General features: G+C 41.1%; 6 protein-coding genes and 1 long non-coding RNA gene across 12 annotated transcripts in view; 3 read left to right on the forward strand and 4 right to left on the reverse strand.

The window, feature by feature from the left end:
- Window positions 1-1,366: 1,366 nt before the first annotated feature.
- Window positions 1,367-50,187, forward strand: PM20D2 (peptidase M20 domain containing 2). Of its 4 annotated transcripts, none has more exons than XR_010388283.1 (8): window positions 1,367-1,974; window positions 2,053-2,201; window positions 6,118-6,260; window positions 9,395-9,549; window positions 12,277-12,412; window positions 14,217-14,352; window positions 16,840-16,947; window positions 17,796-17,821. XR_010388283.1 is itself a non-coding variant. In XM_064508772.1 (7 exons), exons 1-7 carry the CDS (start codon window positions 1,504-1,506, stop codon window positions 49,111-49,113), a joined length of 1,437 nt encoding a protein of 478 aa, XP_064364842.1. In that variant the 5' UTR covers window positions 1,367-1,503; the 3' UTR covers window positions 49,114-50,187. The 4 variants fall into 4 exon arrangements, 2 of the variants coding, with proteins under 2 accessions (XP_064364842.1, XP_025949174.1); XR_010388282.1 differs by lacking the exon at window positions 14,217-14,352 and adding an exon at window positions 17,579-17,648; XM_064508772.1 differs by lacking the exons at window positions 14,217-14,352; window positions 16,840-16,947; window positions 17,796-17,821 and adding exons at window positions 26,946-27,022; window positions 48,808-50,187.
- Window positions 27,016-68,162, reverse strand: GABRR1 (gamma-aminobutyric acid type A receptor subunit rho1). The gene is made up of 10 exons (XM_026093426.2): window positions 67,939-68,162; window positions 48,529-48,582; window positions 44,361-44,467; window positions 42,805-42,872; window positions 37,427-37,650; window positions 35,180-35,262; window positions 33,818-33,958; window positions 32,915-33,067; window positions 30,946-31,142; window positions 27,016-30,082 (listed from the first exon to the last, which is right to left on the reverse strand). Exons 1-10 carry the CDS (start codon window positions 68,058-68,060, stop codon window positions 29,795-29,797), a joined length of 1,437 nt encoding a protein of 478 aa, XP_025949211.1. The 5' UTR covers window positions 68,061-68,162; the 3' UTR covers window positions 27,016-29,794.
- Window positions 68,163-91,953: 23,791 nt separating this feature from the next.
- Window positions 91,954-132,010, reverse strand: LOC112979347 (gamma-aminobutyric acid type A receptor subunit rho2). The gene is given in 11 exon segments (XM_026093441.2): window positions 91,954-95,130; window positions 98,132-98,328; window positions 100,097-100,249; window positions 100,507-100,647; window positions 102,251-102,333; window positions 104,639-104,862; window positions 108,167-108,234; window positions 122,732-122,838; window positions 130,088-130,263; window positions 130,265-130,368; window positions 130,371-132,010. Coding segments are annotated over 11 exon segments (1,638 nt in total). The 5' UTR covers window positions 130,447-132,010; the 3' UTR covers window positions 91,954-94,821.
- A 144-nt stretch (window positions 132,011-132,154) lies between these two features.
- Window positions 132,155-161,749, reverse strand: UBE2J1 (ubiquitin conjugating enzyme E2 J1). The gene is made up of 8 exons (XM_064508774.1): window positions 161,506-161,749; window positions 150,654-150,727; window positions 148,793-148,924; window positions 148,138-148,222; window positions 146,075-146,180; window positions 144,354-144,483; window positions 140,224-140,355; window positions 132,155-133,396 (listed from the first exon to the last, which is right to left on the reverse strand). The coding sequence occupies exons 1-8, from the start codon at window positions 161,534-161,536 to the stop codon at window positions 133,127-133,129; spliced, it is 960 nt and encodes a 319-aa protein (XP_064364844.1). The 5' UTR covers window positions 161,537-161,749; the 3' UTR covers window positions 132,155-133,126.
- On the forward strand, window positions 160,669-165,307 carry LOC135327841 (uncharacterized). Its single transcript, XR_010388284.1, has 2 exons — window positions 160,669-161,295; window positions 164,833-165,307. It is a non-coding gene; the product is annotated as an uncharacterized LOC135327841 (long non-coding RNA).
- Window positions 165,308-172,083: 6,776 nt separating this feature from the next.
- Window positions 172,084-196,805, reverse strand: RRAGD (Ras related GTP binding D). 2 transcript variants are annotated; one of them, XM_064508775.1, is made up of 7 exons: window positions 196,703-196,805; window positions 186,881-187,176; window positions 186,240-186,439; window positions 185,099-185,213; window positions 179,021-179,163; window positions 177,060-177,208; window positions 172,084-175,105 (listed from the first exon to the last, which is right to left on the reverse strand). In XM_064508775.1, exons 2-7 carry the CDS (start codon window positions 187,121-187,123, stop codon window positions 174,954-174,956), a joined length of 1,002 nt encoding a protein of 333 aa, XP_064364845.1. In that variant the 5' UTR covers window positions 187,124-187,176; window positions 196,703-196,805; the 3' UTR covers window positions 172,084-174,953. The 2 variants fall into 2 exon arrangements, with proteins under 2 accessions (XP_064364845.1, XP_025949186.2); XM_026093401.2 differs by having other exon boundaries at window positions 196,564-196,790.
- A 4,847-nt stretch (window positions 196,806-201,652) lies between these two features.
- The window catches only part of ANKRD6 (ankyrin repeat domain 6), a 121,306-nt gene continuing 34,600 nt past the window's right edge, over window positions 201,653-288,358 (forward strand). The window contains exons 1-3 of one of the 2 annotated variants that reach the window (XM_026093391.2): window positions 201,653-201,754; window positions 202,184-202,316; window positions 284,884-285,156. In XM_026093391.2, the coding sequence (XP_025949176.1) occupies window positions 285,037-285,156 (120 nt within the window). In that variant the 5' untranslated portion in view covers window positions 201,653-201,754; window positions 202,184-202,316; window positions 284,884-285,036. Of the gene's footprint in view, window positions 201,755-201,788; window positions 201,808-202,183; window positions 202,317-284,883; window positions 285,157-288,358 lie in introns of those variants that run through there. The other variant, XM_026093393.2, reaches the window with a different exon arrangement.

Below are 288,358 nucleotides of genomic sequence, written 5' to 3' on the forward strand. Positions count from 1 at the left end.
TATATAAGGTTTGGGTGTCACTAGGCAAAGGAACTCCCCTTTCTTCTGGAGAGAAGGGAAACCTCCAATTCAGTACATCAAAGCACTCCTGAGACAACAGAGAAGTTGTGGAGAAAGAGCGCAGTGGATAACCATGATTAGAACAAATAAAAGGAAATTTCTGGTAATTCAGTGAATACAGGAAAAACATCAGATATTGTCTTTTAGTTTGTGTTGACTTCACCCTTTTTCAGGTACAGATTAGACAGGCAAGGTCCCTGCTGTCTGACTTGTATCTAATATTAGCTCATGACGAGCTAATATTCAAGCCCATTCTAACTACTGAGAGAGCATAGTTAGTCATATGCGCATGATCATCAGGATTTCATTAGGAAAGTCAGCAGAGCTGCCTGGCATTTTACAAGAGCTATGCATGTACACATGCCATGCAGCATGGACCTTACGGACAATTAGCCAACGTGCTTTGCGCTCAGTGCTGTGGACTGCGCAGAGTTTATCATGCATAAGCAAAGCACCCATGCTGCATGTCGCTGTTGATTCAGGTGTGCACCTGTGCATTGCATGGGTTCCCAGTGTGCAGCTTCCTTTGAGGAAGAGTTAGGTCCAGCACATACACTGTGGGGTTAGCGCAGCAATGTGGAGCAGCGCGCCCGGAGCTACCACTGCCCAGGCAGCAGCACCGCACAGAAGCCCTGACTGATTCGGGGTCTGGAAATCCCAAAGAAAGCTGAAGGAAAAAAACAAATCCAGACAGGCAAGACTTCTAATCGAAAAAATAAAGGAAATAATCTGGGAAAACAAGGTATTCATTTTCAAGCACTGCAGAGTTGTGACTAATCTTAAGCTTGAATGCAATCTCTTTGGGAAATGGTGCACAGAGAGTAGCTGAAAATAGTAGGAACAAGCCTGTTTTGATAGAAAATGTATAACCTGCTGAAAATGAAAGCCTGATGCCCGACAAAGGTGTGTGAGGAAGGCACATGCTGAATCAGCAGCACGATATAATGGTAAAAAGTCTGAAGTGGGACATGCAAGTAAGTCCATACATTTAACACAGGCTAAATCAAGTCTCATGCTGCAGAGAGGGCAAGAACTCAAGCAAAACTCCTCTTGGCACTACCCGTAAAGCCCAAACAAGGCAACCCCCAGCTCTGCGTTGGGCACATCGGCCACCACATCCCAATCGCCAGAAATAAACCCCGACATAACGAGCACAGCCCCCGCATCGGGGGGGGAGGGGGAAGAGGGGGAAGCCCCGCCCCTCGCCTCCCCGCCCTTCCCTGCGCTGGGCGCACTGGGATGGGTAGTTCTGTCCGGTCGCCACCTATGGGACGTGCCGGCGAGAAGAACTACATCTCCCAGTGTAACCCGCGGCGCCGAGGAGGTGATAAAAGGGGGTGGTGGCGGCGGCTCGCGGCTCACGGGGCGGCGGGCAGGTGCGCGCGGGTTGGCGGTTGGGGACGGTTGGCGCGCGTTGGCAGGTGCTTCTGGGGCTGCTCCCTCATGAGGCCGCAGGAGCCGGCGCAGGGCGGCCCCGCCGCCATGGCCGCCGCTGCGCTGCCGCCGCTGGCGCTGGAGAAGCTGAAGCAGCGGGCGTGCGAGAGCGTGGAGCTGAACGCGGCGCGGCTGGGCGCGCTGAGCCACGACATCTGGAGCCGGCCCGAGCTGGCCTACGAGGAGCACCAGGCGCACGACGCCATGACCCGCTTCTTCTCCAGCGGGGAGCTGCCGGGCGCCGCCTGGGCCGTGCAGCCCCGCTACAAGCTGGGCACGGCCTTCCGCGCCGAGTGGGGTACGGCCGCCCCCCAGGGCCTGCGCCCCCGCCGTGTCGCCTTCCTCTGTGAGTACGACGCCCTGCCCGGTATCGGCCACGCTTGTGGCCACAACCTCATCGCCGAGGTGGGTGCCGCCGCCGCGCTGGGGCTGAAGGCCGCCCTGGAGAGCTTGCCCCAGTCGCATCCCGCTGCTGTCCAGGTGAGACTCCCTTGTCCTCGGCCTGTGGCCCTGGCTTCTGCGGCCCGGTCGGCCCCTGACTCTGTGTTTGTACTGCAGGTTACAGTGCTGGGGACACCTGCGGAAGAAGAAGGAGGAGGCAAAATAGACCTCATAAAAGCTGGAGCGTTTGATGATCTGGATGTGGTTTTTATGGCACACCCGTCGCAAGAAAATGCAGCCTATCTGCCCGATGTAGCAGAGCACGAGTGAGTGCGCAGGTCGGGTGGAAAGGGTTGGTTTGTTGTTATCCTTTTCACTAGGAGAGCTGCTTTGAAAGAGGCTGAACTAAGGGCCTGAGACCTTGCCTGTGCCCTTCAAACAAGGTATTTACAGTCAGCTGAGGTCACTGTTCTGGACACTCAGAGCAGTTGTTCCAAAGCACAGTGTTCAGCTTGCAACAGCATTTGTGCAGTATGTTTTGTTTGTGGGAGTTCATTAGACTTGTATCTTTTTGTTCCATTTGTAAAATGTTAGTAGAGAGGATGGATGTCAAGGAAGACATTCAGCAGAACACCAGATTGCTTGTTATAATATAGCATAGTGTGTATGCTAGAAAGTTCTTAAATGTTGATGTTGATGTTCTTCACGCTTAAAATTTAGTGTTAAAGATCATTTATGGCTCACAGTTAATCCTACATGGGTCCCCAAAATTTATTTTTTCTTCTGATATATTTCTAAGCATTCCTTTTTATACATGCATGCCATTATCTTCTCTCTAAAAAAGTTTCCTTTGAAAAGCATTCCTTTTTACACATGCATGCTATTATCTTCTGTCTAAAGAACAGTTTCCTTTGAAAAGCATCTGTTCTTTAAATTTTAGAACATAGAACTGGGAACAGTCTCACTGTTTTCTTGAAAGTGGTTCTGTTTCTCTCCCACTTCAGACACAGCTAGTCAGCTGAACCTGGTTATTGTTAGGATCCTTATTAATTTCCAGCTTAAATTTAATGTTGGCATTTTACATATGTTAGCTCTCTCATCAGCTTGGGTTTTCTGGTTCAAATTAATTCTTGGCTGTCCTTTGTGTTTACCCCCAATATATGTACAGATGGCAGTCACATCCCCTCTAAGCCTTCATTTTGCCAGCTAGGGATATAACTCTTTGGAAACTAGGTCTTGAATTCTTTTGATTAGCCCTACTGTTTCTTCTCTGCACTTGTTCATTGTTTGCGCTTGTAGCCACTTGTTTTGAAGTATTCCTTTCTGGATATGCATAATCAGGATTGTACACAAAACTTCAGGTGGAGTCTCATTAGGCTGTACTCCGCTAATGATGGGACCACTGTGTGTCGTTATTTCCTGGAAATTTCAACATATATGCATCTGAGGATTGTTTGCCTTTCGGCAAACTGGTACCTCATAATTATTCTGTAGATAGCTAGCATATGTGAGGGTTACTCTGTAGTCATTTTCATGCAGTGAACTCTTACAGGAGAAATGCATGGTTTGTAAGTGCATGGCTTTTTTTATATTTTTGAGTTTCATCTTATTTCTGTGATGCCAGTCTGCAAGGTCGTGCCATTCCTTCTTCGATATTATAAACCTCTTCTACTTTCATAATGTTCCAGCTGTAGGCTATCAGCACTTTTCATTAGTGGGTTTTTTGCCACACAGTCAATAATGTTTGATCCCAAGGACTTATCCTGCAGAGATGCCATTAGTAACCTCCCTCCAGTGCAACATTTTTTCATCTAAGTATTACATTTGATTATCTTTGACTGAATTTTGTAATATTTAATTAAATGGGTATCCAGCCATCTCTAGCTTGAATGCACTGACTGCTGTTTCCGTTTTGGTTGTGCTACCTTCCAGCCCTTTTTCCTTGCTTTTACTGGCTGTTTTGCCTTTGCCTTATCATTCAGTGCTGTTCTTGGTGAATCATTTGCTTTCATGACTGCTTAGTTTTAGAGTAGAAATGAACAAGGTCAGTAAGGCCCCATCCTCCTTGCATAGCTAGCCCTGTGTTTTATTCCTTCTTCGTGTTTCTAAAGAATCTTAACTGTTTGTAGTTTCTTTGTGAGGCTTAGCTCAGCTTGGCTTTTAGTTGCTGTCTGTTAAAGACTGTATTTTTAATGTTCAAGATGTAGCTTTCATTGATAGTTTTGTCTTTCTGTTCACTCTCTACTCTTGTAATAGCCTTTTGAGATTGATACAGAAGGATTTGGAAATCTCCCTTCAGAGGTGGTCTGTGGTAGGATACAAGTCCTAGATAGCCTTTAAACCTTGAATATGGAGGAGTACGGTGTGAAACAACTTGCTGCCTCCAAAGGCCTGAAATACTTAACCTTTGTCATAGCTAACATAAGGATGAGGTATAAACATTTGATTTTTTGGTTGTTTTGCAGGAATTTAAGGTCTATAGATCACTAAATTATTAGTATTATCATGTCTGCAAACTCTGAAGCTGTCTTGTGCCTGAAGTGTAAAAATAACATGTTGGGATAAGTTGTGAATCCATGTAGTAATTTGCTGATACTTATTCACTTATCCTTCATCTAATCAGCTTGGGTGTTTTGTTAATCAAATAGGATATGTGTTCTTGTGCTGATATTCTTAAGATTGCTTAGGATTGCATTGTTCACCAAAAGTCTAACTTTTTTTTCCTCTGAAAATGTGATGCTTGCATAGCAATAGGAACTACAAGAAAAGGAATGCTGAGAGAATATATGTATGTATATGGGTGTATATATATAAATAAGAAGCATGTGTCTCTTTTGGAAAAGATGATTGCAGTATCACTATTTGCTTTACTTTCCCTTCCCTCCTATCCTGAGAATAACTACCCAGTGATCTGTCCTGCCTTCTCTGTTGTTTTTTAAGGGGTTGTAGTGTAATGCTTGGGATGTTAATGGATTAGCTTTCTTATCTTTATTCATATGTGATAATCTATTTTAAATAAAACTCACTTTTCACAGTGGGCTGTATGGTTGTCTTGAAGGTGAGGGAGGAAGAGAAAGGCATCACGATGGAATACTTCAGAATGCAGGCAGTAGCACAAGACATTTGCTCTGCTACAACAGTAGGCTCCATTGTGCCCCTTTTTCCCATCCAGTATTTAGGTTCTGGTACTAGCTTAACAGCCCTGGCATGGTCTGGGGCATGAGGGGTTAGTACAGGGTAAGTGGTTAAGTTGGCATCTGTGCAAGATAGAGAGTCAAGCAAGTTAGGCTGACAGTAATGGGGTAAGAGGCTGTGTGTATTTAGGGGAACTCTGAGCCTGAGGATGGAGTATTATACATAAAGGACAGAAATTTTAGTTAAAATCTCTAAGTTTGATAAAATTAGTATTTGCGTAGTTAATAAATAGTAATACCATATATAGTTGTTGATATTTATTGCCTCTTGAAAGGAATTTTCCTATAATTTGAAGTATCAAATACATTATTTTGGTAGGCTGAGATAAATGGCTCCCATAAGATGAAGCCAAGTAATTGATATAAAAGATAAAATTTAAGTAGAGTAGTATGTGGTTTTTACAAAGATGGAGGATAACTTTTGCAGTAGGTTTCTTCATTTTCGCAAGCCCTTCTACCAGCTTTTTTGAGGTGCGCAGGGAAAGGATATTCTTGCTGCGGCATAGTGATGTTTATTTTATACTGGGCTATGCCTTTACTACTGTTTTAAAACTTGACATTTGATATTTAGACATGGGTTGTATGTGATCCTATTAAATGTGCTTTTGCTGTCTTTTATACAGCACAAATTTTATTTAAAAGTTTGACAAGAATTAGGACAATTACTTTCTGAGTTTGAATTAGAGAAAAGGGTGTATTATCCTCTATTCAAGAAGAATTTGTCTTGGAGTGGTCAGGCAGGCATAAACAAGTATTGGAGAAATTTACTTAGCATGTGAAAATTGTACTTTGCAGTCTGTGTAGTGGTAGGTTAGCAGTATCCCTTTTGCCTGATTTTTCTTGATATCACTTTATTTCATTGATCTAAAAGTGTTTTCTGTGTTAGGAGATAATTTAGCTTTATAACAGTGTAGTGCCTGGTAAATTGTTGCTTTGTGTTCTGCGTGGCAGAACATAAATAACAATTACAACTGTGTGAACCAAAGAAATTTTTAGAGGTTTTTTTCAGTGAATGAAAAACAAATAAGCAATGCCTTTTATTTCCTAGCGTGACTGTGAAATACTATGGAAAAGCTTCTCATGCTGCTGCTTATCCTTGGGAAGGAGTTAATGCATTAGATGCTGCTGTTCTTGCATACAACAATCTGTCTGTTTTAAGACAGCAAATGAAACCAACCTGGAGAGTTCATGGTGAGAGCTTCATTAAATCTAATGTCCAGCAAGTAAGACTTTAGGCTGTTCAAATACTAACTTACGACATACCACAATTTAAAATACTGCATTATAAGACTAAATTAGTATAATCACTTCAAATATGAAATAGTAACATTTCATTTAAATATTTTTCTCTGTAACTTTTAAAATCATATCAGTGTCCAGAATTAACTGGTGAAAATACTTACATGTCAGATTCAAAAGAGGACAGTGGTACATAAACAGAGGTTAGACAAATTTTAAGTCTGTGCGTCTGAAGTTGCAATTCAGAAGAATAAAAAAACATAAGCCCAAGTTTATTTTGGTACAAAGCCTTGAAATCCTTATTTGTTAATGTATGTGTTTTTGCAAAGGTGTAAGACTAAATGCTTCTAAAAAGTTAAGTGTTATTTTCTGCACATTTTTGTAGTAGATATTCCATTAATTAGATTGTATTTATATTGACATTTATTGGAAGGTATGTCAACTAGAGTTACTCAGACTCAGACTTATTTCCTGAGGTATGGAAAACAAGTGATGGCAGGAACCTACAGTTTTGTTTAGTAGACAAGTCGGCTAGATATGCACTGGAGTCTAGTATTTAAAATCTAGTAGATCTAGATATATTCCTTTTGCAGTAGAACATGTTATCCATTAAGCCTGACTCATGCTCCTGGAACACCTTGCATTTCTTTTTACATGGTGAGAAAGTTTCAGAAGTTCAAGTGGAAGTTGCCCCGATAGCTATAATCTCAGATTTCCCTTATCTCACCCTCCACAATTTTTTCTAAATTGAAAGAAAGAAATTTGGCCATTTTTGCATGACTTCTGAATGAGCCATTTATTTGGAACAAACGATCGTTACATGCATCTTGGCTGCTTGTGCTTAGGCGATCTATGTACTGCACGTGCACATTTCTCTCCAGGAAGTCTGGATGGACATCTGCAAGTCTTAGGCGTTTGGGCTGTAGATAAAGATACAATTGCAGTTCTGCCATGTAGCCTATGTGAATGTATTTCAGACAGTGGACGTAGCCTTTTTTTCCAGCTAGCTTTAGCTGTCTATCCTGTTGCTCTGTGGGAAACTACACTTAATTTTGAGTTTTAGTGTATGAAACTTGCATTGCAGGTTTAAATTTGGAGGTGCTCACATCTTTTATTGAACCTGAGCGTAAACTAAACACAATGTGGGTAATGAATTAACAGTACTAAACAAACCTAAGGGGAAATAAGACTTTAACCACAGTGATGCTTAAGTTATTGTATTGATGTAATGGCAGTCGTAAAACTTTTTCAAAACAGAGATCTTTAAAATATGTTTGGGAAAGTATAAGTGGTCAGGATGATATTTGATTTTAGAAATGTTTTCCTTACAACAGTGTCTTGCAGGTTTTGTGTTGCAGGTTTGCAGTAACAGCAGTAGCTGTATTAGGCAACTGATCCTAATGTCTTAATAAACAAGCATTGAAATAGTTTCCATCACTTAAAGTCTAGAATTTCTAAGCAATGCTCTAAATGAACAATTTTGTTTTGAGTTTGTCTAGTATTTGATAGGTCTATTGTTCCTCCCCATTTATCAGTGCAGTAAACACAATAGGAATGTAGATTGTTTTTTTTCTTGGATTATATCTGTTATGTTCAAGAAGTTGTACTAAGCAGGTTGTAAAAAATTAGAAGTTCCATCTGCAAGCAGGGTAAACTAGGTGCTTACAACTACTGTGCAAACCACCTACTTTCAAGCTAGGTCTGCTCTTTACTCCATATTGCAGTTGCTTTGAAATTTAAGTGTAGACATACTCTTAGATTCTATCCAGTTCTGTTTACAGATGCATTAAAAACAAGCAAAAGTGGTTTGCTCCATAAGCTGCTTGTTTTGAACAAACTTATTATGGTATGTACCATGTAAATTTGTACGGTTGCTTACTTGCTGGTTCTTTTTCTGTGATATCTGCCCCTCTCATCTGAGCTGTTCCATCTGTTATAGAGTGGTACTGATCATTTGATTGAGCACTTTGTTTACTTTATTGACTGTGAGCAAGATTGGAAAGATTTTATTTGAGGAGGGATTCATAGTCCTAATCATTTTTCTGCACTAAAATTGAAGATTTTTTGCCTATTTGCATCCTGATAGTGTGGTCTTCTCAGGCTTAAGCAACACAGTCAATAACTTTTTGTAATATTTCCATTTAAGATAGATAAGATGGTTTCTTGGATTCTACTTGAAACAAATCTGATCTTACATAAATTCATGGTAGGAGGCCTGGGAACAAGGCAGCCTCTTAAAAACAACTAGCTGTTGTTAATGCATTGAAAAATCTAGTGTGGTGTTGATGTATACAATGTTTTGTTTTTGAAATAACTAAATTCTTTTTATGATACCATTTCTGATGCCATAATTGAAAACTATGTAGTTGTCGTATATTTCCTTGAGGGAACACTTTCAATTCAAGCCTGACCCATGAATAAAATTGTGTCTGTGTGTATATATATGTGTGTGTGTGTAAAATATATATGTGTGTATATATATACATATATATATACATATATATATAAAATATATTTATACACACACACAGAGGATTTTCAAAGAATTAGTATGAAAAATCAGCTGAACTTTCTATATGCTGCAGCACATGCATGTTGCTGTGAGTGAAGAATTTTAGCATTGCAGAAAAACATAAAAGTCAAAAAAATTCTCTCCAACCTGGCAAAATAAGTTGGAAACACATCCTAGTGGAGGAAACCTTAAAGGCTGGAATGCAAAGCAGCCTTTATAACAGATTTTTTCCTATTTCTCTGTGACAGCTGGATTGTTTGACAGCCCTGCATTGAATTCCAGGGGATTAATTACAAATACTAGTTTGGTTTTTCTTTAGGTTAATAGCAGATGTCTGATCAGATGAATGTGAGAAAATCACGCTGAAAAGCCTTTGTACATTCTATTTACTAATCTGACATGATATAGAAAAATGTTGTCCACATACTATAGTTTTGTCATTCTTTGTATTTCATGCTCAGTTTATGCTTTATTTTTGTTGATGATTTGGCTCTTAAGTGACGAGATTCATGGCAGGGCTGAAGATCCAGCAAATGTATGCAACATTGGTAACATGACCTTTCTCTTTCTGTAGGTATAATAAAAAATGGTGGTGTGAAACCTAACATCATTCCTTCTTACACTGAACTAGAGTTTTACTTGCGTGCCCCTTCAGTGAAAGATCTTTCTGTTCTGACAGAGAAAGTTGAAAACTGCTTCAAAGCTGCAGCACTGGCCACAGGATGCAAAGTAAGAATGTCTTCATGGTCATGTATTTCTATTATGCTGGAGATAAGGTAGGCCAGAATACGAAACTGAGGCTTACAGCATTTGTTTGCATGGTGCTTAACTGAAGTTAATCGAAATTTCTATGACACTATTTGTTATTCTATTGCTTTGTGTCCTTAAAGCAAGCTTTGGTTTATAAACAGAATGTCACAGAATTACAGAATAATCTAGATTGCATTGGAGGAGGTTTCCAGAGGTCATCTGGTCCAATACTGCCTGCTCAGAGCAGGGCCTGGTAGACCAGGTTGCCTGGGGCCTTGTGAAGTTTTGAATATCTCCAGGGTCAGAGATTCCACAACCTTTCTGGGCAGCCTGTTTACAGTGTTCAATACCTTCCCTGCCCCCCCAATTTTCCTAATATTTATATCTAACAGGAATGTTCTGTGTTGCAGCTTGTGTATTGCCTCTTGTTCTACTGTTGGACATCTCTGAGAAGTCCGGTTCTGTCTTTTCTGTACCCTCCCATCTTGTAGCTGTAGACAGCAGTAAGGTCTCCCCTTAACCTCCTCTTCTGAAAGCTGAACAAACCCAATTCTCAGCTTCTTAGTCCCCTAATCATCTTGGTGGCCCTTCACTGGCCTCTCCAGTCTTGAGTTGAAGAGCCCAAAACTGGGCACAGTATTGCAGATGTTGTCTCACAGGCATTGGGGAGAATCTCTTTCCTCAACCTGCTGGTTACAGTGCTACTAATACAATTCAGTTTGTGTTTGGTCTCATTGCTGCAAGGGCAGACTGCTGACTCATTTTCAACTTGTCCGCTAGGACTGCTGGATCCTTCTCTGCAGAGCTGTTTCCCAGCCAGTCAGCCCCCAGCCAGTGCTGCTGCACAATATTATTCCTTTGCAGATGCAAAGCTTTGCACTTGTGTTCGTTGAACTTCGTAAGGTTCCTGACAGCCTATTTTTTCTGGCCTGTTGAGATCCTTCTGAATAGTAGCTGTACCCTCCGGCTCATTAACTGCTTTTTCCCCACCCCCAATTTGGTATTGTCAACAAACTTGCATAGTGTGCTCTTATGGGTTGTCTGGATTGAAGATATCTAAACAATAATGGTAGCAGTATTAATGCTGAGGGATACCACAAGTAACAGGCTGCCATTTGGATTTTTGTGCCACTGATCATAACGCTTTGAGCCTGGTTGCCTAGTCAGTTTTCCACCCACATTGTAGCTTACTTATTCAGTCCATATCTCCTTAATTTGGCTATAAGAATACTGTGAGGGACCAGGTCAAAGACATTGCTTAAATGAAAGTAAACAACACCCTCTACTCTTCCTTGTACAGAGTTGAACATTTCATCATGAAAAGCTAAGGTTGGTCAGGCACTATCTGCCCTTTAGTAAATCTGTGTTGGATGTTCACGGTCATCTTATGATTCATGTGCCTGGGTGTGGTTCCTAGGAGGATTTGGTCCATAGTCTCCTCAGCAGCTGAGGATAGTCTGACCAGCCTGTAGTATTCCAGATCCTCCTCCTGGACCTTCTTCAAGATGGGTATGATGTTTACCTCTTCTTCAATCAGCGGAACATCCCTCAATGTCAATGACCTTTCGAAGATGATAGAATGGCATTGCAATCAGGGAGCTCACTCAGCACCTCTGAACGCATCGCATCTGCTCCCATGGACTTGTATGTCCAATTTGCTTAAGTGCCACCTAGCTCTCTTCTGTGGATGATGCTTCACTCCTACAGACTGTGCCAGTAGGCTCAGAGACCTGGGAGGCTTGAGGGTGAACCTTATCAGTAAAAACAGGCAAAACTCATTAAGCATTAAATCTTTTTTGTGTTCTTTGTTACTAGGTGCATTGCCTCATTGAGTAGCAGGCTTGTGTAGCAACCCAACATAAAAAATGGCTGATTTCACTTAGCATTCTTCCCACTTTTTTGCTTTTAGTATATAGTGTTTCCTATAGCTAGTTCAAACTATATGATTACCTTGCAATGTATTGCTAAGATCAGTGGTTCTGCTTGCTTTATAGTTACAGGCTGGTGCATTGGCTATCTATGAAAAACACTTGTGAAAAGAATGTCACCAGAATAAATGGGTATATTGTATGTGAGCTAGTGAGTTGTAAGGTCTATTTGAGTCATGCTGGTTTCCTAGTATGGTCTCTATTCCAACTAGAAAAGAGTTTCAAAAAGTTTATTTTGTTTTATTTTTGCTTTATTCTAAGTGGAAGTTAAGGTCTCTTGAAACTTGACACCAATACTTTTTTGCCTTTATTTTCAGTCATTTTTCCTGTGTGAAGTCATTCCATAAACATTGACGGAGCTGTAATTATTGGGACTGTTCTTTACCTAAAAATAGTAAAATAGAATTTGATAAAAGACTAAATGACTTTCTACCTAGTTTAATAGTACCTGCACTGAAATCCATTAGAGGCCATTTTAGAAATGCCTGCTTACTATTTTTAATTAACAATGCCATACACAAAATCCGTGCTTTTGGAATTTGACAGTCTTGTGGAAGCTTGATGGAATCCCCAGCTGGGTTTTGATCAAGGATAGTATTTGGCTAAATGAAGGAAGTAAAAAGCTCGTTAAAATTTTTGGAAAGGAACTTGGCACTTAGGTCTGTTTTGATATGGGCCAAAAATGTGGGTATGTACTTAAATTTTCAGGTCATTAAACACAGTTTAGGTTGGACTGGTTGAAGTTGGGGAATAATGTCTAACTGTTTTACTTGCTTAGGTGGAAATAAAAGGTGGTGAACAAGATTACTACAATGTGCTTCCAAATAAGAGCCTGGAGAATGTTTACAAGGAGAATGGAAAGAAGCTTGGAATAGAATTTATATCAGATGACTGTGTTTTGAATGGTTTGTCAGGTAACTCAAATCTGGCTTTTTTTTGTTATGACAAGTTTGGATTGATCAAACCTTAAGTGTATAAAATAATGGGCTAGAGGTAGGTTAAGCATATTCTGGTCATAAGAAAAAATCAAATTAGAAAATCGAAATTTCCTAAAAGGATCGTACTCTGGCCTGTCTGTTTGCGTTTGCTCTGGAAGCTGAGAAATTTCCCTGACAAATAGGAAAAGCAGTAATCATTTTCACTGAGTATTTCATATAAGAACTATTTTGGTCATGGGGAGATGGAAGGAAAAGAGCTGTCTTACTGAGAACATGAGTATGTGGAATGAACTGAGGCTCATCATATTGCTTTGAAATATAGAATCCTGATGGTATTCATAGGAATGGAGATGAGATTTAGTTTTTAGGAACCTTATTAAATAATTTCATCTAAACCTACTGATAAACAAATTGACTAGCATCTAACTAATATTTTAGAGGGACTTTGATGTTTAAGTGGAAGCTTCTTTAAGTATCTTAGTAACCCTAATTTTAAAAAACCCTTTCTCTTTTCAGGTAATTCTGTGCTTCTTACTTTAGTTCACAAATTGAACAGATTAGTTTTCCAAAGGATTCCATTCAACTAGGTGCTTGTTTCTGGGTCCGGACTGATCCAAAATGTCTCAAGCTATTAAACTTTCTTGGTGTCTCAGGGCTGTGGTAATAGGAGTGTGAATTCTTGAATGCTTAGGTGCATTGCTGGTTACCCTTAACAGTTGATTTTAGAATCTTCCTACAGGAGCTCTCTTAACGTTTTCTCTAACTACTGCTGCTACTTCAGCATTCTTACCCAAAAGCATGAATCTTTGAAGGGAATTCATGGCCTTCACTACTGTTCTCATAAAAATATTTTTGTTCCACTCCTGTTAAAGGTATTTCTCTTTGGTTAGAAAGAAAAGATTTGCTCATTCAAAATTTTTATTCTAAATGGTTTGATTGCAACACTAGTCTTCTCTATATTAAACACAGATCATCTTTAAACAATTGAGATCTAGGGGGCTTGAGGGTGCAATTCTCCAAACTTTCAGTTGTGTTTTGGGCAGGGGAGACAGCATATCTAACTGTATTCTGGTTGTTTTTCTCTATTGCTTACCTTCATTTCAAATTAAGGCAGCGCTAGCATATTTTATCTAATTGGCTGGTTTTCTTGGATTTAGAAACAAATAATTATAACTGAAGAGGGATTTCTTTATTGATCTTTCAATGTGGTGTAAGCAAGATTTACTGCTTTGTTTGGCCTTAAAAAGGGGCTGAAGTAACTTGTTTTCCTGTCTTTGGAATGCTAACTGTAGTGAAATTTTCTGGAACTCTGCTAGTTGCTTCCCTCACAAACCATTGTTATTAAGTATTTAGAAGACCATGAATACTGGTGATCTTGCTGTTTCAGAGGCCCTTCGGATGAACTTGGTATAAACCTAATTGTAATATAATAGTGCTGTCATATATAAGTTGCATAATGCATTAAGTGTTAAGTGTTAACTTGTTTGAACTGGAACTCTCCATATACCTGTTCTTAATTGTTTGTCAAATGTCAAAATATTCTCAAGCAATTGAGCTTTTATCTCACACTATGGTTAGACCTTACTGAATTTTCTTCCCCCCACAGCTTGTCCTGTGAATTGTTGTGGTGGGGATTCAGGAGTGATAACTTAAGCGCATCTTCTAGAGACATTGAGTTTTGTATGCTGCCCTTTTTTGGGGGTTTGAGTGTTTTGTCTCATCTTTTTCAAAACCTCTATTTCTGTTCAGTTTTCATATGGTTTTCAATGTTTTCTTTTAGGATATCCCTTTCTTCTGTTGAAAGGGAAGGAAGATAGCTCAGTTGCTTCTCCATGTCTGTGCAGCAGAAAAGTCGTTAACAGATGAGCATACTCGCTGCCACCTCTACATGGGTATTAGTATCGGTCTGCTTACAGGTATCACTCTAGGCAGCTAAGTGTTTTTGGAGAATTCCTTTAGTTCATCAAATTACATTGCCTTGCGGAAGACTCCACTTATCTGGCACACAGCCAGAGTGGTGTGAAAGAATGTGAATCTGAGCTGGCTTGGACCAGCTGCCATGACCTGTTTCTCCTTCTGCTGTTAGGGTAGTTCTACTACAGGATATTGGTATCCTTCCAAAGCAAATGGCTTAGTTGAGCACATTCCAGGACCCCACACTTGTGATAACTTATTTTGATATTTTTAACATTCATTGGCTTCCTGTGCACGAGATTGATATAGATGATGATAAGAAGGAGCCAGTATGTTTTGAAAATACCACTTTTGAAGCTTAGGATTCTATATAAAGGCTTCCTGAAATCTTTGCATTTTTCCCTCCTTTCATGTCTGTGGCAATTCTGGCTTCCATTATGTGCTTAATGAGTTGACTAGGTTGCAGTATCTGCTACAGGGTATTCCTCTGAGTGATTGGAGCTCCTGATACCTTTCTGTTGAAGGTAGTGCACAAGTCTGTATGTTGCACTGATAACTATTATTTATTCTTCCAGAAGCAAATGTGATCTGTACACCTCTAGCAAGCGTATGGTTCCAGATGTTTGTATGGGAACTATTGGAACAGCTGATGTTTTAAACATGTTGCTAGGTTGTGACTAAGGGCTTAACATTTTTCTGATAGAAGGGAAAATGTGACTATCACAATTTTGTCAAAAGCTGTCTGTATTTTGACTTAGTAAGCTCTAAATTTTACTAGAAAATGCCCAGTTAGATATCTTACATTCAGCAAAAATAACTTGTAAGTTGTAGAGATTTGGATATGAGCACCATTTCAAGTGGAACTGTATGGTTGTGAGCTGGGGTGCACTGGAAGTTTCTAATGCTTCATTTGCGGGGTGAAAGCAGGAAAAAAACCTACACAGTCTTTCCAGCAGTCTGTGTATTGGAGATTAGTAAGGCAAGTCTAGAACTGTTGGTGTAGTTTGGAGTAGGGAGAACTCCTAGACTTCCATTTTGTCTTTCTAGATTGATCAAAGAATGGATCAACAATATAGACTATTGAAAATTAAAGTAACAAGTTGCTGTGCTAAGAGTTAGATTTTATTGAAATCTGTACTGAATTTATGGGAAAAGGTGATTGTCTAAACAATTTTTTCTGCTTCTATTTGTATATGAGCAGAACAAATAGCAAGTTAGTCTTGTCCTCTTTGATCACAAAATGCAGGTTCTGCGGACTCGCATTTAATAGTCATAATCTTTCCATGTAAAAGCTGTACTCTTTAGTGAATTCATTGCTAAGTCTGAAGGCCTAAGTAATACTCTCTCTCCAGTAAGGTTACTTTGATAAGTCTGCTTAATGAGCTAGAAACAATTTTAAATCTTTGGAAGAGCCCTTTCATCTGCTAGCTCTAAAGAATAATTTCTCGCAGCTCTGGCTGGCCTAAAAAAAGTTAATTGAGATCTCTTAACTGATCATCCCTTCCCCCCCCCCCCCCAATTGAACAAGGTGATTTTATGCGTCCTTTGGTGCCTGAATTTCACAGTAACCACATGCTGATTTCTCAAGTTTCTAAATATAATTTTCATAGGGGAGAACTTGACACTGTATTTAGATAATGAGTGAATTGCTTGTTTGAGTAGAAAAAGGAACTCGGGAAGTAGTTGCAAACTCTTGGATGACTTGGATGAGGGATCTACTGCTTCTGGATGGCATCTTTAAATGGATAATGTAATACCTTCAAGATGCATACTGTCACTAGCTGACATATTGACAATGCTAGTCATGTATGAAAGCAGAATTGTCTTGTCATTTAAATTTGCAGTATTGCTATCAAGAATTCTCTTCAAACCATTAGCATCATGTCTGGAGTTTATTTCTGATATCTTGTTTCTCACAAGTGCTTGAACTGTTGAGGTTTCTATAACAAAGTACAGAAAAAATAGTTGTCCTCAATCTATTTTTGTTTGAAGATAATATTTTAGAGTATTCACACTTCAGAGTCCCCCTCCTTCAGCCCCCTTACTGAACACTTGCATGCTGGTGAAAAGTGGTAACTGTTGGGCCTGCAAAAGTACCATCTTGGAGACAGTGACTCTAGTTGCTGAGCTGTAGCTGGATTTGAAATAGATGTGCAGCTCCAATCCCCAAGGTCTGGAGCTTCCATCTTTCTGAATTAGCAGCTTACTGCCAGGAGACACTTGCTTCATGAAAATTTAACAGTAAATGGGTATTGATCGAAAGTGCAATGGAGAGCAGCATCCGAGAATAGCTAGTTAAGGGAAACTCAGCTCAGTGGCAGGAGTATTTGTATGGATAGAAACTTCTTAGAAATGCTTATATTGTAGTATTTGAGACAAAGGATAGTCTGTTTTAGATACAGGCTGGAGATAAAGTGTATATCATACATTTTCTTAAAGCATTCAAAACTTTAACGTGTTCATTGAGAAGCTTTTCCCACTCCTTCTAGGTTCCACTGACTTTGGAAATGTTACATTTGTAGTTCCTGGGCTTCATCCTTACTTTTATATTGGCTCAGATGCCTTGAATCATACTGAGCAGTACACAGAAGCTGCAGGTGAGTTGAAGTGAAAAGGGTTAGAAGCTCAAATTTAGAATCCTTATGCATTGTACGGACTGGTTGCTGATGGAACTGCAGCAAATCTAGATATTAAAAATATTTGGAATTACAGAAGATTAAAGCTTTCTCATGCTTCTATGGTATTCAAAGCTACTATATAGTAAAACTATAAAAGCATGAGTACTAGACGTGAACATGGCTGTATTTCCTATGTAGCAGTGGAGTTAGCTTCTTTAAGCATGATGGGATCTGAGCTGTATGCTGATTCTGAAACAACTTAGTTAATTGCGGAGTTGCAGAAAAAAGTTGATATCTAGAATATCTATTTTTGTATTTGTGTATGAGATATTTTACCACTTGTTACAGTGGAACATTCTCTAAAAGCCTGACTTCTTTTCAATATACCATCTAGTAAGAAGAAATTACAAGGATTAGCCCTACTAGCGTATTCTCAGAAGAATTTCTAAATGTGAGCCTATTAAAGCCGAGATAAAAGTAAAAATTTCTGCTGTTAAAGCACAATGGTTTGGAAATGTAATACAAATATGGTTTTAAACTCTCCATTTTCTAAAAATAGAAATGTGAACACTTTCATTTTCCTGTTTTCTGTCTTGTTTGTTTAAAGCAGTAGCAGAAAGTTAAGTACTCGCATGTGAAAATTGTTTGCGGCCTGTGGAAAATAGGCATACTTCATTCAGGCAAGCAGAATTTTTTTGAAATTATTCTTGCAATTTAAACTCCCAAGATCTTATTTCATAAGCAAAATATGCTTTATGCAATAATTTAGTGATTCTGTATTAAGTATTTAATATATTTAACCTGAAATTTCTCTTATTTTTCTATAGGGTCACAGAATGCTCAATTCTATGCTTTGCGCACAGCAAAAGCTTTGGCAATGACAGCACTGGATGTAATTTTCAAGCCAGATCTGCTAGAAGAAGTCAGACAAGACTTTAGACAGATGAAACTAAGAGAGGAGGGGCAACTAAATCCAGTAGAACCAAGCAAAGAATCTGGCCTTAGCATAGGAGCTGCATGTGCATCACATTAAACTTTAAATGTCTGTTCCCCACCTTAGTGGGGATGACTTGATGGTGAACCTGTATTTGAATTCCAGAAGAGTCTGGATAAACATGATTGAAGAAATGATTTTTTTTGTACTTTAGGGGTAGAAAACCAAATAGTATCATTCAAAAAAATGCTTAATTTCATGTAGCTGTAATCTTTGCTGTATTAAATGTGATGATGAATTTCAGAGATAGATCTCAAATACATTGTTTTTCAGTTGCAGTGCTGAATAATTGATAGAGTTTAGATCTCTTGTCAGTGATTTTTTACTGTACTACTATAGAAATATACCTTATATGGAAAATACAGCTTTTACGTGGACATTTTTATTCTAAAATAAGCATTATTCACTTGGTGATCATAGGCCGATTCTGACCTACTAAGCATTTCCACCTGACTAGTCGCCTTTTCTTGGAACAAGACAGAGGCAAGCACTAGCAAGAAAGCTCTCTCTGGCATGCGTCCATATGCTTAAAACTTGAGCTGCTTCCATTGAAGAGAAGGGTATGTTTGAAGGCATGCCTGTTTTTGACAACAGTAGCTCCTAGCAATGGAATAGAGGGAACTGTATGTTCTTCTGTAGAAGCAGAATTTATCAAGGTTGGACTGTCCTGAAATGCATTGACTTTACTCCTAACAAATTTTTGCAGGTTGCATTGCTTTATGCAGTAGCTGCCTTCTCAAGCCTGTTTGTGCCCATATCCTAAAAATCAGATCTGTTCTCTAAGTCTCGCCAGTCCTCCTTTCTGTAAGATTGCCCTGTGGTTAGTCTGCCCAGTCCTTACTATTTGGCTTCCTAGTGGTTGAGATGTATCTAGATGTAGTTCTGCTTGTCCAAATCTGTTAGGAAATGTTTTTAATTGGCTTGTTAAAGGATCATGTGAACACATAGAGAAAGAACTAATCTTTTGGTTAGATGCAAATTGCTGAGATGAGGACAGACTGAGTGAAAAGCAACTTACTGCTTAGCATTTTCCTAAGCATAGGTATTGTATTAAGCTTCTGAAAAGACATCAAGCTAAATGTATCCCTAAGAGGAAGTCAGAGTACCTCAAATAATTTCTGAAAGATTATTTTTAGCAGCATCAGTCTCTAAATGATAAACTCTAATAAAAGAAAATAAATTCTAATTAGAACTTTAATAAAATTTTGATATGATAGGACATTTTCCTGCTTTAATGTTAATCACTCTTCAAAAAGCCAAGATTCTACTGTATAGTTAAATTTTAGCTTTAACATTTGCAAGAACACTGGTCACTGCACTGATTGAAATATTCTGTAGCAGAAACAAAACCTCTTTGGTCAAAAGGCAGGTTGGTTATCCATGGTATGGTGTCTAATGAAAATGCAATTTAAAAAACAAAGATTTCTAATCTTGGTTTAATTATGGTCTCCCTCTGTGTGTGTGTGTGTGTGTGTGTGTGTGTGTGTGTGCATGCACTGTTTAACACACACCTCCAGCTGCAAGTTAAGAACTGTCAAGAGTCTCTTGGAAGCAAAAAGTACGACTGGCTTCTGTTTGTATGATGTCATGCAGACACTGTAGTACCAGTTCGAAAGGTCTGTTATATAGGCCTTTAACTCTGTAGTATCAAATATTTACTGTAAATGCTTTAGTATTTTTTGTGAGTTTTTTTGGCAAATTAACAGAAAACCTTCTCTTCACAGCTTTTCTGTGTTCTTATAGCTTCATTTGACAATTTTTGTACTTTCTGATACTTCAACCTCTGTACATCTACTAATAGGACACATCTGTTAATGCATTAAACGCTCACAGTGCCTTTGGAAAAAGGAAGTAATCACATCTATAAATAAGAAACAGAGGCACAGATGAAGGGATTTGTTTTGTATTACAAGCCAGTTTGAAGAGCTGGAATGTGATTGCAGGTCTTCCAGGCTGCAAGGTGGTCCTTAGGTGCATGAGCATTTTTGCTTTCAACAGCAGATGGTTTTGATAGATGAATGCATGAATCCACAGTCAGATGAGGGTTGAATTCTGAGCTATGGATAGGTCCAGGATAAGTTGGATACTAAATCCAACTGAAATGTTAGATTAGATCATTTCTACTGATCCTTGTTAAACTTTGTCTAAAGCACTTTCTCAATGTTTAATTTAAGCCCTGCATTGCCAGATCTTGGCCACAGTTATTATTCAGAAATTTCTACTGGGTTAACAAGTTTGTGAACTTCCTTAGCATATTTGGCTTTTTGTTTCCTCCTGTATGAACTGCTTAACGTCTTCTTTAGAAGGCTTTAGAACTTCTTTCTGAGAAGGTATTACAGCCTTCTCAGCTCTCTTCATCCAGATATGTGGCTGTTGGCTGCATCGTTTAATTAAATGATGAGATCATTTATTTAAACATCTCTGCTGTAAAAGCACATCTTAATTTTGCTGTAATCATTGCTGGAATTGAAATGAAAATGTTTGAAGTGTTGATTAAAGATGAGTTGATATCAATAAAGCAATGTAGTTGTGACTCAAATTTCTTGTCTTTTGATTAATATTGGGAGGAATGTTCCATCTTAAAAGCAGGTATATCCAAGTGTACCTCCTGGATAGACTTTGGAGTAAATAGCAATTCAGACAGTTACAAGAAAAAAATTACACTATATTTCAGATGAATGTTTTACTATTTGAATTAAAATTTTTAAAATTGATTACTCTTTAGGACTTGTATCAGGGGAGATGACCCAAAGCAGAGGCAATTTCAAACATACTGAGTCATGTGTGGTTGATTCCTTCTTCATGCCAGAGGGTCTGTTCTAGCATTCTGTCCTTTGGATGAATCGTCCAAGTTGCTTTGCTTCTTGTAGCACTGTTTCCCCCTATATACAATGGAGAATATTTTGTTTACTGCCCCTTAAAAACATTATACCAGACAATCAGGTTATCCTCCCTTTATATTTACATAGGAGCTACCTGTCTTTGAACTTAAAATATTTGTATCCAGAATTAAAAAAGAATGGTACTTTTGCTGAAGACTTGTGGTTCTCTTTCTCTAGCTGCCAGATATGTTGTAATGCATTCAACTTCTGAAATGACTGGTTATATTCTGTTAAAACATTGGTTTTAATTGATTGCAAATACAATGGTAAACTTTGGGATGAATTATATCCCTTACAGTGCTTTTCTGCAGCTTATTCCTTGGTATGTCTCCCTTTTGGCACTGGTAACTGCTTAAGCTTCATGTTTCTTTGCCTCAATCATGTTCATAAGTAGGGAACCTGTTTCAGTTGGTGGCACTCTTCATTGCCCTACAAATTCATAATAGTGACTTTTTCTGCTGTTACATTGCTTCATGACTTCATTTGAACACCATGTTTGATTTTTTTAGTTTGATATTATGTAAGTAGCAAGTTTTCTTTAAGCTTTTCATTTGTACAGGTTATATGCACTTTTTATATGCTTCCTGCTCTACAATAATAATGAATTAACTTTGAAATAATATTTTTCAGGGTGGGTTCAACATGCAGATGCTTTTGGGCCTTTCCCATTTTTATAGTCTGATCATAGAGCAAAGAATACTTAAAGATGTCCAAAGTGATTACTCTGAAAACTTGATGTTTGAGCCACTTTATTGCATTGCTGACTGGACGTCCTTGTATTTTGCATTATGACGTGGTCTCAGTAGTAATGGGTGTAACTTCTTGATGAAGTGTAGGTGTTAAAAGGTAACTTCAAGCTCTTATGCTGTGGCTTTTCTGTGGTCTAAGCTGAGTGTGTTGAAGGTAGGTGGAAAAAGTGTAAAGATGCCTGTACCCTATAGATGAGAGACAGAAAAAAGAAAGATAGAACCAGACCCATGCTCTCCTCGTACTGATGCAGAGCCTAGCGAAGGAGGAATTCATACACTTTAGCGTACTGATACATAAATACGTCTGAATGCATAAATATGTAGGACTGCCTTTGTGGATTGCAAAGAAGCCTTGCATCAGAAGACAAGTATACAGCCAAAGGAAAGACTACTTGCGTAGTCATCTGGCTGAGTGCTTTTTTTAAATTTAGGGTAATATTTCTCTTGGCAGCTTAATGGGAGGGAGGAACTATGTACATTCCCCCCCATAATTTTGTATTGTTCTGTGCATTAATAATGCCTAGAACATTGCCTCCTTCATGGAAACAAGAAGCATCCCAGCTCCTTCACATAAATCTAGTTATTGCATAGTAATTCGTCAGTGTGTTTAGTCTGTCCTGACCTAGACCATGACACCAGGCTGTTGTCTGAGAACAACGTCCAGAACATCAGCATTGCCCACAAGTATGATCTGGCAGTGGAGGAACGTGTCTCTGAGGGACTGGAGGTCCCACTGAACAAGATGCAGGAAAAGAGGTACCAACGAACACAAGGTTGGGAGGAGCTGGTATCAAAAATCAAAAAACAGTGCTAGTTCTTGGTGAGTTAATACAAAATTGCTAATTGTTTTTTGAAATCTCTTTACAGTTGATGCCTTCAAAATTTACATGTTTGTAGGTCTCTGTTGCCTGTCTAAAGAGAGTTCTAAGCAGTATATAGACTAGAAGAGGTTGAAAGGTGTTATAAAATACTGTGCTTTTGCGCACAGAAAGTAAGGTATGTTTTATAGGGTTTTTATGTGTGTATTTTTGGCATTCTGCCATTGTTTGGCACAGAAAAAGTGTCACAAATCTGATAATGCCGGTTTCGGCAGAGGGAGTGTTCCAGTAATTAAAAATACAGTAAGTCTTTCAGCTGAAGGCATGTAGCTATATGGCTCGCAGACAGAGCTGTCTAGTATTCATACAAAGTGAAACAAATATTTCTGATAATTAGTTTATATGTGAATCCATATACAGCGGCAAGCCAGTTCGGGTGTGCACTTGTTTTCCAAATAAAAGGGTGGTTTTAAGTACATTTTAACAGCAAGGGAGATTTATGTGAGCCAGGGCTTTAGGTCTAAGAGACAAGGTGGGAGGTGAAATTCCCTTTAAAACTATTTTGCTGAGGGATGCATGCCTCAGAAATAAGAGATAAATATAAATAAAGAATTATAAACAGTTTCTTAAGCCGTTTAAGACAATGTCATATTCACCTGGTCTTTACTAATAACAAAGGTAAAGCAACAGTTGTAGAGAGCTTCAGATCTTACTTTTTTTTTCAACAGATTTTTTGCAGCCCACAAGTTCTTTCTCTACATTGGAAGACTGACAGCATTTCCTTAAACTGTAGTTTCCACAGAGCTATATACACTAGTCCTGAGGCATGAATGTATACCTCAGATTCCCCAGCTGAGTTTTAATATCAAGAAACCTTTTTTTACTGAAGTGTGGCAGTATATATAGATAAAAGATCTCTTGTGAAACATAAATACTTGTCAAGGAAATAGTTACAGTGATGAAATTATTAGCTTTATAGCTGTTACAGATTAAGAAATAAACTATGAAAGGGTTTTTATGAATTGCTTTTTATCCAGAAGAGTTATAAGACTTCTACACCAAATAAATGGGAATGGGCAGAAAGAGTTGTAGCCATTGACTGAGAACAACAAAGTAGTTATTGCTGAAATGCTTTGAATAACTTGCTAAATATAGACTTTAGGTTGAAGCCTGTGGTTTGTGACATGCAGACATCCTGCTCTCAGGAGAAAAATATGAGCGATAGGGCTTTTTGCAGCACTTTATCCAGGAATGCCAATGTTGAGGTTTTTCCATGAAATACTAAGTTGAAAGCCTTGGATCACCCAGCTTTCTGGGAAGTTGGTTAAGTAGAAATGAACAACTTCTGCAGCTGGACCTGTGGCCCAGAAGATACACATTCCTTTTAGCATCTTTCCAGAGGGTAAGGGTAACCAGCGAGGTTATTATTGAGTCCCTCAAGAATTTCTGCTTCACATGGACACAATTATTGTGAGGAAGGCCACTTGATCGACAGTATGATAAATAGAAAAGTTAATCTCAAGATCAGAGATACCGTTTGTTCATTTTCTGTTCCTGGGATCTGTACAATCCATAGTACAAAGTGCATAAATTCTCCTGTAATCCAGACGTTACCGGAGAATATAATTCTTTGTTCATACCTCCCAATGCCTGAGGGTTCTGTACCCTTTTACATTGTAGTCATCAAGAGAAAGATTGTATGCTCCTCTTAATAAGTATCATTACATATTAGCTGTTGAAATAATCCTTTGTCTAGCATTCATTAAGGATGATCTTCTCAAGACTAACAGCATCCTCCAGGCCAACTTTTTGTTTAAGCAAAGTATTTAGGATTAATTCATCTTAAACAGAAAAATCAGTCTGCATGTTTGCCTGTCTTTCCCTAAGGCTTAACGTTTCCTGGTCCTGAAAATAGCAGTCCTCTACAGAGTGTTTGTCTGCCAGCCTGTCTACCTCATTGCTGCTGGTACCCATGCCACTTTTTAATAGTACTTTTTCCTCACCTCTACTCCCGAGCCTGGCAAGCCTGCCGTGTGGCAGTGTGCTGTTGTCTCAGAACTGCTGTGCAAGATTTAGGCGGTTTTATGTAGGGAGTAGAAGTGTGTCCCTCATAAGAGCTCCTACCAAAATTCTCTGCCAGGCGAAGGTTGGGTAAGACTGCTGCTGTGTTGGATTTCTTCAGGCACTTATAGAAGCTAAGAGAATCTGACAAACTGGTCAAGGTTTTTCCTAGCCACAACTGTATGTGAACTTGCTTATTTAAAAGCAGTGAGAAGCAAGGAGTGAGAATAGCCTGTTTAACAGCCAGAAGCTATATGTCGTTATGCATTGCTGTCATTTATGACTGTTCTAGAGTACCTATACAAACTTATCCTTTCAGCTGTTTAGTCTCAAAGGTAATCAGCAAATGTAATAATGGATCAATCCATTTGATTGATAGATCTGAGATCTCAAGACCTTATCAAAGATTAAAAAATATTTGCAGATGCAGTACATCTGTTCATCAGAATTAAGTTGCTGGAGTCTTATTTCATCATAACCATCTGATAGGTACTTAAAATCCATCAGTAGTGGTAATTTCCATAGTTTCCCTTGTTTATATATACTTTCAGTTCTTGGAGGCTGAAGTATTCCTCGCAGTCTACAATTTGTTCAGCTTCCACATTCAGTATCTGAACGGCCCTCGTGCATTGTGTGGCCACTGAACTGCTAATGTCCAGTTGTGGAACATGCGATAGAAGTGGTCTCACAGGTGCTTTTCATTCCTCATTGCTTGTTCTTCAGTCCTCCATCAAACACCATACTGACATACCAACAAGTGTAAGAGAAGGAAGTCTCAGGGATGTCTACCTATTCCTCAGGGCTTGCAAGGAATGTGGATCTGTTTTGTTTGGGAAGAATCACTTGCTCAGGCATGAAGCAGGTAGAGAAAGGGATAGGTAATGATTTGATGATTACGAGAATATCCTTTCAATGGGAAAAAGAGACCATCAATCTTTCTTCCTGGCTTCTTATTCTATCTGCTTCTGACTGAATTTTCCTCTTGACTCTCCTTGCTGCTTCATCTTATCAGTGATTATCAAGCATCGTTAAAGACTATTAAAGGCTTCAGTGTCCGGAGCTTTTAATCTAGACGTGTGATAGGTGAATCCCAGACGCCCCTCTATTAGCGCATCACAACATGCTAACAGACAAAACTGTGAGCCTCTAACCATAATCTATACAGACCTGCCGATGTGCTTCAGCCTCTAAAACCAAATTTTGTCATCCCAAATGGGGGGTTCAATAAACCTCCAAGAATTTGGTCTTAATTATTATCATGAAGTATCATCCTAAACAAAAAAAATGAGGACTGGAACATATAAACAGTCTACGGGAAAAGAAGCTTAGTGTAATCTTCACTGTGATTTAAAGGCTTCTTATCCGAGCCCTGCCTGTGAAACCTGAGAGCTCCCCATATTATCTGGTGTAAGGATTTGTGCAATGCAAAAGCATCTTCATGAATGAGGTTATCAGTTCAAGGACTGTTCAGTGCAAAGGGGACAATAAGGAAAGGAAGCAGCAATAAAGAAGACGCACAGAGACACAAAACCTCGTAGGCAAGCAGTAATGAAGATGATGGCAAAGAGAAAATCCTTGAGTCATTCATCAACGGGCCAATACAAAACTGCAGATACAGCCAACCTGGACTCTAACTGATAAGAACAGGGAAACAAGATGAACATGAGGATTTTTAGATAAGAGAGGGGCCTGTGGGACTATGTAAAACTTTCTAAGGAATATTTGGGGGAAGGGGAGAGCGGAGGAACAAGGAGGGAGCATATATAGGAGGGGATATGAAAGGAGACATCGAGTATAAGGGGCGGCTGGTCAGCACACTTGTCTGAGCAAGCCCCGCGTCTGATCACTCCAGTCTGTCCTATCTTTCCATTAAATCTTTTCTTAACCAACTTTCTATGTCAGTTCATTCTCTGCCCCGACTGCAAGTGCTGTAAGCACCAGGCACCAGCAACTTGGAGAGACAGGAGTGAGGGAGTTCAGATGAGCACCTGGAGCCAGACCGTGGGCGATGGTGGCTGTGTCTGCAGTGCCAGCAGCCGGCCGTGTGGGAGTCCTGGTGTTGGCAGCCGCGCTGGTGAAAGTCTCGGTGCCAGCTGCGGGGGCCCGAGCACGCGAACCTGTGTGGCCTGCGGACTGCCCTGGGGCGCCTCTGCATTGGCCACACGGATCATCGTGCCCGTGGGCCCGGGCAGCAGCTGCAGGGGCCAGCAGCTGGGCAGCAGGGGTGCCCACATCCCAGATGCAGCCGTCCTTGTAGCATCCCTCAACACCAGTGTCACTGAATTTAAGGACATCTAGTATTTGGCAGGATCAGGTCCTGAGCAAAAAGCTCATATGTGCATTGAGAAACCCATGGAGATAATTCTTTTGAAGGTAGAGAACACCCAGTGCTGTACAAATGTGGAATTTTATTGTGGTTTTGAGTGTTTCTAGAAAGAAGCCAAAACAAACAAATCCCTCGTGTTTTTTTCAGAAATGAAAAGGAGTGGAATGTTAATGACTGGTTACAAAACCATATGCTGGAAGGTTAAAATTCCCCAAACTGTTTATGTAAGTATGTTTAATGGTTGCAATCCTTGATAGCAAACACGGGCTGTATATGACATATCCTGTTGTTATAGAATACATATATATACACATATACATAAGATTGAAAAGGCACTAGAGTTTCCAAAGTAAAACACAAAAATTAACACTGTAAATCCAAACATGGAGGCTGGGGAGTCCAGTTAGGAAGACATATCAGAAGATAAACTTTCAGAATCCCACAAGCAGTTAGAAACCAGTCTCCCACTGAAAGTCAGGGAACTTGAAAGTCCAGCTGCCATTTGTATCTTCAAAATCTCCCTTAATATGCTGGTCAGAGGTTGAAGAATGTTTGTAGTATAAAGTTAATGAGCCTACAAGGAAATATAAAGTACTAGTGCAGCAAACTACATAGCATTAGGCTTCTTACGAAGTAGTGTAGTTCACATATTTAATATCTGGGCAGCTTATTACAAAGTCTGGCACTCCTGTTTGTGCTATTCTTATAATCATGAAAATGAATGCGTTCTTGTAATGCTGAGAACCTGAATACGTTCCTATGCAAGCCATCCCCCCAAAATCTTGGAGCTATTTGTGGAGTAAAATGTCATTCAGACTGAGGGAGTGTGACCAAACCTCATGGCTAGCCTTTCATTTGCTTTTGCCAGTCATCTTCATCTGATTGAAATGTTTATGGTTTAAGAAAATATATATTTTTTCATCTCTTGGAAAAACTCACTAGAGAATGACACAATATGAAGGAAACTTGGTGAGACAAAGCTCAGATCGTATGTATATGTGAAAAAAGCTATGTAGAAATTAGTAGTAACATTATCTTATGGCTGTGTGTGTCTTTTAATGATCTTAACTTATGTGATTTCTTTGCCTTACCTGTGGATTGTAGGCTGTAAGTGCAGTATGCAGTGCAGTTACGCTTTTGCAGGTCATGATTTCAGCAGTTTTAAGAAATGCTGAGTGTTTTTACATTAAATTTATTTACATATGAAATTAAAAGCAAGAATCAGCAGCATTCAAACAATTTCAATGTGCATTATGTCTAGCACAGTGCACAGAGTAGCAGATAAGTTGGTCCAGAGCAGATGCCACGTGAGAAGGTTCATTTGCCTTTTGGAGATGCCACTTCTTTGGTCTGATCCTTAGAGCAGCTACAAGTGTAAAAGACAATAGCATCTGCTCTGCAGGAAACAGTGTTGTTCCTGTGCACATGAAGAGTTTTACAACTGTGTGCAAAAGTGTGCATGTGTTTAAAATTCTGCCACCTGCCACTATCGTTTAGCCATATAGATATATACAGAGAAGATATGATGGCAGACTGACTGAGCAACTCAGCTTTCTTTGAGAAATCTTCAGTAATGCTGTTACTGTAAGGGCCCCTGACTCTATTCAGCACATTCTTATTTTCCTGAAATTTATATGTTTGCTACTTCTGTATTACAGATGTTGCCTTTTCCATATAGAATAGTTACGCTGGCTAGCTGTTGTGCAGAAAATGTGATGGAGAGCGGGGACTTAAGTAAATGCCGAGTACCCTCAGCTCCGCTGTGTCTCCTTGCTCCTACCCTGGAAGCATGGGCATGGGGGGCAGTGGGGTGCTGGCGCGGTGGAAGCAGCATCAAAGCAGAGGTGGTTAGAGGTACCTGGGTCCGCAAATGGAAACTCCTGTTACTTCATTCCAAAGCTTTCGGCATGGTATCTTTAGTAACTCAGATATAAAGGCCTTACAAGTGTTTTGTAACCTGTTGAGCATCATTCTATTATGTTTTTACTAAAAATGGACTAGGTTCTTCCTGGAAGAGAGTGGAATTATTGATGGCTTTAGCAGGAACAAGAATTTACAGCAAGCTGCAACTCTGTTACTAACCAGTAACACCTAGACAATCTCAGAGAGAAGTGGTTTGTTCTGTAATAGGTGGGGGGTTGTAGATCTGTTTGTCCTCAGTGCAACATTTTGTAGAAAACCCTGTTCCCTCTCCCAGGAAACTCAAGAGCAAAATTCCCACTGACCCAAGTTAGCAAATCCAAGGAGAGCTCCTGTGATTTAGTTATCATTGAAGAAAATCTGACTTTCGTCCAGACTGGGTGGATTCCTTAGCAAGTGTACAGTATAAGTAATTTTAAAAGGATAGTCAAAACAGGCTGGAAAGATTACTTTGCTTTTAAGTGTGATCAAGACAGAGCTGAATCCTAAAATGTATTACTACTTGGATCTGTCAGTTCAGTACTGCTAGCGCAGCATGTTTTAAACAGTGGAAGCACACTTCAGCCATCAATAACCTTGCCAAAGTGTTTCCTGGTGCTGGACAATTTGTGCTTCTGATAACCATCATCTTGCAAACACACATATATTTGCATATTCTTTGTATTTGTTGGTATTGAATGTGATAGGTCTGCTGAGTCCAGAAATGTATGCCTGCACTCAAGTACTTAGAGCGTTAGAATTTCAGGGTCACAAAATGGAGGATGCACTGTATATAAGCAACTGGCAATTACTGTCACTTATTAAAATAGTTTACAGTGGCCTGTGAGGCACAAGAAGGAACATAGCACAGCGTTAAGTATAAAATGTTAGATTGTATATCCTATATTTAGCTCAAATGTGAAACTTGCACAGAGATATTTATGCCACAGATGAGACATATATAGTAAAAAAAAATAGAAATCCTGAAAACAATTTTTCTTCAAATTAAAACATTTCCCATTTTCTTCCTGTTAGCCTGTGAGACTGCACTTTCATAAAATGACGCAATGCTCTGTGAATACAGAAGTTATGTATGTTTATGAAAAAATGGACCAGTATATCAAATTAAACAGAATGTATGCACCAGGGAATATTATCCTGGAGTATTTGTCAATGGCGTGAGTGTCGATCCGCATGCTGACATATCTCTGATTTTTCCTCCTGCTTGAGCCCCTTTCAGACCCCAGCGCCAGCTGCACCATCATTCTGTCTTGTTTGTCTCCATTCTCAGACACATAGTGCCCCAGTTCATTCACGTCACCATCGTTATAACTGCCATCCATCATCATGGGCCGCGGCTGAGGGAGGCTGCACGCACAAGGAAGCTGTGGACACAGTTATGAGTTATGTCCAGATATATATACAGAGCCATGTTCCCCTTACAAAGGCAGAGGGAAGAAAAGCCTGTGGATTCAGGCTTCTGGGACACCAAAGGGAGAACGAGAACCGTGGCAAGGACGGAGCTGGGCAGCAGCTTTTTTTCCTTCTCCAGTTTCACATCTGCAAGACAACTCAGAGCTGCACAAAGAGCAGCTATGCTCTAGCATAAAACTTCATTTGGCTAAAGCACAGGTATCAGGTTGTGAATAAAGGTTGGGCCAGTACCTTGAAGCTGAGAAAACCAGAAAAAGGGCGGAGGGAACCTGTGAGAAGGGATGCTTGAGGCTTGCCCGGCTTGAAGAGAAGAGCTGAGGCTGACATTTTGGGTGGTTATAATTTTATGTATATAATTTACCTAAAAGGCAAAAAGGGGAACTCTGGACAATTATGTATAAGTCTAGGCACTGTCTGGGGAAAAACGAGGGAAATCTGCCTTGTTGTCTGACACCCAAAACGCAGTATCCATCTGGTGCAATTCACAGGTTTGTACTTGTACCTCCAAAATAACAAAATATTTGAAGGTAAAATACTAGAATCTATTCCATTTATACTGGCAGTGGAGGGCTGTATGTGGGGAGATGCAGCTGCCCTCACACCTGAAGAAACACCAGTGAGCTTGGGTGTCAGGTATCTATAACTAATCTTTATAACCAGCAATACTTTACTGATGATGTCTTTTTGCAAGCATTGCATTCTCCCAAGCCAGCAGAAAGCAAAACACTGTAGTTGCAAACTTTAGATAGTTCCCAGACATTTGATGCACCTTTTTCCAGTGGCAAAGAACAGCACTGGAGATTCAAAACCTCACCTTGTCCCGGAGTTTCCTCTCCTTCCGCTCTTGCACTGTAGTCAGGTAATTCACTGCTGCGTATTCCAGCACCGAGAGGAAGACAAACACAAAACTGACCCATAGGTAAATGTCCACCGCTTTGATGTAGGAAACACGGGGCATGGAGGCATTCACTCCTGTGATGATCGTAGACATGGTCAGCACGGTGGTTATCCCTGGGAATATACCAGGAGAGAGAGCCCATAAGGCATGTTCCAGCCAGCCTCTTTATCACAAACACCAGATGCAGATATAATTTCCTGATCTGAGTTTACCTGACCGTATTATTTTTCACATTTAAGTGATGGGTTTCATTGCCTGGGAAGGGTCAAGAGAGCCCTGATTTCTGACCAGGGTTTTCCTATCTTTTCTGTGAGGGTAATACTAATTCTGATTTGAGTGTATTCCTAACCTGGTTCCCGTCCACCACGAGAAACCTCACTGCAAGGCAGCAGCGCTGTGCCTCTGTGCTAGCTGGCACCATCACATGGTACAGGACAATTCCCTGAGGGCTACAAGTATCTGAGCTTCTACTTCAACACTTCAGCAGCACAGATGTGAGCAGAGCAAGTCCACTGCTCCTACATCCACCAGGTTCCTCAGCCCTGTATTTTCCAACTGCACCTTGCCCGGGGTGCCCTGTCCCTGCAGCTGCGCTTCCCCAGTACTCAGCAGCAGGTCACCTCCCTGGCAGCAGGATGCCAAGCAGGCTCAGCGCAAGGAGCAGGCAGCTTCACCCTCTCCAACCAGGTTGGGAAACCTCCAGGAGCCAGCAGAGAAGGAGACTTGCAGGGTAGGCTTTTGCCTCGAAGAAGACTAAATGCATACTAAATGCAAATGCAAGACCCAGCCAACAGCCAGCTCCCTTGCAGAGGAGCTGCCTCTTCCCTGGGCACCTCCCTTTGGTTCCTGCAGGCCATCTCTTGGCACAGGGTCCTATGCAGCATGCACACTATGTGCAAGTGATTCTCCTAGCTATATCACAGCTCTCCTTAAGGACATAATCTTTGAGTTCCTTTCTGGTTAGAGGAGGAACTAATGGGGCCCAGTGGGGGGAAATCCTGTCCCGCATTATCCTGTAGGCGAGTGTAACACACCAACAAGGACGGGAGTCTCCATAGTTCAGTGTTTGTCTCTGAGGGAGGCTGTCTGTGGCCTTCTTATTACAAGGACTAATTATTTCACATTAATAATCCATTCAAAAGTTGAAATGATGTATGTATGTGTAAAGGACTGAATTCACAGCAATATCTAAGTGCCTAACTGCTTCTAAAGGCAGTGCCTATGTCTCTTGGAGAGCCTAGGCCCAGACATTTATGATCCTGTTTACTGGTTTCTCAAGGCACTGGATACTGCTTCTGAACATGGACATGGACATGCCCCATTGCCATCTCCCTTAAAGCTGTATATATGCTCTCCCCTGAAGAATATAATTTTAACAATAAATGAAGTCCAGAAATGTGTTCCCTGGAGTAAATGGAAGGAAGCTTGGACTAAAAGTCTGTAAAAACACAAGTGGTAGTTCATTAAGGACAAAGCATCCACTGTAAAAGGAGATTCACGTCCATAGCATAGTTCTGCTCCTATGGCAAATCCTGTGACATGTGGCTTCCTCTGTCTGAAGGACGATGTAGAAGTGGAAGCTAAATCCCTCACACTGCAGTACCATCTTATTTAACAAGTTGAACAATGCAGCTCAGCTTGCTGTGTTACCTCCACCCTTCCTCCTCTAGAAAAATTCAAGGTTTGCTAGTGTTGCTAATACTGATTTTCACGTTCTTGCTCACTAAAGTTTCTGAAGGATATTGAGCCTTTGGTTCTGTATGTGTTATGTATCTGTTAAAAGCAATAAAAGCAGAGCTTGGCATTTGCTCCCTGATTTGTCTTCATAGTCAGGGCCTTGCATGCAACTGTCTCTTAGGTCTGCTGACTATAAGATCATTTTTACCTAAAGGGACTCTGGCAGGTACTGCTCGACGATCAATCCAGAAAGACACCCAGGACAGCATAACCATGAGAGTGGCAGGGAAGTAGGTTTGGAGCAAGAAGAAGAAGATGTGTCGGCGCAAGGTGAAGTTTATGTACAGGCGATTGTACCATCCTGTATAACACAGAAAAGAAAACAGAGAAGTCGCATCAAAGTCAAACTGCTTTCAGGCAAGGTGATGGTGTATCAGTGAAGGAGTGCCACATTCGTTTTTTGGGAAACACAAACAGTGACCACAGATGTTGCAGCTTACAGAAAAGAATCCTTATTGAACTGACTACTGTAGTCTAAGTATCTCTCAGGACCACATCTTCCAGAGAAGATAACCTAACCTGTGCACCCATGACATTTAATTCATATTAAGGCCTAGTGTGATCTTGAGGAAGAATAGCCTTTCCAGATTTTCTAACCATAGAAATGAAGTGCATTCAGAATAAGGCACTCCTCATTCCAGAAGAGGAACATCAAATTAATTTGAAATAGTCAGTCTGAAGCAACTTTCCCTTTTGGCAAGTGCTAGTCAACTTTTGGAAATCCTCTGTGCAAGTCAGTTCTTAAAGGACTTCAGGGTGCAAAGGCCTTAGAAAATCAGGGTCCTGGCTTTGTATGCCTTTCTAAACAAAAATGCACCTGATAATTTTGTAAGTGTTAACATGGAAGGGACAGCATAGTGCAGGCAGCAGCGCAGTGAGCAAATCATGAAGTCTGCACTGGGGATAGTTGGCACCTTTTGCAGTGCCAAGATCGGTCTGATGGGCACCCCTGGGACCTCCCAATGGGACAATCCTCTACGAAAAAGGGCAAGAGGGCTGGGCCCGACCCCTTTCCTGCAGCCCACTCTCCACCAGGCGCTCCATTACCCACCTGTGCTGCTGTAAAATGCGAGCTTTGTGGTGGTGTGAAACTCCTGGATCAGGAACTGGGACAGAGATATCCTCTCATCCGTTTTTAGGGAGTCATTCCCATTCTTCCAGTACAGCATGAGGTCATCCTCAGTGTAGGCATCTAGGGAAGCACAGCAAACCTTGGTGCAGTTCACTGAAACAGCCATTACTGCACCTACAGCTCAGCACATGCCAATGCATATTCCAAGCTAAATGTAAGGTCCTGGGTAAAAGAGCTGAATGCCACCAGCTGTCTGACAGCCACAGAGGTTGTGGGTATGGCTATGGAAAGGAAAGGGCCAGCTGATGGTCACAGCCCTCGGTCTTGATGGCTGATATGTTTTGTAACCCACTTTTTTTCCTCTAAACATATTTTCACATGCATAATCTGTGCATCAGGTAGCCCACTGCATCAGAACTTGAAAAAAATGTCCCTCATAATCCACCTAAAATCAGAAGCAAAGGAAGGGACACTTAGAAGAAACAGGCTGCTTGGGGTAACAGGAGGAACAGACTATCCATGGTTTGAGGCATGTGAGAGAACAAACTCTCAGGTAAAGTTTCTGCCTGTGATGCACACATGAGTGTTGCAGGTCTCGTACTTTTAATACATGTGAAAATATGATCATGTTAATGCTTTTAGATGAATTTAATAACAGCTATTCCCTGACAGAGAGAAAAAAATTGCACATAACTATTAAAATGGAATTAGGATTATAATTACTTATTGTAAACTTAAGAAAGATTAAAAAAATAACCTAAAAAACTGAAAGTTTTAAATGTATCTGTATGAAATCCAGGAAATTCATATGTAAATCATACTTTGGACAACAGAGCTACATGGGGGTATAAACTGGCTTATCTCACACAGGTGTAAGAAACTTAAGAGGCACGGTGATTATGTTGCTGCTGCATTGTGGCTTATATACTGTGGATAAGCAAAGGGTGCACTTGAAGGGATTGAGAACTTTTCTTTTATGTGTTTAATAGCTATTGGTGGGGGGAGATACCTGGGGCAAATGGATGCTGCTGGGCACTGCTGACATGCAGGCAAACTGCCCTAGATGGGGCAGAAGCCTGGGGCAACCCAGTTGACTTTTGGAGGGGACACTGACAAGACAGCATTTGCAGATGGTTTTTAAAGTATATTTTCTTGTTGCAAACACTGTCTAAAAGAATTATAGCAAAAAACCAGTTAAGGGCAGGGGGACTTCTTCTCAGTTTTGAAGTTTGCTCACTTGGGTTAGACCTCCAGTTTATTTACCAGCTGCTTATTTTATAATTGGGCATAGGAGGCCACAATGTGAACCCCTTGGCTTACACACACCTCCCTTGTACTTACAGCTCTCAATCTCCAGGGAACATGTTTGTGTGTCCAGGGGAAAGCGACTGAAATCCATGTTACACATTGCTGTTACTGTAACTCTAGGAATAATAAAAACCAGTCCATTAAAATCTAGACTTCTTATGTGACTGAAAAATACTAAAGCTGCAAGTTTGTTTTGTTATTAAATAACTACCTGGCCAGTAACAGTCCATTGAAAAAAAAGCACTTTCCATTGAGCTAAAGCCATTCCACTTACGCTAAAGCCATTTCTTCTTCTCAGCAAACTAGTGTTAGAATAGATGACTAGAAAGGCCACCATAAACTCCTACTAGATGAAAAAAAAAGATTGGGGAAGAAAATGGGAAAGGGCAGAGAGCAAACTTTTTACCCTTTGTAGTTTTCTCTGCATCCCTTGAATACCCAGCTACTTATTCAAAACCTGGCTATCATACCTTGACATCAGCCACTAGAGGGCACAGACAGTACCTAGAGTCAGAACTGAAGCTGGTCCAAACCCACGACCACTGAAATGCTCTGCACTATAAAACAAAAACTCTAGTCCTTCTCTAATCTACCTCATTTTTAATAGTATAACTTTGTATTTGCACTGGGAGCATCCATAAATCTTGATTCAACTGGCTTGAGGAGTTGAGGAGAGGAGCGGAGTTCAGTTCATCCAGGACTCTATGGGAATTCAGATGTCTAAGATGCAAGCAGCAATCCTGAATGACTCCCCCCCACCCATTGCCTCACACTTTGCAGCTCCCCTGACACTGACAGCTCAGCAGTGCCTCCGTTTGCAGCACAGGCATCCCCAGGTGCCTGGTGTCTGGTCCTGCATGTTCCCGTTAGGGTCTCCATGTGGGCAGGACTGAGTGGTTCAGTTCACACCTAACCCCCACCAAGTTTCACAGGCTGAGCCTGTCCTGCCTGTTTCACATGGGGAGTTTGTGATGGTGAGGGTCTCCGAGGATGAGCAAGAGCAGTCTGTGGGATCCTGTACTTTCTTTTAATCACCTCCTTGCTTCTGACAGACCCCCCCACCCTGCCAGCTTAACTGCTCAATGACCAGAGAATTGCCATTCATTGGGGAACATGTGAATTTACACTCACTTCCCTTCATAGCAGACTCAACACCCTATCTCTCCAGAGAGTGTTCCCACAGCTGGGTTATTCTGCATGGAGAAATATGTGCCCTTCAAAGATGTTCCACCAGGCAGAAAATAAGGGAGAAAGCCAGGCAGGGTTAGCATCAACCCTTAAACTAGATGTCACAATTCTTACTTGTTCCCACACTCTCTTCAAGGAGCATTCATGCATTTCACATGGAATAGATATTGCATAAAAAGCAGAAGGGTCTAAAGTTAGCACAGTGTTTGAGCTGCTCTAGCTGTACATGTGAGTCACTAGGAGCTATACACCCTCGTGGTGAAGTTTGTTGCTTGTGTGGTTAAGGATGTTCAGTCTGTTTTCTTGCTTAACATAAAGGTAAAGTTGTATTCAGTGTAATTTGTATCTCTCTGTAATTACCTGTAAAAACAGTAACTGTACTTTTCACTAGGTCCTGAGACTCTGCTGTAAGTGGATAGATATAACTGCTTTGGACTTCCGTTTATTATAAGACATTGCCCTTTTCCTTAGATTGTGCCTTATCTCTTCTGCAATGCCTTGCAGTGATCACACCTTGCTTTTCCAAGGTAAGCTCACTCAGGGAACTGCAGTCTGCGGCTGGTCAATCATGCATACAAGGCAAAGAGGCATTGATGGCAGGAACCAGGAAAATCGCTTCCTGCAAAGGGCACTTAATGAACTAGCATTGGTTACTGCCAGCAGGACCCAGGCTAGTGAGGTTCAGCAAGCAATGAAAATGTGGTGTGTTAGGGGTTGCAAAGGAGCTAGAAAAATCACACAGGGGTAAGTGGTAAGGAAATCCTGCTCTCAAGGCAGACGGTCTGGAGGGACAAAAACTGGCTTGAGGAAGGTGACACAAACTGCTTCCTAGGAATGAAGTTTCAGCCCTGATTCTCCCTCTATTTATATAATACTGGCCCAGATGGCCTCCCTGTGACCATGTGCATTTTTATTCTGATAAGAGAAGGGGATTTTTCCTCCTGATCGCAGTGGCTAGTCAATACATTCAATTTATTTATTTATTTATTTGTTTATTTTTGGCATGAAGCCATGCAAAAATGAAATACAGGAAGACCCCATGCTTTCTCTCTCATTTCACTAATAACTATCATTGACTGAATGCAATTTTACCTGAGACTATAAAGTACCTTCCCATCTGGCTGGACTCGCAGCATGACATTATCAGTGGTCGTGTCGTGGATGAAGGAACGCTTGGAGTGGACGAAGAACATGTCGGGGACCCAGATCTTCTTCACGAGCCTGCCATCGAACGTCATGCTTTGGTTGTTGGTGCTTGGGAAGGACAGCCTTTCATCTTTCCAGTAGTGCCTCAGATAAAGGGTCATGGTGAAGTCCTGAAAGAAACAGGTTTGTATTACAATTGACATCTCATTGCCATAGGCAAGTTTGGAGATCCTCTCCCCACCTGCCTGCAATGACTTCTTTCCTCTGGTACAAACAGCAAGTTATAAAGCACCATTCCTGAAGACACATCCATTCCCCAAGCTGCAGCAGTCAAGATCAGCTGTAGCTTGCTTGCTCCTCAGGTCAGAATGATTTACTTGGTTCAGAATTGGAGGCCCTCCAGGTGACAGATGAAACATTGTGTTTTCCTGTCTGCGAGCCAGCCCAAGGACCAGAGGGCAGGTATGCCAAGGCAGTGGTAGGTGCTGAGAGCTACCAACCACTTAATCCCCCAACCCTATGAAGATGCATTTATGGAGCCGATGGTAAAGGAGCAAGCATTTGCTACCCGAGCTGCCTCCACCTCTCCTCCAGCAACTGCCTTCACCCAGGCAGCCAGAGGAAGCCACTGAAATGTGGGAGCACTTCCTCCATCACAGCAATGGCAAGGGCACTAGTCTATCAACATAGGTACGTTTATGCAAAGAAATCATGCAGTCTCAGCCAAGGTCCTAAAGGGCATGAGGCTTATGTAAGGATTTTCTAGGTGAGATTTGCACAGAGAGGAGCTGGTGTTTGAAGCCTACAGAAACCCAGAGCTATCAGGCTTTCCTGTGACATGATTTTCCTCTCCTCCCATTTGAGGTTATCACAGCTGGAGGTAGATCTCCACATGACATAGACTGGCACAGCTCTTTTGATCTGACTGATTTATAACAGGAGAGACCAGGCCCAAACTCTGTCATTTCTTAAATCTTTTTATTATTGCTTTATTTTTTTCCTTTTCTCTTGACCTAGAGAGGATTTCTGTACTTGGCTGAAATTTGGGGAGTTTTTTTTGCTCTTTCTCCCCACATATTTCTGATATATGTTCCTTCTCTTTTAGCTCCGTTGTATTTTCTGGGTCTGACCCCAGAAGCACATATGCTTGCGTTTGCCTCCTTCCTCATTTCAAAGGATCCCTGCACGTAGCTGATGCATTAAGCTCATGCATAAGTGTCTATAAGCATGGGGACTTACAGTGTAACATAATATATTGCCCATAAGCTGAGGGAAGTGTCTGAGACCGACCAGTCTGCCATGGTACCTGAGTCAGGGTAGTCAGATGGATTTGGGCTATTTTTCAAAATTACTTGTCATTTTCATTTTTTCCACAACACTTTCCAATCTCTTTGAAATATGTTTTTTTGCAATTTGTTTTCAGAAGTGATTTATTAATCCCAGCTATGCTAGCATTACACTGGAGGCCAATATAATTCCTGGAAATGTTTTACACTGCATCCAACTGAAGCTCCCCGAACGCAATGACCATGTCATTTCTTTATTTTCTTTTGGTCCATTCTATAGCATTCTTTAAGACTTTTTTCCTCTATACAGGTTTAAAGAAAATCATCCAGGAAAACTTTTTTTCATTGACTCCGGTTAATATCTCCTTTAAACAGTAATAAATTAAGAGAAGCCTCACTTTCTTGCATAAACATTTGCATTTATGGTTGCTGTGGAAAAATCAAGTATTTTCAGCTCTCACTAGAAATGATATATTAATCCTAGTTTTCTGCTATTAAACTGGGAACCACAATATTTTATAATGTGTCATCTGAAATTCCCCCAATCAACAACCATGTAATTTCTCCCTCTTCTTTTGGTCCATTTCTCAGAGACACTATTTATTCTCCCATTATTTTTTGCAAAGAAATTTCCAATTTTGGGATAGCAATTTGACTTTTTTTCTTCTTCCAGTCTTTCCTCCAGATAAAGCAGCTGCCCCACACAGCCCACAAAAGCCATGTTAATTTCAGAGTCAATTGTCCATAATAGATTGTTATAAATTTTAAAATGAATTGGACAAAAAAAAAAAATCTGATTTTTGACATCCTAAGGAAGTTTTAAAATGTCATCTATTACTTTATCACTTTCTTGTAAATAGTCAGAAAATAGGAGAAAAGGAAAAGATATATTTAACTTGGAAAACTGAAATTTAGTACACAGTGAAGAACTCTGTAATCGATGAATGTTCATTCAAAAAGCAAACAAGCAATGATCTTGCAAATCACTATGGCCTTTTTATATAAACCTGCATGAGTTAAAAAGAATTGATTCTGACATTTAAAATCTTTCTCATCGTTATTTTGCTAACAGCCAGAATTGACTCTGAATGTTTTTTTCCCTGAAGCTATAAAGTACTTTTCCCATGTGACGGGGTGTTGTAGCGTGATGTTGTCTACAGCAGCATCAGGGAGAAAGGTGTTTGAGGAATGTAGGCCATCTGGGTGGCACTGGCTGGCCAGGCAGCAGCAGCCTGGTTGGCATGGATGCGAAAGGCTCTCATGTTTCCTCCTTGGAGCCCCAGGAAGGGAGTGCGGTAAACTATGAGGAGCATTCAAAAACCAGGGGAAATCCCTCAAAATCATAATGCTTGCTTAAAAATTGAGCTTTTTTTTTTTTTTTTTTTTTTTTTTTTACTTTGAAATCATGAATCTTGAGTTCTTCCCCTTTGCCTTTGAGTGTTCAAGCCTTCTGAGGGCTCTCTGGCCACCTTCACAAACTTTCTGCACAACCACCAGGCCTGGGAACATGCTAGGAGAAGCAAAAGCTGAGAGCCCCCATGGCTCTAGGTCAGGGCACAAAGAGTACTAGAAACATGAGAGATGGCTGGAGGCCTTCAAATGGGTTGGGAAAATATGTGCACATGGACAGACGCTGTGTAGCCTCCAGATGCACCTTGATGTGCCTCGGCTTTGTAATCCTACCCCACCTTGTGAGTGGTTGAAGTCCACGCTGACTGCAAATATCCCAGCCCACGCAAAAGCTAAAATTACATGATGGAGGGGCAGGACCAGGGTTATAATCCCACAGCAGAGTCTATGTTGGATGCTGAATAGACATGATGCAATATGATACCCTGTCTGTACAAGGATTTCTCGTCCGTGGCAGGGCAAAGTCAGGTGGGTGAGCCTGCACTGTTGGTCCATGCTGTAAGCTGTCCTGTTTGGCTCAGCCCTGAATGTGAGTAGGATATGTGTGTGTGTATGTGTGTGTGTGCACGCGCACGTGTGTGCTCACACACACATGCACACACACAGACACAGAGCTGTTACTCTCCGTTACTGCCTCTCATCTGAGAAGAAGTTACTGATAATGGCTACTGGGCTACTTCTATGCCGTATGGAGCAAGAATAAACATTCGCTGACCTTTAGCAGAGCCTTACTCTCAAATTTTGAATAATACAGGTCAGCAGTGCTGAAACATCTTTAGGCTGGATAGAGCAGGAGTGTTTAGTTCAACCACATGGTAAGAGAAGTGAATTGGAAATAACCCAACATACTCAGAAACCTCCCAAGAAGGATCAGAAACCTTGGTGGGTGAAACATTCCCATCAAATGGCTGAATGATTCTCTTTTTTTCTGTCAGACCAAGGGAGAGACAAAGGCTCTCTTTCACCTCACTGATCCCCCACTCATCCCACACACTGTACTTTTACATCAGTTTTCTCAGAAATTGCTGGCGTGGGACCAGCGCTGAAACCATGGACGTCAGTGGGACTCTGCTGTTCAGGTAAGAGGAGCTTGGCTGGCCACAAACCACAGAGTAGGGACACTACACGCAGTGGGCAACAACCTGGATGCAGTTAAATGAGAAACACTGACTGTGTGGCCACAAAACTGTGTTCCTGGTTTAGACATGGGAAGAGGTCAGATGAGAGCTTTCTAGCCCTGTTGCAGTCATTAATTAGGAATGCACAGAAGTCTGGGCTTTCTGTGAAATCATCAGAACTGTTAATACATTTGTTGGAATAGCGAAAAATTTTGAAAACTATTTTGTGTTGGGCTGTGAATTTTTTTTTCTTACAAAGCAAAAACTGAGCCATTTTGAGACTCCAGAAATGATCTAACAGGGTCAGTCTGAAAAGCTCTGGGTTTTGAAAGGATTCATAAAACTGGTGTAGATCTTGCAGTGTATATGTGGGGGCCATCTCCCATTCTCCCTCTGTGTTCCCACTCTCCTGCATGGCTGGTTATGTCATGCATGTATGTAAAATATTTCCAAGAAAAATCTCTTCCAGAAATCATACTCTAGTTTCAGTGGTGTTTTCTGATGACAAAAGCTTCTCAAGCGAAAATCATGAAGTCCAAAATCCACAGCACTTTCAGAGTATTTGAAAATTGGCAGTTTTCACATTACTAAGTTATGGTGCATAGGAAATGAAGGAGAAAGACTGAGTAATGAATTCAGCCTGTGCAGAATGCCACCATCAGTCCTGTGTGCCCCTGAAATCCTTCTTTACCATCAGTGCAAAGATTAAGAAAGGTCCTACAGAGCCTTATATTGGTCCTTTGTACACAACAAGGGCGATACAACAGCTAATGAACTGAAGGCAGATTCTAGAGAAAGTTTTGCCCTTAGAAAACTTTCGGCCTCTTGCGATTGTGCACTTCCCAGTGGAATGAGTAATTTGACTGAAGATAGAGCCTGTCTTTTGAGGTGACATTTAAATGGCAAGCATTTCTGTTCTCACAGCAGTGCTACCACATGACAGGTGTGTTGGCACTATCGTATATAGCCTGTTGCTCATTCTGGCTGCCTTGTAGAGAGCAGGACTTACCAGTCTGAACCAGCATTGCTCTAATGGTAGCTACATGGCTTCTGGTTTGGAGCTAGCTTGCCCCTGACCAGCTCAGTACATGCATGGAACTAGATTGTGCCTGCAATGTATCACACAAAGTGTAATAAAACTAACACATTAATTGTTCTCCTCTCCTCAGAGCTTTCAGGTCTTACCACTTCTTAACAAAACATAAAACCCAAATCCTTTGGGGCAGTTTTGGCAGTACTATTTCATTTTGTCCTAGAGAAAATAAAAGGTCCGATTAACTTTTCTTCCTTTTGCTTTGAGACATTTAGAGAGATAAAATGGTAGTTTTGCTGGCAGATTCTGGTCAAATAGGTTGCCCAGAGGTTGTGGAGTCTCCATCCTTGGAGATATTCAAAACCTGACTGGACATGGTTCTGGGCAACCTGCTCTAGCTGACCCTGTTTGAGGAGGGGCTTGGACTAGAGGATCTCTAACGGTGCCTTCCCACCTCAACAATGCTGTGATTCTTACCATATCCACTTCAGAAATACTATCCAGACTTTCAACTTGGACATCTACACCAACAGGAATTGCAGGGCCTGGAGAAAAAGTTGAAAAAGTATAAACTCAGTCAGACAAAGTAACCAGCTGGTTTTCATATCTTAAAGATGAAAATTGGTGTTCAGTCTAGGAAAGAAACAATAGTAAACTAACTGATGGTAGCAGTGACTGGAATTCATAACAAAAACTTCTTAATAGCAATAAAAATCAGCAATTAGACTGACCTATTACTGACTTCCTCTCCACTATATTACTTTTTACTGTTACATTTTCTAGCAATCAACATGCACATTTCTTAGGCTATAATATGCTTTGCAATGCATTCAAAATGCAGAAAATCTTGGCGGAGCTGCCAGATTCTCAGTATAGAATGAGACCTTCTTTCTACACCTGTCCCTTCAAAATTTAAAAATAATGTCTCTAGTGCTTAAGTCAAGGGCTGACAGTCCTCCAGTGCATCCCACTCATACAGAGAGCCACGGAGGTGCAGTTAAGAGGATGTGGGAGAATTATTCATAATTTTCCCTCACTTCCTCTGCTCTCCACTCAGACTAATAAGATCCATGAGAGCTACTCCAAGTATTTTGTTTTTACATCATTCAGTGTTTGGTGTGGATGAGAAGGCGAGAGGGCTGCCTGTGAAGGAGAGGCTGTGTTACACAACACAGGCATGTGCCACTGGGTCTGAGGTCCCTGAGGGGAAGGATCAGACTATGATGGGACATAACAGGGATTTTGGTTTTAACTCTTCCTCCAGACTTTGACTAGCCCCTGCATACCTCTAGCAGTTACAGTACAGGAGATCTGTCAAGACAAATAATGTTCACATTAGTGGACTGCTATGAAACTGAAACCATTTTAAATTAATTGAACATGCTGGTATTTTGTATATTGAGCATTTAACAATAAAATCTTCTTCTATCAGAGAATATAATGGTATACTGGATTTGAATGACCATCTGTCAGCCAGAAAGGGTAGATAAATTACAACATTCTTTAATTCGATAGGTTGAAGAAAGCACGTTCTCCTTAATCCATTTGTCTAAAAGCTTAGGTTGCTGTAGCACACAGCCACAAAACTGTGAGCAAAGTATTAACACACAGCAGTCAAAATATTTTTTTTATTATAAACAAAATGGCCAGGTCTGTAAATATGAAACCTCATTTGATTATGCACACACGTTATCATAGTAAGACAAAGTCCTAGAATTCCAGTCATCTAGGAATAAATGTAAGCTGTTCTGGCTGATTTTATCAGAAGAAAGTGTCATTGAATACCAAAAATATTAAATTGCCTCTATTCACATTTCCATGCCTTTGATTAAGCTATTTGTTCAGCCAAGGAGGAAGGCTATTTCATTGCAACCCTACCCCCCCAAGTGTGTCATGAATCCACAACACAAAATAACAGAAATTAGAGACAGAAAAGGCTCTGCTTTGTCGATCTGCTTGTTGATATAACTTTGTGTTACGGTATTAAAAAGTTGTGGAGAAGAATACCACTGACAAATGGGCATGTTTCATACCTCCAAAACCTGGTCTCATGCTGAAGTCATGGTCATCTATTCGCAGCAGCTGCTCTGACTTTGTCAGTGGAGATTTGGTGATGTCGGGGCTTCGTTTTAGAATTGGGCTATGGGAAAAGAGAAGCACAGCTATGAGTCCTGATCAGCGCCTGTAAAAAGTATGCTGTTTCACTGCAGTCCTAAAACTAGAGCCCATTCTTGCTCATTTGCCTCTTACACCATGACTGTGTGATTGCTTGGAATAGTTGGTAGCAAGTCATCAAAAAATAATTCCTGTATTCAATATTCAGTGCTTACACAGCTATGATAAAGCATAAAACACTTGTTTTGTGACTTTTGTCTCTGTAAAATAATCTGTGCATCTAATACTGTTTGGATACAATCATTCAAACATGTGGGCTAGAAAAACAGTGTGCATGGGTAAGTGGGGAAATGGAAACGGAGGAAGCATCTCTGACAGTGATTTATGACAAGGCATGAGGAGAGGAATTAGGGAAACAATATATCAAATAAGCTGCTGGCTGTAACCCAGGAACAAAATGGAGATAGGCTGGGAACCGCGCCAGGAGGCAGGCCCCCCCATAGCTTGGGATAAAATGATTAGCTCCTGCCCTAGATTTCTAATAAGAATAAAAAGGAGCATTAAAGACTGGAGGGTTTGGAAAGGGTCATTCCAGATGCTGGCAGAGTCACATCAAATGCTGGGCAGAGGATGGTCTGCTCATCCTCTGAATCCACCTCTGAAAGTGAAAATAATGTTCAGCTCCATAGCACTGAGGTCTGGATTGTAGTTGCAGCAGCTCTTTTATAGCTCTGTAATGTAATTAAACCTTTGTTGCACTCTGAGCTAGCCGCATGACAGCTGGTAAGACAGCATGAGCGTTCAAAAAAGGGAGGAAAGATTTTGCTGTTTCTTAGTTTGAAAAAAGATGATATGCTTAGAGGGACACTTGCCCGAATATATAAAAACAAGTCAGAAATAGATCAAACAAAACCAGAGTAATAAAGAAACTTAAAGGGGAATATTTTCGCGAGATAAACTTTTCATAAATGAGATGATTGCTTAATCATGCTGTATTTCTCATAGGCTCATAGACAGTCATACCACAAGAATCCAATACAATAATCTGCTTTCATGTCCTGTCCTACAGAAGCTGGAAGTGACTCCTCTCTCAAACCCATAGCTTTACCCGAACTACAGAGCATCTTAGAAAGGCAGTCAGTCTGAGTTTAATGACTTCTAAGGGTGAAGAGTTCACTATATCCATCAGTGAGTTCTTCAAGTAATTAATTACCCACATGGAATTTTAAAAGGTGCACCCTGCTTCTACTTTAGATTTATTTAATTCAGCCTCTGTCCACAGCATCTTGCCCCTATTTTGTTACATAGAAGTGACCTCACAAACCAGATGTCTATAAGCCAAAACAAAACAATTTCTAAACTCTCTCTTTGCTACAAGAAACTCACTGCATTTCTTTCCTGTCTCATTGAAAAGCTTGTGTCCCAGAAGTTGAACCACTCTCGCAGCTCTTATCAGAGTCTTTTCCTCTTTGTCAACATCCAGAAAGAAGTAGGTGAACTTGAGGAGTAAAGTAGCAGGCATAGGGTGCAGGTAAGTAATTCAAAAATGCACTTCCATGCCCTTGGTGTTTAATAACAAAATATTTGGCTATGAACCACAGTTGTCTAGAAATGGCAGAGAAGAAAGGTGGCCAGTGGTGTATCAGAAAGAGACCTTCTGAGCTGTGAAAAGACACATGCGGTGGTAGCGTGCATGAGGTAAAGGTTTATATTCAGCTGAGGCCTGGGAGTGTTGTTAGCAGGTCATTGACTTGATCTGAGAGATTTGTGTGTAGATTTGATCACTGGTGAAAGCTCTCTCTGAAACAGGTAGAAGGAAGGATGAGCAGTGCAATGCAGAGCCTGGGATGGTAGAGGGGTTAGTTTAGCAAAAGAAAAGCTGAGAGGGAATGTGTCTGCCCATATGATGTTGGGGTGAATGAATGTGAGGTGAAAGGACTAGTCAAATGAAACAACAATGTTAGCACAAGAACAAACTAAACTGTACAAAAAAATAGTGAATAAATTTAGGGTTAAAATTAAAATGTTTCTATCTCAACAGAGCAGTGAGGTTCTGCTCTCCTAAACTGAGGTTTGGAGGGGATATTCCTTGTGTTTGTGTCAGAGAGAGAGTCCATGCAGTCATCAGGGATGAAATCTGGGGACTCAGGGGGTTCCTTCCCTTCCTACAATTTTAGAGATTGGACACAGTTCCTCAAATATCATATGCAGTGATATTTATACTTCCTTACCCACTGCTTTTGCTTGTGCTCATACATAATGAATTTCATGGGTTAACTCCCTTCCGAAGTGTGGTCTCATCCTTTGGGACCTACATGCCTTGCTCCTAATGACCTTGCTTTTAGCCATCAAAAGACACATTGTTCAAGCAATTTGGGATCTAGATTTCTTGGTACGATTGACAAAATCTGACAATTATTTGCCTCTCCACTCAGTTTTATGTTGCTTATAAACTTCACTAGCAATTGTTTCACATGTTTTATCAGCTCATTACTAAACATAGTGTATAGCCCTAGGCAGATAATAGATTTCTTCACATTCCTGTTGTAAACAACGTGCTCAGTAACAATTCTCCATCTACAATGAGCTTCTGAGATGCCAGTTCACTCACTGGTTTCTAATTTATTTACTATGGATACATCATCTATTCATATGATATTGTCTAGTACTAACTTTTACAGGTCTTCTAAGTCTAAACCAAATACTTTATGGACACCTAACTACCATATCGACACTCTGACCTTTGTTAGAGTTAAAACTAGTGTTTTTATTTTTTTAAATGGTTGGTTAATTTTCTTTTTTTTCACTGACACTCTTTAAAATTTTCCCATTTTGAAGTTGATGAAGAGGATAGGAGTACAATCAGAATATAAAGAGTGAAAACAGTTCTGGCCTGCCAAAAAAAAGAATGTTTAAAGTGTTTTTCTTTCGGAAGCTTAATGGCATACAATTCTTTTTTCAATTTCAAATAAATAGGATTTTTTCATTTTGCTGTTAAAGTCTTCATTGAACATTGAAAAGTAAAAATATCTTTCCAGTGAAACAACTGGATTTTTCATGAAACTGGTAAGTCAGTTTAAAAATAAGGGTGGGGGGGTTTGGAGGGGGCAGGACATTTTTTTTGTCCAAACTGACGTAATTTATAGCTTCTTACTTCTGCCTTTCCGACCACAAAAAGGGAAGTGTCCCACCAGGAGCTGCAGCTGAAATCCCAGCGGGTGAGCCGGGGGGTTTGGGATGCGCCGCGTCGGGGGAGGAGGAGGCTTTGCCCATGCACCGCCGCGGACTGCCATGCAGGCAGCTCACTTGCACGCCGACCAGCCTCCGCTGAGCAGCCCTGCGCTTGCCGCTGTCTAAATTTGGCTCCGCTTAATGCCAGTGCTAAGGAGATTGCAGTGGCAACGGGAAGGGCAGGGAGCCGCAGGGGCTTTCCTGGCGCAGCGACGTCGGCCGCTGCGCTGGCGGCACCACGCCGTTTGGCCCCAAAGAGCTGCCGGCCTCGCTTACGTGGCGGCAGCGGGGGACGGCGGGGGATATACGTGACCTAGATACTGTCCCAGCCGGTTGGTGCCTCGCTCGACGCAAATCCCATGCATCCTGTGCGGCCGCGGGCAGCAAGCCACCTCAGAGGCCACGGAAAATGGCCGTGACATCAAACCGGGGCCCCCGAAGGGGGTCTGGCAGTTCGGTCTGGCTCCCTCCAGGCCTCGCCTGATCCTGTTAAATGGCACAAGTCCTATGTACGGTACGATTTCCATGGTTAGATGCTTTTCCTTTCCGCTGCTTCGCTGGGAGGGCGCCAGCCCCTGCGCAAAAGCCGAAAGGTGTCCGTCCTTGCACAGTGACAGCCGCCGCCGGGGCCCGGCCGCGGGGGTGAGCTTGCTCGCCCACGCTGCCACCACCCGCTGGCCGGTGGCTCTTCCCCAGCGAGAGCAGCCAGCCTGAACGCCCCTCTCATCTTTGCAAAGAGCCGCCCTGACACCCATCCCCTCCAGCGCTGAGTTTTCGGGGACGGGCGCGTCCCGGGGGCAGTGGCGCCGCGAGGGCAAGGGCCCGGCTGGGCCATGCACATGGGGCTTCGCCTACCTGCCTTGCTTGTGCGCCTCGCCGTGGGCTTCCCGCCTCTGCCTCTGCGGCCGGCTGCACAGAAAGGACCGGAAAGGAAAGGGAAAGAAAAAAAGAGATGAAACAACCTGTCACAGAGAGCAGTCACGTTTCCACATTAAGCTGTTTAGCAATATCAAGGGAAAAAAATGGCCGTGGCTGGGTGGGAAGCACAGAACGCCTTCTCTTTTGTCACACGTACAAACGTCCTTTTAACCTTTTTTTTTTTTAACCTTTTTTTGGTGGTTGTGTCTTTCCCAGGTACTGTGTTCCCCAAAGCCACCGGCGGTGGGGGGCTGCAAGTGCCCCGGGCAGGCAGCAGCGACGCTGGGGTCACAGCTGGGAGGCCGAGAGGCGCCCGGCAGCCTGCTGCGGGGGCCGAGAGGAGGGGAGCTGGGACGGCGGATGAAAAAAAGGCTGGAAACCACTGTTTTGGACTCCTGGCCGAAGGACCTAGACAAACGGATCACGAAAGCATGGAAGCTTTTCCTTAGGTTTTCTTGCTTTCTGCACATGGGGATATCCCAGGCCGCAGGGCTTTTTTTCACTTTGTGTGAAGAAATATGAGAGAAATAAAACTCTGTGTGTGTGCATGAAATCCCCCAAGCAGATAGTGAGAGTATCTTGTAAGACAGTAACACGAGTATTTTGTTGCTTGGGACTTATTTTGGACACTCAGCTTTTCTCATTCAAAAAGTGAGCTTTGGAGGACCACCGCCAGCTTGAGCAGAAGAATGCAAACGCTATAGCCCACCTGGGCAAGCACACTCAGCTGTTCCTCTGCCAAATTTGGGTTCACTTCATCAGCACCGAGTTTTCCAGATATACACAAAGCTTGTGAGCAGGCCATTCCAGTTATATAACCCCTCTGTTTTCAACTGTGTACCTTACATAAAAAAATCTAAAATAATCCACATTATTGTGTTATTCCCACATTTCCTGCATTTGGGTGCTCTGTCTGGTACACAGATATTCAATATGAGGTAGCAAGTAGCAGATATATGCAATAACACGCCTGTGGTGAGAAGAAACTCCCAGCTCCAACAAATCCCACCATCATAAAAGCAGTTACAATATCCCTGAAACACAAGTTTTAGGGAATCTGTCAGCCATATGTAGCTGACAACTAGCATGTTTCATTTCGATCGGTGGCCAGTAGTGAGCTACATGTCTTTATACCATGTGTGTATTAAAATTAAATGTTTGTCAATATACAGAATATAAGATTCTGTAGATGGAGACAACTCACACTGAAATACATGTTCTGAATCGTGCGACAATATTTATGGGGAGTTTCATCTTTTCATGGCAGATTCATGGGCATGGAGAAGTAGCCAAGCTATCTCCTGAATAAGCTAAAGGAGAATGAGCTTTGGAGAAGCTGCATGTGATCCAAATTCCTAGGAAACTGCAAGAAAACGGTTCTAACAGCTGACGTGTTTCACAAAGAAGGGGTGAATCCCCACCGACAGATGTAATCTGAGACATTGAGCAGACAAGGCAAGCCTAAGGGGGCCAGAAGAGTAGCTGTAGTAGGGTAGCTAAATACAGAGAGAGGGAGATCTTTAAGGTTTCACCTTAGTGCTGGTAGATAATATATGGGGCATTTTTACTTCTATTTCTTCACCAGTGTCTATAAACTTTTGCCAAAAATAAATCTTTCTTTTTGTATTCATTTTAACCTGGGAAAGGTGGTTGAGTTAAGGGTGAATTCACAGTCTAATAGTGTCATCAAAACCCTGTCTCAGCCTGATGAGCTACAGCTTTGCACCTCCTTTTTCCTCTCTTGAGGGGGATCTAACAGTTTGGCTGGAGGAAAGCACCCAGGACTGACATGCAGAGATGAATGAAATGTCCACAAGGACAGAGAGGAGCTAATTCCTAATAGTTTTTCTGAGGTATCAGGTACAACTGCATCTAGTTAGTCATCCTAAAACAAACTGTGCCTGACTGACCTAGAATCAGGTGATACTGGCTAGTTTTCTATTTAAGGCCTATTCAGTCTTCAAGAAGAACATATCTAGTAACAGACCTGATTTGCTTTGATTTCCTCAAAAACTTTTCTTTTCTGTTGTCTACTTTGCAGATCCCAGGGAATTTCTCATTTTGCGACAGCTACAAATGCAGCTATTAAGAAGTCCACCCACCTTAGCCTAATACCTCTGTAAAACATTGTGCACCTGTGCACAGCCCATGCCATTCCTATGGATCACACTTTATAACATGCAATCTTAGCTGACAGACACGTGGGAAACTGAGCATTGCAGCCAAGCCTCTGTAGTCTCCTGTGTGGTAACCGTTGTTTAAAAGGGGATGCTATGGCAGGCTGATTATCATAATCAATATTTCAGCCACAAATTAGCCTTACTGCATTTGCTGTATGGTTACTGTTGGAAGACTAACACACTGGACTTGAAAAAACCCTTCTCTGCAATCTAGCAAAGATCTCACCTGACCGAAGAGGCTCCATGACCTCTGTTTGTATCCCATCGATGCTGCTGTGGGATCTCGGCAGATGTGGCTATCTCTGCTTAGCCAACAGCCATCTTCTGCATCTTGTACAGTCTTGGGATTGCCTGGTGTCAGAGATGCACCATGCAACTCCTCTGACCCAGAGGAGCACTCAATCCCATGTGATAATTTCAGACTTTGTTGCGAGCTGCATAATGGCATGCTTTAGTTGGCATTCTTGTGGGGACAAAACAAGCGACAAGCCCTTTAAACATATAAAACCTGACTTGATGACTGACAAAAGAGCGTAGCACTTCAGCAGCCTCAATTGGTAATCTTTTGTTTCTGCTCATGTAGGGAAAGCCCTATATAAATTTACACACACTAGCAAAGACAATACATTATCAAAATAGAAATACAATGTACTCAAAGTGACAAAAGAATAGGAAAAAGTATGTGTGAGCAGTTCTCTTTATAGCATTGAATCTACTCGTTAGAGGTAATTTATTATTTTCATAAGAGGTAAATATTTTTAAAATACTCCTGGGAAAAAATAATAGAAATTGTAGAAATATTTGTTTCTATTTTCATATTGTCTCTCAGCTGGCTGTCAAGAAAGTTCCTGCCCTTCTCAGGTGTTTGCTTATTTAATCACTAAAGGAAAAAGTATTACTTCTACCAATGTAAGTATTAGCTTAAGAGTAAAAATAACATTTTAAACATTTAACACTTCTAAGCCAACTTTAATTAAAAGTTTAAGAAATTAGTTTATCTCTGTAATAAACACTAACTCTAATCAATTCTACTAATGAAACTATTTGCCTATTAGCATATATTTCAAATCCTGCTCTTGAGGTTTATGGAGGGAAAACTTCTTTTGTTACCACCCAAGCACCATCGCACCTTTGGTGAGTGCAGGCCAAACTTCAGGCCTTGCAGGATGGATGGATTTTCCCTGGGCTGAGAACTCCTGAAACCAATAGGGAAAATTAATCTTTCTGGTGCTAAGGAGAAGTAGACAAACTCTGTATATGGCCAGACTAGCACTGGGCTGTACTGTTGGCCCCTCCTGAAGTGAAGCATTTGCCGAATGGAATTGGTTTCTTTCCAGAATCCATTCTGTGTTTCCCAGAGGAAGGCTAGGAATAAAATTGTATGCAAATGACTATTTTCCAGAGCTTTGGCCATGCAGCACCATTGCTATTCCAAGGAATAGATCCTTTGCGCTGCTTCTCCTCAAGGCCCCAGATACCATGCAGCAAAATGCTCTTGCCTTAATAATTTCTTGCAAACATTTCATCCTGCCCTCTGACCCTGAGTTTTGAAAGGTGTGAAAATTTGCACATTCCTTACTTTTATCCAAACTACATCATTTATCCTTCTGGTATAAATGATTTTGCTTGACAGCTCTGATTTTTAGGCTGTTTTTCCAAAAAGAAAGGTGCTGCCATTGAACGCTTACCAGGCCAATTCATCTAGAGTTTCTGCTTCCTAACGGCTGGTCCGTACTGCAGCTCTCAGTACTGCAGGGACCTCCTCTCCCTTACTAATGGCCTCCCTCCAACTCGGGGTCACAAACCAGCAAACCACGCTCTCTCCTGCTGGCTATCATTGTACGGTCATTGCCTCCTCCTCCTCGCCGCCCCACTCAGCTACCCGTGGAGGTGTGGGGTTGCCACCTCGGTTCCTCCCATGAGGAGACTAACACGGGGCAATTAGGCTACACAAAAGCCCCAAGACCTAGGGTTGAGATTGGAAACTGCAGTCTTCTGCCTTGCAGGTACACACTTGGGCTGCCTGCTGACATGTCTCGCTGCTGCACTCTTCTAATTACCCAGCCATCAGGAAGTTATTTCACATGTTTTGAGCATAAGCAGATTCTGGCAGAGATCTGACCTACTTACACAACTTCAAAGTGCCCTAGTAAACTTCTGGCTGTTTAGAAATAATGTTGGTATTCAAACAGGGAGAAAGGAGGCCACGTTCTTGCTATTTTCTGGTTTCCATTTCTCTTTACAGAGCTTATCTAACACTTCACATTGGCCCTAAACCTACCCTGCCAAAGGAGTCATCAAGACATGATCTTATAATTCATGGCTGAATACTCTCCCTTACTCTACACCTGGCAAACCCACATGGTATCTCTTGTTCCTTCTGTGTGATTCTCCACTTTTTCTAAACTAAGCTCTATTTCTACATCACAGATCAGCATAATATGACTATGGTCCAGCCACCACAGGAGACTGCTCATCTGTGCTTTGGTTCAGCACCTTCACTCCATAATGCCAATCTCATTCACCTTCTTGTAGCTCTGAAGTCACTGCGCTTCCCCCACTTTTCTGCTTCCTTCTACAGCAGCAAAACATTTTTATCTGTTGCCACTCATTTCTCTAGTTACTGCATTTTGAAGCCCTGTCTCTGTCTGCTCAATAGCTTTTCTATTCCAGTTTCCGAAGAGTGCTCTGCTGGCTAAGTGATCAATGGCAGCTACATTACAGGACCCAGTTAGCCTGCCCGTTCTGGCTGTGAATCAATCGCAGGTTGCTATGCCTTCCTCTTCATGCATTTGCTGTCCGTAAGCACTTGCACCAAACAGCCTGCAGTCAGGAGCTTTGGTCCACAGATTGGTCACAGATTGCTCAGCGCGACTGCTTGTCAACACAATCACACACCATGGCAGGATTGCTTCTGCCTCCATTTGGATAACAGACTGTTTTTAAAACAAACCAATAACTCCTGAGGTAAAATGCAGTGAATAATTAACAACCCTTTTTTTCCATGTCAATATTTAACTCCTAACAGTTACAGTGCCGAAAGGCATCTCACGGCTCATGAAGCTCACTGAAACACCTTATGAAAAAGCAACAAACATCACTGGAGCAGACCTGCATTTATTCACAGTTCTCTCTATGCATTGCTAGAGCAGCTCTCAGGCCCCTGATGGCAGCTGGGGAGATGCACTCTCCAAAGCCATCTTTATTCCCCCAGATTCTCCCACTGCTTCAAGGGACCTTGTGTTATCACTGTCCCAAAGGCTGAGACTTACTGGTTGTGGGGGGCTAACCATAAATTATGATCGCTAGGAAAAAAAACGCTCACCCCAGACCAGATTTTCATAGAGCTATACACACAAAGCAAAAGGCATTGAATCCTTTTTTAAAGAAGTCTGAGATTTACTATGTCATTCATAGTCCCTCCAGGTCATCAGAGAGGCACTCTAAAGTCTGAAGGCCTCAGCAAGCATTTGTGAATGCCTAGCTACACAGGATGTGCACCAGAGAAATGTCAGGTGCACATTTGAAATGTGTGCCAGAGAACTCAAAGCATTTTGAATGCAACCATGCAAGTATGAGACAGGTCACTACCCATTTTGGAATTTCGATTTACAATTACTAACACAGTTTATGTTTCATATCTATAAATCATACTCTGTATTTTCTCTATGGAAGGAAACATACTGGTTATAGACTGCGGCTGTACACTATGGACTGTGGTTGTAGACTATCTCACAATCTTATCAGGATAATCTTATTAGGATTTGAGAACATTTCTTCCCTGAAGAATGAAATCAACATATGAAAAAGTAATATTTGAGGTATTTTCCTAAAGAAAGGGGTGGATGTAAGTTGCTGAGATGTCTTATAAGGGAGTAGAGAGGAGTGGTCAGTGACTTGGCCACTAGCCTAGAGTGTGGGAGGGATTTCCTCCTCTGGTACAGACTTTCTACAGAATCAAGAATAAGCTTTGTAATATCCATGTGCCTTGGATAATGATGGCAACTGTGAAGTGGTTGTGGCACATGGATGGCAGGGTTATGAGGACAAAGCAAGTTCCCCAGGTACCTCTATGAAGGATGTCCCCAGTGCAGTGAAGATGTCTGAACTGGCTCTGCACAGACCACCTTGGATTTGGAAGCAGTGGAGCCAGATTCACGTGGCCTTTCCTGAGTCTGAAGGGGGACATCCTCAGGGACCTGTATAGACAGGTTTAGCAGGTCAGGCTAGCACTAGCCTGGGAATCCTGGGCCTGGCCAGCACGTGGGGGCGTGCCCTCAGTGTGGTGACATGCCTTTGACATGGGGACTCACAGCACCAGGACAACTCTTTGCCCATGTCAGGCAGTGTGGGTTATGGACAACAAAAATGGCTCACTTCCATATTCAACAATTAGAAACAATTTAGCGTGTTACTACTATCAACCTCACAAAATGCTTTGTGGTCTTTATATGTCAGACTCAAAGAGTATCACTTGGTAAATCGTTGACAAAGTCTTCACAGATGGTGTTTCCAGAAGGAATTGGTTCCACTGGTCTCCACAGGGGATACATGCAGCACTGCCTAAATCAAGATTGATTAACACTTTTTATTAAAAAAGGAAAATTACAGTAAATCTGGGGACACTCTGGCCTCCTCACCCTTCATGATATTCTTAGGTCTGCAAAGAGGATGGCGGATCAGAGAAGAGATGTCAGATCCGATCCTGTGTCCAGAAATTTTGTTTATATGTGACAGTGACATAGTTGCTGCCCCTCAGTCACTTGCATCACTGCAACATTTTGGCCATGGGCAGCAACTGAACTTGAACCTGCTGCCTGGAGTGGAGGCACCCGCTGCCATGGAAAGCCTGGCAGCCAGCAGCTGGAGAAGAGAGACGCGGGATGCCCATTCCCTCTCTAGCTTATCTCATGCCCCCAGCCCTTCTCCAGTGCAGCAGGACTGTAGACTCTCCCCCACCATCTTCTGACACCACCACATACTTCATTTTGTCAGATACAAGCCTTCTACTGATATAAGCTCATGTAGTAATTTCTGCAGCTCATACTGTGCTGCGGTGCAGATGATCTGCAGCCTATCCTACCACTGAAGCAAGGTCGGAGAGGATGGTGAGCTTGCTGAGCCCGCTTTTGCTGAAGCTAGTGGCCATTTTTTATTTGAAAGGCGTTTCTGAAGAAACTGATTAAGAAATGAATGAAATCAATGAAAATTCCTCATCCCTGCCAGCCATGTTATCACTCTCGGCTCCAGGCTGCCTCTCCCTTAGGGAATGGTTGGTCCACGCTGCACCCAGACCACTGGTGGGCAGCTTGTGCAGTGCCTCTGATCCTGCACCCCTCTCGGTGCACAGACTTTGTGCCACACCAGGCAAGGAAACTGAAGGAGCTGCCTACTCCTTAGTTTCCCTGTAAAACCACAGCTGGACAAGGCACTGAAGAAATGTCCATGAGGCAGGAGCTCCAGGAGAGAGCAGAGGACACAGCTCAGCTTCCTGCAGAGGGCAGAGCCTTGTGGGGAAGGACACACAAATGGCAAAGGCAGAGATGCAGAAGCAGATCCTTACATAAAGGCCAAAACGTAATGTATTCCATGTTTTTTTAAAAAAAGTTATTTGCTGTGGAAGGCATTCTTATCCAGGGATAGGGAAAAAGATGGACCTTTCAGGACTGCCCCAGGCCAAACACACTGTTAAAACAATGATGAATACAGTACTGAGCCTTAAAAGTCATTATTGTTCATGATTATTAACAGATGAAGTAAACTATTAATAAAGAGTTATGCTTAAATATTTGACTAGCTTCCATTTGCCCCTCTGTTTTATCGCCGGTTAATGACTTGGGTTCATGTATCAACATCACGCTAAAGGCAGAAAGCAGACTGGCTGGTGTCAAGCAAGGAAACAGAAAAGAGGTGGGAAGGAGGCTGATGAGATGTGGTTTGTAGTTATATTACACCAATATACAGCAGGTTTCTGCAGAGAAAGAGTGCAGAGGCAAAGAGAGCTTGAATCTGCAGAAGAGCCTATGAGCCAGGCGAGACTAAAGAGAAAGAAAGATGCTGGATGAGGGAAATGGGGACAGAGAGAAACACTGGATAAGGCCAGAGAGGAAGTTGTCAGAAGTAGCAGAAAGGAGACGTCAGGCTCAAATGGGGCCTCCTCATAGCACAGTGAAAGTCCTGTGATACAGAGATACCCAGGCTGGTCTGGGTTAGGAGGGGTGCCTGCTCGTCAGAGAGTGGCGCTGGGCAGAGGTGCCACCTGGCCCATGGACAAACATCATGTCACCCTGGGTCCTTGCTGGGCTATCGAGCCCTCCCGCACACAGGTGTGTGGGCTGCTGGCTGGAAGGAGCCTGGCCTCTCTGCACTGCCCTGCACTGCGCACGGTGGATGTAGCCAGGGGATCCCTTCCCCTTCTCTACCCCAAATGAAGGAAAAGGGGTTGGGGGCAGGGGGGCCACAGAAAGTTTCCATGACATGTCCTGTTGATTTGCAAATGAATTAGGAAGACCTTAACAGCATGCAGGAGATGCCAGTGTGTAGGCGGTGCAATGGGTTTGAGTGAAGTTTCGGAGGTAATCCAGAGTCTAAACAAGTGCTTTGAGGAGGGAGGAAAAGTGGGGTAGGGGAACAGGGCGAAAGAACATCCCATACCTGAGGGAGGATAGAGCAAACTCACCACGGCAGGAAGCTTTCCTTATCCAGCAGCATACACAACAAGAGGTGGGATGCACTGTATAAAATATTAATTTCCAAGGATGGAAACTCACTAATTTGTACTTAACCTGGGAGACTTACAAGCTTGTGAGTTGAAGATAAGCCATTCAAAACTGAGGAAAATTAATCACAGAATACACTTTATCTTGGCATTTGGCAAGCTCTTATTTGCTTCTAATTATGTCCAGTCGTGTATCCTTATGCTTAGTAGGTTTAAAGCCGGTGAAGAAAGATCACCCCTTGCTACTGCAGGTGGTTAAATCTATGAAAAGAAATGGGGAGAGAGAGCTAGTTTCTGTATCCAGATTACAAAATCTGAGAAATAGTGGGATGAGAGCTGATCTACCATCTTGTTTTTGAAGGATTCAGAAAATTCAATGAGATGCCTATTTTAATCCCATGTTACTTAAACATAAAGCAATCTTAGAATGCAAAATAAGCTAAGGCAGGAGATTTATATATGTAGTTTAAATTTGCCCTTCCTTTGTTTTTTATCTGTACGTGAGCACTAGCAAAAGAAAAACATTTAAACAAAGCTATACGTATTGATTATTCACAGAAATGTAATGCCAGCTGAGATCTTGGTACTGTGCCTGAGGTTGTACAAATAAAAGCTCGGCCTTCCCATATGTGCCAGAAATTGCATCCAGAGGGTTTACGTTTGTTCAGTTTTGTGTTATATAAATTGAAAGGAAGAGAATGAGAGAGCAGAAGGAGCATTACCGAGGTCTGTTCTGCCAGCTGGAGGAATAAGCAGGTATGGTGCCAGGAGCGAAGTACATAAACAGGAGAAATAGATAGATGAAGGGAAGGGCAGCAACTAACCAGGTAATGCAGAAAGCGCTGAAATGTGTAATGTCTCCCTCAGTCTTCCAAGAAAGTTTTCTTCTTCAAAGAAAAGTTAAATTGTGACCAGTTAAATGTGTCAGCATAGTGCAGATCAGGGAAAAACATCTTAAGGAGCAGTTAGAAAAATCTGATGTATTTAAATCAACAGAGCCCGATGACTCTTCTCCAAGAGCACCTAGCGTACCAGCTGCTACAATCTCTGAGCCATTAGCAATTACGTCTGATAACTCACCATAGATGGGTGATATCCTTGAGAAATGGTGAAGGCCTGGCCTAATATAGAACCTGGATTAAAAAGGGGACAAAAGAAGGCTCTTGAAGTTTTGATATTTGGAAAGAAACTGGACCAAAATTCATGATCCATTTGTAAGCATCCCCAGTAAAAACAAGATTACGAAGATCACTCAGTGTGAATCTTTGTAAAAATTTATGTCAAACCAGTCTAACATTCTTTTTGACAGTGTAAATGTCTGCCTTAGTGTAAGTAGGGGGAAAAGTAGATTTCATTGCTAAACTAGTGAAATACAGTTTAGATGAAACTGTGAGTATGGCTGAAAGGCTGTGGTTAGAGTAACTGCCATTACTTTGCTGTCAGGCTGGGAAGACATATTAAACCAGGTTTCACAGACTTCATCCTGGACTCGCTACTGATCAATATGTTCAACAGTGATGCAGATGACAGTACTGTAAAACTTGTGAATGACAGCATGCTTGAAGGGGATACAGACACTTTGGGGAGTAGGATCAGAATTCAAAGCAACCTCAGCACATTAGAGAAATGGTCTGGTATCAAGATGGACTTCAGCAAAATACGATACAAACAACTACATGGAGTACAGAAAAATAGTTGTACAAATACAGAATAGGGAATAAATAGCTAATTAGCAGTACTACACTTGTTTTAGTTCCTTTCTTATGGCAGTGAAAACATTCTGTCTTTAGAAGGGCAATCGAAAACATCAACAGTTAAGGAATTTACTTTTACTATCAAAAAATGCAGTATTGTAGCAATTCCATTCTTAGAGAGAAGAAATACTCCTATTTGCACAAGACCAGAGACAGAATAAAATAAATGATCTGGATAGTAACAAGTCACCAGGATTTCACCCAGAAGAAAGCCAAATAAGAAACTGCCGAACTATCATTTAAATTGGCCTTGGTGTCAAAGGAATGAAGGGTGACAACATTATTCTGATTTGGAAAAAGAGTTCCAAATGCAATCCAAGGAACTACAGACTTCTGCACTGGACAAATTAGCTACAACTATAGCAAAAATTACCAAAAGTAGACAGCAGATAAATATCATATACATTGAAGAAGAGTGAGAGCTGTTTTGACTTTTCTTGAGGGATGTTATGCCCTATAAATGTAACAGGGTTTTCTAACAGAGTTAATGACCATGCAGATAAGGTCAACATGATCCTATCTAATCCAGATGACATAGTATACTTGGATTTCCAAAAAGGTGTTGACAGGTCTTTTCCAAAGGCTTGTAAAAAGACCAAGCTGTCAGAAAAAGGAATCCTCATGTAGAAGATTGTAAAATAGGAAATAAAAGGAATAGTGGACAGTTTTCATTATGAAGTAAGATTGTCAGTATAGTCCCATGGGAACTGTGTTGTTCAGTAAGTTTATAAATGATTTTGGAAAAAAGGATAAGTACTGGGTAACAATATATACTGAGGATACATAACTGTTCAAGGTAGTCAAAATTAAAACTGGGGATGAAGATTTCCTGCAGGGTTTCATGGTACCAACCAAAGTAAAATAAAATGGTAGCAGAAATTTAGCATTAATAAATGCAGACCAATGCACATTGTTTTGCACTTTGTATTTTCACACTGAAAATTCACATTTTTTCAATGTACTTTCAGAAACAGCATAAAGATAGATACACACCAGTGACCTCTAAATTACCTGTTACTGTTTAGGAAGGAGGTCTCAGTATCAGTATCATTGCAGCTACTTCTTTGTAAACATCAGCTTAATATTCCACAGTGCTCAAAAATATAAACAGGATGCTAGGTGGTATTAAGAAAGGAGCAGCAAACCAAACAGAAAACATTTAAATGCTGCTAGTAATGCCAAGGCATGCCCACATCTCACATATCCAATACCCTTACTATAAAAAAGCAGAGCAGAGCAAGGGGAGAAAGCCCAGGCTGGTCAGAGATGGAGACAGACAGAACAGAGCGGGGCTCTTAGATGAGGAAAGAGACAACTGCAGAGTGATATGATGCAGTTACATAAAACCAGAAGTGACATGGTGAAGATGAATAGGAATTCATTGCTTATGATTTTTCACAACACATAACAAGGAAAAAAATGAAAGGAAGTACAATAAACTACATATCATAACGCTGTGAAATTCACTGTCATAGAAAGCTGAATGCTAACAATGAGAGTGAATTTGAAAGGTGGCTAGGCAGCTCATATTAAAAAAGACCATCAGGACAATTTTGCATAAGAACCAACCTGTGACTCAGGAGATCCAAAAGCCAGGGAGAGCCAGAGGCAGAAAAGTTGTATGTAAAAAAAGTATGTAGCTGAGAAAGGTCTGCCTAGAGGTGCCCTTTTTGTTCTATTCTCTTTACTGTCAGATGCTTTTGGAGACAGGATACAGAACTGGTGCCCCTGTGGCCAGTAAGCATGTGCTTATACTGTGTAACATAACATTATAGGTGATTAGCAGTCTGCAGCCTTCCTTCAGCTCTGTGGCTGAGGTTTCAGCAAAACTGGCGCCTGACCACACAAAAGTAAGAGGCTGATCGTAACAGAGAAAGAAAAGATAGAGCAACAACTTGGCTACACCCTTCAGATTTTTCTTTCTGATTTACCTCTTTGCCAAATGTTGACTCAAAGTGGACGATTCCTAAGTTAAAAGAAAAAAAATACACAAGATGAGAAGGAAATAAAAGGCCTAGAGAGTGGGATAGGAAGGGTAGGATGGATTTGCGCATACACATGGGTCTATAGAATTGATGGCTCATGGCTTGTGGAGCATAAGCAAGAAAAAGCCTGTGGCAGAGCTGTCTGTGCAGATGTGTTCCCAGCTGTGCACAGGGGCAGCTCCTCTCTCCCTGGAACTGGACCACACATAGGCCCTGTGAGAGCCCGTTCCAAGCTGTTGGCTTGGCTCTCCGCTTACAACAGCGTGGTATCCTCAGCATGGCAATCACCAATGGCAATATCTTAATAAAAACAACTTATATGTACTCAGTAGGGAGCAATCTGCCTTGCAGTATTGTTGGGTTTGCCTGTTTTTTGTCTTTTTTTTTGCTTGGCCACAGGTAGCTTTTTAGAGCCTGTTATGTCTCCTCACGCCAGCTCATAAACTTCACTGGAGTAATAGACAGAAGACAAGATGACTAGAAGACAATATGAAGTTTCTGATCCTAGGCAAGTTACATGATAGCAACACTAACTGGTGATTTTTATCATCAGTGGTAGAGTAATTTAATGGTACTTGGGTCTATGAACTTAGCTACAGAAGTAGAGGCAACCTTTTGACTTGAATCACTTGAATAAAGATCGAAAACTACATGAAGAATGTAGGCCCAAAATAAGTTCTAGAAAGGATGAAAGGAGGCTGGTGATAATGAGGAAAGTACAATATATAATTCTTACAAAAGTATCACTTGCAATGGCAATAAAAGCAAAGAGGGGAGATTTGTGATTGGGTTGTGAGAAAAGACACAGGATTTCTGAAGAATGTTATGCAGGATTAAAGTTACTTGAAAGAACAACAGGGATGGAAAGAAAAAAATGAGAGGAATAACAAAGGAATAACAAAAAGTAAGATAACGTATAATAGGATAAAGGATAGGAGCACTTGCAGAGAGGGAAAGGATTTCTGGCAAGTGGAAGAAGAGGTAAGACAGCCAGCAGAAATGGCTGCCAGAGGACAGGAGGAAGTTACAGAATAATATTGAGTAAGAAGCAGCAGGAGAAATCCTGACAGGGAAGCCTTGCTGTGTGACAGGAGAAATGGATGTGGCTGGGGGCAAATGAATGAGGCAGGTGAAGAGGAAGGCAGAGGAGGCCCTCAGGGACAAAAAGGAGAGTGAGCAAGACGTAGAAGAGGAGGAAACGTAAATGAGGGAAAGAAAAGGAGGAAAGGAGATGGAGCTGAAAGGAGGCACGAAGGTGAAAGGAGGAAAGGGAAAGCAAGTTACCAACAGAGGAGGTGGAGACAACACAGTTGCACTGGCCTCAAGCCCACACTGGGCCTCTTACTGCTCTTGTGATACCCAGTGCTGCCAAAGTGTATGCTGATCTTAAAAAACAGTGCCTTGGGACCTGTGGGTGCTCAGCGCCCCGCTGGATCTGGCTCACTACTGACAATGTTGCTCATATGGGCAATGCTTTTATGGGGCATTTCACAGGCTTATCTTGCACTCTGAAGATCTGCTGTAAAGACAGCTTGCATTACTAAGTCTTCCTCATGCGAATAAATACTTTCAGGATCAATCCTTAGCATAAGATACAGGAGCAAAACTCTAGGACTAGAGAGCAAATAAAGGATTACTGGAAGGTAAAGAAAGAATTCCTCTTAGGGCTCTAGGATGAGTTTATAAGGCCAGAGAAGGCATCTGAAGGGCGAGAACTTACAACAAATTCTACACGTAGGAGGCAGCTCCAGTGAAGGTACCAGAATAGCCATGTGAGATTTACAGACTGCAGACAGCTTGCAGACAACATGGCCAGGTACAGATGACCTGATAATACAGAAGTCCTATCTGAATTTAACAAAAGCAAGGGAATGTAATTTTAATGTTGTAAAAGTTCAGCAGGATGTTGAGCCTTGGAGAAAGGACGAGGAAGGAACCATGGCCATAATGATGCAGGGTATCTCCCATCTGTTAGAGTGTCATTAATTGTAATAACATCTGAAAATGTTATCAAGAGAAAGATCTTTTGCTGACAGAGACCTTCTGATAACAAGCCAAGGACTTGTTGTAGAGGATGTCATTCAACTATTGTAAAAGATACCTCTTACTTACAGAAACAAGGACAGGCAGCACTAGAGGAGCAGAAAATCAGCTGCTATTTGGAGAAGAGATTGAGGTAAAATGATTATAATATGGACGGAGAATGGTAGTGACATGGCTAAAAACCAGAAGTGAGTCTCTTAGCTAAGATTAAACAAACAAGATCCATAAATCTTGTACAGTGAAACCTCTTCTATTGAGTGTCATTTGTCTGAATAGTGGTTATAATGCTGGCTGGGGAGATTTTAGTGTTAAAAGAGAGCTTTTTTCCTCTTCACTTGGCTCTGGCAGAACAACCTGGGCTCAGCTCCAGGCTGGTTCTTTTCCTATTGCTCATCTTCTGTAGTGGTAATGATTCTGTAAGTCTAATTAGCAACACAGACTTTGGCCTTTTGGTTGGTTGAAAGACTCGTGACCTTTAGACTACCCTTCTGGTGCCCCCTGGGCAGCCTGGTGGCTTTTCAAGAGATGAAACATTTGGGAAAGCAGCAGACAGCCGCCTTGCTGATGCCCTGGATCTCAGCTCCTTCCTGTACGAGCTTTGGCACTGTGGAGTTAGCAGGAGTAGAAAGCTTTGCAAACCCTGCACGATCTGCACACAGCTGACTGCAGACTGTGAACAGGTCTGTAAGATGAGAACGGTTTTATTTTTGTACTGCTGTTCTCTGAAGTGGAATTCCTTTCATGCAACTTGTCCTGGAGATTAGCAAAAATCAGTAGTTGATTATTTGACTGGCACACAGACATTTTTAACGATGAATTAGAATATTAGAGGGCTCTGTAGTAAGTCCCTTGCATTAAAGCTAGCTACATTGCCACTTTCACTGTGACCGTACACATACTCAGACCAACAGTTATTTGCCATTGTCTTGATAGGCTTTGCATTGTGTTCCAAAGCCTCATCAGCCTTTAATTCAAGAAATTATTCAGGACCTTTTGCATAATTCCTGTCATGTCAAACCAGCCTCAAATGGCAGTGTTGCATGTGTGAACTCTGGTGGGGTAAAGCATGCTTCTCAGCCCATCCTTCTTCAAGGCCATTCTGTTTCATGCTGGAATAGCTACTTTGTAGTACCTGCAGTGCCACAATTTGTGACAGAGATGGTGTCTGACCCTGCAGACCACACTGACCCTCTCTATCAGCAGGGCTGCCAAGGCTGTGGGGACAATTGGATTTGGGCAGGTGAACAGGCAAGCCCTGGGGATGAAAACTGTTGAGCGAACGGTGAGTTTTTATTTGAGAACAGAGTTCAGAGCAGTTGTGAGTCTTCTGGAAGAAAATAACACTGGTGGAGTGGCACCATCAAAAGAAAAAAGCTAAACTCCTTTGCATTTCCTCCAACAGCTACACCACAAGAATCAGGAGCAAAGCTGGGCACATCTCTTAAGGACAGAAGGAAAATAGCAGCACAGCCTAGGCAGCAGGTATCTACAGCATGTACCTGCACTGGTGGATGGCTTTGAGCTCTAGGAGCTGGGCAAGCGGATGCCCCTAAAAGGCTTCTGGAGGCTAGAAAGGCCACGGGTGCAAACTAAGCCAGCCCTGAGCATGCTGTTGTGGTGTGGCGCCAGCCTGGCCACCATGTTTTCCACTTTGGATGGATTCTCCATATCAACCCACGCAGCTAATGTTCATGCAGGCCTCTCTGTGCCCCCAGGTGAGCCCTGTGGCTTCTTCAAACAGTTTTAGCCAACGGACAGAGGCTTTGGTGAACAGATGGGTTGGACCCTCTTGGTCCTTGCCTCAGGCCTTATGGAATAAGAGATAATAGTGCTCAGTGAGGAGTAACACAGCAAATTATGGTAACTTCTACAGAATGAATATTCCAGGCTGAGTCTTGAAGAAAGGAGAAAGAGTGTTAACACCAAAATATTCTGGAGCAGTCTTCACTACAAGCTTCTACTTCTGATGTTTTATAGGATCCCCCCTTGTCCTGTTTTTCTCCCAGGATCTAATTTTGCAATGGAAAAAGGCAAGACTGAAATGCAAAGGGATACTGCCTACTTCAAAATTGCCTCATGTAATCAGCATCTTAACGCTGATCCCACATGTGAGGGTCCTACATGTAAATGCAAAGAGGACTTGCTGTACTTGTAGGATGAGGGCCCGTGTCCTGCAGCACAGGGATGCCTGGTCATCCTGGGCAGACATGATCTCCCACTGCAGGGCTGCAAGGAAGACCATGAATGCAGTTCCAAGAGGCCAACAGGAGTTACTCTGCCTACAGCACCTACGTGAGCGCTGTAGAAATAGTGTGCCCAGTTCTGCTGTTGACTGTGCAAAAGCAATGATGGGACTGAGGAAAAGAAGCAAAAGATTGAGTCAAAGGAAGGAATGTTTGGGAAACATTCTACAGTGAGAAATTTAAGAAGCTTAATCTTATGAATGTGTCTAAGAGAAGATGAAAAGGTGGCTTGATCTATCTATAAACACTCGAATGGAGAAGAGACAATCTAGCAGAAAACAGGACCAAGTAGATGGAAGCAGAAGTTAAAAAAAAAAAACCCACTTTTAATCCTGTTCTGAATTTATCTGACATTGAGGATAATTGTCAGAAGTTAGTGGCACAGTGTACAAATTATATGGAAGACTCTGTTGCTTGTGTTAAGCAGGAAATCAGATAGATATCCCCAATGGTCCTTCTTGACCTTAGAAAGTATAAGGCTGGTAAAATTAATGGTCTGTCTTGGCCTATCACATCACAGGGTGAAATGAGCACTAAAGCGGGCACCACGCTCCTGGTGGGCAATGCTACTGCTAGGCACCAGGGCTGCTTCCCTCCCTCCATCAGCCCTCCTGGCTATAGATACTGCCTGCCACTATGGCTGAAATAGGCCAGACATGACCTCTCAGGCCAGCCTGGCTGCACGGAGAGGGCAGTGGACCTGGCTCAGGACTGCCTAACAGGGTCATCTTCTTTCACAGGAGCGGCTCCAAGCCCTGGTCACCATAGTGTGTCTTGTTCTTAGAACAATTCAGACCAAGTCATCTAATATCCTCTATTTCCCATGTGCATATAGACAGGCAGGATCACCATGAGGTAGGATCTGGACACAGCTGAAGGGGTCCTACATCTGCGTAGGTGAAGAAGTAGTTCCCATGTGAACTGAATAGCCTTTTTTGTCCATTTTTGCATATTTTTAACACTTCCTTCTGCTGTGATTTATTATATTGCTACTTAATTGCACAAACACTTTAAAGTGTTTGGAGCAGGAGAAGTTTGTGTTAAAAATGCTAGACAAGAAAATGGCTGTGTTCTTTTGTGCTGGAAACTTTTCAGTTCGAGTTGTTATACCTGCTCCTCACGCCTTAATTTTGCTACTGTCAGCTTATCACCTCTGCTGCCACTCGCGTGAAACCTCAATTAAGATAAAAGTTTCATGGCTGTCTCACAACAGTATGGTCTGTGGTAACGTATCCCCTGTGGGCTAATCACGAACAGAGCAACTGCATCCATTTTGCCAGTCATACCTCCACTAAGGTGGCGTCATTGCTGAAGCCATTTCATACGTACAAGATGGCTCGTGAACCCCCCAGGGCTAACTATGACACTGCAATTGCTCTATAACATAGCCCTGTCTTTCTCTTCTAAGCCATAGGTGCAAGGGGCTATTGGAAAGTATATAGGCACCATGCTTTCCTCCATTCCACCTTTTGATCATTTTTCCTGAAGGCAAACACTCCATCATTTCTATTGCAGGGCACTTTACGGTGTTGGTGTTGAGTAGGAGTCACTAAAGGACACAAACAGTGACTAGAGCAAAGCAGAAACTACAGAGTTCAAGTTTGTGACAAGCAGAAGTAAATAACATTTAAAAAGTGATTCCATCTAAATATGCCAGCTATATCTCCCCCCAAAAAGATTTTTCCTCCAGATACACTGTGTGATGTCCCTGAATTTAAAAATCCTCATATAAAATTCCAAATATTCTCCAAATAGGATACAAGTAATCAAAACTCAACATGAAACAGTTCCTGTAGCAAAAAATCTTTCTCGAATGAAAAGCTTTTAAAGTGGCTGTTTGCAAGACAGTGGGAGGAAAAATTTCACATAGCTTTTTTGAGAGTGAGAAGAGAGAGGGAAGGGAAGTATAGACTGAATATTTGATCTTCATTCAGTGGTCTGAATGCTCTTTTTCTGTTTCCTCTGCTAACTGACCATAGCCTTGAGGTTTGCAGAAAGACTGGCATTTTCCCCCTCAAAAGTACTATAAAACAACCAATATGGGAATAAGAAAATAAATTCTGAATCTTTTCATATCAGATCCCCAGTGAATCTCAGTCAATACAACAATCATTGACCTAAGCTTCCTATCCACTCTCATGTAAATACTCTACCAAATTTAACCACAATAAATATAATCCAATGCTTCTTTTTTCCACCATTCCAAACTTTGAAACACTTCACAAAGCCAGATTTTGGGGGGGAAATGGTTTTCACTGTAGAAAATGCATTAATACTTATTCATTGGCAAAAACAGCTAAAGAAAATATTTTAAATCACAATCTGCACATGCAAACTCCAGCTTTCTCTTAGACATTATATGTTGACCTGAAACATTACATTTGTCCAAATAGCAGAAACCTGATTGTAAAAAATGAGACTCACCTGCCTTTCTTGTATACCTCATGTATTTCCTTGCCTTGTCGATGGGCTCTGCATTCAGTGAATAAAACCCATCCCCACAACAGCAAGAAGATGCTAAAATGCATTTTATGGACAGTCAACATGATGCTTTAAGGTTCTGTATCCAGAAATAGTCCATACAGGAAGAAGAAAACCAAAATGTAGACTCTGTTTCTCTTTTTAAGACATTATCGGTCTGATCGTTATTGGAAGGATGTTTACTCATACAAAAAATCATCCTGCAGTATTTAATCTGGACAGTGGGGAAAGCAATTTCCACTAAACCTATAAATCCCTCTACGTCAGATGGCAGGGATTTTCTAGCAGTGTTGAATTCATGTATTCTCAGAGAACAATTATTTTTTGTCCAAACAGGCTATTTTATAAATTAGTTTAAACTGAACCCTTTTCAAGTACCTGTGGAAAATGGCATATATGTGTATTTCTGTCTGGTTAACGAAAGTAGTGCAGTTGGTCAGACCAGTGTCATAAGTAATTCTTTAACCACTGAAATTATCTATATAGTAGTGACATTTGTCATAGGCACTCCAATACATTAAAAAGTATTAATAAGCACGTATCAGCTTCCACCAAAAGGTTATCATTTCTATGTAGATCTACAGGATAGTATTTTGATCTTCTGTATTTTTCTACATTACTTTAATACACAATAATAGTATGGCTGGAGTGCCTAGTGCTTTCAAGACACGCGTACTTGTGTCACATACCTTGCTGCTCTGCCACACAGCTTGGGTGTGCACAGGGTCTATGGAAAATATCCAGGAGAGCAGGGAGAGGACACAGAGGGATGAGCGTGGGGGAGATATTTATCTTCTCTGCATATGGCTGTCTAGAAGAGATCTTGGCAAAGCAGAGTGGTGTATGGTGGAGCCGCAGGCTTTCTTTCGGAACGACCTTTCTGAAGACCCTGGGGAGCAGATCTCTACCTGGTCCAGACTGCCTCAGCTTTATTGACCTCAGTGAGCATTAACACTGTCTCAGGAGCCACAGAAACAACACCTCAATATTCACTGAGATTTCATTCCATCTTCCAAGATCCACTTTAGTGATTTGCTGGGCCAAAACATTTCCTACCCAAAGTCATGCAGGCTTCAGGAGATGGTAAAGGCCTCAAGAAATGCCAATCAGTCACCTGCAATTTGTTCCAATGGTTAATTGCTATTACTGCTCAAACAAGTTCTACCGATCTTATCTTTAACAATTATTTCCTTTCAGTGTCTGTTGATTCACATGCCCTTCTCAATGAGGATAAAAATACCTTAATAACTGGGTTTTTGCCTGTGATGATACATGGATAAACTCAAATCAAATCTCTTCTCAGTCTTCTTTGCAATAATCTATACAGTTTTATGAAGTCTTTCATCAAAAGGAACTTTTCTGTCTCTTCGGAATAGATTTTTGTAACTTTGTATACAACTTTAAAAATTGCTGGTTCCTTGCTTATGCACCAAGTTGCTCCCTGGGAGCAGTAGGGATTGATAAGCAACAGATAAAGATGAATTCACTTAGCTTTCCAGTAAAAGCTGGGAGTCCCCTGTTACACATGAGAGAACAGAAACCTTCAACCTCTGGTTAATAGAGGGATTTTACTAAGAGAAGATGTTGAGAAGGCCAAAAGATGTGTTCAATTCCCTTTTTCTTGCATCGTTCTTCACAGAAAAGTTTGAATATGAGCAATTCATAGAAAAATTCTGGAACAAATCATCAGACAACTCCCAAAAGAAAACAACTGGATAAGGAATAGACAGCATGGACTCATCAAGGACAAACATGCAGAACAAATTTAACTTCTTTCCACGACAAGTTTAGTAGCTTGAGGAGAAGCAGGATATTTAGATAAACTTTTAACTTCTTCTCACACAATGTTCTCATAAGCAAGCCAGGGAAGCACGGTCTTGATGAAACGTGTAGGGTGTATGCGAACTTTTGGTAGCTTTAGCTTTGTTTATCTAGCTGTACCTTGGGAAGAGTTATCAGTGACTCACTGCCAGCATGTTTCGCAAATGACGTACAAGGAAGCTGTGAACAAGCTGGATGCCTAATTCAAAGGGAAAAGTTGGCAAGGGTAGAAATGGCACAGTATCTGTCTTCAGGTATGTAAAAGTTATTGCAAAGAGAAAAATTCTCTGTCTCAAATCACCATGGTACACAGAACAAAGAGTAATATGCTGAAAGTTTTGTAAGGGAAAAGTGAGTTTAGGTATTAAATTAGATGCTAGGAAAACTTTTTAACAATAAGGATAGCAATAGAAGCATTGCCATAAATTACATGAGAAGGATTTGCACTTGCCATCGCTAGAAGTCATTAAGACAGGTATAGTTGATCCTGTTTTAGAAAAACGGGCTAGACTAAATTACTTCTTGGGGTTCCTTCCAGCATTATTTTGTTACGATTTTCCCAGAAGAAAAATGATGGGAAGTTGTTATCTTAAAATTTGAACAAAGGTAGAAAATTCAAACATCAAGGGAAAAGAGAGCAGTTGGCTATGTGACTGATACAAGAAAAATGAAGGAAAAAAGAAAAATTGAACAAAATATATTTTTAAATATTACCCTCAAATTCTGCTCAGTCTTGATTTACTAGTAGGTGAAGAGTTAATTTGCCTGCTTTCTCTATGAGGGGCATAAAACCACAACTAGAGATTAAAAGATACAGCACTATATTCATTCAGTAGATAGAAAGCCCTGCGGACACTGAACAAGAACAGAATGAGTAATTTGCAATGAACAGTATTCAGCAAATTCATCTGATTTTACAGCTTGTAGACTAGCAGTGAGCAGACTGTGGTTTCCTCAAATTGCTGCATTATTAAGTTTGTGGACTGATGTATTTTTGTTTTGTTTTGTTTTGTTTCCTAGGAACTCACGACGAAATAGTGTGAATTTAAACCACTATTTAGTTTTACTTGGATTGATAATCTCATGGCATTTTTTCCTCTTCACCCATCAAATGAGTGGTCACAAATATGAACTTAACATACCATCTGCGTTCTAGATTCCACATTAATAATAATGTAAGCACTTACATTCCACCCACATCTGACAACATTCACTGGAAGATCTCAGAGCAAATTTTAAAGTACAGTTGAAAGTTACAACACCCTTGAGTTTGATAACTACCACCAATTCTCTGGATAGGGACAGTCATCAGAGCATGAAATGGTTATGCCAGATCCCTCTTAGGCAGTCAGTAGCTGATCCAGGAACAGATCAGGAAGTCAGGGTAGACTATAGACAGGAATCACTCAACTGAGTGATTTTTGAGCTTCACAACAGGAAAGGCCATTTATTTCCTTTTTAAGGCTGAAGTTGTCTTTCTTGGAACGCTTTTGTGCTTCAAGTCAGATACAATGCTTATCTGGGTTGCAGTGGGAGCTGATTACAAATGATAATCCACTAAAAAGGAAAACATTTCAGGCATTGGAAACAAATGAAAACCGAACACAAAAGGTAAAATAGAACTCAAACAGAAATTAATATGTTTTGAACATTTACAGTAGGTTCCCAGTTACCTGGTGTGGCGGACAGATGAGTGAACTTTTGCCTTAAACATTTCTTGGTACATAAGGTGCAAGCAAACCAAAACCCCAAACAAGCCATCTGTTCCCAGCGGAAACAGGACTGAGCTGCTGCGACCCCCGAAATGGTCTCCCTGCGACCACCCAGGACACACCGAGCCTGCGCTGAACCAGGGCACGATCGGGCAGAGACTTTGGGACCTGGACTGCAAATTACTGCTGCTTAACACAACTTTTATAAAACTTGCTTAGCCGCACTCCCTAGTTCAGTGAGAAAGGGCCCCAGAGCTGGTGCAGACTGGAAAGCTAAGGGAGTTACAAGCAGTTTGCATTCCTATGCGTCACACTCCGGGAGGGAGGATGTCAAGGCTTTGAAATAAGGCCTGCTTGGGCACCAGGACCCTGGGAAACAAAGCCTCCCCTCACTGCTGAAACAGTGTTAATTAGGGGGGGTCTGGATTATATCCTCCTCGTCAGGACCTTGGAAGATAACACCTACTGTCACTGCTGGGGCAGTGCTAATTGCTGGAACAACACCTGTTTGTCAGGGCCCTGAGAAAGAAGGGCAGAACCCGAGGAATCAACACATTTGTCAGCAGAAACCGCAACAGTAAAGATAAGGTAGAAAAGCAGCCTGCCTGGGAACAACGATGAGACCCAATAGGGAGCAGGAGACCCCAGACCCAAAAATTACTATTGGTCTGAACTACCGCGTGAGGGGTGGGAAACTTAATTTGAAAAAGCTATAATTGCCCAGGGATTTCTTTGTTCAGGGTCCCTCTTCGGAGGCACCCAACTCGAGCTGTAACTACTGCACGCGTGTCATTACAATTTATTTATTTAATTTGCCTTGATTTGGCTCCAAACTTTTCAGCGGGAACCTAGGGTCGGACCCTGCTCGAGTTGTAATTACTGCATGCGCATCGCTAAAATTTACACCCAGGGTGAAGAGGACCAACGGGACGCCGCTGGATCCATGGGTGGTGATATCTCTTTCTCTCCCCCCCTTTTCTCTCTCTCTCTCTCTCTCTCTCCTCCCCTTTGCCTTTCCCCACCTTTATTCCCCACTCTGTGGAAAATAAATTTAAAAGGTTGTACGATATTTGACCGGTTTTAGTGTCTTAATCTCGTCCTTGGGATCATAACGAAACCCTCCCGATACTGGATCGGGACACCTGGTGGCTCAGCCAGTCTATTTATAAGTAGACTGTCTTCAAAATGAGAGCATAGTCAGAACAAAAAAAATTGAGATTTTTTTTTGTCTTTAAGTCGGCTGTATAGTGAGATCCTGATCTCGTCAGAAGCAGAAATCTTGTCTACAGAATGGTCATACAAGCCACCAGCAATATTAAGGAACCAGAAGTACTGCCAGTGCCCAAGAAGTAAGGCACGATGCAGTGTGTCTGCCACAAGGCTAACTCTAGTCAAATCATGAACCTGGCTTTCTCTTGTTCAGCTAATTACCCAAAGCTTTAAATATCACAATAATACGCAGTATATATAGTACAAATATACCTGGAGCTATAATGAGACTGCAGCAGCCACACATAAAAGACCCAGTAGTGTTTACATTTTCTGTCCTCTTCCTATTGAGTGTCAGCCTTTATCAAAAAGCTTTTAATGCAATCAAAGATGAGCGTGTCACTGCATCTGTGCTGTGACTTAAGTCTGCAGTAGCTGGAGGAGTACAAGGGTACCTGCCTGATTGATATGATGCTGTTTGACTTCTGGAAAGTTATTTACCCTGTGCAGCTCTTTCTCGTTCAGAAGCAGTTCTCTGTGTCTCCAGGACGCACTGTCAGAGTATTCGCTTTCTACTCCATTAGTGCATTCAGTAAGGGTGTTGTCGGAGACTTTTAAAATCAGGCTTAATATGGAGTTAGTAGGGTTTCTGAATCCTGTGTCCCTTTTTAACAGGTGTGCTTACATTCTCTGGCGAGTTCATAGCCTCCAACACACTCTGTGTAAGTAAATATGTCAGCTGGATACTTCATATCTTTTGTGTACAGAACCATCTCCAAAGAGGTATTAACACAGATGCTACATAAAATCTGAACAACCTGGGGATGAGTGGCAAATTCACTGAATTTCACTATGGTGGTGTCAGCAGTGCTGGTGACTGTTTGTCCCCTTTGTAGCTCCGTTCTTTACATGCTTTAAACTCAAACTGTGCGGGGAGCTGAGTGGACAGAGTGAAGCATGGAAACACACATTTGCACTGCGATGACTGAAACTAAGGGAGCCTAGGTAGAAGGGGAAAGAATATTTCCCCTGCAGGCACAAGAGGCAAATACAAATACAAATGCTCCGATCTGTAACCAGAGGTGCTACGTTTGTGGGTGACCAAGAGCTGCTGGGAAAGAGCAGAGGGAGAATGTCCTAACAGGAAGATATTACTTTTCAGTGTTAAAGGTCAGTGTATGGACTGGCATTAGTGTGCACCTGCATGGGAATCACGTCATTTTACACTGGCCAAGGATTTACCGCAGGTAGCTTTTGTGCTTTATCATCATATTTGCCTTTATGCCTCTGCTCCCCTCTGGTCTCTCTTTCACCTCTTGCTTACAGCACCACAGCAGAGCAGGTCTGCATGGTCTTTGTGGCAAACACTGGGACTTCTCCTGTGAGTGATGAGGACATTGGTGGACCTCAAGAAATCACAAACAAAAATGAATTAGATTTCTATTCAATGTGAATGGCAGAGGGGAGAGACATGCCTAAGAATCTGTGACCCCCAAGCCTTCTTATCACAGAATAAAAACTGAACAGAGGCAAGGCACAGGACATGTGCCTCTAAGCTGCTATAAATCCCTAAATGGATTGTATGGTGTATAAAAGGAAGGGGAAATAGGCCAAGCCTGCAGTGGGCAGAAAGCTGAAAGGCTGCAGCTGACAATGTGCTTCAGTGAATTGCAGTGCTTCAGGACTAATGCGTTTGGATGCTATTCCTCACCGCTTAAATGAATAACAATGCTACAGCACCACAACGAGGCAAGTCTTTAATACCGCTCTGGCTTTCATTAGAGCTCTTTGCTCAGTGATGTCTTTGTCCACTGAATGCTTCTTTTCTCCCCATACCGCACGTTGCTGTGCACAGGGAGACCTATTTGAGTTTGCAAGTGTCTTTAGGTAGTCTTACACTCTGTGAGAGATTATGTGCGTTGCGTGCTGAGCCGTGTCCTTTTGCTTCAGCCCGTTCAGCAATTTACCGGCATTGTGTTAGCTGGATTAGGTGGCTTTGTGTGCGCTTGGCAGTGAGGCACTAGACCTCTTGCACCAAGGCTCTGCTATGAAAACTGGAAAAGAATATAACTCCTCTTAACAGTTTTAAGAGGGTTAAAATATTGAAATATGCACACAGTAGTGCATATTGCAACTCTTTGGGAAGTATTTTTGTCTGTTATTAGCAGGTACACTAGAGAAGGCAGATGTGGGATGCTATGGGTGTTAAAGACTCCCCTGACACTCCCCATATGTCCTACTCCACCAAGCACAATAGATTCCTTTACCAGGAGGGGCTGCTCCTTAAAGGGTGTGAGCTGAGCTGGAAGATCTGGAACTAAAAGGGATCACAGTATCCATGCGGGATTGAAATTATACTCTGAAATTATCCTGACTAGGCACTAACTTCGCTCTGACTACTAGATTCTATTCTTCATCTCTCCTATCGAGCCCACTCCATTCCCCTCTTCTGCAATATGCATGTTTCCAGCCAAAAAGGGTCGCTCAGTTTCCTCTTCTCTTCTCAAGGGCAAGCATAACCCCAGTCAGGAATTTCATCAGTAATAACATGCCAAATGCCCCTGCCTGTCCACTGAGGAAGAATTCAAAATGCTTTTAACAAAAGAGCAACAAAATGGAGCAAAAGAGAGAGTCAGCTATTCTTGCAACACGAACACAAGAAACCCGACAGGGCCATCTCAAGGCAAAAGATGATGCAAGTACAAATAACAGTAACAGAATTGTCAGTAGCAATTCAGAGAAGGTAGTGCTTTATAAGAGGGTTATTCTGCCAATATTTAGAAGGGAATTAAATGAACAAGTGGAGTAATTACAGCCCTGTCAGTCTGACACTGATCGCAGGCAAAATATTAGAGTGGCTGATATGACGCTCAGTAAATAAAGAATTAGAGGGTAATTTAATTAATGTTAATTAGCATGACTTTAAAGAAAATATTTCTTTCCAAGCTAATCCTTTCTTGATTAATTTAAAATATGTTTGCTAGAGGAAATGAAGCTATGTAATGTAAGGCATTATGCCTTCTGTAAGCCATTTGGTGTTGCACCATGTGGTATTCTGATTAAGCAACTACAAGAATACAATATCAAGATAAAATAATGAAAATATTTAAAAACTGGATGGTAAAAGCATCTGAGATTTGACTGAAAATGGTAAAGCTTCACCAGGAGGATATGTTTCCAGCATATTTCCAAGAATATGTCTCCCCAAAGAGATGGGTTCTTTCTCCTGTTCTGTTCTTGTCACTGAGCAAGAATAAAACAGAAACTGCTCCTGATTAAGCCTACAGTGACATAAAGTAGATCAGGAAAGCTGAAGGATCACTGACTAGGAGCAAATGGAATAACACAGGGAAAGGTCCAGAAGCTAGTTGCATCATTTGAATTTACCTGTTAACACACATGGTTTGCAGAAGAGGATGGCTGCATGATGAAACTCATCTAACCTCTCAATGGACCTCAAAGCACTGCAAATGGCAAGCTGTGCTTGATGAAACACAGTGGGTGGTAAAGCCGTAGGGCATAACAGCCCTACCTGGACTAGACGGCGAGGTATGTTCCCACTTATGGTCAGACCTGTCCAGTCACAGATGATGTGCACAGTGCTGTTCTCTCTGGGTGCTCCACAAGTGTGGGACTTGTGGTGTTGAGCAGCTTGCTCAGCATTAGGAGGGGCCTCCTTCCCTGGCTTAGCTTCTTTTTCTTCTCTAAGTGTTATCCCCAGGGCCTGCCTGGAGGCTGCTGAGATTACTCAGGGACTGATTTGAGTAATGACTCAACAACTCATGACTTTTAATCCTGTCATTTCCCAGACTACGTGGCCAGAAGCTGCTATTAACTGTCAAGTCTTAGTGGTGTCACAGATTCATATTTTGAATAGAGCTTTTATTAATTTCAGTCTTCACATCATTACAAATTTTTAGTAGTGGAATTTAGATGTTCCTTTTGCAGCGGAAATTATCATTTATCCATTGAGATTTTTTTTTTAAGTATCTGATAGGCTCTTTTCACATCAATGTCATAAAACAACAGGGTCTGGACGTGAGACTGTCAGCCTCAGTATCTGGTTCCATGCTATTTCAAGAGATGGCTTTGAGAGCCAGACTTTTTATTAACACAACCACTGTCTAAAGTTGACATACTTATCCAATGCCATGGTTTTAATTTCTCCCTTTGGTTTGCTAGGGTATTCGAACCTTTATACAAGTATAAACTGAGCTGTAAGAGGAAGTTCAATGCTTGCATTTCTTTTCTGATCAGCATACACTGAAGAAAATGCTTGTTTTCCTTTATGATCTACTACAAAAATCTTGACGATACTTCCTGCTCTTACACCTGGGAGATCAAAACTAGATAGGGTTTCTCAGGGCCCTGTACAGTTGAATTTTGGATACCTCCAGGGATGAAGTTTCCATGGCCACTCTAGGCAGCTCTTTTCTTGTATCTAGTAGCAATTTCCCTTGCTACAGCTTGTGACTGTTGCCTCTTGCCCTTTTTCCAGGCATCTCCGAGAAGAGTTTGGCCACGTCTTCTCCTTTAGCCACCCGTTAGGTAGATAAAGACAACAGGTATATCCACCACCACCACCACCTCTTCTTGCGGCCACACAATCCCAGCCTCTTTTCCACCATTCCTTGCACCAAACCACCACACATGCTCACCTGCATCACGGCAGCTCACCTCCTGGCCCAGAGGCCAGACAGCATTTACCTCCTGGCCTCGAAGCCAGAACTTCTCTTCCTGAGAGACCACCAGTCCAGGTGCAATTTCCTTCTTTACTCATCACCTTTTTCCTTCTATTTTTTTGATAACTTGGATAAACAGGTCCATCCCTCCCAGAAAGCATAAAAGCTTCACATAGGTGCTGTCATCCTTATACGAAGCAGGGCTTTCTGCACTGACCTGGGAGCAATGATTCAGCAGGGAATGGCCAGCTCAGCAAGGACAGAGAGGCCTTGACTTGCTGCAGGCGGAAGCTGTATCGAAAGAATAAAATGCCGGATGTTGAAAAGGAAGGGCCAGCAACTTGGGATTGTAATATGGTAGATGAGCTGTGTTACAGAAAAAGCCAGCCTTCTTCTTCTTCTTTTTTTTTTTTTTATTTACCCACGTGGTTTCACCATTATTTCTTATTTTTCCCATTCAAACCAGGCCAATGCCAGTTATATGAATCTGTGCACATCCCACTAAAACGGTCAAGTGCTGAAACCATTTGAAAGAGCCACTGAACTGTGTGAGGCTCAGCGCCAGAGGGAATCGGGGTGAGAAAGGTCTGTCCGAGAGGTCTCAGCAGCTCACTGAGGGGGAACAGACAGAAGAAGGAGCATTTATCTTACATTGTGCTGGCTCCAGATAAAACAAAGAAAACTGAAAGCATACCTCTTCACAAGCACACTAGAGAAGAGTCTAAAGTGTATTAGATACACCCTTAAGAGAGGAAAGACCTCAGCTAAACAGCAAACATCATTAGTAAGCTTTTTGCTATGCATTTTAGGGTCTTCTGTCACTGCTTTCTGCACATTTACCCTCTCACAGTTAGCATCTTACATTTTTAATTCAACCTATTGATCTCATTTCATTGCACCTTCAAGCCAACATACCCAGAAGCAAATCAGCAGCAGCACCAGCAGCAGCAGGACATCTGCTTTGTGTTGCTGGGCCAGCACTGAATGCCCCGAACACAGCGTCGAGTCACCACTTGTCCCCGAGGAAGCATGCCTGTACCACGGCTGCCCTGGCTTTTGCCACCACTGTTGTCCACCTGCCATCTATGTCCTGTCTGGGATGAGCCTGGTAAGACCTTTGGCGACTAGATGGAATAGGAGACAGGCCTTACACCCACATAGTGCCACCTTTCGGCAGAAATTTCGGGCTGCTTCTGTAATTACAATCAGAGGAACAGAATCATTTGCAGTTTTCACCTCTGCTGGGGTAGGGGGACATAAAGGAGAAGGAAAAGAAAGAGGAAAAGTGAGTTTTTTATTGTTGTTCACTGTACTTTTCTTGCACTTTTGGAATCCTGGGTAGGTACTTTTTTGTTGCTGGAGCCTGGCCAGCTCAGCAACAGGCCATGTGCTGGGAAATGAAGCTGGCCCAGGCCTGTTCTCTGACCCTCAGAGCAAACCTTTCCCCTTGCTAAGATGAAGCTGATGATTATCATTTTGGTGCTTTTAACAACCAGTGGCACCCAACCTGTCAGATGGCAAAGCAGAACTTCAGCTCAGGCCTCAGCTTTCAGCCTCCGTAGTCACGTCTTGCAAAAACTCGAGGAGACTCCCCTCTGGCCTGAATAACAATGTTTCAGAAAGCTGCTCTGGATGCTCTATTGCTGAAAGGGGAAAATGGCAAAAGAGATTCTTGTGCAAAGTGTCACGCTTCAGCAGTGATGACGTGGTCTGGTTTGAATGCATGAGTTTGGGGAAATGCAGGCTAGGGCAGGTGGGCAGTGGGGTGGGAAGCAGTGCAGGCAGGGAGCTGTGCAGACAGAGGAGCAGGCAGCAGAATGAGAGGGCAGCAGCGGTGGGGAGCAGTGCAGGCAGTGGTACAGGCAGCGGCAGAGCAGCAGTACAGGCAGCAGCGCAGGCAGGCACGCCGCAGTGCAGGCAGGCCACGGCGCCGGCAGCCGTGCAGGCAGGCTCCCACGTGCTGGAGACGGGCAGCTGCGCAGCCACTTTCCCAGGCTGCCCAGCAAGGGGGGGGTCCCAGGGGGCTGGGGCCTGGCTGGGCATTGCCACGCTGCCCAGCCCCAGCTGCAGGCTACGTGGGGCCAGTGGAGGTCGGGGAGGAGATGGAGGGTGACTTGGAAGCAGCTCGGGTGGAGCAGGCCTGGGGTATTCACATGTTGGCTGCCCTGGGCAACTCGTGGCAGGAGTGGAAAAGGGAAAGGGGCAGATAAGCAATGCAAACCTCCCTCACAAGGCGGGGGGGGGGGGGAGGGCGGGTTGTTTCTTCATGCAAAAACGCGACTAGGAGACCCTCCTTCAGTAGGCATGTGGTTTAAGAGGTTCTCTCTCATATGATTTGGTGTATTAGGGGAATTAACCCTAGCATGAAAGAGCAAATGTAACAGATGTGTATTTGCATCTGGAAGGACACAACACCTTCTGGGTATTCCCTGGGAAAGGGAGAGGATAGGAAAGGCCCGTTCATCAGGGCCCATAAAACTGCCCAGTGTGGGGCAATGAGAAGAAATTCAGGTTGCTACAGTCCCCACCCATCCTCATATGTGGATAAACAGACTTCAGGGCAGCCAATCTAGCAGCTTCCACGTGCATTAAAATTCACAAAGAGATGTGAAAAAAAATCAAACCTTTCTTCCTTCCTCTCCTTCAGAAGATATCACTCCTTGTAGAAAGCTGCTTAACATTAATGGTTTTTATTTATAGGTTTGGCGTGAATGGGGTTTTCACTGAACTCCTTCAAACTTGAAAATAGGCTCTGATTGCTTAGGCCAGGCTCTTTCCCTTCCCTCTCCCTGGCAAAAGTGAATTTGTTATTCCAGGTTTGATACTAATTGCATTAGATTGCTGTATCTTTAAAGGAAAATAACATAATTATTTCAGCGAGAAACCCAGAGCAGACCTGCCTAATAGAAGAGGAGACAGTGGTTTGAGATGCTTTGGGCAAGGACCCAAAATGCAGACTATGGTCCTATATCATTGCAAGCTCATGGCTTTGCAGCACAGCATGCTGATGTCAGCCCAGAAATAGTCAGGAACAGCAGAAATCTCCTCAGGAAATTCAGTCCTTGGTATGTAGGAGTAGGATGGCTGAGTTTTGTGCTGAATATATGAAGCATAATATGTTTGGGAAAATAACATGCCTTTGCCAAAAGAAAGACTGTTCTAAGAGCAGACTTTGGTTTTGATTTCAGTGAGAAAGTTGAATTTCCATGATCAAAAATGGAAATATAACATGATTACACTCCTCCATGGATTATAAAACTGGAATCACTGTAGAAAATTAGACTGTGAAGGGTTTTTTTTCCCAATATGTAATATTTCAAAGTGTGGCAAAGAGTCTTGGGATGCGCTTTCACTGTGTTATTGGGCATACCCACCTCTGTGACTGAATGCTGCCTTACCAAGATATTCTGCTCCTCTTCGCATGAGAGTTCTGAGGATGCAGAGGGAGATGTGCTTCTCTCTGGGCTCCCTGAAGGACAAACCAAGACCTCCCTGTATACAGTAGAGCCTAGGTAGGATCACCATATTTCTGGCAGAGGAAAAAGTAGTCATAGACAAATACATGAGAGTGCTGTGCAGAGCAGGGAGATGTGGAAAAACTGCCCCATGTGTCCATGATGCCCCAGCATATGGATGCTGACCAGTTTGACTGTGTGTGATTTCCTGCTTTGCTGCCTATAGCAGAGCCATGAGAAGGCTGTATTTCTCAGCAATTTCACCTAAAGAGAGCAAAAAGCCCCAAACACCCAGAATCTTCTTCCGCTCTGCATGAAAATAACTGGCAAACCTTGCAATTTTTTTCCCTCTTTCCCCTCTCCTCCTTCATTCTTAGCTTCTTTTAATAGCAAGACTGAGCAAGGAAGTGAAATAAACACAGAAAACTGCAAAGTCAACATTTCTAAAACAGAGTGCTTTGAGATAGATTTCGTTTTTTAAACTTGCTTATTTTAAAACACCCAAATCAGGAAAGTATTGGCATTTCTTTGACATATTATATGTTCTTTTTTGTCTTTCTCTAGTGCCAGAGCAAATAAAAAAAAGACAGTCATTAACGCATGCCTGCTTTTTGTGAAGGCTTCCGCAGCTGCATCAAAAAGCTCATCTCTCCGCTCGACATCCAACACGTCGTCCAGTGTGCCAGGTGCAGAAAGGCAATTACCAGTCTCCAAGCTGGCATCCTTCTAACAACAACTTCTTTTCCAGGCCAGACAAAGCATTAGAAAACATATAGAGAGCAGTTCAGCATTTCTGAGAGATGATTAATGTGGTCTAACGGGTCTGTTCCCTCTCTGATGCTGACAGGCAAATGCTTTCATCTCATTACGCTGTTTCACTGCAGCAACATTTTCTGATAGCTGTAATTCCTGTTGCAGCACGGGTAGCCTCAGCCACGAGTAAAAAGAAGTCGGGTTTGGCAACGTGCTGAGAAAGCCTGTGCCCTGGGGACGCCTGTTGGCCGCAGGCCCCTTTCGGATCCCGATAATACAAATAACTGGCAAAAATGCGAATGAATCGCTTGAGCAGAGATTTGTAGAAACACAAGGTGACCATGCGGATTAAATCCAGTGTTAACAACCTCTGGGCGTCCTGCCAGCATCTACCGGTGATGGGACCTGCGCACCCAGTCTTGTTTGCCGTTTGTAGCCCTTTACTTTCACAGCAACATATTTACGCTTTGTTCTCATGCTTACATATTTAATCTGTTTTCTGCAGCTTGATAGCCCTGGAGAAAAGTGAGGCGAAACAGAAAAGAGAAGAAAGCAAATGCTAACTAGAGCAAGATCCCGGCTGTCCCAGTCTTTTCTCATTTTCCCAGCTGAGACTCGGCAGCGCTCGGGCTGCTGCCCAGCCCTGGGAAGCCTTGCTTGTCCCATATACGTGATACAGCTTGTGGGTTTTTTTTCCTACTTTTTGAGTATTTTGTTTGAGTAAATGAAGATACTGTAAAATCTAAAATGCAGGCATAAAATGGAATAATTCTTTCTTTAATCTATAATATTAAATTCCTTCCAAAGGTTTCCTATGAGATCACCAGCAAATCAACAGGACGATTCCTATCAGATTGTCAGTAAAATTACATAGTAATAAAAACCAATGCTCACAAGTATAAGTCATGCTTGCTTTCCAGTATGTGAGTCAGTTTTATTGTATCAATAGTCTAGGCTCACGGGATAAACATAATGATTTTTCTTCTTCACCAGTAATTATTATTGACATTTCTGTGGATATGTCTTTCCAGTTAGTTTTGCTTTTGATCTCAGGCTTTTAGGAGAGTATCTCAGCCTCTCAGGCCAGGATACAGATGCCTCTGTAAGTCCTCGCCTGTGAGGGGAACCTGGAGAAGTGGTGAAACAAAGTATTTCCCCTCGCCAAGAGGAGCCCAGAAGTCAACTCCTAAAGCCACATCTCAAGGAGTGTCTTAAGGGTGGACGAGGAAACTAAATGGGCTGTTATTAAATGCAGTCACTTTTGAGTGGAAAGAAAAGCACCAGGAGCCTCCTGACGGCCAGGAGAGTGAAAGCCCATGTGTGTTACGTGGGGATTCGGAGAGGCAAATTTCAGTCATTTAGTTTGTCGTATGTCTGGGATGGACTGTGGGACAGATCCTGTGGCTGGGATAAACTGACATCGTCCAGGAGCCCAGACACAGGGGCCCATGCAGTGCCTCGCACAACTAGCCACCGGCTCCTCTACAAAGCCCGCAGAGAAGCGGAGCACATCTGCATCACCAGGCGATGATTTAACATATTGTACTCTTTAGGAAATAAATTCAGTCCTCCCGGAATTAGAATCTGACTTAGGCTGGCTGCATCATGACCTTTAAAAACGAGTGGATTTTTTTTTTTTTTGGTCTATTTTTCCTGCAGAACAAAGCCGGATTTAAAGGGCTGCCGTGGGTGGATGATTGCAACCCTTGATCCACAGCCAAAAGCATTGCATTATATAAAGAGTTTTTTTCTTCATTAGGAATTAATCTGTGCTAACCAACTGTCAACTGCTGGTAATGACAATTTATTAACATGCTGCCCTCACTGAACTGGGGGCATTTAACTGACTTATTACATTAGATGTAATATGAAAATGCACTTATATATATATCCCAGATACACACGGGCTTCCGGCCTGTCCGCCCACATGTGCACTGATGTAGGAGAGCGAGGGTGGCTGCAGCAGCACCCAGCTGGCTGGGGGCCCGGCCTTGCTCCCACCTCCCTTGCCTCATTTGCCTCCACTGGAAAGCAGAGCTGAGAAAATCCACCTGTCTCTTGAAAACCCCACTTTGAAGTGTATTGGGGGATTTGGCATTATTTGCCACCATGGCAGGAAGTAAAGTTTGCTGCAAGGCAGAAGGCACAGAAGAGCCCTTATAGGCATCTATGGGATGCATGAATTTTTTCATGGTTAGGTCAGGTAAGGGGTTTATTCTGCCCTATAATGTTTTTGTAAGTGTTCAATCACTTTTGGGCTTCCAAAAAATCTTAGCAGGTTTCATGAAAAAGGTGGGGTGTTCCTGGAGGAGCTATCATCTCTAAGCAATATAATGACATTTAATGGAATGGATCAAAACCCAAATACACACAAAAAAAATCAAATTCCAATGTCAACCTCAACCACTATATCCAACTTTGTGCAGAGCTAGCCCTCTCTACAAAGATGCCTTCTGCTCTGTGCAGGAAAGTGGGGGTGAAAGAATAAATCCGTTCCCTTCACAGCTCCAGAGAGACTCTACAGGATCAGAAACTGGCCTGCTCTCCAGAGCAACCTCTTCCTTTTTGCTAGTCATTGAGATTTGACACGAAAAAAATGATGCACGGTCTCTCCTTTGCTGGTTATCATTCCCATCCATGCTGGGTGCTGCTGTCTGTGAGCCGAAAGAAGAGTAACAGCAAAGCAGAGGATGCCCGTGCCAGCACCATTGGCTCTTATGAATGCACAGGGTACGTAGGCAGAGCTGTAGCTTAGTTATCAGAAAAGCAGATGGAGCTAGAGAAATGCACAAATTTCTGTTAGAACAACCTAAGAAGTCGATACCCATCCCCAGACCCTGCCCTGCTACTTCTCGCAGGGAAGGAAATGTTGCAGGCCAGTTGGGGGCATACAGCTTGATTGCAACAAGGCTTTTCTACGAACAAGTTAGGGACACTTTGAAGAGGGATGCAGACAGAGAGGAGGCTGTTTAGTCCAGAGAAGAACAACAGGAAACCTGATAGATATCTGCAGGTACCTAAAAAGTATAAAAACTTTCCTTCATATCCACTGCAGGTCAGACAAAGAATAACAGGCCTGAGTTACAGCAAGGGAGATTTAGTTTGGATCCCAGTAAACACTTTCTAATTTTAAGGCTGGTTAAGCACGAGTATAAACTGCCTGGGGAAGTTGTGGGATTGCAGGTTTTTAAGAATAGGCTGGACAAGCATCTGTCAGAAATGATTTAAGTACAGTCAATCCCGCCTTCAGGCAAGGGAACAGGCTAGCCGGCCTCTCGACATCCCCGCCAAACTACTCTCTGTACGACTGCTGTGGCAGAGCCCTGCACGCCAGCCCGTTTCCCATAGCAGGGCCACGTCCCTCCCCTGCCCTTGCCCCAGGCTGCAAGGCATTGGCACGAGAGCCCAGGGGAGCCTGTGCCACACCACGCCAGCGTCAGCTGCCTCTTCCCTGCTCCCTCTGTCCTGCTTGTCCTTCCCTTCTCAACAGCTACCACTAGCCTGTTTGTGGGTCATTCCAGCTCTCCTTCACAACCCATTCGTACCTCATGGGGAGAAGAAACAAGGGGGAGACACCAATGGCAACATTTCCCGCATGGAAAATGCAGCAGGGCCCAACCAGTGCTGACCATGGTAGACACTGGAAGAGTGATGGCTGCTCGACAGTAAATGCATGTGAAATCTTCACTTCCAAGTTTATCATCTGCCTTAATTAGCGTGGACAGACGGGAAGGCTAGTCTGAGCAGCAAAGACAGCTTGGATGTCACAGCACTGAGCATAACTAGATAGCCAGCAGGCTGTACCAGCCTGAATTCTCCCTATAAAACCTGTGGAGAGAGGAAGACGCATAAAGCTGTGCCAACATCAGGCTCTGTTGCAGCATCCAAACCCTTGAGTCAGCATTAAATTAGCTTGCTCCCCTCCATTCATGACTGGGCTCAGGGCTTGAACTCTTTCTCTTCCCTTGCCCAGGTGAGTACTAGACCATAGCAAAGTTCCCCCTTCTTTTTCTTCTTCTCTTCCCTCCTCTTTTTTCCTTAGTTTAATCTATATTAGATTGTTCTGTGCAAACTGGAAAAGCTTTGGCAGGAAGCTTTCTTTTCTCTCCAGCACTGCAGAGCCTTGAATGTACGACTAGCCTGCATGTGGCCTTGCAACCTTCTCAAACACTGAGGAGGACTGAACCCAGGCTGCCCATTTCAGCAGAGACTGCTCTAACTATTGAGCCACATAGATTAAGGTATCGCCATTTCTGAGTGCTTCTTGCAGCCACCAGTTTGGCATGAGTTGGGAATGCGTACTGGTCAAGTCCACACAAGGTAAGGGAGATGGAGACAAGTGTAGTTTGTTAATCATGATATGGGATTTGCATGAGATGGGTATTAGGGTACTTGGCTCTGTCCAGGCTGAGCCAGGGACCAGGGGCACATCTAGGAGCAACCATCAGGCTTCTGGGGTGCCTCAGTACTGTCAACGGAGATGTCTAGGAGTAAGTGCAGGCTTTCCAGGGGATGGGCAGGAGCTCAGCTGCAAGGCGAGGAGAAGCTGAGGAATGAACTTCTGGATTTAAAGCACCCCCTGGGTGGCTGCTAAGAGTCTTGGTTACACTGGTGGGTCTAGCAGCAGAGGAGAGCCTGCACCTGCAAGCAGCCAAATGCCGTTTGCAGGGCAGGCTGCCTCCCTGACCTGAACCTGAGAGCCAGCTGGGCCAGACCTCTCTTATGGCTTTTCCCTTGGTCAGTGGATGAAAAGCTCAGTGACTACCTGCATAAATTCCTCATCAGCCCAGGAAAGATAGTCCAGCATCTGGCAATGCAGTATGCCTATATGACATTGCTTGATACCTTAAACTCACTTGAGTTTAAGCCTTAGACTTAATTCTGAGGCTATTTCCTCCCTGTGTGAAATCAAGTAGAATATCTTTTCTATTTGTAACGGGCTGTTTTAACCTCCTGCCAATTAACTTGTTACAGACTCTTGAACTAATTGGTTTATTGGATTCACACAGTAAAGGAATGGCCTTACAGACAAGGTTTATACCTGGAAAACAGCCTCAGTGATTTCTTTTGCTGGCAGAGCACCAACACGAAGGTGTTTTGCATTGGAGCTGTTAGTTACAGATTTTGATGGCTTTTGTCACCAGCTGTGATGTGGGAAGAATATTGACAGGCTGTATTGTTTACGTCAGCTCCCAGAGGACTAAGGAAGAGAAAGCACAAACATTATAGCCGTGAGTAAAGAAAAGCTAGAAAAGTGAGGAACAGCTAATGGCTTGGCAAAATACTGCTTTTGGCACCATCACAAAAATACTAACTTTCATTTGGTTGGGATTTTTTTCCTCATCTTGCCTCTTTTCCTCCCCCCCCCCCTTTTTTTTTCTTTTTTAAAGGAATTTAATTAAAACACTTCTTTGCTGGGCTGTGTGGAGAGAATACAGAGGCTGCTCTTTCACATTTCAGGCTCCTGTGGTTATGCTAATCATATCGGGGAGCCCAAGCATAATGAGGAAGGATTTGTTCCCTGCCTCCAGCACAGTGATGTCTCCAAGGGCAGGAAGAATTTGGGAAGAGCCCTTCTGTGGGAGAACGAGCCGGGAAAGGGTCTGCTGCTGGGAGGCATCGCCACTCGCCTGCTCCTGGCCCAGCCATGGAGGCCACGGTGCTGTAGCACTGGGGAAAAGCCTGGTTTCCATTTTTGACAGTTGGGTTTGCTAAATCCCCCCATTTTGCACACTGGTGCTACTACCCATGAGCTTTACAAACCTCATTAATACCAGCATGGGGTACAGTGGCCACCACGGCCTCCCAGCAGCCATAGCTGTCTCAGGATCAGGGACAAGCATCACCCTGTGAAGCTCATGAAACAAGCAGTGCTGCTGACACATGGTCCGTGTCTCTCCTTTCCTGCCCAGCAGTAATTTCTGAACACATTAGAGAGATGAAGAATTACATCCGCAGAGCTTGTACCACAATCTGATTTTGTATGAATTTCGAGGAGGGCTTTGCGCAGCTCAGCATGCTCCATTTTCATTTAACAGTTCAGTTAAAAATTCAGTTGCACAGTTTTCATTCCTCCGTCAACTACAGCAAAAAGCACCTGAGACAGGGCAGATCACTGGACCCAAAGTAATGAGCAGGGCCCCCCATTTCAATCCTTTCCTCTGCTTTCTGTGTCTCTAGACCAGCCCCTCTCCAAACAAGCCAACACTTTGAGCAAGGGTTGTTCTCCTCCTCCTCCTCTGCTGGACCGTCTCTGGGAGGTCTGACATGGCAGATGTCTGACCGTGAAATCCTGCAAACAGCAGTCACTTCTGCACACTGGGACCTGCTCTCCTTCAGGGAGAAAAATCATACAGGTAGCCCCCCAAGGAAGAGGAGCGTTCAGCGCAAAATGTTGATCAGATCAGAGAGCCCTTGGGGCAGGCAGATACTGACCCAGAAAAGACTGTTCCACCACTGAGGTCCAAGCATGGAGGAAATGCCCATTGTCACCTTCCCTCGGGTGGCAGTGTGCATCAGCGTCACGGATGGGCTGTGGGTTGACCACCCTGAGATGGTTATGGTCTCCAGTAAGGAGTTTCCTTTCCTCTGCATACAGGCTTATAAAATCATCCTCAGCCCCCATCTGAGCACCTCTCAGTATGCATTAAATGCCAAGGCTATTCTCCGTTGCAAATGATATGGTCTTTCTCTTGTCCAGCTCCTAGGAGCATGTTTTTTCCAACTGCCTAATGTCTGAATAATTCTGCCTTTCCCATTTTGTGGAATGGCAGCTGTTCTGAAACTGTACGTGAAAAAGAAGCAGTATTTTTACTTGGAGGCCATTGTAATTGCAATCCATGCATGGCATCAAAGGTCTCCTTCCAACAGCACCATATAAAAATGTGGTCATTATGTACCTTACCAAAAAAGGTTTAAAATTTCTTGTTTGAAATGAATTTGGACCCTACTAAAAATCCAGATAATATGGAAAGAGCCAGGAGGCTAGAGAGTTTTACAACTTTAATGGTCTGACCCATTTCCCAAAAAATATTTGTTCAAGTAATTCAAACTGTCGTTACAATTAACTTGTCCTTTCATTTCCCTCCTTGAATTCCCTCTAAGCTAAACATGCAATTTGCTTCTATAAATCTGTGTGACAAGTAGAGCAGTAAAATCTTTTTTTTCCACGTCATTTATATGTATTTTCCATGGACTGAGTTCTCAGGCCCTTTTCCTAAACTAATTTCTATGGTTCCAAGTGCACGAATCAACACTTGGAGCCCCCTAAATGACCCAGGGGAGAGATTCAATTTGGAAAACTGGCCAAGACAAGTCTTCTGTATTTTCTTAAAGGCAAGAAATCTTAACAATTGGTCTTCCAATAATCTGTTAAGGCTGCTGCTGCTTGCTCCAAGGAGCAGAGATGTCCTGTTTCATGCATCCCTCTCAAAGGGAGGGTGGGGGATAGTTCTCCTGATCTGAAGACAGCGTGGCCCTGCCTCTCCAGAGGTATGCAGGACATGCCAGGAAGCTGGAGGGAAACCTTGGTGGTGTCCAGGGCTCACTGTGCTTTCTGTCACTCTGGAGAGACTTCTCCAGGGGTTTCGCCACCTGGGTCTCCAGCAGGTACAGCATGGCAGACCATGTCTCTGTGGCCTCCACTGCTCTTCTGAGTGGGGTCCTCCAGGATGTCAGTGGCTCCCACATCAAATGCTAACTAGAGAACAATTAACCACGTGTTCAGACACACAGGGCCAGGAGTGATCCAAAACCTGTGGCCGAAACAGCATCCATGGCAGCTATTGTGGCCAGGCACAGTGTTCTTACTTCCAGCCCAAATATTAGCTGCAATCCTGTGCCCCGAGCTGGGGATGACGTTGTTTTCACCCCAGCCTCGTTGCACTACGCAGCAATTTGGGAATGCAGGACGCGTTAGTGAGCAGTGGTGGCTGCAGCGAACGGCTCCCAGGGAGCCACCGCAGCAGAGCCAAGGCTGCCGTGGCATTGCTTACACAGTAAATAAATCTCTTTTTCTGCTTCACAGGCAGCCCAGCACGACAGGCATGAGGCCAGCCAGGCCCACACAGCAGAGTCCCTCATGGCAGCCCAGCAAAACAGCACCACAAAAGCAAATTGTTCCTGGGGCAGAAGAGAGTAGGAGGGCAAGAAAGTGGAGAGAAAGAGGTTACACACCTCAGCACTGTGCTGCCCCCATGGCCCCTCCAACACCGGGGCAGCTCCCTGCATCTCTGCCGGTCACTCCCTACCCCGAATCATCTGTCCTGCAACCTTTTAGACTCTCTCCTGCTTGGGCCAGCACGCTGGGGATGGGGATGGTGTTGAGGAGAGACAACTGGGCAGTCCCTACCCCTCTGCCTCATAAAGACCACCTCCAAGGAGCAGGACACGGTCCCAAGATGAGATAGGGAAGGGCTGCCTTGCATTGCCCCAGCCTCAGTTTGGACAAGATCAGACGTAGCCTCTTTTTATGGGCACAATGCAGGTTAACATCAAAAGCTGGCAGCGTGAGGGCACATCATTTTTGTAAAGGAATTTATCAGCTTAGTGTGAGACTGGATGATATTTTAATTTTAATAGTGCTAAAGTCTTGTTATTTTTAAATATACTTTTTGCTTCTTTAAGTTTTAGCAGGGCAGTATCTCACGTAGCTACACCATGCCTTACTGTAATCTTTTCATTGTGGAAATTTGACAGACAAGAGCCATTATTCAGTAGTCCTGGTATCAATCTAGTCTATGTGCATTTCTTTTCAGTCTTATTATCTGCATTAGGCATAATAGCTAATATCTGGCAGCTGGGATCTAAGAGCAGTTTCATCTTCCATTAGTGACTGTGGAGACAGTCTTTTCAGAGGCTCAAAGGAAGAATTAAATGACCAGTTCTCATTTATAGTCAAATGGAGACTGAGAAATCTACCTGCCATTTGGGCATTTGAAAATGTTCCCTTAAATTTGGAGTAATTATTGAAATTCCTTCCATTGTGGGTTGCTGTTTTTACAAAAGGTCTCTGCAGCTTACATCTATAATTAATGGCTCAGTTTTGCCAAGGAGCTTTCCATACTTAAAAGTACTTGCACGCTTCCACTGAATTTCTTCTGTCTTTTGAGACTGTTTTTTATTTAAATTCAGTTACAAATGAGGTGTTTATTCAAATTCTTTACCAGTAGGCATTAACTCTAAATTAACAGAGCTCCATGTAGAATTAAAGTAGTGTGTCAAACTTCACACAATGTTATGGGCTCATTTCCACCCTTTCAATTTGTTATTTTATTACCAGGTTTGATTACAGAAATCAGCACAGTAGATTGTACCAACTGTACAACCAATTTAGCATCAGCCTTCCTTGCACACTTCTCCACACAGCCTTCTTCAGAAGAAAAAGGTTAAGAGAACCCATAATTTTTAATTATGGAATAACTTGCCAGTGCCCCGTTTCTTAGCCTTTGACTGGCCAGTTCAAAGCCTTTCTTCAGTCCAACATAGTCTGTAAGTTTTCCTGTGCATAATAAATGGTAGTTTACATACAATATGTTACAATTGCAAATATGTACACTATTTAACATAGGTACGCATCCCAGTGTCTTCCTTTGTTATGTTACGTGCATGTACATTATACATATGTAAACATATATATAGTTGCTTTCTTTCAAAGACATGATTTGGTTAGACAGAAGTAAGTAAAAGTACAATCCAGCCAGATACAGAATGAGCTGGGCTGACATTTTGTCTCTTCACAGTCAGACCATGTTATTCAGAGATGGTGCTTTCACCAATGGGCTTTCTACACCCAAATACCTTATGCATTTCTGAAAATCCTGTGCTGTGGTAAGTTAATTGTCCAGATGCTCAGGGCTTCACCAAACTGGGCTGCATCCATCCATCCATCCCATGGTGTTCAGAGCCTAACATTAGGCACTGTTTTTAGCAACTGGAAGTTAAACGGTGCTAGTGAAGCCTCTTCTGACCCTGGAGAGATGAGAGGTGAAATGCACGCTCAGGAATCACACTCCAGGTATTTGCTCTGGCTTCATGCCTAGCCAGTCTCCTCCTAGTAAGCAGGAAAATACAATTCATAAGCTATAGGGTGCAGGCATCTTTGTTGTATTTGCATCTATACTTCTTATCTATTGTTTTAACCAAAAATGAGCATATGCAGTGCCCAAGATAGAGACTTCTTTTTGCCTTTAACAAAAAAAAAAAAAAAAAAAAAAAACCCTCCTTGAGGATTTTATGGGCTGTGTAATTGTGTCTGCTAGAAACAAATGTGGGTATTTCATTACATGCCAACCTCTATCAGTTATGTGCACATGCATATAAAATAAGAGTAAGGTAGCCTCTTCAAAACAGGTTTATTAAGTAACATTTAAACTACAGGTAGCACTAGTGCAACAGGTGATAGGATATAAGGAACTATCTCTGTCACCACATAAATTTTAAGGGAAAAAAGAGACGTAATAAAAACAGATGGCAAAGTAAAGCACTAGGTCTTTTTTTTTTTTGTATGGCAGGAGGCATTATTCATGGACAATATTTACATGGACAAACTTTACTTTTTGGCTGTTGGGCTATATTTAGATACCACCACCACCCCCCAAATTAAAAGTGGCCTGTTTACTCTTCCAGATGGCTGATATAACTGAAACAATTTTATCTTGTGCATGTTGATATCTAATAAGATCTTTTCGATTTCTTCCAGCTAGACTGATTCAGAGGACACAACTGAAGAATTCACTGGTAACTAAGAGAAAATACTTCAGACTCCTGCAAGGTTTCCTGCTCAGAAATCACAGTTATTCTTCACACATATGTAAGTTAAGCCTCTCGGCAACTCCTGAGGTAGGTAAATATTATTGCTTCCCATTTCCCTGATGGAGAAGCTGAGGCACTGAGAGGCTAAATGGCATGCCGAGGGCAATGTAGAAAGCCTGGCAAAATGAGACCAAGTTTCTTACTTCCCATCTCAGTGATTTAACTGCACCATTCTGATACCTTCTTGCAGCTTACATCTGACAGCCTAAGAACAGTCCCCTCAGTTTGCTCCTTTTTCCTTTCTAAACATGGCAGTGTTTTTTGTTTTAAAAGGGCTAATATTAAAGAAATGCATTTGTTATGTAGGGGTTTTAACCTCTCAAAAGTCAAGTAGGCTATTTCTTTAATATTTCTTGCCTCGTTATAGTAGTTAATTTTTGCCTCCGCCAGTAAATGCGAGAGGTATCTAGGTTTCAACTCTGAGAAGAGTGACGTGTGGTCAATACGCTGATCTGATGGCACGGGAAAAATACAGCAGGCTGGCATACAGGAGAAACCTTCCTTTCAGATAATGTCTTTTCATGGCTTCCCTTCTGTTCTCTCTAGCAATTTCAGGGCTGTATTTTTGTCTTTTATGACCACACAGAACTCTGTTTGTCAGTTATTAACACAGGTGATGAAAGCAGGACACAGTTCTTGACTGTAGTTTCTCTAATCAATTTTGTTTCCACTAAATTGGTGTGGCCATTGAAACAGATTTCAACTTAGGCAGCAATATTTGAGGCAATAGGTAAATTCTGGGTATTCTGGAGTGGACACTTCCAGGTCTCCTTCTAAATCCCCTTCAGATTTAAAATGTAAGTATCACCACTACAGTAAGCAGAAGATTTCAAAGCCCAATCAATAGTCACAGTTTTATTAGTATTTTTGTCTGCTTTTCTGGTGAAGGGGGATGGATATTACATCTCGTATATGCAAGGGTATTGCTAAAGATTTAATGCCTGTACCATTAGCCATGTGATTTATTTGAATCTCCCTGTCCGAAACACTAGTCAGATGATTTAAGCGTATTGTTGAATTGGCTTCTAACTTCCATACTGGGTCTTCCCACTTCAAGCTCTTCTGGCACTGCTGAGTTTCAGCTTGATAACCAAATGTTTTGATGAACGTAATCTCCTCCACAGCCCACAAAACCGTGGTGTTTATTTAAAAGTAAAGAGCACACAAACCCAGCCATCACTGTCTTACTGCTAGCACACAGGAACGTTTGTGTCTTGCTGCCAGCATCATTAGCAAAGGAAGGGGAGATATCACGGGGTGGAGAATGAAATGCCAAGCACAGAAGCTTGCTACAATATTCTCCAGCAGCTTCACAGGACTTATTTTGGCCTTGGAGCCAGAGGCTTGTGCTTGATTGAATCCCATAGTATTATTTTTGACTACTTTCATTTCTGAAATGCCTATACTTCTGCAGAGAAAGGTTCTGGCAGGCATCTCCCCCTCTTGATCCAAATGCCTAAACTGAAGGACAATGTGTATATTTGGAGAGGCATGTCAGGATATACAGTTTCTCTGTGAGCTGCACTTTCCTCATAAGGATGAGGAAAGTTCTTGAAAGCTGCCAGTGCTGCCCTCAACGCTGGTTTCTGCTTTCAGCTACGGAGCGAGAAAGTGATGGTCCCAGAGACACTGCCCATTCCCCTGCAATAACTGCATGCCGCACACCAGTTTCCCCTCCCATTTTAGAGGGCAGGTGCTACATATCGCACACTGTGCTCCACTCAAAGGGTGAACACTAACTAAACCTGCCCAAACTTCCTTTTTTGATTATCCATGAGCCCTGGAAGCCATTCTCTGCAAGTTCATGGACTTCTCTGCTTTGGAAAAAAAGGACCACAGACTCAAATATGTCGCCTGCACTCCGTAATCAACCCCATTGATCCTGTCCAGGCAATAGTCCTATTGGCATCAATGCAAGTCCTGTCCAGAGAGTGGAATTTGCATGCTGCAAAGAGGTATTGTTCATAAGCCAATGGAAAGACATACAATGTTCATAAACCAAGTCTAATCTATCAGGACAGCCCAGGTGAGCATTATCTGTAATTTTCCATTGCACAGCAAGCACCAGCAGTGTTGCCAGCTCCAAAAGTATGTCCAGCACTTTTGGGGCAAATGGTGACTGCATATTTTCAAGTATGAGAAACAGTACGTATCATAAAGTGAACTGGAGCTGGGGTGGGGGTTGGACAGCAACCATCGTGGCAGGTTTCTCCATGGTACCTGTGCATGGAGTTGCCTACTGGAGGCTGTGTCTCTCTACCCTTCAAAGAAGTAGCAAAATAATCAGTTATCTAGCTTTCCATCCAAACTGGGTTTCAAAAGAACCAACAAAAGAGAGTTTTGTAAATGTTTTCTGCTTCAGTCACTGCTGGCACAGTATACCTAGCTAAACACAGACCAATATATCAAATTAAAAAATATGTAGGTGCCTGGAAATATTAATCTTGAGTATTTATCAATTGCGTGAGTGTTCTGGATGATGCGCAGGCCCACATGGCCCTTCAGGCCTCTCTTCCTTGATGAATTAGATTCATTGCTCATAGTCAAGTGCACGACCATCTTTTCTTGTTTTTCTTCCTCTGGGACCATCTGGCTTCTCGTATAACCTGCCAGGCTGTTGGCATCAGATTCACTGTAGTTTCCATCCAGCATCATAGTTTTCGAATGAGGGATCCCACACGTACATGGAAACTAGGAACACAAGCAAGAAATGTAGCTGAACAATGGAAGAATACATTAGCAACAAAAAAGATGCCTTTCTTTTTACAGACAGCTTGCAAATAGTAGAGCTTGAGATTTTAGCCGAGATTCTGTAAGTTTCTCTTTCAGCAAAACTGCTTGGACAAGCCGATTCAGAGTAAGTGATTAGAAAAGCACTTTAGTGGGCATAAAAGCTAACCAAAGGGTTTTCTTAGCTAGCTCTGTTGAGGATGGCTATTTTCAAATTCTTTGTTATGCATTCTTTGTTTCAATAATTATACAAAGGCAAGATGCAGTTATATCTGTGGAAACACACGTCTAAGAAAAACACTGAACACTGTTAAAACTTTGAATTGCAAAAACTGTCTGTTCATGTTTAAAATTTGTAGGTGTTCTGTCTCAATAACATGGATTATATAGTTATATGCAAGGAAAATGGATTCCAAATCCTGCTTTCTGCCAGGAGTAACTGCCTCTGATCCTTTCCTTACCCAATAGCCCATTGCCCCAAATTCCCTCTTCTGCTGACTTTAATGTTTTGGTTATCCAAGGACTTGTTTTCAAGGATAACTTCAGCTAAAATAACAAAAGATACATACATGAAAATACAGTATATTGAGCATGCTACTCAGGAAGCTATGCACACAAGGCTTTTTCTTCAATTTTTTTAACCCACCAATCACATTGGTTACTGCTGACATGAAAGCATGCCGTTATTCCCTTTGGCTTAAGGTACTGTGTGCACTGACAGTCACCCAGGAGGACAAGGGAGCCTAAGACACTAGAAAGCAATTTCCATGCAGTCTTAAATTGCACCTGTCTTCACATAGACACATATACACAGACGTATATTATATAATTTCCCTCCACAGTAATTTTAGGCTATCTCTACACCAGTAAATTAAATGCTGCCAGGGAACTTGACTGACTCGTTTTTGTCCAGGCCAACTAGCACCCGAAATTTCCCATGTATCGTTCAGGAATTAGCATCAGCCACCAGACATTCCCCGTAGGCAGTCCACACATGAGCAGTCTGGATTTGAGGCAAAGAAGGTTTAACAGTAGATACTCCAGGCCAGTCAGTCTGGGCACATTTAATGTACTGGTGCGGACAGCGCATGGAGCCCATTTCTGGGCAGTCTGAAGTATTCAGATTCAGATTCTTCGGGCTTTTCACAGGGGAGTAGCACTGGCTGGCAAGAGCTGCATTTACTGTGAGAACTGTCTCTACTGCTTTTCCAATAGTCTTTAACCTACATTTTACCACAATCCCCTCAGTCGTGCTGCTTATTATCTCTGTTTCCATTACCAACATTGGGGACTAATATGGTAATAGGCTGGAGATAGAATCTTTTACCTTGTATAGTAAAAAAGCATGTACTGCATGAATGTAAAATTCAGTGCAGAAGGCTCAATAAAGGGAAGATGTGGGATATAAATAACAAGCTATCTTCACTGGATGTGAGAAAACCCTCCTGAAAACTTAGCAGAATAATAACAAAGCCTCTCTCATTCATTTTATTCCTGTGATATATTTAAAGATTAAAAAATGAGAGTTTTCTTGCATCAAAAAAAAAGGTTTATTCTGGGCAAGTCAAATCTATCAAGGGTCATTTTTTCTTATTCCTTGAGCACTGACAAGATGTGCTGGGTTTATACAGAACATCATCTTCCTGGGACACAGGCACTCTAAGCAAGGTTGGCTAATGGGCCACAGGCCACTGCTCACATACAGCAAATTGGAGATGCTGGACTCACTGTGCTTGCATGGAACAACCCTGTCTTGTGTTGCAGAGAACTGCTGTGCCCTGAGTGAGGCCAAGAAAGGGGCAGAGCTAAATCAAACATCCAAAGGTACAGGCAGATTGGGATGACACTGGGCCTGTTTAAGTAGCTTTCCAGAGTCTCACTCTTATGGAAAAGGCCTTGGACATAGGTAAAATTTTGCCACAAGAGTTTATTGAATTTATTGCAATCAATTTTTAAAACATATCAGACTAAATTTTTGATGAGATGTCAGCTAGGAAAGGTATTGGGCTGGTAGGGGAGCTGTTCTATGCTTCAAGGATGCCATAGAAGGAAGTACAAGGGGAAGAGAAGGAAATGCAAAGCCAAAAGAGTGGTTCAGAGGTCGTGATCTAATCATCGGAAAGATGCTGCCTGCATTGGCATTTCTGGAAGACTGATACTGTACTAATAACAGTTTCTCCAGGAACAAAAGGCGGTAGGTAACCAAGCTGTAGACTTAGTTTCTAATGGGAAGAATGAAATTGTATAATCTGGTGATGTTCTGGATGTGTTGGGGCTGAAAAAAAAGGTCCCAAACTGTAGTGCTCAAAGGATGATGATGTTTTGCTAAGAGCAAAGAAGGGGTTGGAAGGAACCTCAGCAGGTCTCCCATTCAACCCCCTGCTCAAAGCAAGGCCAGCTCTAGGGTCAGACCAAGTTGCTCAGGGTTTTATCCAGTTGGGTCTTGAAAACCTCCAAGGATGCAGGATAAGACCTATCATAGCACATAAAAAGTACAAACGTTGGCTGAATGTTGTTTGTATGTGTTTGGTTTCAGGGAATAAGTCTACTATTACATTCATTGAATCCAGTTTCCAGAGTGAAGTTGACTGTTGAGACGGGACATTAATTCACTCTGAGTAGTATCTTTACTTAAAAATATAATAGTTGTGGCATCTGCAGTGAAATATCAGATTTAATGTTTCCCCTGTTATCATCCCCATACAGTCCCAGGTTGCAGACTTCCCCAGTTCTGATCATGTTCTCCTCTCCTCTGCTGTTTCTACAAGGACCCATGAGTCCAACACGTTTTTGTGGTATCAGCACTTTCAGCATCAGGTTGAGCAGTGTGAACAAATTGAATTATACACATACAGATATCGATGTTTTCCTATTTACAGACACCTGAAACAGTCAATATAGAGACAATTAGCTGAAAAAAAAAAAGGAATAAATGGATAATCAAAATAAAAGTTTCTTTCACCCTCTCCCAGATTTTCCTCTCCTTCCGTTCTTGCACTGTAGTCAGATAATTCACTGCTGCGTATTCCAGCACCGAGAGGAAGACAAACACAAAACTGACCCATAGGTAAATGTCCACTGCTTTGATGTAGGAAACACGGGGCATGGAGGCGTTCACTCCTGTGATGATTGTAGACATGGTCAGCACAGTGGTTATCCCTGGAAAGAACCGAGGGAAATAAATGCCATTAGCTGATACAGTCCAGAAGACCACCTATGTAGAGCTTTTGTCTCAAAAAGCCCCCAAATTAATCTCTACACTGGCTTACAGATATTTGAAATGATGCATTCAGTGATAAGCATCTCTGCGGCCAACACAGAATGGCTCCACTGCCTGCACTTCTGCGCACATGATGGGTCCAGTTTTGAGGAGCAATGGAGCAGCCCTCATTTCACCAGGGTTAGTGTTAATCTCCCTCCTTAACCTGCAGGGTTAGGATTCCTCATTCCTCTGAGGAAGTTGCTCAGATTTCCTTTAGACAGTTTTCCTACTTTTAACACAGTGCTTAGAGCCAGGTCCACTAATATCAGTGGTGAAAAAGACTCTTGTTTTCTAGCTGTACCGATCTGTGTTACTGGGACCATCAGAAAGCTACCCAGCAGTTATTGACTTTTGGTCACAGCCAAAGAGGATTTGATCTAAATCACTGACCTCAAAAGGACAAGCAGTGAAGATAAAATCTATACTGTGCAGTTGTAGAAATGGTTTGCACGAAACAGTGCAAAAGAAGGTTTTTTTTTTTTTATCTCAAGGAATCTCAAGAAACCTACAGTTCAAGGTACGGCAATCAAAAAGTTTTGAACAGCAGCCATTATACTCTTGTGTGTGTGTGCATGTGTGTATGCATTCCTCTCTCTCTCTCTCCCCATATATGTGTGTGTGTGTATGGATATATACACACTGGTATATGTATATATATATTTAGATAGATATAGATAAAATCATGCAAAATAATATATACTTTGTCTGGATAATGATGGAGAGAAAAATGCTTTACAAGTTTCCAAAACCTCTTAAATATAGAAAACAGAACCAAAAAGCATTTGTTGCTTCTTCAGCCATTTTAAACTAGTGATCACTGCAAGCACAGCTACTGTTCTACACTTTTAAACAGATTTTTTTTTTTTTTTAATAATATCCACTGAACACATGTCTTTCAGCGAAGCAGACTCTTGGCTGTCTCTTCTCATATGTGTGCTGCAGTGCATAGCTCTCTGACTGAGACAAACTGTAGAGCTAATATACCGGTTTTACCCTTTTATCAGAAGTGCTCTGATTGTCCCCAGAGGCATGATAGATCGAGGAACATCTAGGTTTGTAGATATGTTAATAGGGTTTGATCCCCCGCTGCCTTTCTTCCCTAACTTTGTGAAGATATGCCAGGCTGACTCCCTCCAGGCAACCTGGAGCAGGCAACTGGCCACAGCACAGGTGCCGGCTGTTTGGGAAGACGTGTACCTGTACTGGGGCACCCACTAGGGCAGCTGGGACATAGCAAGATCCTTTTCTGGATCTAATTCTAGGCGATCATGACAATTGTAGCAGAAACCTGTATCTCTCTGTAGGTGCCTAAACTGCCGTAAAAATCCACCGTCACTGATGGCAATGTTTGTCTTAGAACTGCAGGATTGGACAATGGTGAGAAATCTTGATTCATTGACTCATAAATATTGAAATCTCTCTTTTCTGCTTGTTTTTCTTTTTAAGAAGAGAGCTCTTTGATATGAATTAAATATCAATCAGGAGGACTGCTTTACAAAGGACATGAGACGAACTGCAAGTTTTACATTATATTACTCATCAGATAAAATAGACATTTGCTTCTCCAATATCTTTAACCAACAAAGTGGAAAATTTTCTTTCCTGAAAAAAACTTTCACATTTAAAGATTTTAACACTTGTTTGGCTTGTTGTAGTTGCTCTCACCCAAAGAAACTCTGGCAGGTACTGCTCTGCGGTCAATCCAGAAAGACACCCAGGACAACATGACCATCAGAGTGGCAGGGAAGTAGGTCTGGAGCAAGAAGAAGAAGATGTGTCGGCGCAAGGTGAAGTTTATGTACAGGCGATTGTACCAACCTTAGAAAGAGGAAAGCCAAAAGCAGTGAGAACAGCTTGCATGGTAAGACACCTGTCTTTTGATCTTTTATTTCTAAAGAGTAGAGAAAAGAGAAAACAATCTTTCATGATTTTTCTGATCATCATGTGTTCTCCAGGCAGGGGAGATCACATTTCAGTGCCATACCACAAGAAGACAAGCTCAAACAAAGTCATACGAGAGATCCCACACAAGTAGTTAATATAGAAATAGCACTTAAAATAGAAAAGGCCGGTACCTGTGCTACTGTAGAAAGCCAGTCTTGATGTAGTATGGAATTTTTGTATCAAAAACTGAGACAAAGAAATCTTCTCATCAGTTTTCAGAGATTCATTCCCGTTTTTCCAGTAAAGCATCAAATCTTCATCGGTGTAAGCATCTTAGGGAAAGAACAAAGACAATGTAGTGTGGCTTTAGCTTGGAAGAAAAAAATGGTTAACAGATCCAGGGAAAAATAAGAAACAAAAAGGCATCATTGGCAGGTAGTAAAGCCACCAAAAATTTTGAAAAAGACAGTGTTTTGAAGAGATCTTGCCATATGATGTGTCATAGCAACAAAAAGAAATCCAGACTATTCTGATTCAGGGAAATACATCCTCACTTTACCCAACACGGGTAAAAACACAGCTAGAATGGCGCTTTTTCTGAGCATCACATACCAAAAAATACAGACAAAGGATTGCTAACTGATTTGCAACATGGATTCATAACTCAGAGGAAGTAGCTATGGGTAAAATGGCTGAATTTAGAGAAAGAGGGAAACACAGACAGCTTAAACTATCTTAAAATTATAAAAGCAAAAATGACAGGTATGATTTCAAGCAACAATCTAGAAATATTTGAAGACTGTAAACGCAAAACTTGAAGAACTACATAGCATGACAGGAATGAGGAATGGAAAAAGGGCAATTAAGATGGTTAGGGGCTGGAGCACATAACAAGAAGAGAGGAGCTGGGTTTGTTCTGCGTGAAGAGGGATCTATGGTGGTATCCAGCTGCTGCCTTGTTATAGAGAGGGTTGTAGAAAACATGGAGCCAGACTCTTCTCAGACTCTTCTTAGAGATGGAGAGCAAAAGGACAACAGTCAATGGATACAAACTCCAGCAAGGGATTTTCCAAACAGGTATAAGGAAACTTCTTCATGATGAGGGCAGTCAAAAATCTGAATAGGCTGCACAGAGAGCTTGTGGAGTCTCCATTACCATGATGATAATCAGAACCCGATTGGACACAGCCCTGAGCAACCCACTCTAAATTCAAAGTTGTCCCTGCTCTGGGCAGGGAATTGGACCAGCTGATCTCCAGAGGTCCCCTCCAACCTAAACTATTCTATGTTTCTATGATTCTGTTTCTTTGGTAAAGGAAAATTTCAGTTAAATACCTGGAAGGACCTCAAAATAATTAGACATTAGTCTTTGAACACCCTGGAGAAAGCCTGCAGAACAGCTGTGGGAATCTTATTGTTCAAAGCATTTTTTCATCAGACAACTACTTCCCATTACAGAAGCTGAGCTCAGAACGACAACTCAAAGTGTTTGCAGGATCAGGATTATCATACACAAAACCCACTGATGATGAAATTTAGAGAACCAAAAATGACTATCGTTAAACTCAACTTTTTACTGTGACAATTGAAAATATCACCTTCCAGACAGAAGCAATGAGCACTGCAAATATTCACCCCCAAATTTATCATCAGCAAGCTGTTGAGAAACAGCTTCTGTTGAATACTTCCGATGGTGGGGTATTTTGTAAATGCCATCCACTAAAATTCATACAAGAATACTTTCCTTGCAGATTCCCTTCTGTCTTGCACCAAAATGGCCAGATATACTGCTCAGCAAATCAATAGAAAGACTCCCAGTGACTTCAGTGAACATTTTTTCAGGCTCTAAAATAGACTATATTCTGAAACATGCTAGCCTATACGTGTCCAGCTAGCTATGGAGTGTGTTTAGCTAGGAACAGGGTTACAACGTACAGCTTTCCAGCTCCAGAGAACACGTCTGAGTGTCCAGGGGGAAGCGACTGAAGTCCATGTTGCACATTGCTGTCACTGTGATCCTAGAAAACCAAACACAGAAAGGTTATTTTCTATGAGGATCAATGATGGGGGAATGTTAATATAGATAAATCATTTTGCAACTTTAAAACCAGCAATTGTACATAATATTAGCATAAAACACCCAAGAAAATGCCTAGCATTTATTCAAGTCCAGGCAAGATGGAGTATGCACAAAAACTCCAAAGGAAACTGTAAATTCAATACCTATCAAGGAATTAAAGTACTATCTTGCACATTACAGTAATACTAATGACAATACCGATACTTCTACTCTATGCTACATCCAAGTTTTTCCCTACAATGCAACAACTTAAAAAAAAACTTTACCATTTACATTTGAAGGTTTCTCTATATCTAGTTTGATTAAGGTTTCTTCATTTTCCCCTTTGCTCAGTTCCCACCGTAGTCATCCCAACAATGAAGCCTAAGCCATGAACTAGCTGTACTGCAAGCCAGAAAATTCTTCCAATATATACAACATTAAGGTAAAAATGGCTTCTTTCAGTCCTAGATCAAATTCTTTTAATCTGGGAGGGTTTTTTATTACTGAGGGCAGGGGGTGTAAAATGGGTGCAGCTATTCTTCAAGGAGCAAGATCTGTCTCTGTTAAATTCAAGTCTTGCTGAAGATCTGCAACAACCCCAGATTCAGGTTTTTTTAAGCTGAGTCTAACTGCACAAAAAGTTACGTGACAAATTTTCCAGAGGATCAGTAAACTTTCTCTTGTGGACATATTTGCAATGGAGTCCCCAATTTAATAGGGACAAATGAGCTGTGAGTCATCATTTCAGAGGCCCACTTACATTGTGAGCATTTTCTGGATTCACTGCAGATGTTGATAAAGAATTTTTCTTCTGTTCAAGGGATTGTGATCCAAATCCTACTCTGACCTATGTACCATCAGCCCTAAAAAGCACATGATACTGGCTTTGACTACAAAGTAGAGCAGAATTTTGCCATATGAGATAAATTTAAATAAGCTTTTTGGGAATATGTCCCAGAAGAGACATTTGTAGCAATGACTACTAATGACTAGTTGTGTGCAGCATTTAAACATTGTAAAACTTCATGCTATTTTCCTACTTCGGGGTCACCTAAATGGTAGCATAGCCTGTAGTCATTAACAATTCATTAGTCAGGAACAGAAACTCAGCTCATCAATAAAATATTCCTCAGTTAAAATGCAGTATTGAAGTGGCCTTGAAAGCACGAGGCCCCCACGAGGAATGAAACACCTCTCAGTACAATTTGCTTACATTCACATTACTGCACGACATACAGTAGACACATAACCTGAGACAACCCGCACGTGCTACAAAATGCTTTTAACAAAATGCTCTGAATGGCCATTTTAATCAGCAGAGATCAAATCAATGCAATCGATAGGGCAGAGCCTAGAGAGCAAGTCCATCTGTCCTTCCCAGGGTGACCTGAATCTAGTCCCACTGACTGCATTTGCAAGGGGCTTGGTTCAGTGGGATATTGCCCTGTCCAGGACAATATCATCCAGTATGCTTATTCTTCAAAGAGAAATAGTCTCTTGAATCAAACTTTATAAAAAAACTTTCCTAGTTTTTGAGAATTATTTTATCATGACTGAAGTGAATAATTTCCAGAAAGATACTAGAATAGAAATCCTTTTGCTATAAAACATTCAAAGGTCACTGTACATTGTGAGCAAGTTTTCTGCGCTGGGAAAATGTCTTTTTGTCTGGGCTCTTGAGCTTTTCTCCCCTGGCTGCGTGTTATTCTCCGCCTCTCTTTTTGTATTCTTCTACAGGAAATGAAATCTGCTGGGAAATGCCTCAGGACTCTGTCAGCCAACAAACATGTTAGAAAATCAGGGTGTCTTTAAAGCAACCCTTACAGCTTCAATAAACGTAAACCTTTATATCACCATGCACGTGCCAACAACAACAACAACAACAAAGTTTTTCTAGGCAAACAGGAAGCAAAATAGGATAATTCTAGAGGTCACCATCTGGCATATCAGCAGCTTCCAGTTTAATCACACACTGACCCTGGGACAAACACTCCTGAGCGACTAAGCCCTCCTCCAACTGCAAAGAGTTAGGAGTACACTTCCCCGAGGAGGAGATTATCCTATTACTGACCACAGCAGGGTTTCTTGCAGCTTCCTGTGAAGCATCTGGTCCCGGACAGGCCTGAAAACAGGGCTCTGGTTCAGCTGTGGTAGCAGCAGGGTTGGTAGTAGCTACTCTTGCGGTCACCAAAACGATGTCAAGAGCAGTATTCACAGGGAAGACCAGAGGGGGCTCGCAAGCCACGGGGCTGCGTCTTTACCTCATGCTGTAGAGTACGTGACCGTCGGGGAACACTCGCAGCATGATGTTGTCCGTGGTCGTGTCATGAATGAACGACCTTTTGGAGTGCACGAAGAAGACATCGGGTACCCAGATCTTCTTCACGAGCCTGCCATCGAAGGTCATGCTCTTGTTGGTGGTGCTGGGGAATGAGAGGCGCTCATCCTTCCAGTAGTGCCTTAAGTACAAAGTCATAGTAAAATCCTTCATGAAAAAGGAAGAAAACCAGAAAGAGGGGTGTCAGTGTTGCATTTTACATCTATGACACTTCAGAAGAAAACTCACTGCTACCAGGTAGATGAAATCTACCCCCTCCCAACTGCTGTTTCTCTCTTGGACCTATACTCTTTGGGAATGGATTTTGCTGACAAAATAATTTCCAGACAAAATAGAATATACATCCACATAATCATAGCATAAGTTATACTGCAGGCACTTTAGCAATGAGGAGGTGCTGGAGCATTTCCCACCAGGCCCTGCAGGACCCTCATGCAAGATGGCAGCTTTGTAGCCTGAATTGCCTGCAAGGGATGAATTGCAGAAGCCAGTAATGTTCAGTCCTGAAAATGACACGAATATGCCCCAAGAGAAGCACTGCACTACACCAATGAATCTTGAATCCTGGCAAAATGATGTTAAAGAACTGTAGGATCGATAGCAGGTTCGAAAGGAAAGCCTTTCAAAATTAGCTTAATGATCAGGCTAAACACAAAGCAATTCATCCTAAAAAGGAACTAAATTATTGCAAACAGCAGCCAAGCAACCAAACTGTTTTTCCTACTATAAGAGAGTATAAATAAAGCTCTCTTTTAAGCTTTTTGGGGCAGGAGTTTCAGTCACACGAAGGAAAACTACTGTTTGTTGATCCCAACCTGGCAGCTACAGCTTTCAGAGCTGAATCTACTCTTTCATGGTGAGAGATCAAATACACGTTTTTCTTTATGCTCTCAATTAAGCAAGTGGTTATGGCAGCTACAGCTGCCAAGTCTGGGCGGGCAGCAACGCAGGCTAGGATCTCTTCCTTAGCGCTCAGCAAGTGTTTTTTTAAACCATCACCACTGAGTCCTCATTTTTGCTTTGACGATGACAAGCCATCTATTAATCTTTCTGTTTCTGTTCTTTGCAGATGGGAAGGCTCCCCGAGCAAGAGGACAGGGGACAGGGATGGCATTGGTCAGGGACCCACGAGTGAGCTACAGCCGCTGTTGGACAGTGGGGAGGGCCTGTGCAGACAGCAGGCAGCGACCCTGGCTCCTAGCTGGCCCCTTGCCCAGTCCCATTGGGCAGGAGCCCTCTCCTCTCACCTTCAGCACCTTTCCCTCCCCAAATGGACCTCTGACAGTCAATGCACCAGCACTGCTGCAAGCGAACATCAAGCCAAAGTGGCAGCTGACGATGGCTTGAAGTATAAAATCCAATTTATGGATGTTTCCCCACAGCGTGAGTCAAATAAAGCAGTTTGCAATCGTTAACAAGTTGTTCCTTTCTGACCTGCACACACAGCCAGCTACAAATTGAGAAAAAGGGTTTACTTCACAACTTGTGGAAAGGAAACTCCTTAGAAAACAGGTTATGTACTCAGCTACGAGAATGAGAATATATGCCAGATGCATGGCAAAGGAGTCAACAGAAGTGCCTTGTGCTAGAGTGCATACACCACGCTCCAGCATAGCCGGGAGCATGCAAAGGTCCGGATGGCACCCCCGGACACAGACACAGACCACCTGTGCCAGACAGGTACAAGTTTTTAATAGCACATGCTTTAAACATCCCCAGCTGCTCTCATTCACACACTCCATCTTACAGCATAGCAGGTCCCAAGCTGGTCTGGTTACTTCTTCAGGGCAGGCAGGTGCCCTCAGAAGCAGCAATTGGTAAAGGGTGGCAGACTGAAGGTATGTGATTTGTAGGAGCACAGTCAGCAACTGCTTTGAAAACTACTTGTCCTGCGCCGGGAAAATAGGATTGTGGCGATATTTATAACTCAAGGAAAGAGAACTGACCTCAAAACTTTCTGAGAGACAAGATTTCTGCTGAAACCAGATGCTTCTGCGAGAAAGCATGGCAAGTTACTCACATGCACTAATTAGGCCTCTTTGCTGCTATGATATTATCTTGAAATATTAGAGCCCCAAATCTCCTTGCAACAGTCCTTTCCTGTGTTTAGAGCTCCCTCCCACCCACTTCATTGCATGCATCCCCCCAAGACTTCCCTTTCAATATCCGGGCTGACAAGCTCCGTCCTTGTAACAAAGATGCAATTTTTACTCCAGCAAAACCCAATTAGCCTTAGAGTTACTGCTAGCGAAAGACTGTAGGCTGCTCCATAGCTGGCAGAGCCCCTCTAACCCTTTTTTTCTGCTTTTTAATCACCATGGCACTAGTGCTTTTTCCTAATTCTCACCTTATTTTTTTAAAGAAGAAACAGTGGCAGGATAAAAGGGAGTTTCCCTATAAAAAGTCTTATTACAGAAATTACATGGCAGTTCTAGAAACAATATGCATTACAAACTACAGATGCTCTGAAGCTAACGGTCTTCCTTTAAGTCTTCATATTTTGCCTAGACACCTCCAGGGATGGTGCTCAAGAAGAACCAGGAAGAAAGGACAAAAGAAGAATGGAAACAAAAAGATTCCTCTTATTCTCTGTGTTCCCCTTTCCATTACTCTTTTCAGTCTTTTTATTCCATTTACTATAATCCAAAAAAAAAAAAAAAAAAAAAGAGAGAGAGAGAGGGGAAATGCTTGCAAAGGCACCTTTTACTGATGCCTTCAAACCTATTGAGATATAACAGCTGCATCTGTGTTTCCTTCTTTTCTTAAGAAAATCACAATTCAAGTTATTGCCAATTTTTTGAACTGCAACAGTGACTGAAAAATGGTTTACAAATGAAAATGGTTTCCCAGCAGAAATTCACCTTTGGCAGAGGTAGTTCAAGGCCACCCTGACTGTTCCAGCTGTGTGCCTCAGCATTGAATTAGAGAGGTTACTTCTAGTGATGAAGGAGTAGGGAGCTGCTAGTTCTCATTTATGATGCCAGCTTGCTCTGCTAAAGTACCTCCTTTAAGCATGCATTTAAACAAACGGACTCAATGGTTCCCTAAGGAAGAAAATGCTTGTAATACGCAGCACTTCTGTGAACTTCAACATACACCTTCAAACCTCCATAAGCTAACCAATAAGGACTCCCTGAGCGATGTAATGAAAGGCATGCAATTGTTCATGGGTTTGGTTGTAATATATCCTTCATAACACTGATTATTCTCCCATTTTATTTTCAAGGTCTTTTTTCCCCTTGAAGTTTTAAGTTTCTATATCTGAAGATGGAGAGATAACTCTTTGATCATCACCATGGTTAATTCAGTCCTTAGTTCTGAATGTCAGCCTCTCTTAATTTGCTGAATGTGGCCCTTACTTTCAAGACCAATCATTTGAAACCTATGGGTTTCAAATAGAAGAGATTTTTCACAACTAAGAATAATCAAGACTTAAAAGAGGGTTACATACCATATCAACCTCAGAAATACTGTCCAAGCTTTCAACCTGCACATCCACCCCAACAGGAATTGCAGGGCCTGTAGAAGAATGACATTTAGACATGTAAACAACCATTCTTTTATACCATCTGCATTTAATTGGTGCTGTAAGGTAGCATGCAAAACGTTTCTGAGCTTATATCATACTTTTCTGTCCATGATGCTTCAGCAAGAAGGTAGAGGAAAGAGTCAGTGAATCTAAGGCACCTTTTGCAACTTAAATTCTCTTCCCCTTTGCATGTGCTGCAATGTTGGTAGTCTGCTCAGCAAATCTGAAGCTTTGATGAAACATTTGCATATGCTTTTAAAAGCTGAGCCATAAATTTTAGGTCGTTATGGACAAATTTAGCCCAAGGAACAGGAGACTGGGTGGAAGAAACTCAAGGAATAAGCTCTCACTTGTGGGTTTCTCATTTCTTTTCTTATCAACAAGACAAGCTACATTAATCTTTCAAGAGCTCATCACCATTTTCGTTCATATGGCTCATTAGATGTTAATAGTTTTTCGCAGCAGTTTTAAAATTAATAACCAGATAATTTGCAACGAGTAAATAAGCAGAAAACACTCTATAATGAATGCAAACTCCTATATTAACAGAAACACTTTATCAAAATTTCACTGTAGGCAGTTGCTCTTAAATGACCAAGACCTCCTCCAGTTATTCAAGTTCCACATGGTATGTCTTCACACAGCTTTTTCCTTTTTCCAGTGAGGACAATCATTTCTCCTCTCCCTCTTTCTCCATCCTCTCCTCTGAATATGAACTCAAAGAGATTGAATTCTGATTCAAAATTTCACAGCATTTGCATCCAAAGTGGTTCAGAGGCTCCATACCTGCAAGATGCTCCTGTTATCTGATTACTTGTTATTTAGAGAACTATGGAGCATGACAAAATTGTATATGATAAACAGAGCTGGTTGTTGCAGCATACCTTGACTCTCGATGTATTTTGTGACTTCCAGGTATCCCGCCTCTCTGACTGGTGTGTCGAGATGCCTATGGAGCGTGCACACAAAGCACGAACTACAAAAGTTAGTCAGCAGGAAATGCTGGAGAACAGTCTAGGTTGATTCACCGTTGCTTTGAATCTCGGCCTCTGGCAGCAGGTCTCACAGGGCTCGCACCAACGCGTGCACTCAGAGTGCACACTCAAGTCTGGGCACCGCCAGCGAGGGGTCTGTGGCTAAGCTACGGATCCAAGTAGCTACTCTGCAGAAGTGCAGGGGACTTGGTCAGCAGAAATGAGCTGAGGACTGTAGTGGCCTCCAAGAAGGTTTGCATGGATTTTTAGGACCTACATTTTCAACCTGATTAACAGTTAGACGGCATTTAAGAGACACTACAATCCTTTTCTGGACCTAAACCCATATTTGGGCAGTGCCTAGCACAGCAGCGCCTGCTGCCGTGCCTGTTTTTTTAGTTACAGGGTCATCTTCTTCAAGACTATTCCAAGCTCTTCATACACCATATACCTAACATGACAGCTGAAAAACTGCTGTTCTGAGAACACAATGTACTTTTGCAAGCTGTTATCCATCCTGTTATTTTATCTGCTGCAGCGTGCACAGACTCCCACGCATCTTCAGGGTTTTTGAACAAAACCTTACTTTTGCCTCAGCTGGAAGAGAAGGAACAGCCAACCTGGCTACAGTAGGGAAAGGGAAAGTGCAATGCCCATGAGACTAGCTGATTACTGTGACTGGCCCCGATACAGATTTTGCTAGGGCTTTGATAAGCCAGCTTCACTGAATTACGGCAGAGCATGCTGACGGTCTAGCCTGTTACATCTGCGCTGTCCTTTGGTGGCTGTGCTGGGTTACAGGCATCTTGAAGCAAGCAGTGTGGAGCAGCACCAAGCTCCTCTGCACCATCAGTTCTAATTTAAGTGACCAGTGCCCCTGGCAATGAAGCTCAAACATTGCTAACCAAGCACTTTTAGATGATTCCTAAAAGCTTACAAGTGCGTGCACGTCACAATCAGATGCACAGCTGCGCTGGCTGTGCACTTCATGCTTAAAGAAATGCCAGCAAATATTTGTTTGCTCTTATTCATGTCTTGCTGAAATTTGTCCAAGTTCAAGGAGGTTTGCCTGGAACGTTTATTTTCCATAGTTCAAGAGGGTAATAATTCAAGCTGGTCAAAAAATTTCTGGTTGTCTGATGGGGAAAAAAGCCATTCCAATTAATCAAAATCGGCACGTTTCCCAGAAGCACAGGGATTTCAGCAAGACTTTTCGTTCCAAACAGACAAGCCAGTGTTGCTCCCTTCCCTCACTCCATCTGCTCTGCAGGCTCCACGGCTCCCCCACGCTGCGTCTGGCAGCGCTTCCAGCCTCCCATTGCTTGCTTTCGCACCTTACCAGGATGTCTGCTGAAGAGCCATAAACTGAAAAGCTGTTAAGCTTTCTGGCTCCTTCACAACTTCCTTGGGAAGGTCAGCAGAGACCTGAGAGCTGAAAGTCCCTGGAAGGCCATCTCCCAACTCCCAAGACGCTTTTGAATGCTGCCAGGTATCTCCTGCTGCTGCTAAGGAGTCCCAGAAGAACAGGATCCAGCTGCTTGCAGACCATGCTCCAGAACAGAATTGTTTTCATACTTTTGCCCTAGAATATTCTGTATATCCCACTTGGTGTTCCCATATGGTTCAGTAGCTAGGCCAGTGACTTTGTTTCTAGCTGCTGCACTGTCTTGAAGATAGCTAGCAACTTTCTAAATTCTTTCTGGATGTTAATTTTTTCCATTAAGCAATGAATTTAGTTGCTATGGGAATATTATACTATAAGGAGTCAGAGGAGGTTTAAGGAAATCCTCTCCCTCTTAGTATACAGTCCTCTTTATTAAGCATACCTGAGACTGGTACACCCACCAAACCAGTCTGCACTGGCTGACAGAACACAAACCTGTTGTCACAACTGCTTCCCACAGTAAAGCTGAGAAATGTTTAAGATTTTTCTTCATGCAAACAAGGCTTGAAGATATAAGTGTGTTTGTCTGATAGGTGAGAACAGTTCTCAGCCCTCTCCCCAGATTATACTGGCAGCAGGTTTCAGCAGGGGCAGAGTTACATAGATGAGTAGATTCGTCTTGTGCTGGGGCCTTTCATAAGACTGTTCAGCTCACTAACCTGGCAGAAAATTAATCCCTCTAAAAACAAGCACAAAAAGTGGATTATTATCTTCTGAATCAGTGACTTGAATCAGTTCAGGGAAAAATCTGTCAGGTGCATGAGGCAGCCACTGGGGCCAGAGCAGATAGGCATGGAGGAAAGGAAGGTTAGTGAGACCTCTTCCTTTGCAGGGACTGGCTTAGCTACTCACGAACCAGTCCCTTCCTACCACATGAGAAACTGTGCTCAGCTCCTACTGATCTAGCTGCAGGATGTGACTCTCTATCAGCCAGTGGGTTCCTTTTCACACCATCGTAATTCAGAGAGAGGCAAATCCATGGCAAAATCAAATATATTTTCTCCTTGTCTTCCTTGTCATGCATCCTTCTTCTGACTTCCTCCTTGGCCTTGAAGGAGATGCTGCTTACATCCCCTGCAGATGTATCCTAACATGCAATCCAGTATCCATCCACCAGGCAATGGCTCAAACATGGCCCTTGTATCACCTCCAAAGTACGTTTGGGTATGGCCAGATGTAACAGAGGCTTGATCAAGTGCAATTATTGCGGCAACAACTTTGCAGTATTCTGCTCTGATTCGTCCTCTTCAGCTGAGTAGCTGTGGAATATGATAAGGTCTAACAAGCAAATTAACTTACAGAAGGCTGTCTTTAGGGAGCCAGTTTTTAACTTCCAGTTCTTTCAGTTGACCTAGTAAGTTAGGCTACATCTCCCTACAAATCTTGCCTATCTTACATATAGCATTTTAATGCAGTCCTTTGAATGTGAAATTGCTCTGTGAGTTTGTGTGTTGGTCAGTCACAGCTCCTTCTACTCTCTGTGATAATTTAGATCACTGAGTAAACCAAAGTTAATAATAGCATTAAGACAAAGAATGTCTATGTGACTTTTTCCCTGGTCAGTTAAACATGCGGGTTTTTTTCCTTTAAACAAGGTAGACTTCAAGTAGCAAAAACCATTGTATTTGTAGTGATAACAGCCATTTTGACGTGCAGTATAACCAACGGGGCAAAAAATGCAACTCTGCTGATAGGCGATGCCTTGTTAGTAGACATTTAGCCTTTCTTTGCTCAGATACCTAGCAAAGTCATACACAATGGTCAATGAGAGCCCTGTGCAATGATTCAAGTATTTGTCTATTCTCTTCATGCCTTTAAATACCCAATGGCTATTCAATACAGCCACATTTTTGATATGTAATTTGGGCCTCTACGACAGGATCAATGCTCTGAGCAAGCCACTTGTCTGCTTCCTTCATTCCCTTGCGCTGATCCCCTTCCCCCACTCTCAGAAAAGCACAGCATCTTGGAGTTCAGACGTGATCTGAAGCAGGCCCAATAATGTTATTACTTCAGATGACCCAGCAGAAGGAGGATTATGGGATATTAAAAGCACTGATGTCTGAGTCTTATAAGAGCTTAATCCATACACTAGCAAGATGGCTTTCAATTAAATCTCTCAAGGATCAGCTCATTGTATGTTCCTATGATTGATTGTTTTATGACTCCATTCAGTTTCCTTCTCTCTCCAACCTGCCATGTCGCTGGGCTCTCGCAGCTTGGCAGGAGCATCGCGGCATCCCTTCCTGGGGTCAGACAACCCCACACACCACGGGCTGACCCAGAGAGGCTCCACGGGCCAATACGGCCCATGTCAGGGCAGGCACAAGGCTGCTGTCAGCACTGCCTCTGGCTCGTGCTCTGGAGACCATTTAGAATTAATGACGTGTTGTTATACACCAGTGCTGGCATCACGGTGGTGCCCAAAGGCTGCCATCCCAAATGGCAAATACTGTGGTAGACATGGTGCTATCAGACAAGACCCAAGCCCTGCCAGGAAGGGAATGTAATCACCTTGTGTTAGAAGAAGAAAGCAGTAGCAGCCTCAGTGTTTCTCTGACATTTGATCCTCTTTGCATCAAGGAGCTGCGCAGCAAACCCAGCAAACGCTGAGCAGCTGCCCCCACAAATTCCACAGTGCAGAAGACTCTCTGCATACAAACACCTAATTCAGGCCATCACATTGGAAATCACCACCATTCCAAAGTCTGTTTACTGCTGCAGTTTCCACACTTAACCGAACACCAATCACAGACTTAAAAAAAAAAAAAAAAAAAAAAAGCACCAAGGGAGAGGAGAGAGGATAAAACAAATTCACATTTTTTCCCTCTCATTTCTTCTTTTCCCTATCCACCCTTGAAAATAAGATTGTAGGTCCATGTTCCGAAAACACTTTTCTTATCTCTTTTTTATGCTCCTGCACCAAAGGCTCAGTTTGGCTCCCAGATAAATGGCAGTTACCTAATCACAAGGACAAAGCCTAGGGTTCTGTCTGGAGCTGCTGTGAAGCTTTACTAAAACCAAAATGAAAGGAGTTCAGTGTAAGGTGTGATGGCCTGGAAAGCCTTTAGGAGAGATCATCTGAGGTTGGCTTTGGTATATTGTACATAAGTGAAACTTCTTTTGCTTTCTTTTCTTCTCTATAGTTCTTCTCTATAGTTAATTACGGATTTGAGGGACGATAAAACAGTGAGTGGAACAGAGAGGAAAAATCTTTAACTCTAGGCTCAAATGCTAAGCTTTCAACTCAGATATTACTAAGATGAGTCTGGAAAATCTTCATATCAGTGGAAATATTTACTCTGCCTTTTTCAGGCAGATTCCTGCTACAATCAACAGGAGCAATCACTGCTTTTTTTGCTTCCTGCTCTTTGTTCAGCGTACAAAACAGCTGATGAGAAAACACACGCATGAGAACAAGGGCATCCTGAGACACTGAGACCCTTTGGTGAATGCTGGATGAGAAGAAGTTAGGCTGGGCAAGGCAGAGATGGTGAGGGGCGAAGGGAGCCGGCCAAAATGTTATTGCCTGGGAGCTGGTGACATGATTCAAATGATAACCGCATCTATGCTCTAGGTAATAATCATAATTAATGATAATAATTAATGCAAATAAGGATTATTAATTCTAATTCCTGTTGGTATTACCACAGCTTTGATGAAACTTTGCTGTGACTCAGAGTGACCACTCTGCATAGTACCATGGGACCTTAATTCACAGGAAGAGAGACACTTTACAGTCTGGGAAAATTGAGGCACAGAAGTGAGATGCTTCTGTGAGATCCTAGGAGGCAGAAACAAAGCTGGGAAAGGTTGAAAGGCCCCCATGACTCAAGCCTCTCTGTAAACCATTTTGAGGCAATAGGGATTACAGGAGGAAAAGAAGAAAACAACTTCCAAAACTATTTCTCATCAAAGGAGGCCATTTGCCCAGGAAAATGCACCAGCCCTGCCTGGGTCCCACTGCTCAGGTTTCTTCATCCCTGTGCTCTCAACAGCCACGTGACATTGTCCACTTCTCCCCATCCAGTGCCACATCCCAGCTATAGACATTGCCAAATCTCTGTTTTGGACCAAGCAGCCATCACCAGATCACCACAGCATTTTCTGAAAACAGGACACTTGCTTTCTTTCCCGTTTCTTTACCTTTTTTTCCTCCCTATTCCAGGCTTTAAAAATACTGGGGTCCAATAGATAAGTAGAGCAATTTGACTCTGACTAAGAGCACAGACGCAGGAGTATTTGCCAAAATAGCAAAGTAGCAAGTAGCAGCTAGGACATCTTGTGCTTTCATTAACCTCTACATTGCTGATCTGAATTGTTACATAGCATTAAATCTTCAGTTCTCCCAGTCAGATATGCATCTGGCAGCTGAAGTCACATGAATTCCCTAGACCCCAATTTCGATCACTATTTTATTATAGCTTTTATGCCAAAATTTCAAATTCTGAATGTGAAATTTTTAAGGTGAAACAAACACAGACAGCGATAACTGAAACTGAGGGTGAGGTTTTTGCATATTCATTTGGCCCATCAGTCTTCAAATTTTCTATCAAGATACAGTTTTGCAGAGGCACTGGATTTGAGCAACTTTGTAAGTGTGTACAGTGTCTGAAGCAAAACAGAAATGCTGTAAAGAAATGCTCTCTTTAAACCACAGAAACAAACCCTGGGTTTCCTTAAAGGTCATCTTGGCTACAGAACATACTGTTGAATTAAACAGCTGTTGATCAGTCACAGAAAGATGTCAAGAGATTTTTGGTCTCACTAATCCTTGGAATCAGTAGGGAACTGCTGGATGTTTAATCCTGTCTCTCTGTAAACTAAACTGTTCAACCACTGGGGCTCCAGATGCTTCACCAAATTCCCCACCAAATGCCACTGAGGATGAGCAAACAAAATCTCTTTATCAAAAGGGAGCAGAGGGATGAGAAAGGTGTGAATGGGAAGGGAAAAGAACAGCTGAGACAGCAGGTAAACAAAGGATGGAGCAATTTAGATTACAGGGGTAAAAATAAATCAATCAGCATTTACTTGCCATACAAAATATTTTATAAATATTCATTTTCTCTTCAGAGAGAGAAAAAAAAACCCCACAGATCTGTGAGCTTTCCTGCACGGAGGATCAGCTTGCAGAACTACAGGTGGGCACAGACCTGAATACTGCAACGCTGCAGAGACCTCAAAGCTCAGGCTCCTCTTTAGCAAGTTCATTGCTGAAAGGGAAGGAGAAAGGATCCCCTGTGAACGCCATGGATTTGGCCAAGAAGAGGAAGCAGCACTGCTTTATTCAAAGACGACAGCCCAGCAAAGTTCTTCAGCTTATACTTTAGAGCCTCTGAAAAGCACCAGGCAAATTCATGGAGATTTAAATTTATAGATCAAGGTCTACAGACAAATTATATAACCTTGAACTGAAACATTTCTTCTAGAAAGATAAAACATGTCAGTATCAATTATCTCTGTCACTGTCCACAGCAACATCTTGCAGAACACCAATCCTAATTCGGCAGGACTGATACAGCCAGAAAGCGAGCCCCGGACTCTTAAGAAACTTCATAAATTCACAGACCTCTACTTACAATACAGAAATGAATCCATCAATAAACTATTGCCTCTATGTATCAGGCACAGCACAACTGCAGCTTCCAAGCAAGCTGAAGACACTCAAACAGTCATTAGGAAATCTGACAATATAAACATTGGAAGTGGAAAATAAGAGATTTTCCTTTTGAAGAAGATTTTTCATTTGCATGTTGAGAGGAGATTTAAGTGGCCTGAAGCACAAAACAAGGCTCCTGGGAGCACTCCTGCTCTCTCTCTTCTGTAGCTGGGCAGTGGTTGTCAGCCTCACAATTTCTACATGGGATTTTCTTGTAATACAACAGAGCAGCATCATTGCATCTCACGGTAAACGTACCCCCTTCCAAAACTGCTTCAGCAACATATGCTATGTTATTTCTGTAAATTCCTGCATATCAGTGCCTTTGCCTCACATCAGACTTGGGTGTTGAAGAGATACCTAGGAGCCAGCCTATCAAGGTCTCTGGCTTCACGTGTGTTTATTTCCTGGCCATATTCACAGCCCAGTATCCTCAGAATCAGCTGAGTGCACGCTCCCTCGTTTCTCTTTCCTCCGCAGTAAGCTGTTCAGTTTTGTGACCTACTCTTTAGCAAAAGCCATTACACATTCAGCTCAGATGCAGCACACAGAAAAAAATCCAGTATAGAAGACCTTTAGGGGAGACCCACTTTGCATCTGCATTACATGGTTGGATCAGGACAACAAACTGAGCCAAAGCCCAGACCTAACTACCCTGAATTTTGGGAGGGTTTTGGCAGTGTGAAGAACTTTGTGGTTTGCTTTGTCTTGCAAGAACTCCAGCTTGAATATCAAATTTTGTCCCATATTTCCTGGCACATCCAATCTAGGGCTAACCTCTCACAGGAGCCCATGAAGTTTCCATTAGTTCAGTCCAGGAATGACTTCAAAATGCCCAATTTCAAAGCCTGTCACATCCCAGCATGTCTCATTACCTAAAATCACATGCTCTGAGGAGCGGCATGAAAGATGCAAAGGTCCAGTCAGTTCCCTGCATACCAGAAGCATGTACTGGACACAAACTTTTTTTTTTTTTTTTTTTTTTTTTTTTTTAAAGCATCACAGCAGGCTTTGGAAGATAGGGAGAAGTATCTTACCACGAAAATACCTGGAGTCAGTTTTCATCCCCACTTCTGAGACTAAGACTTTGCGACATCTCTTTAATTTCTTTCTTTGGCAGTGATTTCAAAGGCTCATTGTTTTTCCTTTGAGACACTCTCTATGTCCCTTCATTATTCCTTGAAAGAGTGAGGGAGACATAGGCCCTGAGAATAAAAATGTCTACATGTGAAACAAGCAGGTTTGAGACTTCTTTGCTGCTTGTGCACACCTACAGGGTCTTGTAAGTTTTCACAAGAAATCCAATGTCTGCAAGCTGCAAGACTGCAATCTTCAGTGTATAAATATAACATATATATGTTATGTTATAATTATATAACTCTAACGAATATAGTATGTATATATTTATATATGCACATAAAAACTACCTTTTTGACAGCAATAACCTTCTCATGCCATTAGTGGCATGACCTTAAGGACCTGGCAGATTCTAGGTTTGTCCACAGGCTTGAGGGGCCGCTGAACCATCAGTGATCAGGAGCTTTTAGGTGTGGGTGGCTTCCAGACAAACACAGCCCAGCAGATACCACATCACTGCAGTGAGCTTCATTCCTTCGCATCTCTCGCTGAGAGATCGTCATCGAGGGAGAAGCGAGTTTAATTCCAGTCACTGATACAAAGCTATTGATGCTTTAATTCACCACCACCACCCCCCGTTCATCCATCCAGAGGAAAATACTACCCGGAAAGGCCAGAAAGGACTAGCTAATGTTAGGCCATGAAGAAATAAAACAGAAGTACAGCATTAGGCTGTTCCTCAGCAAAGAAGATAGAGCTATTTTAAATATCAACTAAAGCTGCTTATTCACAGCCTCCCTGTAAAATACGAGATGTAATAGATGAAATGCTTAGAATGGGTGTTTAAGGAAGACAGCACAACAAACATTTACATAATCTTTAAATATTAATATTTGTAAATAATACCTGAACATCTGCTAGCTAGAACAAGGTCACTGACATGGAAATAACTTCCCAAGGGTCAAAACAAATGAAGTCTATTTTAGGTTATGGAGGCTACTTTGAACATCAGCAAAGCAAAAATCTGTGTCATTAGCACTGTACCCAATAGCCTGTCTCTAATGGGCTGAGAGCAGGCAGCACAACCATGCCTTTTGGGTTGTTAATAACAACTTATATAACATTTGGTTGCTCGCTTACTCTTTCCAAAGATATCTTTTCTTGAAAAGCCTTTCACCTTCCTCTGATGTCGTTCTTCCGTTTCACCTTGCATAACCCCAGCCTGTACTTTCCAGTGGTCACAGCTATGTTGCGTTGGCAGCTTGCTGATTGGCCTCTGCAAACGAGCAGAAGTCCACCATAAATCACCTACTGAAACCGTCCTCGTTTTAGTGTTTTCCATTAAAAGTTCAGTGGTGATGCTGTAGGGTGGTTCACCAAAAACATTGAAGGTTAACAGCAGTCCATTATTCCACCAAGCCTGGGAACCACCACATTTACAGAATTGGACTTCATTATAGTCTAATGTCACTCACAAATTCCTTATGATATTATTTATTTTTTTCAGAGATGACTTGCTCTTTTTCACTGGCAACATAACATTACGGGCCCGATGCAATACCATGAGGCTGGATTCTCAGTCAGACCATGGTCCCTTAGCAGCACTCAGAGGGCAGAAAGGATCTTACAGCAGTGACCACATAAAGTTACATCTGTCCCACAGGCTCTTCTACTATTCTTCAGCAGTACAAAAGCCTATATGTCACATGCCAGTCAGACTACATTAGTGTCACTGGCATTCACCACAGTGAAAAGCTGGAATAAATCACAGTGCCTAGCAAAATCACAGTGACTGCATGATGAATAACATTATAGAAGAAAATATACGGATCACCTCTTAACAAGCTTTAGTTTTCTTTCTTTTTTATTCTTCCATCAAGCTCATCATCTGTCACTAAAAATATACTACATAATTCTGTAGCTGTGCAAGAACCTGTAACATTCAAGCTATCTCTTCTCATGTGAGTCATGCTTTCCCAGGCTGGAGTCTGAACTAAACTCTTGCCTTGTTTTGTTCTTATCATATGCTAAATTTAGCACAACTTTGCTGATGCTCCATATCTCTGTTCTAGGCAGCTCAGCGAGATAAGGTTGTTTTGAACAAAAATTACAGAAACCAGGTGCTTCCTTCATGAAAAGCCACTCTCTCATCAAAGCTATTAGGATATTTCTGAATTATATAAATTTTATAAACGTTACTCCAAGCTTTTAGGCTCTAGAGGTATCCTAAAGTGTGGAAGGCAGCATAGAAAAACAAGAATAGAGGAAGATTAAAATGCAGTTACATTAGAGCTGGAAGAGTAACTGTGTAACAATGTATGTGTCTCCTTGGTGTGAACTGTGCACAAAGATCATTCCATGGGCTCTGTGATCCTGACAAAAATAGTAAATATTTGATCTATTTACAGAAGCATAGTGCAATGACAGTGGATGCCAAAACCTAAAAAACCATCAGCACAGCGCATATCAAACCCCTCAGCTTTCCCAGAAGCACAGGAATCCCATCTCTGATACACGTCCACCCAGGACAAAACTCACTCTGGGTCCCAGCTATTCCCTACCAGCCTGAGGAAAGGAGTTCAAAGAGGAGATCCTCTCCCAGAGCAGCCCTGACAGCCTACCCCCCTCTACCCAAGGAGCCAGTAGGTCTTCTGCTTGGAGTTGCAGCAGTTGTCCCAAGGAGAAAGCAGCACTTCAATTCTGTCATCATTAGACATTCAGAGTTCATGTGCCAGGCTTCAAAACTGAGGTTGGCTTAAAAATCTAAAAACCCAACCCACTACTCTAATCTTTTATGATTTGAATTTCTAAGATTTATGAGGTACACACTTTGAGGATTTTCTTCACTACCAAGACTAGAAACATTCCCTCTCTGTATATTTCTTACGGTTTTTATTTTATTTTATTTTTCTCCATACAATGGAGGGGATCCTGCACAAACAAACAGCTCCAGGATCTGATACTAACATAACTTTTAAAAGAAGATAAAGTGTCACAAGATTCAAGACAAAAACCATGAGAAGCATTGGCTTGGAAAGGTCAGACCACATTGCACAGATCAGATCAAAATGCCTACTTTCAGCTCTGTCCAGAAAGTACAGGGCAGCCAGTTCACATATGCCATTTGCGGCCACGAAATATCCTAGTTAAGCAGGTGGCTGCTGCAATCTCTACCCTCAGAGCAAAGCTGCAGCACCTGCTTACAGAAAAGATACGCTTCCCCAGCAGGCTGTGAATCGCATCTCCTTGCCTCAGCAAGAGAAATTGTCTTTCACTGCTTTTCACTCCTGTCAGCACTGTGGAGACAAGCCAGCTCCAGGAGAGCCTAAATTCCTGGTGTGACTCATCCAGTGTTGCCAGACCCCTGCTGAGCTACATGCTCATTCATACACTCGCAAGACACCCCAAATGATTGATGCTGATTTCTACCTCCAAAAGGCAAAGCCTGATCCCCTTCCCCCTTTGCAATCAGCAGAGTTTGCCCCAATCTCCCTGACAGCTGGCTCAAGGAAGGAGTTTTCCTTAGGCAATAGCTAGGAAGACCATTTACTGCTAAAACCAGCTCCATTAACCTGAAGTGACCAAGACAAATAGTGGTCCCATCTTTGCACTCCCTCTCTGAGCTGGTTATTTTTTCTGCTTGTCCTATTCCCTTTAGCTTGCATTTTAATATGATGCAAATGAACTATGGTTTGGATGGCCATCCTCAGTGAGACAAGCTAGTGGTCACTGCCATCTCATGAGCTGGCAGAAGGCAAGTGTTTGGGATTCCCCTCTTTCCCACTGCCTTATTTTGCAGGCTGTGTATGGTCCTGTCCACTTGGGGCCTACAATTGCATACAATGCATACTGTGTCCATGTTATGGGCATGCAGGTATACTTGCAGGTTCTGAGTGCAATCCACTATGGGACTTTGAAATCTGGGCCTGTCTCTGAACTTTGCTTCTGCCTTCCCTTGCTCCAGGAGTGCCACTGGAACAAGCACACTCGCCTCCCCCACATGAGAGCAGTGGGCCAGGAACGATCTTTAGCACCAGAAGCACCATCTTCTAAGGGGAAAGGAATAACTCTGGCATAGACACAAGCTTGTAATAAACAGTGAAAATGGTCATCAGAAGAAAATGTATTTGCAGCCGGATTATTATATGGCAGTGCTTCCTATTTGAATGCAGGGGAAGAATAAAGTAAAGAGAAAGTTATTGCTGCAGAGGCAACCACAGGAGCATTCCACTTTCCCTTCTTTTAAGGCCTTGAAGAGGGAAGGGGGAAAAGACAGGGAATTAGAGATGAAAAATAGGGGGAACTCTCTGAGCTTACAGCAGGATGGGGCATTCCTAGTACTTAGAAACATATTTAGGGATCTTAGCAAAGAAGTCACTCAACAGAGCATGGGATCTACCTCTCAGAGTCTAGTCTTCTCATTAGGAAGGATGAAGCATATTTAATCAGCAATCCATCTTCATGTGTGCTGAACTGTCTATTTATCTTCCTTCAGAAGAGAACATGCAATCCAGTGAGATAAGCTAATGATAAAGCACTGCCATATTGAGCAAACCATGTGGGATGCCATGTGATTGCCAATAGGGGTGACAGAGCAGCATGCCAATTAAGTAAAGCCGGACTGAATGGAGCAGATATCAAGACAACATCTCACAGACCCAGGCTTTGCAGACAATACCTGCCCTACAAGATTTTATGTGGTCAAAGATCTGAGACATGCTTAAGAAGAACAGAAGATGGGAGTAAAGAAGCCTAAAAGGTCAGGTAAGGAAATCAAAATCAATGGCAAGAAAGGGGACACTGAGCCAAAAAGAAGGCTTTCTGGACAACCCTGACAGTAACCATCTCCTCCTGGAGCCAAGTGGATTCAGCCAGGTCAGTCAGAGAAGCGATGACTTGTTGGTCTTTTTGTCTTTGAGAGGTCACGTACCTTCCCTAATTCACCCTGCAAAGGGATCCACCTAGTATGTTCTTTACTATGCAGTTTGATCAAGTCAACTGAGAAGTTCACTGCAAGTTCACAACTACAAGTGAACATTAAAGCCTGCAGCGTGCTCTCCTTCTCAACAGAGTGAAATATTTACCATGACACTCAGTCCCAAGCTTTGGAGAAAACTAGCAAAAAGGATGCAACTTTAGCAACAGAAGGAATGTAGTTGTACAGAGTGCAGGTGATGAGGTAAGGATGAGGCCTGTTTTGAATTACCTTGAAGTATCTGCTGAAACCACCCAAGTCCTTTCCCACCCACTGATGCAGGGAAGAGCCATCTGGCCAGATGCATTTTTCAAAACAGATGAGCATAAAATTAACAGAATCATATTATTCTCACCTCCAAAAGCCGGCCTCATGGTGAAATCATGGTCATCAACTCTGAGAAGCTGCTCCGTCTTTCCTTTCTGAGTTTTGGTCACGTCATGATTCTTCTTATAGATGTGACTGCAAAAGATAGCAATAGGATTGATCTGTTGTCTTCGTACCCCAAGCAGCGCTCTGAAGAGGATTTCTGTCTTTGTTATTTCAGAGACCCTGCTAAGATTTACAACGTGAATGGTAGTTTTGTGAGAGCAGTTGCCCATGCTGGGAACTGGGACAGCAGTTACCACTGAAGAGCAGACCAGCGTGACAAGTCTTGAAGCTGTTTCTCCATAGTGTTAATTTAGATGAGGCCTTCCCTGCTGGCAGCCCTGCAAGTTCAGCCTGGCTCGAAGGCTGACACTGTGCTCTCTCTGCCTCAGATATCACAGCTCTCTGGAGAGGTGCTAGGAGAAAAGTCCAGCTCCTCATGGAGGAGCCTGGATGCAGGGCAGATAGGAAGCACTTTTTTTCCTGCAAGTACAATGGCCCAGAGCAGGCAATAATAGAACATGCAGATTCTGAGCCATACATTACCTTGCTATAACTTTATCTGGTACCATGGTAATATCATCATGAAAAGCTTGCTCTTTCTAGCAATAGTTATGCAATGTCATATGTTATTCTAAGAATATCTGCCCAGTACTCACAAACATCAGGCAAGTATCAGCTGTTTCTGTGGGCAGAGGGACAGCACTTTGTCTTTTAAACAAGGGCAAAATTACCCATTGCCCTCCACAGCATTGGGAAAACATGGTTTTATGCAAAGAAGTCAGCAAGACCTGCAAGCCTTCCCTTCACTTAATTTTAGGAAACAAAAGAAACTATATTTTTTATTAGAAGATCATAGATTATATGAGAACATTAGAACAAGCATGAGAATAAGCCCCTGAGAAAAGTGCAAGGAAGTCACTAAAATGGCGTAAGTGGATAACGAAACAGCAGACAGACAGACACTGCATACACTTTCAGAAGAAAATCCAGATCGGCATCCCCTGCTATGCCCCAGGGGTGCAGGAAGGAGAATGAGAACCATTAAGATTCCTCAACCCCTTTGCTCTGGACTTAAAATCTGATAAAGTTCTAAATATTTCTGACAAATGGCTGATTACAGCAACTTACTAAAAATAAATGAAGAGGACAAGATGCAGGAGGGTTAAGAGCTGTTTGCTTGTGTGGGAGGAAGGTTACTGGCTGGTAAAGAACAAAAATCTTTGAAGAAAAAGAAATGGACTATTCTAATAGGTACAAAAATGAGAGTAAATTAGGTGGAAACATCTCCGTTGAAAACTCACAGCGTACAAAACAATCACCACACTTAGAAGTGTATGTGCCAGCCCAACCTTGTGTCCAGTGCTAGTGACATGAACAGCCCCACTGAAATCAAAAGAATCAAGCCCACATGGACAAGCAGGGCAGCATGGAGGCTAATTGAACTGCAAGCCTGTTAGTAACAGCAAAATTTGGTCAATGTTTCCACCTGGCCGGCTGCACGCCCTAGTTGCACAAATATAAAACACTGCAACTGTCCAACAACAGGGGTAAGAGACCCCTATAGTCAGGGACCGTTTGCTGCAGCAGTACAAATTCATCTCAATGCTGGGCCCCAAGGTTAGACTGTATGAAAATGTTAACTGGAATTCATTTCTCCCATCCTCTCATACATTCCCCTCTTCCTTTGCATGTTGAGTGTTTCTGTAAGTCCTCTCTCCTCTTTGAAGGGCTCCTCCAGTGAGTTTGTGCATAAACTTCCCACGGCCTCCTCCAGAAGCACACCATCCTAACGAGGCTACCTTACACACACTCTCCATCCTGTAGGGAACCACATCTCTCCTCTTCTCCTCTTCCCAAAAGGGCAGAACATGGGGAAGGCCATGGAGGTGCTTAAGGATCATTAAAATGCAAAACACAAAGAGTATGAGCAAAGGCAGCATAAATCACAGATCAGGAAAATGTTTCCTGTCAGAAGATTTAATTCAGAAGAGCAACAAGAAAACTAAGGGGCACCGATAACTGTTGATAACACTGATAACCTATTCACTTTAAAAAGGAGATGAGAAAGAAGAAACAGAATAAAAATCATGCCAAAAACCATAACAAAAGTAAAACAGAATGGAGGAGATCATTCAGGAACATCTCATTTGATATCCCAGAAACAAAGCACTTCTGGAGCCAAGGGCTCTAAAAACTTCAGAAAACAATTTGACATTAATTGATATTAAATGGGTGTTCTGAAGGAATATAAACCCTTCTGCTCCTGGGCATATGTCACCTAGGAAGGTTTGGATTCCTCTCACCCAAGTTTGGGCTCCTATTTGAATCAGGACCTACGAGCTGTTCTCTCTCCCAGCTGGCTGTAAAGGAGAACCAGTCGGAGAAAGTGCAGTTCAAACTCAGGTGCATTAACAGTTGCCTAAAAGTACGGGAATAAACCCAAGCATAGCAATTAACAGGAATGGTTTGGGAAACAAGTTCAGATCATAAGGGCTAGCTGCAGAGGAGTTTAGCTGTATTTCCTCTTTGCAAGCTAGGGCTGGTGACACTGTTTCACTTGACAGGCCGTAGTATGGCCTCAGACTCTGAAAAGCTGGAAGAGGAGAAAAACAATCTTATCGAGTCTGCTTGACTTTAATCATCAGGGGAAGACTTGAGTATCAGTGAAACACTCTTCAGTGAAATCTCTACTCAAAGAATATATATATAAAAAAATTGGATTTTAGGCCATATGAGGAATAGTATGGAAAACCCTAATAGTATTATAATGCCATCCTGTAAATCAGTGGTACAGCCTCACTGAAATACCACTTCATTTAAAAACACCCTACAGCACACAGCGCACAGTAGAGACACTCAGAACAATTCTGTGCCTTGAAAAAATAAAAAGGGATCACACACCTTCCCATTTGAAATCAGTGCAAGTTGTATCTGTGTCAAAAGCAGCAAAAGTAAACCAGGATATTTAACTGCAGTGGTACAGCACTATGACAATGCTTAGCTTTCCAGACTTTTTAAAGTCTGCTTGGGCAGTAAACACTGCAAAGAGCCAAATGATGTCAACAGATCTGACAATAGGAGATAGCTGGTCTAGCGAAGGGAGCCAGGAGCCACTGTTAGGTCGAATACAGAGCCAGGAGGCACTGTTACTTAAGATACAGTGCTGAATATATGCAGGCTGGTGAGGAAGCAGTGTCTATGCTCTAACATCTCACAGTCTAAACAGACAACTATACAGCTAGAGCACAGTCAGAAGGAGCAAAACTTGAACCTCCTGACTTTGCTAACACCCTTAAGTAAAGGACTTCACCTCACAGTTTCCCGGCTGGACATGAAGTAGCCAAGACAGCACACAGAACAAGTAAGATTCAGTCTGCTTTGATTCTGTCACAAGTCTCAAGGACCAAGCTAGGCTTTTTACATGCACCTCTGTTGGGGACCAAAATAGGATGGCACTGTGTAAGACAGCAGAGAATCTCTAAGGCAGAGAGTGATGATGTGGTAACTGATCTGTGGCCAGAATGTGTGCATGTGAGTTGCCAGTGATCATGATGTGCCTTCTTCCCTGCATACCAGCAGTCACGGTGTGCCTTCCTGCCTACATGTCAGCAGCTACGGTGGACCTGTCCTGCTGGCCGGCCTGCCTGCCTGCCAGGGATCAGGAGATGTCTTCCTACCTACCACAAGATGCCACAGTACTTAGGAGACACTTGGAGGAGTGGCTGGGCTTGGTTGCTATATAACCGGCCATTGTGTTTTTCAAAAAAGGATCTTTGCACTACCCTACCTCAGGTCCGTGTCGTCATATGTCACACACCTCCTTTGGCCTCCATGGATTGAAAAAAGGCAGCCACCCTGCATCAGTACTGAATTTCCTCATTTACACAGAATGCAAAAAGAACAGCTGCTACTTTAGCAAGAGCAGAGGAACCAATGCTGCAGTGTTGTTGCAAAAATTTCGAGAAAACAGACCTTGCACAACTAGAGATTGTGCAGTGCCCTGGACTCGAACCCCAAGCAATGCACACACACACCTGTAAGTAACGGTTATCGACATAGTTTGACTGAGCCACTTCCAAATTCCACATTTCTCAAAGACCACCACACAGCAGCAGGGAGTCAGTAGGGGCTGGGATGTACCACAGACCAGAAGGCTTGCCTGGGTCACCTGGTCAAAAGTTGGGAGGGAAAAAATGCAGCAGTCCAAAGCAACCGAGGGGCTGCGCCACCCAGCAGCAGAGAACAACTTGAGAACAAAGGTAGCATGCAGTTTTCACCAGGGAAAAAAAAAGAAATTGGAAATTCACTCTTCAAATTTATAAATATTTCAAGCTAAGACCACCAATTCCAAAAGCCATCATTGCAGTGTACAGCAAGAGGCAAAAGACTTGCAAACATGCATAGTGACTTGAGATGCATCTGCTTTGGGTCTCGACCCAAAGGTTTGTGTCTAGCATGCCCTGAAAATGACAAAATAGAATGACGAAACAAAACACTTTAACAAAATGCTCCAAATCACTATCCACTTCCAAAAATCTTGGCACAAGCTCTTTAGCTAACATAAGTTCAAAGCCACTTCTGTTTCAGAAGCATGGTGTTTTTCCTGGTTGATGCGTGAGGCTTCACACAGCTGTGATGAAAGATGAAAAGGCAGACTCAAAGTCAGACATACAAAAAACACTTCAATCACAGTATTCCAGTCAAGGAGACAAGCGAATAGGGCTGGATATCTCCCAAACCCTCCCTTCTAGCACAATTTACCCAAAGCAATAAACATTACCAGAAGCAGTATCAGCATTTTTATAGAGCAATAAACATTAACAGAAGCATTATTTTTCACAGTTTCACTTTTTTTTTCTGTACAGAAGCGTACAGGGTCCGGGTGGATAGTCCAGAAGACTGTCAGCATTTGTTTGTGATTCCTGAGCTGTAGCCACCGCAGGGCTACTGAAGTACCCCAAACTGTTTCAAATCCGTAAGGCTGAACAAGCCAACAGTGCTTGCTTGGCACTTACAATAAGGCTGATGCTTCAAGGAAGCTACAGACACACACACACTGCACAGTTGATGCTACACGTGGCAAATCTGGCGTACCCCAGCAGCAGTAGCCTAGACTGCGTATACTGCTCTCTCTGGAAAATCCAGGCTAGCAATATGGGAGCATTGACCATGGCCCATATCCTACATGTGCACTTGCACCCTTACACACTTTGCAGTCCCCTTCAGCACCAGAGTCTGCATATCCTCTCCAGAAATTTATTCACAGTTGTGAATGCAAGACCAGGGGCCAATGGATAAGAACCTATATAAAATGTACAAGTAATGAACTACAGAAATTTCTGTACTCACACAACCTAAGCTATCTTATTGAAAATAATATAAAGATCTTTTAGACTAGGTTGATGTATCATCTTAAAAGAAACAAAATATCAAATTCGCTTCTCAAATGTATATTTCTACTCATAGTAATAGATTTTCTTGGCTAATACATTTACTGTAAAATAAATTTACTATATTCTTATGCTAAGTCAACAAAAGAAATACTAAGTAGAAAGTGTGATGCAATTATTAAAAGACACTTTGTTTTCATTTTTCTGTATATGATTAGAAAGCCAACATAGGCACTGGTTTTCATTTGATTTTACTAGAACAGTTCACTATTTGTTGTTGGTTTAGAGATAATCATTTTTTCCTATAAAAAGAGACAAATGGAAATTTAAAATACCAATGTCACTGCTCAATATGCTTTACTTGTAATATTACGGAATTCTCTGTAATTCACATGTCATTTACATTTGACATTTCCAAATACTTTTATATACTTTTAAATAAATGCATTCACTGTGTAGGAAAAAAAATGTAAACAGACAACAGCCCATTGTCTTAATTTATTTTTGAAGTAATTTCCTTATATTTCAGGTATGTGCTATTTCAGGTATGTGCTATTATTATTTTTGCTTTACCTGGCTGGAGAACTGCTTATTAAACTCATTATATGCCATTCTTTATTAAATTCACTTGTATAAACAATTTTAGCAATGTTTTAACTTCCACTCTATCACAACTTTCCCAAAACAATGGCATTGTAGAAGTTGTATGTTATCTTGTAGTATTTAAATAAATTTAAAAAATACTCAAATACCAATAACCCAGAGAATAGTGCTACTTTTGCAAAAAGACCTGTTTAGAAGAAAGATTTATACCCTTTGTCCCTTCACAGTAAAATACATCTACTACACATAAATTGTTTGCAAGAAAACGCTACTGCTGAATCCTTTACTTGTAACAGTACATAGACTTGGGAATTTTGTTAGAATTAAAGATTTCATTCAATAATGCAGAGTCTGCTGAAATAGGTAGCAAAACTTCACTTGGCTTTAATAGTTCAGGAACAGGTCCTAGCTGTTTCAGCTTAATGTCACAACATTTGAATGACACATAGAAATGTCACAACATTTCTTTGTAAAACAGGCAAGTAACACCACTCCCTATGGATTAAAAAAGCATTTAGAGCGTTATGCCAAACAAAACAAAACAAAAAAGATGAAGGTTTACAGCCAGAGTGAAGCCATTTAACAAGATGGATTAACCCCATTTTATTTTTCAGCCCTTCGAAAAACAATCTTTTAAGATATAACTGTCACTGGATGACATAACTATACAGGAAAGGACAACATACTCTGTCTGACAGGTTTCAAAGATTATCTTTTCTAACGTAAACCTCCCAAATCTCAGCAACAGTAAATCTAATAAACTTTACTAAGACATTTAACTCTTTGTTGTGCATTTGCTTGACTTTATAAAATTAAAGTTTACATAATTTTTCAAAATACAATTTCAAAAGCCCTGGGTAACTTCCTATGCTAACTTCCTGTGTTATTTCTATCATGCACACTCTCCAACCTGTCCACCCTCAAATTGTTAAACAGTAACATGGATTTTCAAATGAATATAAGTAGCACGAACATTTCGACAACCACAGTAAATAGAATAATCTCTTGAAATACTTACTTGGTTTGGTACTAGGATAATATGTAGATATGAATATACCTCTTAAGTGTGTGTAATTATGTTATTCATGTTTATGTCTAAGAATATTTTTTACCATGATCCATGCTGAAGTGGTCAAGTTCTCTGCCAAAAACTGCCCCACCAACTGTACCCATTGACAGTTAAAGCTGAATACAGTACCAAAGACTGCCTAAAATTATTCAAAAAACATCATCTACAAAGCTGTTCTCACATACAACTAAAATGAATTTTCTATACACAAACACACTGACAGAGCAGATTTTTATGCCTACATAATGAAGTATTTATATTTTTTAATAACCCTTACCTTGCCTTCTGCACTTCCAACTGGCTTGTCCACCTCCTTCTTCTGTGCTTTCTGCTTTCCACAAGAACCACCAAATACAAAATCAATAAAAAGAGTTTTGCAAAATAAGGCATCTCGTAGGAAATAGCAGTTAGACACTCTGCACTCCAGTCACCTCCTGTAGTACAAGTACCCCCCCGGTTTAAACATTGAATCAACTCTAATTCCAGGGTCGCGTGTTTGTCGGTGATCATTGGCAGGAATGCTGCTTTTCTGATTTAGTACTTTAGACAGGCTTTCAAGGGCTTCTCACTCAAAGCTTTCCCCTGATCATCGCTTAATGATTGGCCATTACCCATGAAGTTTGCCTCGCCAAACATTTCCACTGGGTCCTAAAGGATATTTACTAAAGCCATTATATAAAAACTGCAATTCTGCATGCCAGCTTTCTGCTCAATCCCCTAATCTCAGGCCAGTGCTGTCCTTCCGCCAGACTGTGTAAAACCATGCTGTCCCTTTTCATTAGGCTTTTCAGATTTTCTGTTCATTATCACGGCATCTTTTTCAAGTAGAAAACTGCCTGTACCATCACATTTAAGATAAGTATATTTTGCAATGATAAATATTTTTGGTGGTCTTATGGCAGTTGAGATTTTATTTTCCAGTTTAGTCAGTCTGGCTTCTTATGTGTTCAAGGCAAAATATGAGCTATTTCCTCTTAAAATGTTTATTTTATTCACTGTTAATTTTTAAAGGGAAATTAAAACACAGTAATCCTCAAAAATATCTAGACATGCAATAGACTTCACACTGATTGACAGTCACCATTAATATTCATATTTTCAAACAGGTCTTTGCAAAATCAGGTATTTTAACTTTTATAAGACTTTGAGGTAAGAATGAAAAGCTCAAAACAGATTTTTTTTTAAATCACAATGAAGAGCTTGTTTTCAGGGACCATTCAGTTTATTTTTTGACAGTACATTCAAAGGGCAATTTAGACTGCCTCTCTGCAGAGCACTTAACTGCTTTAGTAATAAAAAGTTTGCTGTACAGATACGGATATGGAAACAAAAGTCTGACATGCGCAGCAATGAGTCTCTAGGAATATCAAAGCACATTCAGAACAAAACTTTGAGAGGAGCAAGCAAGTCAAAACCCAGCAAAACTGCCTTTGGGATCAGACCTCTTTCAAAACTCTTTGCTATGGGCCTAGGTTTGCAACACTTAACTAGAATGGGTATTCAAACAACATACCAACTAGGAAAAACAGCACTTTTATTTTAGAGAGTATGGGATCTGGAGAATTTTTTAATATTTCTAACAATATACAAATCAGAAAAACACACATCACTTAATATAGGACACCAAATTGTTCTGCAGCAGAATGTGCAAGTAACTGGTGAATTACCTGAACAGGCTGGATACTTTTGCCTGAACTGTTTAAGAAAATATTCAATTTTTTGATGTTTGTTCCATTGTACCTGCTAACAAAAAGACTATCAACAATCTGCAAGTGCTAATAAAAAGTGCAATTAAGATTTTTTTTTTAAAGTTTCCAGGTTTTTTTAAGCATCCAGGCACATGATGGGCTTGATTTATTTTTAAGTTGTTATAGCTACTTAGTCTTTCAAAGCACTCTAATACGTACCATATTCAATAAAATGTAGGAGAGCTGTAGGTAGCTTAATAAATATTTGCTGAGAAACGGGATGAGAATTTATCTTAAGTCACTGCTAGCATATGTGACAACAGCAAAATGAAAATTAGCTAAACTCCGTTGTCTTTTAAATAACCATATTAAAGTACATTGAAATCAGAACAATAATAGAAGAGGAAAATTATGCCACCAATTGCTTTGGTACTGCAGTACTTTAAAATATTCACAAACAAACCCTTCTGAAGCCCTAACAACTTCAGGTCTACTGCTTGCATATGTGATTTCACAGCATTCATGAATATGTCATCAGTTATTCATTTTTATAAGCTAATAATACAGAAAGCCTCTGTGTCCATTATTGATTTTATATTAAAAAAAAGTCACTGAAACAAAACAAACAAAAACACATGTGATATCTGAAACATAACTGAAGACTGGCTTGAAATAGTTTATTACTACCAAGGCTTTAATAAATATTTCTCTTAAACATGTTCGTACATATGAGAGTTTAACTATGATACCGTTTAAATTTTCTTTAGTAAATAAACCCAAATATGAAACATTCAGTTTAATGCATTAGCTATATTTATGGTATAATTAAAAGACAATAGCTCTGGGTAAATAATTATATTACATATTTATAACTATTGCAAGAATAGACATGTTTTATATAATCTTCAAATTTAAAAAAGCAAGATATACAATTGACAGTATTAGAAGAGGACATTCAAATCTTGTAAAAGATTATCTTATCTTACTTCCAAAAAATTAAAAAACAAAATAATGCAACTAGTTTTCTGGCCCCTTCTTTGCTCCCCTTCCCCTTTTCCCCTTTCACACACACAAAGCAAATTCTCAACCAACTTGTATGCACTTCCCCCCAGAAATGTGTCATGGTAAATAAAAGTGGTTACAAAACACTATTCCCTGTAAATTATGAGCTCATTGAACACAAATACATAATAGTGTTTCATTTTAAAATCCCTTCTCCAATGTTAAATCTTATACTAAATCAGATGGGGTCATTATTTGCATTCGTGTTCCATAAAAAAGTGAATCAACCACTTTTTTTAAATTGTCTTTTTCTAGTTAATAAATTACTCACAAATTGAGTCCCCTCACACATGCCTAAACCTTACCATTCCACTGCATTGTTTCTCTAGCTATCTAGTGGGCACTCAGTCAACACTTATAGTTAAATGTCCAACTTTGCCTTTTTTCTTTTTTATTTTTTTTTTTATTTTTATTTTTTACACAAGTAATGTATCTGTAGGTACATTAACATTCATAAGGACTTAAGTGTAAATACAAAAAGTAATCTTTGTAAACAGTTCTCATATCATACCCAAAACCTTGTTCAATGAAGCATTCCAGTAACAGCTCTTAAGACAGAAACAAGCTTATAACTCAAATATATATTCATTAGCCAAATATATTCTTCGAAATATAAGAGCTGCCAATGCAAAAGTCAGAAGGACAATCAGAACAGTTGATCCAGTGTGGTTCATGTTGACCCTTGGTTGCTGGACCCGATTAAAGTCAGTTGAAGATGGAGCCCTTCTCTGACTCTGCTGCTGGGCACGGCGCTGCCGAGGACTCATAGAAGTATTAGCGGACACAGGAGGAGTACGCTCTTGACTAGATGTTGCACTGCCATTCTGAGTTTCGGACTAAAAAAGAAACAGGAATAGTTGTGAAGCAAGACAGTGCATGAAATTAGCAATGCGTATCCCGCATAAATAATGAGGACTAAAATGTACTCTTTAGGTAGTTTTTATCAAAAGCCTGAAGATAAATACGTCACCAATAGTTACAAGATTCTATCATAGACATCATTTCTGTCCTTATGCTATCTTAAAAAGTCTACTTAAACCAGCAAATTAGCAGTTCTAAGGACAAGAAAAACATTCCCGAAAAAAACTGAAGAAAGTCTGTCAAACAATGTTTGAATTCTAGATTATATGAAATATCCTGATTTGAAACTGTCTTTGCCTAGAATTTGCTTAACTCCTTTCAGTTCAATAAAAGCTTTAATAATCCTTCAGATACTTAAGTCTCTGAGGATTTGTAATGTCACATATATCAAGGGGGAAATAAGTGGAGGAGAGAAAGGAAAGGGAAGAGTCCAAAGAGTTATAATTCAGCAATGTTCCACTGTTTCCTGTGGCTAGCTAGGTCCAAAATTCTGTTCTCATTATCATCAACAACACTGAAAAAAATAAAACTAAACACTCCCCAAACGGTTCCAGAATGAATTATTGAGCACTGTACCTATACATGCACATACCTATTGCCCTCTACTGGTCAAAAGTTGGCCTACCACTATGTGCAGTAAAAAAAATGTATGTTGGCAACTGATGTTCAGCTCAGGAGAGTAAAGAGAATCATCTTTCAGTTTCTAATGTAATTAGGGGTTCTAATAGCCCACTGGCCTAATCCAGCTTGCAATGTTGAAAGGGTCAAACCTACAACATTGTAGTATTAAAAATAACGACACAGCACAGTTGCTAGAGTTAAAACAAACATTTCAAAAAGATTCAATTTTGAAGTGTTCAGAGAAAAAAAGCAGCTCTGGCAAAAAGAAAAGTTACTTCTTTAAAGTTTTCTTTTCCCTTCTCAGAACAATGTGCAGGAACATTTTCAAGTCAAATACTCTGCAAGTATTTCCAGAATTAGCTTTTTTTCTTTTTTTAGACTTCTGAAACACTGATCACCATCAGAGCAGGTAAAACTAAGGTTTAGGACACTATTTTTGTCTTCAAGCAAAAGCCTTTTTAACAGACACAGTACCCATAACCCTAAGCACTAGTTTGGTGTGTCAGCTACTATACCTGAGAAAGATGCAAAAGAAAAGAGAACTAACAGCCAAATACTCAGTCTCTTGTCTCCAGTGATATTCTCTCCACATGTGCTGCAGAGAAAAACATCCTCAACTGTGTATGAAATTCAATGATCCACAAGACTGCAGTACTAGGTCCTGTGACTCTCTGGCCACGTATTCTACACCTGGGAGAAAAATCTCCAAACGTTTATTTTGTCAGTGATCTAACTAGCTCAGGGAAGAGATCTTCCATTCCTATCCAATCGCCAGTACTATTTCCCACTGTTTATCATGAATAACAGCAATGAGGCATTACTTGCATTATTTGACAGCTTGCCTGTTTACTTAGGTTTCTTGCCCAAGCAAGCAAGCTCTTTGGGCAGCTTCAGGGAAATGAATGTTTTAAATAGACATATTTCTATTTTGGGTTTCATCAGCAGAAACAGCCAAGAACTCCAACAGCAGCTGCCACGATTTCTATTACACCACAGAAGAAAGCCATTCAGCTTTATACTGAATCCACCTGAAATCTCCCAAAACAGAGGGAGGTCCTCACACTGATCCTTGATTTGCTATGTGGCAAATGGCCTCATGCCAAAGAAAATAAAGACTTAGGGAAGCTGAGCCTCTGAGAATGAAGTTCATAGATCCATTTATACTCCCATCTTTCAGAAGAGGAGAGGGAGAGAAGCAAATCCAGGAAGTGAAACCTGCATATTCAGCAGGGGCAAAGAGTTGCTCTTCCCAAAGTCACTCAAAAAAAGAGTCTAGAAACTTTCCTGATCCTTCATAAAAATTACTAAAAATGATTAATAGTCACACTGCTGTGCTTCTTTCTAAAATTGCAAATTGCATATTTTAAAATAAAACAGAAGGACCCTGTTCTGAATAAGACAAGGTGCTACACACTGGCATGAGCCGAGCTGTGGCTCCAGACACACCTCACTGACAATTGCAATGTTATAAGTTAGCTTTGGGAGGAAATGATATAGGTGGATCAGCATAGCAGAGGATTGACTGCTCCATCCAAAGCTGAACTAATCCACTCCCTTGGGACTCCCCACATAAGCAAGGTCCACCAAATATTAAGAGGACATGCAGGAGGCAGGTTAGATCAGAAAGGGAGTGATCATTGCCCAATACAAAACTTGGGATTAGATGCTAGTGTATCTTAAATAACATATACATGCTTGCATATCACAAATCTTTTGCTTTAAAACTTAATTAACTGGGGAGGGCAGGAGTATGCTGAAAACAAAGTTAAATAAGAGCAAAACACTGTGACCTCCTTTATCCTTTCATCTTTACACTCAGTGAATATTCACTGCATGTGTCATATTATTTCTGAAGCTTCTGAAATTTGTTAGGACTGGCAGAAAAACTTTGCTCCAAGGATATCCAAACTTCACAAGTATGGCAAGTTTAGTAAAATGTACATATAATAGACTTAATGAAGGTTTTTGTCATGTAACAAAGTGCAAGTAAGGAAATCTACACTGTGTTCAGTCTATTGAAGAATAGTAGCATTCACTGCATCATCTATATCTGCAGATCATTATTTTAAGTTTTATCAGAATGCTGGAAATATAATAATCTTGGAAGGGGATGTTTTTAAAAAACAGAAAACTCTAGAAACTCGGGGCCATATAAATCCTCTGGGCTACTGAAGCCTTTGTCTTTCAGTTATACTCATGACCTCAGAAAGATACAGAAATAGGAAGATATAGAGATCAGTTAAATTTTATTACGTGCTTCTAACTCCCAAATGAAGAACAACTAGAACTTGACATGACACTGCTTAAGAGCTAATACGAAAAATGATTATTTTTTAATGAATCAACCATAGTGTTGAACAAGTACCCCTAATTACTGACACTCATTTAAAACTATGGGTCCAGCATTGGGAAACTTAAGACACCTCTTAATAGTGATAAAAGGAAACATTTTTAAACAACAGATCCACCTTTCAATACATACGATTAGAAAAGAGAGCTTCTATAAAACCTCATGTATCAGAGCAGGTCTCATTTTCTCACTGGAAACTCCCTCTCATCAGTTCAAGGTTAGTTGATTTCAGTTACACTATTTATTTCATCACTCTTCATTATACCACTTAATCTGTCTGGTACAGTAGTACCAGATACTACTATAGTATCCTAGTTAATAACAGGTGCACTAAGATTTAATTTATTGCCAAATTGTCAAAAAAAGTTCTAACAGTTTTTAATGTGTCACTTTATAATTCTCATCAAATACCAATGTTATTCATCGACCATAAGCACCAAGGTGGGACTCCATTCCACAAGACACTAAATGTAGGTTGCTGTAAGTGTGGGAGGAGTTCAGCCTCCCATTATACTCCATGGGGATTTAGCCACTACAATCAGTGGGGCAGAATGAGCAGTGCAGCTGAGCAGCCTCTACTTCTCAGTGAGCTGCACTGCTCTCCACACTCCACTAAACTATATTCCCACGGACTATGATGACAGCTTTGGTGATTTAATCTAGCCCTGAGTCCAACCTGAGCAGCTACGATATATTCATTCAAAATATTCTTCTGCTCAGATGTGGAGAATTTCATTTTCTTAATGCTAATAATATTTCTTTTTATCAAGTCAACTTCCAGCAGTCCTTCACTTGAAATTAGAATATTCAAACACAAATGACATACCATTACTTTGCCCTGAGCAGATATCAGCAACAACTACAAATTAAAAAATGCTGTATGTACCTGTTCTGGAGTAGGCTAATTTTGTTTTTATAAGCCTGTTCTACTTTGCCTCCAGACTTCTCACAAGTACTGTGTTGCATGATGCCTTAGGCAGCCTAGTGCCTCAGCCTTAATAATTCTGAGGGCCTGCTATGTGCAGCTTTGTCACCCTTCACTCAAGTTGCTGTGGCACTGTTTTTCAGAGTCACCTTGGCAGCATTTTTCCTTTGATTGTTCTCATGCTGTTGTTCTGACACTGTTCTCATGGCCTTGCACACCTTGATAGTGCTGTTATAACAAGTTCTCATGGGACACATATATATGTGAGAATCATCCCTCTAGCCTCTTCTCAAATAGTAGAGGCAAAACACACACCAATTACATCATATAATCAACATGCTGTAATCACATTATACCATATTTCACAGGCAAAAACATTGTAAAACTAAAAGCAGCACTGAGCAACACAGCAGTTCACACTAGGGTAGCATTGCTGTCAATATTACAATTGTCATTACTAAAACAGAACCTGCCACAGCAAATTAAGTTTCAAACTCTAAAAAAATATGCTGAACAGTGAACTATTATAATCATGAGTTTCTGTGCTTCTTTAGTAAGTGAGGTCTATATTCCTAAGTGAAAGTTTACAGAAGGGAAAGTTAATTCAAAATATTTCGCTGTTGATGGAACAAGAAATTCTTTCTTCATAAAGAAGGCCCTGCCTGCACGGTGTAGAGGGAGTGAACCCAAAGCTGTGCCAAGCTAGAGATCCATTTCAGTGTGCTCTTTCGCACAGGAATTCAGTTAAACTTTTCCCTGAAGGAGCATCACTGTACTCATAATTGTCTGCCACTAACTCACTGAAAAAAACAAAAACAACAACAACAAAACCTGTCCTTTCAATAGCTTAAGGTAAAAATCATGGAATTTACGATTGTTCCTGAAAAAAACCAAACTTATCCATAAAGAAGTAGTCTGCAGAAAAGTTTTCTTCCTAGAGTGAAAGGTAGTCTAAAGAGTCTTACCTCTTCACCTACAATTAGAACCTTTCCTTAGCATCTATTTATCATTACTTTTTTAATGAAGACTAGTTACAACTGGTCCAAGGGCAAGAAAAGATAATACTACATAGGCAACATTCCATTCTTTCTGCATGATTACTACTATTTTACTACTCTGAACTGTGTAGCAGGACACAAAGTCCTATGACTTTAGAGTTAGGCACATTAAATCTACTATCCCAAAATGAATTACACAAGCTAATATAAGGATTCAGCATTAGGTCAGCCCTGTTCTTTTTATTCTCCACATGCTGTGAATTTCAAGTTCACAATAGCAAATTTTCTATAATAATTTTTAATTAAACATTAGTTTCTACAGTAAGTAGTAAACATTTTACCCAGAAAGGAGGGAAAAAGTAGTTTTGATGCCTATATCTAACACTTACAATTTACTAAGGCAGAATTTGGTCTTCATATAGCAAGAACACAGCAAATTCTTTTAGGCTTAAATAATTTTACACATGTAGGTAGTGCAGCTGAGTAGGAAGGAACCAAGGTTTGCATGGACACTCTTATGCTTATTAGACTGGGACCAGCGGCCTCGATTTGCTACTTTGAGAAGATTTCTGCTAGCTTTAGCATGAGTAAGAATGCAAAAGTAGCAAGCTTGAACTCTTTAAAATAGTCTTTCATACCATACATCTTGTTCTTCCACTGTGTATCTGTAAGCTTTCAATCCCCAATGGCTGCAGAAAATTCCCAACTTCCAAAGCTTGGCAGTTCAGAAACACAGGTCAAAATAACAGTGATGACAGAGTGACATTCTGATCCCTTAAAACATTAATCCACTTTTCATAGTTACAGTCTACCACATATAAAAATGTTTATGTAACTTATATAATGTTTAAAGCTTTCATTTCATTTGGGCCCACTCTTCTAAAAATCCAATTAACCAACACTTATAAAATCAGCACAACTGATTCTTGGAAATAGGGGTAATTTAAAACAATCTTGCATGAAATCTCTCTTCTTCCACAATAAAATGCTACCAGTGCCTTGGTATTTTGGTTCTCTCTACTATATTAGCCAGGATTTGTAATGAGAAGAATAGAATAAAATAAAATGATTTATTAAATCCTAAACAATCTGGAAAAATCCTTATTGTGGAAAAAAAAAGTATGCTATTAGCATGTTTATATTTCTACATAGCTTGAAAATATGTTGCAAACATGCAACAGATGGTCTGACGTTATTTGACGTGTTTCGGGGGGGGGGGGTTAACCAATCTGCAGCCCCATCCTCTAAAAAACACAGCTTATATGGGATTTGTCTGCAATTTATCAGTGAATTTAGATTGCATTTGCAGTCATAACAGCAGCTGCCTTGGCCCAACACCAGGCCTCGGTCACTTCCGAAATGATTATGTAAGCTCTATACCTAGCAGTATTAAAATGCAAATGTCACGTCATTTACTTCAAATGGTAAGAATATTTTAGTTAAATTTATTTAAGAGGTTATGAAAACAGGAAAATATTCTTTATTAATATTTAAAACCAACAAATTACCACTGAAACATTTTTTTTTGCTTGTGGCTAAGAATCCTATCGCAAGAATCTGTGATACACTATGTGGACAGTAAGTTGTAGTACTCAGACACCAAAATATTTTTATGAATTTGTAACTAATACATTAAAGGAATTATTGGGAATAGGAGCTACTACAAGAAAGTTATTTAAAGTCGGTTATCAAGGGACAGAAGGGAAAGTGAAGAGATCACTTTCTAAAAAACATGCTATTTGCCGAAGTTTACATGAAAAGGTTCTTGTATAAAATTATGCACAAATATGAGAAGAAATGCATGGAATGCATACTCTTAATGAAGCTTCCTATCAGCTTAATAGTACGGATTTCGCATTCAGACCATGCATGTATTTGCATCTGATAAAACTCAGACACAGACCATACCATTGCACTTGCTGGATCCTGGAATGCTCTAGCTACACCATCCTGCTGGGGCTCAGGTAAAGCTGCAGAGTTGTTCAATCCTGATGTGTTTGAAGGTTCAGCATCAGACTTCCTGGATGAATTGACTTCTGCCTACAAGGAGGACATATGTACACTTCAGAGATGAGATCAAAATTTCTCCAAAAAGATTTGGCCTATTTTTGAATGTCCATTCTAATGTATACAGGAGACTTACTGAAATGTAATCGTCAGGTATGCCAACTGCATTCCAACTGCACACCAACAGATTTAAGAAATTCTAACTTGTAGTAAATAAGACTATAGATGAACAAGTATCAGTTTAAAAATGCCAGTTCTGTTTTGGATTATTTTAGTTGTATTTATTTGCATATAATCATGGGTATAACAGCCCCAGAATGCATAAGATTGATGGAACAAAGAAAATTCTTCAGAAGATCCAGGACAAAATGATCCCAGAAATAGCACCATTTTTTTAACTTCTGTTTCTCAGGATCCTTAAGTAAGCATTAACTACTTCTTACATGTGAACTAATATAGCCTGTTTCTCAGCAGGGCTAACTAGCCTCAGAGAAATGCTATGTTAATGTGGATATACTGGCTCTAGCACCAAGGTTGCCTCACAGCCAGAGTAGGTACACGTGCATAGCACTACGCTGCGTCAGGCAGGCATACCTCACTTTTCAGCATAAACAGGACAAAAGGAGAAAAACAATATTGCTTTTATATGCCTTAATAAAATGTCTAACAAGCACCACTTCCCAATATTAATCTCTCACACTTTGAAAATCTGAGGCATTGACTGACAGATCAGTAATGATATGCAGAGGATCATGAATGGACCTATAAAACATATATGCTAGCAATAATCCCTTGAAAATAGAAAAGGACATAGCATCATAGTCCCAAACTGAAACACTTTACAGTGCATACGTATCAAAGAAAAAAAAAAAAAGAAAAAAAAAACACCCACAGGACCAAACCAATTTCATCAGTAGGTGATGTGTCTCTATCCCTCCCCAGGACAGTAGTGTTGTACTTCCCAAATCATGTACCTCTATCCCAGCTTATGGCAAAGACAACGAATCCAAATCTAATACTAGGTAAGCATCTGTCTTCAAATGCAGATGGAAGAAGTAGCAGTAGTAAGAAATACAAACACTGTATTAGAAAACAACCCATTATATAGATAACAAGCTGATACGATCAGGCGATAATAATTCAACATTCTTCCACATTACTATTTGAGAAACAGAATTTATTCTCCCATGTCAATATATAACATTTCAGGAGGATCAAAATATTATCTGTCACTGGAATGATCTGAAAATTAATTTAAGATTTAAAAATATTTAAAAAAATCTGACAACATTGCATTGCTTTCGCACTTGACTACTCTGAACTCTAATACTAGACAGCACAAGTTATGACTCAAATATGGGCCAGCAATAAAGCAACACAGAATCATAGAATAATTTAGCTTGGAAGGGACCTCCGGAGGTCTTCTGACCCAGCTCCCTCCTCAAAGCAGGCCTGTGTCCAATCAAGTTTTGAGCATCTCCAAAGATGGAGACTCCTCAACCGCTCCAGGCAGCTGCTACAGTGTTTGACCATTCTCATGGTGACATTTTTTTCTCGTGTCCAGTTGAATTTCCTTTCCTGCAGCTTGTGATCACTGCTTTTTCCAATAAAAGTTGATTTCATCTTTTCTATTACTCTCTAGAAAGTGTGCACACTATATAACCATAGTATTTTCATAAGCTAAAATGAATAAGTGGTCTTGAAACATGTGATAGATCATTAAGTTAGAAACATTCAGACTAGGATTCAAAACATTTATTTCAAAGTTCCCAGAACTGAAGCATCTTTCTCACCACTCAGTCTCTTTTCTCCAGCCCTTACCTTTGCTCCCAGAAAAGCTACAGAGAACAGACTTCAAAGAAAGAACATGAACATATTTAATGCAATTACAAGGATGGAGGGAGAATTAATTCTACTGCCAAATATGCTTCAGGATATGTGGCACAAAATGGTTACAGGTAGATGCATCATATTATTTTACACTAATGCATATGCTGTTAGTTCTATATCCTTTCTTATTTTCCTTTTTTTAAGCGGAATATAATTTATGGCATATAGCACCTAAAATCCACAAAATAATTTGTACATCAATGTAATTCTGCTTAGAAAATTTAAATTTTCTATTAAAACAAAAACACAAAGGAAAGCAAAGGTGGAAGCTCATAGAAGTAGAAGAATTGTAATTTGGAAACTTTTTTCTGAATTTCATGTTCCTTTCTCAATACCAAACACAGGCAGTTATTAAAAAGTTATCATTTTGCTTACGGCTGGCCTAAAAGAATTCTTTATAATCCTAGGACCACCTAGAAAAGGTTAAACGAGCCTCTTACATGAGGATCAAGATAACACAGAGAATGCTAATACATTTTCTACTACAGAAGCTCTCCCAAATTACATACTCACTTGGCAATCTGTTGTTAATTCCTACCTCACAGGGTGACACAGAATATCCACATGATTAAAAACTAGAGTGACTTTTGTACATCTTGCCAGTAATTCATACTATTATTTTGGTACACACACAAATTGTATGCTTCAGCCTAACATCAAGTAAACAATAAAAAAGCCAAGCAAAGCAGAAATGCAGAAAGCTTAAAAAATATGATCAGTGAAACTTGATTTGAGAAAGGGAAGGAAGAAGCAACCAAAGAGGACCGATTGGGGGGGAGAGAGTTAAAAGAAACATTTTTAAAGGCTATAAAAACCCAAGGTTTTGCTCATTTTTCCTTTGTTGAGTGCTTGCTCTTAAGAGGTGGCATTAAATACATAAATACACAGAACGCACCGATATTCTTCAGAGACTGAGTTCCCTCTTTCATTTCAAAACTGAAAAAGGTATGAAATTGAGAGTTCTTCATAAAAAAGTATATTCTAATAATTCTAATATTTCTGATATCTCTGTGAAAAAGATTAGCAGTTGTCAAGCAAAAACTAATCCTATGCATTTTAACCATTACATGCTGGGGGGGGGGGGGGGGGGGGGGGGAAAGACAAAGAGCAGTCAGTCCAAATTATTCCTCCAGGTAGCTCAGCTTTAAAATTCTGTGCCTGTATTTCCTCAACTTTGTAAAATGTTTTGAGACCTTTTTATGATAAGGGTTTTTTTGTTTTTTTAATACAAACAGACCCAATCATGTCAGCAGCTAGATACACGATCACAAAGGAATACACAGGTCCTGCAAAACTGGCTGTGATGCTCAGTACAAAGCAATCTTCACTTTCATGGCACACAGAAACAGCATTTAGGACAATGTTAGGAGAACATTGGTGATACAAGGGGAAAAAAAAAAATGGTTCTCCTGACCTCAGTGAGGATGTATTCTGCACCAATGACACACAGTCATAATATATTTCACTGTAGATCCCTGCCTTCATGCACAGCAGTCTTCCTTAGTGGCTGATTTACAAGTTTAGTGAAAAACTCAATGAAAAATAACACTGTGCATGCAAGACATGCAATTTTCTACAGTACATATTTGGCTAAACAAACCTTATTCTCACTGAAACACAAGCTAGAGAACACATTTTTGAGGTAACAGCAATTTCCATACCAGAGTTCAACTTTCAGTATCTTCAACTGCACAGCAGTTCAAAAGAATTTGCAATCATTTTTCTGTGTGAATATGTTTTATTCCTCCCATAAGCCAAAAGAAAAAAAAAATCACAAAGAAAAAAAACTAATTAGCTTGGCCCAAACTTTCCTAAAATATTTATGATCATACCAAGTCTGGAGAATTCATCGAGTTATTTCTGACTGAAAACATGGAACTAAAAGCAACATAGTTAGGCAGCTTTTACCACAGGAGTCATCCACTAGCACTATAACTAATCAATCAGTGCTTGAGATGCACAGTCTATCAGCTGGCGCATTCTCAGAGATCCAGTCCCATTTCCCTCCTTCAGTCTATCCCCCCCCAAAGATAGGTTCCCATGCACCGTTATAAATGTTTGTGAAGTTAGGAACATTACTGCAATCTACAAATTTTTCAATTTCTGTACAAGAAACAGAGAAAAAAGTTCAGTTACTTCACCTTGAAGCTGATTTGTCTGGCAAGTTCTTTAGCCTCTTTATCTGCCTGGCTTGACACACTTCCTGATGTTAGTGGTAAGAGGGCTGTCTTCATAGATGTGCCACATATTTCACAACAGAAGTCTTGTGACCTAGCCACAAACAACACAGCTCAGAATGGCATGTTCTTGTACTACTCCCATATGCTTGTTTAGGCAAGCTATTAGCAAAACAATCCACAGAAAGACAAGTGCTGTCAAGACCAGTAGCTTAAAGGTACCTCCCCTCGCCTCCAACTTCCACTATTTTGAAAAAAATAGGTTGAGAATGATCTATACTACAATCACGTATTCTCTCATGTCATTTAGTTACGACATATTAATGACAGATTTATTGATATCATCTATTACTGTACTAACAATTTGTTAACATTTTAAACCTTATTTTACATTTGTAGTAAATTAAAAGTGTAAATTATACAGAGTTAACTCTGTTATTGTGAGTATAAAATTGGACTTCGGAGTTTGCACTTCATAAATCCAAGAGCTTCACTTTCTGTCAGAGCATTACCTCTACTCCCTTGCACACATAACAGTTTACCTATAGGGCACACAGCAGGCAGCTCTCCAAGCCAGCCAGAAACCACATTGCTTTGGTAATGCATATCAAGCCTAACCCAATAAACTCTACCTCTCAGCAGGGCTTATTAGCTTTGACTCAGTGCTACGCTAATAGGAAAATCACACCTTCTGATTAGCCCAGAGTACAGGCCAAACTAGCTCACATCTGCCTGCAAAATATGACATTAGTTACAATTTAGAATACAGTAACTTTCTTTATAAGATATGGATATGATCTTTCAAGTATCTTCTCCCCAAATCAGAGGGATGGAGGGAGGGGGAAAACCAGCGTAAGCTTTCATGTATGAATAACCACAGAATCATAGAACAGCTGAGGTTGGAAGGGACCTCTGGAGATCATCTAGTCCAATCCCTTCTTCAAAGCAGGATCAAGTAAAGCAGTTGCTCAGGATCATGCACACTTCACAATTTGTGTAGGCACACGCTCTACAGGTCAGCAGGCCAAGGGATATGATCCTTCCCCTCTCTGCTCAGCTCTGGTGAGGCCACATCTGGAGCACTGGGTCCAGTTCCTGGTTGCCCAGTATAAAAGAGATATGGAGCTACTGGAGCGAGTCCAGTGAAGGGCTACCAAGATGATTAACAGATTAGAGCATCTCTCATATGAGTAAAGGCTGAAAGTGCTGGGACTGTACAGCCTGAAGAAGAGAAGACTGAGGGGGGAATTATCAATGTGTATAAGTATCTGAAGGGAGGATGTAAAGAAGATGGGGCTAGGCTCTTCTCAGTGATGCCCAGTGACAGGATGAGAGGCAAAGGGCACAAAATGAAACACAGGAAGTTCCCTCTGAACACAGTGAAAACTTCTTTACTGTGAAGGTTGCAGAGCACTTCAACAGATTGCCCAGAGAGATTGTGGAGTCTCCTTCCTTGGAAATATGCAAAAGCCATCTGGACACAATCCTGGGCAACGTGCTCTAGGTGACCCTGCTTGAGCAGGGCAGTTGGACTAGATGATCTCCAGAGGTCCCTTCCAACCTCAACTGTTCTGTGATTCCGTGATATTTATATATACACATATACAAGCACTATAAAATACAACATGTGCTAAAAAAAGATCAGATCCGAAGTTGTCACCTACATTAACAAACTTAATACTTACTTCTTTGCAAGAGCTCTTCTTTCTTCTGGTGTGTAATCTAGAGATCCTATAGCTCCTTCACCTTTGGTTGGCATAAATCCGATAATGGCTAGTAAAGCTGTTCTTACTAAAATTGGAAAAAGATACAAACTAGGCTGCGGAAACAGTTGCTATTTCATCTGACTCTATATTCAGTATAAGATATATGGAGTTTTGCTTACAAAATGAAGTTCTGTCTAAAGAAGTCTGAATTTCATGCAAGCAGCACTGGGTTTTTATAACTGGTTTTGTCTTTTTTTAAGCTTCATATTATAAGCAAAAGCTAAGGCCTTAATCTTCCATCAACCAACACAGAGAAGGAAAGCTAACTTGTCACAAAAATGTTGCGTCTATTTGATTAAAACAGTCTTCTTAGGAATGTAATTAAAATCAATCTTTCATGAAGTCTCTCTTTTTCTTCAGTAATATGCTAACAATGCCTTGGTATTTTGGTTAGCTCTCCTATCTTAGCCAAGATTTGTAATGAAAAGAATAGAATAAAACGAAATGGTTTACTAAATCCTAAACAATCTAGTAAAATCAAGACTTTAAAAATGGTCCCTGAAGAAAGATGGTACAGCAGAATAACATAAAAATGGGGAATGCAGAAGAGACAGATCCATAAGGCATTCTACATTCATAACAGAACTGTCAAATAAAACATCTCCTCTTTTGACAACATCTATCCTTCAATTTTGCTTTATATATACTAATGAAATTTAAAAAGTCAAGGCACTTTACCAGCAGATTTGGTAAATAAATAAGAAGTGCAAATAAAGGAGATCACTGTTGCTTCTCAGCCACATGAAATATCTGTATCTCTCCTTCAGGAGAATATGCTGATGTATAAAGAACACCAATAGAAGTCTTGGTTTAGCTAAATACTCTGACCAAACTTTAATCTTATCAACATATTTAACACACGCAACTGATATCCAAAGAGAATCCATGAACTAAAATCAGAATTACATATACACATACAAGGAAATACTGCCCTTGGCTACATCTTGTTGACTCTCCTAGTCTCTACAGGAATGGCACTTACAAAAAAAAAAAAAAAAATCAGTTATTCTGAACTAGGACTGCGTTGTCTTTCCTCTTCAATGATCACCTACTGTAGAGCACAGTGTCAGAATTAAAGCTGACCACACTTAACACCATTGGTATTCAAAGCTGATTTTAGAGATTAGAGGGAAAAAAAAGTAAAGTAATAGAATTTAAAACTATTTCACATAAAAACAATTAAAACAAAACTAAGAACATACTAAGGGGTCAGAGAATTCTCCTTATTCACTTGGATGTACAGTCATTAATAGCTTACCACCATCCCTCAGTTTCTCAAATCTTTCACCCTACCTTTATTAAATATCATCCCAAAAGCCTCCTACGTCCCTCTTTCATTACTCTACATTTCTCCAATTCTCCCATATTTTTTACTCCTTTGAAAACCATTCTCTTCTTCCCACTCTAAGATCTCCAACTACCTCTCACACATACTGCTCCTAACAGGAAAAACGTGCTGCTAAGAAAGCTTGCATGTTTGTGTAGGGTGGAACATCTACAATAGAAACTGAAGTCTGTATTTTTACTCAAAGTTAGGGTCTGCGTAATGAATTATAATGTAAATGCAGTTTCCGTTTATTCTTTTAACATCATAATAATCAAATGTTTCTGACAATAGCATCATTAGCTTGTAATGCAGTTGGGTTTTGTTCTGTTTTCTTCTTTCAGCTTTTAATAAAAGGAATTTCAATTGAAGTTTACTGGAAATAAATTAATAGGAAGTTTAACTACTAACACATGCAAAACCATAAAAATGTTCTTTCTTTCTGCTTACTTCTCAAAGATCAGAGTTTTGATAACTATAGGTTTTCTTAGAGTTCAGGGAGACATGAGACAAGTTTTGCTAAACATCACTAATAATTAGTCCATTTATCAAGAAAAGCATCAGTGAAACAGTACCATAGCACTGCCTGTGAGATTTTTTAAATCTAAAGATCTACTTGCTTCGTGAGGATAACATTTTCTGAAAAATTTTTACTTACTACTCCAAGAAGGCTGCCATGTTTCAGGATGATGCCCTGAGATGCTTAAACAAATTTTCTTCCCAACTTCAAATCTGCCATTGGCCTTTAAAGGAAGAAGGAAGATATAACAAAAAGTGCTTGAAGTTAACTCTTGCTTTTTGGTAGAAGGTATAAAAATTATGATAAAATAAATCAATATGCTAACGGTATTTGATAATCAAATTTTAATTAAATTCTTTGATTGTTGTTCAACCAGGTGGCTTCACTGTTGCTGCTGTAATCCACAAACCACACACAGGGAGCCTGGAAAGCTGTAGCTCTATGAAACTACACAGAAATGTGGACCTTCCTCCCATGACACAGGTCCGCCTTGTTACATGTGTCAACAAAGAGACTGAAGTGGCCCATGGAAGGAAGAGAAAGATTAGACCATTGCATTTATATCAGCAATGTGCTTACTCCTGGAAAAACTTCCATGTGTAGGGCCAAGCTTTATATAACTACAGAGTACCAAAGTTACGTTGGAAGACTTCTCATTTTAAATTAGCAGCATTAACTGTACTGTGCCACCTTTATTACAAAAATAATGATATCGTATATGCCAGGAATCTCTCCCTCAGATACCTAAGGTTAAACTGATCATACAAAAAGAATAACTGGTAAATATGCTTACCGTCAGCAAAATAATGCTTGGTGGTTTCATGGGATATTCAGGTGGTAGTACTATTCGCCCATGATAAATTCCTCCATCAAAATCTGAATCTGGAGGGCCTCTAACAGTAAAGTGCCATTCAAAAAGATTATCCTAAAATGCCCCAACAAAAAAACAAGAGTGCGTCAAAGAAGCAGATACCTAATCACCACTTTCTTGGAACAAGGACAGGCTAAAGAAACGTCAAACAGAAAAAGGTTTCAAAAGAAAAAAAAAACCCATCAAATGGAGAACAGAACAATCAACACTGTGCTAAGGTTCTGGCTAAAAGGATGAAACATCATAACTACCAGTAATTTTCTTACAAAATGGCTTTGTTGGAAAATTCAAATTTATCACTCAAGCTTTTCACAGGAGTTGTACCTATTAAAACAAGAGTTTTATTACCTGAAAGATGGAAAACTCAGGGTCAACTAAGAGAAAGCTGGGTCTTTGCCCCAGTGAATAAGAATTTCTACAGAATTGGGAACAGACCACCCCAAATAAGAACATGAATGACAGCCTCCCCTCTCAAAGCCCCCTCTATGCCCAGTGCAACGCAGGGCTTTGACTCTGGCCCCAGAGAACTCCCATCCTCTTTTGTTTCTCCATGAAGAACTTCAAAAAAGCTATCTTGCCTTACTGCATAGTAGGTACAGTTTGAAATATTCATTGGACATGTAAATAACTTTCCCTTACGTATTATTTCTTTAGGAGTCTGCATTTGGCTTTCCGTAGACCTCCTGACACCCACAACTCACAAACAAACTCCTGCTGTTATCACGGGAGTCCAGTGACACTTGTTGTCAGTGAATGAGATCTCATGACTAATGCTGAATGTTGGTACTGCAGAGCGGCTATTACAACCCATCTAGTTTAAGTTTTTTCAAGGATGGAAGGGAACTGTCAACATTTCCAGCCTGTCTTTTCATCTGTCTCTCACTGCTCTCTTCCCAGTGAGTCACTGTTCTTGTCGTGAAATAAGACCTTCACATAAATTACTATCAACTGACAGCATGAATTAAATATTACATTTCACCTCAGGAAGACGGGGTCGTGAAGAAAACAAGATACAGACAAGAACTGGCTAATAATAAAGTATATTTTACAGCACCTAGAAACATGCACCTTCCTCTAAGTATGTTGTGTGCTACACATTTATATGACAGCTAAATCAAATCCCAAAAGTGAGTATCACAAGACATGACATTTTTAATATTCTAGCAGAATCAGAATAGGTTTCCTTTTAAACTTCTAGACACCAGAATTTCACTGTTCTCAGCCCAGAAACTTAACTGACTATGTAGAAGACTTCAAGAAGTGCCTATCTGTGGTGGAAACAAAGTGTTCTTTCTTACAAGTCAATGCATCCAGAGCAGACCTGCACTCACTTAAAGGTCTTTCATGCAGTTTTTTGTACGCAAAATAGGGAGTCCACGTAGACCATTTAGCTTTAAGTGTTTCGTTGAGCAACTCAGTAACTGAACCAGATATCAGTCTGGGGTGTATAAAGCTCGACTTAAAACAGAATATATTTATGTAGTCTCAGAGGCTCAGAGGGGTGAGAATAAACACATAACACCCATGTGACACAACCGCTCAGGTGCAATGTAAAACCATTAGGAACTTTCATTAAGAACTTGGTTCCATAATACCATTAGATGTGGAATTCTGCCATTGATTTTCATCACAGGGAAAAAAAAAAAGAAAGGAATCAATTTCAAGAAGGTGTACTGACAGCTAAAAATACAAATAAGTTTTTAATGTATACGCACACAGAGAACTTAGAGTATCTATTACACAGGCTAATGACAAGCTCCTGCAAACATATGGAGAAACAAACCTCCAAAGGTTGTGCATGGTAATGATCTGTAGGATCCTTCAATTCTGCAGCTTCTTTCATTAAACGTTTGACAGCTGAAAAACAGAAAAATTGGGACAGGAAAATAAAGAAATAAATTAATCCACACTGCATAAAAAGTAATAAGCATTTCTTGAAAGGCTCCTTTCAGCTAACTCATCTTTTTCACCACATCACAGCTTCTTCACATGAGTTAATAATCCAAGACGCAAGATAAATTACTCATGATGAATAAATAATTTAAACGAGTCATACAAACACAACGTTATGGAAAATACGTTCCATGGTTACAGAGTTTCTCAAAAGAATGCCTGAACACTGGGATTAAAATGGCATTAGATTATTAATTGCACCAAAGATACAAGGAAAACCATAGATGTCATTAACAGAGTTTCAGTGTTTAAATACAAGAGGTACAAGACCTACCCACCCTAACATCTGATCATAAAAGACATCCTGAGTATCTCTGAACAACTGCTGACAAGCTTTATCCTGACACCTCATGGGGGTATTGCATGACTACTCCTTTACTTATTCCAAAGGAGGTCACAATAAGACTTGAGAAAAACTAATACACTGGGAAGTACAGGGAGATGCAGTATCCTTTACACTACATTATTTGAAAACACACATGCTCAGCCAAAAGAATTTACCCAGGCCTTTGCATTTCAAACGAGCTACTGAGCATGGACACACAAGTGTTTATCCATCTTAAAATTTAGGATGGGCTGTAGTTACCCTCTTCAATCTTGTTCCATTTCAGAACATGCAGTATCCTCTATATCTTCTGCATCTCCTTTCTCCTTCCCCCTCAGGAAGTTTTGTTCTATCACTTGTCCCATCACTTTCCTCCATGCACACCATGCACTAACTCCTAACGAAGCGTCGACCAAACTGAAAAGAAGATTAAACCTAAGAATCACAGGCAAGAAATTCAAGGATGCCACCTCATGAATGAAGTTAGGTAGAAAGTCTTTACTCCCTTCTGCTTGCTAGGAGAAGTGAAAATACTGAAATTCCCTCCTTAAGATGCTCTATGGGAACAGGATGCCTAACTCCATCTTCCACCCTCAAATTCAAACTACAATACTTGGGACAGTCCCACTGACATAACTGTCTAACTATGAAGCAAGAGAAACACTGTCCAAATTCGCTTTCACAATAGCTTAACAGTAACCCTGAAAGCAAAATTTACAAAGCCCAGCATTATGGACCGACCATCACTTACTCACTTCCGTGACACTGTGACAGAAGCTCTTCTAAATCTCCCTGCAGAATAATTTTAATATCAATCTACCGTGAGAAGTTCTCCTGACCTTTTCTTCCTTTGCAGTTCTTGAAAACTCTGAACAGCAGCAAAAGTTCAAGAATTTCACTTCTTAAAAACTGAAAAGTAAGCAGACTACACCCAAATTTGCTACTGCTTAATTTTTTGCTAAATTTGCTTAGTTCTGCTACTGCCAGAGCAAGGTGTCAACAAAATACGCCGCAGAAGCCATGAGATCACCTAACAGATAGTAACATCTGAGATCCACTGAAAAATGATTCCTCTCTTTCATCTGCATCAAGGTTTACCTGTTCATTAGCAAGGAATGATAAGAAAACCTGCCTGAGCCAGAAAAGGCTTCAGACCTGGAGCTGCTTCACAGCTAACAAATCTGGATACTTTCCTTTCATGAAAAAAAGTGGAAGAAACCAGAAAAAGCTAACTCAGGAGTCAGCATTCCATCAAGAGCAAAAGGCTAACCATGGAAAGACTGAAAACATATATAACAAAGCCTAACAAAGGCAAGACAAAATAATTCTGGATTACAAGGCAGACAACTCTGTTATTAAGGTTTCCTGGACCAGGGACCAACCTAGAAAACAAATACAGTTCCCCTTTAGTAACATTATATGCAGTCAGCTTTCCCTCAATTAACAGCGGTAACTATTACAGAAAAAAAAGAAAAAAAAAAAAATCAAGACTGTTCTGCAGAAGACTACTGACACTCTGCGCAAGGCTTGCACCCAGCCTTTCTGATTTATTCCAAAAGGGACAGCCTTTTTGCTACTCAGATACAGGGCTAAGTGCCAGAAGCAAGAGTTAGAATTAGAAAAAACAAGAATTTGCACTGAGAGGGAACCAAGACAGCAAACAGGCAAGAAGCTCAGGAAGCAAGGCTCCTGTTAAGTAGTTGTTAAAAATTAAGCAGTTTAAAGCATGCTAGTTTAGATGTTTTTGTATTTAATTAACATTGATAGTGATATTTTACTGTATATATTTTCTTAAAGTACTACCTTATTCTCAAGAAGCCAGACTATAGCTATTTTATGCTGAGAGCATAAAATATGCAGAAGAATATGTAATATTCCACTCAGAGCATGTAATAAGTATACCAAAAAATATAATTTAGCTCCTGTATACCACAGAGATAATTTGCCTATCAGAAGTCTTCAATATTAAACAGCCTAGTATATCTTAAGAAAAGGAAGCATGTGTATTTCCACGTTGTCAAAAAATGCCAGCTAATAAGTTGCAAAGAACAGTCTTGTGCAATAAAGGCTTATAAAAAATCATAAGCCAGTGAAAAAAGTTCAAAATATGGCTGTGGTGTCCATAAACAAAGTTCCTCCTTTTGCTAGGGGAAATTGCAATAGAAGAAACAAAAATAATTTACCAAGTCTGGCTGCACTAGTAGATAATGCTCTTATTGACTTCATGAAAAAGAGTTTTGATGCAAAATGCAGTACTTCAACCTACTTAAAATCACATTGAGTCATCTGAATAATTGTTTGGCAGTGTCTGAAGAATGAGAACATTCTGGATCTGCTCAAAACAAAGAATTTCAGACTGTCAGTGAAGTCAAAAGCATTGCTAACTCAGCCAAAAGAAATTTCAAACAAAGATGTTAGATTCGCCCAGGAGAGGTATTAAAGCCAAAATAAATCAAGATTTTTTTTAATGTGGTACATCCATTAACATGAAAAATAATTGTATTTTCACAGAAAGAAGCTGCAACAATTTAAAATAATATTCCTTGAAACTAAATACTGAAGAAATCAAGTTTTCTGGGATAACTCTACAGAGCAAAGAAAAATCCCTTTCTGGCAGGAGAGGACAAGAAGGAAGAAGAGCTCTGTGCTGTTCTGGACAAGAAAGGAAAGAAAAGGCTCTACGGCTCAAAAGCTCTGCTTGACAAACTGTCCCTTCTTTTACACAAAACTTAAAGGATTTTTCTGAAAAGCAAAACATGGATGTTAAAATACAAATTAGCTTCAAATTTGAAGCTACCAAGTTACTTTGTTTCTGCCAGAAATGCATCCTGGCAGACAAATTCAGCTCGTCATTTAGGTTATTCCACAACAACATGGTTCCTGGTTAAACCGAATTTCTTGTTATTATGTCTAGTTAACATATTCTGCAATTCCTATTCAATACAACTCCTTCTCTTGGACCCATCTTGAAGTCATGTTCAAGCATTTCTGCTATTATGCCCATTTAGCGTAGCCTAAACATCACAGCCAAGGAAAACATTCCATATACAGAAAATGGAAGTGAATAATCTTTATAAATGTAAATATTACTGCTTAAAGGGATGACAGGAGTTGAATATCAGTAGTGTTCATCTTACAGTATTATACTCTATCTTTAAAAAGTCCATTATTGTGAAAATAAAATAACTGCTTTCTTTTAAAGCAGTTATTTTTAAGCCTTGCAGAAGTTTGTTTTATTAGTCTGAAGTATTAATAAGGATAGATTGTAGTTCATTTTTATAAATCTGTAAACTGTACACACGGCAATCAAATGACCTGACCACGGTTACTGGATTATACTAATGTAAGCACAGCACGCAACAGGATTTATTTCAGTGTAACAAAGCGGTGCGCCTTTTGAAAACAAGAACCCTGACACCATCACAAGCTTCCTAAAGATCTGCTATCATATCTGCAAAAAACACTAGCCATCAGGTACAAGAACTCAACAAAAAGAAACAGATGTGGGTGAGGGCAGAGGTAAGGTTGAGCGGGGTGGCACCCCGGTCAAAACGAAGTTACAAAGCACGTGGGTGGTGAGGCCTCCGTTCAGCAAGGCTTACCCCCGGCGCGTAACAAGAAATCCTTGTGCGCATGTGAAGGTGATTACAGGACCATCGGTGAAACAAATTTATACTTAAGGGATCAGGGCTCTGTGTGACAGTATCTCTCTCAATGGATAGCAACAATTTCATTCTGTCAGTTTTCAGTTCTTCCCTTTGAAAAGAAATACATAACAAAAATTAGCAAATAAAGGAGTCCAAAATAGTTGGTATAAAACTAAAGATCTTTTCTAGATCTGATAAGTCAACTTGAAAGATTAAAATAAGGAATAAAACAAACTGACATCTTTACAAACTGACAAAGAAAATACTTTATTTATAGCAGCCAAAAAAATAGAAAATGCTTTCATTTCAAACAAGATTTAGAGATCTACTTAGAAGAAATACTGAAACAGTAGTCATTTTTCTCATGACTCAGTTGACTAAGACAGCACAGCTAAAGATGCAGTTTACTTATCAAATCTGCCCAGGTTTTCCAATTAAATTAGGTTAATATAGCACTTACATAACACTCTTCATCCCAGAGAATCTTTAACTACTTAGTCTACTTAACATATTAGTAAAATATAGGTCCTTCATTACCTGCTTGCCTATCATTGACACTACTATCTACAATTAGAAAAATAAAGAGTATCATATTTCATTGAAATCTCACAATAAATTTTAGATAAAAATTAGGTCTCCTAAATTAGACTATACTCCATGTCACGGCTGACGGTTTGGGAAAGTCCTTTTAAAGCCAGCTGTGACCGATTAGGACCTCCCCTTTTTTTTTTTTTCTTCCCTCCTCCACGGGATACCTGACTGCTGAGCCAACAGCACCTTGTGCCCTGGCCAGTGTAATCACCTAGCGACTTAAGAGCTCAAAGTAAACAGTGCCACCTACTGAACCATCAGCACCAATTTCCACAGCAACCTGACATACCTCTAAACCCACTTACTCAAACGTTTGGTATTTGCATTCACGACAAAGCACAGGTTATTAAAGGCAAGGTAAAATTCATTTTCTGGGGGGAACGACAGTAAAGTCAGTGGATCTTTTAATTGCACAAAGACTGAATCACACCAAAAAAAGGGTCAGGATTAAATTTGTTTTTAGAGTACACAGGATTTCTCATAAGACAACAACACTCAATGAGCTTCAACATCTTAAATCAAAAAAAAAAAAAGAAACCCACTTTAAGTGATGAGGTCACCAAACAAGCAAATAAGAAAAAAATAATTAGAGCAGAGAGTCTTATCAGACTGGATATTTATATAGTACTTTCACTATAACTCTTTGATATGGAGAGTTATACCTCAGACATAGGTGCTGTACTCTCTTGAGAATGCTTTATTAAAACTAAACATAGAGAGACACTAACAGGTTCACAGCGACCTGCATAGTGTCACTACCTAACTATGTGTCACCTTCTCCATCACAGATGCGATTTTCCTGGACAGCTTAAAACCCATGAGTGATACGTGATCATTAGTGAATTAAACTACAATAGAGAAAAAGGGACTTGAGACAGAAAAGTACTATGAAATATAACTTAAATCCTTTTACAGAATAGAGTATTAAATAGCATCCACTCTAGAAGTAAAACTAAGTAACCACACTTTTATTTAAATGAGCTCCACATTACTAATGCTTTTGCCCTTCCCCTTGCATTCCGTCTTTTTCACCACTTGCCTTTTCCCTTTTGAGTTCACGTCTGACTTTAATTAGATACATCAAATTCCTACATATATTTTTGCATGTTATTTTACAAAAATGTGACTAAATTCTCAGAAAATAAATCTGTCCATCACTTATTCAGGCAGCTAAAATTTGTATAGCAGTTTATAGTCACTGCTTAATTTTGAATGACTACATTTAAATGAAGAGACTACGTTTAAAGTTTCATTAGGACTGAGAGACACAATCTTTCTTCGTAAGAAAAGCGTGCATGTCCCAACTGCATCCATCCAAAATAAAACCCCTGGAAGACAGATGAAACTTTCAGTTTAGCTAGTCCTTAAACCACTGACTAGGCAAATACATTACACATTCTGTTCTTACGCTCTTTTCCTAAGCATTCCCTACTGCTTCTGTCCATGACAGGATACTGCACTGCATAAATCTTTGCTCTGAAAGCTCAGCAACAGAAGCATAAAGGAACATACTTAAATCAGACCGAAATCCATTTACACACAAAGATTTCCAAATTTTTAGTGTTCTGAAACTAGAAAGCCAGAAGGGAAAGCAACCCATAACGCCAATGATCCTTCCCACACCACCAGTGACCACCCTGTCCTACAACATTAGATGAATGGACAAAACAAAGAAGAAATTAAAACTTCAGTTTTATGTGAACAGCGTCACAGTTCCCATTTTATGCTGTTCTTCCATGTGACGCGTAGAAAAAAAATTGCTCTTACAAAACAGAACTGTGTGATTACCGAACCATAAAAATTCTCTGGGGCAACCATAGGATGCAAAACTTTTGCTCTGAAATTCAATTTGACAGTTGCTTCAACTTCTGCTGCAAGAACAAATGGAAATACTACTAGGTTGCCAAGAAACAGGCCAGGTGGAGCTAAGGAATAGCTGCTTTACATCTCCAGAGCCTCATGTATACCCTTCCCCAAGACCCATCAGCCTCCTCCATTCCTGCAAAGTATTCCAAGAACTGTAAAACCAGAATACTTTCAATTAGTTTATTCTTTTTTCCTCTCACCCTTGGAAGTGATGGACCTTTATTCTTTGCTTCCCTCAGAATAAGAGGCAGTACAGGACTCTTCCATACTACCTGTAGCTACATTTCAAAACAAACACTGCTCAGTCAACTTAACACAGAGGGATAAAGCTTACAGAATGTAAAGAGCTTGTTAACACACCACAATCAAATAATGTCTTCAGCTTTAATCAACATTCATTCAACTTTTTAGTTTAAAAAAATTCTATTTTTATTTAATACATGAGAGGTACGAAGTAGCACAGTAGCTGTTGGCTATTTTCTATTAACTGATTTTTACTAACAAATAACTGAGGCATGTTCATTGACAAGGAACACTAGTCTTTTTAATTGCAAAAGATATTAAGTGGAAAGAAAAGTATAGTTTGCAGGAAAAGCAGTTATTTATCCTGCGGTAAATTTGCTGAAGGTGACAGCTAAGAGGATCAAAATCTAGGCACATGTGCCTCATGCAAACATGATCCAAAAGCACTGTCTCCTGCGCAGCAAATGCAGGACTCACACTCCAATATCTCCCACCACTTGCCCTCCCCAGCCCAGCAGTGCAGCAGCCATCCTTCAGTGTCCTCACCAGTCCAATTCCGGGTAAGGAAGTCTCCTAAAAACGAACAAACTAAAAAAGGACCCCCAAACACCAGCAAAAGAAAAGAGGCATGGTTGTTGTGGGCACTGTAAATAGCTGTTCATAATTCTTCAAATGTGTCTGTGCTAATAACTGCTCAGAAGACTGCTAACACCTGACAGAGAAGATGAGACTGATGAATCCTGTCACTACAAAACAGTGACTACAAGATTTGCTGTTGGATCTTGCAGCAGAATAAGGGTCACAGCATTTGAAAAAAAAAGTAAAGAGATTATTCCAAGTAGCTGTCTTATAAATTTCAGGAAGAGGGATGTTCTTGAAGCATGAAGAGGATGAAGCTTTAGTCAGCAGAGCTTTAATATTGATGGAAGAGGTTTATTAGCCATATGGTAGCAGGCTGGTACACACTGACTAATCCATTTTGAAATCCTAAGAGAAAAAATACCTTGCCCTTTCAGAAGTGCCAAAAACAGAAATAAAATTATGAAGGAACAGCTTGAAAGGCTTTTGTCTCATAGAGGCAATACAAAAAAAAGTCTGAAGTGTGTAGTGTGAAACTTCTTCCATTACAGAGATTTTTTTAATGGTCTTTTGGGGAAGAAATAATAAAGCTGTCTCCTCAAACAATACATGAATATGCCTTTTTTTTTTTAAGGTGAGTGCCCCTACAGTTCTTGTCGATTTGGAGCATAACTGACAGAAGTGAGTAGCAGCTTAGCATACAACTCTCTCCAAGCCCAGAACCAGACCACCCACAACATTTAACTATGCATAACTTTATTTGTATTTTGTGCTGTGGGCAGTTACTGTCTTTTAAATATGTCAGGCTGAACATTTAAAAGGCAATTAACCCTATTAACATGAATCAGAGAACCTGTGATCAGGAAGATTAACATTCTGACTAGCAGCAATTAGTGGCAGGACAAATCTGTGTAGCAATATTGCTACAAATTTGATCTATTCAAGAGCACAAAAAAATGAATGGCACTAGAGAGCCTAGCTGATCCCCATTCATGCATCCAGTCTAGTACACCTACTCATAAAAGTGGGATTCACGTAGCCGCATGACAGAAGCGCTTCAAGCATGTGTCATAGCTTTCCAGTGGAATTTGGCTTAAGATGAAGATCAATTAGAAGTGCAGGTTTCTTTTAGCAAAGATTTCTTATTTAAAAGGTGTTTTTCTTTAAATTCATGTTCAGTCTTTAATATTTTAAGCTATTTTTGATAAAACCTGAAGGTACTCTAATCACAAAAAAAAAAAGCACTGAAAATAATAAATAGTATTTACTCTCTTTAAAGCTACTGAACTGATGGAAGTCACCAGCCAAGCATCTGGAACCTGAGTCTGCTCAAGTCTGAAAGCAGCGTTCAACAGCAGAAGCCTCTTATGTAAATATAGAATGATTATTTTCTTCACTTTATCTTGAAATAGTGCATTCAAAATTCCAAAACCTGTCTGGGAACTAAAGGTTTGAAGCCTTATTTGTCCTCTATTAACATGAGAACAACAACAAAAATAGGCATGAGGACAGCTACTACTTCTAAAAAATCTTAAAGAGCTCAGTTACCAAAAACAATCTATTCACTCTGCAGATGACAGATAACTATCTGAAATGGTAAATATGGTGTATTTGTTCTTCATACATTTCAGTGCATTTATGTGAGCTAAAACTACCTTAAAATTAGAAAATTCTACATTTCCTCCTTGTCTTTAGTCAAATGGCAAGTGTAAAGTATCACTGTTAATCTACACATTTAACCATAACAGGACAGAAATTCATAAAGCCTACACTGAAATATTAAATAGTTATATGCGTATCTACCTGGTTAGCAAAAAGAAGTGCCAGACTAAGTGTAGTGGCTCCTCTTAGTAGAGAAAAAAAAAAGTCATTTTAATGAATAACGACTGTTGAAGAAGCAATCTTTCTTTAAAAAAAGATAGTTAAAAAGGGACAATTTAAATAAATATTTCATGCCTATTGATTTAAGTGACTGTTGAAATGAGTAATTTAAATCAAGCCAAACTTTTTATAGACTTTTCAGCACCCATAAAAAAGCAAAGATTTTAAATGTATTAATATGTTATATAGCCTATTTAATTTGGGAAAGTAATACAGACCCATCAAATTAATCATTTATTTTTGCCAAATAAGCTTTACTTTGTTATGGAACAGCACAGGAACAGCACTAATTTCAGGAATGATCATTTTCTCTTAAAAACATGCTGGGCTAGAAACAACGGACGGGAAGAACATTTCCAAATTAAGCCACGCGTATTTGCCCTCTCCACCTCAATCTCCTGTCACACAGAACACCACCATCATTTCCAGTGACGTGGCCAAACACAACCAGCGAGCGTGTCTGTGTGGCCTTGTAAGTCCGCAGGTGCAACACACCCGGAGTATCTACCTAAAAAAGTCTGCCTTCCCGATATTTTAAAACCTGGAGCATACATGATTTGCTTCATGATCCTTTCTGTCTCTGTGTTATGCAATTTGGGTGTGAAGGGCAGGAGGGGACAGAAAACATAATTTAGCAATAGACTCATCACCCGTTTTGTAAATAAGCCTCTGATCGACATCTGCAGAGTACAGGCCATCCTAATGTTAACTCTGTCCCCACCTCTCGCAGTAGGAGTAGGACAGCACGGCTGCAGAGCAAAGCCACTGCTTCATCACAGTGGGGTGGTTAATACCTGCTTCCCAAGAGAGGCTCAGGGAGAGCAGGACAGGGACCGAGGCACGGGCCCAGGCAGCCCTCACACCTGCGGAGCAGGACATTTGACGCCGCTCTCGTTTCAGGCGCGGGAGCGCTGCTGCCGCACGTGCAGCTTCCAGGAGGTCCAAGTACGGCACCGCCAGCGGGAGGCCCCGGGCCAACAAAGCCATCGGGGACCCGGTGCATCTCCAGCCTCCCTGCCCAGCGCGGTGCCGCGTCTCGGGGCACCTCTCGGGCCCCTGGAGACCCCCCGAGCTTCAGGAGAAAACTTCCGCGCCCGCTTTAATGGAGGGTCACGGTACCCGCGAGCGCTGGGACAGGAGACCGGCCACGCAGCGCCGCCGCCCGCCGGGGCCCGTCTCCCGGCACACGCGTCCCTGACAGGGAGGCGACGCGCCGGAGGACCAACCGCCACCTCCGCCCCCGCGCGAGCCGCCCAAACGGCGCCGCCGCCGCCGAACGCTAGATAACGCCTCGAAACGAATTAATTCGGGGACCGCCTTCAACTTCTCCACGGCGTGAGGTAAAAACAGCCCGATGAAAACCCCCCGCGCGGGGCAGCCGAGGGCGCCTCGCCGCCTCCGGGAGCCGCGGCCAAGCCGAGCCAGGCCGGCGAGGCACCGGCCGTGCCCGCGCCACCGCCGCCCCCCAGCGCGGCCCGGCGCAGCCCCGCCGCGGCCTGGCGGCGAGGCCGGGCCGCCGCCGGGGCCTCCGCCAGCGCCGCGCCACCTACCCGGGCTCTTGAGGTTGTAGCGGGCCTCCATGGCGGCGGGCGCCTCCCTCTGCAACGTCTCCGCCGCCGGCGGCCGCTCCCGGCAGCGGGGGGAGGGGGAGGAAGAGGAGGAGGGGGCGGAAGGCCCGGCCCCGGCCCGCCTCGGGAAACTCCCGTGACGTGGCAGCGGCGGCCCCGCCGCCACCGCGGAGGGAGGCACCTGCCGCGCCGGCGCCGCCCCGGGGCCCGGCCGCCACCGCCCGCCCCCCGCGTCGCAACGGCCGCGGCCCTCGGGGCGGCACTGCGCGTCCCGCCCTGTCCTGCCGTCGCTGGGGAGCTCTGGTTTCACGGTCATGTGGGACCGAAGCGGTGCCGTCCACCAGCGGTTGTTAGTTTAGGCAAGAAATCACCAGCAAAAGCTTGTCTTGGTGGACAGCTCCCCTTTCCCGGGTCCCTTTTGCCAGAGGAATTTTTCTTTGCACCTACTACTTCGGACAATTTGTAGCTAAGTAGATCTGTAACGTATTAAAATGGCCGTATTTTCAGCAGTCTTAAGTTCCCTTTAATTCATTACAAGCTGCAAGTGGGAAACATGACTGATGTTCTTGTCTTCGACTGCATAAGCTTGAAACTCTTGTTCATGGCTCATAAATTCCCCTTAATTTTGTCTCGGTTACTTTTATATCCTTTTCTCCCTAATTGTTGTTACAAAATTATTTTTCTTCCTGTTTCCATTCACCGTTCTATTTCCTTCTTTGGTCTAACAGTAACGAAAACAGTTGTAAACAAAAGTTGAGTACTTACTATTTTTTCACCGCCTCTTGTTCTCAGAATTGCAAAATAAGACTGCCTCTTCCCCTTCCTGTTCTGTTACATAGGGATGTTGTGGTAACAACGATAAATAAATAAAGCCACTTTATTCCACCTTAAGAAGTGACTGAATTTTCAAGAGAGCAAAGTTAACCTCCTTTTTTACAGGCCAAAACTCTGTGTGCAATGTACAGAATAAATAACATATACAGCAGAAGTGCCAGAATAGAGCCAGACCTTGGGATTCCCTCTGACACCAAAAGAGCCCCATAGTATATTTAATGGCCAGTAACTCATCACATTTCAGCAATTTTTCTTAACAATTTGTTGATCTGACAGCTTGAGATGGTGAGCTGCTCATGAACTGTTTTGCTTATCCTTAACAGATATGTCCCGTCTTTCCATATTTGCCTGAGTTATCTTGCTGAGTAGCGGGAGAAGGGCTCCGGAAATACCCATGACTGAAGCTTGCCCTTCCCCAAAGTAGCGCAGCAGTATTAACTTTGCACTCAGGATGCACGAATTCTCCATACAGAATCCTGGAATCTACTTCGATAGAAAATATTTCAAGTAATGGTCTGATAATGTGAATAATGGCATGACTCAAGAGGAATGATATTCATTCTGAACTAGTTACAGTTATATAATACAAGTTCAGCTTTGTCTCTGGGCTCCAGTCTATGAACCTGGCAGTCCTTATAATGTAATTTTATATAGTTCAAGGAGGAAGCACCTGTAGTTAATATGAAACTTTGTGTTTTAGCTAAAAAAAGAAATACGCAGTCACTGTAAATACATGAAAGCTAAGTGCCATTGAAAATAAGCTAAATAGGCTTAAATTTTAAATAACAGAAATTCACTGATAAGATGTAGAAGTTTTTTCCATTTAATTAAGCAACACCTTGGCCTGTTTTGGTGCTATGTCACATTTCACCATGTGAAATGCAGTGCAGGGCTACTGAGAAGAGAATAATTTTATTTTCCATCATATTACCCAGTTAGAAGTCCGGGCTCCAGGAAAGGAATGCTGACAGACGACAAAGTTTTGAAACCATTGATTCCTGGGAGGTAATCTTGTAACTCAATGTGGGGTTAGAAATCTGGGGCTTAATTCCACAGTGCCACATGTCACCAGCTGCTTGTGACAGACTCAAAGCAGACACTGCAGAGCTCTTGCAGTAGGAGCCATAGTCAGTGTTGCCAGGGTAAAAAGTCAGCTTCCCTCCTCTTCCATCATGGGATCAGAAATGCTCTAATCCTTTTGGATTTGTGTTTTCATTTGTCTTTTGTTTAGATTTCTGTATGCAGGGGCCATTTTGTTCTAGCAACTTGGTTTTTTTAAAGCAAAATGCCAAATATAGTAGCAAAATCGCAGTCAAATCCCACATGTTGGCAGCACTTCATGTAGCTTGTGTATCCTGTCATATGATTTAACTTGTTGAAAAATTAAACATGCTCAGCTGAAGCATATAGAAACTGAAAGTTTCAGTCTGAACAATGCTATAAAAATTTCCCTATTTAATGTTTCACAAAGTCCTTGCAGAAACATTTTATTCAACTTTGCCAAATTGGTTGCAGCATTGGTTGCAGCAAGAATAATCAATTTTGACAATTCCAAATATTAAAAACTATTTGGCTTTAGTAGATGTTTTACATTGAAGTAAGTCTTCAGTTTGACAAGAAAAAATCGCTAATAATATTTTAAATGATCAAATTACTTTTTGTAATTTCCAGTCTCTGAGAAGATGATTTTGTTCATGTTTCTAAGTATTTTTCTGCAGTTGTGGTGCACTGAATTTTTTTTCTGTTGGATGAAAACAGAAATCCTGATCTGCCTACCTAGCTTCAGAGCAAAGGAGCATATAGGCCTCTCTATTGCAAAAAATATTATAACATTAATGATTGGATCATAAGTTCTGATAAAATGTGTAAGTCTTCAATTGCAGCTCTTTCTACTGAAATAAAGGCCAGATCAGAGTAAATGTATGGGCAGAATTCCCCTGGCCAATTGTAGACTATGGATATAGATATCTGAGCTGGTTACCAGAGACTCCCTTTATAGCTAATGGAGAGAAAGAGTCACTTTTACGGCACAGTTCATCTTACCTGAAATAGATCTTAAATATACATCAGATGAATCATGCTTTAGAAGTTCCTGTTTCTCTCCATTAGCTATAAAGTGAGCTTAGGCTGACTAAGTAAGTCATCTATGTTATAGATAGTTGTCATTAGATATTTCAGATGTGTAGACAGCTATATCAGATATATATCTCTCTGTATCTGATACAAGCATATCATGTATTTCTCCTCTGTTTAAAAGAATTACAAACATAAGACAATAGATAGAGCCTCTTATTTTTAACAGTAAGACTTTTGTCATTGCTGAAGTAATGCTGAACAGCCAAGAGGGGAGTTCAGCAAATAGGAATGGGAATCACAAAGTTCAGCATGCTGACCTGGGGGAATAGCCTCCAAAAAGCCTCCAACAGGAACCACTGAGGATGGAGTTACTTCTGAAATCTCTCCTTTCTCTTGGAGGCAGGACACCTGCGTGATACTGCAATTCACCACATGGGTTCCCCCATCTTGAGATGGCTCCTTGGTCTGCAGAAAAACAACCAGTGGGGAAGCCAGTGACAGCCCCTAAAATGGCCTGGGCTAAAAGGAGTTGCCCGGAAAACCATACAGGAGTCAAAGTCCTTCTCAAAGCCATTCAAATCCAACCTGCCCACCACAGTCAGCTGTGCTGCTCGTGAGAGCTGTGCCACTTTGAGGCCAGGACTGAGACCCGATGAGGCCAGAGAAGGAAGAGGCAAGGCTGCGTCATGTGGTGGCAGAAAGGACCTCCTTCCCTGGGAGGAACTCTGTGCTCCAAAATCTGCTCTAAGGTTTTTATTGAGGACTTCCTTGGATTTAGGCGCTTAAACTGTGCCCAGGTTGCCCTGCCCATGGTCTTTTGAATCCAGCCCATTATTCCTGATAAGGAAAAAATAAAATGTCAAGATTAATTCAATTTTTGCACTTGGGTTTGATGCATTACTGTATATTCTTGGTTTGATGCATTACTGTATATTCTTGCAGATCTTGGGGAATTAAACTAAGTAAAATCAAACATTTATTTCGTTGTGCAGGTCATACGATTGTATGACCAGGTAAGATACATTTCAGAGGTGCACACAATACATTAGGTTGTTACCTAAAGCCAGTTCAGTGTCTTTTTGTATGCTTTGATCTCATAAACTCAGCTACAAGTCATTTCTTCTAAAGATGGTTTGAGATCACAAAAGCTTAAGACAGTAAGTCATACAGCAGTTCCTTATACAAAGCACTCATACCCTGCTAGCAGAGAGTCACAAAATGTAGGCAGGTTTGCTTCATTTGTAATGCGACCCTTTCAATACAGACAGCTGGTGGCAGAATTAAATTCTAATGGAATTAAGGAATATAATATATATATAAAGGAATATAATGTGCCTATATTATCAGTGGTAACAGATATGACTCATCCGGAATAGAAATCATTGTTGTGTTCATTATATATGTATCATAGTGTGGTCTTAGCTTTTAAAATCCTTTATGTGAAGTCAGACCTGGTAAATCTGGATTCACCAAGCGTGCCTCCTCCTTGCCGACAGAAGGAGCATAGCATTGTGTAACAAATGGCCCTGCAATAATGCCCCAGATGCATTGTACTTCTGCTCAGGGAAGAGATTACTGTCTTTCTGTTAAGCTTAATTCTAAAGCAACTGTCTCACAAAACTGTTGGCTTTGCCCACTGATTTTTAATTGGTGTTATTTCAGAAATGGAACAAAGGGAATGAGGGGAGAAGTTAACAGGTGACTATAACTTCCCAAGCAAGCAAATACCTGATGAGGATCACTGAGGCAGTTTGTGGAGTACCTTGCAGTAATTTGCATTTTGAGAAGTCAAAATGAAGATATATTGTTTTCATCTTCTCTTTTTTTTCTGAGGAATGAGAAGAATCACATCAATTACTCACTCACTTGGTATCATAGTTGTAATAGTTCAGATGGTTACCTTGCTCAGAATAAACCTGAAAAGCTGCATCTCAAAGCTGCAAGCTACTGTTTGAATGACAGCTGTTCATGACTCGTGATTTCACTGATCTAGTTAGTATATCTTTAGCAGATACAGATAATGGCAAAAATTATCTCTGGCACAAGTTCTGTACCCTGCAAATTGCAGGGAGTAGTTAAGAACAGCTTCCATCTAAAATTAGTTTGCTCCTATATCTCTTTAGGTATGTACCTCTCCTGTTTAGGGAGCGAATGCCAGGCATAGCCTTTGACTCCTTCCACACAACCAGTTTTTCATGATCCTCCCTCTTCAGGCTTCAGCTCCAAGGTTAAGCGGGGAGTTGCTTTTCTGTTGTTTTCATTGTGTGAATTGTTCCCAATTCCCCTTCCCTCCCAATTCCCCTTCTCTTTAATTTGCTCCCATAAGTTTCCTTCCGTGTAGGGAACATCTGTCTTTACAATGACACAGTAGCCAGAAGAAAAGCAGTCAGGATTACATCCATTGCCATCGAGCAGTCTTTCCACTCTATCCATTCCAAAAAAGTTACTCAAGACTCAAAGGTGAACTACCTGCATGTAGCTACTTGCATACAGCTACTTGCATGCAACTACTTCTGACTCAACAATGTGAATAAAGGATTTATGATCAGGCTCTTATTTTAAAGCTCCTCAAAAGGTGTTTTACAACCAATATAAAGATGCTTAAAACTGTGTTATTCACCAAGATATATTGAGTCATCAGTCATATCCACCAGCCCTGTGTAGATATCTTGGACACTCAGGAATTTCTCAGATGGTCAGTGGAAATCTAGGACTTGATTCAAATGCACACACATAGGCATCATATGCCATTTGACAGATCCTAAGGTATGCAAGACATCCATGTGGAGCAGAAAGGTATGGCATGGAAGAGCTAAGGGGCACCGGTGCCATTCTGAGCGAGGCAGTAGCGGAAGGCCAGGTGGAGTGCCTAGGGCATCTTAAATGGCACCACGGGTCAAATGGCCTAAGGCCCTAATCACAACAGTCGAGAGCCTAGAGAGTGGCTCTGCTGACCAAAACTGAGCATCTACCTTCTAGCGGATTCAACTGCTCTCTAGGCTCTAACTGACTGTATAAACCAGATCTCTGCTGACTGTAATCTCCCTCTCTTCACTCTCCCACCTCAGTTTCGGCTGTCTGGGCTCCACAGCCCAGTCCTGAGACGGCCCAGCTGCATAACCTTGGTTCATATTGCCTAGAAAACTGCTGCACTGGGAGAAAGGGCTGTGAGAAAGTCCTTGCAGTAGAGCCAGACAGGATAAGAATGGCAAAATCACAGTTAAAGGTAGGGTTGTTGAGATGACATTGACAAGGAAAACACCAGTGTGAAAAGTTATAAAGTCCTAGAGGGAAACACCAGGGCGTCACAAGATGACAATGCAGCAACAGTGGGGATCTGTTGCAGGGAGCAGTGGAGGCCAGCCCTTCCTTTCTTCATACATGACAGCATGGCCAACCAAGACTCATCTGGTGTCTTACGGGGGGAGGCAAGCATGTTAATGCTTAACCTAGTAGCCTGTTAGTCCTCTCTATCGATATTAACCAATAAACAACCACTTTATACTTTTAAATTGCATCTATCCTGCTTGCAGAAACTCTTTGCACATGGTGAAAGGTGTCTAGCAAAGTGACCCTTGGTGGGGGGTTGTGGTCTGGCAGAGAAGGCACCCAGGGGAGAGGCTTTGGACTGTTTGGACTGAGCAGAATAACAAAACCTGAAAACAAATGTGCAGTCTGGTGTTGTGGTAACTATTTACATCTGAGATTTATAACTTGAATTTTATGGGGGCTCTGTCTGTATTACTGGTACTGTATTACTGGTGACAATATAAAGGTGGAATGACCACTTGCTGTGGGGCAGAGAAGGCAATGACCTTCTCCCATTGTCAGAAAATTCCAAGGATGGACCTTTCATGGGAATGGGAAGATTTCATGGGAGAAGATGCACTGAGAAAAACAGGAAAGGCATTTATAATCTGTCAGGAGAGCATTAAATGTAAAGCAAATATCCCAGCTGTTGAATTGTGGGCTTTGTGAAGAATTGTAAACTTGGAATGGACTGCTGCTTTATAGAAAGAAAGTGGGATATGAAATATGAGATGGAGTTGCTGAAGGAACAGGTTTGGAAACAATGCTGAGCAAGGGTACCAGGACTGGAGAGACTGAGCCGATCAATATGCCTTTACTGCAGAGAGCTTGCGTTTCGCATTTATGATGATGTGAGCCCAGATGGTGTGATGAGTCGAAAGAAGCTCAACCAGCTGTGAGAGGAGAATTGAAAAAATTGAAAATTGAAAGTGATTTGTGGATCAGACCATTCAGCTTGCCAGAGGATGAATCACTCTTTGAAAAAGGCACTGCAGGAAAAGTGGGGGAGTATGGTTGCAGCCCTCAGTGCAGGATTTAGAGAAGATGTTGGTCCCTGGGACTGGGTGAGGGAGGGATATGATCCAAATCCTTTTGATTTGGCTCTACTGATTTACCCAGAAGGCACATTCCTGTTCTCTACATGTGCTCTTTTGCAAAGAGGGTTGGAATAGATGACATTTCCCACAGCTCAGATGGCTGTGGTTATTATCAAAGTACTTCCCAAAACTGATGTGGATGAGCACAAGCAACATGGACAAACTCACATAAAGATTGATTTAACCTCAGAACTAGTAGGAATTGTATCACAGCTCCTAGGACCCTTGAGTGATCCCAGTGCACAGTGGATGGTGAGGCTCCTAGAAATCCCAGGAACGCTGGAGAAGGATTATAACGTTATTGCTAGGGCATCCACAACTCCATCTGATTAGAAAGCTGTATCAGCAGCACTAGAAGAACCCCTTGCTCCCAGCATTGAGTGTGAAGGTCTTTGAAACCATTACTGGCTCCCAAATGGTTGGATGGTTGTTTTGTCTGGAGGAATAGAAAGCTGAAGAAGGACTAGAGTGATATGCAGCAAGGAAGCAAGTTCTAGGTATGACATCAGGTTTTGTATGGAAAGGAGCAAGGAGGCAGCCTAATTGTGAGGATCAAGAACTTAAAGCTGCAGCGATGAATGGAATGATACTGGGTGGCTGGACCCCTACTTTAACATATAAACACCTAAATGCAGACATGAATTCACCTAGATCTGAAACCCACAGTGCTGATAAGAAAGTGAGTTAGGACTATAGCATTCCCAGTGCTTGCCCTCTCAGGGAATTGGCATGATCACAACTTATAATCCTTTTCATGGACAAACTGAGATTCCTTTTGAAAGCAGTTAGGCTGTTCCCTCTCCCTACCCTGAACAGAGGCTTCTCCAGAACAGTACTACTCTCTTGATTTAGAAATCCACTTCTGATTTCCAGTCTAAATGTGTTCCTGCCCAATTTATACTCTTTATATTTGTACCAACACTGCCCTTTAGCTTAGCAGAGTCCAGAATGGCTTTTAGCTGACACTGAGTGGAGAGTAAAACCTATATGAAGGGTGAATCCTGCTGTAATAGCAAAGGCAACTCTGATACGGTCCTGTAACTTGCTGCTGGGGCACTACTATATGGGCCTTTGAGGACTGTATGGTGCAACTGCGTCATGCAGCTGAGCTCACCCAGACTATCACCACATGGTTCATCATACAGATGCGCATCCTGTTGTGACTGGCCCATGGTCTTTTATTGGCTTGTATTTTGTGAAAGACAGCAGCTTGGAATACACTATGAAATGTCCCAGCCTGTATACTATAGCTTGGCCACGCTGTATTTTTTTTTCCTCTTTTGTGTCTGCACTCATCTATAAGGTGTTTATCAACTGTAATCGCAACCCTTCTTAGTTTCGGGTAGTGCATGCTTAGTAAAAATATATATAAGAAATGGGACTTGAGTGGTTTTTCTCTACCTTCTGGTACTCAGCAATTCAGAAACGAATAATCCTTTCTTCGGGTAGCAGTTCCTGGTATTGGCATTATTAAGAAAAGTACTCAGCAGGATATTTCCTCCAACTAGTCTCTATAAAATCTATTACCTTATCAAAGAAAGATACGTTAGTTTAATCTAAGAGACATTGTTGACAGACTGCGCTGCATTATGTCAATTTTTCTGCTTGATGTCTTTAGCTATACTAATCCTTTCTTTTAAAATGTTCTGAAGCCTGTAGAGAAATGCTTAAAATCTGACTGCCAGCATAAACTAACTTAATATGAATATATAGATGTATATGTGCTTATATGTCAAGATAAGCATGTCTTAACTTTAAACATTAGTAGCATTTATTTTATACCTGCATATAATTTATATACTTTTGTACTTGAACAGTATTTTTTCAGTTGTTTTTTGCTCAAGATCTAGCTCATAATGCTTACAAACCAATGAGAATAGGCTGGCAGGGTCCAAACAGACTGGGTATCTGACCTACCTACAGTGAAACATGCAAATCAGAGAATGGAAAATGAGAAGGCAAAAAATATCAGGGAGAAAACAAACAAACAGGAATAGTCTGTTAAAGTCTTTTTTTAACTACCATTTCCAAAAAGAACCCAGAAGCAAAAGCATTTAAATGCAGCCATTTGAAAGTATGTACATGACCTAATGTGTGATTATTTAAAAAGCAGGAAATCAAGTAGGACTTCAACAAGATGCCACTATAAAGAAACAGAGGAGTATGAAAGAATTTCCCAACCAAAGTTATTTCTGATTTCCCACAGAGACGGAATAGGCAAAGTTGATTTGTCTGTAACTAAGAAAGTTGAAATGCTGCTATCGATAAATATTTAGAATTGGCATAAGAAATTCTCGTGCCAACTATTTAATTTCCCGATTAAACAGGACAGAGAGGAACCAGCAGTAGCAAAAATGACTATATAACAATGCCACACATATCATTCAGTAGGAAAATAGAGCCCCCCCAATGGTCAATTTAAGACAAAAATATTCTGCAGCGACTATTGTGAATGAAAGGGACAAGAAATGTATCATTAAAGCAAAGAGTTTCTACCACATGGTGACCTGGTTTTGGTTATTTGCTTTAGCTCTTCAACTTAATCTGATGATGCATAAAAATGGAGGAGGTTTATAGGTCAGTAATTTTGAAAATACTACACTATTCAGAAAATGTTAGCTCTGCAAAATTAAAATAACCCTCTCTCTATAATCCTTTGGCAGAATCAGCTCCGTTAGCATAAGAGTTCATCACTGTAGTACAGTTTCACTTGCAAGAAAAGAAAACCCCAAATTTTTATCCTTTAATGAGAAAAAATCTGTTCCATCACAGAAGATGAGCTCTCAAATTATGTATTTGAATTATGCTTCATCAGAGTAGTTTGCTCCTGCTGATTACACTTCAAAGTTTCTGTGCTGATGCACAGTACAACTCTACACACAGGATTTTAGAAAGACATTCCAGCACTGTAATAGTTTCAACAGCCCATGTCCCAGTGCATGTTCACACATTTTAACTCCTCAAAGAATCCATGTCGTTAAGTACTCTGGGCAGCTGCCTACTGAATTACTTACAGAGACTTCCACCACTGCAGCAAGTTGCTAGAAGCAGTGTTTTACAGCTATTCAGCTTCTGAGATTAGGACTTTAAAATGTCTATGGGACACTAAGTTGGTGTGGGTTTGTTTGTTCAAAACAGAGTATTTTAAAGACACATAGCTACTTCAATAACGGTTCCTCCCATGTTTAGGCAAATCTGATGATACATAAAAATGGAGACTTACAGATCAGCCGTTTAGGAAATATTACATGGTTCAGAAACTGTTTACTTCTTGCATGATTTCCAATTAAAAAAAATACATATCTCTACAGTGCTTTGTCAGAACAAGGTCCTGTAGCCTAAGGGATGTTTCCTCCCTTGAAAATAAAAACTAGAATCTCAGTAAAACTTAGAAAGAACAAGAGACTGAAAATAAGACGTTCTTCAAGAAAAAGAAAAATCCCTTGCATGCCTCACTGCTCAGTCACTTCAGCTAGTACATGAAAATCTGAAGTACTGACCAGAAAATGACTAGATGTAAAACACACAAGCTATCACCTAAACTGGAAAATACCAAAATTAAGCAATAATTTTAATATTCTGTAAGTTTTGTAATCAAATGTGTTCGAAACATAAGAGATCTTATAAAAATTATTTTTATCCTAATAATATCCAATTAGAAGTTTTATATGTTAGCAAAATTCATCTGGTACCACTAAATTACACAGCGTAGTGTATGTCAAATTCTGGAGGGAACTATTAGAGATAACTTAATGGCAAATGAAAGGCTTAAATAAGGTAAATGTCTCTCTAAATATGAGGGTATGCATGGTTATATAGGTGTAAAATATGAATGCTCACACATAAGGCCAAACATACAGAAACCACATTCTTTAGTCATGATTCATACCATAGGCAGTATGAAAAGACACTGCTACTCTTTTAAGTGTCTGGTCCAACAAATGAAACAGCCTGGTAGGTGCTTGTCTCATACTCACACACATCTGAAAGGAGGCAAGCAAGAAGACTGGGTCACAATGGTAGGTTAAAAAAAAAAAAATTATGGCTGCTCTTCAGTGAAAGTACTGTGGAACAGAGTGTTGCCAAAAGGCAGCTACTCTCCATCATCAGTGTGGTGAACTCTGAAGAAAGCTCTACTTTAACAGAGAGGTTGGTCAGAAGAGCCACCCTCTCCTAAGAAGGTGGGTGGCAACAGTACCAACTGGAATTTGAACTCTCTGTGTTTTTGCAGCATTCTGCTTTCATTACAGCTACTGTCATTATCCTTCACACTAGCACCAGGACCAACATTTTTGTCTATTTCTGCTGTTTCCCACCTTCCCAAGCACCCAGAACTGCATTACTTATCAAGTGAAACTAGTAGCCTAGCTCCATCTATTAACTCCTTTTTCTAAGAACTCCACATATATTTGATAGACTCATGCCAGAAGAGCTAATTTGTTCCAGAAAGATAAATAAGCAAAGCCATGTGCATCAGGCCGCAGTAAAGAAATGGAAATCATGGTCTCTCTTTAGGCTGATGTTCGGGTAGAGAGTGCCTTTGCATTCAGTGCCAAATGGCTCTTCTAGCTCATGTACTCAGTGCAGCACCAGAGCCTGAAGATCTGTCAACATACTGTATAGAGCATACAGGAACTTTGCATTTGCATTCAAACCACTGCTGAATTTAGACTTGTTTATCATAGGCTAAAACCCTCTTACTTTTCCAGAGAAGCTAGCAAACACCAGCGACTCCTGAATCATAAATAAAGATGCAGCACTATGCTTTGCTGTAGCTAAAAAAAAAAAAAAAAAAAAAAAAAAAAAAAAAAAAAAGCTTTCAAATTCAGTCCTTGCTTCTGTCTCCACAGCTGTCTCACCTAGGGGCAGATTAGCTGATGATTGGGCAAAGCACAGCTCCCCTCACCAGAGTTGTTCTTCCCACTAGGAACTAAAATTTTACATCACTAATTAAACAAAAACAGTGAATACAGAATTCAGAATGTAAGTTTTACTTCTTTTTAAGTTTGAAAGTGCTCTGGTGTCCTGGTTGATCCTGTGACAAATGCACCCACAATCAATATTAAAATAAAAAGCAGTTATGCATTCTGATTACTACAGCAGGTAGATTCTCCAGTCCTCATTTTAAAGATCTCTTTTGATTTCAATAGCAGATGTACCCAGTGCAAACATCTATAGGATTCCCTACCAGTACATCTGAAGTTTTTGTACTGGCAGGATGAAAATACATACAGATTCTTCACTGCACCAACTGCAGATGCACAGACTCTCAAAACAAGCTTACCGATGTAAATTCAACCTTTCACATACACCACCCTGCTCCAGAGCCTTATAAAAATACCAATGCAACATAGAGCCATTTTACAAAACAATTATCTTTATAGAAAGGTATTTTAGTGGTATATGTTGAGGTAAAGAGTAAAAATAGACCCAGCAGAGGGCATTACCAGTGTTATGGAGAACTCCGGGTAAAATTTGGCCAAAAGCGTGTTTTATAAAAGCTAATATTTACCTACCAGTTATGATCTCTGGCAAGGTGCTTATTGCTACCATACTTCAAAAGAATTCTTCAGTTTACAAATTGAAAAATATATGAAATTAGTTCTGTATGAATGTTCGGATTAGCTGTCACAAATTTTAAAAGGCATTATACCAAGTTTTCTTGATTGTTTACTAACCAATTTGATTTTAGCAGGTAAATAAACTACAGCATACATTTTACCTGACACCATGCATCAAAATCACCATAAAAACTAAGTTTATCAAAGTCCAACTCCACAAGGAAAACATGAAAAAGTGCAAATTATGTACCCAGTATTTCTGTCACAGCTGATTTTTCTTAATATGGCATGAAAAAGGTTTACAGCATATATTAAGAAAATTCTTACAAGTGTTCACCTCAATCCTTATACATACAACATTTTGCTCAAAGTGCTCACTATATGAAAAAAACTGACTGGATAAAAATATTTAAACAGTGCTTTCTGAAGGGTCAGGGAAAATTCATATAATACATCAGTCCCATTTGTTTTCCTCTTCACTCAGTGCAATGAGATGCAGAAGTCACGTCAACTTGAAGAAAAGCTTTGCTCTCCACGTGCCAGTAGGCCTCAGTTACAGTGGCATTCTTGGTGTCCCATTGGGGGTGGGTCTTTTATTTTTTCGCACGTGGCTTTGATGTTTTCGAGATCTCACTACTTTCATTCGTACTTCAAATACTTCTTGTATGGCTTTTCGAAAACAATGGAAATTGTAGTCTATCAATCCTATAGAGACAGAAGTGTTTTCCATATTAATAACGCTTTACGCAAATTAAGTTAATGAAAAAATGGCTTATATTCTACATTTACTGAAATATCTCACTTTCTAGAGGTCAATCAGTGAACCTTCTAGGCAATTTTTTATATGCTACATAGAAGCGCATTTGATAAATACAAGTACTTCAGTGAGCATTATAGTTTCAAACTGTGTCCTGTATTAAATATACTTACTAGTCTTACAGAAAATGGACAGAAAAGCTTTAAATATGCATAAATGCAGATAAAGGTTTAACTTAATTAAGAGCTTTAGGGAAATACTCTGTATACTAAGATAAAAATTAAACTTCCATAAATTATGTGTCATTTTATAACCGAAATAAAAATGAGTAGGATATAGTAATCAAAGAATTTTGGTTTTTTGATATGTAACCTTTGAAATGGATACTCAGTAGAAATATTATCAAGTAACAGCTTTTCATAACAGCCAGTTATACCTCATCTTACACTGCAACTGAAAAATACCACCTTAGATATGTTGTTAAGTTACATATATGCATAATAGGCAGTTACCACGTGAGTGGGCTGAATGTGATCCCACAGAAAAGCTGTAAAGCCATATTGGTATTCAATCTGAAGACTTACTGAGTGCTACAAACTGTGCAATATTGCAATACAATTCTAAGATTTTAGTACTGAGCTTATGACCTCATTCAAGGTTAATGCCATAACCTCTCTCAACTCAAATACTCTACTGTTTTTCACTTTAATTTCCCTAACAGGAGATGATACATATTTTAAGTGGTTTAAATCTGCCATGTTACTTTGTTTTTCCTTTTTTTCAGAAATTGTTTTCCCTCTCACTGGAGTTCAGACAAAATATTATTTGGAAGTCACCAGGGACCAAAAATCAATCTGTACCATAATACCAGAGCCGTACAGTTAAAATGTACTAATTACAGCACCAAACGTCCCAAACTATGTAGACACAAAAACCTGACAGTCGCAGACAAAGCCTAGTGAGTGCTTATCCAACATGGTGTCTTTTCTGAAACAGTCTTATTAGTAGGTACGTCAATGTAACACAGTAAAAAAAGAAAGTGACAGCATCTAACATTCATAAATAATAATGCTGGTACAGCTGTGAAAGAGAAATCTGAGCAACTGAAGTTCTATAAAATGAAAGCTAAATACTCTGTCAATCCACCAGCAGACATAGCACGAGTACCGCATTCACAAACACATCAACACTGCCTGGTGAATTAATAGCACAAGAAGGCAACACAAGCCAAGATGACGATGGCTCGTTCTTCCACAGTTCAGTTCCAGTCTCAGGGCATTTGACTAAGACCAGTAATGCTGTGAACACCATGCCAGTGTAGAGAGAGATAATGAGCTAAGCCTTTCATATCAACTTTGACCAACGTCAGAGAGATTACCAAAGTTATGTACTTTAATTTCAAAATATGAAAGCCGCCCAGTTCATAAAGATAATATGAAAGCTGCCCAGTTCGTAAAGATACTGCTTCTCAAAGCCTCCTTTTAGACGCAAGAAAAGCAGGAACATATTTCTTTCTATCTGCCAGCCTCAATAATTTTCCCTTACCTACAGCACACAAGCTGTTCCAAATGCATTTGCTAATGCCAACAAGTGCACGCAACATTAGCTAAGACAAAATGACACATCCTACTGTTGCCGATGGAAGCTCGTTGCACTGGATGTAAACTGTATGTTTTGATATCAGAAATCTGTCAAATATATTTACGATTTCATCTTATCTTAATGCCAGCACAAATACCCCATACCTTTAAACATAATGTTCCGTAAGCTCTATCAAGGTGTATTTACCTTTATTATTTGTGATACAGCTAGAAACTGTATCAGCAAATGACAGCCATAGAGTTATTCATTAACTTGCAAATGTAAAGCAAAAGTACAGCAATGTTAGACAAGGGAAAATACCTTTTCTCTCAAAGCTTTCTTCTCTTACAAAGCAAACAAGAGCAAGAAATTTTGTCACTTCTTTCAAATAAAGGACAGTTGTATTGTTCAGCTTTATGATTGCCATTGATTCTTTGTCATAAGGAGTCCCGGTGCCATCATCTTTGAGCCTAAAGTGCAATATTAAAATAAAAATAATAAAAAATACACACACACAAACAAGATAAGCCACCAGATGAGCTAAAAAAAGTATCCTGCTTTGGTTCTTTTATCAAATAATGTCAAACTTTAAGAAATTTTCATTTCATCGACCTTTCAGGAAGACTCTTCTTCAAACCAGACAGTGTAAACTAAGACACACAGAGATTAAGTCGTTTATCCAAATGCACACCACATCTGAGATCTGGGGCTAGAAATCAGATCTCAACTGCCAAGTAGCTGAACTGGAGCCCAAATTTTTCTCTGTTATTTGTAAACCATATATCAAACTTATCTGTTTTCTTATTAATGAACTATACTATGACTTTATCTAAAATATATGAAACAGTAAGTCTGTACTGATAATTCGAAGTCCAGTAACCTTGCTTGGGCAGTGGCAGCTGACTGATGTCTCATGATGGCTTGAACTCTTCTTCGTGAGAAGTTTGCTTTTGCAATATTGCATCATGAAAAGAGATTTCACCTTCACAGATGAATATCATCACATAAGCTTCATACCTCGCAATTTTACCCTCACTACTAAAAGCATGCACAGATTTTGTTTAATACGTAGCTATCAGCTATCTCCAAGAACTATTGCATCATTAATAAATTAAGGTAGTAAGTTCTACAGATGCTTCAAGAAAGCAAGAGAAGAAATGAATATCACATCTCTATATTTAAAAAACAGGGCAAAGATTTCTGGTGACAAACATTAAACAGTTAGGCAAAGACAGTGGCAGAGTGACATTTGGTGAAGAGAAAGCCCCACAAGTGCTCTACAAATAATAACTAAATGCATTATTTTTTGGACTAAACAGTAGCATCCTTTTCTGTACAAAAAAAAAAAAAAAAAGGCCAGAGAATCAGAATTCTTTATTGTATGTCTGCAAAACACTAGTTCTTGTACAGTTAGTGAAGCGACTGAATCCAAAATCTGACAGGTATAGCAGAATATAAGAAATTTTACAAGGGTATTGAACAATTTGTCAAGATTTCAAAGTTCCAATAGTTATTGTGCTCTTCACACAGCTTTTCCCTTGTAACTTCTCTGAGACTGCAAGAAACCTATAAATCAGTAAGAATTTCAGGCTACACTCTCTAACAAGTATACTGTGATTTAACCTAAAAGTCTATGCATCTTTATGCACTAGTTCTACCTTAATGTGCTCCTGCCATTCCCAGGAAGAGCTGGCATTCCATTTGGCCAAGGGCCAAGCCATGTAAAACAGTAATGTAACTTGCAAGGAGATGTACATGCTACTCCAGAAGTTCTACAGTTGCTAATGGAAAAGGATAGGAAACTGAAAAAAAAATAAGGCCATGGAAGGAAATGGGGATGAACAGATGACTGAAGCAAGAGTGAAGCAGTTCTTTGAGGCCGCTAGGGGCCACTAGCTATTAAAGTAAACAAAAGTAGTAAATATGGCCCGCCTTTTATTAAAATGGCAAGCATCCTTCTGTTAAATTTGCCCATGGGGAACAAAAGATAATGTTAATGTTTCCTTTTATTTAAGGACGGTTACTTCCCACTCCTTCCTCCAAATAAAGTTATTAGCATAGAAAAAGGAAGGTGTTCACAAAAGAGGCTGTGGCAGGGAACAGTGCTTCTTGCTGGCAGGGGAATCTGTACCTCAGAGAGCTGCTATTTCCTCCTTCTGCCCAGCCCTGACTCTTATAGCAAATTACTCATTTTTGTTATTGGTTATACCCACATCACTAATTTTGAGGTCATTCAGAATTTTGGTACACAGATCTATGAAAAAGATTAACAATTTACTTACCCATATATACAAGAAATGTCAATCACAACATCTATCATATCACAGCAGAGCTCATAAGTCTGCATATCCACTGGAGTACTGTCCGTTGCAATATAGATTTTACTGACTACATCAAATAAAAACGCTTTTTCAATCCCAGAATTCTATTTAAAAGAAGAAAGAAAAATAAAATGGAAACTATGTCTTCAAATTAACACCAAACTTTGCTCCCCTATTTGCCTATTACATAAAAAGCTAAGCTGCGTAAGTGAAAGTTCTTTTGCAATCATGCTGATTTCGAAAGAACTGCACAGCACTCTCATTTTTGTATCAAACAGTGATGCTCACAGACTTTCTAACAAAGATAAAGGATCACTGCACTGACCTATACATCCCTGCTCAAAAAAGCTTGCCTTAACATTCACAAAGCAGAAAAGAACAAGCAATAGGAAAAAAAGGCAGTTTCTGGATCTGAATAGACATAATGCCAAGTCAGACTCCTGAACTCCCCCTCTCTGGAAAACATCTGAATAGCTTGCATTTATTTTCTGTTGAAAACATTCCAGAAAAATCTTTTGAGGTCAGGCTTTTGGGGTCTTGCTCTCCACTCTGACAGTGGACATAAGAAGAGGGCTTGTAATTTAAGGTTATTCTAGATGGACATTACAAAGGTGGAAACAAGAAAAGAAAAAGATATAATGGACAAGGAGGAACTGAAATACTGAGAGCAGCAGGGACTACGGAATTAATTTCTTAAGGAAACTGAGAAGTTTTCTCATCAGGGCCTGTAACTGTGGTACCGCTTGGCTCCTTAGAGCATCTTTTAGGATCAAAGGAGAAAGACCAGTATTTTGGTGGTGATCTTTCAGCATTCAAGTAGCATTGGTGGTCACAGTCACGTTGATACTACTAAGGCTGGCTAATGTGATGACAGCTATGTTCTTGTCATCCTGCCAAGCTGATTAAGACACTCTCTATACTGGAGATGTATCATATTTGCAGCTCTAAGAGGCTACCGAGGAATGCTAGCTCAGTCCCAGCTCAAACTCTTTGTGTAGATAAGGTAAACTGCCATAAGCCTCTGTTTCCTGAAAAAGAAGAGGAGAAAATGTGTACTGTTTAACTGAAAACAGTAGCTTTGCTTGCTGATACCAAGGGATTGCAACTGGGAAGTTGTCCCAGCATGAACACAAAGGGCAATTTCCCAGTATTGCTAAGGCTCAAGCTATCAAATATGCTTCAGAAAACCAAATACACAGGAAGAGAGGAATCTTTCTCCTATCAAGCCAATTTTTTTTCCATATATGGGCTTCCCTATTAATAGCTTGGGACTGTTGCCATAGCAGTTTTGTAATTACACTAAAAACACTCTGAAAACCCCTAATATGTTTTAACAGTTTTAGCTTGGTTTGCATTTACATTTTTTTCCTTCTTCTCTCTTCCTAAGTGAGCCATTAACGAGCCATTTAAGAGACTACAGTGACCTTCCCACTATCCCACACTTCTCAAATTCCCTGAAATAGGTGAAAAGATTTCAATCTGGGTATGCTACTGTACGACAGCCAAGAATATTTTGGACAGTTTCATTTTAAAGAGGTTTAATTCTTCCACCAACACATAAGGAACTAAGACTGGAAGCACCCATCAATAATGACATAGTATGAGGCAAATTTCTTGTACTTCATTATGGAAAAGACTCCATGAATGGCACATTTCAGTAATTCATTAATAAAATATTATTCAAAGTGAAGTATACACTCTGGATACTTTACGTGCATGGACATATGGGCTGAAGCACATGATATATAAGTGCTAAAGGAAGATCTCATTGTTATTTACAACCACCAAGTGGTTGCAGAGAAGATGAAGTCAAACTCTTCTCAGAGCAGCAGAGTGGAAGGACAAGCAGCAGCAGACAAGTTGGAATTCTGACTTGATACAAGAAATAAAGAGTTTTCACCATAAGGGTGATCAAATACCAGAGCAGGCTGACCAGAGAGGTTGCAGAGTCCCCATCTTTGAAGCTGCTGAAAACACAACCGGACACAGTCCTGAGCAGCCTGCTCAAACCAGCCTGGCTCTGAGCAGCAGGTTGGCCTAACTGGCTTCTAGAGGGCCCTTCCAAACTACATGGCTCTATGAGTCTGTGTTCTCTGAGCACTAAGAACAAAAATGTATAAATATTTATTTTGCTTATTCTGGTCACATGTGAGAGTTGTGCAGTTTTAATTTTCAAATAATACATTAATTTTCACAGCACCTCAAACTTCAAAAGATACTGTCAAATAGGATTAATCACAGGACTCAGGCTGTATAATAATAGCTGTAGATATCATATGAATAGATAAGATATGATAGATGAATAGATACCTGTAATATATTGCCAAATGACTTATTTAAAAGAAGTAATTTTAGACAAAAGAGTTTGGAGGGCAAACTCTGTAGCACCATTTATGAGGAGCTGATTATAAAATTTTCTATTATAAAAGGACAGACATACTGCTATAAATTCAGCTGTACAGGTAAAATGTTCTTTAAAATGTTAAGATTTCAGTAGCAAATATAATAAATAACCTTTAACAATGAGAAGTGTTTTTCCATCTCAGAACTCTAGAAGTTGCAGGCTGTCTATTCCTGCAGTGACGGTTTAAAAGGTTTCCATCCTGAGATGTCTGCCATGCCTGGTGGTAGGAGCAGCAGAAAATCTGAGTAGTGGCTATTCAGTTATCGCACATTGGAGCTTAGTATCTTAACAGAAACCAGCATAATTTTCAGTTTAAACTAATATGTCATGTTATGACCTGCTGAGTAACAGGCACCCGTTTGTTTCTGCTGATCTTTGCATTGTGACAGAAACTTCTGCAAAGTGGTAGGATGGACTGCCAGGGGTAGCAACCACTTAAATTGTACAGGCATGACTTGACAGATTTCATCTGCCAGAGTTTTTAGTGTGCCTTTAACTGATGAAAGAAAGGACTTACCACAGTGCTCATAAACAGCTCAGGGGAAAAAAAAATACCGGTACAAAAAATAATTACAAGGTCTTAAGAAGTCAGGAAACACTGGACATTAAAAAAACACTATTCAAGTAGACATTATACAACTAATACTCAGTGACAGAAGATGATTGTAAGAAATGAACTATTTTTCTTACTAGAGCACAAGGCACCTTATTAGAGAACAAAAGCCAATAGCTACCTTATTCAGCTGAATGAAATCCTGCCACTTATGTCAATGAGAGCAGGGTCAGAATAAGCATTAATCATCTGTGCCATAACCCCACCAGACTGTAAGAAAATGCAGTATGCGCAAGAAGCTTCTCTGTTCACTATGGAGCGTTTGACAGAAGTGTCCCTAATAAGAACAAGGCAGCTCATTGGGAAAAATCCTCTACCATGAAGCTATATGTGTGACTACACTTTGGATTGGTCAAAAATATTAGGAAGCTGAAATTCAAACCATGTCCTTCAACTATAGTAGATCTGATAAAGCAGAATGCAGTTTCTATTCTTCAAATGGGGTGGGTTCAGTGAAACTGGTGGTATTACTCCCACTACTAGGTTAGGTGAAGTGGCATATCCTTTTCCTTCTTGAAATTATGAACGGTACGCCAGGATCTGACCCTGAAAAGTCATTTTTCAAGGAACTTTGAGGATATCAGCAGGAATTTACAGTTAGGCATGAATTTTGGGCAGTTATTTAAACAGGCCTTGTGGCAAACAGAAGATTTAGTGAATATTAAACACTACATTTGGATTTACAGATTGTGAAATTTAAATAATAAAATTAAAAAAAAACTAATTTAATTTTCTCCATGATAACTCATTGATCATTTTTAATGCACATTTTTCTAAACAACAACATAAAAGCCCTAAAAGAAAAAAGGAAAATCCACATTCTCATGCCACGTAACTTGATTACTCAGTATGGCCATGGCAGTTAAAAAGCAGATAGCCCTCTACATGAAGCTCATACAGTGTTAGCAGAGATTTAGATGGTTTTTGAATGCCAGACCAACAGTGTTATTTTATGCTTTATAGGCAGCTGGAGTAAAGAATGTAGAAGCTTACACACTGTGGCACTATAAGAAGTTATGCAAAAACCTACTATGAACTTAAAGTGACCACAGATCTATTTTCATAATCACCAGCTATTTGTGCTGGAAAGTTTTCGTGGCATAAACTAAAGCATATTCTCATGAATACTGCTCAATTGCAGAAACTAAACCAGAACACCAAACCCAATTTTGATATCTAACGCATGGCTTCCTGAGGTAAGGCATGACCAAAATCCACGTCAAGATTCCTAACCTGATTTGTTCTCACTGAGTTGTTAAAGTGCAAAGGCACCCACTATTTAATTCTACCATGGAGAATAATGTTTTCTCTTCCTATCGTTGCACATAAATTCATTCCGAGTTTACTACATACAGTGCTCTTCCACAACAGAAGGCAAGCAAACTGAGGACACGAGAGCAAGACTTTAGCTGTACATCATTAACAAACCGGATTATACTCTATTTGGACTTAAAAAAAAAAAAAAACAATTTGAGACTCCTTCCCCTACTGTGGACCATCTCTCAGGAACACTTTTTCAAAGTTCCCATTCATTTGAAGGAGTTGTTCTTCCTTACCAATTACATGTGATATTCTAGGTATTATTGAAGCTGCCTGCTGGGTGTCCAAAACACAAGAAACTGCAACCAGTCATTCAGGAAAAAGCCCATGATTGATTTATCAGTGGTTCAGTACAGACTCTCCACTAATTCCAAGCAACAAGCAGACCCCATGTAGAGACCAGAGTCACAATCTGAGTGACTGGGATGACTGGCACAAGGAAGGCAACCATCTAGAAGAAAACAGCCCTAAGACTGTGTAGCATATTCAGCATAATATCTAATTGCTCCAGAACTGGATAATCATCACCCTTTCATTACCTTTCTACCCTATGTGCAGACTGGATGATAACTGGCAAGCAGTCCAGCAACTTTGAAGAAAGACCTCCCCGTAAACCTGGCCCTCCTTTACAGCAACACATCCAACTTCTTCCTCTCTCTTCTCTCTCTAATTTCACACCCAGTATTGAAAGACTGTAAAGTCTAATTATATCTTACCACGCTGTTGAACAATATTACATAATCCCATCACATCGAAATCACAAAAAGGGACAACAGAATACCTTACTTGGAAATTGAAGCTTGACAAATTTGTGCTATATGCAAGGTGCAAAATTATAATACTGGGAAGAAGAGTACAGTTTCACAACCCGCTGTGACCTAACTACCACCAAAAGGGGAGTTCCCCCTTTTCCCAACCTACCCACTCCGTAACCTTTGCTCACAACCACATGTTCCCACATCTTATCTTGTGCCAAAACAAGAGCATTTTGGACTCCTCCATGAGCTGCTTTTAACTAAACAGTCAAAAGAACTGGACGGTCTTTTGCTGCATTAGCGTGTATCACACTGATTCCACAAGGCAATAGCTGAGTGCCAGGACCAGTACAAGGAGGGGAGGGGACCACACAGACAGGAACAGTGGAACAAACAATCACCCCTTCAGTGGTAACAAGCAGTTAGATTGCTTCCCAATTGGCCTTGAGCATAACTATGAAACTTGGAATGGATTCTTATCTCTGGAAATTTTAAGGCAAGTGAAGATTTTCTTAAGAGAGGTAAGCTTCAATAAGAGGTAGAAGTAATTATAGGAGGTATTATAGACTTCCCTACATAGGAGGTCAGACTAGACAATGTTCCTTTAAGAATTTATTTAAATGGATTCTAAGTACTACTTAAAAAACAAACATACACATAGCTTTGCAACATTCAAGTTAATGTATGAGTAGAGAAGTAATGACTGCTAACCCACTTTGTGTGTTGTTTTCATTCAGTAGCTTAGTGTGACTATCTCAGTAGCACAGCAAGACTGTTTAACAGACAGGAAGGTGGGGGTCAAGCTTCACATCACTACATTTCAACAAATTTTTGCTAATTTCTCTGGAAGTTCACATTGCTTACAATCTCTCAGAAGGTTCTCAACAGATATCTGAACATGCATGTTGTATATAGCTGGATCTACAAAGTACATAACAAGTACTTACTGAGATAAAGATGTTAAGTAGGTTTTCCAGTGTTGGCAGCTGTGGAATCAGTTTCTGTACCACTTTGCTAAAGGCTTCAAATATAGAATGATCATATATGCTTGTCAGATAAAAGCTGGAAAAAAATGTCACCATATTTTCTTTTTAGCCACATACTGTGAACATGATGTACCTTGCATATGAGTGAAATGAAATATTGTCAAAGCATCAAGTGCCTAAAATTATGCAATTACCCCTTGTGATCAAAAGTTACACGTTGTAACTGAAACACAGGACTTCATACAGGAAACTATACACTCTCATGATTATATTTGGCATGACAGTACACATGTCTATACACAAAATCCTAGACACCTCAATCTAGCACTTGATGTAGAATTTTATGATGTGATTCTCATCTTGATATTCTTAGGAAAGTATTTTTCATACTGCAAGAGAGCAATATTACTGAATATATATATTATGATTTACATTTTGAAAGTTGTGGACTAATTTAACAACATGATGATGCAGTCAAGTTGTTAAAAGCTCTAAGAGTTGGCATGTTCATGAAACAGGTCTCTTTTTATTAATATATTTGTACTTGGCTTTAAAACCTAAGAATGACATGAAAACTTGATGTCTCCTAGTTCCTAGTCTGCAAAAATACATTATTGTTTATTATTTGCTACAATAATCTGCTTTATCCACAGACATAATGCAGAGACACAGCATCTGTCTTCCCAAGCAGCTCTGAGCAGGCTGCAGCAGCAAGGACTGGCGGTTGGGAAGGGATTACAAGACAGAGGATGGCTTTCAAAGAAGGCAAAAGGGATATGATTGGCAAATACAGTCTACTGGGGGCTGCCATTTTCCAAACTATTTTACTTCAAGATAGCAGCTGCAGCAAAAACTGGCAAGACTAAGGCTTATTCATCATCTGTTTGTAAGTACTTCCCCTCCCCATCTTTCCCTTCAAGACAGCACCCAGAAAAACAATCCTTTGTTGGGCTCAGGTCAGATGCAATGCCTGTGACCAACCTTTTCATTTATACATCAAATTCTTGTTGCCTGCTACTTCAATGGAACAGAAAATTATAACTTGTCAGATCAGCTGCTCTCATCTTTGACTTAAGATTCTTTGCAGAGCAACTTCTCTCACCTGAGGTGAATCTTCTCCAATCCAGCATCTGCAAGGTCATCATTTGCCCTCTGGTGAATATCTCTCTGCGTTTCAATCTTGTGGTCATCAGATAAGCCATCTACTTTATGGATAAAGATTTCAAAGTTGATATCTGGATTCACTTTATAGGCTCTGGTCACAGTAAGATGCAGCCGAGCTAATGCTTCCATATAATCATCCTAATGAAGGAAAAATAAAAGCTACAACTATAGGAATGTTTTAAAAAATAAAAATTTTATGATACTTAGTTTTAGATAATGCTACAGTTCAACAACAGCCTAAGTTTTTTTTTTCCCTCCCTGATATTGTAAGTAGAATCCTGGGCCTACATCCAACACGTGCACTGATCTCACACTGTCAGTACTTGGGAATCTGAGCAAGAAGCTTGAGTGTTAAAGCAAACTAGTTAACCGCTTCTGAACGTCTTGAAGAGAGACATTTAAAATAACCAAACAGCTCTTCCAGTTTTAATGACTTTCTTTAAATGTGTGTTTGTAACTAAGTTATTTATTTGCTTTCTTCATGCTTTCCACTCCATTTCCCTATTGCTGAAGGAAGAAAAGAAAAAGTAGCTTAAAAACCCCCCACTTTTTTTTTTTTTTTTTTTTTTTTTTTTTTACCTGAGAATCAATAACAAATATCAGTGCTCCAGTGCCTCTGAAAATCATCTCATAGTCAAATGTAGGATCAAAGAAGTCAATCTGCCCAGGAAAATCCCATATCTGAAAGTTGACAAAGGAGCTGTTGGAAACATCCTCTCTGCAGATTTTGTTTGTGCTCTCCAAGAAGAGGGTCTCATTTGGCGACATTTTGTGAAAGACAACTTTCTGAATGGAAGACTTCCCACTTCTTCTCAATCCCATTAGCAGGATTCTTGGCTTAACTTCGGTACTGAAGGGATCATTGAAATCCAAAACTGAATGAAATAACACAAGAAGAAAAATAGTATACTACAGCAATATAATATAATCACACATAGACATCCTAAAATATCTAATTTTACTCTCCATCATAATCAGCTGCAGGTTTTTTGCATAATAACTGATACCATTACCATCCAGTTAAAGAATATACTCTTAACTAAAAGACTTTTACAACCTTTCAGCAATTCTCCCACAGCAGCCTGAAGACTGACTGTTCAATAGTTTTTTGCACTAGGCACTTCATGACACACTGTAATTGGCATCGTAACAAAGTTGGTGGGTTAGAAGACCAACCAAGGAAATGGGATCTGACTGCAAACTCTCAGCGAGGTAATCTCAATCTAGCAAAGTTTGCAAGACTTGGCTCTGACTGAACATTTTGACTTACATACACTAATATGGGAAGGGGAGGGAGAGTTGCAGTTCTTTCTTCCATAATGTAAACCAACAGTGTGCTTCTCTGAGATTAAGACAACAGAAAGCAGTGTTTAAAAAAAAATTCTTTACTGCTACAGCTTGGAGCCTAGACATTGTAATTTCGGAAATTCAGAAGCTACAAAAAAGCATTTTCCCTCCTTATTCCAGTCTGGATTTTGGAGGAAAACTGATGCATCTTCTCTACTGCAACTTAATATTCTTTGCCTCTTTAGGTGGAATAGATATAATTTGATTAACATGTAGAAAATCAATGCAAGTATAAATAATTTACTTTTGAATAATTGCAAATATACTCAATATTTGTGTAATACATCCATCTGTATAACTTAACTGTGTTTTTTTCTCTAAAACAGAAAAACTGCTGATTTATTTTAAGAACAATTATTGATTCGTAAATGAAATGGCATGTTATATCTGTGTTTATCTGAGCATAAACAGGAGGTGGGAAAAGACCTCATATTACAATGCTGATACAAAACAAATTCATGTCTCTAGACAAAAACCTTGAAAAACAAATGCTATGGTTTTATACATACTTATTACTGTTTGGTCCAGAATTTATAAAAATACATAGATGGCATGCTGTCCGACAGTATCACGTGAAAACTGCTTTTTATTATTATTTTTTTTTTAATAACTTCACTGAAAATATTTAGTAGAAACAGAAAGCATCCTGAAGGACAGATGTGAAGTACTGCTAAATACCATTTCCAAACTGTTACTGGCCATTCTGAAAACATATTTTATTAAAAAATATGTCAGTTTTTGCCAGCATTTCCAACTTTTCCATAGAATGCTTTTGGCAAGGGAGAGAAATAACCTTACTTCTCTCCAAAGGAGAAAGGCTTTCTTTTTTGGCTTTCTTTTTTAAATCGTAACTGCAGCGAATCACTGGTCTGATACGGAAAAGTTTTCTTCACGTTATTCGGCCCTATCAGTTATTTCTGAAATATAGTGCATCATGACTAATGCATTCTCCTCCCTGGATATCTCTGTAAAGCTGCTCAGAAAATTTAGGTAAACTGTCCTTCTCACTATATTATCTTTGAGGCCTTTCAAGAGCTCTGTTTCCTTCACTGCATCAGATACAGGCTCTCTCTGCCTTTCAGGTTCCCCAGAAGTTACGCCTGCCAAATCCCAGCATAAGATAAATCCTTGTCTGTTTCCTGCCAGGAATGCCAGGCTATATCCTGAGTTTTATCTGTTCCCGTCACATTTTGTCTCCTGTTCCCCATACCTTTGGGAAAGATCCCTCAATGATAACCAGAAAGATAATTTCTTATGAAGAGTCACCTCTAACTTGATTAAAAGAGACCAATATTTCCTGAAAATAATTCAATAATTAGCAAGAGGCTATTACTGCTGACTTATTTGTTTTTATGAAATATGCTACTGTTTTCCACTTCCCAGTCTTCTTGCCCTATTTGCTTATTTTACACATATGTCCTATACTTGCTTCAAATTATGACCTTTTCAGGACTGTATCTTTTTTCAATGAGACTTAAATAGGCACTATATAGAACTAAAAATGTCAGATGTGCATGATACCAAAGCGAGAGATGCTCCTCATAACATAAAAGAGAAAGTAAAACAGAAGTACAAATTATTTTCCCACATTTTAGGATAAAAGTCTTCATTCTCCCCAAACTTGTCCACCTTAGCAAGAAAAGAATAGAAAAGAAAGCAGCAAAATTGCCCAAACTCAGAATAACTTATCTCTGTTAAATTCTCATTTATGGATCGGTCTTTCTATCCATAATTTCAGTGTTCAGTAACTACCATAAAAAGTCGACACCAGAAGTAAGCTTCTTTTTGTATCGATAGGCTCTTGTTCAAGTAATTTACCTAAATCTAAATTGTTTATGAAAACCACTAACATTTTCCTCCTCCACCCATCTCTAAAAAAAAAAAAAACCTGCATGTGTATACTTGCATGTGGTATCTGTTAACAGTAATGATCAAAAATAATAGTATGAACAGATTGACGCAGGACTGATGTAGGTGGAAAAAGATTATCCTAATAGTAATGCAAGGAGAAGGGAGTTATCAGCCTGTAGGTTAGCCTTCATTTGAATCTTTCCAATTTCTATTTACAGAGGGAATGCTGTAACCTTGACACTGATACAAAGGCTCAAGAAGTACTAGCCCAACGTGCAAACTCAAATTTCAAAACATGCAATACATACCAGTACTAAAGTGATTCTAATAATAACGACATTATCCCACATGAATTTCTAACTCAGCTTTAAAACAATCTCATCCAATTACAAATACCCTTGACAATAGATAGTTACATCATGCTGCTGGACAGGAGGAGTGAGTCTGTTAGTTAAATGTGTGAACTCCAAAAGCCACAGGAGGGCTTCTCTTCTTTAAGAAATCAGACATCCTGGAAGCTATCAGAAGCAAGAGGTCAGCTCGGCAGGTGTATACTTCCTCTGCAATGGGACTTACAGAACAGTACTGGGCTCATGAGGAGTCCATTTCTAAGACGGTTAGGCTCTCACACGCTATTGAATAATTTGTCTTAAACTCTGTAAAAGGTACTTCTCCAATAAATATGATTACAGCACATTCCCTGCCTATCTGCAAAACAAAGGCCTGGGAACACACTGATTTCTTATGCTACCTACCCTAGTTTGAAACAGGTGTCACTAAGACGGAACATTTTGTAGTGTCAATGCAGTTATATTAGCATAGAGGTACTTCTGGGAGTAAACCATGCTGTTACATCCATAAGCACATAAATATATAGCTATCCACACCTAGGGTATATCAGTTTAATAGTTTCAGGTATCTCTAATCAAAATAGCTAAAAATTGCTGCATTTAGAGTAGGTGTGTAACTTTGAAATGTCCTTTGATACCGAGCTGAAAAGGGTACTTTACGTGGACGTAGAAAGCTTTCAAACACTCCTGTGATATCCTGTCTGCAGTGTCAAGCATAAGCAACACAAAGAACAGATGCCAGTACTAAACCTGCAGGATAAGGCTCACAGCACAAAATGGTCAGGTTTAAATCGCTATCAGACAGCAGGCTAAACACACTAGCTGTCAAGTAGAACCAGACTTCTCTCACTAATTGCATAACAAACTATTCAACAGCAATTCAGAGCACAAAACAATTACTTTTCTTTCCCCTTTTCTGCTGAGATGAGTTTTGAATCACAAAAAAGTGGCACAAACATCTGTTCATACACGTGTCCTTCTTGCATATACCCTGCATACTTAAGTGACCAACTTTATTCCAAAAGTATCAAAATACAAAAGAAGCAACTTCATGAACAGCAATTTAAGTTGTGATCCTGTATTTCTTGGACAGGCAAATACACTGAGGTTACCTGGAGTTCTTCTCAAGTTAAGATTGTTGATCAGGAAAAGCTAAGTTGGTGAAAGATAATGAGCAAGACACCTAGAAGAAAACCTGACAAGGAAAGAAAGTTCATTAAGTCTTCTATCCCTTTTTTGTCACCCTCTCCACCTGCTCATAGAAGTAGTTTGTATTCACTTAAGAGTCAGTTATCTTCGTATTACTGATTTCTTATTAACCTAAATATTTTCATTTTTTAGATTAGAAATGGATTTGAATTAGATACCTTAAGGTTTTGATGATTTGGCCAATCACAAATTTTAAAGTAATGGAATGATCTGAGTCCCAGTCTTACCTTTCAGCTTTAAGAGGAACAAGAAAACAGGAGTTAATTTTCCAGTTATGTGTTGAGAGAGAGATCAGGAGCATTTCTAAAGATGAATTATAATTAAGCATAACATGAGGAATAACCACAGCTTAGCAACTCAGCACAGCGTTACCACTACAGAAGTTAAAGCTACACAACAGATGCTCCTATGTACTAATGTTACAGAACAGAAGTTTTATTCACAGTCAACATTTGGGCAGAGGGGACCAAGAAAAGAGCCTGCCCATTTATTACAAAACCCAATGAGCTGAAAAACATGCAAAGCTTGAAGGAATCCTTTGCACAGGAGTGCATTTCACATCCAGAGGTGATGATCAAATCTGTACTCTGTTCTTCAAGCATCATACACAGCTTTTGGAAACACAAGAGCAGGATGTACATCAGGAATGTAAATAATCTTGGTCTTGCCTGTTTGTACCTCTTGAGTCTTAGTTACCCAAGAATTACAGCTTCACAAGTCTTACAGTGTCAGCATAAAACATCCCTCTGGCACCACCTACTGGCTCATGAGTGGGTGAGCCCGTGTCACTACAATGACTGATACAGTGTTGAGAAGTCAGTAACTCGGATCCCATGCGTTTTAAATACATTTGAAAGGCCTTGACATGTATTATCACATACTGTGCTCTTGTCAATTATCATCTGTGAAACACTGTCAGGTTGGAGCAGTGCACAGATGAAACCCCCTTCAAGTAAAATAGCTGCAGGAGGTGATGTCGGTAACTTGGTAAGAAGCAGCCCATCCTCCTAATGAAACACAGCCAACTTTTGCTAATCCACAGGCAACAATATCTAGAAAGTAATAAGCTGCAGTCAACATACTGCTCTACTGTTCCTGTCGACCTGAACAGCAATTGCAGCATCTTTCTGTGACTGGAAAAAACACGTGCCACAATACTTCCCCACTTACAGAGGAATAATTAACCTTTGCTCTAGGATGATGCTACAGTACTTTCTGTTTTGATGGGTACTGTCTTGTCAATAAAACAAACCAAAGATCCAGGATTTAATAGTGTTTCCTCCACCTTACCCTGTTCTTTAATGCACAAGTTTTCTATAGATGCCAAATGTATACCATGATTTCATTAATGTGCATCTATCCATACATCCTGCAACTTGTAAAGCATTTCAGCCATCAGAAGGGAAAACAACTTATTCAAAGCTTTACAAGAAGTAGTTTGAATAATGTGCTTAATAAAAGCCCTTAAAGAACAGTCGTCTGGCTGATGCTTTATTGCCTTTTTCAAAGAATTAAACTCCAGCTTGTTCTGTATGCAATGGAGCTTACAAAGTCTAATTGGCTACAGATTTCTACTTTGTGTCCCCTTCCCACCACAATAACCCCAACTTCCCCCAAATATCTTATGACACATCCTCCAAATAACAGATATAACATGCTGTGACCGATCTGGAGCTAAACACACGTCAGTTGGCTAGACAGTTCACATGTGTGCTCCGGTTAGCCAACTGCTGCCAAAGAGAACACGTACATCTGCTCAAAAAGGCTTTCATTTGCATCTCTCTCCTCCTCCCAACACCAATTTTCAGACTTGTAGGAACTTAATTATCTTTGAGACTTTTCTCCTTTCTTTCAAATTTGGTTGAAAGTGGTCAACACTTTCCAGTGTTCTGATAGGTGATGAGAAAGGAATGGGAAGACAGGCTAGCTACATAGTCCCCTTTTCTTTAAGGAATTAGGCCAACAATTCACATGTATCTTAAAAAAAATACTTTAAATAACTTGGGGGTTTACATTGTTTTTATATTAAACTTTTCCAAGCTTGTCCATTTCTTAGTAAGCATTTCAGTTCATAAAAAGAACTGCTTTTTACTGCTTCTTTATACATACTGGAAAAAATACAGTTGCAAGTGAAAATAGTTATTAATGAGTAGAATGAACATCAACTCTTTTGCTAGTCAGACTGTTATTTAGATTTTGAAATTCTGCCTATTCAAAGATAGGAAAATGTAAATGAATATCATCCAAACTTAAGACTAAATTGCAAGTGCTATAGCACTTTCCTTTGAGAGAGAGTTAGAGATTACCTTATATGTAAAGGAACTGAACGATACACTGCCTGCCCACATTCTTTTGCAAAGTACATGACAACTCCTTCTTTAATTTGCCATGGAAATGCCAGTAGATGTATCACCGCAACTTCCCAGACAAGGTTAAAAAGTGTGATTATAATATGAATAAGAGAAACACTGAACTATTATCTGTTCTGCAACGAGAAAGATAATTTTTCCTATTGCTAGCTGAAACATATTTCTTATTTCATTCATTTTTGCACAGAGCAAATGTCAAGTTTTAACCTTTACGTACAGGGGACACATCACTCCCAAACTTTCCGCTTACGTATCTCCAAGCCTATTCATCTTATGCAATTTCCAGTATTCCTGTGACTGTAGTATTTCCAGCACATTAGAGTGCTGCCAAAACAATAGTCTTAGAAAACACATACACTGAACATCTTCAATGCTAACAGATGGCCTGAGCCTAAAGAGTTAACAGAAAAAGCTCATATGCAATCAGGAAAGCTGTTCAACTACTGTGGGTTTACAAACATTGCAGAAATGCCTGGTGGAAGGAAATTCTTGTGGCTAAAGAAAAGACTCAGAACCAGAAGACCTGGTTCTACTCTGCCACAAATGCTGCACTCTGCAAGCATAAGACTTAAAGCTACTTCCTCAGACACTATGCAGAAGATCTCCCCACTTCTAAATACTTTTTAATTGCATATATCAAGATGCCTAGGCTTTACATAACTAAGTGCTTTAAGGTCTATTAATATGACCCCATGTGTAAAGTTAGAAGACTGAGGAGGACAAGAGCATGGGTTTTAGCATTCAAAGGGGAGATAAGAACCAGTATGGGCTAAGAGAGGACCAACAGCAAGTTTTGAAATCTCCCACGTGCTTCCTTCCTTCAACAGCCATGCATAGAAGTCGCTCTCCTTTTCTATTTAGAAAGAATGAAAGGGCAATAAAAGTGGAGTCTGTGACACTGAATCTTGCACTATTTACTACACAGATCCAGGAAGAGAGAGGATAGAAATTGGGAAAAGAAAAGCCCCTTCCCCTGCAGCCCAGTAAGTGTTAAATACACAAAACTCGGATCCAGATCCCAACCCCCTCTCTTAAATATGCTCTAGCCGTCATACTCCAGAGACTTCAGAAGCAAACAGAAAGCCAGTGGATCTGGACAGTTAAAACGACCCTTTGTTTTAATCCTGGATAGGAAGAGGTCTCTGCATGGACTATCTTGTCCTGCTCTTCTGGATATAAAGGTTTGTTTCTATTACGTACAATATTCTGATGTAACTCTGAAGAAATTTTGAAATTTTTAGCAATTTAACAAGGCTCCTACTGAAAAATAGCCAAATAAATTCCTCTGAGAACAGAATATGGATTACTTCCCTATAGAAAATACTAAGTTAGCTTTGCACAAAATAAACATGCTAAAATATATTCTCCCTGCGTCAAAACAAAGGCAATTCTTTAGTAGTTTCAAATAAGAGTTTAGTTAGTCTCTGCTATAGCTTTACATCCTGCAATGCTGCATACCTAAACTTACACCATGAAGGAATAACTCTCAAAACACCAAGGGGAATAACTTGTTCTTTCTCTCACCCCAAAGTTGTATTAATCAATGTGATACCTCCCCTGGCAGCTTGTAGGACTGGGCCTCCAGGAGAAAGGGTTTAGCATGCCAATAATCGAAGTAACCTTAAAAGATGGCCTTTTATTATGCTCTTATAAAAAAAGCAAAATTTTTTCAGCCTGATATATCCACAGTTCTCCAAGCTTCTTTGGGAAAAATATTTCAGAAGAATGAATTCATGTTCTCAATGAAAGCAACAGGCACGGAGCTGGCATGCCTTTTTACTGAATGAGATTGCTTTTCCTGGTAAACCTGTCCTTTCTAGCATCACCATCCATATTGTCACAGACATGCTACAAGTAATATGGGTCCTTATACGCACAGACAACAGACATTTAGCAGAGCCTACCACTGTGGGGACTGACATTCACAGCTGCAGAGCAGCCCTGGATACAGAGCTGTGCACAGCTGCTGCCTTTTATAGCCTGACACCCGTCCCCCCCACCTCCTTGGCACACTCAAGTCACATCACCAGGCTGTGACTGCTCGTTTCTGTAACTTGCACCCCAAAGAGGCAAAAAGAACTGAAAGATTTCTCCCCCTTTGTCTACACTTTTTTTGCCTCCTTTTCTGCTCCCACTTTTCCCTATATCTGACGCCCTTTGCTCTGCTCCTGTGTCAGAGCCTCCCTGACCCCACAGCAGAGCTGAACTGCCCCTCTGTCCCCATCCCCTTCACCCGTCATTCCGCAGCATCCCCTGCTCTGCTCAGGCCTCGCAGCTGAGCCCTCTCACCAGCACCCCCGGTGCCACCCAGGCCTGCTCTGCCTCCAGGCTCCCTTCTCCCCACACCTCCAGTCCCCGGCTCCCTTCATGCCCTACTCCTTGCCCCAAATCCCCCAAGAGCCCAGCCTTGCTGCTTCCCTGACCCACATACACACAGGGACAAGCCTGACTCACCTACAGCCCCCCAGCTCAGCACTCAAACCTTTGCCTCCGGCAGGGGCAGCCCAGTCTCGCCCCTCGACATCCACACTTCAGCCCAGACTCCTGCCCTGCTTCACCCCACATCTCTACCCAGGGCTGGCCCCTGCTCCACAGCTCACACCTCAGACTGCAAACCCACCTCACCGCACACCTGCACGTAGGGCCAGCTCCTGCCCCACAGCTCACACCTCAGAGCCCTACACCTCATCCCACATCTCCACATTCACGCCTGGCCGCTGCCCCACAGCTTACACCGCAGACCCCTACCTCATTTCACCCCACATCTCCACAGCCGGGGCTGGCCCCCACCCTGCTTCACCCCCCACCTGCTCCCAGGGCTGGCCCCTGCCCCACAGCCCACACTTCAGACCCCAAACCCACCTCACCCCACACCTGCACATAGGGCCAGCCCCTGCCCCACAGCTCACAGCCCAGACCCCCATCCCACTTCACCCCACGCCTGCCCCCAGGGCTGGCCCCCGCCCCACAGCCCACCCCAAGGCCGGTCCCCGCTCCCGCCAGGCCTCCCCCCAGCCCGTGCCAGGTCCACCGGCAGCCGTCCCCCGCCGGCCGCGGCTCCGCTCCCCGCCCCGGCAGGGCCGGTCCCGCCGAGGCGGCGGCTCTGCCCGGCGCGGCCGCGGCGGGTGGCACTCACACGTCTCGTCGCCGCCGCTCTCCGCGTCCCCATCCGAGAAGGACTCGGCCCCGTCCCCGTAGCCCGCCAGCCCCACGATCTCCTCCTCCTCTTCTTCCTCCTCGTCCCCCTCCTCCTCCTCCTGCAGCTTCCTCGGCACCTGGCTCATGCCGGCCGCGCTCCGGCAGCTCCCCGCCGCTCCGAGGGCCCCTCTGCGTCCGGGCGGCCTCTGGCCGCGCCGCGCCGCGCCGCGCCGCGCCGCGCCGGGGGCAGGCTGGGCGGGGAGGCCAGGTGCCGGGCTGGCGCCGTGCCCCGGCGGCGGCCGCCGCCGCCTCCCCTCCCCCGCACGCCGCTCGCGGAGCGCGAGGCAGAGCCTCCCGCAGGGGAGACGGGGCGGGAGGCGGGCGGCAGCGGCGTGACCCGCGTCACCTGACGCGGCCGGGCACTGGCACACAGGCACTGCCGGGCGGCGCGCACGGGCCGCGCGCGCGCGCGCACACCCACACCGCCCCCAACGGCTCCGCCACACACCCACACCGCCCCCAACGGCTCCCCTACTCACCACCCCCAACGCCCCCCACACACCCACACCACCTCCAACGGTCTCCCCACCCCCAACGGCCCCCCCGCCCCCAACAGCACCGCCACACACCACCCCCAACGGCCCCCACACCCCCATCGCCCCCCCCACAGCACCCCCAATGGCCCCCATCCCTAATGCCCTCCCCACACCCACACCACCCCCAATGGCCTACACACACACACACACACACACACATACACCAGCCCAAACGGCCCCGCCCACACACACACACACACAGGGAAGGCTCTGCGACTCGCACCTAGCCACTGACAGCTGCTAGACCTTGTCACTGAGGCCTGCAGCGTTTACACACAGCCTCCAGGGCCTGTTGTGCCCTGAAAACCCACTGTTTCTCTCTCTCTCTCTCTCTCTCTCTCTCTCTCTTTCACACACACAAACACCCCGACACCAGCGCAGACCCCTTCCACTCTTCGTCCGCAGCCCCCTGAGTCCTGCCCCTTGCCTACACTGCTTAGGCCTCTTGGCATTTGCCCATGCCCGGCTGCAGGGCAACATCTTATGATCCCACCTAAACCTAAAAATATCTGTGGAAATAATACGTGCGCAGCGCACCGGTTTTGACACACGGATGACTGGGGCTGAATAAACTGAGGAATGGCAGCGCTGGTGTATGCCGGGCTCCTCCAGCACGCAACGCAAGCTGCTGTGATGGAAAAGGCACACCCGTGTGTTCACATGGGTGCTCAGACACGCAGGCTCGGACATGCACATGCTCATCAGGGGCACCATAATTGTTATTGGCATTTTTATCACAGATATCCTTCCCAGAGGGTTTTGAAGTCAGTCAAATCCTGCATGCTCAGCCCGTACAGAGCCTAAATGCAGGCTCCTGGGGCCTTGGCGTACCACCGCCGTGAGTGCTGGCCTGGAGCCCATTGGAGACGCATGGGATTTTGGAGGGAAGTCCGGCGTCTGCCTCCCTCTGCCAAGCTCAGAGAATCTATTGCACCTGCTCCGGCGCTCATGTTCAGAAAACATCCGCCATGCTGCGTGCTGTCTGCCGTCTTGTCTTTCCTCGGGGTTGTGCTGGTGGCCAGGCCCCGGATGTTAAAGTAGGGACTGACAGTGAGTGCTAACGTATTTGCTGTGTGGGTGAGAAAGATTATTTTAGAAATAATACTCCGGATGGTCTGGATGAAGACCATTGCGAGAGAATAAGGAAGACTAAAGGAAGTCGTAGTAGTAAAAGCTAGTGGATGGGATTTTTAACATCTGACAAACTGAGATACACTCAGCTGCTTCCACGCGATCTATGATATGAAGATGGACCATTCTGCACCTCCCGCAATGGCCCTCCTCAGGGGGTTTCAGTGGTGCTCTTGTCCCCTCACACCAGTTTAAACACTGGAGCGTGTATGTTAGCCTCCAGCCATCATCCTATGCTGCCCGCTTTGGCGACTGCATTGGCTGCTGGAGAAGGCAGTGCGGGAGGGCCATGCCAGAACTGCTGGCTTTAATACGAGGTATACAGCCTGCAACCTGCTGCTGCTGCTGGTCTTGCTCCTACATCTGTACTTGCGTACTAGATACTCCAGCACCACATTATTCCCTCCGTTTCTGTTTCTCCCCTCTTTCTCCCTCTTCCTGTCCCCTACTCCTTTCTTGTCCTCAAGGTAATCATCTGACTTGTGTTCAGAGGCACTGTGTACTTCCTGCAGCTGATTACTTTCCCACTCCTACACTGCATGACAGTCTTCTTATCAACAGGCCTTCCAGGCTGCATTAATCCTTTTGAGATACTGGAGGAGCACTTTTGTCCAGGGCGGGAAAAAAAAAGATCCCCCTTCTGTGTTCCACATCATGACAAATCTACCAGTGTGTGGATTTATCGAAATGCATTTCTTTAATCTCAACATATCAACATGCTTGAAAGTTTTGCTTGAACAGATTAACAATGTACCAAAAAATAGTTAAACCCATAGAAAATCCAATAGAAAAAAAGTTAAATCCATTACAAAGAAGTAGGAGCAGGAACTTTTACTGGTACTGTTTTTAGTATTCTGTCTTGGGATAGTCCTGGAAGACATTAATCTGCTGAAAATTTCTGACTGAAAGAGGAGGAAAGTTTCCAGGTCTCCAGAAAAAGACCATCTGTCTCACTGACCGACTGCATCTGCACAGAAAGGACTATTAAGCTTTAAGGCTCGCTATGAGAAGTGAGCCTTGCCCAGAAATTTCACTGACTGTATTAGGTTCCTCTTATACAAAGAGCACTGAAATGTCACGAGTCAGACATAGGGAATAATTTGGAGAATATTATAACACTAAATTAGGGTGTAGAAGCTCAGTAATGACAGGACTTACTACAGTGCAGTTCTTCCCACAACACTAATGTCAGCGACCTCCTACTTGACTACAGCTTCAGGTTCAGAGCCACTTAGTCCCCAGAGCCATCTCCAAACAGGTTCTCAGAGTATGGCTAAAGGATTTCTGCCAACCCTTTGGCAATATAATCTGTTCAGGGCTCTACTTAAGTTTCAGGACTTGTTCCTCCTCTTTCCCTTTGCCACCAGCTTGTTCTCTGTCCTCACTGCACTTGCCCCCCCCCCCCTTATTTTTGTCAGATCATTTAATTTTGAAGCCTGTTGTGCATAATGGTAAACTCCATTTGAAATAGTGCTAAGCCTTTAACCACAGGTCTTGTAAGGACAGATAGACAGGGGGTTGAGTCTTCAAATATATGACGCCTAGAATATGAGATGTGATTGGCCTTTGCCAGAGCAGAGCTGCATTTCACAGGCATGACAAATATTTTCTGTTTCAGCCAAATGAGGGAATCCCTCATGACTTCCTCCTTCCAACAGAAGAAAATCCACTGGAATAACAAAATTGGCTAACTGTCTGAATTAAAAAGGTTAACAATAATTAAGCACAGGAATAGTCCCACTGACATCCACACAATTAAGGGAGCATCTGCACCTAGGTTTGCAGGATTATGACAGTATCTCAGGCTGCTTCTATTAACGGGGAACAACTCCCATTAAATAGATTGGTTGCAGGTCAATGCCTTAAAACCTTTTCTTCTGCAATGTGTTAACTTCTTCTTTGCCAATGATAATGATCAAACACATCAAACATAATGACCAAACAGCCAAAATAGTCCTGCAAACACTTACATACATAAAACATACTGAACATAGAGCTTAACTATTACTGACATGAATAGCTCCATTCCTACATCAGAATTTTATACAGTATTAAGTATAAAAAAAATCCCATGAACTGGGTACATACTCAACATGGAAATGAGCAAAAAATATATAGGATAAGGTGTTACAACATATTTTTCCCCTTTTTTGCAACTGTATTCTAATTTCAGTAATGACACCAGACTTCAGACTACTTCTGTAGCATATCTGACAAAACTACAAAGCTTTGCTGAAATGAGACATCAGAACACAAAGTTCTATCAGCAAATCCTTCCTGCAAAATATCAAGATACAGAGTTTTGATGTGAATCGTTGGTGTGAATATTGGCACAGAATGGTTAATACCATGGCAATTGTTTATAGTGAAAAATGTATAAATAGAATCACACAGACACATTGAAAAGAATATGTTCATCACATAACTAAGTGGATTTTAGCGCCTGTGATACTTCAATGTTTAGTTCATTTAAGGCATTATCCTGAGAATGCCTGAAAGCCAGAGGAGCAGAGCTTTGGAACCGATGTGCCTGCAGCACTGGGCATTATGTTAAGAACAGAATTATTCTTTCTGTTCTCTCTCTGCCCTTTAGATCACTCTTTTATTATTTTACTTAGCCTACTCATGCTAATTCCTTTCTCCTGTACCGGTGTCTACAGATATTCCTGTCTAACTTGTCTTTCTAGCACTTCGTGCATTACCAATTTACATTTAACTGCCCTCACATACACATGACTTCAGTGAACCACAGGTCCCAGGGACACCGTGGTAACTAGAGGGGTAGGTAACACAGGGATCAGGCACAGCAGGCTTTGAAGCCAGCTGTCTCTGATCCTTAGTGCAGACTTCAAAGCCTGCTGGCTGCCTCCCTGCTCAGGGGAAAGGCACCTGGCCTCTCTGAAATCGGTTTTGTGGCACTTCTGCTCCTACATGTGTTATTACGAGCTCCCACAATCACGTTGCAAAAAGGCCCCGGCTCAGAGGAGCGTCTCCAGCTCTTCAGGAACGTCGCTCCAGCCAGGCCACAGGATCCCCGTCCCACAGCCCGATAACATCCTCTGAGTGAAGAAGGGCCCGGTTGTCTGGCCCTGCCTCCTCCGCGTGGTATCAGCCCACCCTTCCGCGGCCCCGGCGCGGCCGCTGACCCCGGCCCACGCGGGTCCGGCGCGACACGGCGGCGCGTCGCCGTCTCCTCGAGGGGCGAAGTGGGGCGAGGGCGCGGGTCGCCCGGGCGGGACGCCTCGGCCGCCAGGGCCGGGCCTGGGGCCGTCTCCCCTGCGGCGGGGCCAGGCGAGGCGAGGCGCGGCGCGGCGCAGGGCCGTGGCGAGCCGGGCCGCCCCGCGGCCGCGGGGTGTCGCCCTCGCAGCGGGCAGGGCGGCGGCGGGCGCCACCTCAGAGCCGGGGGCCGCCGGCCCGCGGAGCCCAGCGCGGCGGCGGAGGGGCGCTTGGCGGGCGCAGACGGTAGGGCTCTCCCCTGCCCCCGGGACGGCTCCGCGGGGAGGGAGGAGGCACAGGTGAGCGGGACGGCGGCGCCGCCACGCCGAGGCGCTACGCACCCAGCGGCGCCCTCGCGAAATGGCCGCTCGGGGGCGGCCGGCGGCGGCTGGGCGAGGCCCCGCGCAACAGGTGGGTGCGGGCCGCGCCGCGGCGTCGCCGCAGCCCCGCGCGGTGAAGGCGCTCGCACCGTCGTGAGTAGCCCGTGCCCCCCGACCCAGGCGGTTTGGTGCGCGTTTCCTTGTTTCGGCTCCGCACGGGGTCCGCGGAGGGACCCCTGCGGTTCCCCTGGGGTCTCTGGGATGGCGCCTCGATCCAGGAGCCTGCCTGCGAGCTTTTAATTGCACGTTTGGGGTGTAAAGGAAGGGCCTTAACGCGCTCGTTGCAACTTTTAAGGCAGCGTCTGATGAGACATGGGAATCTGGCTGGAAGTCATCCTTCCTGTTGTTGACATCACCTGAAAACTCGGCTGAAAATATTTCCACTAGTTTACTGCAGGCATCAGCTTCCCCCGAGGACGTAACGCCTTGTGAGTATACGCTGAGCTGCAGCTAGAGCTGTCTGTTTTCAGAAACGCATGGCTAGAGCATGTAATTGTTCTGCGGTGTTCTTCTTATTGCGAGCGCTAACACAGGGTAAGGCTTACCGTGCCCTAGGGTATTGCGTACGTTAAAGCATAAACTGTAGGCAGCACTCTGTTTCTTCTTAAAAGCGTAACCAATATCTTCTTATTTTTCTAATTATTTGTGAATTGATCATTTGGATTTGTGTGTGGTATTTCCAGAATGCCTATGCCTGAAAGGACGTATTGTTTGCTAGAGAATTCCTTTCATTCTTGGGAAAAGCATTGAAAAGTGTGGACTGCAAAATGAGTTAAATAAGTGTCCTATTGGCAGGTGGATCAGTGAATCATACCTGCATGAGCTTTTAAAATGAAGACAGAGCTTTTTAAATGAAGTTTAAAAGACCTACCAAATTTTAAAGCTACTTCTGCTGTGAAGATCTGTAAATCAGTCTCTGTTCAAAGAAGGAAAAATGTATCAAAGACTAAATTCTCGTGCAGCATTAGATGTGGTCCAGATCCTTCAGTAGGATTGTTTGAGTGTATGCCTTGCCCTTGAGGAGCACGGTATTCACTTAAGGTGTTTGCTTTTGACATGATATGTCCAGGTGTGCAGATAGTTCTGTAACAAGTTATTTTGGCAGGCTCAAGTTTCAGGTATTGCCTAATTTTCATTCTCTAGATATTCAGAAAACAAAGGGTTTCTGGGAATGTATGATTATGTGTTAGATCCTTCAGTTGTGATGCAGGCAGCAAAAGAGGACATAGCCTAATGAAGTTAATTCGAAGTTTAATAATCTTAATTTCTGAGCAGGAAATACCAGTTACAGTCACTGAATGTACCAAAAGTATTGTTGGCTAGCTACATAAGTTACTCAGTACCTACCTTCAGTAGACTGCAGTGAGAGCTTAAGGTATATATAAATCCTTATCTGGATGCTTGGTATTTAGGTGATGTATACCTCTGTGTGTCAGTCTATTGGTTTGAGGAGAACGAATGGGAATTCACAGGAACAGTGGTGCTCTCATTGCTTCTGTCCCTCGTTTGTTTGTTTGTTTGTTTGAAAAGAAACTTTAATCAAATTCAGAAGTAGCTCAGTAATAGGACCTGATAGGATCCTACTTCTTGGTATCTACCCAGCTTTGTCAGCCTCACATGGGAGACTGGCTTTGAACCTTAGAAGTGAAATTATCAGTAAATGATCACAGAATGGTTGAGGTTGGAAGGGACCTCTGGAGATCAGCTAGTCCAACCCCCCTGCTCAAGCAGGGTCACCTCCCCTGCACATCACAGCAAAAGTAAAATGATCAGCCTCCTTTTTATCCAGGTACTTTTTGTTAGGCTTTTTGCAAAGATCTTTTCTTTCTTGGGGCAAAGAAACTGTGTGAAACTGGCTCCATAAATGTAGCTCCATTGTATGTTGATATAATGTAGATGTAGCACCTGGCTTGGGATCGTAGTCTATTACAGATGACAGATTCTGGAATTTGCATTATCAAACTTACGATGTCCTTGGACTTGATGATATCCTAATAAATTGGGTCTTGTAGGGTATGGTAATGGATAATTAAGTCTTGAGCTATATTCCTCCATTTGTCTTCAGCTTCTTCTTTGGCTTTGCCAGTGAGTTATTTTGTGATGTAACAAAAAACCCTACTGTCTCTTACTTTCTAAATCTGTACAATAGGACTAACAATATTTATCTGTTTGGATAGGTGGTGTAGCAACAAGTGTTTGTAAAGCACTTTTAGGTTCTTAGATTAAGTATACCACCTGACAACTATGTTTTATTTGTTTGTTCTCATTAGTTTCAGATTTTCAATTCTTCTTTTTCCATCAACAGTTAGAACTTCAGATGAACTTCCAGGGAACTCAGAGTCCTATCTTTCCTTAGAGATACATCAGTGTAACATGTCACTAGAGGAAGTATTTTATTTAAAATATGGTACCATTTTATTTAAAATGAGGTACCATATTTCACAAGTAAGGTTGGCCTAGGGAGATATTTATAAAAGACATAAATGAATTATAATTGCTTTGGGCAAATAAAAAATGGAAAAAAGTCATTTCAGTTCTTTTTGTTTGCTAGGGAATGAAGTATGTGTCTTCTTTAAAAATTATCTGTCCAGCCAGAAATAGAAGCCAGAACTGCACTTTGGAAGAAGCTCAGTCAGTAACAGTATAGCAAGGGGCTAACTCCCTTCCCCTGCAATTCTTCAAGTTTGCTCAGCTGCCTCCAAAATATCTTGGGCATTAATGATACCAAACAAAAGGAATGTTTCCTGAATTGTCTCCTTTTACTATGTACTTTGGTGTTCAAAGGCTTATAATATTTCTAATGATTAGCAGAGGCAGAAATTATTAATAGTGGAAAACCCTTGGTAGCACATTATAGTGCATTGTGTTCTGAGTGCCTTCACAGGTTGCCCTCCAAAAGTAGAACACCTTAGGGGAGAAAAAATATACTTTTTCAGCCACCAGTTAAATGAGGAGTGTATTTTTTAAGGTGACTATGATTTTAGCATCTCACTGAGAAATTTAATCTAGATACTGTGTTGAAATTGGACCATACACATCCTAACACATCAAGCAAAAAATACCTTGATTTCTGCCTTTTCGAGTTAATACAAATAATTATGTGTGGGCCAGTTGCCATAGGCCTTACAACATTGATGGAGTGTCTTTAAAATTCATATTCAAGTTCAAATGTATTCATTACAGGAATTAACATTTTATGTATTATGCAATGATACGTAGTGGGAAGGAAAATAAGCATGAACTTTGACTCTAGCTTTATTTTCTACCTACTGTAAATGAAACAGTTTTTGATGGATAGCTAATAATGTGTTTCTTGGTACCCAGTACTATTAGTTAGGTGGAATTCAAACAAGAGGTGAATTTTGCTTTAAACTGTAGTTCATCAGATTTCATTAGTCCCAAAGCATTATTTCAGCCTGAGACCTTCTAGCTCTGGTAATATCATGAGACAACCCTTGTTCCTGGCTCTGAGTTCCTGCACTTAAATTGTCTAAGTTTTGTATGTTTTTAGATGGATTGATGAAAAGGGCTATTTTAATGACAGTGTTATTGTTGCCATCTATGCTTACCCAGTCCTGAATTATGAGTATAGCTTGTAAATGTTTCAATTTAAGCATTGATTTTTAAACCAATAAAAATCCATTTTTTCCAGTTCTTTTTCTCATTAGCAATGGTAGGGGAAAGCCTCTTCTCTGTCTTGCTGTGACCTTTCACTGAGTTATATGTAGTGGCTTCTTTCTAAACTTTTTCTTCTCCTCTTACTGTGTTTGGCTTATCTCATGATATCCAAAAGAATATTAGGTTTGGGAAGATAGGTTTTTGAAAGTTAGAAAGAGCGAGAGTAAACAGGTGTGAATTCTTGCCTTATTCATTGTATAACTTTCAATTTCTGCAGAAATGCAGATGTTAGGATGGTCTTAATGTACTGCTTCCTGGGAGGATGTGGTTGTATATACCCCAGTGATGCTCTGCAGGTGATAGTAGTCTGGCCATACAGATATTTTCACCAGGAGGCCAGGTCTTTTGTGTTCTTTGTTTTCTTGAAGTCTAACATGAGCTCTTGAGGTCTGATTGCAGCTGTGCAGGTACTTGGAGTGGTGCAGGGGAGGTTAATGTTGGTATGCAATGGTTTGATACCAGGGTGAAGAACGCTCTCAAAAAAAAAAGTCAGTGAGGAAATTAATAAATCTCTATTGAGGACATATTTTTGAGAAGTGTGTGATAAATGAAGCATAAGGCTACACATCGTTTTCTAGGTTAAAATAAATTTACCCGGTACTGCTAATCATCAGTCCTGTGTGCTGAATGAAGAAGATGTCCCATGGAAACAATCCCATTGTGATCAATGAATATACATTGGGTAGCCTAATTAATACCGCACCAACAGCTGGAATTCTTGCCTTGTCCAGCTGTGGAGAGGATGCCTTGGTAGCCTTGGTGATGCACTTTTAATGCAGCATTGTGTGCATGACTGGAGACTAGCATCATGCTGTGGTGCCTAGTTGTAGATTGTTGTCTTGTTCTTGCACCATTTTACGTTTTTCCTGTAGGTCTTCACCAGTGATCCTGCCTTGTATTGCATGAAATTCAAGGTCCTTGTAATCACCACCCCGGCATAGCTGTGCTATCTGTCACATGAGTGTGCTGCTGGGGAGCAGCTCTCCGGCACCGGGGAGATTTGAGCTGAAAGGTCTCGGATTGGAGGCGGGCTCTGTAACCCTGCTGGGGAAACTGGGGACGAGATTCAGGCATACCCATGGGAAGTGGGGGTGAAAGCAGAGTGTGACAGTTGTTGTGGTGCTGGGCTTGGGGACAGAACGTGTTGGGGCTGTGGAACGGCTGGAGTGTGATGTGCTGAGCGTGGGCACCCAAATGGCTCTGCTCTAATCCTGAGGAAAAGCATATGTGGCACTAAGCCAAGAAAGCCTAGGCTTTTTGCTGTCTGTTGTGATCAAAAGCACATAGTTGGAGTACTCTTCAAATCATCAAATCACAATCCTTCAAATTGTGATTTAAAATGAGCTTCTTCTAAGAGTTTGTTCCTTACTTTGCCTTTCTCTCTCATGACTTGCTTTGTTCCCCATGTAAACAACATCCCCCCCCTTTTTTTTTTTTTTTTTGAAATGAGCCACTGAAGAGAAAATTTTTGTGTCAGTGATCTGGCATGGAGATAGATGAATGCCTTTTCATCTGCATCACAGAAGATGCATTTGGATTTGATGGAAGTGAATTCCGTAAAGGTGTACATCATTGTGTCTGCATTGCAGCGGGATCATTTTCTTTTCTGGTTTGAGATGCCAATTGCTTTGAGCCAGGATCAAGAATATTTTCTGGTACAGTGTTGAAAATTTGGTTTTATCAGCGTCTGCAGTGTGACAGCTAAGCAAGACCTGTTGCTAGTCTGTTTATATTGTACTGATCACCTCTGAGTCAGAATCCCTTAGATTGTCACAGATGGGTCAGTTTCTGAGGAAAGTGCCAGCTTTGTAAAAAGCACTGTAAATGTATGGTTGCTATACATATCACTTAATATTTGAGTGATTTTTGATAGTAATTGCGGGGAATCATTTTAGGTATGTTTTACTTTACTGAGAGTTTGATGTCTATACATGTGCCACAGTTGCAGAAATTGCAGCTAATTCAGAATTCTGAGCACAACATGATCTTTTTACCATATCACTGCTCTCCAATATCAGTGGGTCAGCAATTTCACTAGTATCTGCAAAGCATACCCATTACTTAAGTCAGTTCATTAACGTGTTGTAAAGCCTATATAGGAGTAATTTTACTTGATTTTCTTTCTGACCACTTTTATTATTAGGCTGTGACAGGCTGAAGTGTTCTGAGAGGGAGTTGTCTTTCTTATGGCTGTGGAATTATCAGCCTGCCATTTGCAGTTTTTCATTGACATTATTTCCCTGTTTTAAATCCCAATTTTAAAACTACAGCACTTGTTTATAATTTTGTCTTTTCCAGACTATATAGCAGCCTCTGAATTTTTACAAGTGCATTTTTTTATAGCTTTCCACACCTTTTATATGAAATAGGGCTGTGTGCTGTCTCGCTCTTTGTAAGTAGGTGTAATATTATAATAATTATTACTATAGATATAATTATTATAATTATATATAATAATAATATTATTACATTATATATAATAATATATAACAATTATATATAATATTATAATAATATATTATTATATATTGATCTTAAATCTTTCCATTCTTCCTCTTTCATTAATACTGTGATATAGATTTGGCCTTTGACTAGCCCCCAAGATGTAAAATTTGCTTGTATGGAAGCACAAAGAGTTTGGATTGATTTCTGTTGGCAACAATACTGCTGGAGTGGAGAATAGAGCTGTCTTTAATAGTATGTTTTTCATTGAACAGTACCTGACGATTGAGTTGCAGGCAGATTTTATAGCAGCTGTTTCCAACCAGCTTGTTTTTTTTTTTTTCATTTCAGAGTTTGAAGATAGTTATGAAACAGAAGAATAAATGTTATGCTTTAACATGTAGTGTTGTTACCATTTTTGCGTGCTGTCATATGATGCCCTTCAGGTAAATATGGAACAGTCATATGGTGCCCCAAAAACTCATGTAGTATGGTAAAAGCTCAGAGGCAAGAAGTAGTCACAATTTTTTTTCCCTCCCACTCTGGTGTGAGACTGCTTGTATAACTGGTTCCTTCACGGATTCAAATTCTCTTAGACATGCAAAAATTCAGTCTCTGCACTTGGTGGGGTAATATCCATTGTTATGTCAGATGCTCTCCAGCAAACAGATTGTGGAGGATCACGCTACAGCCTTGGAAAAGATCAACTTGCTTCAGCACAGGAAACTGTACCCCAATTTTAATGTAAGGTGCTTTCTTCCAGGCACGTGCTAGTTTCTTCCACAAACAGCTGTTTAATATGGATGAGTGCCCTGCTTCATCAGCTGCAGTGGTGTAACTATGGCTTAAGTCTATCAATAGGAAAGGGATACACTTAAAAATGTAGTATGGAGTAAGTTGAACTGTGAAATTAAAGTTCAATATTTTACTACTGAATAATTTTGTGTTGGATACTTTTGTTCCACTTTACTGCTATGCAGCTTCCAGAAACCCAGATATAAGAAATTCTAACCTGGCCTGCACTTGGTGACATTGTGATCCACTTCACTTTCTCTGATGACTTGATGGGTAAGTTAAGATGTCTCTGTACTCTGAAAGGTTTAGTTACGTGTAGGCCAAAAGGTTTAGTTACGTGTAGGCCAAATCCTGCCTGGGCAGGACTGGATTTGGAGTGAGTGAGTGCAGTCGGAAGAGATGGTTGATGTCAGCTGCCTTAGTTATTACACAGCCTCAAAATAAGCAGGACCAAATCTAATTTGTTTAGATTTCTAATAAAATCGCCTCCCAAAACTTACCTAGCAATATAGATGCTTTTGACATAACATTTAGCAGCCTGTTTTTCTAAGCTATCTGTTTCTCTGTATGGCTGTCTTCGTGAGTCAGTTATATTGAGTATTTCAGTCAATTTGAAGGTAGGAAGAGAGCTACATCTCTTGTTTACCAGTAGGACAGGACTGTCCTGTCTCCTGAGATTTCTTTCAGTTCTTCTTGTCCCATGGCCAGCAGCTTAGCAGGTCACCCACCACCAAGCCTTAGTCCAGTAGCTTTCATGAGAGACCGGAGAAAGAGGTGGGTGAAAGGGACATGGCTAAGACTAGCGTAAGAATACCTGTGTGAGGTGAGAGCCTCAAAGGTGGCACATTTTTGTCTCTCTAGCCCATTATTCTGCCTCCAGCAGTGATCAACAGTGGCTGCCCATGGAAGAGTACGGGGAGAGGATAAGCAGGTAGTGCTGCTTCTCCGGGAGGTTCCTGAGCCACAGGCCATGGAAGCTTGGAGAACCACCTGAACCAGAAATGTTTTGTTTTGCATAGCTCTGAGTGGACTGTTCTTTCAGGTGTTTGTCCTGACACTTCTTGAATTTATGTCTAGGAGAACCACAGCTTAAAATGTACAGTATGAGAAACAGAGCCATTTTTTCTCACCTGTTTTGAGCCTGACATTGCTGATTTCATTTGATGTCTTCTAATATTTGTGTAGGTTACTTTTTCTCTACTTAATTGTTCTTCAAGCAGAAGTTGTCTTACTTTTGATTGTGTCTGTTCTCCTTCCTCGAAACTTTCTAGTTTTGCTACATCTTTTCTGAGAAGGGAGGACCAGAGTTACTTACAACATTCAGGATGCAGGTGAACATTTTACACAGTTGAAGAAAGGTGGTTTCAGATTTGTTCTCTGCAGTACTAATTGCTAGTGTTCTCTGTGCTTTTTGACTGATCACGGTGCTGATGCTGATGCTTCTGTAGAACTGTCTATTACAAATCCAAGATCTCATTCCTGAATCATTCAGAGCCCATTATTAGGCATATGAAGTTTAGGTTGTCCCCCCCCCCGATATTGGTCTACATTTAAATTATATTGAATTTCATCTGCCATTTTACTGGCTGGTTATTTGGTGTAATTAAGTTGTTCTTTGTCTCTCTGCACTCAGCACTTGCCTTTATCATGAATAACTTAGTATTATAAGCGAATTTTGTCACCTACCTGTTCTAATCCTTCCCTGTCCCCCTGTAGGGATTCATTAATGGGCATACTGGACATGGTATATTCATAGTGAAGATGGCTGTGGGGCTGCATGGTTAACGTTCCTTCACTATGAAGATCGACTGCTGTTTTCTTGTACCTTTTATTTCCTATCTTCCAATTGTTTCTTTATGTAGGTGAGGACTTTTCCTGTTATCCCATGGCTGTCTAGTTTTATAGTACTGGATACTTTCTTCAGAGACTGCAGTGGATCTTTCAACCTTTGGTGCTTGGCTCCCTTCCTTATCCTCTTTGAGAACAGCATAGTTGCAAGAAGAGAAGAGTAAGCCTGGGTCAGGTGGATTTCTGTAAGAATGTGGGAGGGGTGCTTGGAAGGGAATTGGACCATGTCTCTTGGGGGTGCTCTTAACATGTGTACATGGGGCTTGGACATGAGTTACTGGGACTTGAGGAGAACCTATACATCAGCTAAGTTGTGGTAACAGACTGCATAGAAACCCCCTGCAACTGTAAAGTAATTAGCTTAATTTAAACTTATTCCATGTGTCCAAAAAATTAACATTCATCTGTGACTAGTCTACTTTAGAAGCACATCCTAGCTTACTACCTAAAATTTTGTTTCAGTATGCCGTTTTGGGATTTAGTTTTGGTTGAAGAGTGTCCTGGCTGAATTAGTTTGACAGGTCTCAAAAATAAGCTGTTTGGAGTAAATCACTTCTAATCCATGTTCTTCTTACTACTTTTCAGACTAGGTTGACCGTTTCTACATTTAGGCCTCCTTTGCTTGCTCAGAAGGTATCCATTCCATTTCTCAATGAGAATTACGCTTTGTTTATTTGGAAGCAAGATGGGACCCAGGATGAAAAGTGATTGGCAGAGTTAAAAGATCAGTATGCCTACTTGCATCACGTAGCATGCTGCACCAGTAAATCAAAGAATTGGTAGGTGTAAACTCAGACATGCACTCTTTGGCAAGGTTTTTTAACTTTGGAAAAAATCAGTATTTTTGAAAACTATTTACAAATTTGAAAATGATTATGTGCCTACAGGAGTAACTTAAGTCAAAAAAACAAAACCCAGCTTTTTCTGCCTCTCTCCTATTCCCCCTTATTCCTGCCCCCCCAACATATACACTTGAGAAGTTTAAAATCAGGTTTCTGGCTTGCACACTCCATTACTCTTTCACAGAATCTAGCCTTTAATGTCTAGTAACTGTGTAGACATACAAATGAGGATGCTGTTGCTTCAGTAATTAGAATCATGTAGGTTTTCTTCCTCTCCTTTTTGTTTTTAACCCTCAAAGGGAAAAACTTGGCATGGAAGCTAGAAGCATATTCTATTTGAAATCTAGCATCCAGAACTTAGACATGTGTACTTCCAGCTTTTAAGAATAATTATTTTTGAAATACTATATTAGTATGAATTTGCTTATGTATTGTATGTGGTTTTGTTCACCCAGCACTTGCTGAGCGTACACTTGCTCTGGATGTAATTCCATGGAATGAGCTGGTTTTGAGATTACAGAGGCAAATCAAGAAAACAGATACTGGTGCATTCAGTAGAACTGTTACACAAGACTTTAAAAATAACATTCTAAATGTTTATTTTCCTTCTTCTCATAATTTGAAATGAAAAATCTCTCCTTAGCTGGAGCAAGTGTTGAGCAAATCATTAGGCTGCAGCGCGAAGCTAGTTTCTAGCTTCTAGTCTCTAGCTAGATTTGGCCTCTGTGTGTTCCAGAGACAGAACAAAAAGTATTAGTGAAATGGAAATCTTGCTGTATCTTTAAAGCCTCATGAAACATGCAGTTACTCTTACTTGATAAAAACCTAAATGTACAGTACTCTTCAAGTCAGCCAAGCCAGGGAGGGTCAGCAGAGTATAGTGATACTATGAAGGAATTTCTCATCACATGATTAAAATGCATGATAGTGTTTCATGTTAAGACAGCTGTTTTTCATATCATTCTGTGGCGCTGTGTTCTATCATCCTCTCCAAATTACTAAATTTTTTAAATGCATTAACCATACATCTAATGTCTTAAGTCTGATTTGTTTTTAATAACTTAGCATTTTTAATTTTAACGTGGTGGACAAGCATCTGTGGCATCTGTGCTTTTTATTATACTTAAAAAAAAAAAACACCTCAGCTGATTAGTTCTCATGCTTCAGATTTTGAAGCAATGTACGTGGCTCTTCACATGTCTTTGCTAACAGGCAAGTTTTTCTTGGGCTGTGTATCTCATATCTTAAACTTGCTAGTTCTCCAGACATACATGGTCTGTCAGGAAAAACAGGATGAGGTGAAACTGTTTCTAATGCAAAAGTTAGAAGATTTCACCAACAACCATTAAAAAAGAAACTTCTCTTATGCTCTCTAAATGGAATTTTGAGACCTTGCTTAATTAAAAAGCAAGAACAAAATAATATTAAAATAATTATTCTTTTAACAAAATGTTATTGGTTTATACATGAATAACAGTATTGTCTATAGACAGGTAATTATCCACAACTTGTGTCTAGTAAAATTATAATTAGTTTACAGTATTAAATCTCAAAAGGGTAGATCAGAAAAACAAAACTTTCAGCTAGCCTTTGCTTTATTAGATGGGTGCCTACTGTGCTTTTTTATTTTTTTAATGAATTTTTATGTTGTGTTCTGTAACATTAATGCTGGATCAAAACCTGATTTCCCTACTTGTGTGACTGATCTAATTCCATTCAATGAACCTGTTTACATGAGTATGTCTCAAACAATTTGGCTTTGTATGAAAAACATTCTCCCAGAAGGAGATGTAGTAAGGTTACATTTAATATTTAAAATGAAACAAAATTAAAAAAAAAAAAAAGAAACCAAGGCTTGTGTTTCCTTGTTTCATTGTATAATGAAGTGAAGTCTCATATTCCCTGAAATTAAATCTGTAGCAAAGATGATCTGATATGGCACAATTTTTATAATTCAGCATGCCGGTCTGTGCTGTTGAGACAATGGACTGAGTGTTTTAAGGTGCAGATAGCCTGTCTAAAATAATGTGTGTTGCAAATGAAGTTGATATTCTTTGTCAATGGAGAATATTCAACAGAGAAATATTTGTAAACTCTGTATAATATGTTACAAGTATTTAAAAGGATTGAAGAAGCCTTAGCTTTCTTTTTGTTTACAAATTTGGGCCTGCAATAGGATTGGAAAATTAGAATATGAATATATAATACACTTTTCCTTCTCTTTTTCCCCTTCTTTTTGTATTCCCCTTGTATTGAGCCAGAGAGAAATGGGCAGGCTAACCACATGAAGGAAAAATGGCACCAGAGTATGTCCTCCTTTTCCTTATTTTCCTTAGTTTTCTCTCTCTGTATTATACATTATTGACAACTGATGGTTATGTGGCAGTACAGTACGCTAGATAACGTTTGGTTCGGTCCTGTAGCACTGATACATTAAAACTGTGATGTAATTCTTCTTAATCCTGTTTTAGTAGCCAGAAGTCCAAGGACTGATTGGCATAGTTCAGGAATGTAATTTGATCATGTCTGAAATGCCAAAATGTGTTTTAGCCATATTAGGCGACTGTTGTGGTTTCAGGGTAAAAAAAAAAAAAAGCTCTCAACCATTTGTTTGCTACTCTCTGTCTCATTTTCCCATGCAAAATTCCTCTTAATTTTTTGCCACTTTCAAGAGTTTCTAGACTTACTCTCTTATCCTTGATTTAAGAATTCTCTGTTTCTTTGTTCTGTTCCTTTTCCTTTAGAAATCTCCTATTGTTCTACTAGTTGCCATGTTCTTTACAGCAGTTAATGACAGTGCTTAGTCAGAGCTTGAACACATCAGGTAGTTTAACAAACCTTTAAAACCTTTAAAAAGAGTTTGTGAGAGAACAAAAAAGGATCTGAGCATTTCTCTCATGCTCTTCCACATGGCCTTTATCAGAATGGTGGTTATAACACTTCCTCTGAGGCTTTTTAAAAGCTAGCTGTCTCTGTGTTAGGGATTTTCTTCCTCATCCTCCTCTCTTCCTGCCTTAAGACTTTTATCTTTCTCAGTTTGTGATCTAGTTGTTTTTTTCTGCCTTCGCTTCCATCGTTGTCTCTTTGGGTCTTGGGGCACATTTTTCCATCTCTGACTCCCTTTAGCTTTGTCTGCTCCAACATCAACAGTTCTCAGACTTCTGGGGCTGCAGTTCCAGCTTTGTTAGGCTTGCAGTCCTAGCACCACAGTGCTGTGTTGATAATGCTGCTCTACTGTTCGCCTTGGTAGGAGTGATGGGGGAAGGAATCTCTGTTCTTATCCTACATGACAGGAACTGCCTCCTTCTTTATTTTCCTGGTTTTTTTTTTTTTTTTTTTTTTGCCATTTGCTATATGAATGAAAATGGGATCTGTCCAGAAGGAGTCTCCTAGAATATAAGAGATATAGGGGTGCCGAGCTTCATAAGGGTAGGGAAGCAGAATGCCAGAAGGAAAATCTGCTTCACTTCATATTTCTCTTCAGCAACTGGGCAGTTTTTGTGGGCAGATAATGTGGATATTCTCCGTGGGGTAACACTTTGCACAAGCTGGTTCCTCATAACAGTATGAAGAAGAGTCAGATGTGCTGAAATTTCAAAATGTTTATTAACTATAAAGCAGGTATACTGAATTGTGTGGTCCTTTTTAGTGCTCACGATAGGGCAGAAACATCCATTCTTGGCTGCAGACAAATTAGAAATGTATGGAGATTGTAATGGGTGCAAAAGTAGTGTCACACTCCACAGTTCCTACCAGTGGCTGACCAAGGAGGTGCTTGCAGTAAGAGAACCTGACTTTGCAAAGTTATAGTAGCCTGGCCTGTGAGGTGAAGCCTTTCTGTATTTTACTTTCTTCCAAGCTGTGGGAAAACACCACAAGCAGTAAGAAGCCAAATCTCTTTAAAGCCAGCTTCAGTTCCCAGAGAGAGGGCTTCCAGGGCACAGATGGTCAGGAGAGATCATAGTGCCTGGGTTCCTGCTGGAGCCCATGTGTGTGCTGGGAAAGGGGGAACCAGGGAGCAGTGGGGATAAAATGGGGCATCGTGTACCCTTAGCACTCTGGGCTCCCTGAGAGCTGAAGCTTGTGGGGGCCAGATTTGTGTCCATTCCAAAGCACTTTCTTCTCAATAAGGAAGAAAGGGGGAGGGGAGGAGTGTCCTAAGTACAAATATATGTAGTTTCTGTTCAGCTGATGAACCTGTGACTTCTTGTGCAGAGCCATTAGGACAGAGTCTTCAATGGGAGCTGAGATGCTATCCTGTTAGGAGGAGCAGCTTCAGGAAAATCAGTGTCTGTGCTAAAGACTCTTAATCACCTAAAATGCTTGCTTGTTAGTGAAGTTACTTTTATCTGTGCTAAGAGCTTGCTTGTACAGGAGATTTTTATTTTACCTGAGCACGTATCACATTTCAGTGCAGCAGATGGCATGTGTCCGAAAAACGCCCTTTAGTAAGAGAATAAACGTTGTGAAAATGCACACTAACCCATCAGTATTTTCTTTGGTCCTTTTTAACATCACCTGAAATGCAACCTTATGCAATGCTCAGTATAGTCACCTGATGCAAGACCTAAGCTCTTGTGATATCTACTTTCTTCTGTTCATATGCTTGTACAGCTGGTGAGATTGTTAAGAGATACATGGAAGAGCATATGGGTTTTGAGGTAGATTGTGTTTGGTTGAGCTGTAACCTGTATTGAGAGGTTATGTAAGATTAACTTCAGTTACTTTGCCTGAAAGTACCTTCTGTCAACACACAGCTTTTTAAAATTAATTAATTGAGATCTTAGTTTGCACTAGAAGTAATCTTCCAGAGAACCGGAACATGTGATTTTTGTTTATTTTGAGCTTGGTGTAGAGGCATTCCTAATTAGTCAAATGCTGAGCTGAAGGTAGCAGACTGTTGCTCTGTGCTGCCTTACCCTGCCAGAGCAACTGAGGAAGCACAGTTTGGAAAGTGGGCTAGTTGATAGGTTGGAACAAAAGAGCTCTGGGGTGGGGAGCCGTAAGTCATGCTCTTGTTACTCGCCTGTGATTCCTACTGCTGCTTGCCAGCATGGGTAGTTTTCTGCAGAACTTGCAGAGAATTTAGCAAGTATTGAAGAGTGCATAGAGGGTGCCCACAGAGAGCTGCTTCAACTTTGTCTGCCATGAGATCAGTCAATGGCATCAGGATTTCCAAAGCACTGTGTGCCATGACTGCTTAGAGACTACCCACAAACCTCACTATAGAGATACTGTTGTGGAAGGCAGGTTGACTATTTGTCAGCTTGAGAAATCCAGAGAAAAGAGCTCTACTGCTGAACATCAGCTGTTTCATAGCCTTACAGCTTCATGGGAGATTTAGACTACTTTTTACAGGTATTGTTTCTTATGATAGTCTTCCTTCTGTGAGGAGCTTGGAGCATGTCTTGGTATTTAACTCATCCTGTCCCTGACCACTTGCTGATAATGGTAGAGCATTACTTCAGACGTCTTCCACTTATATTCTTTAATTACCTAGGGTAAAGTTAAGCTGTCCCTTTCTGTTTGAAGCATCCAGTGAGAAAGGCTTCAGAAAACCTTCAGCCTGATACAGGCTATGAAGAACAGGCATATATTCCCTCTCTGTAGTTTGCAAGTCTTGTCCGTGTGCCCTGTCAGACTTTCTGAAAGTCCATGTTTCTCCTTGCTCATGCAACCACCCTGACGGGTGATTTGCTACATCAATGCAAGCTATCCACTGACTCTTCAAAAATAGTCAACTGGTATTGCAGGTAGTAATGGCAGTTAATCTCTGTGCAGACAACAATTCTTATGGTGGTGTTCTGCCTCTGCAGCTTTAGGGGTAGGCCCCGTTTGTTCCATTCTTCTGCTTCTTTGCATTAGCTGTGTTATCTTTTTGTTTCAGAAAAGATACAGAAACCTTAGGAGTTACAGATCCAAATCTAGCCCCATGTACTGCAATAAGGGTGTGTGCAGTACCATTTAGAACTTACTGTGGTTACGGCACTCACTCTTAGGTTGTTTAGGCTGACACATTTAAAAACCTCACTGACAAAATTAATGGATAAGAGGAGCAGATTCAAGGAGTTTTAGACTACTGCCCCTGTTTTAGGCTACCCAGTTTATATCTTAACAAGATTTTATATCTTGTTAAGTATCAATGAGAGAATCCTGTGGCATAACTCTGAGCATCAGAGCGTTGCATCCTTGGATGTGAACAAAACAGTTCATGAGGAAAATACTTCTAGCAGGTGTGTTAAAGTAGGATGGATTCATTTTTTTGCTGCAGAGAAACTGCCACACTTTAGGTAGGGCTGGGTATTTTCAGATGCATTTGGAAGAGAATATTCCTGTTCCCAGTCTGCATGTTTCCATTCTTTTGTTGGAAGGTTTTTTTTCCCTCAGTTCAAGAAGTGGAAGGAAACTTGACTGTGCTCCCTAATCTGCTGCAGTGCAAAATCAACTAAGTTTGTTTATACACTCCTTCATCTGTGGCTTCAGCCAGCCACATTTTTACTGGCATGGGTGAGGAGTCCAGAGGTCAAAGGGCCAACCTGAACATGGCAGTGTTTGAAATTCAGGCCATCGCTTGCCCAGCTCAGCCACATGGTCAGATCTAAGTGGGAGCACCTGTATGTTCTCTTCCACTGGCTCAGTCTGAGAGTATTGCAGCCTTCGGCCAAGAGGCAATAATACGTAAACAGTTGCAGCCATTTTCAAAGAATAATGTCTTTTGGCCCTATGAGAAACAAACTTACTCAGTGCAACCTCTTCATGTCAACATAACAATAAATGTGCAAGTAACAAATTACAAACCTTTAATGAATGCTTAGTTAGTAAGTAGGCAATGTCTTTCAGTGGACCAGATGAAAGAACTTTACACAAAATATGTAATTAAGTGTCTTTTCCCATTTTGTACTGTTTCTCCTTCAATAGTTAAACAAGCCAGACTGAATTAAGGGAGTGGAGTAGTTCAGGTTATTTATATGGAACACTTTGGTCGGGTGCTTGTTTATCTGATGACCGTGTCTTTGTTTTGTCATGAGAATAAATGGTTGAATACATCTTTTCCAGTCTCTGATTTCTAAGATAGCTACTAAGCTATCCTTAGATATTCATCTTTATGCATAACTAAAAATCATACATCTGTATTGTATAAGTCACTGAATATATTTTAGAAGGATACTTAGTTTCTTTTTAATGTTTCATATTAATGCATTATATATATCTCTACATTTGAATGCTCTATATCTTAAAAGGAGTTAATGTACCCATACCTTAACGCTCTGTAGTGCTTAAAAAGGATATTCTATCTCTTTTTTTGGTTGAAAAATCATTGCAGCTTTTGCAATCCACAGTGCTCCATTAGGCAAGATCATATTTAGGCTGTACAGTCCATAAAAACTGCAGATAATGGGTACACAGATGGCTTGATTTAAGACTGGTTTCATAGGTATGCCAAAAAGATGAAAAGCAAGGGGCTGAAGGGGGATGGGAGAGAGATTTGTCTTAAAATAATTCTGTGGACAGTACATGTTTTTGTGGTTTAGAACATTACACAATATCTGGTATCTAAAGTGTTTGAAAATTATGGAGCTGGAAAGGACTGAGGGCTTGGCAAACAGCATCAGCTTTGCTGATCCCATGTACAGAGTGGAACAAGAGTGGGCATGGTGTGGGGCAGGTCAGTGCGGCCTAAGGCCTTTTACGGATAGTTCTTCAAACCTCTGTCAGCAATATTATTCACCCATGTATTGGGACTGTCTTCAGAAACAAATGTGTATTGCATAAACTAAACTTATTCCTGGAGTCTCAGGTTGTAACATCTGAGTCAGCAAATATTAATATAGTCAGCCTAATACATTTTGATGAAGCAAAATCTTGCACCAGAAAACTACTTCTGTCATTATTGTGCAATCTTTCTCAGCCTACAACTTTCTCAGGCTTAATGCGCCCTTCCCCCCCCAAATCTGCAGTTGTAAAAATTCTGCTGTCATGTCACGGCATGTCTTGAGGAAACCTGAGGGGCATTTTTAATGAGAATTAGTTTAGAACTCCTGGCTTGATTTATAAAGAAAAGAAAAATCTTAGAGGCAGTGTGCTCCTACCTGTGAAAATGTTTACGTTCTGCTTAATGATGATATCTGCTTAACTTTCACAGATGCAAGTGGAATAACCAAATGCTTGCCAGTTTTCCACTTAGAAGTATAGACTCTTGCTCTGCTTAAATGCAGTGCAACTCTGTAGAGAGAGAAGTGGAAAAGGTAGAGAAGTAGAGATTTTTGTTCTAAATTTTATAGTAAATAAACACTGAAGACTTCAGCATTGGATGTTTCCTACAAACTTTTCCTGCAGCCTGTCTGTGAGAAATAAAACTGAAAATACTTTATTTTTTTAGCAGTTTGGTCTACTGTCCTTAGGATGTTTTTATAATTTTTACAATAGTGAGCTGGACAAGGCAATATGTCTTTGCTTTTAGTTCCTATTAATCAACCTATGTTAATGTATGCATTTCATTTTTGTGTTTGTTTTCGAGCAAGGTTTTATGTTAGAGCCTCAGAAAGAAGAGACATGTGTAATCTTTCTGCAATTTACGGTATAGAAAACCCCTCCAGCCTGTGCTGAGAATACCTATTACAACAGGTGCCCTAAGACTTACCTACATCACTGTTCAAAGTGCCAAACCTGTTCTCACTAGACATCATTTCTTACCATTCAAGAGCACCACCATCTCTCCTTCCCCTTCCTTCCCTCCCTCTACACCACCCCCAAAAGCTCAACGCCCAGCATTCCCCTCGTGTCTCGCAAGTGTGCGTGGAAGTCCTTGCCAAGAAGCTTACCATGTTCCTCTCCACTGGCCAGTCCACTTCTACTATCTTCTACACCTATTTCATCTATCACTTACTCCTGTAGTTCAAGTAATGAAAGAGGCGTGTACTGTGGTTTTAAATATACTGAACACAAATCCTGTGGATTATTAGCATAGGCAAGTAGTATGAGAGAACATGGAGGCATGGATTGATGCTGCTTGTTTGGTTTTCTGTGGCTTTTGTTTAAAAAGGAAATTAAATAGGAAAAACTTTAAGAAAAGAATGCTGTAGTGTAAATCTTAAAGACGTGATGGTGTATGCGTTGTTCTGTGGGAGACCTGCCTTGCCTGGTGTTCAGGATAAGCAGGGAATGAGGTAGAGCTCTTGAGAGGTAAGAATGTGCTTTTGTGCTGAAGCCATGAACTGGAACCCAAGAGTAAGCTTGTACCACCAGGAATAATGGTTGACTAATTCTGGTGGTTCCTGACTTCTGTATGATTTGCTTTTTGACCTTAGTGTTGCATTAACTCCTTCAGGAACAGGCATTTTGTTTAGTTTTCTTGTTGCAATTCTAAACCAACAAATTTGTCAAAAACAGGATGGCTTTCTGTATGTCCATTTCTTTTACTATATTCTTTTGCATGAATTTAATTGCTTGTAAATCTGGAAAATATCTGTTTCTTTTATTTCTCATTTTAATACCTACCACCATACTACTGTACAGAAGTCAAATCTCTGAGGAGGTTTCTTTGTGATATATTAATGATGGTCAGTTGATATCAGTTTAGATTAGGAGAATTGAATAATAACCAGATTTTGTCCCTTGTCTGGCACTGAGCAGAAGTACTCTCTGGAAGTGCCCTGTTTTGCAGAGAAGGTGTTATTTGGACAGTGGCACTCTGTTGCCAAGGAGCCTGGATGCCAAGTCCAGGTCAAATACTTGTTGCTCACTTTTGGTTCTATAGACTTTGTTTCAATCTCTTAATTGATTATTCTTTCTTTTTTTTTTTTTTTTTTTTTTTTGTGAGCTTTGAATCACAGGAAGAAAGAGCAACATTCCCTTCTTAATAATGATAGGAAAGTCTTACACTTCTGAAACTTCTGAAGTGAATTCCTTTGTATCGTCCTAAGAGATATGTTTTTAATTCAACATGCGGTCTAGCAAGGAGGAAGGATCTTTTCAAGTAGAACTTTTCCTCAGATGAGGAAAATGTGAATTTGTAGGTCTTAGTCTTCAAATCTGTTTAGTGCAGATCTACAAATGAGATACTTTGCTACTATAAGAGCAGAGCCAGAAGGCTGCTGGCTTAAAATCACAAGTATCTTCCTCTTCTGTAAATAATTTGCCAATATGACTATTTAGCAAAGTCTGTAAAAAGGAAAACTTTGTGTTCACTAAGGGTACAGTCCTGCTCTGCTTGCTACTTCTGGCAGAAATTCTGTATTTTAAGATGGGGACAGGATTGATTTCAGATTCTTAATTTCTTCTGCCTTTGCTGCTTCCTGCTGAACTTTTTTTCTTTTTAATACCCTGAAACACATTCCAGAAATGTCTGTGTGAGAGAGAAGAATAAAAATGCCAAGTCTGCTGATGAATAAAAGACTTTGTGATTAATCTTGTAAAATTGGACCTTTTCATTCAGTGTATATCTCCATTACTGAGTCTTTTGTTGCTGTCTTTTGAACTGGAGGGGAGAGGAGGAGATGTTAGTTGTTGTCCTGTGACACTTGCCTCTCTTTTACCTGAATTACCAGGATTAGTTGTTTTTACTCTGGGAGGAGGGAAAAAGGAGGACAATGCGAAGGAAGTTAATGCAAATGTAGTAGGATTCACTCTGTATTTTTAAACCTGAAGATGCAGGTATCTCCCCAGACATCTTCCTGTTTTTTGTTGCTGGTCAGTCTGCGTGCCTGGCAGTCACTCTCGTCTGGGGGAGCTTTTTAGCATATTCTAATCCTTATTTCACATTAAAATCTTTTGGACAAAAAGTCTGACTTGGGAATTAGACTGCCTCTCTCCATGGTAAGTCCACGTCCTGTGTTTGACTTCTTTATAGTGTATGAGAGAGCTGGCTGGGAAGATTGTCCCTTAGTGCTGTTTCTGACACTTGCAGCAGCTGACGTCCCTTTAGATTTCAGGGGGAGAAGTAGTAAAGCAGTGGCAAACACTTTTTTTTTTTTGTCTGAGAGAGAGCTCTCCCTAGCATTACAAAAGACTTGTTGAGAAACTTAGGCCTGTGGCCTGGCTAGATGGGATCTTCTTTCCTCCTTTTTCTCCCTTCCCAAGGGAGAAAGGAGAGAAACTGGAATTAATGCAAATGCATTCAAAGGCAAGCAGCTTCTGCACCCACTGTCTGCAAGGGTAGAGGCACCCCATAGCCCGCACCACCAGCTACACCTCCTGATGCAGAGATGAACTGACTCCTCTCCGTTTTGTCTGTAGGTGGAAGGGGTCAGATGCACTCTCTGCCCCTCTCAGTGTTTTTGTTGTGGTAAGGGATCTTAGGACTTATTTCCTCCAAAGAAGCTTCCTCTTACTCTGTGCAGATATACATCCTTAATGCAGATCTGTCAGGATCACATATTCCAGATGAGCAGAGTTTATGGTGAGCCTGTTCTTGGTTTATAGCCTAGTATTTTCCTATGTGAAACTTCACAGACTGGTATGGAGGGAGAAAGCAAGCATGCTCCTATTTTCAGAACACTTTCCATGACTAGTTTTGTCCTTTGCCCTGCAAAAGCTGATAGTACAGAGATAAAAATTTGAAAGGAACAAATAATGTGTCATAAACCAGCATTGGTCCTATTGCTCACTTGAGAGAATTCATTATAGTATATATCCTTCTAGCTGGGTGTGCAGCACTGACTTCTTGGGAGCTAGATAGCAAATCAATGCAGAAAAATAGAGCTGTAGACGTGTGGTTCCTTATGGTTGTGCTGAGATACCCTCTTCTCTTCTGCCAGTAGGAACACCTGTGAAGAAACTCCTTTGCAATTGGAATCAAATCGGTAACATTACTGTAAAAGTGAATCTCTGTTCTTAAGGCATAGATAGAGTAGGTGATATCTTCCGTTACTTTCAGACCTTACCCTGTTTTGTTATGGAATCACAGAAAGTATTCCTTCAAGTCAGAAAATGTTGAGTATTGTAAAAATTACAGTGTACAGCTGCTGAAGAAAAGTTACAGTGTATATAGTTGTGTTAGAGTGTGCTTCCAACAAAACAATGTGGAGGGGGGAATTTTCTACCCCGTCTAAAGACTTATTTTAAAGGATTGTCTGTTGTCTGGTGTTACTGCTGCAGGTCTTCAGGACCTAGTGTCCAGACCTGAACTTCTGCTGCAGGCTTCTCTGCTTTCTCATCACTCTACATCTCTCCTCTTCCGAAGCCCACCTTGCCACTTCCTCTTCCATTTAATGAAGACAGAGGACTCTTTATTGTGTGATAGCCAAAATTTAGTACAATAGTGTTACAGCAGATGGTCTGCTAGCAGAGCAGTCATTATCAGATGCGTGGCATTTTCTATATGAGGAAGATCTGTAGCTGTAAGAATGGAAGGGAAGGCAGGTAGGCGATGCCTTGTTGTATGACGCTGTGCATCCATGTGTCTTCCAAGGGACTGCTAATAGATGTGAATGACGTTGTGAAATAAGTCCCTCTTAACCTGCTGAGGAGGAATGACATCTGCTCAAGCACAGGCGAAGGTGGAGCTAGGTCTCATATTATGTGGAGACAACTGAGCAGACCAACCAAATGGATATGAAGTTCTGTAACAAATATCCAAAAGGTCCAGTTTTATTCCACTTTTTTCACGAGGGAAGGGTGGACAGATCTGTTGGGATATAAAGTCATCCAAGGCCATTTTTTCTTTGGCAATTGGGAAGGAAGAAGCCAAGTTTCACTGTAGAATGTGCTTTTAGTTCGCTGGTCAGATCATCTGATCTGAGCAGAGGCTGAGAGAGCTGAGACTGTCTAGCCTAGAAAAGAGAAGGCTCAGGGAATCTGATCAATGTGTATAAATACCTGATGAGAGGATGTAAAGATGATGGGGCCAGACTCTTCTCAGTGGTGCCCAGTGAGAGAGCGAGAGGCAATGGGCACAGACTGAAACACACAAAATTCCACTTGAGCAGAAGAAAACACTTCTTTACAGTTGAGCACTACAGCAGGTTGCCTGGAACTGTTGTTGAGTCTCCATCCTTGGAGATGCTCAAAACCTGACTGGACATGGTGCTGGGCAGTCTGCTGTAGCTGACCCTGCTTGAGCTGGGGGATTGGACCAGACGATTTCCAGAGGTGCTTTCCAATCCCAACTACTCTGATTCTGTGTTCCTACCATTTCTGTTTCACTTTCTGTTCTACGTGAAGTGAGCTTGCACTGGATACAGTGTTGGCTTTTCTGATGATAGACAAAGCAGGACTGATCTATTCATTTCATAACTGCCTCTTGGAAGACATCACTTTGTTGATGCATTCAGCGATCAGAACATATCTTCTTCATTTTTGAAAACGTAGATCATCCAACAGTTGTTCTTTGGAAGTAAAGTGAACTTTAATGCATTGTAAAAGTTTCTGAGCAGGTGAACATGTGTAGTCTACAGGGAGAAACAGCTTCAACAGCTTCACTGTCTTTAAAGATTGGTTTTAGCGTGGAGCTTCTCTCCCAAAAATATGATTAAAATATGACACTGCCAGTAGTTACTTTGGATACTTGAGCCATTAAGTCTTTCAGGATTTGGAAAGCTTTCTTAAAAATGAGGTAGCAGCAATATTAGCCTGCAATTCTCTCAGAGAAAGACATATTTTCTTTTCTTTTTTTTTTCTTCTCTATCAAATGGTGTATAGGAATCTTCAAAGGCTTATTCTAAATATTCCCTTGTCGAAGGAAGATTCCACCATCTTTGGATATAATTGTATTCCTCTGTGAAACCATCCTTTGACCCCTTAGTATCTTTTATTTCTTCTGGCAAGAAGATTAAATACAACGTAAGCCTTGTAATTGAATTCTTGCTTGTACGAATTAATAAGTGTATATACTGGTAAATATGAAAATCCATTGTCACTTTTAAAATTAATATTCTTTAAATGCATTTATTTCACTGAATCACAGAATAGTTGAGGTTGGAAGGGACATCTGGAGATGTGTGGAAGCTGCAGGCCTTGCCTATTAGGAGAGCGCTTTAAATACCTGAAGGAAACTAAATCTACGTACACTGTGTTATTCTGTGGCTGATTGAAGGTGAAACCACTTTCAGCTCAGACGCTTTGAAATGAGTTGCTGGTCTCCAAACAGTAATAACCCAAATAGAGCGTGTCTTTAGAAATCATTTTAGAGTTAGCCTCACATCATTGCCATATTTTTGTCCTTCACCCTTGATTGACCTTGTTGAGCAGTGAGCATCTGGTGAGGGTAACAATGATGAAAATGTAACCATTCAGAAGGAGGCAGGAAAAGTGTTTGCACTAAAAAGTTTACATTGGGTGTTGAGTTTTATAAGTGAAGCAGTGAGATCTTACAGGATGGCTATTGTTCCAACAGCAACTGGACAAAGTCACCAGGCCATTGCAAGGTATGATCTTGTGTTATGGAGAGAGATTGTGCTGATCAAAATTTCAGGCCAGTAAGCAGTCATTTCTTGATTTTTATTTTAAAAAATAGCATCTCTAGCTGCTAGAAAGTTAGCCTCTGAAAAACCAACATCATCTCCGTCTTTTCTGTTGTAACTAGATGTTGAGTTGGCAGTTTGCAACCACGAGGATCCTGCTTTTGCATCTTCTTTCTCCGTGACAAACTGTGTGTACTTAAAATTGGCCGTAGTTCTCAAGTCTCTACATGCATTCCCTCCTCTTTTATATTAATTGCTTTACTATCTGTCAAGTCACTAATGGTCATACTTTTAAGAAACGCACCCTCTATCAATTGTAGCTTATGCCTCTGTTGATGTGGCTTGTCAATCAGGAACTGATTATTCTAATTTTGGAAAGTATGGATGGAGTTTTAGGAAGCAGATATTTCCATGGCGTCAAAGATAGGTTCTGCTTCCATGCAGTTACAATTGTAATGGATGACCTGTGTCTTTACTATTTATGGAAAAGAGATTTTTTTCGCATAAGCATAGTCAGTTTTCTCAGTTTCCCTTCATATACTGGAAAGAAGGGAAATATTTATTTCCTAATATTCTTAATGAAAAAAAAAAAAAGGAGAGTAAAGTGGGCCATTAGTCAGTCATAGAAATTTGGGGAGAGGAGTAGGGTGACGAAGGGTGCCTGCCACCTTTAGACACCAGAACATTTTACACAATTGCTTTTGACATTGTTCATGTATTTTATTTCATGAGTTTTGAATGTCAGCAGCCTGATGGTTAGAGCCTGACTAGAAAATGTATGTTTGAACTCCCTCACACTGGAAGGGGAGTAAATTTAGGATTTCCATTTCCCGCCCTTTAAAGGAAAAGGTAGTCATGGCTTTCCAGAACGAACAAGGAGAGGGTGGTTCCTAGTTATGAGCTCACGTAGGCAGCTCCTTGCTCCCCATGCGTGGAGAAGTGTGAGATTTCAGGCATACCTCTCTCTCCAAGTTTCCCAATGACTGGCTCAGCCCTGCTTGGCATGCTTGCTCTTGTGACTCTTTTTGTGAAGTGCTTAACTCTTGCTGTTGATAGGCACCAAACTACCTGTACAAACTGCAGCATGTACGTTCCTCTCTCCAGTGCTGGAAAGTTAGGTGCACTTCACAAAATCTAACTTGCTTGGGACTAGCACAAGGTCCAATCTTGTTTGTAAAAAATGGTGTTCCTGTATACATCTGTGCTCGTACGTGTACCCCATCATGGGATTTTAAGCTGAAAGAGATAGTTGCTTTCTATTAATTATATATTTAGGTAATTGTTAGTTCATTAATGATTTTATGGCGTGTGCTGTGTGTCTTTTTACCTACTGTATTCTAAGTTCATTTGGATCCAGCCGTTGCTATAATAAAAGGCTATTTTGCCATCGATGTTCATCTGCCTATAAAGCTACTACTGAGCAGAGAAATACTTTGAATCCATCTGACAAGTTAAGAGAGCTGTTTGCTCTCATGGTTGTCATCACTGTGGGCATATGAGAACTGAAGTAACTTTAATAGTTTGGTTTGTTTTACAGTCCGTAAAGGCAGGAGCTTGTGATTATTTGCTGTTAGGTATAAATAAGAAACAATATGTGAATTAGGATTTGGGAACCATTGTGTTAACCTTCAGGGTGTGTGTGGGGGGGGTGAGTTCTTATGTGCTAAGGGAATTTCTTGCTGTATTGCTTGCCTTTTTCTCCAGTATCAATATGATGAGGTATTCAAAATAAATTCTTTTAGCCAACACATTTCTGGGTTTCTGTATTTGATAGGTGAATCAGAACAGTATTACTCTCTTCTAAAATTTCTGCTCCAGTATCCTGCGAAGCACTTTTTTTCCGTTCATGCTTGTTGCCATCGTTCTGTTAGGTAGCGGAAAGTACAGGAGGAAGGAGGGTCACCGCATGTTATGAAACCTCTCATCCACCCCCTGATTAACAGGCCTTTTTCCCTGGCCTTTGTAATACATGCTGGCTGTTCCTTTTGGTGTGTTTGAGCAAGGATCATTTGTACTATGCATTTGTCCTTAGTCTGTGCTACAGTCGAATTAGATCCACTCAAACCTGTATGTAAAGCTTTTCCCTTGTTAGATTGGCCTTGGGAGAAAACCAGTTCTCTGGGACTATTTTTGATTATATGTATGTGTTGGGTGTTAACTGTTAGTCAAAGTTCCTAGCTAGTTCACGGTTTATTAAAAGCAAAGCAAGCAAACTAATGCTGAGCAGACTGTCTGAAGCTGTTCATAGTGTTCTGCTTCCTGCTACGCTCAGGAATCTGGCCTCTTCTCTTACCAGTGCTTTTGTGTACCAAAAGCTTAACTTGGCTTTATAACCTCACTTGTCTGTAAAAGCAGCTGTGATCTGAAATATGAAAGCCTACCTCACCTGCTAGAGAAAAATACTTTTACACCCTATTTTATGAAAGATAACAGTACAGTGTAGAAGTGCAACCTGTGTACGCTACAGAAATGAGTAGGTCAACTCTGAAACTGTTCAAGATGCAGTTTATTCAACCTTAGTGACTTTTCTCATGTCCTGAACACAGGTCCCATAGGCAGTTTGGGAGCTGTCTAGGAGACATTACAGGCTGGTATCGAAGCCGAGTTGCTGTGTAGTCCTAGGCAGCTCAGCCACCTTGGCAGGCAAGGAGGGGGCTGTGTCCCCATTTTAGGGCTCCTCTTACTGACAGTACGGAGGTGACAGCTCCTTCTGTAAGGATCCTGAGCAGCAGTAGTTGCAAGTTATTTCCAGCTTTGCCTCTTCCCTCCTGTCTGGAAGTGGTGGTACTGTCTCATCTAAGAGAAAGATGGTGGGTTGGAAGGATTCCCTGTGAATGCATCTGGTCCATAACTCCTTTTGTACCTTAAGTGGGACGTATGTTTTCATGACTGCTCTGTTCTGTTTTTGTGACAGTTTTCTTTACTATGCTAGAAAATATCTAAATGAGAATTTCCACCATTTTCTGGCTTCCTCAGGCTAAGATAAATGTCACTTATAAGATAATAAATAACAATAATAAATGAAGAGTTTGAAATGTTGATGTTATATTGCTTTTTAATTTTTATCTTAATTTCACAATGTTTCAGTTAAGGTAAATTACAAATTAATTGCTTAAAAGAATATGTGATAAGATCATACCAGTTACCAGTATAACCTCGTTGTGTATGATGTGGGAACTTCAAAACAGAATAAGAGGTTTCTGGCATCTTAGGATGCTAATTTATTAGCAGTGAGCAAAATAACAGGCTGGTATTTGTTAGGCTCAGCAAGATCCCGTATACAGACTTGTGGATGATTTGATCGTGTGTATTGCACCACAGTTTCCTTGCCAGAGCAAAAAAACCCGCAAATGGAGACAAAATATGATTTATACTTCCATATATATGTCTGTATCCACAATGGGAAAGTACCCTCTGCTTGTTTTAATTTAAGTGGTCAGCTTGCTGGCTGGAGATTTGCTGCCAGTTTCAACATCAGGAGTCTGGGATATTGGCAACACTACATATCTTTTTGAATGGAAAAACTACATGTTAGGGTTTTAATAGCTATGGTAATTATTTTTGTAAAGTATTTTACAACATTTTTAAAATTAGAGCGCCAGGCCCTAAATAGCTGAGCTTCTACAAGGAAATGAAGTGAACAAAAAGAGGCATCTGTCAGAAGAACCGAGGTCAGTGTAAAAACAGAGGCACAGGTTACTACCGAGAGCATTAGTCATTTCTGGTATTATTTTATGTATGAACCTCTGGCTCATTCAAAGTAGAAGACTGAGCCAACAAAGCCAGTTTTAAGGGCATTCACACAGTGTTCCTCCATTCCTGAAAATAAGTGTCCGAGACTTGGGGAAATTGGAGATGCCTTATGGCCAGAACAAATCTTTGCCAGAAGGACAATTTGATATGTATCCCAAATTGATCTTCTAAAAGCAAATTGGGAACTTTTGTGCTGCCCTTAGTTTATTTAATCTTTTTCTTCAAGATAATGTTTCACTGGAACATGTGTCCTGATTCATTATGATCAGTCAATATGACAATCCTGTAAAATACAACTTAAATAAATACACTCTCTTCATTTACTTTTATAGCCTATACAAAGGTGGTAGCTTGCTTTGGCCTGGGTTTTAGATTTTTTTTGCCCTAGGCTATAACATTACTTGTACCAAATAGAAAACTGTATTTCAGAAACAGCATTAATATTTTTTCACGCTTTTAATCTTGAGTTAAAGAGTCAATTTCAAACTTCTGTCCTTAACTCTGTTTCTTCTTTCTGTTCCTCTCCTTTTTGTCCTTTTCCTCCCACACTCTTACATTCTCCTATTCTACATTTTCATCTTTTATAGTAAAGAGGATATTCCTGACACCCTCAGCTGTGTTCCTTCTGAGAACCGTAACTCTGTGCAAACAATGTTCTCCTCAAAGTGCTGCTACACTATGTCACAGTAAATCTGGAATGAACACTTTTATAGCTTCTAAAACAGTAGCATAAAGAAATTGAATAACTTTCTTAAAAGCACAGAGAAAGTCACTGTCAAAACTGGGACTGGAATATAGGTCTTCTGGTCACATCACTGGATCCCACTTTCTGTATATCTAATTGCTGCTTTATTTGTCTGTCCGACCTTTACAGTGTTTTGTTCTCATTCTTGATATTTTCCATCCTGGTTATGACACAGACCAGATACCATTTTTCTAATAGCGCAAATGTGCTCAATAATGGTATGATGGGATTTGTTTTCAAATTATGGATGAATTACTTGTTAAGGAGGACTACAGAACATATACCTATTTTGTTACCCATGGAGAATAGAAATTTCAAGATTATTTCCTATTATATAACTATGTGCACCATTTATCTGAGATACATTTGGAGAATGAATGTTTCTTGAAGTAAAGAGAACATTTTTGGCAGCTGATTGAAAATTCCCTCATGTGTCACTGACTACATGGTACAACAAAGAATGCAGTTCACAGAAATCTAGTGTAGTGAGCCAAGGATATCTCAGATGTGAAAGAAGCATTTTGCTTTAATAATCAAACCACAAGAGTAATGTACTTTAATAAGGGAAAGCTGTTGATAATTTGCTACAGGGACATTTTCATAACTTAAGATTTTACTAAAGTAATAAATACAGTAATTGTGTATGCTGAATGCTTCAAATTGTGAAATGAAGACTGCATGAGAAGCAGTTTTTAAATGCAAAGATGGTCAACATTTCACTCCAAAATAAAACACCTGTTAAGCTATTTAGAAAGTGGTGAGACCTGTGCCATCTTGGCCTAGACACAGGAGAGGTTCAGTACTTGTCTCAAACTGTTTTTCTTCACTCTGTTTCCAAAGTTTTTGACAATGAATTCAGATTCATATTTCTCCCTTGTGAAATTCAACTCTTACCTTTCTTCAAGAACATACTGACATCTTGGGTGTTTTAATCATGTACCTGCTAAAGGAACAGTTGCATCCAGAAGTTCTGCATGACAGCCCAGGTTACCTTTACCCTCAGGTAACTTTTACCAAGCTACCTTACCTTTTTCAGCCTGAGGAGTGGCTCCTTTGCTTATTAATTTTGCTGACTGAGATGATGTTTCCTCATCTAGGAGGGATGGGAGGTAATTTATCAGTTATGAAAATAAACCAGCCTTGGAGGTGTAAGTTAAAGGTAATTACTTCTCCACATTTATACTCCTTTGTTGGCCACATCTTCATTCACAGTGGCTGATGCCACTGCCTTATAACTACAGTTACAGGTAAAATATAAATGACCTATTAAGTTTTGCCACTTCTGATTTCCTATTGGATATGCCTTGGGCTCCTTCCGTCTGCAGACCTGAACTTGAGAAAATACATCTCCTTAAGGATTGACTCTGGCATAATTTCTTTTCCAGCATGTCCCTTTCAGTTTCTTAATCTCTTGTATATTTTGGATTGAAATCTTGAATCCCAGCTGCGATGTCACGCCTTTCCTAATATACGTGGGGGGGGGGGGGGTATATTTCTGTGATTCAGGATATTTGAGTGGCCCATCTTGCACTGCGCTGTTGCATCTGGATTCGGCTTTGTGTATAGTGGCACTGTAAAAAGGTGACAGAAAATAAGGTGTATTTCTTTAGGAAGTTAACATGAAATGTTCCTTTTACGCGTTAGGTTAACAAGTACCGATAAGCTGCTCGTGAGGTGGTTCAGTATCTCCGTTTGGTGTGTTACTGAGAATACTTTGGTCTTCTGGTGCGAATTCTGTTATTTAACAGTGCTGATGAGCGCTGCATCCCCACTTGCAGCTCAGTGCTGCATTGGCAGGAGCTTCTGTTTCCTACTGCAGCAGTTGGTGTTTATGAAAGTAATCTCATTACCCAAACTGAATTGTGTTCTGTGTGTACTTGGCACGTTTACAGCGGAGCCAGCATAGACAGGTGCATGAGAAAAACATTCTTTTTTCAGGCTAGACTGTTGATGTCAGATTTTTATATTTATGTTAACAAACTTTCTCTCTTCCCACATTTTAAATTGTGATATCTGCTGTTGTACCCCCTCTACAAAGAGCGCAAAGGATTTGAAAAGCAGCTGCAAATGCTCAGCTTTTAAAGTGTATTTTTAAAGTTATTTGGTTAGCAAAAATGGGATGATGTAGTACTTACTTCTCTCAAAGGGGAAATACACTGCTGAGCTTTACCATAATTTAATATTGCCTAGTGATCACATGCAAAATGCTTTAAATTAAAAAATATATATCAGTGTTCGTATACTTCACATTGTCCCTTGCTGAGGTGAAGGGACCTGGAGGAACATGAGTAGTTCGGATAAATAGCCTAAGATTTCTTCATCAAGCTATGCTAAAGTGAATTAAACGTGGCTTACTTTACAATAGCATCTCTTTATTTTTTTTGCATCGGTTTAATTAAGTTGGTCTTAAATCACAGTCCAAGTCCAGAGTTGTGATTCATTGTGTGTAACAGGTGGCTTCCTCCAGTACTGCCGCTTAGTCAGTTAGTTCCTATTTTGGCATTTGTGCAGTTGATTATTCCTATCTAAATGTGGTACTTTGCATTTTATTTGTTGCATTCCCTTTATTTCAGACCATTCCTGCAGTTTAAAATTGCTTTGAATTGTGTAGCCTGTCTCTCTGTAAAGGACTGGCAGCTTTACCCGCCCTGATGTCACGCACATATTTTATAAGTGTAATCTCTATTCCCTTGGTCACAATTGGAACTATTGAACAAAACAGAAATGTTAGAAATGGCCTGACCGTTTGATGAGGAAATATTGATATCTGCTCTTCGAGTAGATTTTCTAAACTGCTTGGGCACCTATCTTGCAGTGTTGCCTATAGATTGTATTTCATTAGTTTGTGTGTCAGTGTCAAAAGCTTTACTGAAGCCAGGATACAAACACTGCTTTTCTTTTTACCTACTAACAGATTACTCTGTCAAAAGAGTACATTACAGCAGACATAATTTTTTGACAACTCTTGTGCTGTTTTGTTTTTATTACCTGCTTGTCATTTCTGTACTTGCATTTTGGCTGTCTAGCAATTTGTTTCTGGGTGCTAAAGTTAGGATGGCGGTTTGTAAATCTTCTAGACTTTCCTTATTCACTTTTTCAGTGTCAGTGTTAACCTTCCTTTTTAGATTTCTGTGTCTTCTGACTTTTCTGTGAGTTGCCATGAGTAATAACTAATGATTTGGATATTGTTTTATGATTTTGTAAGTACATTAAATTGACAACATGGTAGCATCTAGCATATTCTTAAGCCTGTCCTTTATTTATACTGGCCTGTATGGCTAGTTCTTACTTGAATTAATTTTAAGTGTCTGGTCACAATTAATTTTCTAAAAATGATAACAAGGCATTAAATTGTATATTCTTGCTTGCGTCATCTGTTGTTCTTTTTTCTTGAAGTAGTTGATACGTGCTTTACTTTTTCTTCTTTGTACTTCTAAAGTAGTTATTGGAATCTTTTATTTTTGATCCCTTTCTGAACTTGGTGCCTTTCTGATTTTTATCCCTACATGACTGTATTTTGCTTCCTTGTGATCAGATTTTAGTTGTATGACCTTGTCTTTGCATTTCTTACATTTTGATGTGCCCTGAAAGTTAATTTGTTTCATGCCTTTTGTATAGGTAGGGATAGCTTTGGTAATATGTTTAATAAATATATCTGCTTTCAGTTACCACTGCATTTTTTTCTCTCCTTTGACATGTAAAATAAGTGGTGTTCAACCACTCTTGTAGAGTAGGCCACATACTTTTCTCCTAAGGGCAGGCAAGGTCTGTTGCATGACCAGAGTTACTGGAGGTACGCGATACAGTCAAGCTGCCTTTTCAGCAGAGGCTCTCCTGCAGCATTGGTCCTACCACTGGAACCGTCCTGAGGCAGGTGCATCTCCTGGTTGTCACAAACAGGATTAGGGCCATTAGTTGAGTGTTTTACTTCAGATTATCTCTCAAAATGTCTGAACCATCCTGAGTTTTTCTGACGTGTGCTTTCTTGGCTACATTAAACAAGGCAAGAAAATGAATGGCCGTTCTGGATCGATTGGACCGAAAGCTTCTCTCTTATCTTATCTCAGTGAGCAAAAGTGGATGGCTAGGAAAGGGAAAGAAAAAAGAAAAACAAGTATATGTTCATCTTAATTGCCCTCCAGCCTATTGTCAGCTCAGGGACTTTCTGAGCCAGATGTCGTTCTGGGTATTTTTTTGTCCCTCCGTAGATTTCTCTTCCATATTTTTGTTCTCCCTTGAACCCATATAACCTTTCAGTATCTACGACATTCTTTGGCAAGGAGTCCTAGAGGTCTCGCCCTCTTGCCCAAGAGCCTCCCTCCTCTGGTTTGTTCTTAAACTGGCTTCTCCCAGCTTCCTTTGACGTTCTTCAGGCTTTGCCTTCAGGAAAGGACAGTGAGCTGTTCATCTGTGTTCACTTCTGCTGTGCACTGCTGTGTCGTATCCCTGCTAAGTTTTCTCTGCTCTGTTCTGAAGAGTCCTAGCTTATTTAGACAATTCTTGCAAGGGTTCTGGTATCTCCTGTTTGGGGGAGGAGATCGGAACTGCATTGCAGTATTTGAGATACAGATTTTGTCTTATGGAACATAGATTTATTCAGTGGCATTTTGGGGAACTCTTGTATTTTTTCTGTAATAGCTCCTAAACTTTGGTTCAGTTAATTCCCAAGACTTTGGCTCAGCAATCGACAGCGGTCAATGTTTTGCTGACCTTTTTGTCATAATCCCAAGATCCTGAATGTCAGGGATCAGTTCTGCATCATTTCGTAGGTGAAATCCAGCTCACCAGTCCTACAAGAGAAGGGCTGGTTCCTCCTTTCACCTCCTGCTCCTGGCTGCTCAGTCCCATCACTTCCTCTGCTGTGGCCCTTGCCAGTTCCCTCAGCTTGTTTAACTCCTACTCCACCAGAAAAGCGCTTCCCTTCACCCTCCCCACTTGGCTTTGCACCGGGTTAGTGAGTAGAATCAGCCTACCCAGGGATCAGACAAAAGAAATGCCAGGAGCACCGGCCAAGTGCACGGCAAAGAGCACAAATGCCCCCTTTTCGGCAGGGGTGTGCTGTTAGATCACCTTAGCCGTGTCTGTAAACTGCGCGCTTGGAGTCGACTTGCAGTGTTTGGCTGTTATTTTGCTTTCCAGGGTTAATGAATTTTGTCATTTTGTTATCACTGTCACCCAGCTTACTTTTACTCCACTCTGGATTTCCTGAAATACTTGTACCCCATTCGCTAGCATGAAATCTGAAACAGCGCCCGTGAGCCTGCCCCTGGCAGAGCTGAGCCCTTCCAGCGAAGGCTGGCTGTATCTGCCGGCAGAGCCGTTTGCCCTGGTCTTTTTGTGCTCTTTGGAGATTAAGACACTTGGCAATTGAAATTGATGGCAGTCTGGCTAAACACATTTGCACCTCAAGAAGCTCTGCCGAGGAGGCTTCTCATCGGCTTCTCATCGTTACATATTACTCTTCTGTCCTCTACACAAAGCCCCTTGGAGACACCATCCTGCTCTCTCCCCTAGCCCTCCTCCCTCCCCATCAGCAATCGCTCTTCCACACACAGCCTTTCTCACGCTAGTCTTCCCCAGGGCACAGGACCACTGCATTCATCCCTTGTTGCCATTTCATCAAAATTGTGTTTTGTTTTTGTTTTGTTTTACTCTTGAGGCTGTACTGAAGAAGAAATGTCACCCTTTCATTTCTACATCTCTCTCTGTGTATTGGCATCTCAGTGTATTTATTTTTAAGGCAGACACTCGCATGGTGTAGGCCAGCAGCCCACAAACTAGGGACTAAGAAGAGACGTGGAGTCGAGCAGCGGTTGGCTGTATGTTGTGGTGGTGCCCGTAGGAATGGAGCAGGGAGTGCAGCCAGGCTGGGAGCTGGGGCGGGCAACGGATGGCTCCTCCGTCGCAGGTGTCCATGTGCAAATACCTATTTGCCAGATACCCTAACCTTCCTCCCCACGTGGCCTCCATGAGGGCATCCCTGGTCCCAGCCGAGAACTGCAGGGATAAAGTGGAATAGTGCAAAACACTGCGATGGGAGCCCTGGCCAAAAACCTGCTCTGTAGATGCATTATCAACAAAAACTGAAAATATTTTCAAAATTCCTAAGCACTTCCTAGGTGCAAAACTTCTAGCTGTCCTTGTTTATGAAGGATTACTATGGTGCCGAAGCTGCTCAGCATGCCTCGCTTGACCGCAGTAACCGTCCAGGCCTGAAGTCGTGAGTCCGGTGGGCCCCAGAGATAAAGCTGCTGACATGTAAACGAACTGGACTGGGTGCGTGCTCACCAAGGCCTCCATGCCAGCCATCCCCATGGTGTGTCATTCGCGGCACACGAAGGCTCCAGCACCACGTTTTGCAAACGTGCATTGTTGGGAGAGAGTCAGTGCTCCTCTAGCTTTCCGTGTTTCAGTACGTGTCTGTGGGTAGCATGTTACAACACAGGGTTTTGTCTGCACAGCATAGTATAACAGCTCCTGTTTTTCCTACATTCAGCTAAGACGGTGATACATCTGTTTGGGTGTTTGAAATGCTCCTTTCTTGCTTCAGGAAGAACCATTGAAAAATTCAGAACTGAAGGTTTGTTTACTCTTCAAACTGTGGCCCGTAATATGTTAGTCATGACCTGTCTCTGGATTTATATTGGAATAATTGGCAGCATACTAATGGCCCAATCTTCAAGTGCTGAATTTCATAAACAAATGTCTCTGTTAATTTTTTTAAGGTGAAATGGTTTTTTTGCTGCAGTGTAGTTGTTGCTGAGTATTTTATCGGACTATATGCCCATAATATTTTTTTCTGTCTTCAGAAGAGTTTTCTTGTAATTTTTCTTGGTATTAGCCTATCACTGCTGTAGATGCAGATAGCATTTTTTATCATAAACCATGGCATTACTTCTGGAAGGGTATCTGACCTAGAGAGCTTAGACAAATATTTATATATTGTATGTGAATAAATGACTGCAGTATTATTTTTGGTATATAAATACAGTTCATGTAAAACTTTTATCTAAAATGTTTGGAAACCCTTGTTTGTATTTTAAATGAACTGTAGTTAGTAGCCTGCTTTTAGGGAAAGCTGATGAAAGAAAGATGTCAGATTCAGATGGAACAGGGGAAGGAAGGAAATACGAGGTGCAGTACACACATTCAGGACAGTGGAGTGAACAAACTGAAGTCATGGTGCTTTGAGCTGAGAAGAGCTGTAAATTTATGTCTTAAAGATAAGTCTTTGAAATTTAAAAATCAGTGTTTCTTTTGTGTTTTTTACAAATCAGGTGAAACTGATGACTGGAAAAGTTAGGGACTGAAAAGTACTGAACAGCTTTAGGAATCATCGCGCTTTATGTGCTTAGAGTTATCTGCAAGAAGGAAAACACATACATATTTATTTCAGTGATGCATGCAGTAAGGCTGAAAGGCTCTGATATTTCTCCTGGCTGCTTCAATTTTTACCCTAACAGTGTTTCGGACGCCAGAGCTCGTCTTTTCTAACAGCACTGGAGATCAGCCTGGTTGGGATGGGAGTTTAGCTGGCTCTAAGCTGACAATTTGGATAGTGCAGGAAGTGCTTCGACAGCTGTAGCAAAGTGACGCTTCTTCCTGAATGCTGTCTGAAAACAAACAAAATAACAGGAAGGATTTTTCCTTTCCTTTCGCGCTTTTGCAGGGGTGCTTATTACTTTAACGCCTCTGACATAGCATTTCTGTTCGTTCGCAAGGCATCCCAAAAGAGTGCCAAGAGGCAAGACCTGAATTTCTAATATAAATAATAAGCAGAGTATTACAGAGGCACAGGACAGTTTTTCTGTAGCAGGTCATTTTGTGCCTTTCACACGATTTTTGTTCTGAAACACTTCACTGATTTAAATTATACTGTTACAGAAATAATTCATGAGACAGAAATCAACACAGCCAGAGTGAAAATGTACATTTTCACCACGGACTTGAAATGACTTAGTTGGTGAGGCAGAGAGATGCATGAAGGCTGTTGCAGGAGCTGTTGCAGGAAAGAGGAGGATTTTGCACTGACAGTGAAGGCCTTATTTTGGAAGGGTGAAGAGGAGACCTGCAGCGTTTGAGTCAATAAATAGCGTTTGTGGTAGAGACTGGAACAGAATCCAAAGAGTGAGGAAAGAAAAACTGAGCTGAGCCCTGAAGGAAAAGTGCTCTGGGGAAGTGTTTGAGGAGCTGTCAGTGTGCTCGCAACTCTAGGCAGCACGAGGAGGAATGTGGATAAGCACTGTGCAGGCTTCCCTAAAGAGCTGTGGCAGGGTATCTCACTTGCAAATCTGTTCAATACTGCTAGTTTTCTGTATACACTGTCTCCTTCATGAGCAGATACTGCCAGTCATGTACAGAGCAGTGCCAAAATGAAACACTATAGACGCATGTTCACTGGGGGCTAAGATAAAGCTATTAAACTTATTTCTGTACTAGCCACATCTGATTTGCTCAAAGATGAAGAACAAGTGCATTAGCCCATCATGTTATTTAGTCTCCTTAAATTTGTTAGTGCATAATGATGCAAGAATTTAGCGAAAACTCTTATTTCTTCCAGCTTCCCTCTGTATTGAGACTGCTGTCTATATTGTTTCCTTTTTTTTCTTTTTGTTCTTTCTTCTCGAATACTCACCAAATGTCTGAGATAATAGAGTTTTTCACTTTAATGGCAAATGGAGCACCTGCCATGTGAAATCTCTCTTTTGCTCTTGAGTGAAAGCTTTAACTGACACTTCTGCTAGACAGAGATTAAAGCCTTGGTAGAGCTGTCTTGGGTAGACGTTTGATTAATGCAGGGTCTCTTTATTGTGACTCTGCCTTTCTGTTCTTCCTCATTAGAAATCAGTGACTCTTCGCCAGTCCATTCATGACCCTGAGAAAAGAATGCTTAATAATGTAGCAGAAGTTTACATAGATAAATAAAACATATAGCATGCCTTCAGCTGGTAAAATGAGCTATTTTCCCATGCGAAGAGGGGATTAAGCAGGGTGCGCATTTGCCTTTTGCAGCTGCTGGAGGAAGCCCCTGACAGACATCAGTGGTACACACATACGTGTGTATGTGTATATATAGATGTATATATGTGTGTGTATGTGTGTGTGTAAAATAACTGAGCTCAGTCACTTTTCATGTATTTTATTTTATTTTTTTACGTTTTGATGAAGTGACATGGGGGGGTGGTATTTTTTTTTCCTCCCTCCTCAGCAGATTTGAGATATTTTTCCTTTTTAGAGCTACGAAGTATTTCCTTTACTAGGTTGGCAGCATGATGTCAGCAGGGAGAATATTTATTTGCTGTGGTTTGTTCAGGAAAGAACTGCAAGAAAGTGTGTGTGGGTGTGTTTTGGCCAGAGCGCAATGCCCTTGAATCCTTGCTTAAATGAATTGCGTAATTTAGTGAGTTAGGAATGGGTAAATTGATAGTTTACTGTAACCCTTTTAGCAATTATATCATCCAGAGCTTTTTTGGTTTTTAGTGATGCAGTCCTTCCCTAAACAGACTGTGTGAATATCTGAAGCAGAGCACCTGGGGTTGGATTTGAAGAGCGCAGTCCTGTTGTTTGCCCTGAACGGAGGTGCTGGGGTGCCAGCCACGCAGGGGCCTGCGCTTTGGGACTTGCTGCAGGTCCCTTGAGCCGAGGCACACCTTGTCGGTGGGAGCCCAGGCACGGGAGGTAGGGTGTGAAGCCCAGGTGGACAAGCTCTGCTGAACAGGTGCTGATCCCACGTAAGGGCCGCTTAGATGAACTTCTGATGCAAAAAGAGGCTGGAGGAGCTCAGATAAGAGATATCTCAGATCCGGCACCTATGGAGAGGGGATTTGATGTGCAGTGGCGACTGTGTGGCTGGGGAGCAAAAGCTCTTTTCTGCGGTTGTGGGATAGCTATGTATTGTGCTGGTGGTGACATCCAGTATCTGTATGGCCAGAGGTAGCCTTAGTCCAGGGCAAAGGGGGCAGAGTGTGGGGGCGAGGAATGGGCTTTTCCAGGAAAAGCTCTTGAGGCTCTTGCAGGGGTCAGGAGGGCTGTGGGTGCAGATACCAGGTGGGCAGAAAAGGGGTGCAGCCCCCTCCGAGAGCTGATGTTCAGAGCTTGGGTCTGGAGTGGGTTAGAGCATGGCTATAAATGTGCGTGTCAAAGCTGCTGGGAGAAGGGATAGCTGGCCCAGCATGGTACATGGTATTACAGCAAAGAGGAAGGGAAGGGACATCTTAGAAGTTTATGTGGAGTGTAAAAAGGTGCCTGACTAAGAATGTGTGTATATGCTTCTTTCAGAATAAATTCGGCTTTAGGAAAGACTTGAATGTTACATTGAGGTGACAGTGAATGGGGGAAAAAATCCTAGCTCAAGGCAGCATGAAAGAAGGAGCTGTGAACAAAGGAGCAGTAAGGCTGTCAGGAAAGGGCCAGAGATTTCCTAATTACTAAATAAACTTGAATGACTGTGGGTCAGAAAAGAAAACTAGTTAAGGGAAGGCATTTGGGGGGGGCAGTACTTGAATGTATTTGACATGAAGTAGCTCAGATTTGGATCTTTCTTTGTAATCTTGGGCCAGTTGGGTAAACTCTTTTGATGTTCTTAGGATATCTGTAAAAAGGAAAAATAAACCCTGGCTTTATATAACAGTGCCTTAAAATCGTCTGGGGGAAGTTCTAGAGAAGTGTGAAACACTTTCATTCCAGATAAACTGTCCAACTGTTGTAGAAGATTTTGTTTCCTCTCGTCTTCTGATAGAAACACAGCACAACCAGTTCTTGGAGCTCTCACCTGGCTACATTTAGCTCGTTTTGCTTCCAGCCTGTGCTTAAAAGCCCTATTTTAGAAAGTCATTTGAATGTGATTGCAATGCAGCTTGCAGTAGGAGAAAGTGCTTTGTTTTAATGTTTGTGCTGTGTATGTTCCTAGGGCATAGCAGCAGGACTGACGCTCACTTCTCGTCTTTACTGTTCTCTTTTGTTGAAGTGCGGTTCTACTCCCTAAAAGGCTTTTTTAGCATTCAGAAGGAATTCTTGTGAAACCATTACTGGTTTTGTTATGTTTTGTCAAGGTATATTGCAAGGTATATTTCCTTTGCAGAAAGTGGTTGGGGATGTTTGTCGGAGATGTCACCTCCTTTCAGGAGCATCATCCCTGTTGCTCCCTGGCATAGGAGAACTTTTTCATCTGAATACCCGGGTCCGAGCCAGTTTTGCAGACATTTCGTTCTGTTCCTTCTCGTGCATGGATATTTATTTTTTGCTTTACTTTTCTTTATTTCACTTAGTCTTTTGCAAAATACTGAGATTCCCTATTGACCTGTGGAGTAGGTGCCAAGTGGAAGCAGAGGTTTCACCAGGCAGCGCTCGCTGTGTTTCGTTCCTTACCTGTAGCTGTTCACTGTAGCTTTCCTCATGGGCAGTAAGCGTGATCACAAATTTAAGGCATCTTCTTTTGGATCTGAGGATAGGAATTCAAACCTCTCTCCAGTTCGTGCACAAGATTATCCATGCCCAGCCAATCTATAAAATTAATAGTGATTATTCAGGCTTAAAATTGTAAGGCAGCTGCCTGTAATGGTAGTTACAGTGGGTGATGTTGGCTGTGGAAACCAATGTACTTTACCTGACATAGTTAGTGGACCATTTTAGCTAGGACAGACCTTTGATTTTTATCTATTTACAGAAATGAATCATGGTACTGCATCCAAACATCCCTGCTAAACTGTGTGTGTGAAACTTCCAGGAAAAAGAGAGTGGTTTTCACAGCCCAACCAATTCAGTGTGAGCACCAGCTTTTCATTATAAACCAGAGACAGCAAAATACACCTGCTCAGACTAATTATTGTATCAGTCCCTCGGTGAACATATAGCTACACTGTGGAAATATGCAACTTTTTAGGGTTTGAGTCTATTCCTGAAAAATGTAAAATAAAATATTCTTAAGGAATATACAGACTATTGTAGGCTTACATGTACCTCATTGCTCTGAATAGATGTGACGCACTTAAAGTTCAGAGCTTCGTGAGACGTGGTGTGGGATTGCTCCTGTTGAGCATGTATTGCGGGTGTCACTGCTGGACGTGTGCTCACTGTGGTTCTGCATTTCCTACTTGCTGAACTTTGACAGCCTTGTGCTTTTGTCGATCAAATATCTGAGAGAAATAAGGATCAAGAGAAAAATCTTCTGGCTCAAGAGCAGTTCAGGTGAAATGAAGAATCAGGGTAGAGGGGAAGCGCACTTGGATTGGTACTATGTGACTGCTTTCTCAATGAAATGGGCTTGTTTGTGGCACTGCCTTGGCAGTGCACTGCCTCCAAAATTTATTGGATTCACCCCAAATCATAAGATGGCAGTGGCCTTAAATGCCTTCCTTAATCTTTCCATTGGTCTTACTTCTGACTACCTGAAACTGGAAGCTTTTGATCACACTTGTGCTATGGATCAAGAAACCAAAGTCCGACCTCAGAAACGGGGCATTTGCAGGTGTGCAGGAGTGCCTATTCACTTCATTTATGGAGGGAGGCCTCCAGCAGAGGCTGAGCTTATTTCTTGCAGCTTTGGCAAATGAGCTGTGACATGCTCTTAGTCATGATGATACTGAAAATAATCAGCTAGAGGTTACTTTCCTAATTGAAATAAATTTAATCCACAGAGGAGAGGACTCTGGTATATTTAGATTTTTTTCCCCCTTGATATTTGCATACTGCAGTATGTAATATGAGCAACCACAGACAATATTTTTTTCTATATATAACATCATAAATCAAGAGAGAGGTAAAATGTTGTTTTAGTGAGGTTGCCTTCCCCTTTAAAGAACTCAGGAGGGGCTTGGATCCAGATTTTTCAAATGCAAGCATTGTTTTTTTTGTGTTGAATATAGCAATGAAACCATGATCATCTGGATACAATAAGCATTTAGAAGCAGCCTTCTCTGTTTTTTGTCCTCATTCCTACCTCAATGTTAAAGAAATAGTTATAAAACTACTAGAGGTTTTGATAAACATTTTTCTATAGGTAGCGATTAAGGACTGATTAAGTGAAGATTAAGGAGTGATTAAGATAGGCTTGACAGCAAAAGCACTTTATAGCATAGCACTATATTACACATTGCAGAACAGCTCTATTTTTGTTCTCCTTACTGAAGCAGTTACAACTTACGGTGTTTTACAGTACAACCTCAGTCCTTTTTCTTGTGTTCACCTTTACTTACATTGACAACATGAAAATGAATTTGACAGAAATGTCAATACTCACTAAAAATTTTGCATTAAAAATTATGAATGTGAATTTTTGGGACAAAGGTATTTGAAGAAATAGAACATAAGCTTTGTCTGTAATTGGTGTGTAACAGGCTCAAATGAAACCAGTTTAAATAGTACAAGACATTTGGAAGGCAATTAAGCTGTGATTGAAGAATTTGATTTTACTTGTTTCCTAGCTTGTATATGTGTGTGTACATGTGTACCTGTTTTTCAAATGACTGTGACATAGTAATAACAGTTCTTATTTAGCACTAGAACACTAAGAATGTGATAGTTGTTTCATCTCAGCATCTGGTGAGATTAAGTATTAGTGCTGCTGTTTAATGAACAGTTTGTGGACATGAATGAATATTTCAGGTTGTTTTTGTTTCTTCTGGTTTGTAGCCAACAAAGCCTTCTGGACTGCCCACTATATAGGTTAATTTACAGCTGCCGGTTTATATTAGTAGTTCTATTTATTCTGCTTGAGTGCATGTTTGATGAAAAGAATATTTTTTAGTCAAATGTCTTGCAAAGGGAACGAAATTAAAGAAATATAAAGCAAACAAATTCCAGCTAATCAGGCAAGCTTTTGGCAACTGAGTTGCTTTTCCCTTTTCTGATAACTTTGTGCTGCATGAAAGGATTCGAGTTAGAAAACAAAATTTAAGCTGAGGTTTGAACTTTGTCTTCAGCCTACTCCATTGTGCGTTGGTCACGCCGGGAATCTGTGAATAACAGCACCCATCACTTGGGCTGTTTTAAAACTAGGCTAGACAAAGTACGAGGAAATGTTGTGGGGGGAACAAGTCTGCATTGATGGAAGCAGACGAGTTGATCTAATAGGGCCCTTTCATCGCTGCTGCCTGTGATCTCTTGGAAATGTGTGCAGTCGTAAGGGACGTGTTGTGGGGGGAGTTCCAGCTCCAGCTGAACGTCTCGTCTCTGTTTGAAAGCCTCGTTGTCCCAAAGCTTTTGATAAATTGAACAGCGGATGTCTCTCAGCTCTGGAGCTCATAAGCTGCCGTACGTTTGCAAGGAGCTTCCAATGCTCTGCGCAGCTTTTCTCAGCTGGTGTTTTGTGCTGTTTTACTATAACTCCTTCTTTCTGTCAGTCACATGGCATAAATGACAGGATTAGGCCTTTTGGACTACTACAGAATATAGGATTCTGAAGGAGATCTGGTCCCTTTTTAAGACTTTTCCAGGGGTTGCATGTGAATAGTCTAATTCTCCAGCAGCACATGCGGAAGGGGTTTCTATATTGCTTCTTTGTTTCAGAAAAAGAAGGAAACCAACAGAAAAGCATGATTCTTGCCTCAGTTACACTTAAACAGCTTCCTTCTGCAGGCGTATTTTTTCCCCAGGGGCGATGCAGCGCGCTGTGCTTGGCTTGCACGGCGTGGCCGGGTGCTGGGGAGGCAACACGGCGGAGGCAAGCTCCTTGGCTGATTTAATTCCCTGAGGAATGTGACCTCCGAGCACAGGCAGAGCTTTCTGTGGGGCGGGGGAGCGCAGTGATGCAGGGCCCCTGCTCGCTACTGTTTGCACTGGGTCGTGGCTGCACGCAGAGACATCGTGACACGGCTGTGTGGGCTCGTCCGGATCCATGTGCAAGCCCTGCGCTGCAGAGGAAGCCCAATGAGGTCCCTGCATCTTAGAGGTAGTGCTGTCTGTGCGTTGGACGGCTAGCACTGATGATGTGACAAAAACATGAGGTGGTTTATCCAGGAGTCTCATGAGTGTACGCCTGAGGGCATAGGCGTCAAGCCGTAGGCAGCCAGCTTCTCCTTTGCCCTCCTCCCCCTGGAGCCTTAACAAAGCCTGGCCGAAGTCCTCGCCCCTCTCTGAAATAACTGCTTTGAAGGACGAAAGTAGTTCAGAAGGGGATTAGGTGGTTTACTTGGGGCAGAATCAGACTCATTGGGAGATGCCGCCGTCTTTCCCTCCCCCAGCAGAGCTCCTGCTCTTTGCCCAAATTGCTGAGCCAGGGATCAAACAGATGCTTGCAGGGCTAAATCCTGCAAAGAGGGTGCCTTGCCCCCCTCCCAGATCTTGGGGTGGCGAGTAGTGCAGGTAGTGTGAATCTGCCTGGGCATCAAATGAAAGGTAGCAAGATATTAACTATCCCAGGCTTTAAGAGCAGGCCTTCCACTGATGCAAACAACTGCTGTCAGGTTCCCAGCAGATGAGAAGACTCTGTCAGGTGGACAGAAGAGAGTCTGCCCCGTCCGGAGCCATCCTGCATGCCTCGGCTTTGCCCAGAGTTGTCAGTCGTGAGGCTGTGCAAGGGAGGAAAATCTCTGTGGCTTTTGGAAATAATTTTTCGCCTGCTCATTGTAACAAATCCTTCCTTCTGTAGCTCACTCTTAAACTTTGGTAGGTAGCAATTGCAAAATCTCAGGTATTTTGATACAAGCATTTAATGAGAGGTGTACAAATCCATAGATACGTATACATATATATATATGCATGCATGTATTTTTTTCTTGAAGTGCTTTTGCTACATAGTAGGTAGTTAGTAGAGGGCAGGATACCTGTCCTCTGATCGCTGCTTTTTCTGTTTCTGTTGAACTTTGACTTTCTGTTGGAGCTTGCAGGTGTCCGTCTCTGGTGACGGTGCAGATGTTTGCTATGCAATGCGCAGCTTCATTTGAGAAATATTTTCTGCTCCTTTTTGCGTCTTTGTTCATTTGAAAGTCTTTTAATTAATTTTGTAGTACCCATTTGATACATGTCTTGTAACTGTTTCATGGCAAATGTTACAAGTATGCATTTGTTGCATTTGATAAGAATATTATTTTTAGGGTATGTCAGAAGTGACTTGTTTCGTAGTGTGTGAAATGTTCCAAAACCTTATAAGCTAGTCTTGCGTTTTTATGATCTTGTGGTAGAATGGTTCTGGGACTGGCTTTTTCAATGTGATGTTTGAGCTACAATGGGATAATTCCAATAAAAAAAACAAAAACCAAAACCCTCAAACTTCAAAAAACCCTAGTGCTTATTTTTTCTACTATTTGTTTTGAGGTTTCCAGTACAGGCAAAAATAAAGGTCTTCATTGGTCAGGATATTGAAGATTTCAGTGGTCAGTTTGTATTTATGCTTTTATTTTGTTTTTTATTTTTTAAATAAATAGATATTGTGGGATTCAGTTGACATTGGACTTAAACAGAGACTGAAGTTCTAGTTGCACATTTTTACTGGAAAGATGATTCATCCCATTTTTTGAAATTGATGTGTTTTTACGTGGTGGCACAGAAGACTCGCAAGCGCAGCTATGACGTCGCGGATGCTTGCACAGCGCTTGTGACAGCCTCTCTCCTCTTGACTGAGACTCCATCGTGAAACACGCACTTGGAAAAAAAAAGTGGACATGCTTCCAAGAGTAGATAAAACTTACTTATTAGAAGTCAGTGCTTTTAAAATGTAAGTGGCAATTTCAGAAAAATGAATGTAGGTAAATATGAAATTGGCAACGTATTCTCAACCTACGTTTCCTGTAATTTGATAACAGCAATTTATATAAAAATGTTGAAGCTATGCCTAATTGCTGCTGAAGTTTTAAAGAAAGTAAGGGTGTGAATGGGGGAAGAAATTACAAATGTGGGCGTAGATTTTGTAGAAGTCGCAAGCTTCAGGGGACTGCATACTTGCTTGTAGCTACGGCCAGGAGCTCTTTGTTTTAAATTTCTTTAGCTTAGGTCAGGTTCTTATCCAGGTAATTTAGAGTGGAGAAACTAATTCTAAGCATCTTCTTCCTTCTCCAGTCCAGGAATAAAAACAAGAGGTGAGAGTCTGAGGTCTGCTGCTTTAAAAACTTCGAAGGATATCTCACTGGAAATAGTTAGTGAACTATTACAAAGGAAAAGCTATGTGTGTGTGGGTTTTTTTTTCCTTATGTAGTCAATGTTTAAGGTGGAGTTCTTGAAATAGTTAATAAAACTACTGGAAAACATTGTTTTTTACATTATAATTGAATTCTAATTTCTTTCTAAAAGCAGCTTTGCACAATCTTGTGAAGTAATAATCACATTGTTTCAAAAAAGCCCAGCCAACAATTCACTCTTTTCGGTGCTTTTCTTTATATTAAATGCACACTTATGAAAAGATAGTATCTGCCTGGTTAAGAAGCAGAAATTTCAAATTTTACTGTAAAGTGCATATTCTGTTGCAAATCATCATGTCTTTATCATCACCAGGCAGTGAGACTTCATCTTTCTTGTATCACATATAAAATTAGTTCTTTAGGTTAAACGAACCGCTCCCAACGCCTAACTGCTGTGGCAGGTGAGTTTGCTGCTCCAAACTCCGAGAAATTCTCTCCTGGGTCTTAAAAGCCCAGTGTATGTTGGGTTTCCTTCCAAAAGTCTGAAGCAGAGTGAAAGGCAGTTGTATCGGCTGCAGCTGTGGAAGTTATTATTCTTGGATGTCAAGGGGGATTACAAAATGAAGGAGGAGATGCACTTTTTGTTTGGACGCTTTGGAAATACCCAGCCTCTTGTATTACCTCCCACATTGAATTTAATAATGGCATGTTCCCAGCTGAGTCAAAAAGGTGCAAAACTGTGAGCACGATTACTGTCCTGGTTCCAGGGACTTAGTAAATATGAAAGAACAGCTTTTCTCAGGGATAGTAACATGTGTGAATAGCCCACTTAGAATATAATACGCTGAGGAGGATATATTGCTATGTATGTTTATATACCAAAGGTGATGTCTAGCCTGAACAGTTCACTACCTGGAAGTTCACTATCCGGAAGTTATCTTCTAATTTATTTGATGTGTGAACAGCTCCTAGACATATGTAGTAAGCCTAAAACCATTCAGAAGGCTTCCCAAATATTTAGGCACTGCAGAAGTTCTCCTCCGTAAAATAAAAGAAGCCCACAAAGACCTGTAACCCATATAAGTTCAGGCATTGTCTTTTTGGAGGTTGCAGTGTAGCTGTTGGGCAGGTTGGACAAAATGTGTTTTTTGCTTGTTATTAAATAACTATTTTTGTTTTATAGAATCACTTTCAGAAATTTTCTACTGTTATCTTTTGTCAAGGAAATCTTAGCTATTACTTGATATCTTATTCATTGTTTTATGTTTCAGCTGAATAATCAGATTTCTTAATTATCTACAGCATGTCCTTTCAATGATCAGATTTCAGAAAACCTTAAGATGTGATTTAATGGCAGAGAACTCAAGTACTTACCAGTACCTGGTATATTTAATCCAGGTAGGTTTTTTCTATGCTCTGTTTTTGTATACCTCTGAAATCATTATGGTTATTTTTATTGTTAGCAGTGAATAGACAGGTCTTATATAAATAACTGCAGAGGTATTTAATTTTCTTCTTCCCCTTTCATTCTGCAAAAGCATATATCCAAGTGATTATCTAAATCAATAGAGGCCTGATCCTCATCTGCATGCTAAAGGGAAATCTCCCTGGCTTGTAGATAAACAGAGTACAGGAACCAGTCATTATCTCACTTAAGCTTACTTAAATGTTCTTTAGGAATGAATCCTTTGATGACTTCTGTGGCTGAAAAGCTCCATGTCAGATGGTGGTATGGGTTTGCTGATAAGAGCCTGTATTCTCTTTCATGTGTACAAATCACTTAACAAAACTAATGACAGTTGGCTGTATTATAGAAATACATATTCAGAGTATATATAAACTAATAAGACCTTGTAAAATAATCTGTATGCATAAAAATGGATGAAAAAGACTTGTAATTATATATATATATATATATCTTTTGAATATTTCCTTTTCAAGTCTTGTTTTCTTTTTTTTCTTCTTCTGGTGATTTTATTGGAGCTGCTTATTGTTTCAAAAAGCAAGCAAACCTTTTTGTACACCGTTTTCCTCATTGCTTATATTCTTTTTACCAGGATCTGATGGGCCAACCTCAAAATACTGTCTTTATTAGTTACTCTCAAGAGAACAAATAAAGCAGAAAATCTTTAGAGTTTTTTTTGGGGGGGGGTTCAATTATTCAGAAAAAGTAGCTATTAAAAGGTACGTTACCTGGTTTTGAATTTTTTTTTCATCTTGTTATTCCTGCTTCAGATCAGAAGCAGGCAATGTGCTGAGCATGGCAAGTGTACTTTCCTACAGATCTGCTGGGGTGTCCAGACACCTCTGTGCATCTTCTGAGAACTGAGTCTCTTGTGTGAAGCCTGGAGGTGAGTCTGTAGTAGCAGTGTGATGTGAGCCAGCAATGAGCTGAGCAAGCTAATTGTCAGCTTGTCTGAACTCCCTATCTGAGTCTCAATCCAGAACAGAAATTGGACTAATTTGTGCCCTGACATAAATGCATAAAAAGTATGCCTTTTAGATTTAGATATCCAGCCTAGGAAAAAATAGCTGTTAACATACTTTAACCAGTCTGATTTTGAATGAATGTGAGAAAAGTAAGCATGTCATTTCCCAAAAGCTTTTGTGTGTTATTGGAACAGGAGGCTATTCAGGTCTGGACACTTCACTCTTAGCCAGTCTGCCTCCCTTGGCCTCCATTCTAGTGAAAGGAAAGAGAGAGACCTCTTCCAGAGGGCCATTCAAAATCTCTAAATTAAGTGTCTGATCTGGATGGCCTTCTGAAGGAACCTCTGTGTTTGCCTCCATAAGATTTCTGTGCAGACAGCAAAGAGAATTGGGCTAAGATACCTATGGCTGGGTGGTGTGAATATACTTCCCCTGTGCCTTGGTTATCCTCTGGTTATCCTCTGTGTGTGGTGGTTTGTTTTTTTTTTTCCGGTTCTAGTATGGTCATGAAGGAAAGAAGTGGGGCAGTGAATATCAGATCCTTGAGCTGTGGGACATAGTTTAGGGAGGAAATTCAACAACTTGTTGATTTGTTAAGTAGATTTCTATACCTGTTGCTCCTAAACTCCTCATATTTTGAGAGATCTGAATAAGGGATGTTTCGTGAGCTAGGCATTCTGTTGTTATCTAAAGGGTTATTCTGTTTTAATGTGGAGGGCACCTCATTCCCACGGTCATACTACTCTATAGCCTTTTGTTCATCTTTGCCTCTCTCTTTTTGCCCCTTTTGGATGGAGGGGCATAAATCTCTGTGAAACATCTAACTAAAATGTCAGAGTACTTAATAAAACAGTGACACAGCTGGTTACGTTTATCACAAAGAATTTGAAGAGAGAAGAATAAAACAAAGTTCATAAATATAGAGGCATGTTTTCCTGTAAGAATAGTAACAGTTCTTTAGTGTCTTTAGTGTATAGTATTCTGTTACAGTGTATGGTTTTAACATTTATGTCATACAGTAAAAGTGCAGTTAGCAAAATTACTGTTCCTTTGGCAGCCATATCTTTGAATTGTCTACCTTTTATGTGCTTATGCTTCTTACATAGTATTTCTCTTTTTTCTCATTTCCTTTCCTTCTGAAAAGGAGTGAAAAGAGAGGGAAGGAAGACACTCTGGAGAACTTCAGTTCAGTTGTAGCTGTAACAGCTGTAGTTCAGTTAAATACATACTTGAATTGAGAATAACTGTTCCTTTTAAAATTTGCATTTTGGATTTGTAGTGCTGCCTGGCAATCCTGTTGACTTGAAAGAATATGTACAGTTTTTAAAAAGCTGACATTAGACCCAGCAGAAAGATTTTTTTAAGTTGACTTCTTCAGTTGCTGTGTTACAGATAGCTGGTGATGGAGAAGGTTCAAGAATAACTATTCTAAGATTCCCAAAAGATCCTCTTCAGGATCAGAAAGCTGTTTGCAGATACAAATAATAAGAAGCCTACAGCTGTCTGGATATCAGCAATTAGAGTGAAATCTAAGCCCCATCAAAGTTAACAGCAAATTCCCAGTGAGTTAATAGAGCCAAGAATCGTACTACTTTCCTACTTTAAGTTTTGCATCATGAGATTAGATATACTTGAAGTGGTGCAAGGAATGTGTTTGTCACTTAAAGATCTTAAATGACAGATAAACGAACAGTGATTATAAGGTATGTACAAGATGCTGGGAATCACACAGCCCATGGGTATGGGCTCAGGGCTGCAATTACAGTTTAGAAGACAGTCTACAAACAATTTCTAGCTATTTCTGTAAGAAGGTGGAAGCCTTGTGAAAGCAAAGCGCTCTTTTTAATGTTTGGCCTATCCATTTTAATGTGTGGGATTCACACCATCTTAGAAGAGATGAGTAAAAATTAGAAATCAAGTTTAGGCTTAAGTTAATCGAGGTTCCCTTTGAGATCAGAGGACGGAGACAGAAGGAACTTGGGACGTTCTTCCTGTGACTGCGTGTTTCCATTCATCTTTCTCCATTGATTGTAGAAAGGACTTAGGCTAGTCTAGGCTGCCTCTTTTGTAAGGCTGAAGTTAGGTGAGGTATATCCAGTGCTGTGACTATTGTGAGGCTTTGAGAGAGACCATTTCGTATAACACACTGCCATTAACTTCAGTTCATGGCATTTCCTGATGTTCATTCACTAATGTCTTGCATGGAAATAGTATAAAATTAAAATGTGATGAGTGGAGGGGAAAAGAGAACTCTAAGGAGCTGACCAAAGGCTCCAGGGCTGTGTGTTTTCCTAATTCCTTATTCCTTCTTATTCCTGGGTGGATCAGTAGAATCTGAGAGCAGTCGTGGAATGACTCTTTCACCAGCACTGTGTGTTGTTAGTTTGACATACGTAATTTAGTTGGAAAAGCTTAAGTAGCCTTAGTAGCAGAAAGTTCTAGCAAAGTTGACGCTAATTGTCACCCCTGTTGTCAGTCTCAACACAGAGATGAAGACCTGAATCAACAGAGAGACCAAATTAGCATCTCCCTCCATAAAGCCAGCTATGAGCTGTGACCATGGGTCTTTGTGCAGAATCTCTTTCTCTGCCATTCCCTGGCTTGGGAGAGGATTTCTTCAGTGCCCTCAGTTTAGTGCTGTTATTGAGGACTGTTGTAACTTCACCTAGTCCTGCTTTTTTACACAAATAGTTAGGCGAGTCCTATCATCTCGGAAGAAACTCAGTATGTCATGTCCTGGTAATGCATATTACTGCATAGTCTTCAGATACTAACCATCCAGTACACCTTCTTAGACCTAGCCCAGGCAGGTCTGCCATACATCCAGTCTTTCCCAGGCAAATCTCTGTGGTGAAACTCTGCAGGGTATGCACAGAGAGCCTGACATATCCTGAGCACATTGGATTGAATTTGCAGAAATATTTCAAAGAAATTCGAGTATCTGTTTCTGCTTTCACAGGGAGGTTTGAGAAACTCAGTTAATAGTATAAGCACTGTGAATGGCTAAACAGTCATTTCTGAATGTTCTCTCTTGAATATAAAGTACAGTGCCAGCGCTCTTCTGCCTTTCTTCTATAGGAGATGCACATACAATAAATCCAACAATTAAAAAAACATTGCTGCTGCATGTGCTATATAGTATGCACGCACACACAATATTTTCTGTCTGGGTTTTGTGGCCATTGTGTGGGAACCTTTAATTGTGACTCACCTCTCTGTAAGTGTGTGATCTTTGTTCCTGTGCATTGCTTGCTTTTCCCTTTTCCTGCACAGCAGACCAAAAATTTCTGACCAGCAGAAGCTAGGATTTAGAGTGCTCCAAGGTGGTTTTAGGTAGGCTTTACCAACACACAGTTTTATCTAAGGGCATGATTGTTTTTGAAGGTAGAAGGTCAGTTACTCAGTTTCAGTACTGAGGATATGCAGATCACCTTTTTGTGAAGAGCTGATTTTCTGAGATACTGTTGTGTTGACAAATCAGTTGTTAAACACACAACAAACACATATTTCCTAGGATTAGGAGAGGAAAATGAAATACGAGTTACAGCATCAATATCAACATTTTTAACCTTAGCAGTCTTTACTTCATAACTCATTCTGTTTTTCAACATCACTTATGATATTTTGCCAAGTACACCAGGTGAATGGTGCAGTTTAAGAAATTTATATTACAAAGGTAGTGAAATGGATCCTTTGCATTTTATTAACTGATTTTAGGTATACGAGTGATTTAATTGATGGTTCTACAAAGGAAAAATTCTGCCCTTTTAGAATGTAGTTACTAATTTTTATGTTGTTAAAATATACTTAGGATGTATAACAAATAATGATTTTGGCTAAAAATGAATATATAAATCTTAGTTTGTATGCTTTTATGTGCACACAGCACAAATGAACTCTGTGTACATCAGCTGTCTTTGATCGCAAGCAAAATGCATCACACTGTGGTAGCAGCAATTCAAACAAGAGGCTAGCTTTATTACTGTTTTGAAGTCACGTTTTCTTAAATTCAAATTCTTGCCCCACTGTAGTAAATGAAAGTTTTGCTGTTGATCTGCAGAGATTGAATTTGCTCCCTTATATATCACAGTCTTTTTTTTATTATTATTAATTAGTGCATGCATCAAAAATGAGGTTTTGTTAGCTGAGGATGACCTGATGTTAAAAGATATATAATTTCTGATGCTTTAAGGACAAAGTTCTGTCTTCTGGAAAACAGGACAACAGAGACTTTGGTAAGGTATTCTTGGGAACGCATTCAGAGATGAAATTTTGTAATTAGCCAGCCCACAAATACTGTTTATTTTTAATCACCTTTGAATCATTCAAAGTTCCCGTGGGAGCAGAAACAGATATGCGTGTTCCTTTGAAATAATTTTGTAAATCAGTACGCATCTATGAATGTTTTTAACTTTGCACTGGAAAGTTACTTCTAGCGTGGAAAATTGATTTTCGCTCCATGAGGGTGGACTGCAGCAGGCACTGGCTGCCGGGTGTGCTCAGAAAGCCCGGGCGACCGGGCACAGCCCTGGCGGTGTGCCTGGTCGTTTGCGTAGGCAGGCATTACAGCACTTCCGATAAAGGTGAAAATGTGAAGTTGCCTGGTTCGACAAGTTCCTATTATTTTGGGGTATTCCCTGCACTCAGCCAAAGAACAGTCTGTTTTCCCTGTGTGTTGTTAAATGGGTTTTGGAGGTGGTGTTGGCAAGTGACCAAAATTGCGAGGGAGCAGTGGTCTGCCCCTACTGCCTTGGCACCCCATGGGCTGGGCGGCCTGGATGCTGCGGAGGGAGCAGCACCGCAGCAGGACTCCCTCACCGGCTGCTTCCTAAAAACTGTCCCGCACATGCATCTCCTTGGGAGCTCGTCCGAGCCGCTCGTGCCTTCGCGAGCCGGGCCGAGCACGGGAGAGTGCTGCGTCCTTGCTCTGCTGGCCTGCTGAGCGCCCAGCCCCGCACAGCTCCCAGCCGCGCTTCGGCGAAAACCACACGAGTTGATGGATTTTCTATACCATTTATTCTTGAAGGAAAAAAAAAACCCCAAACAACTCCACGAAAAAGTGCCCATGCCTGCTAAATTTAATGCTTCAAAATTAATTTATGTGAAAGGAGGCAGGCGGAGTGCAGCAAGCACAAAGTCGCTGTACCGTCTGCCATGACGTTAGGTCATATTTTCAAGCATCTTTTCAAGCAAAGCTACTTATTTTTAAAACTAAATGAAAAATGAGCCTCTACTCCAAAAAAAAGTTTTAGGCATTTTGGCGCACGGGAATTACTTGGAAGTCTGCTTATACTGTTAGATGCAAACTGTTTCCCTATTTTAATATTAAAAAAAAAAAAAGAAAGAGTGTGATTAAACTTCCGTAAAGAATACCTGCATAAGTAAGGCAAAAGACAGCAGCATGTGATCTGCTTCTTGCCTGCTAAACAAAATTAGAAATACCTCCTCCTAAATGGGCTTCCATGCATTTTTCAAATTTGGGAAAGATTTGCGTGTTTCCTGAATCATCTGCATTAAGCAAATCTGACAGTTTTTATGCAGATGTAATAATTTATTATAAATATTTATTTAAGTATGGCCCTTATTGTTTTATGATGGCAAATGCAGTGACCAGTAGACTAAACAATTTTGATACACTTTCAGGAAACATTCCACTATATCTTTTGTTTTGTCTAGCTAGTTATTGTCTTGTCTAACTTTCTAAGGAAGGAAAATTGTTTTTCATTTACATTTGTCAATGTAAGCGAAACTTCAATGTTGCAAAAGAGAGATTTGGTCACACTATAAAGGAGGGATTTTTTTTTTCTTCCCAAGGAATGGACGTGCAAGATATTTTTGTCTGAACTAAACTTATTCTATGCAATTTAAGTCGTATCTGGAAATTTCTCAATAATCATCGATTTTCAGACCTTTCTAATCTCTCTCATTACTACTTCTTAGAATAACTATAGTCTTTTATTTAAAGCAGTGAACATGGGGAAGAAGGGGAAACTTCTGAACAGCTAATCTAATATGGCAGTCTGCTAAATAATTCTTGCATCTTTTAGATCTCGTTATATGGGATAAATCTTTGTCAAGTGAAATGTTCAGGTTTCCCAGAGAGCCTTAAGGCAGGAAATACGTAACTTAAAAATGGAAATTTCTTAACTTAAGATTAAGCACACACCAAAATAACACAATTCACATGATTAAAACTTTGGGATGTGTTTGCTTCTTTATTATATACCGAGCATCGTTCTGGTATTTTAAGGGCCTAAAATATTTAAAGAGTATATTTTTTTCCCTGATGCATCTTCCATCTCGTTGGAATAACACAAGAATTGGCTCTGTCACCTCTGCAGGGTCCTCCTAGGCTGGCTTTGTGCTGTGTGGACGGCTGCTGATGCACAGCTCAGTGCTAGGCTGGTTTCCCATGGTTCTGGTAGATTCATAATTGTGCAGTCCCTTCAGCTGAACAGCAATCTCTGTCCACAGTGCCAGGTAACTTTTTGCCACTTGGGCTTGTTCCTCAGGGGTTTCCTTCTTCCTCCCTCCAGTTCCCTCTGCAAAGGAACTCACTAATTTCTTTAAAGAGCAAATTGGCAAAAGAAGTTTTTTTTCCATTGTTTGTATTTTCTTTTGCTTTCTTAAAAGCCTGTCTTTCTCCAGCACAAGTAGAAGTCCTTTGTATGCTCTCTTTTGCTAACCCCTCCATTTGCCCTGCTGGTCACATGGCATCTCAGTTATTTTGTTGCATTTTCATCCCTTCTCTTAGGACTAACCCTTGCCTCTTGTTCCTCCTGTTTTACTAGCAACGTAAACTCATCTGAATCCCTCCCAGCCTGAAAAGAGATCAGTCCATCACTGGTTCCATTTGCACCACTTGTTACCCTCTGCAACTCTTTTTTTCCCTCTCATTACTTACCATACTGTTAATAGCTGCTGGTCGAGCACCTCTTTTCTGTGCCTTTTCCAGTCCAGCTTCCCACATCTCGTTCTGGCCAGTGTCTCTACTGACCTCTTTCTAATCAAAGTTTATAACATGCCTTGCCTCCTCATCCTCTCTTGAAGTATCAGCTGTCTTCAGTTCAGTCACCTGTGGTGTTCTTGGACTCCTGCCCACACTAGTGTTCTCTGATCGTGTCCTCTCTGGGTTCTTCTGCCACCTCAGCAGTTTGTTTGGAGAATCCTGCCCCGTCCAGCTTTTTGGTAATTGCTCTACATGGTTGTGCCCTTGTTCTTTGTCATCTTTTTCTATGCCTTGTGGAGATTACCTTGAGATAAACACTAAATCAGCTACTGTCTCTGTGCTGAAGACTCTTCTATTGCTGAGTGCCTGACTTGTCTTCTGCATGAGCCAGAAATATGTCTTTTCTTTCCAGCATAGTCTTGGGGGCATGGAGATGTCAGCTGATATTTTTCTATCCCTTAACCTCTGAATTTTTCTGCTTTCCCAGACTCTCACCAGCAATTCCATGTTTTTGATCATTTGGACAACACTATCCTTCTTGCCACTCAAATTCATAATAAGAATATCTTTAATACAGGCATCCTTTATGTGATTGTGTCCACACTGTACCTAAAACTTGCTGAGTCCTTTTGCATATATTTCTGACATCTGTGCTGTTAAAACTGTTACTGTAACATGCTTCACTCATGTTGGTAACGTTCGGATTTTACCATGCTGCTACTCTGCAAAGATTTTTTCCTTTTCTTAAGGAACCACCTTCCTCCTCATGACAATCTTCCCTTTTCCCTACCATAACAAACATAAGTTGGCTGCTGTCTTTTTGGGGGGCCTCTTGTGACTTGTCATCCTTTCTTTGGTGTTAGGAGTTTGCCTTGCATCCCTGGCTGATGGCCACCACTTCTGTCCCTGCATGGCACATCCTCACATGAACACCGGGATGGTTTCTCCTAGGCTGTCCCTTGTGCTGAGGAGGAACTACCTGAAAATGCTGCTGATGCTACCTACCTTGGCAGCCACATTCAGAGCCTCCTGCTTGCTTTGCTGTGATGCCTACAAAAAGATGGTGACAAAGAAGTGGCCAGGATGTCTGGGTTTTTAAACTGATCACGGGATAATTTCTGAATCTCTCCAACTTGTGTTTCTATCTGTCTATTTGTTGCCTTTTGTTTTTCTCTCAAATTTGGGGCAGGGATCATTTTATGTTCTGTGTTTGTATAGTCACTGCAGAGTGGTGAGGGCTGCTGTGTGCTACATGAATACAGTTCAGTGGTGGCTATAATAAAAGTTCAGCTGTCTTGGTAATAACATCAAACTCAGCAGTTGTGTGCAGGCCTGGGGGAGTAGGGAAAATTAAACCTTGGTTTTCTTTTTTTGCCTTCCAGATGCCCTCCTTGCAGTTCTGTTACTGGTTTTAGCAGTTTCTGTATAAAAAATGAGGATGTGTGTTTGTCTTTTATAGTCAGTAAACCTGCTTTACAGATTGCAGTCGTGTGATGCTTCTGTTCTTTCATATTTCTATAAATGAGCTTGTAAATCTGTTGGCTTCATTTCACCTAGGAGCTATCTGTATTTGTTCTCAGATATGCTGTAAGTTCTGTTGGTTGCTGTTGATTTGGAGGAGACATCAAAATAGAAAACAAGGGAAAAAGCAATGGAGCAATTGAAAAAGGGCAGAAAGACGTAAGATTTCAGAGAAAGATTCTGGAAGTACTGGGATGAAGGCAGCTGAAGATGAGACCGAATACTAGCTTTCTGTTAATATTGGGCATCTTTTTATTTCAGGCTAATTAAGATTTTCCAGAATTGAATAGCAGCCTGATTCAGACTGATTTGTGCAGGAAAATAAGTATTTAGATAATAATTATAAGAAGTAGAAGGGCTTGCTCCAATGGTACCACAAACAGGTTTTTCAACACACAGCTAATGATCTGGACCGAAGTTAAAATACTTTGTTTCTTTAAAATACACACTCTTACAACTTTTCTTTTGCCATTTTTGTGATTTTTTTTTTTTTTGATTTGTGTTTTCAAACTGCCTTCCACTTGTAGTAGGTAGGGAACTGGTGTTTCCCCCCCTGGCAGCGCACAGGTTCCAACTGTGTTTCCATTAAAGATTCCAGAGCAAATGCATTTAGATCAGTAGTTTCCAGGGACCAATTGTAGGTGCCTGCTTTGCCTGCTTTTAGTAGTAGGATTTTACCTGGTACTTGGGGGCTAAATAACTGGAATTGTTTAGCATTTTAGCTTTGTTTACTCTGCTGAGAAGATATTCATTCTTTCAAACCCTAGTGTTCATGGATAAATGCTGTGAGAGAAATACGGATTCTTTCTGAGGCTGCTTTGTAAGCTGGTAACACTGAGGGACCGTTGTGTGCAGCTAAGAGCTCACATCTTACTAATATTGTGAATTATTCACTTTTAATCAAGGTGTCTGTTTCCCATGCTTCGTTTAATAGTTACCTCTGAAGAACTGAGAAGTTGAAGTACCATCCTTCTTATGGTGCAGAACTGGTGTCTCTTTTGTTTTAGAGTCATACTTTGCTTTACTGACATAAATAGATATAACTCCGTACTCTTACTAACTATGAGAAAGTACTTGAGAAACTGTCAGCATATGCAGTTGTAGCATATTTGTTAGTGGACCTGCAATTGTGATGACAAGCTTCTCAGTAAAGGCACTGAAAAAATAGAGATGATAGTGGCAGAATAGAGCGGAAAAAGTTGACCTCTGCTTTCCAGCTGCATTTGCAGTTCAGAAAGCTATTAGAAAAGCCATTATTTTATTTTTAAATTGAGCAGGTTTAAAATAGACTCATTGAGACTGATGGTACTGTCTGGACTATTTTCATGGAATCAAATTTCAGATTGTAAGCAGCCTTTAACAAATAATATGTTAGTTAGCAGCATGTTATGGTAATTTCATAAACTGTAGTTTGCATTCTAGGTATTAACTGCCATCTGAACTATTTGTGTAGGTGTAAAATTAATTTTGTTAGTTCAGGTGGGAAGTATACGGTTTCCAAGGAATAGAGATAAGAAATAATCTACCCAAATGAAATCGTGTTAATTGTGTTCCTGATGAATCTAGTGGGATGAATGGAATGGTGTAGCTAATAAAAATATAGTTTAATTAGGCTTTCATCCTACAACACTAATGTTTCTGGTTTGCTTGTTATCTTTTAACAAGGAACCTACTGTTTTTCCCATTCCCAAATGCATTTGGAACAGCATGTAGCCTGTGCTCCTTGTAGAGTCTCTGAGATATTCTGGGGGAATCTGTTTTCAGGGTATGGCAATTGTACCTAAGTAGAAATAATGTGTATATTCATCCAAGGAGGAACAATAAATGGAAATGAATTGAGCACTAGTATCTTCTAATTGTGTTCAAAACTTGGGGGTTACCAGAAGGCGGAATCTGCCTCATGTTATGAAATGATTATGTGGTCATGGAAGCATTCTGATCACTTTTATGGGGACAGCTGCTCGCATCATACCTACACACCTGGAAATAAGTAGAACAAGGAGAGAATTACGTGAATTCAGTAATAACATGAACCTATGTGATCACCATTACATCTCTTGTAGTGTAGCTTTTCCTAGTGCACGTGCACTGACCTTGTAGAATGCCAAGTCTTAACAAGATAGTAAAAAATTGTAGGAAATAAATGTCAGAATAAATATTGCTGATAGATATGGGATGCTAATTATATTTGGTACCTTTTAAAAATTAAAATGTATTTGAATTTAAGAGGCAGAGTACTTGTGCTTGTATTTTGTAATAATGTCCCTTTCTATGTGCTTGTGTCATCATTAGGGTTAGGTGGCTTAGTCTACAGTAGACTCACAGGATGTTGGTTGGCAGGGACTTCTTGAGTACTTGTGCTTCTTGTCCCTGATTATATCATCTTCCACTACTGCAAAGCGTTTGGCATTGCTGTCTTTGTAACCACCCAAGTTACTTCTCAAGCAGTTGTAGATTGCTTTTATATCAGCCCTTACTCTCCTCTTTGCCAGATTAAACAAGACCTGTTTAAGTCTCATCTCTCCTTGCAGGTCATATACTCTAGGTCCATGACCCCTCCTGGATCCCTTCCAGTTTCTCAACCTCCTTCTTGAACTGGGGGCCCAAAACAGGGCACAATATCCCAGGTATGGTCTCAGAAGTAATGAATAAATAACTTACCTTGATCTGCTGGTCATGTTCCTACTAAAGTAGTGCAGTATGCAGTTTGTCTCATTCACAGTGGAACTAAACTGTTGGCTTGTTTCAAGCTGGTTGTCCACTGTTACCCCTAGGTCTGTTAGGAGGGCTGTTGCTCAGCTGGTCAGTCCCAGCCCATCCAGGCACGTGGACTGTTCTACCGCAGTACAGAACTTCATGCTCACTGGATTGACACTCTGATTTTTAACAAGTCAACTGTTCCCCCAGTTTAGTAGCATTCACAGCTATGCCAAGGCGCATTTTGTGCCATCATTAGGGTCATATATATTAAACAATATGGGCTGCCCTGGTATTGACCCCTGCATACTTTGCTTATTGCTGGCCCCCAGCTGGGCAGTGGTTCAGTAGTTACTAACCCCTGAGCCTAGCTGTACGGACCATTTGAACCCATCTATCAGGCTGTTCATACAGCCCATGCTTGCTTAGCTTCCCAGCAAGAATGCTGTGGGAGAGGTGGTCGGAGCTGTACTGAAGCAGAGGCATGTTACGTACACCACTCACCCTGTGCACCCCCGAGGCCTCTCAGTCTGTCGTAGAAGGCAGTCTAGTTGGTCAAGCATGGATTGTCTTTGGTAAATTTGGGTTGGCTGTTCTTGATTTACCTTCTGCTTCACATGCTTGGACGTGGTTTCCAAGAGGATGTACTCTGTGATCTTTCTGGGGACCAAAGTAACCTAACAGGCCTATAGTCACCTGGGTCTGTTAGCCCTGTCTCTAAGATAGGCGGAAACATTAGCCTTTATCCAGTTATGACGGACTTCTTCCACATTGCCTTGATTGTCTGTAATGATAAATGGTTAAACAGCTCTTTCAGTACCCTTAGGTGAACCCCATCCAAGCCATGAATCTGAATATATCCAGCTTCTCTAAGTAGTCCTTACTTTGCTGCTGATTGATTACTGCTGTCCTTCCCATACTGTGCTGGTACACACAAGGGCCTGGGAGCAAGTTTTGCCTGTGAAGACTGAAGTAAAAAAGTTGAATATGTCCGGCTGTCAGTAGGCTGAATCATCTGTCAGTAGGTTGTCTTCTCCTTTCATTAACTGACGAACAATTCCCCTGCACTTACTTTTGCTTCTAATACACAAAACTGCTGTTCTGAGAGGAGCAGGAGTTTAGCAGGGCTTATGAGCAGACAGACTCACTCAGAGAGTCTCAGAGTAGTGACTACAATTTTCTAAACTGGATGCCAAAAATCAGATGCCCAAATTTGTAGTTTAGGGACTTGAATGATTTGATTTTTATTTTCAGCATGCTAACTACCAGCATCAGCTCATGTTAAGCTAAAATATGGAGCTCTAGAGATGTGTTGTACTATAAAGCAGCTATAATAAATGAATAACACCAAATAATTCTTTTTACATGCAGCCTGTATTTTGCTTTCCATCACTTAGCCCAGTGACAATAACAGATATTTATAATGTGGTAAGGGAACCAAAACATGATTTAAAACTTGAAGCATTATATAAACAGGAGCTTGAACTGCCAACATTCATAGCAGTTGCAAGAACTCCTTAAAAGTGTAATGACTTAAGTTATGCAACAAAGGATAAAAGGAGTTGAACTAGGGTCTTGTTAAATTAAGCCTTTTATGCAGACTGTGAACTGAGTTACACTTTAGGTTCACCCTCGTTCCATTTTGTATTGTCAACAGTTCGTGCATAGGTGGATCATACTGGAAAAGAAAGTCTAGATTTGTGAAGAGAAAAAGTCAGCTTGAAGTGTTTTTATTAAATGCTCGTCTGAATGGGATCAGTATGATAGTTGGATTAAAAGCTGAAACCAAATTCCCCAATTTTGTTTTGTTGTAACTTGTTCAGCTGAACTTGGTTTTCCTCAGGAGTGCTGAAGGGCTGCACTGCCCAGGTTGCCTCATGCAGTGCAGGCTGGTGCGCCCAGCAGCCAACTGGGCTAATGGGAGAATACGTGAGATAAAATGTTTGGGTTTTGACCTGTCAAGTCTTATAAGCTGGACATCAAAATCCCAACCCTTGGTTCCCTTTCTGAGTTCCTTCATGCCAAGAGACATACCCCCTCACTCGTTGTGAGTTACACTGCCTCTCCCCCTCCTCAGGGCTCTGCCAGGCAGAGCTGCATCTTTTAATCTTCCAGCCTGTTGTGCCTGGCCTGTAGGGTCATCTGGCTGGAGGGAGGTTGTGGCATTGCACCGTTCAACGGGGAGAAATGCCAGAAAGCAAGATCCTGTGTAGGTGGCTTCCAGCCCCGGCAATTGAGGCCTGTAGCCTTCCTCTCTGTGGTGGTGGTATTGGCTTCATCCCGGCTGCATGAGCTCTCCCGTCAAGCACTTTGCTGTGTCGAGACTTGATGCATCAAAGCAGAAGCAGCTTGAGAGCTTACTCCAAGCACGCCTGAGCCCAGCAAACCCTTCTACTGCTGCTTTAATTGGGTTATGATTATCTTCTGTATCGATACAACCGCCCTTCATGTTTATATGAGGCCTCTAGGAAATGAACTGTGGTTTCATGCCCTTTCATGACTGCATAGATTGCAGTCACAATCTTTAGAAGGGGAAAATTATTTTAAGCACAAAGGTTATGCCATCAAATATAGCTATTGTGGTTCTCCTGCTATTTTCTGCCTTTTACTTGCTATCAGTAGCTAGTATTTTTTGTACTTATTTATGTGATTGCTAGAGAGTCAAATTCCACGTTTTGAATTGGCTACAGAATTGTAAGTTGAACAAGAAACTTGGACTAAAGATTTAAAGAGTAGTATCTAAACTGCCTATTGATGCTTTAAGGAGCTGCTGGGACTTCACTCTGTCTTTATGAAAAGAAATAAAGTCAGGCTTCTACCTGAGTTTGTTAATGGTAATAGAGGTTCTTGGTAGTCACAGAGGTCTTTTAGCAATTTCTTACAGGACAGTAAATGCCCAACAAGCAACTTGAAGAGTGCTGTGAAAAATTCTGAGAGGGAGATGTGAGGAAGGAGAGCTGCACAGCTATTTTATTCTACTTTAGCTAATACTGATAATGGCTTTTTTCCCCCTAATTTTTGTAATAAGGGATAAATTTCCTAATAAGGGATGAATTACCTTATGGTTGTTGTGTTGTAAGAGTTGTTCTTTTTTTTTTTTTTCTTGCCCAAATATGTTGCCTATATTCGCAGTGCTCGTTACTTCAGTGTCCAGCTTCAGCATTCTATATAGGAGGTGAGCTAGGAAGAAGATGAGGGCGAGCTGCCCTTTGGGCCTTCGTTAGCATGTGTGTAGATGCTCAAAACATAGATGATGTGGGTTTGCACGCTCCACGCAGTGAACGTTACGTATAAACAGTATTCCTGAGAGAACTGTAGGGACCCCGAAGTAACTGTTTCTTATTGACAGCTGATGATGTGGACGTCATATCTTTCTGAGACCAGTAAAGCACTTCTTGAATCTCAGCGCAGCGGTTCCTACTTGCCTTGTTTCAGTTCTAGCATTACAGCCCTACTGCAAAAAAGGTGCTTGCGTTTTTTGCAAAAGTCTGCAAATAACCTTCAACAATGGGAAATACTTGTCAGCCTTACCAGCAAGATTAATGCTCAAATGTAGGTCTTTATATTCAATATATGTAGATAACAAAGTGGTTTACTTACAGAGGTTTAGCACTGGCTCCTACAGTTGAGAATACATTGTTTTCCTTCTTACAAGATTTTATGAAGTACAGACTTTGGTCAGGACTGAATGTAATAATTTTCCTCTATTGGGAGCTACCAAGTCCTCAAAAATCTTCCATATATTCTAGTGTTTTCAGTGTTTGTCTTGGAATTCCAGGTGGCTCCGATGGAGCAGGGAGTTAATCTTCATACTTTTTTTTTTTTTTTTTTTGCTGGTTATGGAAGTGCTGTGTGTGCTTGATGGTAAACAACTAACTTCACCTGGGACTGACACTTACAGCAGTGGAAATAAAAAAGCCTGAGGAAGTGACTTTCCTTCCTGATTCACTGTTGCTGCTGTGGGCAGCTGTGGCCAGCTGCTGTGTCCCTGCCAGACAGGCTGTAGGCTCCTGCTGCTCGGGCTGGGCTGCGCCAGGACACTGCAATAGGTCTCTGCCTGCTAGAAAACATTGAGAGGAAATGGTGTCAAATTCAGAGACTCTTGAAATAGAGCTGCTCTACCCAGTTGTAATACCGAACACCAACACTCAATCTGACCCCCTGTTGGGTGCTCTGTTTGATTGTTTCCTTTGCTGAAGTGAGATGAAAAAACACTCCAGGGAGCTGGCAGCACTGAAGATTTGCTTACTTAAATCTCTATTTCTTGAACTGACGAAGGTGTGTGAGATAGGAGGTTAGCCTTGCCAGCTGACAGTTACTCCCATGCAGAAGTGACCAATAGGAAAAAGATGATGTAAAGTTTTTTTTTTTTTTCTTTCCCTTGAATCAGTGCAGTGCCACTGACAGCACACAGTTGTAGTTGGCTAAGCACTGTAACCTGTGATCAGAAGAAACTGCTGCATATCTGCTGAGCCGTGCCTAGTGCTTCTCACACTTGTGTTGTCTTCTCCGGCTGCTTGTGCGGCTTCGCTTGAACCAGCTCTGGGACTTTGATTTGTGATAAAATCTGAACTGTTTTATTTCCTCTGCCAGGTTATTTTTTTAGCAGAATCAGTTTCCCTATCCAGTTTATATAGTCATACAAATACAAATGCTTGTTTAAAACAGCAGTGCAAGTATTGCTACTTCCTTAGCCTTGGGGAAGAGGAGGATAGAAGACAGCCCAGCCCTACGGCTCAGCATCCGGTGGGAGGATGGCAGCAGTAAAAGCAGCTTGGTACCTGCAGTGCAAATGTAGCAAGTGCTTCCCTCATTGCCATTTGAATCATTAGGCCCTATCCAGGTGAAATGCTTCTGCCTACAAAGCCTCTGGAGTGCTACCTGCGTGTGCCCCAAACCCAGGTATAAAGTGTGTTGCATGGTACGTTGTGCTGCAGTGTGGCTTACTGCGTGTATTCCCTCTAACAGAGCTCTGTAATGCTAGTCAGCTAGTGTCGCTGCAGTGTTTTGTACTGGGGGGTAAGTAATTGTGGAAATGTTTTCTACTTGCGTGGGGCAGTGGGAATAACTTTAATTCCAGTGACTACATGATGACTCTCAGTCTCGCCGTGTTGTGCTTCGCAGCCTGACTTGGGGTCTTGATTCATTCTTTTCTGTAGTTGTTTTGTTTTGCACACACATGCAAATATTTGTGCAATTTAAACAGTCCTTTCACCAAACCATGGGAAGCAGTGCAGTAGAAGCTACATTAATTTACACCAGCTACAGGGTCAGCTATGTGCTGAAGTATTTTCTTCGAATTTGTGGTGTCAGAAATTGAAGAAGATTTGAACATTTATCTGTGCGAATAAGACAGTGCTGTATCTTCATGGTCATAATATAACACAGGTTACTTCTTTGTCACCTTCCTGTTTCCCCCCTCAAGTATAAAAACGTCTTAATGCCTACTCTTCTGAAGTTATGAAACGTTTTACCTGTGAAATGTTACTTCTCTTTGCTGGGTGTACGAGGTGGGGCAGGAAGCATGTGATCCTCAAACTCCGTTTCTGTAGCATGAGGATCGACTTCAGAAAGAGAAGGGAGTCGCTTTTCTCCCTGGTGTGGTCATTGCGGTTTAGAGGTGATAGCTGAGCAGACTGTTTACTTTTATGGCTCGCTGTTTTAACAGCAGCCCTGTCTCTGGCGAGTCCTTGCCTCTGCCTCAGGAATTTTAGGGAGGGAGCAGAAGTCCACCCCTTGCTGGAACGAGGGGCAGCTTGTCAGCTGCTCTTTCTCCCTTCGTGCCTTAGGGAGGCTTCTGCCACTTGCTTCTCCCGTGGGCAGAGCTGCCATGTAGCAAGGCACTGCTTAGCCGCTTTACATTTGAAAAGGGAACCACAATGGAGGTGCTCCTCATTCCTCTCCTGAGTGCCTGCAGCGCTGGGGGGGAAAGGGAGCAAAGCTGTCCCCAGGAAAGCAGGAGGATCCAGCAGATGAGTGAGTAGTGCCTGTTCCTCTTGGATGGAAAGCTGGCAGCCTTTTACTGGTAGGTTTCTCTATAAATCATAGAGAATGAGCAAGTTTCTCTTGGCATAAAAAGCAGAAGGAAGGGATGTAAGCAAAGTTGCAGAGCATCAGTGCTAGAAGAAATGGGGGGCTGCTGGGGTGGCTTCCTCCTCCTTCCCGAGATAATTTGGTGTGTGCGCTTGTGGGTATTTATGCACGTGTCCCTGTGAAAGAACGGGAGCGTGTGCGCCAAAGGGTCTGCTTTGAGGCTCCTGGAGCATTTGGATGCGTCCACAAGCTGTTCACTGGATGGCATTTGAGGTGTGTGAGGCCCAAGTGTTGAACTTGTGACTCAGAAACCGTAGAGACCTGGCAGTACAGGCCTATCGGGCTTCTCACCTATTCTGTCTTCTGCCAGCTTGCAAATACTGCTAAGTGGTAGCTAGGTAGCTTTCCGTGTAGTATAAAGATGGTCTGGAATTGAGAGCAGATCTGCTGACTTCAGAAAGGACATAGCCGTGACAGGGCAACACAGAAAACGCAACCAAGGGGAGGTAGTGAAAGCTTTAGTGCAAAGAGAATAAGAGAAGAATCACAGGCCAAAAATGGGTTTCAGAGGATACTCCCTGAGTTCTTGTAGCTAGTGAAAAATTTACTCACCCAGGGTTGTTTAGGTGCCATGACTGATAATATCTGGAACTAGGATGACAGCATGATGTAATGGATAAGGATACTAGAGAGAGAGGCAGAAGGGCTTTTTTTTCTGATGTTATTAATTTGTCCTGTGATTTCTGGGAAGTTGCAAAGGTCTTTGTCTCATTTTTCCTCGTTTGTATAATTGTGCAGCTCTCACTGCTTTGTGCTTTCAGAGCTCAGTTGACAGGAACCAAATTGGAAAGCCATAGTTTAAACTTGCTTTGTTTGTAGTGGGAAGTGGCAGTGAAAACTTCAGGAGAAAATGACAGGTTTGGCCCAGGTGTATGTTGCAAAAGCACTGGTGTTAAATTTCTTTCCTCCTCAGTCTACTTTGACACATTCTTATGTGTGTTATATACTGTAGTTACCTCATAGCCTTCAAGAGGTGAACTTGTAGAACTAAAGGATTGCTTGCTCAGTGGGATGTTACAGAATAGGAGAAAGCTGCTGAGGTGGCTTAAGGGAGATGACTGTAGTTTCCAGACTTTGCCTACGTGTTTGAGCCAGGATTCTCCTCCTGCCTTTCCACAGCTGAAGGAGCTCTGCCTGTGGAGTCCAGCCTTTCAGGCTCAAAGTCACCTGTGCTCTGCCCAGCCCAGCTGGGAAGAAACATGAAATTCAGTGCCTTGTTTCCCTCACAGCAGTGTGGGGAGTTTCCTGTCTTGGAGTGCTTGACCAGCTGGGCTATTTGTCTGTGGTAAATACGTATTTTAGGATATTAAGTTTTCATGTGAGATGCAGCAGGACTGTTTCCCAAACCTTTAGCGAAAGCAAGCTATGTATCATCTGAAGCTATCTTAACAGCAAACATCTTGAAATGAAATAATTTTCTTTGGTATATCAAGCCACCTACAATTCTGGGACACCTGAATGAAGAAGTAAAAAAACCAAACTTTGCAAAAATCCCCACAATGTTAATACAATGTTGGACTGAGTAATGCGTTGTTAGAAACCTATATTGCAACTATTTATTTTATATATTCCATTCTCCACTTAAAAAGGAATCGCAGCTACATGAATGCTGTGGTGAAAGTGTTGTGATATACTGAATTTTTAGATAGATAGACCCTGCAACGCTTTAGATTGCTGGAGGAGACTGTGTTCTTGACAATTTATGTGGGTTTGCATACAGAGCTCACGATTTCTGTGGTATGCAAGCCAAGACTGTAGTGCTGGAAAGAAAGGAAGATGAAGGACCTGAAGAAATAGTTCCTTCAAATTTTTACACTGTAGAGTTCTCAATTCAAAAAGCCTAAACACTCTGTTAAAAAAAGGTATGGTTTCCTTAAAAATGAGATCCATTTACATGCTTGTGTATTTGTGTCCATATGCAGATAGGTATGTGTAAAATGGTATTTTTATCCTCTCAGCTACAGGTAGAAAGTGTATGTGAGAGGACAGGGAAAGGAAAAAGAGTTTTCTGTGAGTCAGAATAATGGAAGAATGTAATTCTGTAGTATTTTTTTTAACTGATAATTTGCTGATGGATATAGAAATGAGCTGCAGGTCTGCCACATATATATATATACATGCATGCATACGCATGTAAATGTGATATACACAGAGAGAAGAAATAACCTACCTTTCTCCAGTTAGCTTACCTTGCATGAGAGAAAGTTGCATGTAGGGACTCTGTGTGGATTTTGAATAAGGTACATGTGTGATGTGATATATTCTTTCCTAAGCTGGTCATATGAAGCATCTTGCTGTGCACTGTGGATTGCCGGGAATGAGATTCATGATGATTCTTGGGTTTTTCAAGAGTAAGTCTGAGACTAGCTCTCTAGAAAACCCTGTCTTCTGCACAAGGAAAGACTTTCCAGATGGTAAATGGTTTTATTGTTTCTGAGAAGTACGGCCCTTGCAAGGTAGTCCTGATGGTGGAGGATGTCTGGGCTTGTGGAATCATAGCCAGAAGCTGCTTAGGGCTTAGAAAATAATATCTGAGAGCATATTGTTATAGCTGAAATCCATTCAGAAGACAAGTCATTACTGAGATTTGCTCATATATTCTGGACCAGTTGCTTTTTGCATTTTTTTCTGAATCTGAGTGTTCTAATTCTAAATGAATCACAATGTTGTGATGTTGACAGGTGATGACAGGATGAAGCCAGGCAGACGCAGTCCTCAGATGCTCATCTGACATAGTTGAACTGTACTTTAGGATGACGTGAATTGTGTCCTTTGACAAAAAAGGAGTCTAGCCAAGTAAGTCAGTGGTGGATGCCTACACTGCCTAGTGGACCCTTTTCTTTACATCTGGTGTCACCATGGTGTCCAGAGAACCCCTGAGTTCTGGATGGTCTTGAAAATTTGCGTTCAATCATCCGTGGTCAGAAGGGGCAGGTAGTACTAAACAGTTTGTCACAGCTGCTTTCTTTTGCTCTGATAAATCTGAGATTCAGCTTCAGTCATCTATTAATAAATTGCTTGCGAGGAAAATGATTTAATATAATGGAAGTGATAACTTTTGGATTATGTTATCCACAAATCTTAGCTCTATGGTAAAACTTGCACATGAGCAAGAACCTTAAAAAGTGTTCAAGTCTCTAAAAGGCTTAAGAGCCTTAGAAGTGCTGTCCCTGCCACACAACCTCTATAAGAATTCATGAAAATACAGCTCTGTTGTTTGCATGGATGACTGAGGGATCTGAATGTTTCTGTCTTTTAATCTTTTTCTGAAGATGTTGCAGTTTAGTGTTAAATGTCACTGAAGTTGGAGTGAACCTGATTGTTTCTTACATTTATTTGGAAAGAGCTTCTTTTATAGAAGAGATGATAAAAAGTACATGAGAGTCTTCTGAATGTGCATCATATAGGGCTGATCACAGCCTAGTTATGGGAGAAGCACTTTGTCAAGATGTTGGTTTCAAAGCTCTGTGCTTGTGAAAAGAAGCAGAAGACAACAGAGAAGGTAGCAAGGAAACAGTAGGCAAGAATGCTGGTAATCTCAAAAAGAAACACGTGTGCTCTCTGGGGTAGTATACTGCAGAAGGGTGCTTCTAGTACAGATGCTTTGCTACTGTTTGGTCTCACTATGTGAAAATCTCTGACTTTCCATCTCATCCCAAGAGAAACCATTTAGAGTATAAGTATAATCAATTAGTCTTCTCTGTGGAAACTAATATATGTTTAGAGCATAGCTTGCTGTTTCTATACTTTCATTTCCTCTGGATGAAGAAAAAAAATCCTTTTCTCATGATGTAAACCTTAACCCAATAAGCCTGTGTGCAGTTTTAAGCATGAGGTTTATTTCATTGGCTTCAAGTGGGCACAGGACTAAAATTTACATGTGCTTCATTATTTTGAGTGGATCAGATTCTTAGAATAGCTTTCCCCAGCATGTGGTGTTGGGGAAAACATCTGTGAGTTGTGTTTTCTCTTCCTTTTGTCACCAAACCTTTGTTTGTATGGGAGTACAGAAGTCAGCAGTCTGCAGCCAGTATCAAATGGAGTGAGATGAGAACCAGGACTGAAATTCTCAAAAGGTGGCAAAAGTGTCATGTTTTGAGGGGCACCTGTATCTGGAAGAGAGCTGAAGTTAACCTCAAGGAAGCTGTTTTAGAGATACAACTTGTAAAACATTTTAGAGAAAAGGGTTTGGATCTCTGTAAATGGGCCACAGAGATTCACTGGTTACTATAGGTTATTCAGGACAGAGCTGTTTGTCCTTTACTAACTGTTGCCAACCTTCTTGGTAACTGTTGGAAGGTTATACTGAGTTTCTGGCGAGGGTACTGAACATCTGCTCAATAGCAGGCCCCCAGAAAATGTGGCTGAATACTTATGAAATTAATGTTACCCTGGTGACACTTTTGTGTTTCTGTGTTGGGTCAGATGGCAAAGATGGTTAAAACTGCCTTTGATAGATTGTATATGCAGTCAGTATATGCACCTGATTCATAAATGTGTAACGGCCCTACTTACACTAATTATTGGTGAAGCAGAGCAGATACATTAGATCTGTTACATTTACTAGAACAGGAATAATACAGTACTCACTGGCATCGATGTCTTATATGAAAAAATAGTTGTGCAGTTAAGCTGCTATTTTAAAATGTGTTTCCTCTTGCTGGTGAAAGTCTTCATCTTTTAATGCTTCAATTCCATTACCATGTTTGTTACTGAAATTATAGGGGATTTTGATTGCTGGACTTTGCAAAGCATTGTGTAGCCAAGGCAAGCCTAGAGATCCTGAGGGTGCTTCCTAGAGTGGTAATAGTGGTATTTTTAAAAGATATTAATAATTATGTGGTTTTCTAGACCTCTCCAAGAGACTGCCTAACCATTCAAAGCAGTAGCATCAACCTTCTTCAGTGCAGCTCTTTCAGGTTTGGCAACTGAATGAGAAAGCAAGAAACCTGCAGAAAGTTTCTGAATTGATTTATGATCCTCTTTGGGGAAAGCATATTTAGCCTATGGCGATTGACTTTTTACAACTTGCAAAGAGATTTATGAAGCAAATAATCCTTAAGTGTCCTTCACCATTTGTTATGTATATATTGTCCTTGATGGATGTTACACTTAGAGGAGCCAAATCCTGCAGATGTTTAATACTAGTTTTAATGCCTGCTACTGTAAATGTTAAAATCAGGTATATTATACATGGTTATGGGCAAGATGATACCTGCCTGAATATACAAATCTCCTCTGTGTTCTTCCACAACACAAATACTTTTGATGGTGTCTGAAAATATGTGAAGTACCTCAGTTTCCCTCCCCAGCAGAGGAAGATTTTCTCGTAATAAGTTACACAACTTTCTTCAAATATTAACTTGAGCGAGTGTTACTTGGCAATAAGAGGTATCTGGAGAGGGACCTCGACCCAGAAGCCGCAGTCTCAGGTGATCGGTGCTTTACAGAGAGCAGACCTCTAGTTAGACTCTGCTGCCTTGTAAACTACAGAGCTGGGTGGGAAGATGTGATTAGGGAAGACTCTGGTTAAAAGGGGTTGTGGGAACCAGTCAATGCACTTTGGGCCTACGAAAGATACGCCTTCATAACTAGGAAGAAAGTGTCCCCCCCCACCCCTTTAAAAGAAGAAAAGTAAAAACTATTTGTGATACAAGTTCATTTTGGGAAGAGGAGGGAATAGGGTGAAACCTCAGTAGATAAATTTTGTTGCAGCGCTTTGGTCTTGCTGTCCTCAGTTTAAGAACTGTGATCGAGACCTTTCATCCAAGGCCTGTGCCAGTGTTATTGGGGAAGAAATACTGACTGTCAATATTTAATAAAAATGAGGGTCTTTTTTCCTAGTAAAGCAATAGGAAATACCTCTTCTTCCCCCCCCCCCCCCCCAGGAGTTTCCAAGTGGAGAGTCTCTCTTTTACCATACAGAATGGAAAGAATCATGTTTATGGGTTTTGGCTTTGCAGGTTATTACTGCTTCTGTCCCTACTGCTTGTGTAACTACACAAAACAGCCCTTAAAGTGGGCCTGTCAGGCTCCTCATACTTAAATGTTTTTTTCTTGGTGCCTCCTATTTCTGAAAAATAGAAACAATGTTTAACTGTTAGTTCACAAGTTGGGTGATGGGACAGCAATTTCCCTTAAAGCTCCGCAGAAGGATGAAGCTGAGAGGGGGTAGGGGATACACGTACTTTTGAAAGAGAGGAGATCAAAAAGGATTTGATTTTGGTTGTTCCTAAGTCAACAGGGTCAAAGTCTACAAAGATACTCATCTTTGTAGACACCAAGTGCAGTTGCTTTGTTGTAAAAACTGATCTGTGCTTCCTACAAGATAGGGAATGACTGATGAGGCTGCAGTGAAAGATCTGGGAGCTGAGAGTGGGCTGGGAAGTGAGTTTGGTCTGTGCGATGCAGATGCCAAAAAAGGCAAGCGTGGCTCTGGGATGCAGTAAGAGGGTTGGGGAAAAGATGAGAGAGAATTATTAACTGGGGAGTTGTCTGCAAATGCTGTGTCTTCTTTTGAACACCAAACTTCAAAACAAGCGTTGTAGAGAATGAGCAAGCAGCGAGCTGGAAAAGTTGATCTAGAAGGGACAAAAGAACTTAAGTGTGTTTTGGTCTAGAACAGGAAGCAATGAGGGAAATGAGAGGAGAAGGGAAGGGGGACAGGGAAGAGGTTATGATAGCATTGGATATCTAAAATATTGTTGTAAAGAAAGCAGTGAATTTTTCTCTGTGAACTCTGGGAGTAGGGTAAAAAGTAATCAGCGTAATTAGTAGCAATGCAAATTGAAGCAAAATCTCAAAAAAAGCCTTTCTAGTTGCAGGATATTGAAGCACAGGAACACATTGCTTGAGGATGTTTGTAGTACTCCCTTCAGTGGTGGCTTTAAGAACAAGTTAGGCAAATATTTCAGGCAAGATCATCTAGATAAAATTAATCCTGCCTCAAGCCTCAGCCAGCCTCTTGGAAGCCCTTTGAGTGTTTTGTGCCAGTTCTGCTGCAAACTGCAGTCTTGCATGTGAATGAACCAGTGTAGCTTTGCACTTCGATGCTAGTTCTTTAACATGTGGGCTGCATGGATTGTGTGTAAAACCTGTGTAGAAAGTAAAAGATGTTTACTTGAATTTTGGGGAATTAAAGTATTTTATAAATAATGAAGAATGAAAGGTTACACGACTTAGAGAAGGAAACCTTGGTGCAACACAGTCCCTTTTAGACTTGACCGCAGACAAGTGGAAGTGGTTGGGGATGGGATAGAAAAGTCAGGAGGAAGGATAAGTGTGTAGAGAAATCATGTCACTGCTGATGGGAATCCAAAATGTCCCCAAGAAGTTAGTTCCTGTGCTTCAGTATGCCAAAAAAAGAGCATTACTACCAAAAGTTGTAACTGCTTGAGCTTCATTAATCTGATATGGGCTGTTTAGAGAATAGTTCTGAAAATGAAAAAATGAGGTAGAAATTAGAATTTTCCTTATGGTGCAAATTAAAAAAATAATACTTTGTGGATTTAGCCTTCCGGCATCAGGAACTTCTGGCAGTGAAATAAACTCCTAGGCCAGATCTATCCCAGAGTCTGTACGCCAGTCCTCCCCTGGGCACTGATGAGGAATGAGCAGCTTCCAAAGGAAAGACATTGGGGTAATGCAGAGAGGCAACGCCTATGTTTGCTGTGGTCTGAACATTAAGCGGCTACTGCCATGCTAACAGAGATCTCCAAGCTATAAGGGCACAAAAATGTGATTGGCAAGTCAGGGAGAGAGAATCTCATGAGTGTAATTAAAAACTGTAAAGACCTTTTGCTGTAAGCTCTTCCAAGATTTCAGATAATTATAGAGTTACATCTCAACAATTCTAAAATACTGTTTTTAAGAAGAATTTTATTTGCTGAGAAGCATTGTAGTGACTGTGAATGACAAGCCAAAAGGATCATCTTGCTGCTTGTCACAAAGACATTGCATGTTGCTTGCTCCAATGACACCAAAAGACACTTCAGAGAGAGGTGAAAGGCTGTATATCTGGCAGCAACTACCAATATTATTGTTACATAATTGTTGCACAACTTAGTTAAGCTGCAGCTAGTATTTCAAGCACACGTTAGTGATCTGAGTGAATGCTAATTCTTGGAAAAATTAGATTAAAATATTGCCAACAAAATCGAAACTTAAGAAAAATGCAGTTAAGAGAGCCATCCTTGAACACTCAGAATTTTGTCTGAGGCATTGCTTACTCTTCAGTGTGCATCGGAAGAGAAAGCTTATGTATTAATTTACAGATCTAAGCTATGAGAAATGTGATCCAAATTACAGGAAATGACAATAAAACAAAGTCAGTTCAAGGCTAATGCAATAAGATCTTTTAAAGTCCCTGGATTGAGTCCTTTTGGAAAGGTTCACAAGGGGATTACAGATTCGTGAATATTTTTCAGTTAACAGGTATTGTGGACATGCTGCCTCAATGATAATTTAGGGATAAATAGCTGGCAGTGAGGTGGGCTTCAGGCTTCCTGTTGTTTGCATGATTAGCACCTTTTGTTATGCATTTGCTACTTACTGTACACAGCCTTATGTATCTGTAGATGTGCATCAGATTCAATGGGATCTCCATCCATGAGCAAAGGTCTTCCATGCTTCATTAATGTGAACAGTAATACATTAATAAATATGTTAGAGAAAGATTAGGAGTCATTCTGGTAAAATTTTATGGGGAAAAAGATTAGGCGAATGTAGTAATTGTCTGGAGTAAAACACTTGACAGCATTGCAGCCTTCAACCCCCTGCTTATTGTCATTGTTTCCATGCCATTGTACGTTTACATCTAAGAAATTATGTGAAAGCCCAGTCTGTTTGCCAAGACAAATGTATAAGTTAATACTTGTTGAAACTTTTCGTTTGGTCGTCTTTATGAACATCTTTGTGTTAGAATCTGGAGACCTCCCACTGTCATCACGTAGGATCCTGAGCTGTCATGCAAGGACAGCTTTGGCTAATTAACTCTTAATACCTGTTAAGATGGCGTAGAATTGAGCTGGTGATCCAAAGAGTAAAGCTTCATCCCCTTCATGTGCTGCAGGATAACCAAAAATGCTGAGCACCACGAGAACTGCAACATGGAGACGTCATTCACAAAAATGAGTGATGCATGTTGAGACTACTTGCTACTTTTGGTCTAAACTCACAGATAGGATAGAATCAGATATTTTAAAAACTATATTTTCTTAGCAGACTCTGTAGTCACTAAAGAATGGGCTCTGTCCTTTATAGGATCCAATCAGAGATGCTTTTAAAACACTGCCCGGTATTTGGAGACTGTTTTCAGGCCTCATTGATCGTCTACTTAGGCCAGAGAAAGTCCAGCTGGTTTTGGATCTAGCCATAATGCAGTTCTGCATTTGAATTGTGTGCACTTAGTTTTAGCCCATCTATAATGTTTTTGCTTGGGTATTACAGACAGCTTTTCAACAGAGGTGTTGGAGGATCTGTTTAGAAAGTGAAAATTGTTGTCAGAGCTGTGCTGACTCATAATGTTACACTGCTGCCTCTACAGCAGCGTGTGACCTCTGCATTCACTTCCCTGCAGGCATTTCGTTTCTCTCGCTTACGCGTTTTCCAGGGTGTGCCAGAACTCTGAATGTTTGTACATCATCCTGTTGTTAGGGTACTGTGTGAGGGAATACAACTGGGAAAGTTCTCCTCCGTCGCCTGAACCAGCGTGAGCCATGCGGAGAAATAGCACTGCTCCGTGAATTCCAGTGGGCACGCTCAGCGTTCCCACCTGCGCTGTTGTCTGAATGCATCTCCCCCACTCCAGATCTCTCCCCTTGCCTCATTTCAGCCACTGACTTTCAATTTGAGCTGGCCATTAACATTTAATTGACAGACTGCCTATCAGACTCTTATCCTCGTGCCAGATGCCTAGCAATAGCAGGGAACTCTGATAATATAAATAACATCTCAGGTACTCGTGGTGTCTCTGATTCACTGCTGAGCCGAGGGACACTGGTCCAAGTAATTCATTGTGTATTCCAGTGCACTCCCTAGATGTCAACTGTGATTGTACATGAGGAACTGTGTCATCAAAGTTTGCAACTCTTAAACAATGCTTTTCTTGAAGAACTGCAATAGGAAGAGCATCTGCAATGCTTTTTTGTTAAATGGGAAATGCTTTATAGCTGACAAATGTGTGTTTTTTTTTCCCCTTCCTGCTCTGTCAGTCAAAGCATTTTCTGATGCTGCCTGGCTGTACCTCTTCAGTCCTGTTTTTAAAAGTTAGGACCTAGCTCAAAGAGAAGTTTGGTGCCAGTTTGGACTAGCTTGTCATAGAGGAGCCTTCTGGCCTTGAAAATCTGTGAATGTAAGAATTACCTTGCTCTTGACATTTTCCAGCATGTCTTCGCTATTCTTGGTCTTTTGCAAAATTTACCTGGGTTGCCATTATGTACTGGCTGAGAGAGCGCAGGGGTAGGCAGCCATGTCCTCACAGGGAGGAGGAGGAGAAGACTTCTGAGCTGTCACACAGGCCCTGGAGTAGTGAGTCCCCCAAACTGAGCGGTAGATACTGCCTGTGCTCTTTGCAGTTTGAAAAGCAGTGTCTCTAAAACCATCTTTATGGTATGAATGTGGAGTGCTGAGGTCAGAACATAGTTTTTTTGCAATAGAGGATGTGCCCTTGTGAATAAAAAGGAGGGAAGAATTACAGAGGAGGAAGAGGAGTTTATTTTGGAAAGGATTTTAGTGCATTCCGCTTCCAGTTACAGCCAAGGGAAGTTTTGCAGTCAGCTTTGGTGGGATTTCTATGGAGTTTTAATTGATTGGCAGGTGACTCCTGTGCAGATGATGATGGTAAGGGAGAATTTTCACATCTAGAAATCCCACTGTGCATGAATGCAATGTAAAAATTTGCACTCCCATGAGCACAACTGGGTGTCTGCTTAGTTCCCAAGGTTTGGACTCTACACTTCTGTTAAACAGCAGTGAGCTGGAAAGACCTTCTAACTGTTTTTATGCAAATAGGGCCGAGACATCTCATGCACATGTGTTTGCACACATACAGTGTTTCCTATTAAACAATAGATATTTTGTTATGTAAATACTGTTTAACTGAAGAACACTTGCTGAGATTTGAACTTGCTTTACTGAATGTTTTTGACATGTTTGTGCATGCATGTACTGAGGGAGAGGTTGGGAAGAATAATAATATTGTAAAGCTTTAATGAGATAAAATAAACAATGATGTTAAGTACTATGGAAAATGTTAAGTATATAACCTGCGTATTGGATAACGAGGGTCAGGATTGTATGGAAAAGAGAAAAGTGGGAGGGGAAGAAAAATAATTGTACAAGGAGATTAGTGATATTTAACTGATGACTTGAAACTGTGTCTTTGATCTTCCCCATCCATCTCCATGTGTCTGTGTCTGTCTCTGAAAGCATTCTGCGTGGCAGGTGCAACTTTGCAGGTTGCTTTTGGTTGTAACAAGGCATCATTTGAGATCTGCCAGTCAACTAAGAGTTTAAATTCAGTGAAGCTGACATTGGAGGTAGGACGACAGAGCCTCATTTGATGGAGAGTTTCATTAGCGGTTAGAGAAGCCGTGGTAGCCATCTCCCCGTGTTTGCAGCCCGTGGGACTAACTGTTGGTCGAGACGCAAGCAGTTGCCAGCTGTGACATGAATCAGTCTGATCTACTTCTCGCAGGAAGCGTGACGAGCAGCTGTCATGCAGATTCTTCTGTGTTAAACAGTGATGCTTGAAGTAATTAATAGCAACAAGTGAAAAAAGAAACAAACGGAAAACAGAAAATGCTCCTAGTATGTCCCAGTTCCCCATGTCCCAGACTGTGCTGATTCTTAAGCAGATGATGAATTGCACAACTGTGCGTAGGAAGACTGGAGAACTTTACTTGATACAGTAACATTTCAAAATAGGTAATGGAAACCATAGGAAAAAATAGCAGAAGCTAACACTGTAATCTGCCAGACTGTTTCATGTAGGTGTCCAGTTTTAAAATGTTGATTAAAAACTAGCTCAAAAATAGTATTGGTGTCATTGTAAAGAAAAGTAGGAATCAAATGCACAATGCTCTTCAGTCAATGGTGCTTTACTGTTTTTCGGATATTGCTGCTGCTGTTGTGCTTTTCACAATGATACCTCTGACTGGTTTTTAACTGTCTCTTGGGGCAGCAAGGACTGAGAGGCAGAGTCCTCCCTCTAGCAAAATGCATTCACTTTTTATGAGTAGTTTCTACTGGATACATGAGCGTATGAGGAAAAAAAACACGCTTAAAGGAAAGCAGTGCTGTAGGTCTTGGAAAAAAAGCTTTGAAACTCAGCTGGGAGAAGTGAAGGATATTTGTATCTAGCAGTGAATGATAAAATAGGTTAGATACCAGGAAATATTCACATGCTTTCTAACACAATCCACTCCCCTAAAAAAAAAAATACCCCATTATTCTAAAATGAGTGCAATACTTTTGGTTATGTCATATTTTAAATATGACAAACTTCACAGTGAGGGCTAGACAAGAGAAAGAACATTTTATGTATTTCAATATACTATTATGTACTAACAAGGGAAGAAACTCGCTTTGAGAGCAGAGCAAGGATAGATGAGCAGTATTAGACATAGGAAGTGTTCTTTAAAAAGATTTTTGATTAATATAAAATAGTAATTATTATGTACCTTCCCATAACAAAATGGTCCAACTCCATAACTTACACTGGGGTATTCTGAAATAATTTAGAATAATTTTATTACATTATTTATATTGCATAGAAAGAAATTCTAGGTGATAAGCATTTTTCTTGGAATATTCAGCATCATTTCTGGTGATAAACTACAATTTGGGGTGTCTTGCAGAAAAAAAAGTGAATCTTTTTATTCCCTCTCTTTTTTTAATTTATTTTATCTTGTGCCTTGGTACCATGGTAACGGGCACACACAGAAGCATTTTGTTAGCTCTGTAATCTTTTTTTATTTAGATATTAATTTAACATGGTGGTCTTATTAATTGAGAATGACCTGTGTGCTGGCACTGTATCCCTTCCACTTTGTTTTATTTAGTGCAGGGGTTTTTATAAAGTTGATTAGCTTCTATCTGTTAAAATCTTGGGGAGTTTTCAGCTTTCTTATATTCCCTCAGAGGGGAAACAGTGACTTTTGTCCTTTTTTTATGAACTTAGGAGAATATTGTCATTACTGGCTGCCTTTCAGCATCCCTGATACCCGATGTGTCCGGAGCTATCCTTTGGTCTTTAAAATCATCATTGCTATGCTTTTTTGTTATGGGTGAAGCAGCCTTGCGATGGTTTGGAGGGGAGAGAGCTGGTAAAGGGGAAGGCGCCTGCAGATTCTGCAGTTTTTCGCCTGCTCTTTTGGTTACACATGAGAGAAGCTGAAGAGCTTAAAGACTTTGTCACCACGCAGCCAGCTGCCCACCCACTTTGTTTTGTTCAGTTCAGATGCAAACATTTCCTAGGGCGTCCGTGGCACTGGGTGACTCATCGAGTTGCTAAAATCCGTGGAGATACTGCTGGATCTCAGTATCTGGAGACATTGCCTCATTGCAGTGGGTCTGAAATACTAATCCATGATGGCAGGAGGACTGTCCTTTTTCATGCTCCACTGATTGAGTGAGTATGTTGTTCTCAGAAGTGCTTGCTTGGGGGAGCCAGGCTGCTGCTCCTGAACCTGTGGGCATCACACCTGGTTGACTTCCCCGAGAGATTCAGGAATTAGGTACTGGCTTTCCCAGCCTGCCCCAGGTAAGTAACCTGATCTTTGCTACAGACAAACAGCAAGGGCTGTTTCTTATTTTAAAATATGTTAAAGCAAAATCCTTTTTTTTTTTCCCTTGAGTTCTTGACAGATTACATTGGGATACTCTCATGCCCTGTGCTTCCCAAAAGGGAACGGAGTCAGAGGGCAGCAACAATATCAAAACATAGGATCTCTGGCACAGAGAAAACTGTGATCTATTGTTTCAAACAAGTTACTGGGAGCCACAGCTTGCAGATTTCGGGCTGTTATGAGGGATTTGATTCTGGACGTTGGGCAGCGGCAGCAGGAACTGATGTGAAACCTATAATGATATTTATTGTAAGGTTCTTTTCGCACCATCTGGGTGTGAAAGGGCAGCCGAGCTGTTACTGGTAGTACTTGGGCATCCGTTATCGTCTTATCTGAGCTGTGTGTACAAGCATATTAAGGAAAAGATGCTCTAAGGCATGCAGATAGTTAAATTTGTAGGGGAATAATACCTCCGTGCTCTAGTGTGGTAACTCCCTGCCAGGGATATGCAAAGGTGGAGCTTCTGTGCCTGGAGTACTGAGAACGGGTTGTTTGTCAGAAGGAGAGTGCAACAACAAGGAGAGTTGTTCCCTTTCCTTCTGCCGCCAGTCACCTATCTCTGTTTTTTACTGTCCCAGGAGAAGAGGGGAGTCGGTTTCTCAGTCATCCAGGCTTCCTATTCTGATCAAGCGTGCTTTTCTGAGCTGCAGATAATCCAAAGTGCATGCAAGTAAGGAAATGTAAAAGAGCCAAGATCAGGAATTCCTCATGTGAATACCTTTCTGTAGAGGACAACACTGACTTTTAGGAAACTTAGACAACATAGTAGAAAGCCATAAAAGACTGAAGGCTGGATCAGTTCCTTAATATGCTTTTATACATGATTCAATCAGTGGAAGAGGCAAGAAGGAAAAGTACATTATAACAGCTGTGCTATGACTGTAAATCACTCAGAATCACAGGGCATGACAGGCTGAGGACACTAATGACCTCTCAGAGAGAGAATTTACTGCAGTAATCAGAAAGGAGCAAGACAGAGGGAGAAAGATCAAACCAGAAAGTGAGTACACTTCCTGACATCTAACTTGTGTAGGTGCATACCTGTGAACTTGACTTTTTCCCGGCAGCACTGAACTTCTGCACTGTCACAAATCATTTGAGTATTACTGTATGTTTCTGAGGTTTCTAACTGCACAGCTCAGATATGTAGAGCACCTGTAGTTTCTGTGAATTTCCTTGGAAATGTCAGCATGCTAGTCAGGGTGTGATCCGTAGGTTTTAAGATGCACAGAGCTTGTTATCAGTATATTGTGCATCTATCAGATGTATGAGCAGCCAGGTTAGGTGCAAGATTTTGGATAAACAGGTGATTGTGCAGCTCATTTGGAAACTGCCATTACACAGATGAGTGTTGGCACAGAAACAAGTAATGCCACTGCCCGAACAGCTCCTGGAGAAAGATCCCTGTTGTGAGGCTTGCCCTGCACTGTGTAATGGTCGTGAAGGGCAAGGAATGAGAAACGCTCTTGGGTTATGGAGATGCTGGTTAGGATTTGAATGGAGGGTTGTGGGGGCTCTAGGAACAGAACAGTTGGACTCTGCTGGTTCAGTTTGTTTTAGTAACGTTAATCACAGAAAAGCAAGTGCTTATGGGAGTGAGATGTAAACTCATGTTACTTTTAATAGATCAGCTTATTAATTACAGGCCATCTAGATTTCTTGGCTTTTTTATGTGCTTTGTACTGTGCCAGAACATGGCACAGGGCTGACCTTTGTGCTGGAAGAACTGTGTGTGGATGTGTACAGTCACAGTGAAGCACCCGAGGAGTTTTGCTTCTCTCCCATCTTTTGCCTGTCAGGGTGTCCAAACTGCATCCATCACGCTGAGAGCGTGGGTGGGATCAGTCCAGCTGCACGGTGTGCAGTGCCGTTTCTCCCTTGTGCCTCGCTTGGCTGCTTTTGAGTCCTACAGAGTTTTTATTTGTCTGTTTGTTTCTCTGAATACATGTGCAGGTATTTCAGCGTTGCTCCAAACGTGTTGTCTAGAAAGCAGGAGGATGGTACTGAAAAGCTAACACGAATCTTCTGCCTGGAGATAGTATTGCCTAATGCTTTCATCTAGGAATCAAGAGTCAATTACCTGGAGGCATTTCCTGGCTTTGACATAACTTTTCTATTAACCTTGGAGAAATTAGTAACTTTCCTGCGCTTTAAATAGCCCTTTTCCAAAATGGATGTAATATTCATGAGCATAATATTCATGTAGTCCTCAAAGGTTTTTACAGGAATTAATGCTCATAAAACATTTTAAGATTCATTAATATAAATTGCCATAGGAGTGCAAAGTGAATCCTGCTGCTCTCATCCACTACTACAGATTAGCCAGCAGGGTTTTAATATAGGCAAGCTTGTGATCAAAAATATTTAGTGCAAATTAGTGATCTTGCAATGTCAGAGGCCTTTTGATACCACTTTGGTGACACAGAGTACCACAATATTCTATTATGTGTTCAGTGAATCTAGGTTACAGCACCTTTTTGTTGCTAAAGTGTTTAGTGGATATGATCTTGTAACATTGGAGTGGCATACATTAAAAGGCCTCACTCACAGTATTTAGAAAATGGGGAGTTAATGTGCCACAACAGCCCTCACATTTTCTTTTTGTTCCTGGGATTGTCCTCCTAGTATGAAGATGGAAATTAAGTCTTTTTTTTCTGTTCAGGTGATGAGCTTCCCACTGAAACTGTTAGCAAAAATATTGGTACTTTGAGTAGTGGGATGATGATGTGGAGGTTTTTGTACTATTAGCTAGATGGAGACAACCAAATAAATTCATGGGGCCATCAAAGACATTAAGCAGTAATAGCTTTCAGTGGTTGCTGTTCTGAGGTGGCTTCAAACAGATAACGTAAGGCATTCTATTCCATTATCCATCTGCAAGGTCGCCTGGTCCCTGTAGTTTTTACCCTTAGACTGTGCAAAATCTGTAATACTAGTCTCTGATAAAGAGCAGTGCGTTGCTATTTCAAGAGAGAGAAAAAGATGCAATCTGCATACACACTCGCTACCTTAAAAGGTGTTTTTGCTGTTCGAAGACAAATTAATGTTAAGGTATGAAATCTTGCAAAAGCACAGATAAAGCTGTAGTCATCCCCAGAGGGTAGGTTAAAACTCTTTGATCTTCAAATAAACTTTCTAGAAGTATGTCAGAAATCTTTCCAGTTCTGGTAGTTCGCTGGGCAAGTCACTGGAGCCAGGGAAGAACTTGCTCACAAGCCATTTGCCTGGTTTGCATGAACAGTGCCAAGTCTGAACTGTTCCTGGGGTCAGTGTGGCATGATGTGAGCACCTCTATGGGAACATAATTTTCTTGATGACAGCACAGGTCAGTGTTTCCCAACTGCAGATTGCAGTCCCTCCCAAAGGTGTCCTTGGGATGGTTCAGAGGAGGTTGTGAAACATTTTATACTAGTCAGGGAACAGTCAGCTACCTTTAATTGCTGGCTGCACTCAGTGCTTCCAGTGCACAGGTTTGTGTACTTATATCTGCAGCCAGTAACTATAACCTGTTCTTGTTCCCTTGGCCCAAACAGACTGAGGTACTATTTGCAAGGAAGGTATATAGCTGGTCCTTGGCTGGTGTAAAGTCTGGGAGATTGGGGGAAGGAGAAAAGAAGGAGAGGGCCACAAAAAGACAGATTAGTCCAAAAGAGGGTTATGCTTTCAGAAATTTTAATGATTTTTGTCCCAAATTAGATGAATGAGGTTACAATGAAAGTATGCGTTTGTCCACAGCCCCTCTGCATTGCACATGGAAATGCAATGATTCCGTATGCAGGAGACCCAGAGTTTTTTTCTGTGGTGCCCTCCCAGACTGATGAAAAGACCAACACTCAGGGAGGAGCTGCTGCAGTGCTTCGGTCTCTGAAATGTTGCTGATGGCAGTGTTGTTTTCTGATCCACAGGTCCAGAAGATGGCATAGTAATAAAGTCACCTTCCAGGGAGCTGGGGTCCTTTCTCGTCTCCGTGTGTGCTGCTTGAAGTGATCTGAAGCCTTTGTTTTTGGACTGAAGAAACGTGTCCACTGCTTGCCCTGAAAACCTTTCTCTCCTAATTCATGAGCCAGCAGGATGTGGTCGCTGTGCTTTCAGAACGCCTTCTCATAGCTGCATACAAAGGCCAAGTGGATAATGTGGTGCAGCTTATCAACAGGGGTGCCAAGGTAGCAGTTACCAAGGTAACAGAGAAAAACGCTTTACAAAATCCCTGGGAACTAACATGACTCCTAAGCAATTGTCTGTGAAAATGCCCTTGTAGCTTTACAATTTTGAATGTAATTGAGGTTAGTCATGGTGTTTAGATTTTCTGGAAGTTTTTACTTATTAGCTCATGTAAATGTACAAAATAGTGCATATCTTGTATTATACACTTCCCAGTGGACGCACGCATGCCTGTAGTGAATGCTGAGTCCTTAAAAATGTACTGTGCCGGGTGGAGGTGCAGTGACATTTTTCAAAACGTGCATTGACTTTTGAACAATGTGCAAAATGATGAATGGAGTGATTCATCACATCAAGGGAAATCGGTCTACGAGGCAGATATTTCTGCATGAGGGGATGGGGGAAAGCCACCTGTTGTGGTAAGATAAAGGTACACAGAAAGTGTTTCTTACTCTTAAAGTCTTTTGATACAACAGACTAATTGCTGGCCTCACTTGTATCTGATGTCTTCATTGATTTATACTATGTAGTCTCCGTCAGTTCCAAACTAGGGGTTTGCAAAATTTATTCCTTGTACCTTAAACATACGGTCAGCATCAAAATATTTATGCTATGATTTTATGAGAGTCCAAATTGATATTCACCCATTCCTAACTTTCAACATGTTATAAATAATAATAACAAATAAAAGATGAGATAGATGTGGCTGTTGTAGAGAAGGTTCACTCAGCAAAAAGACCTAAAAAGAATTAGGTGAGTTAGATCTGATAGAGCTGTAAGGTAAAATTTGGGACTTCCTGTTTTGACATATTATTGTTCTCCATCATGCCTAGTCTTATTTGTATTTCCATACTGATTTTGAACACTATAAATGTATGGAAGGTAATATTCACAGACAGAAAGCTAATGTGAATACGTTTGATAACTAATCTGTTTTTTCCTCTTTTTATCTGTTAGTGACAGCTGTTTTCAAACCCTTTGCAGTGTTTGGGTTGTAGGTAGTGTTTATTTTGAAAGCTGGAGTGATCCAAGGGTAAGCAGTTTTTATAAGTTTTGCTTGCGAAAACTAAGTGGCCTGTTGTTGTTAGATACAGTGCACTGATGTAATAAATGTGAATGGTCCCATAAAGATACCTATTTGGCTCTGTTGTTGATGAGCAGCTATTGAAGGTGGTCAGTAATAGATCAGGAAATGCTTATTTACGGATGTGTGAATAGTAGCCTGGGGATTTTTAAGATCTTCACTTCTGAGGTTACCAAAGAACCAACTTGAAAAGAGAGAAAGTAGTAAAAGGGGTGCCAAGCTCTGTATAAATGTGTACATTACTGTAATTTCAAATCCAGGTCCCACACTCCTTGAAGCATAAAATGTGGCACCTTTTGTAATGGTCTAAACTAATCATGACACCAATTAAACTGTTTCATGGAATTAGTTGACATAATCCACAACTGTAGTGCAAGATTGGCACTTTCTTTTGGTTAGGATCATTTATTGTGCAATTATCAATGCCTTCTGTTAATTACAGTGAGAATAGTTAAGGCAAACTGTGAGCTGAACCTCTGTGTCTAGGTATGACTTACTAAAAAAGAAATGTTTTTATAAACATGCGTTTTCAAACACAAACTCAGTCAGTTTGGTTAAAATGCAGATTTGCTGGAGTTTATGTACATTTTTATTTCCTATCTGATACAGGCAGCTTCCAGCTTCTTGCACTTGCTTTGGTGATTAGCCTTTGCATGGAAAATCAAAGCAGAGCTCATTTGGTGGTGGGTGATGCTGCCCACAGGCGCACACAGTGTTTGTGTTTTCGTTGGAAAGCCATGTGGAGACCCAAGCTCTCTGGTGAGCTCTGAGGCCATCCCTTTAGGTGACCTGCTGCAATAGGGTTGTAGCTATTGTTTTGTGGAGACAAAACCTGACCCTCTTGTAATGCTGGGTGCATCCTGGCACGTCAGCAGACGGTGCAAACGAGATACTTGGGTAAATCGGGGCCACCCTGTTGAGAAAAGATGAAATCAGGTTGGCAAAACGGTGGAGGAAGGTTCGAGGATGCTCAGGAGAACAGAGGGCCCCGCAGGGGAGTGATGGTGGCTTTGTGCGTGGGGTATTTTGGAGACTCTCCCAAACTTATTCCACCCACGTTGTAAGCCAGATAGAGATGAGCTCGATGTGAAGCAAAAGGCGTGAGGCCAAGCTGCTGCCCTCATCAAAGCCCGTCAGTTCAGGCTTGGTAACGTACTGTCCATGTCTACATAGCATCCAGTTTGCATCTGTCTCTCCCCAGCCAGCTAGCTGCCTAGGGAGAGCATGTGCATATTTGCCTACCAAAGGCTGTATAAACACCCCTGGAAGAGCTTGGCTTGCTAATCTAGTGAAACAAAGGCTGGAAGGAGAAAGAGCCATTTAAAGTCAAGGACAAAGCTGTCACAGGAGCAAGCATGTGTAAATTAGCCTCAACTATGTTTAAACTGGAAATTTGGAGAGATTTTTCAGCCGTCAGTGCGGCCAAGTTCTTGTGCAGTCTCTCAGTAAGTGGAGCAGGGGCAAAATAACTACTACTACTACCGGGTAATAATTGACCCAATACTGAGGAGGAGGAGGAGAAGGAGGAGGAGTACTACCTACTATTTTAGGATGGAACCTGTTAATTTCTGAATGGGAATTAGATGACACGCTTGTCACAGCAGGGAATTATTGATCAAGCTTTCAGATAAATTGAAAACAAGAGCACTCCCCAAGATAAAACTGATTACAGAATGAAACATAAAAATAATTTTATTCACATGCATGCTTTAGTCCTCTTTTACCTTTATGTTTTCTGCTTTTGTTCACAGTCTTCATTTTTTTTCCTGTCAAATTAATTTTAAATTCTCTGGATTTGCTCTGAAGAAAAAGGATTTTTGTATTTCTCAGCCAAAATACCTGCTTAATTCTATCAGAGTTGTATTGGAGTAAGACATGCAGAGACTAATCTCTTTCCAGGTAGAGTAAGAGTTCCCTCGTCGTATTAGGCTCAAAATGAATTTCTGATATGCATCTGCAAGTGCAGACCAATATTTTTAAAAAACGCCATGGAGAACCACAGCTTGAAGTGGCTGGGCTCTAGAGCAGGATTTGGCTTATAAACTCTTGCTAAATGCTAGAGAATTCTTTATTCTGACTAGACTAATTGAGCATGGCTTAAGAAAAATGAGGCATATTTTCCTTAACAAACCAAG

The sequence above is a fragment of the Dromaius novaehollandiae genome, chromosome 3 (genome assembly GCF_036370855.1).
Source record: "Dromaius novaehollandiae isolate bDroNov1 chromosome 3, bDroNov1.hap1, whole genome shotgun sequence".
Lineage (NCBI taxonomy): Eukaryota > Metazoa > Chordata > Aves > Casuariiformes > Dromaiidae > Dromaius > Dromaius novaehollandiae.

Bases quoted from the DNA above. Each gene is read 5' to 3' on its own strand.
- RRAGD (XM_026093401.2), bottom strand. From the start codon at position 196,711: ATGAGCCAGGTGCCGAGGAAGCTGCAGGAGGAGGAGGAGGGGGACGAG. The intron at 186,440-186,880 runs GTAAAAAAAAAA...TTCCTTCATTAG, and splicing joins TATTTGTTATTGATTCTCAG to GATGATTATATGGAAGCATT. The intron at 177,209-179,020 runs GTAAGTAAATTG...ATTGCACTTTAG, and splicing joins GACATTTCTTGTATATATGG to GCTCAAAGATGATGGCACCG.
- GABRR1 (XM_026093426.2), bottom strand. From the start codon at position 68,060: ATGTTGACTGTCCATAAAATGCATTTTAGCATCTTCTTGCTGTTGTGG. The intron at 37,651-42,804 runs GTAAGAATCACA...TGTTTCTTTCAG, and splicing joins GTATTTCTGAAGTGGATATG to GACTTCACCATGACCCTTTA. The intron at 30,083-30,945 runs GTGAGGTTTTGA...CTGTGTCCACAG, and splicing joins AGAGGAAACTCCGGGACAAG to CTTCCTTGTGCGTGCAGCCT.
- UBE2J1 (XM_064508774.1), bottom strand. From the start codon at position 161,536: ATGGAGGCCCGCTACAACCTCAAGAGCCCGG. The intron at 148,925-150,653 runs GTTTGTTTCTCC...GGGGCATTTTAG, and splicing joins ACCATGCACAACCTTTGGAG to GATAATCTTTTTGAATGGCA. The intron at 146,181-148,137 runs GTAAGTAAAAAT...TTCCAATTTTAG, and splicing joins ATGGCAGCCTTCTTGGAGTA to TAAGAACAGCTTTACTAGCC.
- PM20D2 (XM_064508772.1), top strand. From the start codon at position 1,504: ATGAGGCCGCAGGAGCCGGCGCAGGGCGGCCCCGCCGCCATGGCCGCC. The intron at 1,975-2,052 runs GTGAGACTCCCT...TTTGTACTGCAG, and splicing joins CGCATCCCGCTGCTGTCCAG to GTTACAGTGCTGGGGACACC. The intron at 6,261-9,394 runs GTGAGAGCTTCA...CTCTTTCTGTAG, and splicing joins ACCAACCTGGAGAGTTCATG to GTATAATAAAAAATGGTGGT.